The sequence below is a fragment of the Meles meles genome, chromosome 16 (genome assembly GCF_922984935.1).
Source record: "Meles meles chromosome 16, mMelMel3.1 paternal haplotype, whole genome shotgun sequence".
Taxonomy (NCBI): Eukaryota; Metazoa; Chordata; class Mammalia; order Carnivora; family Mustelidae; genus Meles; species Meles meles.
In genome coordinates this window covers 25,328,862-25,551,117 of record NC_060081.1, presented here as the reverse complement: position 1 = coordinate 25,551,117, position 222,256 = coordinate 25,328,862, and the positions used below count along the sequence as shown (strand labels likewise).

Sequence of the window (222,256 nt, the reverse complement as noted above, 5' to 3'; positions counted from 1 at the left end):
AAATAAATAAAATCTAAAAAAAAAATTTAAGGGGCAAAAATAAATTGTGTGTGTATCATCTAAAAGTATTTGCATATTTTGTTAATCTATTGTCAATTTAAGCAATAAAGGTAACTTAATATTATCTTTAGTGACCAACGGTTTGTATGTATTTCTTCTTTTCCTTTTTTATTTTTTAAAAATATTTTATTTAGAGGGGCACCTGGGTGGCTCAGTGGGTTAAAAATATTTTATTTATTTGAGAGAGAGAGAGCACAAACAGGGAGAAGGGCAAAGCAAGAGGGACAAGCAGAATCCCCGCTGAGCAGGGAGCCCAATGAGGGTCTCAGTCCCAGGACCCTGAGATCATGACCTGAGCTGAAGTCAGAGGCTTAACCCCCCAGACACCCCTATCTGTTTCTTCTTTTAGAAACTACCTGTTCATCCAGAGATTATTTGGATTATTAGGCAAATTAATGATTTGCCTAAGGTTTTAAAGTTAGTTAAAAATCTGGAAATGATAACATAGCTTAACACATTAAATCCCTATCATTTGTAGTATTGTAAGAATTTCATAAAATTAAACCTTTTGAAAAACATTCATTATCATTCCATTTAGTTGAGTACAATTTTATAATATAACTTTTCACTTAAAGCAAGTTATAGAGATGGTAGTAATTAACTTAATTCATAAAACCAGGATAAAAAAATTAAGAAGTTTGAATCACAAGAAATTTAACCCTGGTCTTGAATAAAGCAAACCGGTGGGCTGACATTTTTTATATGGTAAACTAATTTTTAAAGCCTCTCAAACATGACAAAAATTATTCTTTCATCTTAAAATTAAAGGCTTTTCTTCTTATCTGATAGCTGTTAAGCAGGTGAGTGTATAAACATACTTTTTAGTGTCAACAAGAAGAAACAGTTTAATTTTTTTTCTTTCTTTTTTTTTTTTAAGATTTTTATTTTTTATTTATTTGACAGAGAGAGATCACAAGTAGATAGAGAGGCAGGCAGAGAGAGAGAGAGAGGGAAGCAGGCTCCCTGCTGAGCAGAGAGCCCGATGTGGGACTCGATCCCAGGACCCCGAGATCATGACCTGAGCCGAAGGCAGTGGCTTAACCCACTGAGCCACCCAGGCGCCCCTTTTTTTCTTTCTTTTAGATATTTTTGACTGCTTATCTGGGCTATATTCTTCTCGTGAGCACATAACCACCAAATGCTTCTTTAAAATTAATTAATCTTTAAAGTTTCCCAAGAGAAGGAAAAGAGAAGAAAAGAAACAGAAAAACATGAGGTAACCAGCTTCAGTCAAATATGTAATTGTTCTCGTAAAAAGCTAATCATGTTCCCCAGCAAGGAGGGGAAAGAAAGTTTAGATAGAGAAAAAATAAATGTTTGATATATACACACACAAAAGAGAGTGATGTTTAGTTGGTTTGGACTTAACTTCACTCCTTGACAACTTCATTAAGCCACAAATTAAAACGTGTGGTCTCATTAATTCCTGAAGTCCAAAAACAAAGAAGGGGATATTTCTATGGTTAAACAGAATTTTCTGTCTTTTAAGCAATCGAGTCAATCTCCTCAAGAGATTTTCTTTTTGTTCTAAGGCACTTCTCAAATGAACAACCTCACTCACGTCATAATTTCCCCAAGCTGGCCACTGCATTCCAAACTGTCCCTGGTGAAATTATTGCCAGTTCGAGAAAATTATGTGTACAAGTTAGCAGGTAAAGAGAAAATACAAAGGTAGCAGATAAGTTGCTTGGAAGAGGTGCAGTTTTTATTGAGAAAAACACGGGAGGATGGAATGGTCCATAAGAATAAGGCTTGGCTAGTTTTGTGAATCTGTGAATTTGTGAAACACCAATTGTGCTAATCCAGAGCTGAACAGAATCTCCCGATTTAGTGCAGACGAAATTAGTGCATATTTGTGATTATACTAAAAACCATAGCATTGCTATATTTTAAAGATTTTATTTACTTATTTGACAGAGAGACACATAGTGAAAGAGGGAATACAAACAAGCGGAGTGGGAGAGGGAGAGAAGCAGGATTCCCGCAGAGCAGGGAGCCGGATGCTGGCCTCGGTCCTAGGACCCTGGGATCCTGACCTGAGCTGAAGGCAGACGCTTAACAACTGAGCCAACCAGGCACTCCGAATTGTACATTTTAAATAGGTGAGTCGTATAGTGTATGAATTATATCTTAATAAAGCTGTCATGAACAAAGTCTTCCAAAAGACTATTATATTTGAAAAATACAAGAGCATTGAAATAGTTTTGTTGTTTTTATACTAGTGAAAAACTGGAAACAACCTAATTGTACATTAACAAGAGAATGGTTAAATACATTAAGGTACGATCCTATGGTGGAATGTTAGCCGGTCATTAATAACAATATAATACATAACAACAGATAATACCTAACAACAAAGAAAATGCTCACAATAGGATCTCAAGTGTAAAAGCAAGACAAAACGTGTGAATTCAGCATCATCTAAGGAAATCTCATTAAGGGAAAACAGTGTATAGAAATAAACACTAAATGGAAAAACAACAGCACGATAGTGTTTATGAATGATGGCTTGTGATTAATTTCAGTTTTCTTTGTTCTCTTTATGTTTTCCAATGAATATGAATATATCACTTTTTAATCAGGAAACAAAATGTTGTAAAACAAAAATGGCTATGGGGAACTAAAAACATGTTTTTATGCTGATTGGCGCATTTAACAGGGTAACACAGCACTAAAGTTCAAAGTACGGGGTCACCATATGAATTTGGTTAAGTGAAGTCACAGACTTCTGAAAACAAGGATGCAAGTCATTACTTTTTCATTTCAATTGTTAGTTTGAAATGCTGCTGCCAAGTCATCTCACATGACTCCAATGAGGCTCAGAGCAAACCCACCCACCTCTTGAGTTCGACATGACATTGACCTTCTGTGCCAACATACGGCCCTCTCATCTGTACGTTTCTCTGACTTCATCTCCCCGCTTCTCCTCACTTCGACTGGGGATCTTCCTGCTGTGTATCTGCTCTCCTTCAAATAAATGCTTCATGCAAGCTGACAATAGCTTGTGTGTTCTACAGTTGTAGATTTGATTCAGTTCAGTGCCAGTCAGTACCTCTTCCACGGTCCTGCTGGGTTCTCTGAAACAGCCATGCTACATCCCATAGGCAACGGTAGAAGAAACCTGGGATAGGCACTTTGGATCACACTGTGGGTTGTCTGGCTCCTCAACATCTCAATGTCAGCTGTTACAGTTACGCTGTCAGCTGATGCCAAGCCTCTCTCCTTCTAGCTGGGCAGGCTCCTTTAACCTGCCTCATGGAGGCCACCTTAATTCATTCATTCATTCATTCATTCATATGCAGGCTCTTTCCTCCTGGGCTCAGGCAGTTCACTCCCACCCCCCACAAGGAAGTAACCAGTTCTTTCTGATAGACCAAATCTTTCCCCAGCTCAAGCCCCACCTCCTAAGTGTTCTCTACTTGCTACCGCCCTGTTCACCTCTGCTTTTTCCACAGTCTTTTGAGGATCCTCTTTCATTTTACAATTATTACCTAGCATATAATAATGTCCTTGCTTTTTTTTTTTAAAGATTTTATTTATTTATTTGACAGAGAGAGACACAGCGAGAGAGGGAACAAAAGCAGGGGGAGTGGGAGAGGGAGAAGCAGGCTTCTCACTGAGCAGGGAGCCTGATGTGGGGCTCCATCCGAGGACCCTGGGATCCTGACACGAGCCGAAGGCAGACGCTTAACGACTGAGCCACCCAGGCGCCCCAACAATGTCCTTATAATGTGTCTTCTCTGTAGTTCTCGGTGTCAGGGGACGTTGTGGTTAGTTTTGCTGTGTTTTTTTGTTCCTTTACTTCTGGCTTAAGCTGTCCCTTTATGCAGTAGAAAAAGAAAGAGGGGAGAGTTTTCTTTCTTTTTAAAGATTTTATTTATTTATTTGAGAGAGAGAGAGAGCATGAGAAGGAGAAGTCAGAGGGAGAAGTAGACTCCCCATGGAGCTGGTAGCCAAATGTGGGATCGATCTCAGGACTCCAGGATCATGACCTGAGCCCAAGACAGTTGCCCAACCAACGGAGCCACCCAGGTGCCTGAGAGGGGAGATCAGATGTACCAGAATGGCTGCCTCTGGCTGGTAAGTATTGACCCCAAACAGAATAAATCATCAGTTCATATTTAATGCTTTTTCATACTGTCTGGGTCACTGTCTTCCTGTGTGACTCTCACGTGTGGTGTTTTGTTTTTACCTTCATGGGTCCTGACCAAGTCATGGCTGACTACCCCTCAGTCTGCCTCAGTGGTTCTCTTCCTTTCATTTTCCCTAAAATAAGTGATGTGCAACGCTCTGCCCCAGCATTTTTCTTTCTCCTTTGTACATACCTGTTCTTTCTCTGTGGTCTTATCAATGCCCACTAAACTCTTACCTCCACAAGACCCGGCCTTGACAGGGCCCCACTTGTGAGTTGCTCCCCACACCAGGCTGTGATAGTGGGGGCCCAGTTCCCCTGATGGGGTGAGGTGAGGTGAGGTTGAATAGGGTTCTGCTTTCATTGCAGACCCAAAAGATTGAGCAGGCCTTACAACCTGGGTACTGGCGACACACCAGCAGGCCAGGCATCTCCGTGGTCCACCTCCACTAGGAAGCTTGCAGCCAGCTTCCTTGGTGCCCAGAGTTTGGACATCTTAGGGTGTCCCCGCCTATACCCCAGACTTGTATCCCAGTCAGCTGGGGAGAGCTTAATCCTGCCAGCCGTGTTTCTTTTTCCCAATCTTCTTCCCCTTGTCTTTGATATATTTCCCCAGGTGCTGGGAATTCTAGTGTCAGAACTGGGCTTTCCACTCTACTCCAGCCACATGCTCCTTCAAGGTGGGGGTTAGTGTCTCCTCCCTCTGTTGGATGTTACGTGTGATCAGATTAAAGAGCCAGACCTATCTTCCCAAGTATTTACCCAGCTGCCTTATCCCTGCTCCCTCCAATCTCTCTGTCCTTGTTCCCAGTACACCAAGTGGCTATGTGGTCAGTAATCATTCTGGAATTCACAAGAGTCCCCCCTCCATGCAGATTACCTTGAAATGCATACCCAAACTCAGACCTTTCTCCCCAACTCAGCCTGACTCATCTTCTGCTGTCTCGTCTTTCAGGTTGTGCTTGACACATCTAAGCCAAATCTTATTCTTCTTCCAGTTAACGAATTCCTCTTCTCCTTGTTCCTCTACTTTGGTTAATCATTTCCCAGTGACACAAAGCCTCCCAACCTTCAAATTAGTTGTTAGAACTTGTAGAATCAATTTTTCAAAAGAAGTTGAGATGCCATATAGAGTAGTGGTTACTGTGACACCAGAATTCCCAGCTCCATCACATAATATCTGGGTAACCTGAGGACAATGATGGAATTTCTCTGTGCCTCAGTTGTCCCATCTGTCAGATGGGAAAAACAACGGTCCCTATATCATAAAACTGCCATGAGTTCATATATGCTAAAGTACTTAGAAGAATGCTGGTCGCATTGTGTCACCCTTCCACTATTTTTATCTATTTCCCTCCCAGAACCTTCGATTCCACCATGGCCTTCATTTCATTCTCACCCTGAGCCCCCTAGTTCATCTCTTCACAGAACTTGTTCCTTAGCTCCTGTTCCTTCCTCTCTCAGCTGTTCTTGCTGCATGCTGGATAGAGCTTTCTGAAGCATGACTTCAGTCACAACCGCTTTTCTCCATCACCTCGGGCTCTCACTGGAATGACGGAAATAGTTCGCCATCTGGTTGCACTGAATCTCCTTTTGTCTTCTCTAACCACCTCCATACTCTTGTCCCATCTGATCTCCTCACATCCCTGTTCAAAACACTGTGGTGGATTCCCAGCACTCTTGGAATAATTGTAGCCCACAGCCTTGTTACTCAAAGTATGACCCTGGAGCTTGTTAGAAATGCAGAATCTTGGTTCCCATTCCCAGACCTACTACATCTGAATCCGGATTTTAACAAGATCTCTTCCATTAAAGTTTGAGAAGCCCTGCTCTTCGAGGACTCAGATGGTCTGTTCCTCTTTCTTCAATGGCCTGTTCCTACTCTACTTCTCCCCTTGCTCACTGAGCCTAACTGTGTTCCTGCCTCTCTGACCACCTTTAGGTCCCTCCAATATCCCAGACTTCTCCTTACCACAGGACCTGGTACCTATGCTTCCCACAACCTGGGATGCTCTTCCCATCATCCTTTTGCTTTTGCCTGGCTACTTCCTTCAGGCCTCAGCTCAACTGTCATTTTCTCAAAGAAGGCCTTTCTGACTCCTAAAACCAGGCCAGATCTCCCTATTATTCAGTTGTAGCATCTTGTGCTTTTCCTTTAGAACACCTAATGCAATTTATAATCATACATTTATTTGTGTGAGTATTTCATGAATGCTTATCTCTCCCCCTAGACCCCAACTCTATGAAGATAGAAACCCATGTTTGTTTTGCTCATCTTTGTATTCCTCAGAATCTAGTACAATGCCTGGAATATTATAAGTACTTAAAATATATCTACTGCCACCTTTGTTCATTCACATGAGATATTTTTTGTATACCTACTATATACCATCCACTAGATTCTGGGTGTATATTAGAAAGGAAAACCACACAGTTTCTGTTCTCATCACAGTCCAGTGTGGGGAAACAGGCAATCAAATAATCACAAATAAATATAACTTTACAACTGAGATAAATACTGTGAAGCAAAGATACAGAATCCCATGAACGTTCATGAAGGCTGGTCAAAGATATTTTCCAACTGCTGCTACTCAATATAAAAAACAGAAAATTCAACATGTCTTTTCCTTTTTAGAACAGCTTTATTGAGGCTTAATTCATATATGATTCACTTATTTAAACTATACCTGTCAGTGGTGTCTAGCATATTCATAGAGTTGTATAATCATCACCACAAATTTAGAATGTATTCTTTTCCCAAAGAAACCCCTCTCCCCTTAGCCATCCTTCCCACTCTCCCCTGCCCTTCACCACTACTAATCTATTTCCTGGCTCTATAAATTTATCAATTCTGGACATTTCATATAAATGAGATCATATAAAATGTGATCTGTTGTGACTTGCTTCTTTCACTTAGTATAAAACTTTCAAAATTTATCTATGCTGTAGCATTTATAAATACCTCATTTCTTTTTATTGTTAAATAATATTCCATTGTACCATGTGTTTTTCTTAGCACAGCCAGAAACAGGATGCCACTCTATTTGCCGTAGCCAAACAAATTCAGTTTGTCATGTTTCTAGAAAAAGGTGACAGTAAGTAAATGTTGGCTGAGATTTACAAGAGTGGCAGCCTTGTTTAGAAAACTTCTTTTCATGAGTGACTTTATTCACTCAGCTCTTAGTCTGTTTAGTATTCTGACTCACAAACGGAAGTGATTCTATTTTGGCATTCTTTCTCTCTTTCTCCTGCACTTAGTTCTTTGGTCTCTACTGACTTGCTGCCTTAAATTATGCAAGTTACTTAAACTCTGTTTATTTAACTCCTGCGTGCTCTGAAAAAATAGGCCCGGTCCAGCCTGCTTGTTTGCCAAAGCTGTTTGGAGACAATTTTTCATATGATATGCATCATCAGCTCCCACAGAAGGCAAAAGGAATTTGATGTGTGGGGGTAGTCTGGGATCCAGTCCAAAATTAGTGCTCATCTGGAAGAAATATGGAAGCTTGATACTTGCTCACTGGCCTTTTAGTTGTACTCACTTATTGCCTTGCCTCTAAGGAACTTTGTAAATCTTTATCTCTTTTATGTGTTTTCTATATAAGGTGAGATAAGCTTTAAAAAAAAAAGATGGTAATGGAAAAAGCCTTCTGACATCCTTTATTGGCCAACTGTGAACCAAAGAGAGTGATTTGTCTAACCTGGCTTTATGACCTGCAGAAGGATTACCCATGATATTCAGGATTCTGATTTCCCCCCTTGAGACTGTCCTTGCCAGACCCCATCTTGGGATGTAAAATCCAATTAGATTAAAATTCTCACTCATCTACTTATTCAGGGCTCTGTGCTGGGTGCCAAGGAAGCTGCAAAAAGAAAGAAAATGAATCCCTGGTTTCAAAGAGCTCACCATCTAATGGAGAGATAAGGAGCAGTACATGAGGCGGAATGAGCTAAGCGCCAAGAGGAATAGAAACAAGAGAAGAGATTACTGCTAGGAGGGCTGACAGGAATGGTTACAAGGATATTATTTGAGCTGTGTCTTAGAAGGACAGTTAGAATTTTTAAAGGGGACTAGGAAATAAGCAGGTAAACGTTCCAAATGGACTTCCCTGAGGTGTGTGAAGGGCAGCTGTAAAAAAATAAACCTGCAAAAGTAGGACGGAGGCCTCGAATACTAGCCCAGGGAGTCGATTCTTGATAATTTAAGCAAAAGAAAGCCAAAGAAATCTTTGGCAGGGCGCACATCAAAAGTGCATTTCAGGACAGTTAACCCGGCAAGAGGGTAAAGGATGGATTGACAAGAAGAGAGACTTAAGGCTGGGAGACCAAACAGGTGGGTGCTGAACCGAGGCAGAGAGAAGTAGACGACCGCGACGACACCCTCTGAGCTGAACGTGTGGCGAAGACAAGGGGCAGACAGTCCAGGACAGAACTCCCTCCTGAGGCAGGGCCTGGGAGGAGTCCAAATCATAGCCACTCCCTCAGGTGACGCCAGAGGGTCGCCTGCGCTTCCGATTGGCTATTGCGACCGCCAGTCCTAGGAGAAGGCGGTGCCTGCCCCCGCCCCCAGCCCGCTCCGGCTCCGAGCTGCGCTGGCGCCCGCGGAGAACCCGGGAACCCTGCGCCAGGCGCGGCCAGGACCTCCGGCACTGCAGCAGGGGGCCCGCAGCAGAGGTAGGCAAATGGAGAGGGCCCGGAGCTGAGGCGCGATCCCAGCGGCTCGGATGCCGGGATCCCCGCCCCCTCGAGAGCGTGCAGTCCCGGGGGGCTCGCCTCGCGGAGGCTGGGGGCGGCGGGCAGAGCCGGCGGGCGGGGACTGGGACAGTGGAGCGCGTTGGTGCTGGATGGAGCGGGACTGGCCCCCGCGCCTCGGTACTCGGTGTCGCCCCACTCGCTGCCCCCAGGACTGGGGTCTCGGTCTGAGGCGGTGGCCGGGGGCTCCTCGCCCCCTGTTCTCCGGTGACGTTTTGTTTGAAAATGCGGGCTCCGGGTGAGTGGCGCGACGCTGGTTGTCCTTGGTGAGGGGTGGGGGGCGCAGACGGCAGTCCCGTGTCCCCGCGCCCTGTGGCCGGCGCAGCTAGGGATGCTGCGGCTGGGCCTTGGCTTCCTGGGAGCCGCGCTGTGATCTGGGGGCTGAAACTCCTCAAAACTTGAAAGAACCATTTTCTGCCCCTCGAGTTGCCCGAATGTCAGGGTGCCCTTAGGTGACCTGCCGTGAAACTGCGCTGAAGTTATTAGACCTCTTCTTAAAAGACGGAACGTTTGAGCCATCGATTTTGATGTGCGAAACTCCGTGGAAAGGGCAAGTTGGACGCTTCACGCGTAAGAGCTCTGGTGCTGTGCTACCTGCAGGGTCCCTGTTCTTGGTGAAAACGCAAGTCCCAAGCCTCGAGCGCGCAGCGGCGTGTGTCCCCGAGGAGCTGTGGAGTGGGGATCACCGGGCTGCTTCAGGCAGTGCCACCCAAGGGCGGGCTTAGCCCCGGTGGAGCTGGTGGGTGGTTCCGAGGCTTCTCAAACAAGGCATGCCTCGGTGTGGTCGAGAAAGAGACCCTTTCTGCTTTGGAAAAGAAATAATACAATTACCTGGCCGTGAAGCCGTGCCTTACGAGGAGAGAATTAAAGAATGGGAGTGGCTAACCCCGAGTTTCATCAGGATAAGCCTAAAGAGAGGAATTCTTTCTTTTCTCTTCCTTTATCTTTTGGGATTTGGAAGAGAAACAGGAAGTCAGAGATTCGGAGAAAGGAGCATTCACTCCATAATTGTAAACAGTTTGTTTTGTGTCAGTAAATATTTCCCAATGTCATGGGGCGGCGTGGGGTGGGTGTTTGGAAAACCAAGACTTATCCTGTCCACCGCAGTTAAGATAGATTACTTTCAAATTCAAAATCTAGAAATGATACTTACTTAGCAGATGGTAAAAAGCGATACTGTTATTTTCTGTAGAGTCAGTGGTAATGGAAAACAATAACGGATGTTGTTCAAAGTTAGAATCTTTACTCAAGATGGTGTATTAACACAACAGTTACTTTGTACTAACCGAAATTGCAGAATGAAATGAGGAAATCAGGTGTCTAGACCTCTGGGGGACCATGAGCCAACCAATCCGTGGTTTAGAATTTTTAAAAATTATGACCCTATTGATAGGGAATGCAGACATTAGATGCCAATTTAATATTCTTCAGGTTTTTCTACTTCATTGTAAAATACTTCATTGTAAAGTATATAATGAGCATAACTAAAGATATGAATAGGTATGTTTTACTTAGAGTTTATTTACTGTGTCATTTTCATAGCAAAGTCGTCTTAGTGAGGTATATGTATGAACTTGCCGTATTTGCGGTTAAAACATTTCCCTCTAAATCATTTGGGTTAATGGTGGAATTCTTGGCACGGATAACTACCAACAATGGATGATTAAATTTGTAAAAGTTGACCTACTAAACATCCATGTAAACTGTTACTTTTTTTTTAAGTTATTTTTATTTTTTAATTTTGGAGTGGAATATTCTACAGTATGAAACAAAGCCCAGAGTTCATGAAGAATATGATTGTTACACTTTACCACATATTTAATAAGATTTTTTCTTTGTATATATCACAAACAAGTTTTAAAAGACAACAGATGTGTGGGGAATAATTGTGTAAATAAATGTGTGATGAGAATATTTGTATCTGTATTACTTTATTTTTATTTATTTATTTTCAGCGTAACAGTATTCATTGTTTTTGCACCACACCCAGTGCTCCATGCTCTGTATTACTTTCTTAAAAACATTTTTGAGTATAGTTGACACATAATGTTACATTAGTTTCAGGTATAAAACATAGTGTTTCAACAGCTCTATACAACTGTTACTTTTTCTTTACTCATTTGTAAATGAATGCTCTTTTTAAAATTGTGGTATATTTCATGAGCCATAAAATTTACCTTTTTTAAAGTGTACAGGTCAGTGGCTGTTAGTATATTCACGAGGTTGTACAGTTATTAGCACTATCTAATTCTGGAATAATTTTGATCACTTCAAAAAGAAACCCCAAACTCATTAACTGTTGATCACTGTGCCCTCTTCACAGCCTTTGGCAACCACTAACTTACTTTTTGTCTCTTTGATTTACCTATTTCATGTAAAGGGAATCATACTGTACATGGCCTTTTATGTCAGGCTTCTTTTTCTTGGCATCTAGGGTAATAGTCATTGCATGTATTAGTACTTTATTATTATTATTTTTTAGTACTTTATTCTTTTTGTGGCTGAATAATATTCCAGTGTATGGATATACCACATTTTATTTATCCCTTCATCTGATGATGGACACTTGGATTATTTCCACTTTTTGGCTATTTGAAAATAGCCAAACTATTTTCATAAACTGTTATGAACATTTATATACAAGTTTTGGTGTAGACTTATGTATTCAGTTCTCTTGGGTATATAGTTAGCATTGGTGTTGCTTTAATTTCTGTTAAAACTTTTGAGGAACTGTTAAACTATTACCAAAGCAGCTATACCATTTTTACATTCCCAATAGCAAATTATGAGGGTTCCAATTTCTTCACATCCTCACCCATACTTGTGATTATATGTCTTTATTTTCATAACCATCCTATTTGTTGTGCAGTAATTGTCATGATTTTAATTTGCCTTTTCTGTTATAGCCAATGATGTTGAGCATCTTTTCATGTGCTTATTAGCCATTTGTATATTTTCCTTAGAGAAAGGTCTGTTTAGATCCTTTGCCTACTTTTTAATTATTTTGTTTTTTATTGTTGAGTTGTAAGAGTTCTTTATATATTCTGGATAAAAGTCTCTTAGATACATGATTTGCAAATATTTTTCTCCCTTCTGTGGGTTATCTTTCCATTTTCTTTTTTTTTTTTTTAAGATTTTATTTATTTATTTGAGGGAGAATGAGCGAGAGAGAGCATGAGAGAGGAGAAGGTCAGAGGGAGAAGCAGACTCCCCAGGGAGCTGGGAGCCTGATGCCTCCTGGAAGTCCGGGATCATGACCTAAGCCGAAGGCAGTTGCTCAACCAACTGAGCTACCCAGGTGCCCTGTCTTTCCATTGTCTTGATGGTGTCCTTTGAAATAAAAGTTTTAAATTTTGATTAAGTCCAATTTATCTATTTTCTTTTTGATTACTTAGGCTTTGGATGTCAAATCTAAGCAAGTGTTGCCTAACTTATGGTCACAAAGATTTACCCCTATCTTTTGTTCTAAGAGTTCTTGAGCTTTGGCTCTTAGATTAGATCTTTGATACATTTTAAATTTGTTTCTGCATATGTTACGATGGAGGGGAGTCCAAATTCATTCTTTTGCATGTGGATATCCACTTGTCTAGCACCATTGTTGAAAAGACGATTCTTTTCCTGTTGAATGGTTTTGGCACCCTTGTCAAAAATCAATCAACCATAAATGTGAGGTCTTATTTTTGGACTCTTGATTTTATTCGAGTGATCATATGTCTGTCTTTATGGAAATACCATATAGTTTTGACTACTGTAACTCTGTAGTAATTTTTTGAAATTGGGACATAATGAGTCTCAAGATTGTTTTGGCCATTTTGGACTTGAATTTCCATCTGAATTTCAGATCAACTTGCCAATTTTTACTAAAAAAATGCAGTTGGAATTTTGAGAGGGATTGAATTGAATGTATGTGTCCATTTGCAAGTATTGGCATCTGCAAAAAGTCTTCCAATCCATGAACGTAGATGCCTTTCATTTAGTTAAGTCTTCTTTAGTTTCTTTCAATGACGTTTTATAGTTTGCAGAGTACAAGTCTTAACACTTCTTTTGTTAAATCAACTAAGTATTTTGTTATTTTTGATGCTATTATTTGTGAAATATATTCTTGATTTCATTTTTGGATTTTTTTTCTTGCTAATGCGTAGAAAAACAATTGATACAATTGATTGTATTTTTTAAAAAGATTTTATTTATTTTTTTGACAGAGAGAAATCACAAGTAGGCAGAGAGATAGGCAGAGAGAGAGGAGGAAGGAGGCTCCCTGCTGAGCAGAGAGCCTGATGCGGGGCTCAATCCCAGGACCCTGGGATCATGACCTGAGCTGAAGGCATAGGCTCAACCCACTGAGCCATCCAGGTGCCCCCAATTGATTGTATTTTGATCTGGTTTCCTGAAACCTTGCTGAACTCAAGTAGTTCTAATAGCTTTTTAGTGAATTCCTTAGGATTTTCTATGTACAAGATGATGACATCTGAAAAGAGAGATGATTTAGTTTTCTTTTTCCTTTTTCCTTTCTTCTTTTTTAGTTGAATATCTAGTATGTGTGAGGCCCAGAGATAGATTTAGTTTTCAAACTGGGTTCTTTTTATTTTCTGGTCCTCGCTAGAACCTCTAGAACTACACTGACTAGAAGTGGTAAAAGGTGACATCCTTGTCTTATTCCTGGTCTTTGGCAGATTAGTCATTTATCATTAAGTATGATCATAGCTGTGGGCTTTTTGTAGGTGCTTTTTATCAGGCTGAAGAAGTTCCCTTCTATTACGAGCTTATGGAATGATTTTATGTTGAATTTTGTCAAATGTTTTTCTCTACATTGAATGAAATGATTATGTGGTTTTTGCCTACTACTCTATTAATATGGTTCACTGTATCAATTTTCACTTGTTGAAAAATATCTGCCTTTATGTTATTTTTTTAACTGTAGAGATTTTACAGTAGAACATATATAAGTTATTTTAAATATAGAGCAAAAAATCACCAACATGAATTAAACTCCTCTTGTTTAACAGTATCAATACATTTCTGTGCAAAAATACAAATGATTCAATACTTAACATCTCTTTCAGGACTTTTTATTCTATAATATTTCGTCCATATTTTCTTTCTGCATCCACTCAAAAGCTAAGGAGAAAACAAATGAAGAAAAAGTTTGTGACTGACAAAGTTTGTCCATTATCTACTCCTAACTCACTGATAGTAAAGGCTAAAGTGGGGAATGAGAAGGGCCATTAGCAAGGTTGATATCCTTAGAAGGAACTCAGAAAACAATGGTGTGAGCCTTCTATAAAAACAAAGAAATGAAAAGAGAATGATTTCCAGTTTACACTTAAAGTTTCCCGGAAATTGTGACTAGAATTTAAGAGCATATGGAGGCTTTGATAGGGTTGGTGGTCTTAATAAAGTTGTAGCCTCTGTAAAACTCTACGTTTACTTATTTCTAAATTTTTGAATGATAGTGTCCGTATTAATGTGAAAATTGGTTTAAGCACAAAACAATATTTTTACTAGAATAATCATCTTTTGTGGGTTTTTAGCAACACCGAGTTTTTAAAAACACGTGTAGGTCTAAGAAGGGCTATATTACACTAAATACTGAGAAAATCAACTTGGTTGATGTGTGAGGGACACATATTTTTGGAAAACAAAATAATGGTACACTTCAGCGGCAGATCTATCCTGCAGTTCTCAGAGTTTTGCTGTCGTGTATATGCCGAGACCAGGGCTTGGCTCCTTGTGGAAATCCACTCCTAATGCAAATTTTATTTGTTCAAAGGTAGGGCAATTCAGAAATATATCATCAAGCCATTTATTCTAATGACCAGCGTTTATGAGTCCCAGAACCAGAAACAATGAAGTTATAGGTTTTTGCACCTTATAATTTTAAAACCAGTTCCCCTGCCTCCTGGCTTCCCTCTTACAGGTTTTTCCCTGGGATTTACCTCCTCCAAAAGGAAACATTAATGTCGTGGAAAACACCGATTTCAGATTTACTTAATGTAGGTGATTCCAAATTTTATATTTATATCTTTTCTTATGCCAGAAAAAAAAAACCTATACAAGTATGTCCAAGGTCATAATACTTTGCCCACATGGAGCACTGGGGGTTGTGCAAAAAGAATGAATACTGTTACGCTGAAAAAATAAATAAAATGGGAAAAAAAAATAATACTTTGCCCAGGTAAATATGCCAAAGGATTCTTGACTTGAAAGAGAACTTGGACCAAGGCAAATTTAGGGTGATGGTAAGTAATGATTGCAATATAAATCTAACTCATAATTGTAGGGCTATTAATGAAGTTTCTTAGATTATTCTATCATGCTACCAACTGAATCAAATTGAGATATTCCTGTAAATTGAGGAGTGTGGTGAAATTATGAGCTGAAAGGTTAAAAAAATGTGTTATCTGTTGGGTAGAGCTAAAATCATACCAGGAGTCTGTGTTTGAGTGGTGCTATTATTCTGTCCAAAGTAGTGTTAAAAATAGCAGTATTTAATTTGTTCCTCCAGTATACTCAGGGGGAACGATGGTTGGTTATTATCAGTGTCCTGCTTTTTCAAGACTGGGTAAACTGAGACATGGAAAGGATAACGTTACCTAGAAAAGTTGAATAATAAACACACTGGGCCTCCAACCCTGGCCTCCTGTCTTCCACTAAGTTTTTTTCCATGAGCTATATAGCCAGTTCTGAAATTTATCTGAGAATTTATAAAATTTGTACGTGGATATCATTAGATGATAACTAGAGTGTGTACATGGGATGATGTAATGAATTATTCTGAATGCCTTCTTTTCTAGAATAAATATGGCAGAGCTTTCTGAGACAGAAGGACCAGTAGATTGGAAAGAACGATGTGTAGCTCTGGAGTCCCAGCTTATGAAATTTAGAGTTCAAGCAAGCAAGATAAGAGAGCTCTTAGCAGAGAAGGTAAGCTATTCTGTCCAAATTTTGTTGTTCAACAGCAGCTGTTTGGGGCATATTCCATTTACATTATATAATCTCAGTATTTTGGGGGGGGTAAACATTTTTAAATAAAGAACATAATTTAACTTTCTGTCGGGACTTTGAAGTTATTCTTGACATATTCTTTTGCCAGTTTTAGAGTGAGTTGGACATTAGCAAAAAGCATTTGCCGGCACTAGTGGAATATATAAGAATTGTGCGTATTTGATGAATGGGGAGTTCATTCATGCCAGAGAGAAAAGCTGTAATTTATTTGATTTTATTAGAGGTGTGTGACAGCATTTTAATTTACTAAATGTTAAGGAAGATCATGTTTAAAGTGATTATAGAAGAATATTCCCCTTTTGATAGTAAAACATGTTTATACTGTATTCGAAAGTATGCATCTGTTTAGTAATTTGTATTGACTAACTGTATGTCACTAAACTATGGTCTGGGCTAGAACTGAGTTTAATATAATTATATGCTTCCCTTAATAGTTCTAGTCATGTAATTAAAATTTCATCTATGTCGTAGGAATTTTTTCACAGATACATGTGTAAAACTCACGGATTAATTCATTCATTCATTTGTTCGTTCATTCAACAAATATTCACTGAGGGCTCATTTTGTGTCATACACTCTTCTTAATGCTATCCTTACATCTGTGAACAAGAAAACCCACACACTCCTGTTTGCGGGGAACCTGGATTCTCGACCTGTACTGTCCAATACGGCAACCACTAGCCGTAAGTGACTATTGAGCACTTGAAATGAGGCTAGTGCAAATTGACATGTGTTGCAAAAGTAAAGTACACCTCAATTTCAAAGACTTAGCATGAAGAAAAGAATGTAAAATATCTTAGCAATAGTTTTCATATTGACCACATGCTGAAATAACATTTTGGATATTAGATTAAATAGAAAAATACTAAGATTAATTATGTCTATTTCTTTTTACTTTTTAAAGATGGTTACTAGAAAATTTTAAATTACATATGTAACTCACATTGTTTTTATTTTAAGATTTATTTATGTATTTAAAAATTTTTTAAATTATTTTTTACATTTTAATTTCAGGATAGTTAACATACAGTGCTATATTAGTTTCAGGTGTACAGTATAGCGATCCAACAGTTCCACACTCAGTCCTCATCAAAGACAAGTGCACTCCTAATTCCCTTCACCTGTTTCACCATCCTCCAACCACCTCCCCTCTGGTAACCATCTGCTTGTTCTCTGTAGTTAAGAGTCAGCTTTTCATTTGTCTCTTTTTTTTTTCCTTTGTTCATTTGTCTTGTTTCTTAAATTCCACATATGAGCGAGATCATATGGTATTTTTTTTTCTCTAACTTATTTCACTTAGCATTATTCTCTCTAGACCCATCCAAGTTGTTGCAAATGGCAAGATTTCATTCTTTTTTATGGTTGAATAATATTCCATTGCATAATATTCCATTGCCTATCTTATCCACACTTCAGCTGCTTCCATAGTTTGGTGATAATGCTGCAGTAAACATAGGGATGCATGCATCTCTTCCAATTGGTGTTCTCATATTCTTTGGGTAAATCCCCAGTAGTGCAGTTACAGGATCATAGGCTTGTTCTATTTTTAATTCTTTGAGGAGCCTCCATACTATTTTCCACAGTGGCTGCACCAGTTGCTTTTCTACCAACAGTGAATGAGGGTTCCCTCTTCTCCCCGTCGTTGCCAACACTTGTTTCTTATGATTTTGGTTTTAGCCATTCTGACACGATGGCTCACATTATATTTCCATTGGAAGGTGCTGTCTAGATGGATAGATAAATGGTATTAATTGTAATTCCTAACTGATCAGAAGAATTTACAGGTGCTTTCTCAAGCACTTGTTTGCATAATCCTTTGGGATGGAGACTGGTACATACATCACATGTTCAAAAAAGATTTTTAGGGGTGCCTGGGTGGCTCAGTGGGTTAAAGCCTCTGCCTTCGGCTCAGGTCATGATCCCAGAGTCCTGGGATCGAGCCCCGCATCGGGCTCTCTGCTCGGCAGGGAGCATGCTTCCTCCCCTCCTCTCTCTCTTTCTCTCTCTCTCTCTGCCTTTCTGCCTACTTGTGATCTCTGTCAAATAAATAAATAAAATCTTTAAAAAAAAAGATTTTTAATCTTTTGATTAATTGATAGCTGACAATCTCTCTTTTTTAAAAAAGATTTTATTTTTAAGTAATCTCTACACCCAGTTTAGGACTCAAACTCACAACCCCAAGATCAAGAGTCTCATGCTCCACAGACTGAGTCAGCCAGGGGCCCTGCTAGCTGACTCTCTGTTAGCACAAAAGTATTCTACTAAAACCCAGAAAAACATCATCTTAAATTTTTGTGCTTTAACGTCTTTTAGGTGGAAAGATTAAAATTATTCTATTCACGTTGGGTCAAAGGATGACCTAGTAATAGACTTTGTGGAATAAATCCCCAATATCAGTTGACTTTGTTTATCACTATTAGAATAGTGATAAGTTATAATCTGGGGGCACCTGGGTGGCTCAGTTGGTTAAAGCCTCTGCCTTTGGCTTGGGTCATGATCTCAGGGTCCTGGGATCGAGCCCCGCATTGGGCTCTCTGCTTAGCAGGGAGCCTGCTTCCTCCTCTCTCTCTGCCTGCCTCTCTGCCTACTTGTGATCTCTATCAAATAAATAAATAAAATCTTTAAAAAAAGTTATAATCTGAAAAAAAAATCCCACTTTGAATATCTCCTACGTTAAGGAAGCTTATTCTAACTCAGTTAGTGACTCATAATTAGTCTTTTGCTCCTCTCTCTACGAAAATCATGTCCCTGATTGTCCTGATTTATCTAGTATTTTCCACAATCCCAGCCAGTCCATACAATGATTTTATGAAGATCATCAATTATATGCTTGCTGATACGCCTCATGGACACTTACTAGGTGTTGCCTTAGCCTTTTAGCAGTTAGCACACTGTTGGCCACAGCCTCCTTAAAATTTTCTTGGTTCCCTTGTCTTCTGGGTTTCTTTCTGGACTAAACAGGAGTTATGCTTACTTGGGTTTCAGTGAATTGACCTTTAAGTTCTAAATTTTATGGCGACATTTGTTCTTCAGAAGGCACGTTTCAACAGATTTCTTTATGAGTGCCCATTTGTCAGAATTTAAAAGTGTCGTTTTCTCTATAAGTGTATTTATAAAAAAAGCTTTTTGATTGTTAGTTTATGTTTTTAGGTTTTGTTTTTTTTCTTTGCTGGTGAATGAATGGTAAGAGGCATATTATTTCAAAATTGCTATCGTAGGGGCGCCTGGGTGGCTCAGTTGATTAGGCATCTGCCTTCCGCTCAGGTTATGATCCTGGGGTCCTGGGATCGAGCCCCTCCTGCTTCTCCTTCTCCGTCTGCTTGTTGCTCCCCAGCTTGTGCAAGCATGGTCTCTCTCTCTCTCTCTCTCTCTGCCAAAGAAATAAATAAAATCTTTAAAAAGAAATTGCTATTGTAGTTGTGGTTTCTTTCCTCCTCCTTCATTTTCTTCTGTATTTTTTTGATCTGTGATGTAGATCCTGTGAAAGAGCTAAGAGATGGAATTATTCAGATGTGTTTTATACAGTGGAAAGTGGACAAGTATGCCAAGTTACTCATGGTTTTCCAGTAAATATATTCAACACTAAAATGAGAATAATGTTTTTCATGATATTTTCTGTTATGTTCCATTACGAAATATTTTTCCCTGGATTAAAATTATTTTTGGTACCCACCCATGTTCTAATAAAAATACCAAATATTTGTTGATTTATTATGAGCTAAGCACTTTATAGATATAATTTATTTAGTTCTTATAATAAGTTCTGAAGTAAGACATTTTGTTTTCCCATTTTACAGATTGGGAAACTGATGCTTATTATGTGCCAGGCAATCTTCTTTATATATTCATTGTTAGTGTTTTATAGATATAAAAAAGTTAATACACACACATACACACACAAATCTAGCTATATGTTGTAAATAATATGTATAGAAATATATTAGATATTTATATAACATATAAGGTGCTTTATCCATATTGACTTTTTAATTCTTATAACAACCCTATGAGGTAGGTTCTAATATTACTCTTTTTTCCCCAAGAAGAAACTTAGGCACATAAAAGTTCTTTAACTTGCCCAGGTTTATGCTAAAGAGTGAGTGATGGAGACAAGAACTGAAACTGAGCATTCTGCTTTTAGAGCCTGACTGCTTAGCCATCACCTCTATGGCTTTTCCAAAATTGTTTTATTACCACATTCCTTGCTTTCTCTGATATACTTGGCCATTCATCTATTCTGTCTTCTCCTCAGCTATGCAACATTTAAATCCATCTCTGCTCGAGGGCAGGTATCTGTGTGTGTGTTAGGTATCTGTGTGTGTATGTACGTAGTAATAACAATTTACATAGCACTACATATTTTTGAAGAAAACCCTATTGCATTGCTTCTGCATGCCAACTTGAGTCAAATGTTGCATTCCAGAGGCCAGTCTGGTCCCATCCATAACCTTTGGTTTTGTGTTAGGACCAGTCTGCCCCAAGGCTTCTCCCGGATAGTTCTCCAGACCTTCCCCGCAAATGGATGCAGGCCCAAGGCTGAAGATTCTTGAGAGAATACTAATTTGATTCTTCAGCTCTTTGCCAGGAATTCTGGCCAATTTTTCTTTCCTGCAACAGTTCTGGTTCTTAGTTCTGTTTTATTGGCACTGGCTATAGGCAACTAACACTAGGTGCCAACTATGGTTCCTAAGCCTTTGCTACAACAACCATTAGCTGATTTAAACCCTACATTAACCCTGTGAGGGAACTATTATTAATACTGAATGTCAGGATGCTGACATTAAGATTAAGAGTATTTGAGTAGTATGCCCAATATCATGCAGCTAATGAATAAAAGAATGGGCATTAAACCTTTGATCTTTCATACTTTTTGTGTTGCAGCTAAGAGTACCAGGCACATAGAAGGAACTCATTATTTTCCTGTACCTTTTTAAAGACACACACTTGTTAAATGTACAAGGAGATGACTTAAATGTAATTATGAATTAATAAGAGACATATTTCTCAAATTTTTTTAGAAAAAAATACATGAGATGATCTCAGAGTGTTTTGATAATTAAAGATGGATTTCAATTAATTATCCTTAATTTTTTAGAGATGAAATAGGAGAATAAATGAGATTTTTAAAAAAGAACTATTTTTACTTCATTTTTTTTTTTTTCCATCGCAATTTCCAAGTAACTTTGAATATTGAAGCTTGTGAAGAAAAAGGCCTTATTGAAGTCTTGGGCAAATACTGCTATAAGTGGGAGAGGTCTTTAGAGGAATTTAAGGAATGGTGTTGGAAATATCTGTAGTATGCCAAATATAAACTCTTCAGGGAAGCTGAGATTTAAGTAGTTTTCCTACTTTACAGTATTACTAGTTAGTGTTCTGAATCACGGAGGGAAAGGGGAAAGTTTTTTTTAAGTTGAAATGAATGCTGTTTCCTATGGGGTAGGTTTTTAGTGAAAAAAAAAAAAAAGATGAAAATATGAAGAATTTTCCTTTGGGCATCAGCATGACCCGTGTGAAGTAAAGTCTCGGTTACCTGATATAGTATCACTGTCTGGGATTTCCTGCCACTTGACCTTCCTCTGTGAATATGATCCCCTGATGTGGTCTAGGATTCTCTCACAGGAATGAAGAGTCCCTGATGGCATAATATTTGCCTTTATATAACGGTCTAGTACAACATTATGACCACCCTATTTATTTTTTTTCTAAAGATTTTATTTATTTATTTGAGAGAGAGAGAGAGAGAACAGGCGAAGAGAGAAAATCAGAGGGAGAAGCAGACTCCCTATGGGGCTGGGAGCCCGATATGGGACTCGATCCAAGGACTCCGGGATCATGACCTGAGCTGAAGGCAGTCTCTTAACTACCCAGGCGCCCATGACCACCCTGTTTAAATTACACAACCCCTCAATCACTCTGTTGCCTGACCTAATATTTCTCAGTACCTGACAGGAATTACACATACACTGTCATTGAGACTTGGGAAGCTGATTTAAATATCAGTTCTTGGGTAACTGACTGAAGATATTATTTATTATAACAAAATAAATAAAAATGGTGATAGAATCTTTCATGGGTTCTGTTGGGGAAAATCAGGAAGAGATACTTGATGGGAAATTGCTGGCCATATCAGTGAGTGTGAAGGCCTTAAAGTAACCAATCTGTACACACACACACACACACATAGAGGAATATTACTCAGCCATCATAAAGAATGAAATCTTGCCATTTGCAATGATGTGAATGTACCTAGAGGGTATAATGGTAAATGAAATCAAGCAGTTAGAGAAAGACAAATACCATATGATTTCACTCATATGTGGATTAAGAAAAAAAACAGATGAACAAAGGGAAAAGGGAAAAAAAGAGAGAGAGGAAAGCAAACCATAAGTTTCTTAACCATAGAAACCAATCTGAGGGTTGTGAGAGGGGCAGATGGGTGAGGGATGGGCTAAAGGGGTGGTGGGTGTTAAGGAGGGCACTTGTGATGAGCAGTGGTTGTTGTACCTAAGTGATGAATCACTAAATTCTTATCTGAAACAAATATTGCTCTCTATGTTAACTAACTGGAATTTATAAAAGCTTGAAGTTAAAAAAAAGAAATACATAATACAGTGCAAAAAACTCCACCAAATTTATTTGTATATAGTGCTTAGAACATCAAGTATTAAATGTGGTGGTGTTAGCATCCAAGGTCAATGGCGTATTGCCTTTTGCCACTTGATGCTATGTTGACTGTGGCTACAGAGGGCACTTTTATGGTAGTAAATCAAAGCACTAGGTTTAGAATTTGCTACTTTATTTTGTTACTGTGTAAGTAGCTTGTTTGTAAAAATACCTGGTTTTGTCCAAAGACTGACGTAGGGCAGCAGATTATTTCAACTTTCTTTTAGAGACTTGGTAGGGACTGGTTGTGGACTTGACCCGAGATTTACATTATATATTGTGAAAGTAAAAGCTTACTTGACTATTTCCCACATTGTTTTGTTTTTTTTTTGTATTTTGTAAAGTTATTTTCCAGCTTGAGTGAGTATAAAAACAATCACTCAAAAATCAAAGTATTGCCTTTCCTAGTACCCTTATGTTTAAACTCATATTAAAGTGTTCTAAACTTTGTTGGGCATACTTAGTGTATATTTACTTTATGCAATGTGAAGTTCTCAGTATTCATGATCTATAATACAGATGTGAAAATGCCGTGATTTTCTTTTGTCAAGTTTATCCTTGCTTTTAAATAATTTTTTTGGAAAAAGTTGAAACTTTCATCCATTCATTTATTTATTCAATATACATTTATTGAATTTCTGTTATGTGGTATTCAGTACCCCTGCCTCAGCCAATGTTATATACGTAAAGACTACATGCAGAATCTGGGGGGACACTTCTTAGTTTATTTACTATGTAGTGGTAGAATTACATTAGAATCTCAAATTCCAAATTTAGCCTTAGTCATACCTCTGTCCCTGTGCTTCGTTCTGTGATATGTTCCATGAGAACATGCAATTTAAAATTCTTCCTCCTACGGCGGAAGTGTGCTGAGCCCATAAAATTCTTCCTCCTACAAATGTTAATATCACTTTAAATTCCCAAGAAAAGATATGTAGGCTAAAAGAATAGCATACATGGGATAGAAATAAAGATGAATGCTTTCCAACTAAGAATTTTGTGGCCTCATGTATTGGGAACTTGTTTTCATATGGTTCTGTGTAACTATACACTCTGTGGAGTTTATAAATACCAATGCAGCTGTGGTTCAACTAAAAGACCACTAGGGAATCGGACCATGAAGACTCAAATCCCAGCCATGTCACTGGCTGGGAGCATAAGCTTATACAAGGCATACTCATTCCGAACATCAGCTTCCTGATCTTCATGATGAGCATAACATTTTTGTCCTATGGTATGGCTATGAAATAATGTAGTGGAAAGTTTCTGGTTCTTAAACACTAACTAGAATTTTTTTTTAAGTTCTCTTCTATTCTCTGAATTATTTTTCTTTCCTCTGAGATAATTGCCCACTTTTATGTCTGTTTGTTTGTTTTAGGTTGTAAACTTTTCTCAAATCTCTGATAATTTTTGGTGGTCCCTTCATATTTTAGAATAGGGCATCTGAAAAGTTGACCAGCAATTGTGTGTAAATAGTCAATGCTGGTCAACTGTCAATCTTTGTTTTAGAGTGAGTTGGGGGGGGGCTGCCTATTACACCATGAACCCATAAATGCCACAGTTGTTGGACTGGTGCCCTCCAAATAATTTATTCAGTTTTGTAAGAGAAGAACATTTCCATTTTCAACAAGAAATAAATGCTTAGCTGCTGGACGTTTGGCACATGGGGATAAGTAACAAGATTTCACGGAGTTCCTTGACTCTAAGTGCTACATATTTTCCATTAATACCCACTATTTTCATCCTGCCCCCTTCACTCCTGCTCTAGGTCTTTACAAGATTCTGTGAGGATATTAACTCTCGGGAGAAACCCAGGACCCTCCAATCCTTATTCTTCGACTATACTGTCTACTTTATCAAAAACAAGGGGATTTAGGGGCGCCTGGGTGTCTCAGTGGTTTAAGGCCTCTGCCTTCAGCCCAGGGGCCTGGGATCGAGCCCTGCATTGGGCTCTCTGCTCAGCAGGGAACCCGCTTCCCCCTCTTTCTCTGCCTGCCTCTCTGCCTACTTGTGGTCTCTGTCTGTCAAATAAATAAATAAAACCTTAAAAAAAACAAACAAAACCGAGAGGATTAAATGAATATATGCACATTTAATGGTGAGCTTATCTCCCCATTTCCAACCTTCCTCTCTGACGTGGCTCTTAAGATGCCGGCAGCCAAATATTTATCCAATGGGGAAGACTGAAAGTCTCTGGCAAATCTCATCAGCCCAGGAGGAAAGAGGAAATAATGCTGACAATCAGTGGTTCCCCAACAGAAAGCCCAGCCAGATCATCTAATGTTAAAGTTCATGGTCAACAAGCCCCACATATTTGCTAAAGCATCTGGACAGCTTTTTAGTTCCTGAACATTAAACCTAAGTAGGCATCTCTTGAATGACCAGACATCTGAGGAAAGATAAAGAACAAACAGAAAACAAAACAAAACAAAAGAAAACAAAACACAATATTGCGGGGGCACCTGGGTGGCTCAATGGGTTAAAGTCTCTGCCTTCGGCTCAAGTCATGATCCCAGGGTCCTGGGATCGAGCCCCACATCGGGCTCTCTGCTCCACGGGGAGCCTGCTTCCTCCTCTCTCTCTGCCTGCCTCTCTGCCTAGTTGTGATTTCTCTCTGTCAAATAAATAAAATATTAAAAAAAAAAACACAATATTGCCTATGCAGGGAAAAAGAAAGAAAACAGAAGAAGCAAAATTCTATCATTTATTTTTATTTATTTATTTTTAAAGATTTTATTTATTTATTTGACAGAGATCACAAGTAGGCAGAGAGGCAGGCAGAGAGAGAGAGAGGAAGGGAAGAACGCCTCCTGCTGAGCAGAGAGCCCGATGCGGGACTCCATCCCAGGACCCTGGGATCATGACCTGAGCCGAAAGCATAGGCTTTAACCCACTGAGCCACCCAGGTGCCCCAAATCCTATCATTTAACATTCCTAGAGAGAAAAGATATTACCTTCTTGAAACAAGGAATATCGGAGAATGACTAAGAACTCTTGAAAATTAAAAACATGGTAGAAGAGGGGCGCCTGGGTAGCTCAGTTGGTTAAGTATCTGCCTTTGGCTGAAGCCAAGATCCCGGACTCCTGGGATCGAGCCCCACATCAGGCTCCCTGCTCAGTGGGGGTCTACTTCTCCCTCTCCCTCTGCCCCCTCCCCAGCTTGTGTGCTCGCTCTTTCTCTCTCTCTCAAATAAATAAATAAAATCTTTTTTTAAATGGTAGAAGAAATAGTAAACTTAATAGAAGGGTTGGAATATAAACTTAAGATAAATACCTGGGAAGTAGAGAATAATGTTAAAAGGATGGAAGACAGGAGAGAAAAGATTCGAAATTTAGGGGACTAGCCCAGCATGTCCAAGACCAGGATGGTAGGAGGTCTGGAGTAGACAAAAGCAAAGAAACAAACCACGAAAATTTCCCAGAATTGAAGGACACAAGATTCTCGATTGGAAGGTCAGCCAAATACCTAACACAATAGATAAAAATAGCTTCATCCAAAAGCACGTCATCATGAAAGTTTACTGTAGACCAAAGAAAAGATTCTGCAAGCTTTCAGAGGGGACCAAAAAAAGCCCAAACAGGTTATATGCAAACAATTAGGAATTAGAATGGATTTTTAAGACTTGAAAGTTCCCATGTAACCTTCTTGAAGAATCTTCAAAAGGATGTGTTCCATTAAAAGGACGAAGGAATGAAAGAGAGGAAGGCAAAAGATACAGGAAACTGGAGCTCCAATGCGGGGAAAAGTGGAAGGGTCTTCCCAAGAAGACAGCTGTATCCTGGCAAGAGGGCTGGCAGTTCAGATGGGTACAGGTCAGAAGCTCTGGAAGTGGCTTCAAGAAGATGAAACTGGTAGAAAATCAGGTGTGAATGAACATCTTGAGAGATGATTCAATGTGGAGTTGAATTATTGATGAGTTCATAGAAAGCTGGATTAAAAAAAAGAACAAGACATTTAACTGTAGGGGGAAAAGTTATGTAGCATGGAAAAAAGTAACCATAGTTTACTATGTGGTTCATCTCTGAGTATCATACATAGTCACAGTAATACTAATACCAAATAGTGAATTAATCAAAGGGAAGAGAGAAACATATTGGAAGAGTATATCTTTGTTGATGGTGAGATCAAAGAGCTAATTCCTCATTCTCCATAAAGGAAGTTAGTAGGAATTCACTAAACTAAAAAAAAAAAAGTCAACAAAAAGGAAGCATGTTATTTAGAACATGAAAGCAAAATATTGAGAGAATTGCCTAAAAGAAGGTAATAATTTTTATTAACAAATCTTATGGAACTAGTTGGTACTTTATGTGCATTTGTGACTTGGATAAACATAAAAACAAAAGAAAAGTTAAATCGAATTATGAAGTAAATGGACTTGTATAGCCTTTTGAGAGGAAATCTTTGTATTATAATAGGGTATTTCTATGGAAATCACCATCCAAACAAAATAATCTATTTTGAGTTTTCAGGATATATCAAAAAGAATCAAATGTTCTGGGTTATGTAGTTTGAAGTTAGGTGCATTCAGGATCAGGACTGTTACATGTTCCATTTATAATTATGAATTGCCCATTTATAATTATCAACACTCTTTTGCTAATAAAACTTTTTGCATTAAAGTCTCTTTTGTCTGATTTTGATATTGCTTTTAGGTAGCACTTACTTGGAATACTTTTCAATCTCTTAGCATCACTTTTTAAGTATGCCCTTTTAAATACAATATAGAAAGACTTATGTCTTTATCTGACTAGTGAAATATTCTCTTTAAATATACCTGAAATCATAATAAATGCAGTCTGTTTCTACACACCTTGTTGTTGAAGTTTTCTTTATCTTCCCTGTTCCATGCTTTTTTCCCCACCCTGTGATGCTTTGGAAGCTATAGACTGAATTTCTATTATGTGGTTATCCTTAACTCCTTTTAAAAAGAAAGGCCAGAGTGGCACCTGGGTGGTTCAGTCAGTTAAGCATCCAACACTTGGTTTTGGTTTGGGTCATGATATCAGGGTTGTGAGATGGAACCGTGCATTGGGCTCCATGCTCAGCACAGAGTATGCTTGGGGATTTCTCTCCTTCTCTCCCACCACACCCCTGCTCCTGCAGCTGCTCACGCTTACTCACACTCTCACGCTCTCTAAAATAAATAAATAAAATCTTAAAAAAGAAAAGAAAGGCCATTACACATACTTTATATTGTAATGATAGAACTTGAAAACTGAATGTGGTTAGGGAAAGGAAACGTTAGGGAGTTGGCAATATTCAAAAAATATATATATAACTATATAGGGCAACATTGTGGTGGGGGGGGGGGTTGGTGAGGGAAAGATGGGAAACCCGTAGCAATGAGAGCTGAGCATCAAAAACAGCAAGTGCCAAAACTGTTAGGATGGCCAGCACTGACTCTTCTTTAGAGAACAGTCTTTAGAAACAATGGCACCTTCAGTTTAAACATTGAATTAAGCTCTAGTAATTTAGGTCATCATTCAGCTTTGATGGATACTAGGAGATGGTAAATGTTGTATAGATCCATTAGAAGCCATAGAATGGAAACATGTCAGGCAACCAGAAAGATTTCAATTATCCTATCTTGTCCTAGAGAGAGAACTAGTAATTTGTCCATCATTATTTCAAAATTACCCTTAGAAAGCCTGAGGTGGGGTGGGGGATGGGCTGGATTAGGGTGGATTGCTGAAATCACGTTTTTGGGTAGGATGTTTAATGTAACTGAAGGAGATCTTTCACTTTGGAGAATAATTTAGCCCTCAACAACTTCTTAGTCTGCCATGACTTTGCAACAACTTCTAATTCGTAATATGGGTGTGTTTTCATAAAAAGAAAAAATAGTTTTGAAATCTATACCCAAAATGGGACTGTGTCCTTTCACTGCATTCTGTGGGTCACAGCAAGTCACAAAGTCATCCCAGAGTCAAAAGGAGGAACAATGGATCTCACCTCTCGGTGGGAAAAGTGGCATGTGCATATACGGAGGGAAGGAATTGGTGGTGGCCCTGTTTGGTGGCTATCTAAGCCTAACTAGTTACTTTAATTCACTCAGACTCTTGCATTCCAGCATATGTCCTTGCTTCCCTCCAGTACAGCTGACCTCGCAAAGGTCTCCAATGGCCTAATTAGCATACATTTGCATGTATTATTTATACTACATATCATTTACAGGTATCTTTCAGTATGTTACTTATATTAAAATTTTTGTTAGAAAAATTTTCAAACATACAAAAGTAAGCAGAATATTATAATGGATCCCCATATACACATTGCCCAGCATTAATGATTATTAACCTCAGGACCAACCCTGTTTCATCTATACCCTGATCCACTTCTCCTTTCTTACTTTATATTGAAGCAAATTCTAAGCATATTATTTCATCCATCTGTGTACATTTTAATGACTGTATTGTACTTATATATTTATATATATTGTACTTATATATTTAGACAATTCTGTTTGGGGACATTTGTGGCTTTTATTTTTATCATTCAGATTATAACACTGCAGGGGCTCCTGGGTGGCTTAGTCAGTTAAGCTTCTACCTTTGATTGAGGTCATGATCCCAGTGTCCTGGGATTGAGTCCTGCATCAGGCTGCCTGCTCAGTGGGGAGCCTGCTTCTCCCTCTCCCTCTGCGGCTCCCCCTGCTTGTGCTCTCTCCCTGTCAAATAAATAAAATCTTGGGGAAAAAGTATAACACTGTAATCATTACCACGTATTTTTAATAAAGGAAATACCAACAGCTTTTTCCCATCACTTTGACATGTTTTCTTATTTTTATTCTCACAATTTCCTGTAAGGTAGGTAGAGCAGTTATATTATCCCTATTTTATACATAAGAATTTTAAAGTGCAGGGTGCCTGGGTGGCTCAGTGGGTTAAGCCTCTGCCTTCGGCTCAGGTCGTGATCTCAGGGTCCTGGGATGAAGCCCCACATCAGGCTCTCTGCTCAGCAGGGAGCCTGTTTCCCCCCTCTCTCTGTCTGCCTCTCTGCTTACTTGTGATCTCTCTCTCTGTCAAATAAATAAAAATCTTTAAAAAAAAAGGAATTTTAAAGTGCAGTGTCAAGCTGTTGAATAGTAGAGTAAGAATTAGAAACCAGATCTCTTGAATCTACTCTGTTCATTTTAAACTAAACCTTGCTAACTTAAAGTTCTTCATAAAACTAATGCATGTATATGATAGAAATACGCTGCTGTGTAAATATCCATTGAACATCCATTAAGTCTTAGATACAATGATAGACATGCTCCTGTTTAATCTTCATGTCAATACTGTGAGATAAATGTTAATCTCTTTTACAAATGAGGAATGGAAACTCAGAGAAGTTAAATGACTCACCCATCATTACATTGCTCATAAGTAGTGGAATCTGGATTCTGATTCAGTCTTCTTGCTTCTAACATCAGTACACTTTCCACTTTTCTCTACATTGATATTTCAAAGGCTACTTTTTTTTTTTTAAAGATTTTTTTTTATTGGGGTGCCTGGGTGGCTCAGTTGCCTTCAGCTTGGGTCATGATTCCAGGACCCTGGGATTGAGCCCCACATTGGGGTCCCTGCTCAGTGAGGAGTTTGCTTCTCCCTCTCCCTCTGCCCCCCTCTCGTGCTTGCTCTCTCCCTCTCCCTCTCTAGTGCTCTCCCTCTCTCGCATAAATAAAATAAAAGCTTTTTAAAAAATATCAGGGATTCCTGATGGTGCCTACTATTAATTAATTAATCTATTTATTTATTTATTTATTTTAGAAAGAGAGTGGAGGGGGAGGAGCAGAGGGTAAGGGAGAGAGAATCCCAAACTCCACACTGAGCGCAGAGCCCAACAGGGGGCTTGATTCCACAACCCCAAGATCACGACCTGAGCCAAAACCAAGAGTCAGATGCTTAACCAACTGTGCCACCAGGTGCCCTATACTTTTTTTTATTAAAAAGGAAAAAATGGGGGCGCCTGGGTGGCTCAATGACCTGCCTTCGGCTCAGGTCATGATCTCAGGGTCCTGGGATTGAGCCCCGCATCGGGCTCTCTGCTCCGCGGGGAGCCTGCTTCCTCCTCTCTCTCTGCCTGCCTCTCTGCCTACTTGTGATCTCTCTCTCTGTCAAATAAATAAATAAAATCTTTAGAAAAAAAAAAAGGAAAAAATGACTTTTTGAATAGGTCTTTATTTAACTTGTATTCAAAGTCGTAAACATAATGTTTTCTTCCAGCACATTTAGCCCATTTATCTATAACCTTATATCCCAAGTGTTGTGAAAGTGTGTGTGTGTGTGTGTGTGTGTGTGTTAGGTGTGGTGCTTTTTATAATGGAACTATTTTTTTTTTTTAATGATTGCTTGCTACCAAGCTTTTAAAATTTGAACTGTATGGCTGGTATGTACAAGGTGTTAAGGAAGATACAAAGGGTCCTCACACATGAAGTCTGTCTTCAAGAAACTTGCAATGTAGTTGGGAAAATAGTAGAAGGAAGAGAGTCAATGCCATAGGAGTGGAAGAAACATTATTTGGCAGCAGTAAAAATACTATCCTATTTATATATGCATAGTGCTTTACAGATGTAATTTCATCCAATAATGTATAATATATTGAATATTATATTGCATATAAAGACCTGCATTAGGGTATGTAACAGTGAGGCAAAGACACAAGGCTTCTGCTTTGTTAACACTAGAAACCAAACTTCAGAAAGAGAAATCTGACCAGATATTTGTATAGTCCTTATCTTTGTTTGTTCTGCTATAACTAAATGTTATAGACTGTGTAACTTCTTTTTTTTTTTTAAGATTTCATTTATTTATTTGAGAGAGAATGAGTGAGAGAGAGCATGAGAGAGGAGAAGGTCAGAGGGAGAAGCAGACTCCCCAAGGAGCTGGGAGCCCGATGCGGGGGGACTTGATCCTGGAAGTCCGGGATCATGACCTGAGCTGAAGGCTGTCGCTCAACCAGCTGAGCCACGCAGGTGCCCTTAGACTGTGTAACTTCTAAACAACAGAAGTTTATCGGAGTTCTGGAGGTTGGAGATCTAAGATCAGGGTGTCAGCTAAGTCAGGTGAGGGTTCTCTTCAGAGTTGCAGACTTCTCACTGTATCTTCACATAGTGGAAGGGGCTAGGGAGCGATGTGGGATCTCTTTGGTAAGGGCACTGATCCCATTCATGAGGGACCCCCTCATGACCTCATCACCTCCCAAATACCTCTCCTCCTAACCCCACCACAGTGGGTGTTAGGATTCCAACATGTGAATTTTCAGGGGGACACAAACATTTAGACCATAGCATTCATTCCATCCCTGGCCTCCCAAATCATGACTTTCTCTCAAACAAAATACATTCATTCTATTCCAACAGCTGTAAAAGTCTATAAGGTGTGGAGTCTCATCTAAATCAGTTATGGATGAGACTCAAGGTATGATTCATTCTGAGGAAATCCCTGCCAGCTGTGAATCTGTGAAATCAAACAAATTATGAGTTTCTAAAATACAATGGTGGGACAGACATAGGATAGATATTTTCATTCCAAAAGGAAGAAATAGGAGAAAAACAAGGGGTAACAATTCCTAAGCAAGTTCAAAGCCCCACAAGGCAACTAACGTTAAGTCTTAAGGTTTGAGAATAATTTTCTTTAACTAGATGTTCAGGTCTCTGGGATGGAGGTCCTACCTTCTGGACTAACTCGGGAGGGGGGTAAAAGGAAGCAGGAATCTCACCTTCTGGACCCTCAGGGCCATTTGCAGCCTTATGACTTTGCAGGGCAGCTCTCTTGGGTTGAAGTTGCATTGTGATGGTTCTACCAGTCTGGGATCCCAGGGGTGGCCTCACTCCCATGGCTTAATTGGGAATTGCCCAGGTTGGGGCTCTCTGGTGGCCTTGCCCCAGAGGTGGCACTGTGTTTGGGTTGTACACCCACAGCTCTGGGTGGCTTCAACATTCCAAATCTAGATGGAGGTAGCCCCATGCTTCCATGACTCTCCGGGGTAGGAGTTGGCCCCCCATGGCTTTGGGCGGCACAACTTGGGTTTGGGTAGAGGTTGTATAGCCTGTAGAAACTCAAGAAATGCCCCGCCCTGGCCTGTGAAACTGAAAAGCAGCTCTGATGAGCTGGGGTCCTTCTTCTTTGTCTTGAAGAATAGCCCAATATCACAGCCATGGCTCTAAGATCCCATCCTGTGAAATCCAAGTCCAGCAGCTAGACTCATTCCTTCCTCTTCAGTTCACACAGACTTTTCCTTCTTCGGTTGCTACCTAACTCTCAAACCCATGCTCAAACCTATACTGACCCCTTAATCAAAAGGTGGTTTGGCCACACCCTGTCCTCTCCTGAACAAGCTTTCCCGTTTCTTCCAATATGGACATGCTGAAAAGTATCCAGATTTTTAGGTTCTACTTCCTCTTTGATTAACAATCTATCTTTAAATCATTTCTCTTCTCGCATTTTACTATAAGCTTTCAAGAAGAATTAAGCCGCTCCTTCAACACTTGGCTTAGAAATTTCCTCAGCCAAATGTCCAGTGTTGTCGCTCACAAGTTCTGCCTTCCACAAAACCCCAAGAGGAGAATCTAATTCAGTAAAGCTGTTTGCTGCTTTGTAACGAGGATCACCTTTCCTCCAATAACATGTTCCTCATTTCCATCTGAGACTTCATTAGAATGTCCTTTACCATCCATCACATTTCGACTAACACTCTGCTCACAACCACTTAGGTATTCTCTAAGAAGACTGGGGCTTTCTCTATAGCTTTCTTTCCCATTTGCCTTCTGAGTTCTCACCAGAATTGCTTCAAATGGTCTGTTCATGGGAATATAGGTTTTTTCGTATCACAGACCCCAAAATTCTTCAAGCTTCTATCGATTACTCAATTTCAAAGTCACTTCCACATTTTTAGGTATTTGTTACAGCAGCACTCACTCTCAGTGCCAATTTCTGTCGTGGTCCATTTGTGCCGCTATAACAAAATGTGACAAACCACGTAGCTTATGAACAATAGAAATTTATTTCTCACAATTCTGTGGGCTGGAAGTCTGAGATTAGGGGGCCAGCAAGGTCAGGTTCTGGGTCTTAGACTTCTTGTATTTTCACTTGGCAGAAGAGGCTAGGGAGCTCGGTGGGATCTCTATTATAAAAGCACTAATCCAGAGCACCTGGGTGGCTCAGTGGGTTAAGCCTCTGCCTTCAGCTCGGGTCATGGTCTCAGGATCCTGGGATCGAGTCCCGCATCGGGCTCTCTACTCGGCGGGGAGCCTGCTTCCCCTCTCTCTCTGCCTACTTGTGATCTCTCTCTCTGTCCAATAAATAAATAAAAATCTTTAAAAAAATAAATAAAAGCACTAATCCCATTCATGAGAGTCCCACCCTCAGGACTTAATCACCATCACACTGGGTGTTAAGATTCCAGTGTGAATTTGGAGGAGAGGGGCACAAACCTGCAGACCATAGCAATCCTCTTAAGAAACTATTCAGTCTTTTTTAAGACTTTATTTTTTAGAGTAGTTTAGGGTTCACAAAAAAGTGGGGTGGTACAGAAATCTCTCATATATTCCCAGCTCCTACACATGCATAACCTCCCTCATTACCAACATTCCCCACCAGAGTGGTAAATTTGTTACAATTGATGAACCTACATTGACACATTATAAAAACCCAAAGTCCATAGTTTGACTCTTGGTGTACATTCCATGGATTTGGACAAAGGTATAGTGATATGTATCCATCATTATGGTATCATACAGAGTATTTTCACTGCTCTGAAAAACTTCTGTGCCCTGTTTATCCCCCACCTCAGCTGGAATCATACAATATGCAGTCTTTTCAAACTGGCTTCTTTCACTTAATAATATGCGTTTAAGTTTTCTCCATGTCTTTTCATGGCTTCATGGCCCATTTCCTTTTAGTGCCAAATAATAGGTCACTGTCTGGATGTACCATGGTTTATTTATCCATTCACCTACTGAAGGACATCTTGATTGCTTCCAAGTTTTGGCAGTTATGAATAGAGCTAATGTGAACATCTGTATGCACAGTTTTGTGTTGACATAAATTTTCAACTCCTTTGTATAAATATCCAAGAGCACGACTGCTAGATCATATGGTAAGAGTATATTTAGTTTTATAAGAAACTGCCAAACTGTCTTCCAAAGTTGCTGTGCCATTTTGCATTCCCATGAGCAATGAATGAAAGTTCCTGTTTCTCCATGTCCTTGTCAGCATTTGGTGGTGTCAATGTTCTGGATTTTGGCCCCTGGAATAGGTGTGTCAGTATTCTTTTTTTTTTTTTTTCACCAGCAGAATTTTACAGATCAGCCACTTGTTTGTGGATTTTCCTGGCAATCTCAACAATATTCAAAAGTGAGACTAAGGCTCCACAAGCAAAATTTCCCCTAATAACATAAGTAGTTACAATAGAGGTGAGAGGTGAGTGGTAGAGGTGATAATTATCAGCATATTGCCAGTAGAGGAAGAATACAATGTTGGCGTGTGCCTGCCAGTTGGCTTTTTGGTTTAAAGAATATCCTACACAGGAGACAGTGCTTGTCCCAACGGCTTCTACATAGTGCCATAACCTATATAGTAACTCAATAAAAATATTTTAGACAACAGTCCTGGCTTATTAAACATTTGAAATATTTTCACAAAAATTAAAGATGATATGGGGTCCAGAAAATACACTTGGGAAATATTTATTTGTATACCCAAATATTTGAAACCTCTTCTAGAAGCTAGATCCCTTCAATAAACGATCTTAAAACATGCTTCTGTGTGGACAGGCAGTTAAATTGCCATATATGGTGACAATGGAATATTTTACACTTTTGTTATCCAATAGAGATATAATATGAGACACATTTGTACTTTAAGATTTTCTATTAAGCAAATTGATAAAATGAAAAATAATTTTATATTTATTGCAACACATTGAGAATATTTCAATGTGAGGCAATATAAAAAATTACTGAGATCGCTTATACTTTTCATAGTAGGTTTTCAAATAATATATGTATTATTGAGTTAAGAGTGTATTTTTACACTTACATATCTCAATTTTTTCACACTTCAAGTGGATCCACATTTCAGGTGCTTTTACACGGCACAATTCTATTATCCCTCAGCCTTCAGTCATTTTCTGAACCATTTGGAGGTAAGAAAACCAGTGTACTGTTGAAATAATGAATGCCCTGAGCCAGTGCACACCATGCATCATTACTATCATCTTTCTGGGAGCTGGTCCATTAAGAGTAAGAGCCATACCTGAACAGCAGCCTTCTACTACTTGCTGAGGACTATTACACATTGTCCCTTGAGTAAGATGTGCAAATGGTTTTGTATTAAATACAACTCTTCCTTCAGAATCCTCTGCATTTTCTAGAAGAACTCCAGCTTATTTGAGGCCGAGTGCCAGCTGAATGTCTTCGGATCACTTCCAAATCTGTGCACTTCGATCTGCACACTTCTCAGACTTGCCGAGAAGGCTGTCTTTCAAACTCTGTACTTGACAGTTTCTCCTTCCACAGTCAGGTATGGAAGGTCGCCATTTATAGGGTGGCCCAGGTGGAAAAGTGCAGATAAAGCCCTAGCAGACAACTGGTACTTTTTTGTCAATGGCAGCAAATGTAGTGGACGTACAAGAAAGAACCAGTTGTAGTTGTCGCCATGCCTTTCACAGACTTAACTGTAAGTTGTCCTCATCCGTAACCACGTGTCTTTTTTAAAAATTATTAAATAATCTCTTGTCTTTAGTACTGTAGGGCTCTTTGTCACAGTTTGGTCCAAGTCTCTTTCAGCACAGCCCAGTAATGTTCATCTTGGATTCTGCAAGGCTGATACAGTCAACGTGGCTACTGTCATTAACATCCATGCACTGTACTCCTGAAATGTTTAATAAATCTTTTCTGTTTGGCGGGCGAAGGTGATGGTGATCATGGTTGTTACCTCTGTTGAATGGTAATTGGTCACATAGTTATAAAACAGAGTCAATGCTCCCAAGCGCCATACTGGTAAAAAACAAACATACACACACACACACACACACACACACACACACACACAGGTAAAAGAAAAAAAAAACCACACACACACACACACATTTCAACACCCAGAAAAAGGAATTTAAAATTGGGGTTTACATCACAATTGTGTATTCAGTACCTGGTACACATCTCTTATGTTAACTTACATCAGATCCTTTTTAAGGCTTTTCTTTATTTTACTTATAATCATCATTTTAGCATTTTACTTTAGATCTCCAAACTTTTTATTCTCTATAGAACTTTAAAAAAAAAGCGAGATATTTTTTGATTCTTTGTGCCCAACGAGTTTGTGGACGTGCACATATGTGTTAAGAGTCTCTTCTGTACTCTACTACAATGTATAATAAGAATTAAAACTACCCAGAGTTTTGATTTAAATATACCAACTATGGAGCTTATGAGAATACACCACTTTCTGATATCATTGTGACTTTTTGATCAATTAATCAAATATGACATTTGAGGTCTTACTCTTTTCTTAGATTTAAATTACAGTTCTTAATATGTGTTGACCAGTAGTTTAATAGTTCCATGAAGAAAATTCTATGGAGGAGTACTCATGTAGTATATATTCTATTGTACTAAAAGTATGAAACCTTTGGTATGTTATTTGATCAATTTTTAAATATGCACTGAAAGAGCCTTTAATGTAATAGGTTGTATGTAATTCATATTCTTTAAACTACTTTAAATAGCCTGAAAGAATTTGATGGCATTGCAAGATTTTTAAGTCATTTTCCTAAGTGAAATATGAACTTTTATATTTTCTCTGTTTTTCCTCACTTTACAGATGCAGCAGCTTGAGAGACAAGTTATCGATGCTGAACGTCAAGCAGAAAAAGCTTTTCAACAGGTAGAGTATAATTCTAGTTAAATTTTTTTTCTTAGCTGTCTGGGTGGCTCAGTCGATTAATGGCCTGACTTCGCCTCAGGTCATGATCTCGGGGTCCTGGGATCGAGCCTCAGGAGGGGCTCCACACTTGGTCAGGAGTCTGCTTCTCCCTCTCCCTCTGCCCATCACCCCACTTATGTGTGCTCTGTCTCAAATAAATAAATAAAATATTTTAAAAAATTTTTTCTCTCCCTACCAATATAAACCTTGTTTTGCCCAAAACAATCCTCAAAATAGTTTTCAACGCTTCTCTACATCCTATCACTCTTGACTACTCTGTGACCTGGATCCATAGGGAAAGTGGAGAATCTAACTTTATTTTGCCCCTTAACAGATTTCCAAAATATGAAAATGCTTCCATTAGAAGGTTTATCTTCTGAAAAAATCAGATATGATTTTTATGGAAATCTTAACCATAATGATGTTGTAAATATAAATATGTTCATAACATTGTCTTTTTAAAATTATTGTTGTGTTAGTCACCATACAGTACATCATTAGTTTTTGATGTAGTGTTCCATGATTCATTGTTTGCGTATAACACTGAGTGCTCCATGCAATATGTGCCCTCCTTAATACCCATCACCAGGTTAACCCATTCCCCCACCCTCCCTGCCCTCTAAAACCTTCAGTTTGTTTCTCAGAGTCCATAGTCTCTCATGATTCGTCTCCCCCTTGGATTTCCCCCGCTTCATTTTTCCCTTCCTTCTCCTAATGTCCTCCATGCTATTCCTTATGTTCCAAAAATAAGTGAAACATATGATAATTGACTTTCTCTGTTTGACTTATTTCACTCAGCATTATCTCCTCCAGTCCCATCCATGTTGATGCAAAACTTGGGTATTCATCCTTTCTGATGGCTGAGTAATATTCCATTATATATATGGACCATATCTTCTTTATCTATTCATCTGTTGAAGGGCATCTCGGCTCTTTCTACATTTTGGCTATCGGGGACATTGCTACTAGGAACACTGGGGTGCATATGCCCTTCTTTTCACTACATCTGTATCTTTGGGGTAAATACCCAGTACTGCAGTTGCTGGGTTATAGGGTAGCTCTATTTTTAATTTTTTGAAGAAGTTCCCCATTGTTTTCCAAAGTGGCTGTACCAACTTGCATTCCCACCAACAGTGTAAGATGGTTCCCCTTTCTTCACAATCTCTCCAACATTTGTTGTTTCTTGCCTTGTCAATTTTTGCCATTCTAACTGATGTGAGATGGTATCTCAATGTGGGTTTGATTTAAATTTCCCTGGTAGCTAATGATGATGAACATTTTTTCATGTGTCTGTTAGCCATTTGTATATCTTCTTTTGAGAAGTGTCTGTTCATGTCTTCTGCCCATTTTCTGACTTGATTATTTGTTTTTTGGAAGTTGAGTTTAAGAAGTTCTTTATAGTTCTTGGATATCAGCCCTTTGTAGAGTCATTTGCAAATATCTTCTCCCATTCCATGGGGTGCCTCTTTGTTTTGTTGGCTGTTTCCTTTGCTGTGCAGAAGTTTTTTATCTTGATGAAGTCCCAAAATTCATTTTTGCTTTTGTTTCTCTTGAGTTTGGAGACATTTTTTGAAAGAAGTTGTTGTGGCTGATGTCAAAGAAGTTACTGCCTATGTTCTCCTCCAGGATTTTGGTGGATTCTATCTCACACTGAGGTCTTTCTTCCATTTTGAGTTTATCTTTGTGTATGGTGTAACAGAATGGTCGGGTTTCATTCTTCTGTATATAGCTGTCCAATTTCCCCAGCACCCTTTATTGAAGAGACTGTCTTTTTTCCATTGGATATTTTTTTCTGCTTTGTTGAAGATTGTTTGACTGTAGAGTTGAGGGTCCATATCTGGGCTCTCTATTCTGTTCCATTGGTCTATGTGTCTGTTTTTGTGCCAGTACCATCCTGTCTTGGTGATCACAGCTTTGTAATATAGCTTGAAATCAGGCAACATGATGCCCCCAGCTTTGGGTTTTGTTTTTTTGTGTGGTTTTTTTTCCCCCCCAACATTTCCTTAGTGATTCGGCGTATTTTCTGGTCCATACACATTTAGGATTGTTTGTTCCAGCACTTCAAAAAATGCTGTTGGTATTTTGAGCGGGATGGTGTTGAAAGTATAGATTGCTCTGGGAAGCATAGACATTTTAACAATGTGTATTCATCCGATCCATGAGCATGGAATGTTTTTCCATCTTTTTGTGTCTTCTTCAATTTCTTTTATGAGTGTTCTGTAGTTTTTAGAGTATAGATCTTTTACCTCTTTGTTTAGGTTTATTTCAAGGTACCAATGCTATTGTAAATGGAATCAATTCTCTAATTTCTCTTTCTACAGTTACATTGTTAGTGTATAAGAAAGCAACTGATTTCTGTGCATTGATTTTGTATCCTGCCACATTCCTGAATTGCTGTATGAGTTCTGGTCATTTGGAGGTGGAGTCTTTTGGGTTTTCCACATAAAGTATTGTGTCATCTACGAAGAGTAGCAGTGTCTTTCATAGAAATAAAGATTTGGAAATAATATGAATGCCATGTTACAAGAGAATGAATAAGTATACTATATTTATTCCATGAAATATTAAGCAACCATTAAAAATAATTATTACAAAAGGCATACTAATATAGAAAAATGCTTAGAGTTATATTAGGAAAATGACATACAAAAACATTTACTTAGTATTAATAGGCATGTGGGGGAAGAGTCAAAGCTTTGATATGTCGCTTAAACTCATCTGGGCCTTGCCAACATTAAAATGAGTGTTTTGGATGAGCCCACGAGCCTTAAAGTTTATCTAACGATCCTCAGTCCATAGCTTCACATTTTATGAAAAGATCTTTGTCAGATTCAGGCAAGTCAGAATTCTCAAAATTATAATTTTTTCTAAGAAATGTATATTATATTTCTTATTCTTGCTCTAAATTTTTAATGTTTCTTCTCTTCAATTTGAGTACTACCAAATCTTGTTTTCACCTAAAAGATTTGATCTTATACAACAGATTCAGTAGATTGATTTAGTGGCTTGATAAATTTCCAAACCAACCCAATCTAACCTAATCTCTGAATTTCTTAATTATACATAAAAGAAATTCCTAAAATTTTATTATGCCAAATTTCAACCAGTGCAAGAATAGAGAAAATAGTATAATGAACCCTCATCACTAGCTTTAACAGTTAATCTACTCAAGGCTAATCAATACCTCCATTCACTTTATTCTTCTCCACCCCCACACCAGGTTATTTTGAAACAACTTCTAGACATATCATTTCACCCATGAGTATTTCAGCAACTAATTTGAAAATAAGATTTAAAAATCATAACTATAGTATCATCACACCAGCAATTCTTTAAAACCTCAAATTTAGGTATTGGTAGAAGTTTAAATAGTAATGGTAAAGATCTATGCTGTGCTTGATTTTTTTTTTTTAAGATTATTTACTTATTTGACAGAGAGAGAGAGAGAGTGAGATCACAAGCAGGCGGAGAGGCAGGCAGAGACAGAGAGAAGGGGATGCAGGCTCCCCGCTGAGCAGAGAGCCCAATTCGGGGCTCGATCCCAGGACTCTGGAATCATGACCTGAGCTGAAGGCAGAGGCTTTAACCCACTGAGCCACCCAGGCGCCCCACTGTGCTTGATTTTTTAATATTCTTTAGCTAATAATACCAAATAGTTTTATTTCTATTTGTAGCTCTAAAAATGCAATAATTAACAGTAAATTCATAAAAGGTCACATATAGCCTATGAAAGGCTCCCATGTTTATGTCCCTTTTCGCCGTGGTATACAAAATGTCCTTATCCTTGTCTTTGTCTATTGTGGGCTCTGTATGCATGTCCCTGTTTAGTCCCACACCTAATAGCACACATTCAGCAGTTTGTCTAACTCTCCTTCTTATCTCTCTCTTTATCTTTCCCTTTCTGACTTTGGCCTTTCCCTGCTGACATCTCTCTTTACCTCTATACACATGGTTATCTCTCTCTCTCTGTTCTTCCCTATCTTTACCTTCCCTTTCTTTTTTTCCTTTAACACCTCTTAATATAGGAAAAAAAGAAAGAAATTAAGAATGGTTTTGTTTTGCCTTTTCTTAAATTAAAAATCCTATTTTTAAAAGTTTTTATTTATTTATTTGTCAGAGACACACACAGAAGCAGAGAACACCTGAGCTGGGGGAGTGGCAGGTTTCCCACTGAGCAGGGAGCCAGACATGGGACTTGGTCCCAGGACCCTGGGATCATGATCTGAGCTGAAGGCCCACGTTTAACCGGCTGAGCCACCCAGGCATGCCTTAAATTAAAATTCTTAATTTATATGTGCAGCGTATGGTTAGCTCTGAAAATTAAATTAATATGTCTTTCTTGTTTGTGATTTTCAGGGTTTTTTTCTGTGATTCACTAGATCTTAAGAGCAAAAAAAAAAAAGAATCCCCATTCCCAATGCAAGGGAAACTAGCCGTGGCTTTTTGTAGCTATTAGGACCCAACCACTGATCTTGATAAGCTAATAGGGAGAATTTCTTACTTGAGGTTATCCTTTGAGGATATCAGGTGTAAAGTTATTTAACTCTGTGTGTACATTTTACTTATTTTAAAGATTTTGTTTATCTTATTTGACAGAGAGAGACAGAGAGAGGGAACACAAGCAGGGGAAGTAGGAGAGAGAGAAGCAGGCTTCCTGCTGAGCAGGGAGCCCAGTGTGGGGCTCGATCCCAGGACCCTGGAATCATGACCTGAGCCAAAGGCAGAGGCTTAACAACTGAGTCGCCCAGGCACCCTGGGCCAAAAGACACCATGATTGGGTAAATGGTCTTAAATCAAACCCCTCCTCCCATGGAGAGTGAGTGAGAATTACAAATCGCCCAGAGTTTGTGTGTAATCTAGCAAATCCAAAGTATTTGCTTTTGTCACGACACTTTAAATTTGTTTAGTACCTATTTTTTTATGCCTCAGAAGGGATTTTTTTCCCTTATGTAACAATACATTTTATTATATATTATATTATTATTCGTTATACATATATATTGTATACATATTACATATTATTCACTGTGTTACATACATAATGATTCTGAAAGTTTTTTTATTTTTATTTTTTAAAGATTTTATTTATTTATTTGACAGACAGAGATCACAAGTAGGCAGAGAGGCAGGCAGAGAGAGGGGAAAGCAGGCTCCCCGCTGAGCAGAGAGCCCGATGCGGGGCTCAATCCCAGGGCCCCTGGGACCACGATCTGAGCCGAAGACAGAGGCTTTAACCCACTGAGCCACCCAGGCACCCTAATTCTGAAAGTTTATAGGAAATATAAAGAGAGCAAGTGAATTCTCATGTACCAATTATATTACCTTCTTGTGGCCCTCACATGACTAAGTAAATGTTATTAACATAGAGTAACCACATCCTTTGCTATCTTTAGCAGTGTCCATGGGACTGTGCCCTATCTGCTGTTTATGTTGCTTAAATTCAGCTTGTCCTTTGTCATTGAGTCATATCCTAATACTTAAACTGTATTTATATTAACCAAAAAGGAACATTTCACCACTAAAAGCAGTAGTCAGCGCAAACTCAACTTTGTACTTGAGCTTTCTTCATTTTTCCCCTTGTTTTTTTTTAGATTTATTTTTTTGACAGATAGAGATTACAAGTAGGCAGAGAGGCAGGCAGAGAGAGAGAGAGAGAGGAGGAAGCAGGCTCCCAGCCAAGCAGAGAGCCCGATGCGGGGCTCGATCCCAGGACCCTGGGATCATGACCTGAGCCGAATGTTTCCCCTTGTTTTTAATGAGTGGCATTATCTTACCTGTACAACCATTAAATAAGTTGGCTGTAGAGAAGAAATTGTACATGTTTCCAGAGAAATCTTGGCAAACATTATGCTGTAGTACATTTTTACTGTAGTTGTTCAGAGTTTGGAAAGCAGTATGTGCACATCAATCCTGAATTACTTATGAGTATTCCTGTGAGATAGAAAAACTACAGATGCACATGTGGGAGATACTGATACACAGGATTCATTCTTTATCTGATTAGGTGTATATTACAATCTATTACATTGATTTATGCTAACCAGGGCACCCGGGTGGCTTAGTCAGTTAAGTAGCTGCCTTCGGCTCAGGTCATGGTCCCAGGATCCTGGGATTGAGTCCTGCATCAGGCTTCTTGCTTAGCAGGGAGCCTGCTTCTCCCTCTGTGGGCCACTCCCCCTGGTTGTGTGCATGCTCTCTTGCTTTCTTTCTCTGACAAATAAATAAATAAAATCTTTAATTTATGCCAACCAAAAGGGAGTACAATAATTTCCCCTATAGAAATTTGTGTTTTCATTCTGTCCTTCTGGTCTCAATCCCTTGCCCGTGTTGGGTGCAGACTTGGTAGGATTTGAAAGTTCTCTCTGACCATTCTAATATGTGGACTAATCTGCCTCCCTGTGAAGTTGGTTCTTAGATTCCAGCTCACTTGTGGCTCTTAATAAGTGACAACTACTCAGTCATGCTATTATCCAGGACCTCGTAATGATTTACTTCATTACATGCAAACGTACTTTATCCAGTGCTATTCCTTTCCACCTTCAGTAAGAAGTGTTCCAGTCTTCCTGCATCAATTCTGGAGCACTATTTGCAAAATAATTGTGTTTAAGATGTGAAAGAATAATTACTTAATTTTCAGTAAATTTTAAGTAACTGGTAAATGGTCTGGAATTCAAAATACCCTTATAATTCCTTTCTTCATTCTATTTTGGAATGATCAGGTATTTTTGTCATGCCATTGCAACATATGTAGGGAAAGAGAAACTTTCAAACCACCCCCCCCCCACCGAAAATATAGTCACGTCTTAATTGCCTGTAGTGGGGTAGGAAGGGATGAGGTTAGAAATGGGAAGAGTGTGGGCAGAAAAATGGGAAACAGCATTGGGAGTTGTGTCAGTCCCCAAGACTTCCCTCAGGGTTTGATGATTCCTCAGAAGAACTCACAGAACTCAGAAAAGCTGTTATACTCATGGTTATGGTTTATTACAGTGAAAGCTTACAGATTAAAATCAGCAAAATCTCTATGTGGAAAAATCCACATAGAGCAGAGTCCAGGAGAAACCAGATGTGAGCTTCCAGTTGTCCTCTCTCACTGGAGTTACACAGGGATGCACTTAATTCTCCCATGAACGATATGTGACAACATACAAAGTATTGTTGACGAGGGAAATTCACCTGAGCCTTGGTGTCCAGAATTTTTATTGGCAGGGGGTGGGGCTGGTAGTGTCAATCTTGTAGGCACAGAATGCATGTGTGACTGACATTAGCTATTCAGTTTCCAACCTTGCACAGGTCAAACTGATACAGTGTGGCCCAGGACCCTAGGTGAATGGGGAAAAGAAGAGGCATTCACCATAAATTACGCTATTGACATAAACTCTCTGGTATGGCCCAATTTCTCAAGTGTATACAGTCTTATCAGGCAGGATATTACAAGGGCACAGAAGTTATTTTTTTTTTCGGGAGCTAGGCAAATGCCAGTTCTTTTTTGGAATGTGCAGGGTTCCAGCACCCTCAAGTCTGCTGAGTTAATCCTTTACTACAGAATAGCTTAGGGAGTTCAGAAGCAATAAAGGTTTTGGGGAAATGGCTGAGATACATGGATGCAACCAGAGGCTCTCCTAGAAGAAAAGGAGAAAGGTACCCTAAAAGTGCAAAGCATTCTTCCCCAGAGAAGATCCATATATAGGTAATTGTAAGTTTCTTTAATGAGCAATTTGAATTCATAGATGTTTGTTATTGGTCAGTCTCTGAGTAGTTGAAATTCTCATATGGTTCAGACCATATAAGACCTGGAGAAAGAACTGGGCTGTTTTCTGTGTACTTGAAGTGAGATATTTTTAAAGGCTGCTTGATGTTTCTGTAGGCCCTTATCTTTTCTGTAGTTGTATTATTCATATGAATTACAAAGGAAGGCTGGTGAATCCTGTGGAACTTGGTCCTAATAGGAGCACTTGGCAAGTAGATTGCCTGTAACTATTTTGTGACTCCCTACGAGATTTTGCTGTTTTTGCCTGTATTTTTCTTGCCTGGGAAGGTTTTGTTTAGCTAAAAGTAATGGTCAAATTAAACAGTCGTACATGGCAAAAATGCATCCAAGGAGCTCTGACTGTAGCTTCCAGTCATAAAAGGAGAACACCTTTTATATGGAACACGTTTTTCAGGGGATAAGAGTACTCCCAAATCAGGGGCACCAGGCTGAGTCAGTCAGTTAAGTGTCTGCCTTTGGCTCAGGTCATGATCAAGCTTATTGTCAGGCTCCCTGCTGGGCACAGAGTCTGCCTCTCTCTCTCTCTCCCTTTGCCTTCCTCCCCCCATGCTCTCTGTCTTACACTCTCTCAAATAAATACATAAAATCTTAAAAAAAAAGGGGGGGGAGTACTCCCAAATCATAGTTTTCTAGAACTGTGGACCTTTCCTAGCAATAGTAGGACAATTTTATGTGGTAGTCCAGTGTTTGTGGGTGGCTTTGTAGGGTGACTTAATAAAAGGAGACTATAGGTGTAGATCTGGTAATAAAATAAATTTATATTCTTATTCAGTTTTTTTTTTTTGAGGTTTGCTGGGGCAGAAATATTTCTTCCCTTCTAAGTTCTTTGGCTTGTCTAATAATTAAATTGGCATAAGCTAGATTAACAGGAAAAAAAATAAGTTTAATTTCATATACACGGGAGCTCCCTAAAAATAAGGGACTCAAAGAAGTGACCACAGCAGGCAAATTTTATACCATTTAGACAAAAAAACAGTACATTTGTAAAAAATTGACAAGACAAAGGGGCTTGGGCTTAGGGTAATAAATTAGTGAAGAAATAACAAGGTTTGTTTACACAGGCTTTTCAGCCCTAAATTCCCTGTCTCTGATGATAAGGATGCCTTCTTCCCTCTTGGTACAGGAGGAGGATTTATTTCCAGTTTTCAGGGGGACAAAAGAGGGTCGGAGTGTTCTTACACCCGCTGTTTCTTAGGTAACTTGAATTCAGAATAATCAATATGCCAAAGTGGCATATTGGGGCTGGCACATTCTGCTCCCCTACAAGTCTGTCATCTATTACTCTGTCCCTGAAGAACTAGCATTTTGAACTTGGTCTCTGCCCTTCTTTCTCTGCTTCCACAACTATAGAATGTCCTGTGTGGAACTGGCTGAGCCATCTTAAGAATGATCCTTGGTATTTATCGTTCAGCTTTCTGTCCTCCTCTAACTGTTTTTCAAGGTAGCATTTCTGATGTAGACCTTTGTCCTTGACTTCTTGGTCCACCATTCCTGCAGAAAACCTGCTATATTATGTTAAAAAATATAAACCTTAAGATAACTTAAAATTATCATTTGGGTAGTGGAATGCAGGATTTTTCTCCAACTTTTGAAATCTACTTTTATTTTTATAGTTTTCAGACATCTGGGTGGTATTTAAGTAGGACACTTTGGCATCTGAGTTGAGTTTACATTTCTCCGGTGAACCCACAGATGACACCTTGTGTTCATGGTTTAGAAAAACGGAACCAAACTAACCTTAACACCCTCCTTCCAGAAACCCTCATTAGTCAAGTATTTTTCAACTCTAAGTGGATTCATCATGATTTTTCAGAGGTGTTTTTAACAGTTTAAGATGTTTCATTGTAATTTTCAATAATTTCTCAAATGCTTTTGCATATTTTTCTTCTTTGCCCCCTACAATCTAAAACATTGGAAAAATTACATTCTTGCCTGTTTGGAGTATATGGAATAGAAGTCTTGATATACAGTGCCCAGTACTTTCTTTCTTACTGTCATTAACATCTCACACATTCCTTCATATGCCCAAATGTGTTTTGCAAAAGATTCAAGTAGAGCCAGTGTATCTTAGGTATTAAAATTAAAGCATCACACAACCCCAGGTCACACACCACTATCTTTTATCTTGCTCTGCGTTTTCCTACTGCCTTTACCTCCTTGTATGGCATATTGTATGATTTTTACATCTTTCTTGTATTTGTGATCTCTCTACACTAGAATGTAATTTCTATGCAGACAGAGATTTTGGGTCCGTTTTATTCATCGATGTCTTCCCAGGGCCTGGCACTTGGCAATTATTTTGTTTGTTTGTTTGTTAAATGAATGAATCAATAAACCCTCACTGAACATACTCCCTTACCTATATCTTGATTCTCATAGTTTTTTATTTTTTGTATTCCATCATTTGGGGCTTTAAAGCTTTTTTGTTTTTCTTTTCCTTTCCATTGTGTGTGTGTGTTTTTCACCCAAGTTAAATTTTTTTTTCCCCAAAATGTGCTGTTACACCTGGTCATCCAACCTGATCTTTTCTCACTACTCACTTCTTTACTTTATATTCCTACTTCATTTAAAATATGAAAAAATGAGGGCTACAAACTTTCTGATTCTATACTAACATAGAATATTTCACATATTATCATTGTTCTAGTAAACATGTGCATTACTTACATGATAGCAAAATTCTGACAATCTCTTCTGAGCCCTTATGTACCTCAAAGGTAAACACCGCTTGGCAAAATAGTCTCCAGACCTTATAATTGTTAAATACATTAGTCTTCAGACTTTATAATTGTTAAATTATTAAAACATGCTATACAATATTTTGTTTTTATGATGATACCTTTGAGGAATCTAATGTTAAAGTAAAATGCTAAGTTTAATACTGTGATAAATTAATTACATACATAATATTAATTTTCTAACCTCTGCATTCAGGTACAAGTTATGGAAGAGAAATTAAAAGCAGCTAATATTCAAACCAGTGAATCAGAAACAAGGCTGTATAAAAAGTGTCAAGATCTGGAGACCCTAATACAAGAAAAAGATGACATCATTCAAAACTTGGAACTGCAGCTTGAAGAACAGGTTAGGACAAATTGGATCATCACAGTTTAAATACATGCATTTATTTTTGCATAATCACAAAGGTTAAAGAGGGAACCCACACTTCAAAATTTGGGTCAGAAATCCCACTTATTTCATCAACCCATGGAGTCTAATCACATTTACTGGTAAAAGGTACAAATAAAATGGTATTCTCTTTAAGTCTGGGTGATTCCAAGGCCATATCTAATACTTTTTGGATGCAACCGTGCTCCTTAACTTTCAGATTTTTCAGAGTATGAATGTAGTTTTCAGCTTCAAAACACTTGGCTGTCAGCAGGCATCTCTCTCTGTAAAATGTTTGAGATAGATCTTTGCTTTAGATTTTTAGGGGGTTGGAAATACTTATGGAACATTGTGTTTTAAAGGTACGTTTGAGGGGCGCCTGGGTGGCTCAGTGGGTTAAAGCCTCTGCCTTTGGCTCAGGTCATGATCCCAGGGTTCTCGGATGGAGCCCCGCATCGGGCTCTCTGCTCCGCGGACAGCCTGCTTCCTCCTCTCTCTCTTTGCCTGCCTCTCTGCCTACTTGTGATCTCTGTCTGTCAAATAAATAAATAAAATCTTAAAAAAAAAAATTAAAAAAAAGGTACGTTTGATGTGAATCCTTCTGTTAAAAATGTATACACTATCTTTAAACCACTTTACTGAGATCAAGTATAGTTTTTAGTTTATTTTAAAATTTTCTTAGGAATATTTATTTATTTATTTATATTCATTTATTTAGGAAAAAAATGCATTAAGGTCATTTCCTTAAATCATCATTTAGCATCACTTAAGGATGACCACTATGAAATTAATAAATCTGCTAAATTGTTTTTTATCTTCAGAATATTTTTTTCCATTACTCTGGGAATTCGTATTTCTTTAGATCAGTGGTTTCCAACTTTTCACCACCTCCAGCCTCCACCCACTGTGATTTATATGACAGTCACATTCTCCTAGTTTTGTGAACATAACCAGGTTTTAAGGTTGGTAAATGTGAGCTAGAGTTTTTTATTTCCTTTTTGCTGGATCTTTAAAAACTTGCATGTAAAAATAAAATAAATTATATGAGAAATAAAAACTTGTATTTGAGGGGAAAACAAAGCATGCTCCAGAAGAGATTCTGATTCTCCCTAACATGGTTGACTCCTCTCCTACAGTTATAAACCCTAGATCATTTCCAGAAATCATTTATTTTGTTGATAAATTCAGTGCTTGGATTTCAGTAAGATCTTTCTGAGAAAGAGAATTTAACAGTTGTTAAAACTAGTAATATTTTCATATGCTGTGTGGTTTATTATTATGTCTGCTGGACGATGGTTCTCATTTTTTTACTCTATTTGATGATTTGAAGGTAGACGTATTAACTTGGAAATGGGTTTTAAGATCGGTCCTTTATATTTATGATGTAATGTTTCCAGACCAGTGAGCCTATGTTTGAACTAAACGCACTTCTAATGTTATTTCAGAAACAGATAAGGATACAAGAAGCTAAAGTAATAGAAGAGAAAGCAGCTAAGATCAAAGAATGGGTAACACTTAAATTAAATGAGGTATTTATTCCTATATTTTGCCTTTTCTTTACCTTTTACTTCATTTGAATAGGTAAGTCATCAGAGTATCTGATCATTTGGAATGAAACAAAATTCTTATCAGTTGGTGGTGCTGCTGTCTTTTGGCAAACGTGAGATAGGCAGCTTTCATTTTTATGTCAATGTATTTCTGAAATTAAAAATATTGATAGACTCCTAGGAAACAGTATAAGTAGCCTCATTCTAGGTAGTTGATTTTAGTTCTAATTAGCTAATTTTAAATAATTATAGAACATATATATATATATCACAAAATTAATGTGTTCAGTATCAAGAAGTACACATTGGTTTATATGGCAGATTAAATGCCGAAATAGTTTGATTTAAAACAATTTTACAGTGGGAAAGGCATGAAAATGCCCTGGGGTGAAAATATTTGAACTCTCAGTTCTGGAAAAAATAAATATCAGAGCCCTAATTACCTAGGTTGATAATTATGCTGATAAATTCATCTGATATTTGGTCATCATTTCTTTTGTATTTTGCTTACATGTAATTAGGTATTAACATTTAACAATATTATAATTTGCTAGTACATTTTAGAAATATTATTCCTGTATAAAAGGATACTATTACGTTCTTTCAGCTGGAATTAGAAAATCAGAATCTTCGTTTGATCAACCAAAACCAAACCGAAGAGATAAGAACATTACAGTCAAAACTACAAGGTATGAGTATTTTGACTAAGATAGCTTAGTTGTGTTTATTGGGCTGTACAGAATTTTATTGTTGAACATTTGAAATATGCCTAGCACAACCAAGGAGCTGAATTTTTACATTTTATTTAATTGGAATAGATTTTAATTTAAATAGCCACATCTATATTAGCACAGCTAGACAATTTTGCAAATAACCCAAAGGGGGTAATACTAATTTGAATGTTTGATTTTAGGTATGTTTGCTTTTAAAAAATCCATTATTTTCTCTTTTCACTTGTGTTGTGGTGATCAATAGTGAGTGAAATTCTTACAGCCTGAGTATTTTCATCAGACTTTTATAATATGAATAATAAACGCTTTGCATTTTCCAATGCTTAGGGTTACTTTCTTTTTAGCATCAAAGCCTAAAAAGTTAGAGATAGATATTTACTTAATATAATTGCTGTGAGGAGCACCAGTCAAGTGCACACTGAGCTGAGGACAAGGTGAATCCGCAGGGTTATTAGATCCTGGCCTACCACAGTGATTTTCAAACTTATTTAGCAACAGAACTCCTTTTAAAACAGTAAAAAAAAGAAAAAAAAAAAAGGTATTTTTTTTTTTCTGTAGAAGCTCAAGAGATAAAACAGGTGAAAGCAGTGTTGGTTGATGGGCCCAGAGCTCTGCAGACTCAGCTTACCCATGCCTCTTCTTACACCCATGGTGACATTTCCACAAATGGGAGTTCACAGAATGCACTGGGGAAGTGCTGGCACAGCAAGTGCATGGACGCTGAGATCAACCTGAATGCCCTTGATTTAATAACTGTTCTATGGGGGCGCCTGGGTGGCTCAGTGGGTTAAGCCTCTGCCTTTCACTCAGGTCATGACCCCAGGGTCCTGGGATCGAGCCCCGCATCGGGCTCTCTGCTCAGCAGGGAGCCTGCTTCCCCCTCTCTCTCTATCTGCCTCTCTGCCTACTTGTGATCTCTCTCTCTGTCAAATAAATAAATAAAATCTTTAAAAAAAAAAATAACCGTTATATTGCCGGATTTTTTTTTTCTTTTACATCAGTAAAATGGTAATGGTACTAGTGCCTTCCTGGTTTCCTGGGAATTTGTTGATGTTAAGACATGTGAAACCGGGGCGCCTGGGTGGCTCAGTGGATTAAGCCGCTGCCTTCGGCTCAGGTCATGATCTCAGGGTCCTGGGATTGAGCCCCGCATCAGGCTCTCTGCTCCGCAGGGAGCCTGCTTCCTCCTCTCTCTCTGCCTGCCTCTCTGTCTACTTGTGATCTGTCAAATAAATAAATAAAATCTTTAAAAAAAAAAAAAAAAAAAAAAAGACATGTGAAACCATTTTGTCTACTGCATGTTCTTACTTATTGCCGTCATTTTGTTAAAGAAAAAGCCCCTGTTTTCCTTTTCCCTCAATATCTCTGACACCAGATATGTGTGAGTTTTTTTGTTTTTGTTTTTGTTTTTTAATTTATTTGACAGACAGAGATCACAAATAGAGAGAGAGGCAGGCGGGGGAGGGGGAGGAAAGCAGGCTCCCTGCTGAGCAGAGATCCCAAAGCAGGGCTCGATCCCAGGACCCTGAGATCATGACCTGAGCCGAAGGCACAGGTTTAACTCACTGAGCCACCCAGGTGCCCCTGGGTGTGAGTTTTTCCACACAAAGCAGTTCTCCAATTCCCAGAGGACACCGACTGGCTGTCCTTCAAATTTAACCCAATTCTGACATTATCTACTTAAAGTTAGCATCAGATCCCACAGGTTACAGGTTTGATCCCACAAAACTACCCCCCAAACCACTTCATACACAACTTCAAACACAATTGTAAATATCAGTTCTCAACCCTGCTTCTGGCCCACTAGCTATAAATCAAAGGTTCCCATGACCCTCCCCAGTTTGATATTTTGCTACAGCAGCTCACAGAACTCAGGCAAATAGTTTACTTACTAGATTACTGGTTTATTACAAAAAATAAAACTTAGGAACAGCCAAGATGGACGAAATGCAGAGGGTGTGAGGTATGGAGAAGGGGCACAGAGCTTCCATATTCTCTCCAAGCACACCACCCTCCCAGTACCTCCACACATTCACCAACCTGGAAGTCCATCCTTTTGGGTTTTTATGGAAACTTCATTACGTAGGCTTGACTGACTAAATCATTGGCCATCGGTGGTTAAGTCAGTTTTCAACCCTCCCCTCCCTTAAGGTCAGAAGGTCATAGAGATTGAGGCCGAAAGTTCCAGTCTTCTAATCACATGGTTGGTTCCCCTGGCATCCAGCTCCCATCCTGAGGCTGTCTAGTGGCTTTCCAAAAATCACCTCATCAACATAAACTCAGATGTGGTTAAAAGGGTTTGTTATGAATACGAAAGATAACTTTTATCGCTCTTACCACTTCAGAAATTCCAAAGGTTTTAGAAGCCCAGAACCATGGATGAAGACCAACATAGGTAGTTCTTATATCACACACTTCCTCCAACTATATGATGGGAAATTGGTGTCCATGTGGTTGATCTAGAATTGACATAGATTGAATGTACCAAGCCTAGCTCTGAAAAGGCTGTTATTTTATCTAATATTCCTAGCTTGCAATTCTAGTCCTCAATGGCAGTCTGTTAGGTCTTGTAGACGAAGGGGTGTGAATCCTAGGAGCCTCAACTTGTACTGGAGAAGAATAGATACAATTATGTAGATATAGTACCTTAAAAATGTATATGCATGTCTGTGGTTATTAAAATACTGTGGATTAGTTCTGTGAGACATAGTCAACATGAAAATAATAAAAGATATACCTAAAGGAATACACTATAAAAGATATTTTTCTTTTTTTCAATTTTTTTTAAAGATATTTTTCTTATCCTCCAGTCAGTTCTCAGCTGCTGTTTAATTTACCCCTTTGGTGTTCTTACAGAGTCAATTAAAAATTTAATTTTGGGGGAAAACTTTTCATACTGTCAGTAGGATCTCTAAGCTTTTAAAGATTTTATTTATTTATTTTAGGAAGAGAAAGAGAGTGGAGGCAGACAAAAGGAGAGGGAGGCGAGAATCTTAAGCAGATTCCTTTTTTTTTTTTTTTAAAGGTTTTATTTGACAGAGAGAGAGAGATCACAAGTAGGCAGAGAAGCAGGCAGAGAGAGAGAAGGAGAAGCAGACTCCATGCCGAGCAGAGAGCCCGATGCGGGGCTTGATCCCAGGACCCTGAGATCATGACCTGACCTGAAGACAAAGGCTTAACCCACTGAGCCACCCAGGTGCCCCTTATGCAGATTCCTTAGGTCTGCCTGATGTGGGGCTCAATCCCAGGACTCAGATAATGACTGAGCCAAAATAAGAGTTGAACACTTACTGACTGCACCACCCAGGTGCCCCTCTCTATGCTTTTAATCTTGCAAGCAGGGAGGTTACAACTTCTAGAAGATGGATTAACTCATAATTAATTACTCCTCGAGCTATCTAAATTCTCTATCTAGAAACTTTCCTCCCCCTTTTTTTCCTCTAAAGAAGTGATGAGGGCCCTCCATATTGTGGTCATCACAGATCAAGCCCCTCCATCTGCTCTTTTGGGAGAAGCAAACTGGAAACTAAGATAGCAAAAGTTAGTACAATGGCCGTGTGATATTTGCCCCAACTGATGATCTGAATTGCTTTGGTTGTCCTGGCAACGAGGACCTCAGTCCCTCTTCCCTCACCATTAGTAGCATTACTGCCCAATCAAATTTTACCAGTTCTTGACTGCTGTTTACCAGTACCATGATTTAGCAAGATGCTATAACCCTCTCCTTGTCTACAGTCTGGTTTTTTTTTTTTGTTTGTTTGTGGTTTTGTTTCTGTTTAGGAACTACTTTTAAAGGGATTAGATATTCTCTCTACAGTTAAAAAATGTTTAGAACATTCAAAATATAAAAATAGATTTAAACATTAGTGTGTGATACTAGACATTGAGGGATCCATGTTACTAGACTACGCTTTTTTCTGGTGTAAGGAGTGATTTGTCCAGACTTTTATATGCTTTGGTTCTGTGTTTAATAAACTGTCATAAAAAATTCAGATCTTGATTTTGATTAATGATCTTGCAGAAGTTCAAGGGAAGAAGTCATCTACTCTCTCTACACCAAAGCTTTCAGAAGGCCAGCGCCTAAGCAGTTTGACCTTTGGGTGCTTTTTATCCCGAGCAAGGAGTCCTCCTCAAGTAGTAAAATCTGAGGAAATGAGCAAGATATCATCTAAAGAACCCGAGTTCACAGAGGGAAAAGACATAGAAGGTATTTATGGACTAGAGGAATTTACTTTGACTTTTTTTTAAAAAGGAAAAATAATTTGCTAGGATTCATCCAAATATAACTTAAATTTCCTTGTGTTTTTTTTTTTCTTGACAAGTTGATGTTGTATGAAAATATTTTTAAAGAGCAAGCCAGGCTTTAATTTGTATAACTGGTTATCTTGTGTGGGTTTTTTTGAGAGTCTTTGACAAGGATGCATGGAAGAGACTGATTTTCCCCTCTTGATACTTTCTCCTGCTGTAGGTAGCAGTGATATTTAAAATTAAAAAGCTCACTGTTGTTCCTACAAGGTACTTGTTTTAGCTGAGTTTCACATTAGAACTATGAACTTTCTATTATTTATTTAAAATATTTAAAAATGACCTGATATTAAATATGAAGTTAAATATGGCATAGCAAACTTATAAAGGAAAAGAACGCCAGGGGCCAATTTAGTAAGTGCTTTGATTTTCCCTTCCCCATTTTGCTTCAAAGAGGAAAATATTTGCTTTCATTTTCCCTTTTCCGTTTTGCTTCAAAGAGGAAAATATTTGCATAAATGTTTAAGTCCTGGACCTATGTGCAGATTTCTACCCTTCTTTTATTCGTGAAGCCCCTTTAAATTTTGCTCTGTTGTGCAGCTGCTGACTTTGCCACCTGTAGTGTGACTTTGCCCAAATATTTCAGAAAGCCTTGAATGTGCATCGTCTGTGTTTTCAGCTCCCACTTCCTTCCTCCAAAGGAGCAAAACTATAGCCCCAAAAGCCGGCTCTGTACTTGGTTATGAAATCCTGAAAACTACATAATGTTTTTCCAATCAGAATTCTCCTTTGCTACCTGCTTTTATGCTGTTGCCTGCAATTTTTTTTTTCTTTTCTGAGCAGTCATGTTAATTTTCCTTCCACTTTCAAATAGTCAGTTGAGTATAGCTTGGTATAGCCGAGGTTGGCTGGCCTGAAGCTCTTGCCCACTTGCAAATTTAACAATTTGCCTGATATCAAATCATCAAGTTTGGGGCGCCTGGGTGGCTCAGTAGGTTGAGCCTCTGCCTTGGCCTCAGGTCATGATCCCAGGGTCCTGGGATCGAGCCCCGCATCGGGCTCTCTGCTCAGCAGGGAGCCTGCTTCCCCCTCTCTCTGCCTGCCTCTGTGCCTACTTGTGATCTCTGTCTGTCAAACAAATAATCTTTTAAAAAAAATCATCAGTTTATTTGTTCAGCCTCTAGTTCCTTGTTATGAAAGTCATGTCTATGTTTTAAAAGTTCCTCTTGTGCTCTTTATAAATTGTACAGATGTTTAGTTTGGTGTTTATGAAGCCAGTGGTTCCTTCTGTTAATTATATTCAAAACAAAAATAAGCCACATCGAAAGACATTGTTAAAGAGCATGATTCTTGTTATAAAAACACATTTGGAGTTATGAATAAACCCAAAGTAGAGCCAGGAAGGCTTTTCTGTGTTTATGTTTCTTCGTGGCTTTGCATATTCCATGTATTGAAGCTTGGGAACAAAGTTTGTTGTTGTTGTTGTTGTTTAAACTATAGCTTTATAATGTTTAAATTTTCTTATGATAATTTTAAAATTTAGTTGAAAGAGTGTCGTCCTTTGCTTTGCTTTAAAATAGAATTAGTGGTATCCTTTGGTGGCTGCTTTCTTTGATAGTCAGAGTTGCCCTGTTTCACATTTTGCTTCTTTCATTTTAAACCGTTGTCAGTATCCTTTTCCCCAACGTGTTTCTTTGTAAAAAGCAGTTTAATTTCAATACTCTCCTATTGAAGTGTTAGGGCTCATATTTTACCTTAAAGCGTACAGTTTTCAAAGTTGGGGTTAAACAAGACAACTAAAAAAGGGTAATGTAAATTAACTTTAGTCATATGAAAATTCCAGTTTTTACAATGTAGTTCATAAAGCTAACTGTACAGAAAGATTACATTATCAAAGACAACATGCTGATATGACATATACTTTTCTAGAAATGGAAATTCCAGAAAAGTCAGGCGAGAACCAAATTCAAGAAAACGACCGGGGTCAGAGAACGTTGCATCAAACCCCCTGTGTCCCGGAACAGAATCGGAAAACAAGAATGAGCTTTGCGACAGATGGTGGCACATCCCAGAATTCTGGAGCCCCAGGGAGCGACTGGAGTTCTGATGAGGAAGACGGGAGCAAAGGAAGGTCCAAGTGCAGATACACGTCCACCCTTTCCAGTCACACGTCAGAGGAAGGGGTCCACTGTAGCAGAATGGGCAGCGAGGTGTACCTGACAGCGTCCGATGACAGCAGTTCTATATTCGAAGAAGAGACTTTTGGCATAAAGAGACCGGAACACAAGAAGCTGTATTCTTGGCAACAGGAGGCCCAGTGGAAAGCTCAGAACTGTCCTCTTGTAAAGGGAAATTCTGAGTCAAGTAAAAAGGAGCAGGACAGTTCGTCAGATGAACTGAATAAAAAATTTCAGTCTCAGAGACTGGATTATTCATCATCATCAAGTGAGGCCAACACCCCCAGCCCTATTTTGACCCCAGCTCTGACTCCCAAGCATCCTAACCCACTGCCTGGAAAAGGTATGCAATTAGTGCCTTCGTCAAACCTGCCGCCCCCAAAGTTGCGGATTCCTAATGTGTTCAGCATAAGTGTGGCCCTAGCCAAAAGGCACTTAAGCCAACCCCAGTTAAGTTCCGACAGGATGTTTGGTACCAACAGGAATGCCATAAGCATGATTCGACCGCTCAGACCTCAGGAAACAGACCTTGATCTGGTTGATGATGACAGTACAGAAATTTTAGAGAATATGGATACCAGTTGTGATGATGGATTGTTTTCCCATGACTCCCTGGAATCCCCGTGCTCTGACGACCAGGAACCCAGTGACTCGGCTAAGAAGCCAGCGTGTGGCAAACCGCCCACCCCGCCCCTGCACCGTTTTCCCTCTTGGGTAAATGATACTGCTGTGTGCAACGCATGCACGCTGGTTTTTAACTAACACCCATTTTCAGGTTTTACTTTACTTCTTTTCCTGTTTCTTTAACGATCCAGATTGTTCTGAAACATCTCGGTTTTCAGAATACCGTTTCCCCTGCTCTTTTCCCACTGAATTGTGTGTCAGTGGAGAAATAAGAAAAGGTGAAGACATGTGGGAGATCAAAATATTGCCTTTATTACTGAGGAAACTGAGAGATCAGAACAGATAAGCTTTCCAATACTGAACTTGGAATTCTCTAGATTTATAAGCCCAGTCCCAGGTAGCCCTGGACCTCCAGAGGCTTCCTCCGGAGAGGGTTGCCTTTCCGAAGTAGCTTGGAGCCCAGAGAAGGAACAAGTGCTATTTCCTGAGCTATTCCTTCTCCAGAGAAAGGAGAGAGACAGGTGCCTGTCCACTTTCTCCTTCTAAGCTTGCCAGTCGCGTTAAGCCATTCCTCCTCCTTGGGAGGGAGAAATGGAATTGTTGGAGAGGGATCCGGAATGTTACTGGAGTTCCCTCCCCACGGAAGGAAACATCAAGGGTGTGGAAGAAGGGCTCCTCCTACCTGTGTAATACTTCGGGCGAATTCGGAACTAGGATACTTAACTCTTATTGGTCATCAGTTTTTGAACTTAATCATTACTTGATTAACTTTAAGAGAAATTTAACTTTACTCTTCATGAGCTTATAAATCCATTGCTTTAACCAAAAGTATCTTCCTATGTATCTAGAATAGATTGAAATTTCTCCCATCCAAGTACTAACCAGGCCCGACCCTGCTTAGCTTCCGAGATCATACGAGATCGGGCGCGTTCAGGGTGGTATGGCCGTAGACTAGAATAGATTGAAATTTCTTCCATTGAAAACGCTGACCATTAATACAATAGGTAAACCACCATTGTGTGATTCTTTATAGAAATATCTGTATCACTAGATTTTAAAAAGTTATTCTTATCTTTGAAACAAACTGAAATTATCTGTCTTGCAGATTTAACTTCTCCTTCACATATTGATGTAGTTTAAATTTGGGCTTCCTGAGAAGCATGAAGGTTGCAGGATTTTGAGGGTTTGGGGATCACATTCTGTTATTATTTATTTAGTGACCAATGTGATTTTAAGCGAATTAAGGTAGCCATGTTTTCCTACTGTAACTTCAGACCTTAAGATGTATCTGCTCTTACTTACTTTCAAAAGAACTTTTCTTCCTGGGGCCTACACGAAACCGTCTGCAATTCATTATTAAACTCTGGATAGCACACAAAAAAGTAGACATTATTGGCATGTGAATCGCTGGAATTTCAATTATGTTATCCTTTAGGCAGTGAGGATTTGACATTTTTGCTTCTTTTATTATGTTGAGATTTTCAGAGATTTAGGTTAGGTTTTTCAAGTTTGTTTGATTTGGCAAACCATTTTCCTACTCTTTTGCCTTTCTCTCTTCAATTTGTCTTCTGAAGCTATTCAATCCTAAAAAAAGTAGTATTCCTTTTCAAAAGCTTTCTAGCAGGCTGGCCAAGTTTGAGGTTTTATTTCGGTATTTGTTAGGTATTTTCAGGTTTCAAGGAAAAGAGATGTATTCCAGTTACCTCAATTTATGAGGGTTCATTTTAAGGATTTTTAAGAGGTTATTTGAAGGCATAGCCCATCCTTACAGAATTGGAATATCTTTCAAAATACAATAGTATACAATAGTCACCGTAGTGGGAAAACGTGAGGATTCAGCCGCACCTCTAATTGTCAACTCCTGGGGCGCCTGGGTGGCTCAGTGGGTTAAGCCTCTGCCTTCGGCTCAGGTCATGATCTCAGGGTCCTGGGATCGAGCCCCGCGTCGGGCTCTCTGCTCAGCAGGGAGCCTGCTTCCTCCTCTCTCTCTGCCTGCCTCTCTGCCTACTTGTGATCTCTCTCTCTCTCTGTCAAAAAAATAAAATCTTTAAAAAAAATTATTAATTGTCAACTCCTTAGAAACAGGTGACACCCAGTGTCCCTGGACCCGTGGCTTAGCCTGACCTCTCCGGTCTGCAGTGACTCTGCTTGTCTCACTACTGCTAACTCCTCTCCTCCACTCTGTCGTGCTTTCAGCTGCCTCTCGTCTCCTGCTTACTCCCGTGTTTACATATCTTTCTGTTCCGCTGGCTCTGCTGTTCGTCTCTGCGTGCGTATCTCACAACCCCGTTCACAAAGAAACCGCATCTGATTCATTCACTCAGCCGCTCCTCAAATGAAAATGTCTCAGACAGTGAGGATCCCGTGCCCGTTACCTAGCAGGCCACTGGCTGGCACAGTCCTGCAGAGGACTGCCTTAGCCACCTGCTCTGCCCTATCCAGGCGACCACGTCCAGGTCAGATGCAGTGCAGGATTCAGGACACGATGATTATGTGTTAAGAACGACCTGGAATCCCTTTTCTTACAGAGGGCTAATAACCTTCCCAGTACCCATTTCAGAGATTTCTTTCAAAGAATAGGAAAGAAGTAAGATAATATTATAAATTCCATTGCCATTCTCAAATTCATTTTTTATTTGGCCTCGGTTTTTCCTTCTACTTCACTGAAATGTGCATTGAAATAAGGAGATGATAGCACTTAATGCTACTCCGTGATTTCGGACTTCCAGATTTCTCTCCTTTCTTTCACCATATTCTAGAAGAGTAGGATATTAAAGGTATTATTTATGTGTAGTCAATGACTGTGAATGGTTTCTAACCTTGCGTTACAGCCATTCAAGGTCTTCTGCTTTTTTTTTTTCTTTCTAATCCTTTTCTAGAATGGTAGAATGCTAAAGGTGGTGTATATGAGCAGTCAGTGATTATAAGTTTTCTCTTGCTTTTTTCCTATCTCTTCAAAAGAACTTAAAATACCAAGCAAAAGCTAGGGAGCAAAGGTAAATAATGGAATGACTAATGGATGGAAAATGTCTGCAGTGCTGTCCACGGTGGCGTATTTGAGTTGATGATAGTTTTATAATAATGCTCCGCTCTGGTGTATATTAAATGAAGAACATGTGTGTTGAAAGTAATCATTTCTTTGCTTTAAACATCCAGCTTAATTCTCTCTTTCACATTAGGAGAGCAGAATTTATGCTGTAGCCAAATCAGGTATTCGAATGTCTGAAGCCTTCAGTATGGAGAATGTTAATAAAAGTAAGTGATTTTGCATGCGTAGAAACAGAAAGTGGAATGCTGGTGACTAGGGGCTGGGTGAAGGTGGGGAGGGGATGTCGTTGTTTAATGGGTATAGAGTTTCAGATTTGCAAGATAAAAGAGTTTTGGAGACCTGATTCATAACAGTGTGCATATAATTAACACTAACTGAACTGAACACTTAGAAATGGTTAAGGTGATAAATGTTATGTTATGTGTTTCTTACTACAGTAAAACTTGTTTCAAAAAGTAAATGATGTTGTATTGCATTTCACTAGCCAACAACTTCCTAAACATCTAAGCTCATTGGAGTAGATAGAATTATGCAAAACTTTTAGAAAATGATTTCTAAGGTTGCCAATTTACATTTAAAATTGAAATTCACTGTTACCCAATATAGGGGCACAACCATCTATGTTCAACTCTTTTTGTTTTTACCTAAAAGGGATAAAGCAAAGAAGCTGTGGAGTTTCAGCTGTTTAAAACTGCAAAACTATCAGTCTGTATGTCTTTTTTTTCAGAGTTTAAAACATCCCTTCTTTCTTTCTTCAAAAAATTTTTGAAGAAGCAGATGCATTCCCATTATATGAAGTAAAACCAAACAACAGTGAACAGCATCTGGAATAAAAAGAGAAATTTTCTAATGGTTCCTTCTCCTAGCCCCCTCCCTATCCAACACTAAACCAAATCTTAGAGGCGACCATTGATGTTCTATTTCTTCAAAGTGATCTTCTGTTCTTACCATTGGGGAAATTATATTTTAAGCTTTCAGCATGAGGGTCACCTGATAAAGTTTTAAGCATGCTGGTGTTTTAACACCTTATCACTATTAGGATTATGAGGAATCGGAGAATATCTTCATAGGATAGTGGTCACTGAATTAGCAGGTGCTTATGCTATTTCTGCTCAGCCGAGCTGGAGATGCCTGCTGAAGAAATAAAAGCTATGATCCATAATCTCAAAGAACTTACAGTCTAGTTGGGGAAGTAGCACCTGTGAGGCAATAAAGAGCCATGGGCGAGAGTGCCTCTTTCTTACAGCAGACCATAGAACCATCATGCGTGCTCATCCAACTTCTCTTTAACTGGAAATTTTGCTAGCTCTCATCCATAAGAAATAGACCCAAGTACTAAAGAGAAGGTGTTGTTGTTGTTGTTGTTGTTGTTTTAAATCACTTTGTTTCCTGTTTCAGATTCTGTTGCTCTGCTGTCCTATACCACATCAGGACTCTATACCTCTCTAATATACAAGAATATGACAACCCCAGTGTATACAACTTTGAAGGGGGTAAGTTATTACTGTTACTGCTGAACATGTGGCTGTCTTCGTGGTGGACCGGGAAAACTGTTTATTCAAGCTCCAGATTCCATTCTTGACATTTTACTCTGACTTTCCCTTTGTAGGGAGTTGTAGACGTTCATACTAATATATCATAAAAAGAGAAGAAATGGAAAGACCTAGAGAAGATACTTACTCTTCTCAGAGGATTTAGAGGTCTGGGCCCATTTTTATTATACCCCATGTGCTTTTCCACACCCCCCCCCATGGTGGTTAATTGTTTAAAGGAAATATCACTATTAATGATGTAGTGAAGATTCCTAATTTGGAAAGATTTTTTTGTCACTGCCAGGGTTCCCTTCCCTTGCTTGAAGTACTTAATTAAAGTAAGTATTATTAAGTATTAACAGCCTTATTTTTTCAGGAATCTTTTATATTTGACAAATGCCTTCCTAATGAGAATTTGGGATTTAACAACATGACTTTGATAATGCCAAAATACATTCTTGTATTCAAAAAAAAAAAATCTTATTCCATGTCTTCTGCTAAGACATTTCATATCTAAAAAGAGTGGTGACTTTAGAGATGGACACATCTAGGCTGTCGTCCTTTTCTTTAGAAGGCAACACAAATAAGCAGCAGCCCATTCCTGGATGACTCCTCTGCGTCAGAGGAAGAAGATAGCTCCAGATCCAGCTCCCGGACTTCAGAGTCAGACACGCGCAATCGGAGTGGACCAGGCAGCCCCAGAGCCATGAAACGAGGTGAGGGAAAGTCTCAGGCATACAAGACAACTCTATGTAATTCAGGATATTTAATAGGAATTTTATCTCCATAATAGGACTTTTTAAAACAATCAAAGTACTTGCTTTTACCTGAAGTGAGAAGAGAATTAGCCAGGACTAAGATGCTTATATTTTAGTCCTAATTCTCTTCTTTTTTTTTTTTTTTTTTTTTTTAAAGATTTTATTTATTTATTTGACAGAGAGAGATCACAAGTAGGCAGAGAGGCAGGCAGAGAGAGAGGGAGGGAAGCAGGCTCTCTGCTGAGCAGAAAACCCGATGCGGGACTCGATCCCAGGACCCTGAGATCATGACCTGAGCCGAAGGCAGCAGCCTAACCCACTGAGCCACCCAGGCGCCCTCTAATTCTCTTCTTAATTCTTTCTGTGATTCCACCCAAGCCACATGATCTTTTTATTTTAACCTTATCTCTAAGAGAGCAATCAATTTATTATGGGAGTAGAGTGCAATAACTGTCCAAAACAATGTGTGGCATTTTGGATAATTTATGGGATGGACTTATTTTAGCTCATTTTGTTACACTAAGTGGCAGAAAATATGCCTAAGAACTTGGTGGTTAATGTGATACTAGGATGGAAACGAAAACTTTACTTTGGGCATGTCTAAGAGTTTTAGTGGATTTTGAAGAAATTTTTGGTATAGGTAGAGGTGACAGAGAGACATAATCACACTAAATGACACCTGTATTTTATGAAAGCCTTTAATGCAGTGTGCTCTGTTGGTTTTCAAACCGTGTTCCCTGGAACTCCTAGGTAATTCTCAACCTCTCAACCTCTGGAGCTGCTCAACTTTGATAGGCTTAGTATTTTGGGCTTCCACCAGCCTCTTTAATCCTACCTTGACCCTCCCAAAGCCAGTATCAGGTTACATCACACTATTGCTCAAAATACTGCAAAGACTCATAACGGTTATAAGGTGTTACATGACTCTTATGTCTTCGATCTCATATCCTTTCTCCTTCCTTGCTCAGCTCAAGCCACACCGACCATCTTGCTGTGCCTGAAATGTGCCAGCATGCTTTGATTTCAGGACCTTCACACTGAATGTTTCCTCTATCTGGTATTCTTCCCCCCAAATGGCTATGAGGCTAACTCTGGCGCCTGTTATGCTTTGCTCAAACACTGCCTTCTCAGTGAGATCCATCCTGAGCATACCATTCAAATTGCAATCCCTTGCTCTTCTCCAACTACTTTTAATTCCTTCTAGTCTGCTCTATGTTATATCTTTTCCTAGCACTTACTGCCAGTTTTTTGTCTGTCTCTATTCTGTCTCTGACTAGAATCTATGTCCAATGAAGGCAGAAATTTTTCTGTTTTGTTGTCTGCTCTGTCCCTAGCTCCTAGGGGAGTGCCGAGCACACTGGCCCTGGGGCTGGCTGCCTGAGATTTGCACTCCGCCATTGTTCCTGCCTGGCTGTTTGACTTTGAACAAATGTTTTGATTTAATCTCTGGACCTTAGTCTCCTTAGAGAATGAAGGCATTAATCAAGATGATCTCTGAGGTCCCTTATAAATCTAAATTTCTATTGTTCTATGAAAAATAAAGATGTTATTGTCATGACTGTTACTTGTCTTAGTCAAATAAACAATAATAATGATATAGTGACATCCTAACAAGTCCCTTAAATGTTAATAAACACTTTAAAAAATTGTCAGATACTGCAATGAATAATGATGGAAGTCCTTGATTTTATTATATCGAAAATCTCCAACTGTAAGGACCCTGCAAGTGTGGTTTGCAATGTGCAAGTCATTTTCTTAAAAAAAAGCAAGTGAATTATTGTGAAAATGTTCCCTTGAATTTTACTTTGTAACTGCTGGCAAATGAAATAGTTTGTTTATATATTTAAGTCTTACTGCTTTTCTTTTACAAAAAGATTTTAAAAGTTTTTGTAAACGTAATATTCAACTTACATGAAAAATACTACTGATGCTGATACTGATACTAATACTTCTTTTGGATGTGAATTACTTTAAAAGTGATTACAGGGGCGCCTGAGTGGCTCAGTGGGTTAAAGCCTCTGCCTTCCGCTCAGGTCATGATCCCAGGGTCCTGGGATCGAGCCCCACATCAGGCTGTCTGCTCAGCAGGGAGCCTGCTTCCTCCTCTCTCTCTCTGCCTGCCTCTCTGCCTACTTGTGATCTCTGTCTCTCAAATAAATAAATAAATTATTTTTTCAAAAGTGATTACAAAAACTAGGTGGTTTAAAATGTAATTATAGGGGTGTCTGGTTGTCAGTCAGTTAAGCATCTGCCTTGAGCTCAGGTCGTGATCCAGGGGTCCTGGGATTGAGCCCCACATAGGGTCCCTGCTTGATGGGAGCCTGCTTCTCCTTCTCCCTCTCCCCCCCTTGTGCTCGCTCTCTCTCTCTCTGTCAAAATAAATAAATAAAATCTTTCTAAAAACTAAAATGTGTTTGTACAAATCTTGATAAATTAAAATCAAACATTTGTTTGCCTATATATATGTAATACATACAATGTAAATATGTGAACACACATTTTTAATCCTTAATAAAAGATACATTAGTATCCTTGCATATATATATGCATTATATATGTCGCACAGTTTATGTAAAATTCGCTGTGCTTGTAATCATGCCAACATGTTCATGTTCCTGTGACTTCCTTGAAGGTTTACATCATAATCCTTACCCTTTAGTTCTGTTTTCTGCTTTAAAAGTTCTTTATGGCAAAGGTATGAGAATAAATCTAGTCTAGAAAGGCTTATGATTTTGGAATAGCTATATTCCTTAGGAGAACTCACAGCTGGCATTTGAGCCACCTGATTATTAAATATTGACTTAATTTATTTCTTTATTCATCTAGGTGTGTCTCTGTCTTCAGTGGCTTCTGAAAGTGATTATGCCATTCCCCCAGATGCTTACTCCACAGACACAGAATACTCCCAGCCGGAGCAGAAGCTCCCTAAAACCTGCTCATCATCCAGTGATAACGGGAAAAATGTAAACACTGAATCAGTTTTTTTTTTTAGAGAAAGAAAATATTAATGAATCTTGTTAGTTTGAGGCTCCAAAGGGAAACTTAAATTTTTTAAATTTCTTTTTAATTAGGAACCACTGGAAAAATCTGGCTACTTATTAAAAATGAGTGGTAAAGTCAAGACTTGGAAGAGGAGGTGGTTTGTTCTTAAAGGTGGTGAATTACTTTACTATAAATCTCCGGTGAGTGGGAAGTGCTTGCTTTTTAGAACTGACTTCCTCAAACTATAAATCAAACTCCTGGTTGATTTTCTTCCCTGTAATGCAATTAATGATACAAAGCATTTCTTACTAGTACTGTTACAGGAAATCAATCACTCTTCCTTCGGTTTTCTTCCTTTCCTACAGAGCGATGTGATTAGAAAACCCCAGGGCCATATTGAACTTAGTGCATCCTGCGGTATTTTAAGAGGAGATAACAAACAAACAGTTCAGGTACTTTTTTTAAAACTACTTTTATTTTTTTTACTTTCTCTTTTTTATATCATGCAAAACTCAGTTCTTAATGATCCACGCTTACAGAGAGGAGATTGGATGATTCAGTGTTTCTTTATTCATTTTGTGTTAAGTGTGGTGCCTCAAAAAACATGTGAAACACCAGACCTTCTCAGTTAAAAATATAACATTAGCTGGGTTTGTGTTGAGTACCTGTCCACAGCACTTCCTTTGCCCTTTATCCCCTACACGCTTCTTTCCCTATATTTGATCTGGCAGCTACTCTCAGCTGTCAAACTATCTAGCTATTTTAGGGAAGGCTTATCTGAGAAATAAATTCCCAATATTATTAGTTTGATGTTCTACTAACTTCAGGAGAGCTTGCATTTTGATATAGAACCAGAAAATGGCATTTCTTCTATGAACTTCAGCTGCTATAACACGTAAGTGGGAAAAATATTGGTCACACCCTAGACATAGCTGCTGGCCATTAACCCACACGATAAGGCCAGTCTTGCTAGAAGCCTACTAAATGTAAAACATATACTCTTGAGATAGTTTGATAAATGTGATTGAAATTCAGATACTTTATTTCTGAAATACCTTCAATAAATATTATATTATATTCTTGCTCCTTTGGAGAGTGGAATAAGGCTCATTTTCAGTGTTTTCTGGGGACAATAACCAGAGAACTGCCCAAAAATGTCTAGAAGGGAGAATCAGGACAAATTTCTTCTTGAAGCATGGCAGATAAGAATCTGGGTGGCACAGTCAGTTTAAGCAGCCAAGTCTTGGTTTTGGCTCAGGTCATGATCTCAGGGTCCTGGGACTGAGCCCCGCATCAGGGTCCAAGCTCAGCGTGGAGTCGGCTTAAGATTCTCTTCTTCCTCTGCCCCTCCCCCCACGTATACTCTCTCTTTCTGTCTCTCCTTTTTTCTCTCTACCTCTAAAATAAATAAATAAATAAAATCTTAAAAAAAAAAAGAATCAGCTACAAGCTTCTGAAATATTTGGAAATTTTGAAATGTGGTTAATTTAAGACTGAAAAATTGTGAGTTCGTAATATATGTTATAAGAATTACTCTTCTTCTAAACACTTCTTGTTTTATTTATAATTGATTCTTCACTTCTATAACAAATAACTTTTTATTTGCTAAAAATATCTTATTACAATCTCCGGTCATGCTGCTGCTCACTTCAACAGCCAGGAACCCGTTGCACATTTAAGGGAGAAAAAGAAATGGTAATGATTAAACGAGATAAAAAACCATGACTCAAAAGCTTAATACTCTGAAAATTTTTAAAGTAAATGGAAGTGAAAAAATTATTTCAACACCAAGTTAATTATTGTAATTCTCACAAAGTGGTGAAACTACTCTAAATTATGTATAGAATCATTTATTTAGCAACTAGGATTCAAGGTATAGCATGTTTGTTTCTATGTTAATTAGTGATGTTTTTAGACTAGACAGGGAAATGCTAATAATCCTAAATCTTCAGAGTTTCTGTTCCTGTCTCTTTCTCATCCCATTTTAGTTGACTACTGAAAAACACACATACTATCTGACTGCAGATTCTCCCAATATATTGGAAGAATGGATTAAAGTGTTACAGAATGTTCTTCGAGTACAAGCTGCCAGCCCACTTTTTCTGCAGCCTGAGGGCAAACCAACGGTGAAGGGATTGCTCACCAAGGTAGGACTTTTATGTGCATAGCAGTGTCTGAGGCAACTGGGGAGGTAGCCCCACAATCATCAGTGGGTGTCAGAGAATATGTGTATTAAGTATTTATATTATCTTGGGTGGGAAGGGTGTTTTGCTTAGGATACCAAATGTTCTTACCATCAAAAATTTCCTAACCAGAATTTTTAAAAGATAGTTGAAAAGCTTGGGTAAGTGTTTGAAATATGTGAGAAACAAGCTTTTCCTAGCTAGTAAGTAAAGGATAAAGATCAGTGGGGGAAAAGGAACAAAGGACACAATGGGAAAGAAGTAGAGTTGGTAGACCTAAGAAATACAAGTGATATTTTTAAAAATCTGGTCAATTGAGTAGCTCAGTTGGTTTGGTGTCCGACTCTTGATTTCAGCTTGGGTCTTGATCTCAGGGTCGTGAGTTCAAGCCCAATGTTGGGCTTCACATTGGGCATAGGGTTTACTTTAAAAAAAATAAATAAATAAAATGCAGATCTTAAATATAGAGTGTGATGGGTTTTGACAGATATTTACTATCAGTCTGTCAACATATAGAACATTTCAATTGCCCCAGAAAGATTACTTGCATGGCATAGTTTACAATGAAGAAAAATTGGCATCAACTTAAATGTAGAGTAAGCGATAGTTTAAACAGTATATATAATCAGATAATGCTTTACTATATAGCCATTTTAAATAAAAGAATATTTAGTGCTATAGAAATATGATATATTATTAGTTGATAAAGTAGACAGCAGAATTATATTATTATCCCATTTTATTATATCTGTATAGAAAAATGTCTGAATATGAAATATGGCAAGATATACTATAACTCTGATTTCATTCTTGCTTAATTCTGTTTTCTCATTTTTTTTAGAATGAGGAAGAATTAATTTATGCTAAGATAAATGTTATTTTTAAATTTAAAAAGTCCTATTGATCACTTTAAGAAAAATATAATAAAATATTTACACATAAGTTATCACACACAAAAATAACCTCTAAATAATCATTCATCATTCACGTGCCTTGTTTATGTAAGAAGTTAAAAATTTAGATTTAGACAAGCTATGTCACCATGTAATTTATACTTAGCATGAATATGGGAACATAGATAGGTGCTACTCGGTAATATTTACAGATTGACCAGCTTCCACCAAAAGTAAGAGAAAAATTTCAGGGGCGCCTGGGTGGCTCAGCGGGTTAAAGCCTCTGCCTTCAGCTCAGGTCATGATCCCAGGGTCCTGGGATCGAGCCCCGCATCGGGCTCTCTGCTTGGCTGGGAGCCTGCTTCCTCCTCTCTCTCTCTCTGCCTGCCTCTCTGCCTACTTGTAATCTCTATCTGTCAAATAAATAAATCTTTAAAAAAAAAAAAAAAAAGAAAAGAGAAAAATTTCACCAATACATTCAACAAAGAATTGTACTGAGTTTTTTCCAAAATGTTATGTTACTGGGAAAATGTTTTTTCAATTACCAGTGACTTAGAGGCTCCCTGGTATTATGCATATATATATTTTCCAGTGAACACAATGCTACTTTAAATCATATTCTTACTATAATTCATAATAACTAGCTGTCCTCTGATTTCAAGGACCATGTGTTTTAAACCCTTAGACTTTAATACGATCCTGCGGCTAAGGGTTTGTTACGTCTCCCACAATCTGTTTGTTTGATTGTTTTTTCTTTATCCACATGGCCCTGTCAGTTCCTGCACATTACATTTCTGCTATTCCCTGCCTCCCGTCTCACAGTTGCATTTTAAATGAAGATAAGTAGATGCGATTATCAGATGACTAAACCACTTGGGTTTATAGACAGGCTGCTTATTAGGTTTCCTTCCTACCGTTTTTCATGTCCACCCCCATATTTTCACCCTCAGAGCCTTGTAAGAGAAAAACTTCCTCAGTTATTCTGAGCGATTTGTTCTGAGCTCACATTCAGGCTACAATTTAAGCTACTGTAGAACAGCACTTAAATACTTTGGAGGGGAGGAGGTGTTTTTCAAGTTGTCACATTGTTATTAAGTACAGAAATATGTCAGTCGATATTAAGAACTTGACTAATTTTGATTCTGGATTAGTCACTCTTGTAACTTTTAATACTTAAGAAAAACATTTTCTGTATAAAAAGTCATTTATTTAAAAAACAAAAATTTAGGGGCGCCTGGGTGGCTCAGTGGGTTAAGCCTCTGCCTTCGGCTCAGGTCATGATCTCAGGGTCCTGGGATCGAGTCCCACATCGGGCTCTCTGCTCAGCAGGGAGCCTGCTTCCTCCTCTCTCTCTGCCTGCCTCTCTGCCTACTTGTGATCTCTGTCTGTCAAATAAATAAATAAAATCTTTAAAAAATAAAAATGAAAAACAAAAATTTATTGAGCAGTTACCACGTGCCAGGCAATGGGCTGAAGGACATCAAGATAAATAGGCCACTGCCCCATCCCTCAGAGAACCTCATGATCTATTGGGAAAGAAAAGGAAATAGCATATTATAATGACATGTACTAAGTGCAGTTACGAGACGCATGGTAAGGTCACAGCGAAATCTAATTTAGGCTGTGGGATCAGAAACAACTTCTGAGAGAAGAATCATTCGTGCTGAGTCTTCAGAGAGGCGAAGGAATAGTGACACCAAATGGAAAAGGGCAAGGAAGGTTTCCCAGGCTGGGAGACAGGGAGAACAAAGACAGAGGATCTCAAAGACATAGTGCCACCTCCACTGAAGACAAGTCCTTTGGAGAACAAGCTGGAGGGTCCTGATCATCCTGATCATGGACGGCTTTTTTGTTTAGTTAAGGACTTTATTCTGCACCCTGAAGGTGGTGTGAAACCCTTCAGACTGGTAACAGGAGCAGGGACACGTTCATGTTGTTAACAGATCATTCTGCTGAGAGGAAGGCGGATTTGTTGGAGGCAAGCTGGGGGTGCTAAGAACAGATAGCAGAAGGGGCCCTTGGGAAGAGGATGAGACTCTGAACTGGCCATAGGCAAAGAGAGGAGAGAGAGAATATAGATAATGTTGGACATAAAATCTTTGGTTAGATGTTTTGAATTCATGGTCCAGAAGTGGGAAAGACAAGACTGGCTGGGTGAAAGATGAGAGAGCTCAGGGTGGGGCACCTGCGTGGCTCAGTCACGCGGGTTAAGTGTCCGACTCTTGATCTCCGCTCAGGTCCTGATCTCACATTCATGCTTGAGTCCTGTGTTGGGCCCCATGCTGGGTGTGGAGCCTACTTAAAAATAAAAAATAAAATAAATGAAAAGAGAGCTCAGGGAGGAGGAGCAGTTTTAGGATGATTCAAAGGTTATTTGGGACCATGCTAATTTTTAGAACTTTGAGGATACTTGAGTTAAGGATTAAGAAGTCCAGCAGGCAATGGCAACACCAGGCTACATCAGAGGAGGGTACTGGGTTGGAGAGAAGGATTTGGGGAATCCTCGGTATGTATTTGGTGGCTGAATTCGTGACAGTGAGAGAAGTCACCCAGGGACATTTGTGTTGCAGCCGAGCTGCGGACTGCTGCTGGAACACTGCGTTTTACAAAAGCTGAGAGCACATAAAGGAAGGGTGTGAAGAGACCCTGGGAAGCAAGTCATGGGGGCCAGGGAGTAGAGTGGTGACAGGAGGGAGTGGTCTGCAGCATCAGATGCTGTGTGGAGTGCTTAGCAAGAAAGGCAAACTGCAGTGTGTTGGAAGATGAAGGGGAGATGAGTTAGTGCCATATTTGACTTTGAAGAGCTGTCTGCACAGTCTAGCGTGTCAGAAGGAATGAAGCGGAAGGGAGCATGGTATTAGGAGAAGCATTTTTAGGATGGCAAAGACATACCTTGAGTTTGTGAGATGAGCAGAAGAAGCCAGGAGAGAGGTGAAGTGGGAAACGAAGAAGGAAGCTCAGAAGTGGGTGGGCGGGCATGGGGGAGCAGCATGGTGGGGGGACATGGTGGGTGGGCTGGGCTGGCAGGAAGGCGAGGAAGGACAAATATCTAAGTTTGTGGGGCATAGAGTGAGATCACATCGGATATCCTGTTTTCTTGATGAAGATTACTCCACAAGACTAAGTTATTTAGTGAGAATGAAGGAAAGGACTGAGAACAATCAGGGATATAGGGAAATACTTGAGGGCAGATAGAAAGATTGGTAAGTGTTATCAGGGCCCACCTGACTTTGGTGATTTGAGTTCATATTGGTTATTTTTCTCTCACATCTTCCAGATGCCCAGAAATAGGAGCAGAGAATTTACATTGTAGTGATGTGAGAGTAGTCATTTTTTTCTAACATTTTATTAGGTAAATTTTCAGATATGCAGAAAAGTTGGAAGACTGTTTTACAGTGAACACCCATATTCCCACCACCTAGATTCTACAATTAACATTTTACTTGCTTTGTACATACCTATCAAGATGATGATTTAAATAAATGTTTTCTATGGGCATTTTCAAACATGTGAAAGTAGAAGAAATAATAGAATGAACCCTCAGGTGCCTGGGTGGCTCAGTTGGTTAAGTGTTTGTGTTCAGCTCAGGTCAGGATCCCAGGGTCCTGGGATCGAGCCCCGCATTGGGCTTCCTGCTCAGTGGAGAGTCTGCTTCTCCTTCTGCCGTTGCCCCTGCTCGTGCTGTCTCTCTCATGCATACATTCTCTCTCTATCAAATACATAAATGAGATCTTTTAAAAAAGGGGGCGCCTGTGTGGCTCAGTGGGTTAAAGCCTCTGCCTTCGGCTCAGGTCATGATCCCATGGTCCTGGGATCGAGCCCCATATCGGGCTCTCTGCTCAGCAGGGGAGCCTGCTTCCTCCTCTCTCTCTCTGCCTGCCTCTCTGCCTACTTGTGATCTCTCTCTGTCAAATAAATAAAATATTAAAAAATAAATAAATAAACTTTTAAAAATCTTAAAAAAAATGAACCCTCATATATTTATCACCCAATTTAAGTTATCTGCTATAGCTAAAATTATGTCTATAAACACCTCATTACCTTCCCTCTCTCTTCCCGCACTCTCCACTGGATGACCTAAAAGCAAATGGAGGTGAAATTTTCTTGAGTGGGTATGTTAGAAGCAGAGGATGTGACACAGTCCCAGGCTTCGGAGCAAGAGTTGTTTTGTGACCAGACTCAGGACTCAAGGTTGGTAGGGAAGGAAGAGAGGCCAGGAGAGAAGTGAGAATCTGAAATAAAATAGAAGAACCAGGGGCGCCTGGGTGGCTCAGTGGGTTAAAGCCTCTGCCTTCGGCTCAGGTCATGATCTCACGGTCCTGGGATCGAGCCCCGCATCGGGCTCTCTGCTCAGCAGGGAGCCTGCTTCCCCCTCTCTCTCTGCCTGCCTCTCTGCCTACTTGTGATCTCTGTCAAATAAATAAATAAAATCTTAAAAAAAAAAAAAAAAGAAGAACCAGGGGACTAAACGTTTGGAATGAGGTCCAAGAACAGGAGTGGTGCCAGTAATGAGAGAAGGAGGGGGAAAAGGTTGAGCTCAGAGAATAGAATGTCAGTTTCAGAAAGTGGAGCAGTTTCCGGTGAAGAAAAGTTGAGGGTATGAGGAAGGGGACAAAGGTCATTGGAAAGGAAGAGGGCAGGAAACTGTGAATTAAGGATGTAAAGAGGCAGTGTGGCAGAGGCTAGGTAGGGCAAGAGCACAGGCCCAAATCCTGGCTCTGCCACTTGCTTGTGTATGACCTTGAACAGGCGCCTTGCAGCCTCTGTGCCTTACTGTTCTCATCTGTTAAGTGGAGGGTTAACCACAGTGCCAGCCTCCAAGGTATTCGGAGAATGAAATGAATTATTTAAGCATATACAGTGCTTCAGAACAGTGCCTGCCACATCAACATTCCCCAAATGCTAGCTGTTATTCTCACAAGATTTTCACCCACATATGGAAGTCAGCAAGGCTGGGTGATAGGATTTGTGGTGGGGAGGCTATAGGCATGAGAATTTGGGAGAGGAGAGATGACCGTGGGAGCTTCTCCTTTGTATGATGACAGAGGCTAATCATTAGGTTATAATATACCGTGTCTTTAGAGTCTCAGGCAGAACCGATAGGCAGGACCTTTGTACGGATTCAAGGTAAAAAACAATGTTTTTCAATTATTTCATTCACCAAAGCCCTGGAATTTGAGATTGTCTTTAAATTTTTACAAGGATTCTTCTAGCTTAATTTGCTTTATTATGAATTTTCCAGAATAGGTCAGAGTTTTTTGTTTTTTTTTTTTTAAGATTTTATTTATTCATTTGACAGAGATCACAAGTAGGCAGAGAGGCAGGCAGAGAGAGGAAGGGAAGCAGGCTCCCCGCTGAGCAGAGAACCCGATGCGGGGCTGGAAACCAGGACCCTGAGATCATGACCTGAGCCAAAGGCAGAGTCTTTAACCCACTGAGCCACCCAGGCGCTGCTCCCAGAATAGGTCAGAGTTTTAAGAAATCCTGATATAGGGCGGCTGGTGCCTTCAACTCAGGTCATGATCTCAGGGTCCTGGGATTGAGTCCCACATCGGGCTCTCTGCTCCGCAGGGAGCCTGCTTCCTCCTCTCTCTCTCTGTCTGCCTCTCTGCCTACTTGTGATCTCTCTCTCTGTCAAATAAATAAACAAAATCTTTTTTAAAAATCCTGATATAATCAGATATACGCATAAAGGCAGACTGTGCTTTTAAAACAGTTTTTACATGTGAATTGGCAAAGGTCTTTGTTAACTTGTAGTTCTTCAAAGGTACACATTGTTCTATTTTAAAGATAAATCATTTCAAAAGTATGCTCTCTACAGCCAGATGCATTATACTCCAGTTTTGCTGAGAGGCCCTTCTGGATTTTTTTTAAAAGAAGAAGAAAGGAAAAAAAAAAAAAGAACCTGGGTGACACAAACTATTTAAAACTTCCAGGATATTTGTCTATAACTATGTTTCTAAATTTAATTAAACTGAAACAAGTCTTGCCAAATGAAACATTTTTTGTTTTTGCTCAAGCAGGATTTTAAATCCATCAGATTTAGATGGTGGCATTTGCTTAAACTGCAGCTTTGAAAGCCCAAAGGCTGGCTGCATGTGTGGGTTTAAATGACGTGTGTTTTATTTCTCCTTATTCATAGTGAAGAAGGAAGTATTTATTGAGTAACTACTATTTTCCTTTATTTACATGTTCTCCCTTGGTCATCACATCAGCCCAGTGAAATACACAGTAATTACATATTATGGACAAAAAGGCTGGGGCGCCTGGGTGGCTCAGCGGGTTAAGCCTCTGCCTTTGGCTCGGGTCGTGATCTCAGGGTCCTGGGATTGAGCCCTGAGTCTGGCTCTCTGCTCAGCAGGGAACCTGCTTCCCTCTCTCTCTCTGCCTGCCTCTCTGCCTACTTGTGATCTCTCTCCGTCAAATGAATGAATGAATGAATGAATGAATGAATGAATGAATGAATAAAATCTTTTGGAGGGGGAAAAAGCTGAAAGGTTAAGTCAGTCGCCTGAGGACCTCCATCTAGCATGAGGCAGAACTGGAATTTAAATGTTGGTTCCTTTGACCTCAAAACCCAGGACTTTTCTACTAGAGTGACTTGCCTCCCATAAAATCTGTTGTGGCAGTTATTTTTCTTCTTCTCAGTGTACTACTATCAGAATAGGTCATTTCAATGTAAGTCATCCCAAGGGCCTCCTACCCTCGCCCCTCATGTCCCTTCCCCAGTGACCTCTCTCCTATCCCTGCACTGCTCAGTCTCAGACACACCATCCCCTGGCCTTACCATTTACCTGTTTTGTCCCGAGTGTTCTTCCCTCAGATGACTGCATGGCTCATCTACCTCCTTCAGGACCTGACTTGATACCAGGGAAGCCTTCCTGAGCCCCTTCTTTTAAACTGTAAAACCCCCTACCCTCTCCCCAAGCACTTCCTCCCTCTCTTCTGCATTAGTTTTCTCCTTAATACTTATCACCATGGGCAAGTGTGACAACAGCATGTCGGGCTTTAGTTTTACTGGCCAGTGTCTTGGTTTCTAGAAGGTGGACCTCTCCAGATTGAAGCCCATTCTGTTGCAGGAGAGGCGCGCTAGCTTCAAGGCTTGGCAGGGCTGCCAGGGAAGGAGGACTCTAGGGCAGGTGCAACCAGGCATGCCACATTCTAGGTCTGGAGCACTAGGGCTTATTGGAAATCTTACCCACTGGCGAGAATGTAGTTGGGACTCTCCGGCAAAGATCTTCAATGCCAGTACCTAGACAGTCCTGTTGAACAGGCATTGAAGATCTTTGCCGGAGAGTCCCAGCTACATTGTCAAGCCTAGAAAAACACCAAGAACTCCATTCTCGCCAGTGGGAACTCACAGTAAGGATCGTCATAAAGCCACCAAATGGTGAAAAACCTACAATATTCAGTAAAAATTTTAACGAAATGTCTTCCACATGAAACAGATATAAATGTAAATATTTTGTGTGGTTTTTTTTTTAAAGATTTTATTTATTTATTTATCAGATTGAGAAAGCAGGGACACACAAGCAGGGGCAATGGCAGGCAGAGCAGGCAGAGGGAGAAGCAGGCTGAACAAGGAGCCCGATGCAGGACTTGATCCCAGGACCCTGGAATCATGACCTAAGCCAAAAGCAGATGCTTAACCAACTGAGCCACCGAGGCTTCCCACATTTTGTGGTCTTAATGATGATATATAGCATACTGTTGGCTTCATTGTCTTCCTTGCAAGGTTGTGATCTCCTTGTTTAAAGAGCCTGTGTCTTGTTCATATGCCTATTCCCAGGCCCTAGAGCAGTCTCTGACCATTCAAAATCAAGAGCTAGATCCAAATTCTGTCCCCCTCACTTAACATAGTTCCTGACATATAGGCAGTGTTCAGTATATAGTTATCATATGAATATTATTTTCTTGTGTATGAATCCTTCTAGAGAAGGCGCCAAATGTTTTTAATGAGTGAATCTTTAACATATGGGAAGGCACTCGATTTTGTAGGTGTTAATCTTCTCTTTCTAATATTATTAGGGGGTTAACCCAGAGAGCCACAAGGTTACTGAAAAATCTAGGAAATATGGTAACTACGAAATATACTTACTTATAAAATAGGCATTTTGTTTTATCTGTCTCTGAATTCTCAGCCCTAGGCATAGTCCTTGACATACAGCAAACATTTTTTAAGCGTTAAGTGGTGGACACCGAAGCCAGACGTGCCCTGGTAGTGCTAGAACAGGTCAATCTTAAACCGCATTTGCACAGTCTAGTCGGAATATCACTTATACCTTGAACAAACTGGATACATACAGAGTTTCTGGCAGAGTGCATATGCTATACTTCAACGTGTCCAAGTTCTGAGCTACATTTGTAATTCTTGGAAATATAATTTCAGGTAAAGCATGGCTACTCCAAGAGAGTCTGGTGTACACTTATAGGAAAAACATTATATTATTTTCGTAGTCAAGAAGATAAGGTATGTATGTATTTTTAATAAGCTAATGTTGGTTGTAGCTCAAAGTGTTCTCTTTCATGCTTCCACTACTAGCTAAAACTTTAGAATTTTTGATAAGGTTGCAGTCTTGCATTAAATTTATTACACAGGTAATCACATAGCTATAGGGGTCTTGATTCTTAATTAGAAGTCTTAGCGATTTTTAAGAAATGCATCTTGGTCTTAAAAGAGAAGACTTCCCCACTCCCAGATGTCAATTTTTCATATTTTCCCAGGTTCTGACAGACCAGGTAAGGTTGAAGGAAGGGGACAGCAAGATAGGAAAGGAAAATCTGGGGAGGGAAAGAATCCAGCCTTGTCCCAGGCCCTCAAATTCCTTGATAGCACTTATCTATCCACCGATCTATCCATCTTACACCCATTTGTATCCTTATATTCATTTTTAAATGAATCTCCTCCCAAAAAGAACTTGAGTTGTCTTCAGTCTCAGAGGCAAAAGGTGGGATAGCTTTCAAAGGTGAAATGTATGCCCAGTTATCATTATGGGTACTCTGCATCACCTCTGGATTCCTGAAACTAAAAATTGAACCAACATGGGCCAAAAGTACTTGCACAAAATGATGCCAGCTCCACAGAATGGTTTATGACTGATTATTTTTTTTTATGAGATCAGGCTTCTTGCTCCAGTGACCACGTACGTAGGTCATGTCAGTCCGTTATTATTTCTGTTCCATTTTCAGATGGCACTCTCAGTTCTGACCAGTATGTATTTAATATGCATGCCATTATTCTCAGTATTGCTCACAGGATGGAAATTAACACAGTCAGCTATGAAAAATGATACCTCTGAGGTCACGTGGGAAGATACTAACATAAAAATGCAACACGGATAAGCCCAGTACAAAATCGTACATTCAGTATAATCCCAACTAATTTTCGTCAGGAAAGCAGAAGACACTCTATGTATTCCAGGTCTGGCAGTTCTAATATAGAATTAGGGACATCCATCACTTTTAGAAAAGTTCTATAATGTTTAGAAAGGTTGGGGGAACAGACGCCAGGGAAGCTGCCACTGGATATCTGAGCCCAAAGCACAGAGGCAGGTCCTCAGCTTAGCAGAAAGCTCTGTGACGCTCCCATCAGCCCATGCGTCTGACTACAAGTGTCTCGAGAGAGTTATAGCTTCTCCTTCAGCCTTATCTTCTGCACCTTGTGTAGGTTTTCTCAGAGGTAGGCTCTGAGAACCGTGGAAAGAAGGGGCTTCTTACAGACAGGGTTCCCAACTTCTCGTCTGCAATTACCAGGAGATTTTAGAAGAGGATGGTTGGGATGGAGAATTTCTAATTCCCATGCTGGCCTATCCTTGTAAAAAAAAAAAATGCATAGCAAAAAAATCAGAAAGAACCATACAGAGAAAGGGGCGCCTGGCTGGCTCAGTCGGTGTGACTCTTGATCTTGGGGTTGTGAGTTCAGGCCTCACACTGGGTGTAGAGCTTACTAAAAAATAAAATCTTAAAAGAGAACTATATCAAAATGTTGAATAATTACCTGTAATGGAAGAATTTATAAATGATTTTTTCCTTCTCTTATACCTTTCTATATTTCCTGTAATAAGTATGTGTTTCATAAAAAGGACATTATTTAAAATTTGCTAAGAGAGTAGAACTTAAATATTCTCACTAATAATAATAATGTAATAAAAATGGATAACATTGATCACAGAAGAAACAAGTCAGAAGGATGTAGACGGATGAGTAGAAATCCGTTATAACCACTGGAAAGTATTGAGAATGCCTGTGAATCTGGATAGACCTACTTCATCTCATGTAATAGATATTTCAGAAACAAATTGTTTTTATCTGGATCAGTGTCTTTTTTAATTCAGTCAAAATATGTAAAAACTCTAGGCCTATTTACTATTTTTTTGGAATAGTGAATTAGCGAATCCTTTGGTAAAATGAATAATCATCTTTAAATGCTGGGGTGCGTGGACTCTTGATTTTCATATAATTGGATATGCCTAATCAGGATAGTATTGTCATATACTATCACCATAGAATTAGTTTTCTTTATCCCATTTTTAAAAGCTTGCTACCTATGTATTATTATAAATATAATGTTATAAATATATTATAAATATATTCAATAAATAAAATTTTATTTATTTAATAACTAAAACATATTATTCATTATTTATTTATTTGGCTTTTGTTTTCTTGCCTTTCTTTTTCTGAAAGCATGTAGGTAAGTTAATTTTGCATTTTTTCCCTTTAGAAGTAAATTTTCTTCTTTTAGTGCCCAGAAGAGTGCTTCGTACATAGTGACTACTGAGAAAATAGTTATTAATTTAATGGGGAAAAGTCATGTTTTCCATGCAAGACAATACATTTAATTAAATGATTTAATTTGTACTATTAACCAGCTATTAGGCAGATAATAATTCAGCTTAGATAAGATATTCAGGTAAAACCTTACTGAGAAGGTGACATTTTAATTAGGTCTGAAGGAAGTAAAAGAGCTGCCATGTGGGTATTTCAGGCAATAGCATGCCAGGCAGAGGGGATAGCAAGTGCAAAGGGCCTGAGGCAGGAGTGTGCCTGTTGTGTTTGAGGACTAGTGAGGAGGTCAATATTGATGCCAGGGTTTGCGGCTAAACAGAAAAATTAAGTTGCCAGCAACTGAGATAGAAAAGACTGGGCAGAGCAAGTTGTTTGAGATGCTATTAGACTGTTAAGGAGAGAAAGTGAGCCTGGAGTTACAGATGTGAGAGTAGCTGATATATCTCAGTACTAAAGCCATGAGCTTAGATGAGATCACCTGGAGACTGAGAGTAGATGGGAAAAAAATACAAGCACTGAGCCCTGAACCTGAGCATGCAAATGGATGATGGTAAATATCCTTGAGGTTGAACGAACATTTCAGACTGCAGTTGCAAACCTGACAAAATATTTTAGACGCTGTAAATTTGAAGCAGACCATGTATTTTCCTAGAATAAATGTACTTAATTAAAGCAAAAGTTTTAAAACAAATATGCTAAATATTCAACACAGCAGATTGGATTGCTTTTGACAATAAAGTAGGTAAAACTCAATGTAGATCAGCTTTAGGAAGCAGGAAGTTTTTCTTACTCTTAAAGTAAGATGGAAGAATCGTGACATTGTCTTGTGATATATGTGTTAATAAATGCCCTCAAAACACTTCTCATTGGGATTTAAGGTGATAATCACACTTCTTTGTATCAGCTGCCTGGCCTCGTCACTCTTTCTATGAATAGTATTGAGACTTTGTCTGTACGTGTCCTTTTGATCCAGTACCTTAATCTAATGAATTCTGTGGGGGGCAGGGAGGAGGAAGTCAAATGAATATTTTGACTGAATTACGTAATTACTTGACAAGTAATGGGTCATTTTAGTGTAAGGAATAATCTGCATAGAAGTAGCTTCTTGGCTAGTAGTTGAACTCTTCGTTTCTATTACAGTTGGGCATTTTAGTTGGGGCTACTCTTTTGTAACAATGTGGATAACCCAACTGCCTTTAGGCATTCATTTAAAAAGAAAGATATGCTAAGATATGCTTTATAAAGGTAAGCATGAATGGGACTATGAAAAATTTTAGTCGGAAAAGATCTAAAAAGTGCCTTCCTCATAATCACTAACATTCACTTTAGTTTCCTTTAGGTCAGATCAAACTCTGGGAGGCTAAAGTTGAAGAGGTTGATAGATCCTGTGATTCAGATGAAGATTATGAAGCCAGTGGGAGAAGTCTGTTATCTACACATTACACCATTGTGATCCACCCAAAAGACCAAGGTCCGACTTACCTCCTGATTGGATCCAAACATGAAAAGGTACCTAGGGACTTACTGGTTGTTTTTAAATGGTGTACATTCATGTCATTAAGTACTGGTAATAATCGTCAAATCAGTTTTATGGACATGAAGAAAAAAACTTTGTTAAAGACCTTCAGCTCTATTTTCAGAGATTCTTCATGTCCCTGCAAACTAGCCTTGTTCATATGTCATTTTTCTATCTTCTCATCAAAAGTGATCTCAAGGCTGAAATTAGTACATGAAAGGCAGAAGACAAAGGGAGCTTATGTTCAAAACATGTATCTCAGGGCTCCTGGGTGGCTCAGTGGGTTAAGCCTCTGCCTTCAGTTCAGGTCATGATTGTTAGGTCCCCCAAAAATGGGTACCCCAATAATGGGTCCGTGATTAAAGGAGCGAGACTGATCAAAGCAAAGGTCAAGCAAAGCTTTATTTCGCGCCAAGCATCGAGAATCAGACTGACTGTCAAACAGACCAGTCGGGGACGCCCTTTACAGAGGATGACCCTTCTCTGTTTCACAGCTAGCTTTTAAGGGCAAAGGCCATGCGGTCGGGCCTTGCCACGCACAGGTGACCAATGAGATTATAACACACACAGGAAACTCCACAGTGATGCTAGGTGACCAATTGAGTTACAATTTACCCTAGTAGACATTTGAACCAGCCTATTACACCTTGATTAGGATTGGCGCCAAAAAGGCTCCCAGAGGGCAGGGTCCATACTCCTTGGTACCCAGGGAGACTGTATGCAACCCCCCACTGATCAGATGTTTCCCCCTGGCCTGACCCACCCTTGTATCTGGGATTCATTACCTGGATCTGGTTTCCAGGACTTGTTTCCAAGTAAATCCCCTGGGGGAAGGGGAGCAGGGACAGTTTCTAAATAGGTCCTTACAATAATCTCAGGGTCCTGGGATGGAGCCCTACATCGGCTCTCTGCTCAGTGGGGAGCCTGCTTCCTCCTCGTTCTCTGCCTGCCTCTCTGCCTACTTGTCATCTCTGTCTCTGTCAAATAAATAAAAAAAATCTTTATGAAAAAAACAATCTCTTAGACTGAGTATTTTGAGGTGACTCTAAGGCCTCCCCCTTGTATTTTTTACTCATTTCCAACAAAATTTTGGTTTAGATACAATTGAAAATGAATCATTATATGTATATGTATGTGTAATAAGTAAACAATATAAAAGTTAATATAATGTAAAATAAATATATCTAATTTGGGACAAAAGAAGCATCACAGATTAAGGGGAAGGTAATGGATTATTCAATACATAGTATGGTATGCTCATTATTTGCTGAGGAAATTGGCTATTTAGGAAAACTTTAGTTTTTCATCTCACACATATAGTAAAATAGTTCTAAATGAATGTAAGGAGTTAAATGAAATTATTTTTTCAAAGAGCCTTTATCTGATCTCTGAGTAGAAGGCACTTTCTTTTTTTCATTTTTTTTTAAGATTTTATTTATTTATTTGACAGACAGAGATCACAAGTAGTCAGAGAGGCAGGCAGAGAGAGAGGGGGAAGCAGGCTCCCTGCCGAGCAGAGAGCCTGATGCGGGACTTGATCCCAGGACCCTGAGATCATGACCTGAGCTGAAGGTAGAGGCTTAACTCACTGAGCCACCCAAGTGCCCCACAAGGCACTTTCTAAAAAGAAAAAACAATGTAAGAAATCACAGTAGAAATGTGTGATATATTTGACTACAAAAAATTGAGGGGTGCCTGGGTGTATCAGTTGGTTAAGCATCTGTCTTTAGCTGAGGTCAGGATCCTGGGGTCCTGGGATCAAGCCCCACATTGGGCTCCCTGCTCAGCAGGAGCCTGCTTCTCCCTCTCCCTTGACCCTCCACCCTGCTCGTGTTCTCTCTCTCTCTCAAATGAATTTAAAACAAAACAACACAAACAAACAAAAAAAAAACCTTAAAAAAAACTGAAATGCTTGCCTATATCGAATAAAATCACAAGCAGAACCAGAAGGATAATACAAAAAATAAAATATTTCATGGATGGCTACTATATCTTTAACATATAAACAACTTTTATAAATTACTCCTTCTTTTTTACGGCGTGGTATTGCATTGTACTTATATACCACATTTACTTTAGCCATTCGTCTGTCAGTGGACATTTCGTCTGCTTTCATGTCTTGGCTATTGTGACTAATGCTGCAGATAAACATGTGAGTGCAGATACCTCTTCGTGATCCTGATTTCAATTTGTCTGGATATGTACCCAGACGTACAATTGCTGGATCATAGGGTGGTTCTATTTTTAGTTTTGAGGAGCCTCCATAATGTTTTCCACAGCGACAGCATCAGTTACATTCCACCTAGCAGTGGCTAAGTGTTCCCTTTTCTCCACATCCTTGCCAGCATTTACTATCATTTTTTTAATATAAAAGCCATTCTTTTTTTTTTTGAAGGTTTTATGTATTTATTTGAGAGAGAGTGTGTGTGTGCAAGAGCAGGGGGAGGGACGGAGGGAGAAGCAGACTCCCCGCTGAGCAGGGAGCCCAATGAAGGACCCCTGGGATCATGACCTGAGCCGAGGGCAGACTCTTTACTGACGCCAGATGCCCCTGATACAAGCCATTCTACTGAGTGTGAGGTGATATCTTACTATGGTTTTGATTGGTATTTTCTTGATGATTAGTGATGTTGAACAACTTTTCAGGTATCTGTGGGACATCTGCATGTCTTCTTTAGAGAAATGTCTATTCAGTTCCTTTGCCCATTTCTTTTTCCTTTGCTCATTTTTTAATTGGGCTAATTGTTTTCTTTACTATTGAGTTGTAGGAGTTATATATTTTGGATATTAACCCTTTATCAAATAAATGATTCTCAAATATTTTCTCCCATTTCATAAGTTGCCTTTCATTTTATTGATTGTTTCCTTTGCTGTGTAGGTTTTTAGTTTCGTATAATCACACTTGTCTGTTTTTACTTTTGTTGCCTGTGCTTCTAGTATCAAATCTAAGCTGTCATCACCAAGGTCAATGTCCAAAAGCTTTGTCCCTATGTTTTCTTCTAGGACTTCTGTTGCTTCAGGTCTTATGTTTAAGTCTTTATTCCATTTTGAGTTGATTTTTGTGTGTGGTAGAAGATAAGGGTCCAATTTCATTGTTTTGCATGTGGATATCCAGTTTTTCCAATACCGTTTATCGAGGAGACTATCCTTTCCCCATTATGTATTCTTGGCAGTCTTGCCAAAGAGAAGTTGACCATATATGCATGGATTTTTTTCCAGGCTCTCTGTTCTGTTCCAATGGCCTATATGTTTGTTTTCATGCCATACCAAGCTGTTTTGATTATTGTAGCTTTGTAATATATTTTGAATCAGGAAGTATGATGTCTCCAGCTTTGTTCTTCTTGCTCAAAATTGCTGTGGCTATTCAGGATCTTTTGTGGTTCCTTGGATTGGTTTTTCTATTTCTGTTAAAAATTCCATTGGTATTTTTATAGGAATTGCACTAAATGTGGAGGTGCTTTAGGTAGTGAGGACATGTTAATACTAATTCTACCAATCCATGGATACTAAATATCTTTCCATTTATTTGTGTCTGTTTGAATTTATTTCATCAGTATTTTATAGCTTTTTGGTGTACAAGTCTTTCAGCTGGTTTGTTAGGTTTATTCCGAAGTATTTTATTCTTTTTGATGCCATTGTAAATGGGATTATTTTCTTCATTTTTCTGTTGGATAATTCATTATTAGTGTATAGAAATGCAACTAACTTATGTATGTTGATTTTGTATCCTGCAGCTTTGCTGAATTCATTTATTAGTTCTAACAATATTTTTTTGGAATCTTTAAGGTTTTCTATATATAAAATCATGTCATCTGCAAAGAGAGATAATTTTTACTTCTTCCTTCCCAATTCGGATGCCTTTTGTTTCTTTTTGTTACCCTATTGCTCTGGGTAGGACTTCCAGTGCTATATTGAATAGACGTAGCAAGAGTGGGCATCCTTGCTTTGTTCCAGATCTTGAAGGAAAAGCTTTCAGTTTTTCACCATTGAGCTTTATTAGCTGTGGGGTTTTCTTATATGGCCTTTATTGTGTTGAGATAAGTTCTTTCTGGGTATTTTTTTCTTCTTTAAATTTTCCAGATTTCCCAAGTACTTTGAATGTGTTATTCGTATGTATTCAGAGTCAGATTTTAAATTTGATAGACTTTATTATGTTTCTTAAAAGAATATGAACTGGTTGCATTTCTTCTAGTTTTTCGGCATCATATTAACTTCCTTAATTTTATAATGCTTTTCTAAGAAACATCTATAGAAAACAATAAAAATGTGAACAATGGGAAAAAGCACTATGAGCATAATTCAAGTGAGCCTGCTTCAGAACTGTTTGACTAGGTGACTTTTGGTTATTATTTAAAAACTAAAGAAATTTTTCAGTGTCAAAGTTTTCTACTATTTATACAGTTGTTTTTTCTTTAAGTCATCAAAAATTATATCTTGGTTAACATCTCTATTAATGTGTTTTGATTTTAAGGACACTTGGCTTTATCATCTGACTGTTGCAGCAGGAAGTAACAATGTAAATGTTGGATCAGAATTTGAACAACTCGTTTGCAAACTGCTAAATATTGAAGGAGAACCTTGTAAGTTCATAACATATAAGACTTTATAGTTTATGAAATGGACCCAACTCCCTTAGCCTAATTGAGTTTTTACTTTATGAGTTCTTATTTAATGTACCGTCTGTTCATTGGCTTTGTTTGTCATGGGCCAGGTTTCTCACGTGGTTCTTAGACTCCATCGGTCCCTTATATGCCATGTCCTATAATCTTTCTACCTTCACTCACATTACTCCGTCTGCCTGAAACTTCCCCTTCCTTCACATTTCTCACTAACCTGATAAAATCCTACCTACCATAGGACCTCCCCCCCCCACTAGCAAGCCTACTCCACATCAGCATCAGGCTCATAAAAGGTGCTTAAGAAATGTTAAAAGTATGTCCCAATGCCCTGTGCACTTAACTCTTTTATAGCATTTGTTGCTGTTCATTGAAATTATTTTTTATGGCTCAGGTGTCCCTATTGAGAGTATAGATTCTATGCTATACATAATACAGAGATCATATTTGTAGTATCTAGCATAGGAATTTAACAAATGTTGATTTTAGGAAAGACTTCAAGTTTCTCTTTACTTTTCTATTTCCCTCTACTTTCTCTTCCTCTGTCTCTCATCAGCTCCTTCTCAGAGGCATCTCCTACCTGGGTCACCAATCTCCAGCACATTTCAGCAATGTGATAGTGCTCTCCTAGATTTAGTTTATCCAAAACAGAAACATGAAAATCCCAGTGGTCTGGAAACAAGTAAGATAACATTGCCAACGATTTCTTGTGACCTGTATGAATTAAGGTTGTGAGCTAGGCCTGAATGAGCTCATTTCTAAAGGGTTAATTAATGGGAGGCCAAAATAAGTGATTCTTCTGTTTTCTGTTCACATTTTACTATGTATTTAGCTTCTCAGATATGGAGACACCCTACTTTGTGTCACAGCAAAGAAGGAATCATTTCCCCACTGACAACACTACCTTCTGAAGCTCTACAGACAGAAGCCATTAAATTATTTAAGGTAAAACTTTATATGGGCTTATACATTGTTAAAATTTTAGTTGGAAAAAATAAAAGTAAATAATTTAGGTTGTAAACTTTCACTCTCTCCCCCAAAATTAAAAATATCATCACCATCATTTTTTATCATAAAATTTTTTTAAATTATTTTTACCTACATCTAATATATTATTTGCCCCAGGAGTACAGTCTGTGAATCATTAGGTTTATACATTTCACAGCACTCACCATAGCACATACCCTCCCCAATGGGTTATGGAACCCAGCCACCCTATGCCTACCTCCCCAACCCCCTGCAACTGATCATTTTTATTATTAAGAAAATCTATTGAAATAAAATTAGGTGAATTTAATATGCATTCTGATTGAGGATTTGGGGTTTACTTAAATAAACTATGAATGGGGGGGGCACCTGGATGGCTCAGTCATTGGGCATCTGCCTTCGGCTCAGGTCATGATCCCAGGGTCCTGGGATCAAGCCCTGTATCGGACTCCCTGCTTGGCAGGAAGCCTGCTTCTTCCTCTCCCACTCCCCCTGCTTCTGTTCCCTCTCCCGCTGTATGTCTCTCTCTGTCAAATAAATAAATAAAATCTTTAAAAATAAATAAATAAACTACGAATGGTTTGAGCAGTGTAAAACCCTTAATATCAGAAGACTCATTTTCCTTTCAACCTCTCAAAAGGAGGGATTTCTCACATCATACCGCCCTCAATGTTAGAGCAGCCGGGTCAGCACCCTCTTGTCCAGTGCTATTCTCCAATCCTTACTACTCAACTTCTATTAGACATCCCTGGTCACTTGAAACTTTTGCCATTCAACGATATCACTCCTTATCCCCTCATCTCTGCATGAGTCATTTTCTGGTAACTCTTCAACAAATCTCATTAAGGATCTTAGCTCCCAATTCACACTCTTTCTTTCAACCTCAAATTTTGCTGTTATGTTGAACAACTTTATTTTCACTTCACTTACCAGTGCATGGTCTTAAGACTCCTGACCTTCTTAGGGCGCCTGGGTGGTTCAGTGGGTTAAAGCCTCTGCCTTCGGCTCAGGTCATGATCCCAGGGTCCTGGGATTGAGCCCCGCATTGGCCTCTCTTCTCGGCGGGGAGCCTGCTTCGTCCTTCTCTCTGCCTGCCTCTTTGCCAACTTGTGGTCTCTCTCTCTGTCAAAAAAAAAAAAAAAAAAAAGACTCCCAACCGTCTTAATGCCAGGAAGCTTCACCTGTAGTCAGCTTCACCTTCCCATTCTCCATGTCCATATCCTGACCCCACCATTCCTTATAAGTATACTACCTCTAAAAGCTTCAATTCTTTTTTCTTTATAATTTTTTATTTTTTTATTAACATATAATGTATTATTAGCCCCAGGGGTACAGGTCTGTGAATCGTCAGGTTTACACACTTCATAGCACTCACCATAGCAATACCTTCCCCAGTGTCCATAACCCAATGCCCTCTCCCTACCTCCCTCCCCACCGGCAACCCCCAGTTTGTTTTGTGAGATTAAGAGTCTCTTATGGTTTGTCTTCCCCCCCCCCCCGATCCCATCTTGTTTCATTTGTTCAAAAAGCTTCAATTCTAATATCTTTCTATAACTGTTATCTCTTAGCCTACAAGTTCTCTTATTTTCTTATTCTCCCATTTTTCATCCTAAGACCCTTGTTTTGAGCCATTCACTTTTTTTGAGATCAGGAGCGAGCATGGTAACTGTCTCTTGAATTTTCTTCCTTCTTAATCCAGTCTAGATGGCCTTCATTAATACTCAGTTCCCTGGTATCCATAATTCCATGCCTTCTTCAGCCAAACCCCAGCATAGATCAGTGTTGCTATCCTGTCAACTTCCACATTGATCAAATGCACACAGCTAGAGAACATCATGCAACCACGTGTGGACTGGAGCCAATATAAATCTGTGGTCTTTATTCTTTGGGGCTGACTTACTCTTCTTTTGCTTCTCTTTGGTCACACACACCCCCACCCCCGCCGCAAACTCCCTATTCAATAATGTTCTTCACAACAAACTTACCTTCTATTTCATCAAGAAAATTAGAGAGCATCAGACATGAACGCCTCAAATCTCACTCCCCAATAGACATTCTTTCATTTATTTTCCTTCTCTTCCTTTCCTCCAGTCTCAGAATCTTGTGTACCTTCTGTGGATTCAAGTCTTCCATCCACACCAGGACCTTGGTATTTCATTTTGCCCTAGTTTGTTAGAGTCTCAATTTTTATCTTTCTGTTGGCTTCTTGCCTACATTTCTCCTATCTCAAAAAAAATCATCTGTTTATTAGATAACATTAATTATTATTAATTTGGGGGTATGTTATGATATGATGGTCATGGAAAAATCCTTTATCACTTAGAGATCCATACTGAGCTATTTATTGATAAAATAACATGATGTACATTAAGATACTCCAAAAAAAATGTGGAAGGTGGTCTGAATGAAACAAGTTTGGCAAAATGCTGATGATTGTAACACTGGATAATGGGTACATGTGTGATCATTACACTGTTCTCTTTATTTTTGCTCATGTTTTAAAATTACCATAATGGGGGTGCCTGGTGGCTCAGTTGGTTAAGCATCTGCCTTTGGTTCAGGTCATGATCCCAGGGTCCTGGGATCAAGCCCTGCGTCAGACTCTCTGCTTAGCAGGAAGCCTTCTTCTCCGTCTCCCTCTGCCTGCTTCTCTCCCTCCCTCTCTTTCTGTGTCAAATAAACAAATAAAATCATAAAAATAAATAAAAATTTAAAAAGCATCCTGTAGAATACACAAATACCCCAAACAAGAAAGATTCCATACAAATACATTGGAAAATCTGGATGAAGTAATAAATGTTATAAAAAAGTGTAAATGGCCCAAATTGAATGGAGACTGAAATTTAGGTAGGGGGATTTGCCAAACTTTATAAGAGTAGATCATTTCAATCCTGTTTAAATGTCTAAAAGCTTAGAAAAGGAAGGAAATTTCCCCAATTCTGGTTTTTTTTTTTTACTTTTTATTTCAGAAAATTTTATGTTATTCCTTATGCATAATCTACTCCAGTCTCCTCCATGTTGATGCAAAAGTTGGGTATTCATCCTTTCTGATGGCTGAGTAATATTCCATTGTATGTATGGACCACATCTTTATCCATTTGTCTATTGACAGGCATCTCGGCTTTTTCCACAGTTTAGCTATTGTGGACATTGCTGCTATGAGCATTTGGGTGCATATGGCCCTTCTTTTCACTACATCTGTATCTTTGAGGTAAATACCCAGTAGTGCAGTTGCCAGGTCATAGGATAGCAGCCTGGTGGTAGGTATTAAGGAGGGCACATATTGCATGGAGCACTGGGTGTTATATGTAAACAATAAATCTTGGAACACTATGCCAAAAACTAATGATACGTAGTATGGTGACTAACATAACACACACACACACACACACACACACACAGAAAATTTCAGGGGTGCCTGGGTGGCTCAGTGGGTTAAAGCCTCTGCCTTCAGCTCAGGTCATGATCTCAGGGTCCTGGGATCGAGCCCTGCATCAGGCTCTCTGCTCAGCAGGGAGCCTGCTTCCCTTCCTCTCTCTCTGCCTGCTTGTGATCTGTCTGTCAAATAAATAAATAAAATCTTAAAAAAAAAAAAGAAAGAAAATTTCAAACCTATGTAACAGTAGAGAAAATATTACGAGGTCCAAGGCCCTTGACATTCAGCTGCAGTTGTCTGCACATAGCCGGTTTTGTTTTCATCTCCTCACTCCTGTTGCTCCCCAACACTGGATTACCCTGAAGCAATTCTCAGTCATCATATTACCTGATCCTTTTTGTGAAATATTGCTTTGATACCAAACCCCAGAAAAGATTGTACAAAACAGAGCATTTCATGCAAAAACTAATAAAATCTTAGTAAACAAAAGCCAGCATTACTTTAAAAGAATACCAAATTGTGACTAAAAGAGAATTACTCCAGGAAACCAAGGATGGCTACATATTAGGGTGTCTCTTACTATTATTTATTATCATAGACCATCATCTCTATAGATGCTGAAAAGACATTTGGCAAATTCAGCATCCATAAAATAATGATAGATACTTCCTTACTATGATGAAATTGACTGGTGGAAATCCTTTTTTCATTGCATATTTCATGTAATGCTTGGGTGCAGTGCTTTTGATTAGAGAGGCAGTTTATTTGATTATATTCTATTCTCAGAAGAGGTAAAGACTATCTATTATATTTAACAACACGGTAGTTAAAGCCAACCATTTGTGTTTAGGAACACTTCCCTTTAACCTTTCTTAATATATATTATATTTAATCAGATTTTAAATGCATTAATTTGGGGTGTCTGGGTGGCTCAGTTGTTAAGCATCTGCCTTTGGCTGAGGTCATGATCCCAGGGTCCTGGGATTGAGCCCCGATTGGGCTCCCTGCCCAGCAGGGAGCCTGCTTCTCCCTCTCTCATTCCCCCTGCTTGTGTTCCTTTTCTCGCTGTGTCTCTCTCTATCAAATAAAATCTCTAAAAAAAATAATAAATGCATTAATTCATTAAACATTTACTCTGTCACTCTATGCTGTGTAGAGAATACAAAGATAAATAAGACAAAGTCACTATTCATACGAAGTTTATAGTCCGGTGGATGACAGATCATTAATGTTCTGTATACTTTTTAAACGAATGCGTATGGTGCACTTGGGTGGTGTTCTAGAAATGTCAATTAGGTCAAGTTGGTTAATAGTGTTGTTGCAGTTTTCTAAATCCTTAATGATTTTCTGTCTACTTGTTCTCTCAAAAGGGATATTGAAATCTCCAACTATAATTGTGAATTTGTCTGTTTCTCCTTGCAATCCTATCAGGCTTTGCTCCTTATATATGGAAGCTGTGTTATAAAGCACGTAAACATTTTTTTAAAGGTTTTTTTATTTTTTTAAGATTTTATTTATTTATTTGATGAAGATCACAAGTAGGCAGAGAGGCAGGCAGAGAGAGGAGGTGGGAAGCAGGCCTGTTGAGCAGAGAGCCTGATGTGGGGCTGGGTCCCAGGACCCTGAGATCATGACCTGAGCTGAAGGCAGAGGCTTAACCCACTGAGCCACCCAGGCTCCCCAAGCACGTAAACATTTGGGATTGTTATGTCCTCTAGCAGAAGTGACCCCATTGTCATTATAAAATAATCCTCTTTATCCCTGAAGAATTCCTTGCTCTGAAATCTACTTGGCTGATTTTGATGTAGCCACTGCAGGTATCTTCTGTTAGTGTTATCATACTATGTCTTATTCCATCCTTTTAAACAAAAACTGTTGCTATGGAGAAAATCAATATAATTCATGCAGAATAAATCTAATCATTTCTCACCTTGAATATATCTTTCCTTTTTTGTTTAATTCAGACATGCCAGCTTTTTATAAATGCAGCGGTTGACTCCCCTGCGATTGATTACCATGTATCTCTAGCCCAGAGTGCTCTGCAAATCTGTCTGACACATCCTGAGCTCCAGAATGAAATTTGCTGTCAGCTCATTAAACAGACAAGACGGAGACAGCCACAGAATCAACCAGGACCGCTGCAGGTATCTACTGATACATACACATGCAATTGAAAATGATGTTGTTTTCCTCACTGTAAGCATGACACATATTCAATCTAGACATTTGAAAAATGCGAAAAGTATGAAAAGGGAAAAATAGCTATTCATATTTTGATGTATATTTTTTCAGTGTATTTCTACATTTATATGTTTCTGTATAAATGTGTGTGTTTGTGTACTTACGCACACTCACTGTTTGCACGTCACCAGACTGCAGTGTGCGTGCTACTTTTTTAAAACTGTAGGACGTAACATTTCCCCTGTATCCATCACCGTTCTTCAGAAACATTAATGGTGCGTTAAGATCAACCACTACACATTTAGGTTCTTCCAATCATTCTTCTTATGATAAGTACCACCACTGTAGACCACTCGGAGCCTAAACCCTGTGTACAAGTCCAGCGAATTTCTTTGACTCCATTTCTAGAATTTCCATATCTTTTCGACAATGTTCAATGTAATTCTGCTTTTAAATTCTTTCCAGGTAAAGAGTGGTATGCCAGTAGTGATTTAGGATGCATTTCTTTAACTATTAGTGTAGCCGAATATATTTTCAGGTGGCTTTTGGCCACTGATGTTTACTCGATGAATGATTTTAATCTTTGCTTATTAACTGCCTATTAACTGCAGGATGAAACTGGAAAGTTCTGAGTCTAGCAAATAATACTTTCAGGGGATTCGGGTTTCATGGGGCTTGAAGCTTATACAATTTAAGCTTATACTATTACTGATGTGTTATATTTTCACACATTTTAAAAGAACACAGGATCACGTCAACACAGACAGATAGGGCCTTTCCCGGGCCTTGGAAGGCCTGTGTGTGAACGATGTTGGAAGCTTAAGCTTCATTTACATTGAGGACCCTTCGGAATCTAGCTCCACTCCAAAAAAGTGGCCTCCCCTTTCTCCACTTCATTTTATGCACCCTGCACCCAGCATACGCTGAAGGAATAAACACACCCCATTCTTCAGACACACTGTGCCTTCACATTATCCTTCATCGTGCACCTGCTGTTCTTCCTGCTCTGTGGATCCCCTTCTCTCTTCCCACCTATAGACTTTATAGTTGGCCCAGGCAACATATCTCCTGTGAATTCTTCCGTGACTCCTACAACAATTATTTCCTCCGTTGATTATACTAAAAAAAAAAAAAAAAGATTATGACATGGTATTAACCGTGTTATATTGTAAATTACTGTTAAAATATTTAACTCTCCTAGACTGTAGGTCACTCAAGAGTAGGGACACTGCCTTTTCCTCTCCTTTTTCATATAACATTTGCAAAATGATTGAAGTTATACTTGCTTAATTAAAAACAATAAAATGAAAAGAGGACAGAACAGAGCAAAGGAAAAACAAAAATCACGTATGATCGCATTACATAAAGATAATCTCTGCTAATATCATTATACTTGCCCCTTGTTTAGATATGTATATATGTGTGTATGTGTGGGTAGATTGGCTCTGGTTTGGTGCATTTGATTTTTTTCCTGTTTTTCAGTCTGCCTTTCCTCAAAGCCATTACTTCTATCTCAGCAAATGAGTAAATACATAAGTGGACAAAAGCAATGCCCCTCATCTTTTGAGAGCGATGTCAAAAGGACTACCATATCTACATGACCTTGGTACCTCAGCTCTAGACAGTAGGGTATACAACTAGATGGATTATGGAACATGGAATGTTTTTATGTATTATAAATACTCTAAGCAGATAGGATTTATGTGAGAGAAGCAAACACCTGTGGGGGCTGAGAAGGACCATCATCATCCCTTTCCACTCAGCCTCCGTCAGTCACACTGGCTCTCACTTGGATCTCTGACTGCCAGGTGGTGTCTAACCCGTGGTGCTTCTCTTTGCCCAGGGCTGGCAGCTCTTGGCTCTCTGTGTTGGGCTCTTCCTTCCCCACCATCCTTTCCTGTGGCTCCTCAGGCTCCACCTAAAGAGGAATGCAGATTCCAGGTGTGCAGAGAACTAGCCGGCCGAACCGTTTACGTGGCTCTGAAAGTCGACAATAAGTCATAAGTATTTAGTAACCTGCCAGGTACATTTGCGGGAGAAGGCGTGAAACAAATGTTGGTGCAGGAAGCCTTTGGTTCTCCTTTATGTGAGGCTTGGAAAATATTTCCTTTGTTGTGTTAAATCTCTTACAGAAGACTGCAATAAGAGCTTGAAAAACTGGCAAAGAATATTTTTTTTTTAGATTGTTTATTTATTTGACAGAGATCACAAGTAGGCAGAGAGGCAGGCAGAGACAGAGGGGGAAGCAGGCTCCCTGCTGAGCAGAGAGCACAATGTGGGGCTCAATCCCAGGACCCTGAGACCATGACCTGAGCTGAAGGCAGTGGCTTAACCCACTGAGCCACCCAGGCGCCCCTGCAAAGAATATTTTTAAGTGAAAAGTCTTTGTACATTTTAGGGGTGGATGACTTAGCAAGAGTGGGTGCTCATTCCGTAAAAGCAACTGTTTTATTTCCTTTGTTTTCCCTGTTATTTTTCTCTACATTGAATTCTTTAATGTGGGAAAACTTCCTTGAGGGTCTTCCCTCCTTTTATACCTGTGTGTATTTGAATTGCTTCAGAATTGTTAATCCCTTCAAAAAAACATTCAAAATCCAAGCATCAGTATGGCTTTATTAACAGTGGGACATAGGGCACCCAGCCAGGGGCTACCACGATCATCCTGTGTAACAAGTTCATGTTCTGGGACGTAAATAGACTCTGGCTCCAAAACAAACAAAACAAACACATGAAACACAAAACAACTGGGAAATAGTAGGAAAATACTCCCCAATGTGTATTATATTTCGGGGACTCCGTGATCAGAGTCATGCAATTTTACTTATTTATTTATTTATTTATTTATTTATTTATCTTTTTAAGTAATCTCTATACCCAATATGGGGCTTAAACTCATGATCCTGAGATCAAGATTCCCATGCTCTCCTGACGGAGCCAGCCAGGGGCCCCAAGGGCATATAATTTTTAGTTACAGTCACTGAAAAGCCCCTAAACAAAGGGTAGCATTTTAAGATTTATATATTTGAGAGAGAGAGGGAAAGAGAGAGAGCATGCACAGAGAGGGGAGAGGGAGAGGGAGAGAGAGTGCTAAGCAGACTCTGGGCTTAATGCAGAGCCCGACACGGGGCTCGATCTCATGACCCTGGATCGCGACCTGAACTGAAACCAGGAGTCAGACGCTTAAGCAAATGCATCACCCACGTGCCCCAAAGAGAGACATTTTAGAGATTTCATTTCTAGGTAATCTCTACACCTCTCGTGGGCTTTGAACTCACAACCCTGAGATCAAGAGTCACATGCTCTACCGATTGAGCCAGCCAAGCATCTCTAAAGGGTGACATTTTAAGGTCTGCCTAGAAGACACTTTACAGTACAAACATATTAGGAGGTATTAACAGTTTGCTTTTATAAAAATTATATATAACAAATGAGGGCAAATAAGATCTCTGTCCAGTTTTTGCATTTATTTACTCCAGTGGTTTTCTTTAATGCTTAAGATTTTTTAAGAAGTGCATGTTTTATAGGGTAAAGAAGGAGAATGTGTGTATTTTGTTTATTTGTTTGAAGGTATTTTCTTATCTAGTTTAGCAGTCAAGCACTAACTGCCATGTTCCTCCAAAGAGAACTCGGCCACATCATATGTTTCCTAAGTTAGCCTATCCTATTTTTATACTGTTGTTTCCTTTGTATTTGTTAATATAATTACTCTCTATTGACTATATAATGACTGGTAAATATAAATTGATTTTGTGACTACAATAATGAAATAAAGAGGAAGTTGTTTGTAGAGAAGTTTGATTCAGTCAGTTGCAAAAGTAAAGAAACTAGGATTTGAGAAAAGGTGTAGCAGTTTAATATTATTCAAAAAGAATTACTGTCAAAATTAGCATAAGACATGGTAATGTACACCAACCTAATAATGTATTAGGTGTCTTAAATTTATTCCTAGGCTTTATCTTAAGTTGTGTATTATAGGACAGAATTTGGAAAATATGCCATTTATTGCCAGCGATGTGTAGAAAGAACACAACAAAACGGAGATCGAGAAGCAAGACCCTCAAGAATGGAAATTCTTTCAACCCTTCTTCGAAACCCTTACCATCATTCTTTGCCCTTCAGTATCCCCGTGCACTTCATGAATGGGATATATCAGGTGAGTTACACTTTCTGTCCTGATGAAAGCATGCTTGCTTCACCTTGAATCCTACATGTCGCCTCTGTGGAATAGGGACGTGAGACAGTCTACTGCCTTAGTTAGCAACTGAGAGTGATCATAAACGTGCAAATACATCAAGTCTTCCAATAGAACAGCTGAGTTTTGGAGTAGTTTTGCTAAGAAGGAGTCACACTGAAATCCAGATTGAGCCAAATAAGGGAGTTTTACTGCTCTTATAATTCTGCTAGAGAAAATCAAAAATACTTTGGTTGAGACCTTTCCCAACCAGTGCACTTGCTAGGTGACAAATACTGACAGTGGGTGTGTACAGGTTTAGTTTTTTCAAAGTCTCCAAATCTCAGGAATTATCCAGGAAAACTCCTCCAGGCCTTCCAGCTCTCATATATAAGTGTTCACTTGTTTTTTTATAGATTTTATTAATTTATTTGAGAGAGAGAGAGAGCATGATCAAGGGGAAGAGCAGAAGAGAGAACAGGGAGCCTGTCGTGGGGCTCGATCCCAGGACCCCAAGATCATGACCTGAGCTGAAGGCAGACACTTAACTAGCTGAGTCACCCAGATGCCCCTAGATGTTCACTTTTTAACGAAGCAAACCTGTTCCAAAGCTGGCAGCCGATCTTTGCAGCCATAGCTTTTTATCACAGAGCTCAGATATGTAAGTGCATATTAAAGAAACAAACGTTATTTATTTTTGTTTATTTATTCCTTTTAAATTGAAGTGTTGACACACAATGTTAACACTACTTTCAGGTGTGCAACACAGTGATCCTACATTTATATACATTACAAAATGATTACAAAGATAAGTCTGGTAACCATTTGTCACCATACAAAGTGATTACAAGATTATTGACTGTGTTCCCTATGCTCCTCTTTACATCCTCATGACTGTTTAAATGTATTTCTTGTTTACTTTTTTCCAATAGCTTAAAGATTTCATAGTGTACTGTCGTTCTTGCTTTGCTTTTAATGGGTAGTCATGATATCTCTGCAAGATGTTTATGGCTGTCAAATGATCTTGGTTTTTTTGAATTCATGTCTGTTGGCTGAAGCCAAGATTTCTGAATTCCTACAGCAACCTAGCAGTTAAGGTGACATTAATTTTCTCCAGTGGAGCTTTGGTATGGGAGAAGTTAAAGCACCTAGATAAATACATGTTATCATTAATCATGAATCAAATGTGCCCTGTTCCCCCCCCCCCCGAAATCCTTCTTGAAATTTAAGTTTGAAATGTACGTAGTTTTTAATTAAGAAAACAACTTCGTTATTTCTGCGTAGGTAGTTGGATTTGATGCATCTACCACAGTGGAAGAATTTTTGAACACTTTGAACCAGGACACAGGAATGAGGAAGCCAACACAGTCTGGCTTTGCATTATTCACGGACGATCCTTCTGGCAGGGATTTAGAGCATTGTCTTCAAGGAAACATTAAGGTGAAGCCAACTCCTTTTAAGAAAGCAGACCCAGCAAACAGCAAAGAAGCTACCTTTTGCTATTTGCAAAAAATTAGTTCAGGAGGTCTCAAAAATTTTAAGTTACCTAATCTGCACAATAAAAAAATAATTGCTCAAAACATAGAATGCTTAAACCAACCTGCACACACACATGCTCCGTGTTAAGACAGGAGAGAGATAATAGGAATACTACTCTAACTAGTAGGGTCATAAGAGAAGAGGTATGGAAACTCTAATAGAATTGTTTTTATTGTATTCATTCACTAGACAGTACTTATTTACCCATCATGGGAGCTGGGCTGGACCTTGTGGGGAATGCAAAGAAGGACCAGAAGTAGTCCCTGTCCACTGGGAACTTACAATTTTCTTTGGGGAAGAGCAGCCATATACGCTGAAAAATTTAAGCCAGAAGTGAAAGTAATAAATGATTCAAGAGTCCTGGGAATGTTCCACAGACGAGAGATTAAGTTCAGTGCTGGAAAATAGGGAGGAGCTGAACTGGACTTCGAAGGATGGGTGGAAAATGGGCCTGTGGAAATAAAGAGGGAATTGCAAACACAAGGAAAATCATGAACAAAGATGGACAACTGGAAGATTTTTTAAAAAAATCTTTTCTAGGTCATGGTCAAATGACTTTAATAAAGGTTCCATCTAGCAATGGTAAGAGAAATACAGGATACAGAACCATAGGAACCTTATAGGAATAGCCCTCTTATTTGCCAGTGAGGAAGCAATAGCCGGTTTACACCCGATCACACAACTAGAACTGGGTCTGGGCCCTTTCCTGACACGATATGGTCCTTGATTGCTTTTGGGAATAAGAGACTTGTAGTGATGTGAAGGTATTTCTGTGATTTGAAGATGAAGGAATTGAGGCAGAATAGGAGAAGAAATAGGATCAGAAGTAATAGAGCCCACAGGTTTAGAGGACATGAAATGTCAGTACTTTACATGGAGCTACCAAAGCCCAACTTCACTTGCAGATCAGCCTGTTGGGGCTGGAAGGGGTTACACAGAACACTGCTAAAGCTCATTAAGAATGTTGGTTCCTGGGTGTGCTACCCACCTCCCTTCCCCCCACTCCCCTGCATATGTGGCTGCACTTTGAGAAATCTAGATAAAGGAGTGTCTTTTTCTCCCCAGCGCCAGGTATATCCTATTCAGTTCAGCACATTAAAATGTAAATTTTGGGGACACACATTCCTAGAGCACTATTGTTAATAATTAGTCAAGAAAATAAGCTAGTCTTTGTGGTTGACTTGAGCTGAGTAAATGCTGGGGGCTTTGCTGAGGAACTGCTTACCACATATTTTTGAAAGCTTTTATTTACAATTCTCTAGATGACCTGTTAAAAAAACAAGCAAACATTTATTTGATACCTGAAGATTTTTTTTCTTTCCCAATGAAAGAATCTTAAGGTTATATTTCAGTTTTTTAAAGATAAGTTCAGTTATCCAGATAACTTAGTAATTCCAGTCTTTAGAAACTCAGAAGGTGGAAATGTTGCTTCTTCCATGACTACATTATGAAAAAATTCCTGGAATAGTCTTGTTTTCAGTCTCATGCAGTCTTTCCTGAAGATTCCTTTTTGAGTAAAAAATTCATGGCCACAGTCCAAAGTTAATGGGTGTCCAAGAGGATAAATGGACCAAAGAGCAATTTATAATTAAGTCTAAAACCAGGAGTGCACAGAAGCTTAAAACAAAAGGCTTCAGTCTGTCTGGTTTTACCATGTTAATTGGAAATTTTTCAGTGTGCAGACATGCTTGTCTTCAAAAAATGCTGATTTGAGAATTGCTCTAAATTTCCATTTTTCCACTTGTCTTCTAGATATGTGACATTATTTCTAAATGGGAGCAGGCCTCCAAAGAACAGCAGCCTGGGAAATGGGAAGGTACGAGAACTGTTCGACTAACTTATAAAAACAGGTGTGTAGGGGCGCCTGGGTGGCTCAGTGGGTTAAAGCCTCTGCCTTCGGCTCGGGTCATGATCTCAGGGTCGTGGGATCGAGCCCCATATCGTGCTCCCTGCTCAGCAGGGAGACTGCTTCCCTTCCTCTCTCTCTCTGCCTGCCTCTCTGACTACTTGTGATCTCTCTATCAAAGAAATAAATAAAATCTTAAAAAACAAACAGGTGTGTAATGCTGTATCCAAACAGCAAAGAGTGGATATACTGTTGTTTTAGAACCACGCGCCAGGGGTTTCCTATTGAATAATCTTGTCAGGTACAGCATTTATTTGTTTGTTCTTCCATAAAAGAAACTTCTTACTTCTCTAAGAAGAAACTGTCACATAAAATTTGGTTCTAGTTCTATTCTCTTCAAGTCATCAATGGGTATATTTTATAAAAATGCAGATTTGGACAAAGATTAGGAAAAAGGTATAAGAAAGAATAGCTGCTCTCTTAAGGTGGTCGCTACACGGGTGAATCTTTTTCACTTTCAAAAATTTCTTTTGCATTACGTTTTTCATGAAGGCTAAATACGCAAATACCCTACTGAAGATCTGTAGTAGGAAGAAATATTTCTGGGGGTACCTGGCTGGCTCAGAAGAGCAAGTGGCTCTTGATTTTCGGGTCACGAGTTTGAGCCCCATGTTGGGCACAGAGATTACTTAAATAAACAAAACCTGGGTGGCCTGGGTGGCTCAGTCAGTTAAGCATGTCCCTTACGCTCAGGTCAGGATCCCAGGGTCCCTGCTCTGTGGGGAGCCTGCTTCTCCCTCTCTCTCTGCTGGCCATTCCCCTGCTTGTGCACGCGCGCTCTCTCTCTCTCTGTCAAATAAATAAATAAATTCTTTGAAAAATAATAAAATAAGCCAAACTTAAAAAAAGAAAGGAAATAATTCAAGTCTTTTAGAAATCACACATTCATATTTATTCTCATTCTTTCATATTCTCTCTCTGTGATTATTGAACTTCAGTTATGAGCCAGGCATTCAGCGAGATGCTCTGGATAAAATGGTAACAAAAGCAGACACAGACATGGTCCCTGAACTTTTGAATTTACAGGCTCGTAATTCTAATGAACACATAATTAACACACTAAAGTTCTCTGACAGAAAAGAGTTTGGTTCTAGAAGAGCACATAGGAAAAAGCCTGACCTAGGCTAGAGGCATCACGAGCCTTTTTAAGGGAATAATGCTCATGCCAGGGTAAGAAAGCGGCTGAAAGTGGACCATGGAAATGAGTAGAAAAGGGCATTCCAGAACCTGTAGAGGGAAGTTGCTCAGAGGATTTCAGGAACTCGGAAAATCCAGTGAGCCTGGAGCACATATCTTCCCAACAGATACTTTTTAATATACTTTGGCATATGATCAGAAACCAGATTTTCTTTGTTTCTGTTTTTTCGAATATCTTCTTTTCTTCCATGTATTAGCAGAAGGTAGTACTTAGTAAAAAGTGTTCACTGATTGACTAAGCATGATACGCTCTAGTTCCATCCACGTCGTCGCAAATGGCAAGATTTCATTTCTTTTGATGGCTGCATAGTATTCCATTGTGTATACCTCCCTGGTATGAGGACATGGAGAAGCAACATGGGGGGTTAGGGGGATAGGAGAAGATTAAATGAAACAAGATGGGATTGGGAGGGAGACAAACCATAAATGACTCTTAATCTCACAAAACAAACTGGGGGTTGCTGGGGGGAGGTGGGGTTGGGAGAGGGGGAGGGGGTTATGGACATTGGGGAGGGTATGTGCTATCGTGAGTGCTGTGAAGTGTGTAAACCTGGCGATTCACAGACCTGTACCCCTGGAGATAAAAATACATTATATGTTTATTAAAAAAAAAAAAATTTGGAAGGGGAGGCGAACCATAAGAGACTATGGACTCTGAAAAACAACCTGAGGGTTTTGAAGGGTCAGGGGTGGGAGGTTGGGGGAACAGGTGGTGGGTAATGGGGAGGGCACGTTTTGCATGGAGCACTGGGTGTTGTGCAAAAACAATGAATGCTGTTATGCTGAAAAAAATAAATAAAATGGGGGAAAAAAAGTGTTCACTGACCTGGTGACATTAACTGTACAAAAAAAAAAAAAAGGTATTTTGCTGATTTTATGTGGATCTTGTACCCCATAAAATAAGAAATCAAAGCTATGGACCAGAGAATTACTGATGGAATGACTGATTTAAGAGTCACTTCTTTCAGAGGTCAACTTCTGGAAGATATTCACAGGCCTAAAACTGGAGTGTAAGAAGTAAAGACACTGCATAACGTAAGGGGTCTGGTAGCCTGGATCCAGTTGGGGATTTCTCTTTCTAATGATCTGTCCCACAGAAATACCCACGTATCTGAATGAGAGTATTATAGTACATCCCAGTATCTTCTTTGCCGTGTATTTTATAACAGTGAAAAGTAAGTGTTGGGAGGTTCTCCACATGTTTATTAGTAGGGGAACGGTTAAACGAATAGGGGGCATTCATATTGTAGCCTCCTCTCAGCCAGCCAGCCATTAAAGGCCACCCACTGGTCGAATGTTTGAACAGTTTCCTTTGATCTGAATAAATGGTGGTCATGAGCTGTTGGAGCTTCTCTATACAGGGCTCATGAACTGTGGTGATTTGCAGGGATCCTGAGTAATAAGAAGGTGATGGTTAAGCTTTGGTATCTAAGGTTTTTAAAATCATACTTCCTGCAGCTAAGCAGGATGACTTAGATAATGGAAACCCAGTAGGCTCTGCACCAGAGGAACCTGCGTCCACTGATGGTAGCCTTTATCTGTGCTCCTTTGGTGACGGGCAGGGACAGCAGGCTGGAAGACTTGGACCTTCCAGATGATTTTGTTCTGTGATTGCTGGAGCGGAGCGCAAAGTGCGGGCCTGGACTTGCAGCTTCAGGATTCCATAGAAATACATTAGAAGTGCAAATTAGAGGCACCTGGGTGGCTCAGTGGGTTAAGCTTCTGACTCTTGATTTTGGCTCAGGTCATGATCTCAGAGTCCTGGGATCAAGCCCGGCGTGGGGCTCTGTGCTCAGCGTGGAGTCTGCTTGTCCCTCTCTCTCTGCTCTTCCCCCGCTCTCCCCCTCTCTCTCTCAAATAAATAAATAAATAAATATATCTTTAAAAAAAAAGAATTGCAAATTATTAGACCCACTTCAGACCTACTGAGTCCACCAGAATCTCTGGGCATAAGGAGTCTGCGTTTTAACAATTTTCCAGGCGATTCTTATGTGTGCTGAGTTGTGAGAAGCACTGACCTGGAGGTCCCCATTGCTGCTCTGTCTTTCAATCTTACCTTTTGTGGAAGAAAGCCAACTCTTGGACCTGACCTGCCACCTGTCAATATGGAGAGAGGTTCAGGAATTTGACGTTTTGTTGGAACTAAATGGAATTATTTCCATGTCTAAGACAACTCCTGATCATAATTTACGAATGCTTAATACATGCTAATTCTGTCTGTGATGGCTGTGATTGGAACCCAAATCGAATTTGGATGAAATGGAAAAAGGTAGCCTGAAACACAGATAAGAATAATACTCCAGGGGGGGTTGGGAGAGGGGGAGGGGAGTTATGGACATTGGGGAGGGTATGTGCTATGGAGAGTGCTGTGAAGTGTGTAAACCTGGCGATTCACAGACCTGTACCCCTGGGGATAAAAATACATTATATGTTTATAAAAAAATAAGAAATAAATAAAATTTTTTTTTAAAAAATAGGAACAAAATAAATTAAAAAAAAGAATAATACTCCAAGTCTAGCAAATGCCTTTAGAAAAGACAAAGAGAATTTTGAACAATGCATAATAAAGATTGCCTTGTCAAAAAAAAAAAAAAAGCCCCATGACAATATCTTTGACATTAGGAAAAAAAGCAACTCAACCAAAAAGTTTAATTTTTAACAGAGGTTTGAAATGGCTGGGTAGCCACAGCTCTGAGAGTGTACTATGTTTCTGAATATGGTCACACTTTGCATGTATGTATAAATAGCTTAGACAATGAGTCCTAATTTCCAGTGACACAGTGAGGCGGGGAACGGACTGTGACCCATCATGCGGCCAAGGACTTGAGTCTCCATCTGTCAAGCAGCACTGTAATAAGCGAAACTGGACACCAGCTCTCTATCATGGAATTTGTATTTAATATTTAGTAAGTTAATGGAATTTTAATTATTTAGATTTAGAGGTTAAAGTTCCAATTAATAGCACTTGAACTTGTTTTTGTAGGCAGCCACTTGGAAACTAATGTTTAAATTCTGTTTATGTTTAAGCTGCTTATTCAGTTTGGTTTCTTAGTGTGTGTTTGAAACTGCCAAAGTCAAGACACGTTTTGCACAAAACAAAACTGGCATTGGTCCTTCCCTGAAGAAGACAACTCTTTCTACCTCCCCCAACTCTATGAAATACATGTTATTTTCAGTAGTCCTTTGTGACTCTTATTTTTCTGGAGCACAGATGAACATTCCCATCTTTCCCATCTCTGCCATCTTTAGCACCTGGATCCGTTGGCTCCTAAGCCAAGAAGCATCTTGACATCTAGTTTATCCCATTTCTTCCAGGTGTGTTCATACTAAAAAAGTTTCCAGAATGGCTTTTTGGTAGATGGAGACAGAGTAGGTCTTTGGAGCTGCCCCTCGAAGCTGGAGCTGTCAGGTCCCCTCTTCTTCCAATTCCCATTACAAACAATAAAGGTCATTGGTACTGTTAAAAAAAAAATCCAGAATGAAGAGAGTCTTGTGATTCCAAAGACCACTAGAGAAGAACCCTAATAATAATACTAACAGTAATAATAATAACCGACATGTAGTGACCACTTACCACACTCTAGGCCCTGATCTGAGCTCCTTGTATACATCTTGCAATGTAGTCCCAACAGCACCCCAGTGAGACAGGTGTTCAAATTATCCCCATCTTAACAGAGGAGGAAACTGAAGCTTTAGAGCACTAGGTCACTTACCCAAGGCTACAGAAGGGGACTTTTCTGGGTTTTTTGGCAAATAATTCCTGTATTTAGTGATTCTGACTAACCATTCCTTTACCCACTCATGCCATAAACATCTGTTCACTGTGCACCAGGTCCAGGCCCTGTCGAAGCCCTGGGGACTCAAAGGTGAAAAGAACTCCCTGCTCTTCAGAATCTTACAGCTTACAGGGAGAGACAGACAGACATGAAATCTTAGCAATGTAATCAATCCTGTAACAGGAACACTAGAGCAGAGAAGTGAAGAACAGGGGCTCTGGAGAGACACCGCCTGGGTTACAGTCCTGGCTGTCCTACTCACTGTGTGGCCTTGAGCTAGTCACTTACCATCTCTGTGCCTCAGATACAATCTACTGAAATGGAAATGCAAACAGGATCTACCTCTGAGGTTTCTGAAAGACTAAGTGGGGCAAATGGAAATCTGGATTGGAGCCAGCCACACAGTAAATTCCCATCCATATTGGCTCTTACTATGCATATAATGTGTATATGTATGTTTAGGGCAGGACACTGTGGGAATATGGAAGAAGGCTTTGCAGAATGGTGTCTTCTGAGCAGATGACTTGAGGCGGTCACCATAGAGGCAACAGGCAAGGGGGGTCACGACTACCGTTCAGTAGTGTCATCCGTGGACCATGGCAGACGGAAGAGGGAAGGGAAGGTAAATGGGGAATGAAGGAAGTAAGTGAACAAGAGGAGGAGAAAGATGACAGCAGGAAATACACGCTCCTAGGAATGAAATATGGAGCCAGTTGGAGGCAAACAAAGGGTCCGTCAGCAGTGCTGAGAGCCCTTCCATGTCAAGGTAGCGGAACTGGGCCTCGTAGTGATGACATTTCCATCCCACAGCATTCCACTTCCTGGTGTCGAGGGAGGAGGTGGACATTTGCAAACACCCCTGCTGTCTGACCTGGGCCCTGCCTGCAGGATAGAAGCCCACTTCCTCTGCTGCAGGCCCCTTTAGGACTGAGGATGCCTGGAAGCTGGTCATATTGGAGACACTCATATCACATTCTGCTGGCACCTTGTCTGTTCAAGACCGTGGATTTGAGTTTCTGACTCTTGATCATTTTTGTGACTCTCTGGTTCCTCTTCACATTCTGTCCAAGTCCCTCTTCATGTGGTCTTCCTCTGGACATGTCCGGGGTTCTTTTTTTCCTTTTTTCCTATAGAGCCCTATTTCCCCTTCCCAGATTCCATCTTCTGGGCATGCCAGAAAGAATAGAAAATGCACTTTAGCTCTTCTTGCCTGTAGCCATTTGCACATTTGGTTCTTTTCCCCCTCCTAGCTATAGTGCCAATTCAAATTTTCATTAAGAACTTAGTGAAACCCGAGTGGATTACAGTGATGAGTAAGACATAGTTCGTGTGTGTGTGTGTGTGTGTTTAACATCTTAATTTTATTTTTTTCAGTGTTCCAAGATTCATTATTTATGCACCCCACCCAGTGCTCCATGCAATACGTCCCCTCCTTAATACCCACCATTAGGCTCACCCATCCTCTCACCCCCTCCCCTCCAAAACCTTCAGTTTGTTTCTTGGAGTCCACAATCTCTCATGCTTCATCTCCCCCTCTGATTTACCCCAATTCATTTTTCCTTTCCTTCTCCTAATGTCCTCCATGCCATTCCTTATGCTCCACAAGTAAGTGAAACCGTATGATAATTGACTTTCTCTGCTTGAATCCAGTCCCATCCATGTTGATACAAAACTTGGGTATTCATCCTTTCTGATGGCTGCATAATGTTCCATTATATATTTGTACTATATTTTCTTTATCCATTCATCTCTTGAAGGGCATCTTGGCTCTTTCCACAGTTTGGCAATTGTGGCCATTACTGCTCTGAACATTGGGTTACAGATGGCCCTTCTTTTCACTACCTCTGTATCTTTGGGGTAAATACCCAGTAATGCAATTGCAGGGTCATAAGGTATCTCCATTTTTAATTTTTTGAGGAATCTCCACACCGTTTTCCAAAGGAGTTGCACCAACTTGCATTCCCACCAACAGTGTAAGAGGGTTCCCCTTTCTCCCCATCCTCTCCAACACTTGTTGTTTCCTGTCCTGTCCTGTTAATTTTGGCCATTCTAACTGGTGTAAGGTGGTATCTCAATATGGTTTTGACTTGAATTTCCCTGATGGGTAATGATGATGAACATTTTTTCATGTGTCTCTTAGCCATTTGTATGTCTTCTTTTGAGAAATGTCTGTTCATGTCTTCTGCCCATTTTTTGATATGATCATCTGTTTGGGGGGTATTGAGTTTGAGGAATTCTTTATAGATCTTGGATATCAGCCCTTTGTCTGTAGTGTCATTTGCAAATACTTCTCCCATTCCGTAGGTTGCCTCTTTGTTTTGTTGACTGTTTCCTTTGCTGTGCAGAAGCTTTTTATCTTGATGAAGTTTCAAAAGTTCATTTTCGCTTTTGTTTCCTTTGCCTTTGGAGACATGTCTTGAAAGAAGTTGCTGTGGCTGATGTAAGACATAGTTCTTAACTTCAAGTGGAGATACAAACTATGCCAAACAGAGAGGGCTTTCATCTTAAACTTTATTCTCTTGGTTTTATATCACTTTGCTGATCGCACTGAATTTAGAATCTGTTTCTGTTGCCAGCCGTTGTCTTCTATGAGTTAACAATTTGTCATCACAGAGTCACAGACGAGGAGGGTTTAGGATTTGTTTTTTCCAGAGACCACGCTGAATGACTGCCTGGTCAGTGATTCCGAAGTGTGGTGGGTGAGAGAAATTATCAGAATCATGAGAAGGAAGGGCTTTTCAGAGTACACTTACCATGCTTCCCTGAGATTCTGACTTGCCGCCCTTTCAGTCCCTGTTAATGGAAATAATTAATGCATATGTTATAACTGATGCCATTGTGCCCTCTCCTGCAGGCCTATCGGGCGAAAAGGGGCTGAAAATCCACTTATAGCCAATTGGGCACACACCTAGCACATCCTGGATCTAAATCTCTCTTTTCCTGCCACTCTGTTGTCCTGCTGATATTAAAGTATGGCAACGAGGAGAATCTAATGATTTGGTGTTTGGGGGCATAAAAAAAATAGCATAGAAGCATTCCTCAACCTCAAAGCAGCTTTTCCTCTGCGAAAATGTTGCATGAAATAGACACAGAGATTACTGACAAATAGTAATGGTCTAAGTTTGTATCACTTGGGGAACTATGTTAGAATAACCCCTTATCAGTCCTCTGGATTCGTTTTGACTTTCTTCCTTTATAAGAATACCATTAATGAAAAATTTTTGCTTTTTTTAGACTGTATTTCTCAGTGCAAGCTCGTGGAGAGACTGATAGAGAAAAGTTGCTGTTAATGTATCAGACAAATGATCAAATAATAAATGGACTTTTTCCTCTGAACAAGGACCTGGCATTAGAAATGGCAGCTCTTTTAGCTCAGGTAAGTTCCATGTTATATAAAGTCATATTTAGTTAAGGTAAGATACTAATTTCTACATTGATTTAAATGTAGCAAAACAATATATCTTGTAATTTTTTTAATTCACCCAGCTATGATAGACACTTTAAAGCTTACAGGCATTATAATTGCAGTTTGACTCAGAATTGCTGAACACTGAGACAGTATTCCTCATGGAACCTAGTTGCTTAATTACCTTGAAAGGATCCCTCTAGGCTGTGCATTAAATAAAGGAGTTTGAGTGCAGAGCTGCAGGGCTGAGGGTGCCATGCTGAAATCATTCAATAATCTAATAAGAACCAGTCTTTGAAAAGGCTAGAGCACTTTCTCTTTTTTACCTATTGTAATAATAGGATTAAGTTCAGAATTTTATAAACACACACACAGAAATTAATAATGACTTAATCCAAATAGAAGTATATTTGTCCCTCAAATGCCTATCAAAGAGAGGCATGCTGGCATCTCAACAGAGTCATCAGAAGCTTGGACTTTATCCTTGCTCTCCATCCTTCTCCCCATAGCATGTCCTCTTCATGGTCCTGGAGAGCTGCCAGAGCTCCAGCTATTACATCAGTGTTCCAGGCATCATGGTAGAGGAAGAGCTGAAGCAGGGCATGCCTTCCCATCTTTGAGAAACTTTATGGAAGTTACATAAAACACTTGCATTTGTGTCTCCCTGGTCGAAACTTGATCATATGACCTTGCCAGCCTGCAAGGGAGATGAGCAAATATGGTCTTAGCTGGGTGGCAAGGAGCACAGCTAAAGTCAAGGTTTTTATTACTCAGAAAGGAGAGAATAGTCATTAGAGATAACTGACAGTCTCCACTGCACCTGAGTCTGTGCAGAGGTTAATTAAAGAAAAATGTTAAGCCAACTTTATGATACATCACTGAGACAAAGGCTTAGATTCCCCAAGGTTTTTGGTCTTTGCACTTTGCACACCATCCCAGGACATCTCTTTATCTACCAGCTGTCATTGGTACCCAAATCTTTCTCTCCAGTTCACTTCTTTCATGGGTTCCTTAAATTCAATATAGCAAAAACGGATCTAATGGCACCTGGGTGGCTCAGCGGGTTAAAGCCTCTGCCTTCAGCTCAGGTCATGATCCCGGGGTCCTGGGATCGAGCCCCGCATCGGGCTCTCTGCTTAGCTGGGAGCCTGCTTCCTCCTCTCTCTCTCTCTGCCTGCCTCTCTGCCTACTTGTAATCTCTATCTGTCAAATAAATAAATCTTAAAAAAAAAAAAAACTGATCTAATTGTCTTCTCTCCTTTTCCTTCACATGCTGTGTCTTCACTGTGCTACTGTCTCTGCACAGCCCCCCATGCAAGCTTCAAGTCCAAGAATCCTCTCTGACTGCCCTCCTTTTCACCTGGTCCCATAGGGCACAGTGTCCCACCCATTTTAAGTTTTAGATAGACGCTCTTCTTCACTTATCTGCACACTGGCCACCATGGCTGTGGTTTGGACCACCATCATGTCCTACCAGCCCTCCCGTGGCAGACTTCTGACTCGTGATCCTTTCTCTGCCCCGGTCCCCTACAGATTTGTCCTCCATCCAGATGCTAGAGAGATCATTTCAGTTATCTATTGCTGCACAAGCAATGACTCCAAGACTCCGTCACTGAAAATACTAGTTTGGGCCGAGATGAGTAAGGACAGCTTGTCTGTGCTGCATGTGGCACCAGCTGGCCTCAATCGAAGGCCAGCTGCGACCCTGTGGCTGCAGGCTGGAGTCCACCCATGTGAAGGAAGACACGTCCACGTACACTCGGGTCAGCGGGTGTCTGACGCCGGCTATTAGCTGGGACTTCTCCTGGAGCTGTCAGCAACAACACCTGCACATGGCTTCTTCATGGGGCTGTGTGTGCTTCCTCCAACAATGGCGGTTGGATGGCAAAGCAACGTCCCAAAAGAGAGACAAGGAATTGAGGCTTCCATTTTCTTTTTTTCTTACTTACTTTTTTTTTTTAAGATTTTATTTATTTATTTGACAAAGAGAGATCACAAACAGTCAGAGCAGAAGGCGGCGGGTGGTGGTGGGGGGGGGGGGAGCAGGCTCTCCGCTCAGCAGAGAACCCAGTGTGGGGCTCGATCCCAGGACCCTGAGATCCTGACCTGAGCTGAAGGCTGAGGCTAACCCACTGAGCCGCCCAGGTGCCCCGGAGGCTGCCATTTTCTTAAGGCCCGGGCCTGGAAGCTGTGCCGTGGTGGTTTGTGTGGCAGCAGTAGGAACTGGGGTGGAGATCTAGCAAACACTTGAATCTAGCTAGCTCTCTCATTCCCTCATTTACACAGAAGGACATCCGTCTCTAGACTGCCTATCTCTCCCGCATCATCTGTTAATATTCCCTGCCTTGAAATTTATGCTCCAACAAAGCATAAACTGTGGTTCCCTGCACAATTCCCTGACCTGCATTCGGCTCACTTTTTCTTACCTCTTATGTTTACCTGTTTGTCTGCTCCGCCCTGGAACATCTCTATCCCCATTCCTTCACTTGTTAATTTCGGTATAACCTTTTGTTCTCATCTTGGGTGTCCCTTACTCCAGGAAACCTTCCTGAAGTCTTAGGGGTTTTGTCCTGTCCTGCACAGTACTGTCTTTACCTCACTGGCTTATTATTATTTATTTGTTTTGGCTTTGTACCACTGACTGTAGACTCCGTGAGGGAAAGGGCTGTCCCTGTTCATCTTTGTACCTAGCACAGTGCCTTACACGTAGTCCATTCTCCATTGGATGAATGGTTGATTGTTTAGTTCACTTTTATAACAAGTTTATGTTCATCCAAAATTTAAAGCATCCGTGCTACACTAAGGGTTCTCTTTTTTTTTTTTTTTTTTTTTGCAAGTGATGAAAAGCCGAGGAAAAGAAAAAAGGCCACATATTTTCTTGGTGTTAGGATTATGTATGATTTCCTATCACTTGTCATTCTAGTCCCTAGTCCTCTAAAATCACAGAGTCTCTGTTAAAATCACCCTCATTTTCGCTAAAATTTAAGTTAGTCTTCTTATTTCAACTTTTAATTTTGTCAGGAAGTTTCTCCAAGAAAAATTATAATATACTTTGGAGACATAGACTTCTAACATGTTTTAGATGAACTAGAGGAAGGAGTAGAGAGGTAAGACTAGATGTATACTTAGAAAATTGTGAATATGTCACTAACTAAAAAGTATAATTTCTCCATCCATGAAAGGAAATTTAGGTAATACCTCTTTCCCTTTTCCTCAGAGTAGTCTTTGTGAAGACAAATGAAATATACTCATCTGAGATCTGTAGAAGAAAAGTTATTCCTGTTGTAGATTTGAATATCTGTAGGTCCTTGTTGATATTCTCCATCTTGGGAAATTCTTGGAGCTAACCGTGAATCATTGTACATAGTGTCTGGTAGGGCGCAGTGTTGATGTGAGTCATATTGGGAATCCCCTGAGCTGCTTTTCAGTTATTCTGCAAACACGTATGTGCTCATGGTGTATGCCAGGTACCAGAGAGGGGACGCTGAGCTTGGAACGTCCACTACAGGGTTCCTTAAGAGGAAAGGTTGCCTTGAATGGCCGATTTTTGTAACAATTGTTTGTCCAACTGCCATCTCCCTGGGGGTGCCATTTTGCTTTTAGGTTTCACAGGTAGCTGTACTGAGTATGACCTGGTGGTCAGTGAGAACAGTAAAAAGCTTGCTCTGGGGGAAGGATTTTAGTATGTTTAAATAGCAGATGGACAGCTTGTATTTGGTGTGAGGAAATTAGGGAAGGAGGTAGGAGATGGGGATGAGAGCTGAACAGCAGGGCCAAGCCAAGAAACCAACAAGTAAGAAACTGGGTCAGAGACCTAGGAGCGAGAAGACACAAGGACAAGGCTCAGATGAGGAATTTAGACCACAGTGGGTCAGACTAAGAGCTAGAAAAGAGAAGCCACGGGGGTCAGAGTCTCAGAGGCTGGTTGTGCTAACAGCTTACCTGGAGGCAGAGAGCTCTCTTAAGATGGAGACCCCGCCAAGTCTGGAAGGATCCCTCCATCTGCTTATTGGGGAGAGCTGTGCATGAGGATCTGAATGTTTCAGTAGGATATTCATCTGAATGCCCCATTCCATCTCCCTCCTGGAGCCCTTTTTGGTACCCTACGTAAGGCACGTGACACAAGTCATTAGAAGTACAAACAAATTGTTTATACTTCAGTCTCCTCTACTAGATCATAAGCTCCATGAGGGTAGAAACTGTGCTCAGCTGTTTTTTGTTTTTTTTTTTAATCTCACCTCACCTAATACAACACCTGACACGTAACAGAGACTTATCATAGGTTTGGATGAATGAGTGGGTGGATGAGTGGATGGAGAGATGGATGGGTAGGTAGAGGATGGCATCAGTTTAACCTCGCTAATAGAGATAATGATTAAACATTCTTTCATTCAGGGAGAAAGAGGAATAGAGGGCTCTATTCCCAGAATAACAGAATAAGGGATGGATACAGAATGATTTATGCAGAAAATCTAGGAGGAAAGTAATGAGAATATAGTTCTTACTCTATTATATTCAATAGAGACCCTTAGGAAGTGTAAATAATACTTTTTGAGATTTCTCATAGCTTTAAAATAGTTTTTGTCTTTTAATTTTAGCCTCCGTTTTGCCTTGTTATAAGCGATTAAAATAGTACCTTAAAAATGAAAAATTGGGGCGCCTGGGTGGCTCAGTGGATTAAGCCACTGCCTTCGGCTCAGGTCATGATCTCAGGGTCCTGGGATCGAGCCCCGCATCGGGCTCTCTGCTCTGCAGGAAGCCTGCTTCCTCCTCTCTCTCTGCCTGCCTCTCTGCCTACTTGTGACCTCTCTCTCTGTCAAATAAATAAATAAAATCTTAAAAAAAAAAATGAAAAATTGCCCTCTGCCATTATGGGTAATAATATTAGTGGCCATTAGGAAATGCTGCTAGATGACAGCATTAACCAAGAGTGGTTTACATAGAAATGGAGTGGAAATGTTTGAATTACAGATTTTTTTTCAAAATTAGAATTCAAATGCAATTTAGATTTTATTAATTATACTTATGTATGATTTTAAATTCCATAATCACTCAATCATGACAAATAGATTTATATATTGTATTATAAAGAATGTTTAGAAGAATAAACCTGATTTTTTAAAAAACTCTTCAATAGCCTGTATTTTCTCTTTGGATTTCCAATTAGGTGGAGATCGGAGATTTTGAAAGGCCCTTTTCAACTCCAGCAGGGCATGTTACTAATCAGTGCAAAACAAATCAAACTCTAAAACAAGTCATAGAAAAATTTTACCCTAAAAGATACAGAGATGGCTCTTCTGAAGAGCAGTTAAGGTAAGGAACTACTCGTGACTCTTTATGCTGGGCTTTTGGGGATATTCTTCTGTTCAAATTTTAAAGATGAAAATTATTTTACATGACAATTTTCTTAAGATTTTTTAATGCTGTTGAATCCCAAGAGGTTATAGATCTTTTTATTTAAGATGGGTCCAGAAACTTGAGAATCTATATTTAAAGTTTTTTTAAGGAAAAAATTTTTACCTTAATTTAGAAGATCTCCTTTTCATTTGATCTCATTCATTCTTGCCCAAATGAATCCTTCTAATAAAAGAGAGGAAAATGGCCAGTACTGCATTTATAATTTTATGACGTGTACCAAAACATTTTATCTCTTAGGGTCTTCCATTAGAAACAAATTAACATGAAAGCAAACTATCTTCTTACACAAGATTTTTTAATATAAATTTTTAATTAAATTCAACTGGTTTAGAATTTTGGTTTTAGAGACTATATAAAGAAAAGCTGATTCAACTGAGAAATAGAGGCAAATCCAATTCACCGTGAGTTTTCCGAAATGGAAACATTTAAGATCAGTCTTGGTTTATGTAGAATAGGAGGCTGCCGTACGGTTTTATTTAAGGCATCTTCCCCACAGTCAGCATTTCTCCAAGCCAGGGCATGGCAGCGCCTAAAATTCCACCGTTGAGGATCCATTCTTTGGTCTCAATGTCTTGTACTTTTTTTTTTAATGAAAGTTATTCCCATGAGAAGTTACCTTTGTAGTCTAATTTACTCTAAGATTTGATGTTAGTGTAGCAGAAATTTTTTAACTTTGCCTGACTGGGGGCGGGGAAGGGAGGAACCTAGGTCATGCCAGGAGCCCTAATAGTATGAGAATTCGGTGAAAGGACAAGGGGTGGACAGTGGCGAGATGGGAACCACAAGATAATGGCTCCTCCTGGGTGACGCCTGGGTGTCCCGGTCATGCCTGCAATTGGCTCAAGCAGAGCTTTGCCCTGGGAGGCCGGTACACTGTTGATGTTTTCCCTTTGGTCTTTTCGTTTTTGTTCTCTTCTTAGGCAGCTCTGCCAGCGACTGTCAACCAGATGGATGGCTCTCCGGGGACACAGCGTTGCTGACTGTGTGCGCATTTATTTGACAGTAGCCAGGAAGTGGCCATTCTTCGGGGCCAAGTTGTTTCTTGCAAAAGTAAGGACAGGAGGGAAACATTGAATGAAAACCTCCTCATGTGTATTCTCTCTTCAGTTCAGTGAAGCCAAACAGTGACCACAGTCCCCCCGCCCCCCCCCCCCCAAGTGTAGTAGATTTGGCTTCCAAAAAGGGAGTAAGGAAATTCCCAACAATGGAAAGAAAACAATGAAGGGACCCTAAGAAGGGGCAGGGGAGTCAGCAGCTTCTCCATCTGTGCCCTCTGCCCCACTACCTTCCCCGCCCGCCCCCCCCCGACCCCGTCCCCAGCCCCTCATGTAAGTCACTTACACTCCATAGGCTCACCAGGAGACTGAAGGCAACCACCTTTCTCCTCTTCAGCCACATAGCCTCTCACCCATTTGTCATTCACTCTGTCGCTCGTTTGCTCAAGTATTTAGTATTTAGTGACTTTTGTTTGCCAAACATTATGTACCTAGTGATCCAGAGGCCCATGATTTCAGATGTGCTGTACCCAAACTTTTAGGAACTCACAGTCCCGTGTTGCAACAGGTTGGAAAACAAGCACTGTGGGTGAACAGGGTTAAGAGGGACAGGGTTAAGGGTTAAGAGTGACAGGGGCGCCTGGGTGGCTCAGTGGGTTAAAGCCTCTGCTTTCAGCTCAGGCCCTGATCTCAGGGTCCTGGGATCGAGCCCCACACAGGGCTCTCTGCTCCACGGAGAGCCTGCTTCCTCCTCTCTCTCTGCCTGCCTAGTTGTGATTTCTCTCTGTCAGATAAATAAAATATTTAAAAAAAAACATTCATGGGTTTTAATTGGAGGTTTGTGGTGAGATCCACATATAATTTCATTGCTTTTCTACCATAACAAATTTAGTGGAAATTTACCATTCATCACACAGTTTCATATTTTCTTTTTATTCTATTGCTATTAGTCATTGAATATCAGATTTAATAAACTTTCAAAAAAGTGTGGATTTATAATCCTAACCCTTCGCCAATGTAAAGCACTACACACACCTTAGAAAACACATCGGCGTTTTTTGTTTCATTAGGATTTTGGTCACCGTAGAAACCCTACTAGCTTATCAACTATTAGCCTCTTAAAATAAAAGAAAAATAAGATTAAACATTGTTATCCCCATGCTAAAGATGAGAACATTGAACCTCGGGTAGCTTGTCCAAATGCACAGCTAATAAAGGGCAGATCTGGACCTCAGACCCACATCTCCTGATAACAGATTCATGATACTGCCTCCGCCCCAAGAGAGATTGTTTCCCGCCAAGTTTTTTTCCTTCTTTTCTTCTCCCCACCCCAAAGAGATTTTTAATATGAAATTGTTGTTGTAAATGTTGCATTTCATTTTGACAGAAAAATGTTTTCTGTGATTTTGCTTAGAATTTATGATAAGGTGTATTTGTTCCTCTTCACAGCCTATAACTCCATCGGCACTCGGGAACACTTTCATGTGGCTGGCGATCCATGAGGATGGTTTAAGCCTCTTAGAGTACAACTCCATGGTAAGATTAAGTTTCACACTGCTTGGGGTACCATCCACTCTCTTCATAGGATTTTTCTCATACACAGATACCGTGTTTCCTAATGCTGTATAACAAATAGTCATTTTACAAACACAACTGCGATTATAATTTAATCTTTTAAAACAAGACCAGACAGGTTTTATAGTGTGTATGAAGAAAGTATTAAGATACCATGACTAGGGGCGCCTGGGTGGCTCAGTGGGTTAAAGCCTCTGCCTTCGGCCCAGGTCATGGTCTCAGGGTCCTGGGATCGAGCCCTGCATCTGGCTCTCTGCTCAGCAGGGAGCCTGCTTCCTCCTTTCTCTCTCTGCCTGCCTCTCTGCCTACTTGTGATCTCTGTCTGTCAAATAAATAAATGAAATCTTTAAGAAAAAAAAAAAAAAGATACCATGACTAAACTGCAACCACAGTTGTATTTGTTTTTGGTTTTTTGAGGTTTTTGGTGTTTTTTTTTTTTTAAGATTTTACCCATTTGTTTGTTTGTTTATTTTAGAAAAAGAGAGAGTGTGTGTGGTGGGGGACGGGGGGCTAAGGGAGAGGGAGAGAGAATTTCAGGAAGACTCTGAGCTCAGTGCGGAGCCCAATTTGAGGCTCAGTCTCATGACACTGAGATCAAGACCTGAGCCAAAACCAAAAGTTGGATGCTTAACCAACTGAGCTTCCCAGACTCTCCAGACACAGCTGAATTTGCAAACTGACTCTTCATTTATAGTGTTAGGAAGATTGCTTCCTGTGTAAAATGAAAGTCTTGAAGATAACATTAATGTAGAAACTGTATTTACCAAAGTTGAAGTTCGCTGTCCCTAGCGCTTCTGTAACAATTTCTGTAACTTTCTGTAATATTACTTACCAGTTCACTTGTATGTATGTGGTATTTTAGAGCTTTTTACATGATTAAACATAAAGTCAAACTGCTTTCTGTATATTTATATATCTGTCTGAAATTTGCTTCACTTTCTATCCTATTTCATATGTTCTTTCTTTTGTTTTTAAACCCGGCAGACAGGAATTGTGCAATTCTCCTGGTAGGTGTAAAGGGCTCTCCTATGTCCGGCTATAGTCAGGGATCACCAAGAATTTCTTGGAAACCAAACTATTCTTTAGTGTTACAGTAGTCTCTCCTTATAATTGCTTTTAAAAAAATCTTTTTGAAGAGCTTTATATTTCCTGAATGCTTCTTAGTTCTTGAATGGGTAACTTGAAGATAGTTTATAAAATCAGTGACCTAAAGTCAACAAAAAATCGTAGACCAGTATTGAGTCACCTTAGGTAAGTAGGCCAGTTTCCTAGATCCTGGGGGATGGACATTGAGGCCAGGAGGTAGACACTGGTCAGTTGCAGCTGGTGGGGGTTCAGTTCTGGAATTGCCTGCTCAAAGTCTTGCCAGCAAATCATTAGATATGTAAATTCCTTTACCTATAGGCTTTACATTTCTTGATTTTTTTTCAAATTGTTTTAGCTACAGAAAGGGAAAAATATTTGCAGCACATATGGCAAAAGGTTGATATCCTTACGAAGCAATAAGGAAATGATAAACATACCAGTAGACAAATGAGCCAAGCTCTTCAAAGAAGAAATACAAATGTATTTTTAAATGTTAATTTCACTAGTAATCAAATACATTCAATTTAAAACCGTGAGATTCTACTTTTCACTAGTCAGGTTGGCAGAGATTTAAAAGAGTCATCGTATCTAGTGTCAGCAAGACTGCAGTGCTGGGAACGTAACCAGGTGTAACTTTTCCAGAGGAGAGGTTAGAAATATTCTCAAAATTGTCCTTACTTTTTTCAGATTGCTATCTGAAACCTAAATAATTAGGTTTGGGTATTATGAAATGTATCAAAAAATATGCACTGAATTATTATTTAAGATAGTAACAAATAAAAAATTATTTAAATCTCCTGCAATAGGAGACTAGTTAAATAAAGGATTATCTATCAAATCACTTAAAATGATGTTATACAAGGACATTTGTTGTCATGAAAAGATATTCATGATTTGTTATTATATTTAAAAAGAAGCAGAATCCTAAACAATATGCATGATACTATTTCTGTTTATATCAAAATCTGTATATCAAGAAGAACCATATGGATTTTCCAATATTTGACCATTTTTTACCTTAAAAAGTATCAGTTTCATATGGTTTGACCTAAGATAGATACATATGGAGAGAGATCTTAAATGGCACATACAAAGTATTAACAGGGATTTTCCACTGGATGTTGGGATATGGGTGCTTTTATTTTCTTTTTGTATTTTCTGTTTTTTTCCACAGTGAGTTGTTAGTATCAGAATCAAACTGTATTCTAATTACAAAGGTAAATGATGGCTACATAAAACTAGTACATTACTATCTATTTTGAATCATAAGATTTTATATTAGAAAATAATTTTTATTATATATCATTAATAACAGCATTTTTCTTTTTTAGCAAAGTGTAGATAGCCCTTAATGTTACATTAGTTTCATTAATATCAGCATTTTAATGGAAATGTTATTAATCATTTCTCATCTTTCTTTGAAAGGAAAAGTATATGATATTAACTTTTTCTTCTCTTTGAAGAGGTTAATAGTCAGCTATGTGTACAAGAGTCTAATGACCTTTGGAGGTCATCAAGATGATTTTATGATAGTAATTAACAATACACATTCAAAGGACAAACCAACAGAGAAGTTACTTTTTGCCATGGCAAAACCCAAGGTGAGTAGAAGTCTTTCTACTAACTTTTTGATACTAGTTTTTTCCATGCTAAAACATGTATGTGCAAAAACTAAGTTGCAGATGGGAAAACAGATTTACTTATAGTCAAACAGTTCTAGGTCCAAATTCTGGCTTACCTCATCTTGCTAAGCTTTGGTTTCTTCACCTAAAAAATTATATGAAGCTACCTACTTTTTTTTTGGCTTAAGAATCTAATGCTGCAATTGTTAAATCCTGTAGCCCAGTGCCTGGTATACAGAAAGTTCAAAGTAAATGGTCTTCATGTAAATTGTTGTCAGGTGCTCTATACGTATTATCTTATTTACGTGTAATAATTCATGTTATAGACTTCTTAGTGAGAAGAGTAAGGTTTTATAATTAAGATGTTACTTGTTCTTAGTTTTAATGTCTGTAAGCAAAAACCATAAACACAAGGGCTACATTTTAGTATGTAATTCCAGTTTTAACAAAAAGAATGAGAAACTGAGTTTCCTAAAACTTTGTCTTAAAACTGTCAACTAAAAAAGACTACTTTTTTTTTTTTTTAGAACCAGCCACTTTTTTTAAAATGGCAGACATTCAAGTGAAGGCAGTTACCCAGTAAGCACTGAAGACTGAGACATACTCAGGACTTCATTTAAATAAAAAATTGACATGATGCAGTTTACTTCTTAATTCATTTATACACAGATGTGGCTTTAAAATAATCAATAGACTTACGCTATCATCACATTTTTTAATATTGCCACTAAATTTGATTGTTTTTTAAGACTCATTCTTTTTTTTTTGGTTGATGCAGCCACAAAATATGTCAGTGCCTTGATGGCGCTGAACATGTAAGCACTTCACTGATCTGGAGAGAAGGGAATTCCGGAAGCCTGGGCACTTGCAAATGGGGACCACCTGTGGCCAGCCACTTAATCTTTTGGAAGTGACAAGAACTTCTCTGGAGCACTAACACTTCTATTTTTGTTGTTTTAGATTCTCGAAATCACTCTTTTGATCGCCAGTTACATAAACAACTTCCATCAGCAAAAGGCAACATTTCACCACCTCTCTGCTCCAGCGCTGCTCTCAGCCCAGACACGGGGACCGGAAGCCAGGGCGGTGGGAAGCCAGCCCCTTCTGTCAAGCAGCAGACCGACTAAAGGACCCACTTTACTTTGAAAGCTCAGGAGCCTGAATAGTCACTCCTGTCCTCCGGGCAATGGCTGCATCAGCTGCAAATAAGTTCATTTACACCTGGCGGCATGGCACCCACACACTGGTATTCCAAAGTTTAAAAATGTGTGGGTGTCTTTCATTTGATTCTTAAATAGTCACGTGAATACGACTAATGAAACATAAACACAAAATTTGCCCACATGCTGATTTTCTCTTAGACTACACGGGTTAGAATTCAGTCATTTTTTCCCCACCTCCTTTGTGCCTTGCCAGCAGACACATCTCACAAGATGTTGTTTTTTTTCTGTCTTTAAAAAAATGTTCTGGCAAAGGGAGATTCCAAACTCTCATTTGGCAAACCAGTTGATTATTTGGAAATGCTCACTGCCAAAAAATCAAGTACTGTAATTAAATGTGTGCTTAATTAATGAAATGGGTCTGGAAAGAAGTAGAGCATACTGTGTTAGAAACAGCCGCAGGAGACTGTTTAGGGGTACATTTTTAGAGCAAGTGCAGTAAATCCAGCGCTGTGAATCACGGTGAGAAAATGGGAGTTAGGTAACCAGAACCTCCTGTGTGGTATTAGAAAGTATACGCTGTCACCTTTTCAGATCACTGGAGTGTAAAGTTCAAAACAAGACAGTGATTCCCCACATTCCTTGGCTATTGCTGGAGGGCCCGAGTTCACTGGAATATTGCCCACATTTCATTGCATTTGGTGCTGGGTCATCTTGACCTTACTTTGTTAAATAATATCTTTGAAAGCAAAGACAGTTCTTCCGTTTTGCCCTCACATAGGCCTTTTTCATTATAGTTTTGACATAAATTCTCAAAATATTTTTTAAAAGAAAAGAGAAATCTTCTGTTAAAGGAGGTAAAATTTTAATTGAGAAAGTCTAGAAATGTATTCCTTTCCTAGGTTACATAAGTGGGCAGTTCATTCCAGTATGTGTCAAAACAAAGTAGTTAGTATTCATGTTAAAAATGAAACTGTGATAAGACATGAAAATTATATTGTAAAACTGTTTAATTGCAATAGTAATCATGAGTATACTTAATTTTATTTATGTATAGAATATTTGTATTTATTTTTTGCACATATATTTATCACTTTGTGTGTGGTACTTTTTTAACCAATTTGAAAAAAAAATTAGCTGCTGAATTAATTTGTTGGCAGAGCCTTCATATTTTCTTCCTTGCTGCTTTCACCCTATGGCAATGTACTGTTGTCGCACTAAGCCTTTTGAAAATAATCCCATCTCATATCAGCATCCTTAGAAAGGGCAGAGCCAAGAAGTACAGTGCTCAGCTAAGATTTGGCTTTATTGGCAATGACCAAAAAAAGGTCAAAAAAACCTCATAGAAGTAGATTTCCATTTACTGTTTCCTCTAAATCCTTTGAGCCACAACTATTCACTGAAAAAGCAAGTTGGTATTTTGAGAATAAACTGGCTACCAGTTTGGGATGACTCTCGGGAGTCTTTAGGCTGGGATACAACAGAGTTTCTTGGTTCTCAGAAAACTGTTCAATAATCACGAGCTGGTGAGCCAGAGGCAAGGCACAGCTTACATATGTGTGAGGACTTTATTCTCAGGCAGTAGTTAGTTCACCATCTAGTAAGCACACACCCCTCCAGATCTTCTAATTGGAACAAGTAGTGAAGGCTTAGCTCACATGGTGGTACCTTATACTTGGCATTTATTTTTGATAGAACAGAGATAAAATATTTTGATGGAAAGAAATCAATTTTCTGTAACTGATGATGTGAAAATTTTATTTTCTGGGAAATTGCTTATATAGCCATTTATAAAATTCCAAGTATGTTATTATGATTGGTTACAAGAGAATAATGTTACGTGTTTAATTGTAATATTTGTCTCCTATCATTTTCTTCCCTTTCAATCATAATAAATGATTTACAAAACCCATCTTGAGCATTATCTCTTGAACAATCTTCAAGAAGTACCTGGTGTTTTCATTGTCAAAGCTGAGGTGCACCACTACTGAAAATGGTAGTTATTACTTCCTTCTCTTGCATGCATGCTTTGTCTTCGGTGTTGCTTTGTTTTATCCATGTAAAAGGAAGCCGTTTGGCAAATTGTAATTTTAAGATGCATGTATGCTTGTTGACATATACAATACGTATAAATCATGGGGTTCTCCCATGATTTCATAATAAGTTCCATAAGTAGCTTATTTCATACAGTAGGGTCAATGGACTGTGTTCTAAAAATTTATTTTATATGTTCTGGATTTTTTATGTATGTGTCCTTAAAGTTAAATAGTGTCCTAGCCTGGAAATGAATTTAACTCTCAATTTACAAGAAAAGTTAGTCACCACTTAGAGTCTTTTGTTTGAAATGTGCTTATTAATTGATTGTTTGGAAATTTTTCCCAAAGGAAAAAATAGGTAGTGGCCAGGTTCCTAGAATAATGCACTTACCCAATTGTACTGTAGTATAATTCTGAAGAATTAACCACCACAGATAATCAAATTTTGCTAGACAGAGACTTTAAGTGTTCCTGGGATGCCGAGAACACATTTCACCTGTCCACCTACTCCTAGCCGCCATGGAATTCGGATTCCCCCAGGCAGTCTCTGGGCTGATTGCTGTGGACCAAAGGCTCCAGGAATGTGGCGACTGAGGGAAGGGAAGTGAGGGGCAGGAACTACAAGGTGGAGACGCTTCTCTGCTAACCAGTTCATGGAGAAATGGAATCTCCTCTTGCTTTTCCCTATTCTCTTTTCCCTGAAAGAAGAAAGGGATTTTACTGCTACAGGATTAACTTTAAACTCCAAATGAAGGGGCGCCTGGCTGGCTCCGTTGGTGAAGCATTTGCTTCAGCTCAGGTCATGATCTCAGGATCCTGGGATTCAGCCTGTGTCTCTGCTCAGCAGAGAGTCTGCTTCTCCCTGTCTCTGCTCCTCCCCCCACTCATGCACCCTCACTCTCTGTCAAATAAATAAATAAAATCTTAAAAAAAAAAACCCTGCAAATTAAAGTGCACACATAGATATTTAACATGAAGTAAGACTCATCTTTATCCCAGTGGGACCAAGACTCAGGCTTCTCTTGGCCACTTAAATGGGAAGGTGGGTTCTATAGAGAAGAGACGGATGGACCTGGGCGGAAGCTGGGGTGAAGAGATGAAATACACACTTGCTGTATGCCATAATTTTGCCTATATCAAACACAGTCACAGTGATTCTGGAGGCATATTTATAATCAACGTCAATCTGAAGTCTTCATTGTATCCTTTATAAGTAATTTTAGGTCCAGTAATAGTCAAGAAACAAAAACTTGCTTACTAGGGTAACATCCATTAGCGAGTAATTCCAGAACGAGACACAAACATTCACCACAACGCTTGAATACAGGGTACCTTTCCTTCCAGCACTTTGCTAACAATCTTATCAGTGGGAGGGGTGGGTGAATGGGGGTTGGCATCCCTTTCTGAAGGTAGATTACATTGGTGGCTTTATTAAATCAGACAAATCTTCAAAAGCACAGGTAACAAAGTAAAAAAAAAAAATAGACAAATGGGACAACTCCAAACTTCACAACTTCTGCACATCAAAAGAAACAACAGAGGGATCCTGTAGAATGGAAAAAATAATTGCAAATCATATATCTGATAAAGGGGTTAATATCCAGGATACATAAGGAACTTAACGACAAAACAGCTTCTTCATTCAGCAGAAAACATGACAATTTCCTCCGGAGGGGGAATGACTTAGATTCCCAGTTCCAATTTGAACAATCCCAGAGAAAGGCTCTATTGGGCCCAACGCTGGTGTTTTCTCTGAACCACTTCAAATGCTCGATATGAAGGACACCTGGGCAGCACAGTTGATTAAGCATCCGGCTGTTGATTTTGGCTCAGGTCATGACCTAGGGGTGGTGAGATCAAGCCTGAGTCCAGCTCCATACTGAGCGAGGAGCCTGCTTAAGATTCTTTCAGCCCCCTCCCTCTGCCCCTCCCTTACCTGCCCCTCCCTTACCTGCCCCTCCCCCATGCAGCATGTGTGCCCGCTCTCTCAAAAAATGAAAATTTGAAAAAAGTTCAAAGAGGAGAATGCTTAAATAAATTATGAGAAACCTGTCTAGTGGGATATTATACAGCCATCAAAGTTGGTTTTATGATGGATTTTTAAAAATTGAGATGGAAAACACATGTTAAAATCAGAATGTTGATTAACTCTCCAGTTATTATGAAGACATATGTCTTCAAAATGCACCTAGGTGTTGGAAGGATTTTGTTCCCAAAGATTTTATGTTATGAATGCCTTTTTTCTTTCCTTAAATTTTTTTTTGCTTCTTTGTGTTTCTTTGTTCAAAGTTGCTGATCAGTAGCTTACAACATGATAATAACAAGCACAAAGGACTTACAATATGTCAGGCACACCTAATTCATGTATCACATATATTTATTTCATTTCATATTCATACATTTCCCTTGCTTTACATGATCAGATACTGAGGCTCAGAGATACTGAGTGATTTACCCACTGTGGCAATGAGGCAACTTAGCCAGTGTGGCTGAGTCAGAACAGAAATCTAAGTCCATCTAAAGTCCATCTTCTTGAACATCACACCATTACACCAAGCCAAACGGCAGAAGGGTGTATGGAGAGTATCTCCTTCAATACTCAAGACATCTTGGGCCAGAGAGGCTGGGTCAACTGAACATTCAAAATAGATCAAATGTGGTCTTGCCCTGAAGGTTTCAACAACCCTCTTTGGCATAATTACTTTTTTTTTTTTTTTAAGATTTCACTTATTTATTTGACAGACAGAGATCACAAGCTGGCAGAGAGGCAGGCAGAGAGAGAGGAAGGGAAGCAGCCTCCCTGCTGAGCAGAGAGCCACATGTGGGGCTTGATCCCAGGACCCTGAGATCATGACCTGAGCTGAAGGCAGAGGCTTTAACCCACCCAGGCACCCCAATAATTTCTTATTCTTATGATGTGATTTTTTGGTACCTCTCTATAATAGTAGTGAGCACTGGCTTTCTTTGGGTTATTATATTTAGTTGTGTGCTGGGATCTTGTCTTTCTCTTCATTCCATACTCTGTGTAGCACTTTTGCATATAGTAATAACTCAATCCTTCCTATTGATTCAGAGATAAAGTAAATGAAGTATCATGGAGATGCCTTTGGCTTATTTATTAATAAGTGACGTGCTATTGCAAAAAACCCCAAAACAACTAAAAAAGCAGAAAGTTGGAAAATACTAAAATCACAAATATTCTTTGCCTCTAGTAAATCACTAGAAAACAGCTCCGGAGTTTGTTTCGCCCTCCATTCCCAAAGCATTGCTACTGGGGAGGAAAAAGACACAGAAGAGAGAGCAGACTTCCCTGGCATATAGATGAACTTTTAAAATTTTATTTTATTATTATTATTATTATTTATTTATTTATTTAGATTTTATGTATTTATTTCACAGAGAAACAGCAAGAGAGTGAACACAAGCCGAGGGAGGGAGAGAGAGAAGCAAGCTTCCTGCTGAGCAGGGAGCCAGGATGTGTGGTTGCAGGGCTGGATCCCAAGACTCCGGGATCATGACCCGGGCGAAGGCAGAGGCTTAACGACTGAGCCCCCCAAACGCCCCCCAGTAGAATACTTTCTAAGTAAAAGAACACTTCCAGCCCAGAGCTTTCAGGTTCCAGGTTTGTCAGACAAGTCACCTCATTTTCTCACATAGAGGAGGATGAGGCATTGAGCCAGATTTGAAAAGGAACGCTGAGAACTACATTTCCCATGATGCCCATCTTTCCAACGCAACGCAGCCTGCGACGTCGCTCCCATGGCAACTGACGAGTCCGCACCATCCGGCTGGTCTCAGAGCTCACTGGCGTCTGGGTTTTAAGGTGGCCAGAAACGCTGTGCCCACGACGCTGGCGCGGTCGAGGCACGATGCCCAGGTATTTCCGCAGCTTTGCTTGCCCCCGGCTTCCGCTCCTCTCGAGAGTGTGGCTTTATCCCCTTTCCCAACCCAGCCTGGAAGGGGCAAGGGAGGGAGGGCCGCTCCGCTGGGAGTATATTTAGGGAGAGAACCCAGGCGGGACCGGCCTGTGGAAGAAAATTCTGGATCTTTTCTGCTTGAAACCGCTGTCTAGATGGTCAGGGATCCCTGGGAACTACCCCCTGAGCGTATGGATTCGGTCACAAGCGGGTAGAAAAGTTACCCAGGTGGAAAACCAAGTTTTTTTTAAGATCATTAAACTCCAGTCGTTCACTTACTAAGTAAAAATTTATTGCAGGCCAAGGAATGTTCTAGAAGCAGGGGTTCAGGCTGTGAATTAGACCACAAAGCCACTTCCTCAGGGTTCTCCGTATCTCCCCTCCTGGTGCAGGGGCTCAGGACAACAGTAAATAAGAAAAACTTGAGAAAGCTGTGGGAAAGTGTAAGATGCAGTTTGGGGGGGGGGCTGTAAAATATATTTTAGCTCTTCAGTTCTGTGATGTCAGTTTTAATATCCTTTAGGTCACACTAAATCTTCACTGAACAACTTAATGAGGACTTAGAGGGTTTCTGCGGTCCATCACAGAGCAGGATAAATCTGTTTTTTTCACCTTGTGGATCATGGCCAGATCTCTGTTGAGTTTATGAACCTTAATGAGAAAAATTGTCAGCTTCCTTCCCATCGAGGTATAATTGGTTGCAGTTACAAAGTTATGGTTATAGTTACAAATTTCCACCAGGGGCACCTCCTGCTTTCCTCTCTGCTGGGAGCTTGGAAAACAGATAATCACATTTTGAAAGAATGGTGTGTAAATGAAGAGCAGATAGGTCTGGACTGAGTTCCAGGGGGTTCACCTGTGAAATGAACACATACATTTTAGTGTAAACATTTAGGGACACCTCTATTGGTCTTTTATAGCCCCTTTCTTCATCCCTGTTTCTTGAATAATAATTATGATAAGCTGTCAGTAATTTTAGATAATTATATGTAGGTCAAGCCCTAAATGAAATGAATTAGCACATTTTAACAATCAATCATGACAATCTTATAAGGTTGGTATTCTTCTTTATTGGCATTTTAGAGATGAAAAAACAGAAGTGAGCCTGGGCAAAAGCACAGAAGCTTGCATATATTAGGTGCTCAATAAATATTTGTCAAATTAATAAAGGAATGAAGAATCCACAAAGTTTGGGTAATTTGCCCAAGTTGATATATATACAGAAAGTAGCAGAGTCAGGCTTGGAACACATCAAATCTTGTCTGTATTTTTTTCAGTTTAATACTCCATTTTTCATTTTGGCTTTTAAAAAAAGGGCATAATCTTATTTGTGAAAAAGTACAAATGTTTGTAGAGAGGTGAATAAAAAGATGATTTTCAAAATGTGATTTTAGATTTTTTTTTCTTTCACTATATTTCATGTATTACAACAGGGAATCTTGAGTCAGAAATATAATTTAAAAAGAAAAAAAGAAAAATTTCAGAAAACAAAGATTGTTTGGTGTGCTGGTTTTACATGCTTCCCATTTTCCTGGATGTGAGTGGTTTTCAAGTTATAGATTTCCAGAATTCTTTGTACATTAAGTTACATGCCTGAGAAAGTAACACACACAGCTTTCAACCTTGGCTGGAAGTCCCAAAATAAGGCAGCCTCAAATCCTAGGGACAAAGGCTCGGCTTATCATTTTCAGCTTTCTTCTATGAACCAGGACAAAGAAAATGGCTAATCCTCAGAAGTTTTATCCACTTATTATCCCCCAGGAAATAATGTTGATTTGTTTTATAAATTTAACTGAAATAAAACATCTCTGAGCTTGAAAGTAAATATTGAAAAGTATTCCCTTTGATTCTCTGAATTTTGTTTTTCTGCCTCTCCTAGTGAAACTCTCTGGGAAATTGCAAAAGCCGAAGTGGAAAAACATGGAAGTAGTGGAGGTGAAGGTGATGGGCTTGAAATTGGAGAAAAATCTGTTTTCTTCATTGGCAGTAAAAATGGGGTAATGCATTTCTTTTTCTTACTACCCCCCGCCAAGTATTATGATTTAACAATCAGTGGTAAAATTCATTTTAATACTTTGGTAAAAATTTGGATACTTCAACTCTTTAGCCAGATAACCAGTCTCTGGCCTTCTGGTTACCTTGGAGCTGGTTGTGCCTTGTATGAGGGTGGCCTGTGCATGGGTGAGTGGGAACTGAATTCCAGCCTGGGCACTTCTTTTGTCAGGTGGTGTGCTCCAATCTGGGCCACAGCAGGCTGGAGGAAGGAGCACACATTTCTTTCTTTCTTCCTTTCTTTTTTTTTTTAAGATTTTATTTATTTATTTGACAGAGAGATCACAAGTAGGCAAAGAGGCAGGCAGAGAGAGGGGGAAGCACACTCCCCACTGAGCAGAGAGCCCAGTGCGGGGCTCGATCCCAGGACCTTGGTATCGTGATCTGAGCTGAAGGCAGAGGCTTAACCCACTGAGTCACCCAGGTGCTCCAGGAGCATACCTTTCAAATTAAATTACCCCGCAGAGGATTTCTCTTTCCCCAAAGCATCATAGATGCTAATCCAATGGCCACAGTTTTGGTAACTTGTACAATTGAAACAAACTTATAGATGACAGAAACGTGAACCAGACAGACCATGATACATTTACCCTTCACTTATCCTGACTAGAGTCACAGAAACCGAAGGAAACCTGGAGATACTCTAGTCATCTACTCTGGGGTCCATGGGGTATGTCTTAGGGCCAGTAAACTCTGGATGTGTATGCAGAATTGTGTGTGATTGTGCATCACTGTTGTTTTTTATGGGAGGTAGGTTCTCCCGGCAGCCACTATGAACAGGGGTTGTATACTTCAGGTTTGACTATCTCTAACAATGGAGGCGTTGTCTTCCATAAGGCAGCCTGGTTCCATTTGCCTTATTTGCTAGTTGAGAAGAAAACCTGAGTTTCATTGTAACTTCCAGTGTTGCTAATTCTGACCTGTAGAAGTTAACAAATACTTGGTATTCCTAATTCCAAGGTCCTAATTCCTGGTCCTAATCCCGACTTGAAACAGTAGAGGAATAAGTTTGATTTTTCTTCTGCTTTTTAAATTTTCAGTTCTTTTCAAAATGCCCTTCGAATAATTAATAGCAGCCGCGTTGTCTCCCTGAATGTGTTTCAGCTTTAATATCTTTATTTCTTTTGGTCATGCCTTCTGTGTCATGGTTTCCGTATCAGTCATGGATTTTTCTGTCATAATTTTATTAACTCTCAACTGTCGTTATACTAATGTGTAATTTTCAGGAGGGAACAGAAATTTGGAGGTTTTGCTTCATTGCAGTAGACTGGAAGGGCTGCCAGCGTCTTTGTTCCCAGATGCTACACTCCTGTTATTGTATAGGAAGATTCTAATAATCTCATAACTCTGTTCACTAAGATTGAGCTTGAGATCTGTCTTTCTCATATATGCCGTTTTGTCCTTAATTTTCTTAGATTGGGTCCTTTGTTACAGTCCGTTTGTATTTTTAATTTTATTAAACTGATTCACATGTGTGGTTAAAAAGGCGAATAAAGTAAATTACCAGACCCCTCCACATTGTTCAGGGCCTCTCCTTAAAGCAGCCTTTTTAATATCTTTTACTGTTTTTTAAAAAATAATTTACTTCTTTATTTATGAAATAACTTATAGGCTATTTATAGACAAATGTTAGACACTATCTTGAATTTTTGATAATAGTAGAAGAGGATTTAGTTCTAGGTCTTTTTCTATGTTTTGTTTTGTTTTGTTTTTAAGTAGTCGCTACACCTAACATGGGGGGTTGAACTTAGAGCCTGGAGGTCAAGAGTTGCAAGCTCTACTGACTGAGGTAGCAAGGTGCCCCTAGTTCTTTTTCTCTTAAACGTTCATTTCTGGCCCTCGTCTGCAACATAGTTGTTATTATAATTTAGGGCGAAATCAGTATTCAGTGTGAATTTATTATTTCTAAAACTTGCTTGCTACTGAGCCAAATGGATTACTTTCTCTTTCTCTCTTTCTCTTTGTTTCTTTCCTTCTTCCCTTCCTCCCTTCCTCTCCCCCCCCCCTTTTTTTAAGGCTATATTATTTGACAGAGAGCACAAGCAGGGGGAGCAGCAGGAGAGAGAGAAGCAGGCTCTCAGCTGAGCATGGAGTCCAGGGCAGGGCTCAGTCCCAGGACCCCAGGATCATGACCTGAGCCAACGGCAGATGCTTACTCAACTGAGCCACCCAGGCTCCCCTTTATTTTTTTTTTAATTTTTTATTTTTTTAGATTTTGTTTATTTATTTGAGAGAAGGAGAGAGGATCTTGTAGGGGATGCTGGAGAGAGCATCCCAGGACCCTGAGACCATGACCCAAGCTGAAGTCAGATGCTTAACTGACTAAGCCACCTAGGCACCCCTCCATTTTGGGGGGGTTCTTTTTTTAAGATTTTTTTTTATTAAAGTGCATGTGCACAGTTGGGGGGGGTGCAGCAGAGGAAGAAGAGGAGAGAGACTCTCAAGCCGACTGCACGCCCGGCACAGAGCCCAACTTGGGGCTCAATCTCATAACCCCAAGATCCTGACCTGAACCAAAATCAAGAGTTGGATGCTCAACTAACTGAGCCATCTAGGCACCCCACTTTCTTTTTCTTGAATAACTTTTTCAGAAGTTTAAAAAGGCCTTGTTTTTTTAATTTGCTTAGCTTTTATGTGTGCCTGAGTTTTTATATGCATTAGTTATTTGTTGCTACTTAATAAATTACCCTAAAACGTAGCAGCTTTTAAAATGGCAAACATTATCTCACCTGGTTTATGAGGGCCAGGAGTCCAAGAGCAGCTGAGTTTTGTGTTCTGGCTCAGCGTCTTTCGTGAAGTTGTAGTCAAGATGTCATCTGGGACTAAAGACATGTCACAGCTCAACTGAAGAATAAGTTTCCCGGTTGTTGATATGGTTGTGGCAAGAGGCCTGAGTTCCTTGATGGCCATAGGCCACATTTTAGTTCTTCACATATACACCTCTCCATAGGGCTGCTTACAACCTGGTGGCTTGCTTCCCCCAGAGCAAGAGATCCAAAAAAGAGCAGGTGCCCGGGATAGAAGCCGCAGCCTTTTATAACCTAATCTCGGAACTGACATGCCATCACTCTGTCATGGCTGTTGATCACAAAGACAAACTCCAGTACGGTGTGAGGGACCACACCTGGGTGTGAATACCAGCAAAGGGGATCGTTCAGGACCATCCTTGAAGCTGGCTCCCCAGCTGTGTGCTGCTAATTCTTTCCACAATCCCCAACAGGCATTCAGTATAATCTTCATCTAGACCATTGTATCAGATCATCCAAAAGTTCCCATTTCCACCCAGAGTCCTGCCACCTTTGGACCCACTGTGCTAGTCTGTGCCATGGCTCACAGGAGTGGCTACATAGCTACCATCCTGCGCCATCGTCTTGGAAATTCCCTTTGCCTCTTTCTTGAGTTGGAACTTTAGTTTCCTGGATCCTGTGTCTTGCCTGTTCTTGGTTTACTCACTTATCTTCATGGAGCACATTCTTTTGTCGTTTCCTGGGAAAGCATTACATGGGAAGTAAAATTTATGAGACCCTGTATGTCTAAAAATTCCTTTATTTTCCCTCACTCTGGGTTGAATGTCTATCTGGGTATAGAATCCTACATTAGAGAAGTTCCTTAACCTCTTTCTGATCCTACTTTCCATTTGAGTCTGGATTGTTTCCTTTGGGAGGGACGGAAAACTGAATTCAAACTGATATAGGCCCTCTTTTGAATAGTTGGTATCGGTATCCTCTTCACCATTAGACTTTACCTGTATTCCTCCGTGATGTGTACACGAGATCTCATATATTAATTCATTTCATATGGTCAGGCAACAGTCTGCCATCATAACATTAAATCTGTTTTGCTCTTTATTTTCATTCAACTCAATTTCATTCAATTCCTTCTTGCATGTTTATGAATTTCCGTATAAATACACAAAGTGGTGCTGTATTTCCTTTCCCCTTTTGGCTCTCTTTATCCCTTTACACCATATATTGCACTCGTAAGTCTCATGCCGCAAGTTTTGGTAATTCATGTGAGGTTGTTTTTCTTCTTTGTGATAATACTGCACTTATTACTCCCCACACTGTTGTGTATCTGTAGCTATAGAATTCTCTCCAGGCTTTGTCTCAGCTGTTTTCACTTGTGAATTACTTGGACCCTCTTCCATTATTGTCCTAAAGTTTTTCTTAATGTGATACCTAATGACATCTCAGTTTATTTGGACTTTTTTGTCTCATTCTCTCCACTCTGATTTAGATTATCAATCTCTAGTCGTGGTCTTATCATCCTCTTGACATAGGTTTCTTCTCTTATCAAGTGATAAATCACTCAGTACCTTAGGGTATGGCCCAGAAAACTTAGTCATTAACTAGCCTTTTACTTCCCAGAGCTTCTGTTCTCATCCCATGCCTCATCTTCTAGATAGAAGAAAAGTGGGAAGGAAATGACTTGACTTGTAAATTTTCCTTTCTCCAGTTTTCCACAGTGTATCATCTGGTTGTGAGACGATGCTTCCCAGCATTCCTTAAGAAATAGCAGATACTAGTTACAGTCTTGCACATACATCTTACTGGCCACGGCACCCTTTTCTACTGAGCCTGAAGATGAAATCTAATCCAGCATTCCAGGAAGGTGTCAACAATTCAGATAAAATTGGTTTGTCATCTCTGGCTTTAGTAATGTTATTTATCACCACGCAGTTAGGAGAAGTCATCTAAAATCCGTGGGTTGATATGTGCACGGGTGTAGCATAACCTTCAGATCGACAGCTGATTTCATGTGGAATACCACATTCTGTCACTTAAGGTCTTAAGAATTACGCACCGTAAAGAAGAAGTTAATTAAATAATTTTGGGGGCACCTGGGTGGCTCAGTTGGTTGAGCATCTGCCTTCAGCTCGGGTCATGATCCCAGAGTCCTGGGATCAAGCCCCACTTTGGGCTCTCTGCCCAGCGGGGAGCCTGCTTCTCCCGCTCCATCTGCCTGCTGCTCCCCTGTTTGTGCTCTCTCCCTCTCAAATAAATAAAGAAAGAAATAAGGAAAAGAATAAGAAGCAATTTTGATTAACATATGAATATTCTGACTGAAACGTGATTGAAAAATATTCAGATAAAAGAATGTTAACAAATAATTATTTTATTGTCTAATGTTATAACTACATTTTAAAAACAATATTTAGACATTTTACTCAAATTCATGGCCATGGAGCCATTGAATTTGAAGTTGGTAAACTGACTTTGTACTTCGCTAATACCATATTTAGCAGGAATTAGAAAGTACTTATTGGGGCGCCTGGGTGGCTCAGTGGGTTAAGCCTCTGCCTTCAGCTCAGGTCATGGTCTCAGGGTCCTGGGATCGAGTCCCACATCGGGCTGTCTGCTCAGCGGAGAGCCTGCTTCCCTTCCTCTGTCTCTGCCTGCCTCTCTTGTGATTTCTCTCTATCAAATAAAAAAAAAAAAAATCTTAAAAAAAAAAAGAAAGTACTTATTGATCTAGGAAAATTACAAGGGTAAACAAAATATTTAAGAAATGTTTTAACTTGGTTTTTATTTCATAAGTTGAAAACATTCAGGTCTTCTACTTCATTTCAGTATAAAAGCCAGGGTTCAGTTAGATAAGTCAGGAAAAATAAATAATAAATATCTAAGCATCGAGGTGAATAAGTCAGTGTCTTAATAATATTCATATTTTGGATTTAGTTACTTTTAGGATTATCATTTAGGAATAATTGGATCACGTGAATGATGTTTGTCATAGGGTTATATGCTACTGTGGAAAGCATGAGGAAAATATAGCAGCACCTCCCCAGGACCACTGATTGGTAGGAAGAGACCTCTCCCCACTCATTTTCTGCTTTATTTAGCCAAGGAGACAAAAAGTTTTTGGAAGTGGCCGTACGGAGCAGAAACAGATGTATTGTGTCTTCATGCAGCTTTGCTTGACCCATAGCAGTTCTTGCCAGGAAGGCAGAACTCCTGGTGACACTGTCTGAAAGAGGCTGAGGCTTGCAGAGCCAGGATGCTGGAATTTATTTGGTGTGATAGTTCATTTCTATCTGGGCTTCCTATTACTCTTCTACTTTTGGGCTTCATGCTACCACATAAGGACATGTTGACAGTGAAACTTTCTGGAACTAAGCTCTGCATCAGCGAGGCTACCTCTTTACCAGGTGATATCAGTGGCCAGGTAGCCAGAGGACTCCCCTGCCTTGGGCTGTGTCCCAGAAGGCCTCTCCCCCCACCAACACCTGGACATCCATCGTTGGGAGATACCATACAGAACATTAATACTATACTTATTGGTGGGTAATGTTATACCACCATAAAAGAGTTGTTAGTAATGAAAGGAAGGAATATGAAGTTACTTGAAAAAAGCAGGACAGAAATTTTATATACAGTATGACTATATGTCTATAAAAATGCAAAGATAAAAAATAGAAATATGTATGGCAAAATTTTACTCACTGTTTTTATTTGTTTTTAATTTCTGTATTTTGCAAAGATATCTTCTTGGCCCACTTTTAAAAATCTGAACTTAATTGTGCAAATAAAATTTTCATAGGGCTCACTTATATTTTAAAATTTTAACCCAGCTCTAGTGTATGCACATGTCATTTCATGAGTTTATTGTTGTGAGGAGAGTGATTTTTGCATTGGATACAGTACTTTTCCAGTTTCCTACTTACTGCTATATAGATACGTACACGGATTTAAAACAATGAGTAAATAACTAATACTAGTCTTACGGCACAAGTAAATTTCTATTACAAAGAGTATTCTGAGGGCGCCTGGGTGGCTCAGTGGTTTAAGCCGCTGCCTTCGGCTCAGGTCATGATCTCAAGGTCCTGGGATCGAGCCCCGCATCGGGCTCTCTGCTCCTCGGGGAGCCTGCTTCCCTCTCACTCTCTCTGCCTGCCTCTCTGCCTACTTGTGATCTCTCTCTCTCTGTCAAATAAATAAATAAAATCTTTAAAAAAACAAAAAGAGTATTGTGTGTGGGGCGCCTGGGTGGCTCAGTGGGTTAAGCCTCTGCCTTCGGCTCAGGTCATGATCTCAGGGTCCTGGGATCGAGCCCTGCATCGGGCTCTCTGCTCAGCAGGGAGCCTGCTTCCCCCTCTCTCTCTGCCTGCCTCTCTGCCCATTGTGATCTCTCTGTCAAATAAATAAAAAAATCTAAAAAACAACAACAAAGAGTATTCTGTGTAAGAAGCCATCTTTCAGGTGGCTTATCCTAGGGACAGGTACTGATTAGGGACACCAATTTTAGCACACAAATGCTCACACCTGAAATGTCCCACCAGCATCCCCAGTAGTCACTCTCTGTTAACAGTTGTTCTAAACTTTGTTGTTGTGACAACCCAGTTCTGTTTTATTTGTTGTTTGTGAAGCCGCCCTTTTAAAGTGTAGAATGTGTCCTATTCAAGCTGGGTATTTATTTTCATTTATGTAAATCAAAACTAATTTTGCTTTTGGAGACAGCAAACTCTCTTGACATAGGTAGAACTTGAGGATATTGTTTTCCCTTTTTTGGTCATTAAGTATATATTTTAATGTTCAGTTTTACTCACAATCAAGGGAATACCAATTAAAATATAGTAGCATGTTCATCTACCAGATCTGAATTGGCTATTTTCCTTCCCTTCATAAGCACTACCTCATTAAGGAAGGGACCACCTTACGATGGTTCCCAGCAGCTGAGGCTCCCGAGCTCGCTCACTCTGCAGCAGACCAGCCTGGGCTGGCTATCATGGCGAGGGGCGGAGAGAGAATGGAAACACATGGGCATCTTGAGGCCCTACCTCAGAACTGGCACCCCAGAGGATATTTTTTTTTTTTTTTGAGGATATTGTTCTTTAAAGTATCTGAGTCCATGCTTTATGCAGAACAATATTTTGAAAAATAAAGAGAAGCAAGCAAGTAATGCTTCTATTCTTCAACTAACCGTAATCATCCTTTACCAGAGAAACTAACTGCCTTGCTGCCTTCTCTCTCTTTTCCATACTTCTGTTCATCCACTCAGTAGACAGCTCTTGAACATCTTCTGTGTGCCAGGCATCCTGCCCGACTCTGGGGAAATAGAAATGAAAGATTATGTATTCTGCTGTGCGGGAACTTGCGTGTTAGTACTTGTACAGCATCACAGCAGACAGATGCTGTGATGGAAACCAGGACTCTCACCTCAGCCCAAGAGGCTGGACGACTGGGAAAGCCCCCTGAAGAGAAGGTGATGTCCAGAGCTTAAAGAGTAGGAAGCAAGGAAAAAGAGTCATTCAGGTGAAGAGGAGAGAGTCAAGAAAAACCTATAAGGGGTGCCTGGGTGGCTCAGTTGTTAAGCGTCTGCCTTCAGCTCAGGTCATGGTCCCAGGGTCCTGGGATCGAGCCCCACATCCGGCTGCTGGCTCCGCGGGAAGCCTGTTTCTCCCTCTCTCACTCCCCCTGCTTGTGTTCCTTCTCTCGCTGTGCCTGTCTCTCTGACAAATAAAATCTTTAAAAAACAAACAAACAAACAAAAAACCCTATAAAATAGCAGTTGCAGTAAATGGGAGAGAGAACATACTAGACAAACGTGACAGGATTGTCTGTCATTGCTGACTGCTGTTTTGATGATGGGGATTGAGAATTTAGGTGACAGCATTCTGCACAGCATGTATAATTCTTTTCCGTCATCACTCACTCACGTGGGTACAAGCATGGAGGAGAAAGGAGTTGATTGAGTTTATCAGGGTTGGTTTTTGCCAAGTGGGTGCAGTACAGAGCTAGAAAGCTTGGCGAGGGTGTGATATTTGCAAGGGTGATTGTAATGATAAACTATGGACTGTAGGATGGAAAAGGAGAGATGTGGAGGTAGGAGGGAGTCGATGGAGAAGGAGAAATGTTGATGGGTCAGTGGACTTTGGAGGCCTCTTACTAGGGCCAAAGAGTTGTTACTTTGAGGATTCCTGAAAAAGTAGTTGGAGAGTGTGTTGGCGTGTGTGATTTTGGACATAGTTTCCAGTGGTGACATGATTCAAGATGTAACCTTGGAAGTGATGTATGGCAGAAATGGAGTGAAGGGAAGAGTCTGTGTGAGGAGACAAAGGCACTGAGACGTCTGCATGTTCGGTGGGTTGCCCATGCCTACGTGGGTGTGAAGTTAACAAGACTAATGACAGTAGCTGAGAGAGAAAGGGAGACTGTGAGCCAGAGAAGATGATAACCGTCACAGTCGACTGGTACAAACCTCTAAGGCTTTTGCAAAAGGAGGGAAGTAGAATAATTATTTAAAGGACTGGGGAGCGGGGGCATGTGGGTGGCTCAGTCAGTTGTGCCTCTGACTCTTGGTTTCACCTCAGGTGATGATCTCATGGGTTGTGGGATGGATCCTGTGTTAGTTCCATGCTCAGGGGGAGCCTGCCTGAGGATTCTTTTTTTTTCTTTTTTTTTTTTTTTTTAAGATTTTACTTATTTATTTGACAGAGAGATCACAAGTAGGCAGAGAGGCAGGCAGAGAGAGAGGAGGAAGCAGGCTGCCTGCTGAGCAGAGAGCCTGCTGAGCGGCTCGATCCCAGGATTCTGAGATCATGACCTGAGCCGAAGGCAGAGGCTTTAACCCACTGAGCCACCCAGGTCGCCCCTGCCTGAGGATTCTGTCCCCCGCCTCTCCATCCACTCACGCTCCCCCTCCTTTCTGTCTCTCTCAGATAAATCTTTTAAAAAATAATAAAGGTGGCATTGGGGAGAAAGGAGAGCGCTGAAGTACATAAGGTGTAGAAAAGAATAGCCTTTAACAGGATTGCAGAGGAAGTGGTCCAGAGGCAGCCGTATTTTAGGTAAGGCCAGTGGGTGGAGAGCACATTCTGAAGAAGCTGAGTTTACTGGGGAGTTTGCTAATCATGGAGCTGGAGCTATAGAGTGGAAGGATTTTGGAAGAAGGGAGGGGGTTTATTATGCCTGATGAAGGGATGCATAGAGGATTATGGAATTAGAGCTTCAGCGAAAAAGACTGGACTTCCGATGTCACTGAGGTAATGGGAGGAAAGATAGGATTCATTCTGATATCTCTAAGTGAACTTGTATTAGGTCAGTGTTTACTGAACCAGGAGAGCTAGGAGTCTCTGGATCAACTCTCAGAGGACACTAAGTTCACTAGTGATTTTTAAAAATTTAGATCATATTTTAATGATAGTCTAAAAGTTTATTCCAGTGCCCAGAATTGAGTTTATGTTTACTTGGAATTGCCGCCACATAATACTACACATTTACATGAAATTATAATCAATATTTAAATCAACACTATAGGACCATGAGAATTTGAGAAAATTGGCTACTTATATCTAAGGTTCCTTCCAATTCTAAAATACATTCATTCTGATTCTGTGTTTTCTTGTACATAGAGTACATTAGTTTTTAGGTGTAGTTGTCTCCCCCTATCTGCAAGGGATATGTTCCAAGACCCCCCAGTGAATCTCTGAAACTGCAGATAGTACTGAACATAGTATATACTATGTTTTTTTCTATACATACCTACCTATGATAAAATTTAATTTCTAAATTAGGCATAGTAAGAGATTAACAACAATAACAAAATTAAACAGTTATAACAATGTGGTCTGTCACTCAAAATACCTTACTATACTGTGCTCACCCTTCTTGTGATGATCTGAGATGATAAAATGCCCATGTGATGAGATGAAGAGACAGGAATGACATAGCATCCGCCTTTGGCTCTAGCCATGATCCTGGGCTCCAGTGATCGAGCACACTCGGGCTCCCTGCTCAATGGAGATTCTGCTTCTCCCTCAGCCCTTTGCCCCTGCTCATGCTCACTCTCTTTCAAATGAATGAATAACTCTTTCAAAATAAATAAATAATCTGCAAATTCATAAGCTAGAAGCATTCACGATTAGCTTAGCGATATCCCTCTGGATCTGTTTATTTTTGTGTTATGTGTTTCTGTGCCTCTTTCTGAATCTATTTATGCATATGTGTATGTATGTAGATCTCAAAAAAAGCAGGAAAAGATACTTTAAAAATTGAAAACAGGGTTATGCTAATCTATTACAATTGTTTTACCATGTCAGTAAATATGTTCCTGTATCATCATTCCTAACAGCTGCGTGTTACTCCCTTCAAGGATTGTCGTAATTAATTTAGCCTGTCCCCTGTTTGGGGACATTTGGTGGCTTTTAGTTTTTCACTTTGATGTAATACCTGTCAATAAACATCCTCCAATAATTTACATTTTTTCCTATTTCAGTTATTTATGTTTCCCATTATAAAAAAGTAATCAACTGGATCATATCCCAGATGTAATCTAGAGTAATTTATTTGTGCTCATACTTTTTTTGGTTAAAAAAAAATTACAGGTTTTTAAGGACAACACATATCTAGTCAAATGTTCTTTGTTTTTTTCAGCCTGGGATTTTCCAAACTATTTTTCTTGGAACCCAAAACTTCTTCCATTAGAGCTTCACCTGCTACTCCTCTTGTATCTCTTTTCTTGTAAGAGTTTTTTTTTTTTAAAGTTTTACTATTAAGAAAAAAAATCAGGGGCACCTGGGAGGCTCATTCATTAAGCATCTGCCTTAGGCTCAGGTCACGATCCCAGGGTCCTGGGATTGAGGTCCACATCGGGCTCCCTGCTCGGTGGGAAGCCTGTTTCTTCCTCTCCTACTCCCCCAGCTTGTGTTCCCTCCCTCTCTTGCTGTCTCTCTCTCTCTCTGTCAAATAAATAAATAAAACCTTAAAAAAAAATTAGTGATTAAGCCACTAAGCCAATCCCTAAGATGTAAAGTTAAGTTTCATGATTAATGGCAGAGATGATCAGAGCCTATATGTTCTGACTCCTAACAAGAAACTTAGAATAAGTTTATTCTCTACAAATAAAATGATAAACAAGAAATACTCTAACCCAGTATCTGGATTGCTTACTTTGAACATATTTGCAGCATGTCCTTTATTTGTAATCTTTCTTCTTTATTTCCACTTCAACAATTGGAATTAAAAACATTTTAGAAGACACTAATCATCTGCTTAACCAGTAATTAGCATTGATGAATAGAGAGAAAATTTCAGACAGCTGCCAAGTTGACCACTAAAGTGAGGTATGATTTGCTAGTATTTGTCATCTGCAGGACTTTATAATTATAATAATAGCAGTGTAGTTACACTGTGATGGAAAGTTGACAGTTAACTTTTTCCACTTATCAAACTTAGGAACAATTCTGAAAGTTTCTAGTTTCCAGGTAATTTATCATTCAAGTGATTAAAATCTATTTTTTGCCACAATTATGAACAATAACAAAATTTTACATGTGGATGACATTAACACAGTATTCTTTCTTTTTTAATTTCCAGGGAAAGACTACTATTATTCTAAGGTGTCTTGACAGGTAAGTGTTATGTTAACTTTCAGACTACATTTTCTGTTTATTCTAGTTGTACAGGGCAAGTTAGATTCTAAAAGGCATATGGAAGGAGAACAATTTTGAGGCCCAAATAGTATTAATTCTTAGTGAATCCTTAGTATGGTCTTTAAGAGCTTCTTTAAAGACAAAAACAACAATAAGCAAATAAAATATATATACATATTTTTTGGCATATATAGACATATATACATATATCTATAAATATGCAATTTGTAGGTATAAATAAATATAGACACACACAGGATTAGTGTTGAATTTTCCTATTTGGGGAAGAAATGAACATAACTGTGATACTACTTACCTGCTTTTTGGCTGTGCTACTCTGATACTTGGTTTATTATTTTACCTAGCCCATGATTATTGATCATTAATTCTAGTCTTTAAATTGTCCATGGAAGCATTTCTGAAGCACAGTGTTGGTCTTCAACTGTACCTTTTACCATTTGTTTCTTCTACTTCCTAACCTTCTATATGGCCATCAGATTAAGATTTGAGTATATGATCAGTGGGCATTGCAGGAAATGAAAAGGAAAGTCTTCAACTGATTTTGGAAGAGATCCCTTCATTCCAATACCTATGTCTTATAACTTCTCCAAAACCATCAACATAGATGGAATTTTCTCTTAAGGTCACATTAAAGAAACATCATCCATTTGAAAAATAAAGAATTCAAATAATAGAATCCTGACTTTGTGTAATTTCCTTTTACCAACGGAAGAACCATCCATACTGACACCTATATCATCTCTCCATCCCCAGGAATCATGGCTCTTTCTAGACCATATGTGCTTCTTTTTACAAATTAGTCATCTGACACAATATCAGCTTAGGCTGAAATATGATGCTGAACTGCATTTCAGTTCCTTGGCAGTCTACTTAGAAAAAAAGACAGTTCTGCCTATTATATGTTAAATACCAGAGCTTATAAATTTTGTCTTCAAAGTGGCAATCTGTTTTGTAAATGAAAATTAGTATCTTTCAGGAAATACAACCAAACATTTTACTATATATGTATCAAAAAAAGATATATGTAGGGATGATATGCAAAATACCTAATAAAGATAAATATATAAATTGCAAATTTAAAAATGATTTCTCTTTGTTCTCCAAATTAAAAAAGATATATGCCAATACTGTTCACCCTTAAAACGGAAGAAAGTTCTGATGCATGCTACGGGCGAACCTCGAGAACATTTTACTAAGTGAAGTAAGTCAGTCACAAAAAGACAAATACTGTGTGATTCCACTTCTGTGAGGCATTTCAGAGCAGTGAGAGTCACAGAAACAGAAGGTAGAATGGTATTTGCCAGGGTCTGGAGCAGAGGGGGAAATAGTGAGTTATTGTATAATGGGCATACGGTTTCGGTTTTGTAAGATGAAGTTCGCGAGTTTGTGCAGCAGTGTGAATACACTTAACGTTCCTGATCTGTACATGTAAAAATGGTTAAGAAGTAAGTTTATGTTACGTGTTTTTCACTACAGTAAGAAATGAAATCAGTAAATAAGTAGATATATGCCATAAAACTGCTTACCAAGCAGTATTAGATGCTGTGCCAGTAATTCCTCAAGCCATTTGTCCATTTTTAGGACTTGATGTAATTTGTTAGTTTGCAGCTCTCACTAGTTAAATGATGTTTGTGTCTGAGTCGTGAGTTCAGATAGAGAATGATATTAAATCTTCCATTGATGTCTTCAGTGAAGCGATAATCGTTCGATTCCCAGCTCCCCACGTCAGGGCCGAGTACAAATGTGGTATCTGCGCTTCCTCTGTGACCTGAACGCCGAGAGCTGGGCCCTGACGTGGCGCCTGCCCCGGGCAGCCACACCACCTTCTCTGCTTGCCCTGACAGAGCCCGTGAGGGCTACGGCGTCGTGCACGTACCATTTTTCGTCTCTGCAGCTGTGAATAATATCCTCGAAGGTGGTTTTGTGAAGGCTTATTTATTTTTTATGTAAAATTTTTATCAGTTTTACCTCAGTGCTATTCCACAAAGTAACTTCTCTCCCTAATAGAACAAGTTTTTAAGAGGAAGCAAAAATGAATTGGGTCATATGATAGCATAAGGAAACGCATGATGGTAACACTGTCTGTCTTTATCATGCAGGGATGAGCCACCAAAACCAACATTAGCTTTGGAATATACATATGGAAGAAGAGCAAAAGGGCATAATATAGTGAGTGGTTTTTTAAGTGATACTGCCGGGCCTGTAGATGGAGAAGTAATAATGCCAACTTTGTTTGAGATTTTTGTCTTACCTATAATCAGTAAACATAGCCAGTTGTACACTTCATAGCTGTGTGCTTTTAGACTTCAAATGCACCTTTGCAGATGTGAAGCCAACCCAAACTGTGAAAATAATTTAGCCTTCTTCTGGGTTGTGCCTTAAAATGCGGGAGTAAGTTTCCCTTGTAACTTTTTTGTACAGTTTTTGGACAAATTATATTAATTGTGTTAATGTGACTTTTTCTTCTTTCAAGTGGGAATAATATTGTTCCATCCTGACACCCCCAAAAATCTGCTAAAAATACAAGTTTGACCTGTAGAATATTTTTTAAAATATACTACTCAAGGGGACGCCTGGGTGGCTCAGTAGGTTAAAGCCTCTGCCTTTAGCTCTGGTCATGATCCCAGGTTCCCACATCGGGCTCTCTGCTCAGCAGGGAGCCTGCTTCCTCCTTTCTCTCTGTCTGCCTCTCTGCCTACTTGTGATCTCTGTCAAATAAATAAAATCTTTAAAAAAATAAAATATACTATTCAAGATTCAAATTATTAGCATTTTTACAAGTGTATCTTGAAGTTAGTAAAACTATTTGAGACCTAAGGCCATAATTGGTTACAATCCTATTTTCACATTTGAGTGTCTACTCAAAGGAAAGTTGGAGATTAGTCACGACAGAAGGAGAGTTTATGGCATGTGTTAGAAGGATTAAAAAAATTCTGAAATAGAATCCTCATGTGGAGTTCTCCCATGAAAAGAGGTCATTTCTTAGAGTTAGGTCTATGGAAGAACAATCATACTGTGCTTCTCCCATAAGAGACAAATTCTTACAGATTGATCTAGTCCAAATGTTTGACCTTTAGTTAAAACTGCCTGTTGCTAGATTTACCAGTGAAAATTGGTTATTAACACTGTGATATTAAAAAGAAAAGAGGGGTTCCTGAGTGGCTCAGTGGGTTAAAGCCTCTGCCTTCGGCTCAGGTCATGATCCCAGGGTCCTGGGATTGAGCCCCACATCGGGCTCTCTGCTTAGCAGGGAGCCCGCTTCCTTCCTCTCTCTGCCTGCCTTTCTGCCTAATTGCGGTCTCTGTCTGTCAAATAAATAAATAAAATCTTAAAAAAAAAAAATTAAAAAAAAAAAGAAAAGAAACAACATAATATAGTGAGATGTGGGAAAACCTTGTTTTTGTGACTCACATGAATTTTAATATGAACGAAGACAGAAATGGGATTATTGTTTTCATTGGAAACAAATAACTTTCACAGCTTCACTTTTGAGAAGAGCTCTAAAAACTCCCCTTGGTCAAATTGTGACTCAAGGGAGATTTTCCAGTGAAAAATTATTTCCCCCATAAACATTAGTGATTCATATATTAACAGCAAATATTCAGGTATCAATAGCAAAACAATCTTAGTGATTATAAGATGATAATTTGTCAAAAATATATACTCACCTAGAACTTGCTTTTTAAAAAAAGGGTTTTTTAAATTAACATATTATGTATTATTAGCCCCAGGGGTACAGGCCTGTGAATCGCCAGGTTTACACACTTCACAGCACTCACCATAGCACATACCTTCCCCAGTGTCCATAACCAATCCACCTTCTCTAAAACTTGCTTTGACTGTCTGTCTCTTCCAGGTTAATGGCAATAGATATATGAAAACTCATGTGACTTTCTTTTTCCCCTAAACTTTGTGTTGGCAAGTTGGGCTTTTCCATATTTGTTCTGGAAGATTGAATGTCTTTCTCAGATTTAATGTTCCCTAAGAGTTCCAAATGGAAGCAGTGTGTCTGCTCCTCACACAGACATGGTGTCCCAAAGTCTCCTGAGCAACCGGGAGGAAGCAGAGAAGCCATTAGTTAGCAGTCAAAGAAGCTTGTTGTGGAACAGATGCTCTTACTCCCGAGCTGCATGGCTGCCTCACCGTTACAGTCCCCCAGTGCTTAGGAGTCCTCTGAGAAGGGAATCGGTTTTTCAGTCTCTTCTTGTTCTCCACCTACCGTGTTAAGGTTTCATCCTTGTTTTTTGGAATAGATGTTTCAGTGCATTTTGAGAGATGGGAAGAGAAAGGGAAGCTTTGAATGCCAAGAAAAAGGTTTATTGAGGACTGCAATATTTTGTATCCATAATTATTACTGGCTGATGCTATGAACTTAAGTAGTATTGAAAAATAAAATAATGATAATAACATGAAAAAATACCTGTTTTTTCAGCCGAAAGATATTGCTCACTTCTGGGAACTAGGTGGAGGAACGTCTTTATTGGACTTAATCAGCATCCCCATCACAAGTGATACTTTACGGTAAGTGAGCCCGACCCAGGAACAGTTGTTCGTCACGTACCCAGTAGCGTCCATGGATGAGTATGCCTGGGCCGTTGGGAGTCAGAATTTGAGGGGCAGTTTTATGTTGCTGAAGGGTCACACTCCTTTCCTCTCTGCTCTCCAAGTGTCATGTTTTCGAAGAGATGTTAAAAAAAAAACCAGGGTTTGGCCTGTGCTGACAGCTGGCATTCCAACTGGTAACATATTTTGTAAGCCTGCAAACAAACAAAATATGTCAAATAACACTTGAGCAATGAATTCACTTGGCAAACATAAATTTGAAAACCTTGGTTCTTTTGAATACCCACCCGGGTGTGAGCTAGTTCGGCCCTGTGTGTTTTCTTCAGCTGGATATTTAAGTCTACCTTCGAATTTAAAGCTATTTAGTACCACAGAAACTTTGCCCAAGGGAACAGTGACTTAGAGGAGGGACAAAGTCTCTCTATTTGCTGACCTTAAAGAAACAGGAACTTGAGGAAAACCTCAAACTCTTTGGTTGTGTTTCCTGACAATGACTCCCACATGTTGGCCAAATCAGACATGGAAAATTGTGACATTTCTCAGTGTTCCTGGGAATGCCTCTTCGCCAAGGAAAACACGCATTTTTACATCTGAAATATCTTACTCTTGTCAGAGTTTAACAGAAACCATTGCTGCTGCCTGGACCAGATACAAAGGGCTTGACAGTTACTTGTTACATTTCAGCTGTTAAGATCTTTAGGGTATAGACTGATTTCTGTTTAACAGAACAATTGTTTTTCCATAAGCTAGCTGGTCACTGATAATGTTGACTTCATTTGCCCAGTGATATTTTCTTCTTTTAAAGAAATTTCATTTGTTGTCTTTCACTTGTTACAAAAGTGGCATATGCTCATGGAGAGGTCTTGGGAAAACACTGAAAGGTAGGAAGAAGGTAAGAGCACCCATAATCACCTGAAAAATAACTCTTGTTAACATGCCAAGGTATTTCTTTCAGTGTCCTCAGCCTTTATAAATATACTTTGTACAGTTTGGGGGTGTTTTCTATGTGTGTTTAGATCTTGCTTTTTCACGTATAACCACCATTTCTCCCTGACATTATTTTTCAGCAACATGGAATTTTACAGTTCTATAGATTCTCATTTGTCCTCCTTTAACAGAGACAAATCATGGAGGCCGCCTGGGAATGAGGGCCACTCCTGGTGGTGTGGTTGAGAGAAGGCAAGGACAGGAGAGATGCTGAGGAACCGGAGCTGCCAGGCATTGTGGCCCGAGGTGGAAAGGAGAGCAAATGGCTGGGAGCTGCTCTTACTGGGTTAGGATCTGGCTCCAATTCTGGCCATGACTCTGTCCCATCACCCTGTCAAATGATCTCACTCCCCTCCTCTGGCCCAAGAGGCTCCAGGCCTGATGGCCTTGTGGAAATTCTGCTTTCTGCAGGAAGCCACATTCTCCCACAGCTTCTTTAATGCCTCACTTTGTGAGTTCTTGGGTCTTCGTTCCCTGGAAGCCCAGGGCAGCCATGGCTTGCTTTACAAGGGGAGGTCAGGTTTCTGATAAACAGACGGAAGGGAAGCCGGAGGCCTGCATCCAAAGTAGTTTGCTGAGTGCTTAAGGAATTCATGAAAAATTTCACGCCTAATGTTGTTGCAGATCTCAGAGTGTTTTGTGACTGGAATCAATTTGACACGTAATTAATTTCCTTGTGTTGGACAAAGCCCAGCAACTTGTGAAAAATAATATTGCCAAATGCTATTAGATACTGTTTATCTTTCATACAATGATTGTAAGTGCATTAAACCGGCTTTAGATAATTTGTAATGGAGCATTTCCTGTGGTTTAATTCCCTGTTTAAAGAGATGGTAAATGTGAGATCATGCCATTTGAGACAACATGGATGGACCTACAGGGTACTGTGCTACATGAAGCAAGTAAGAATGAGAAAGACAAACACCATAGGATTCCACTCATAAATGGAACCTAAAAAAAAAAAGAAACCAAAAGCAGAATCAGACATGTAAATACAGAGAACACACTGATGGCTGCCAGAGGGAGGGGCTAGAGGGATGCGCACAATGGGTGAAGGGGAGCAGGAGATACAGGCTTCTGGTTATGGAATGAGTAAGTCACAGGGATAAGAGGCACAGCATAAGGAATACAGTCGGTGATATCGTAATAGTGATGTAATGGGACAGACGGCAGCCACACTCACAGTGAGCACGGCATCGTGTATAAACTTGTCAGTTACTAAGTTATACACCTGAAACTAGTGTGACATTCTGCCAACTATACTCAAATAAAAATTATTTTGCTTTTATTTGCTATGAAGGAAAAATAACACAGGTGTGTACAGTGCAATGGAAATACAAACTTTAATTTTGGAAAAAGGTTGAATATTCTGTTATGTTTTCACTTAAAGTTATTTTTTATTTGGAAACATAATAGATTTTTGGTTATATACATTTTACCACAGTAAAAAAAAATGAAACCATAGTCAGTGTTTTTTAAACAACCATACTAACCCCCTACAATAAATTTAATTTCTTATTATAAAGATACATATTATTTATTATAGTCAAGTAAAGCTATTATGGGTTTATTAAAATGATTAGATCTGATTAGCTATACAATTTAATGACATGCTGATTTTATAGAAAACCTCGATAATTACTGTCTAAAAGACTATTTTCTGAAGTTAGACCTGTAGTGTAGAATTTACTGTTTCATTGAATTACACAAAATAGCTGGTTTTTCTCTAAGCAAAAGAACTGACATAATTATAAAATAACTAACATGTATTGTAATTCCTTGCTATAGCTAACAGAATGGTTGCCCTGTTGATCAGGGGAATATATTGGCTTGTGATCATGGCTCTCCATACTTACTATGACCATGTTCTGAAATACTCCGAGATTTGTTTTTTGTTTTGATAAAATGTCCTCACATTTATCCCTTGCCACTTTTTTTTTTTTTAAAGATTTATTTATTTGACAGATAAAGATTACAAGTAGGCAGAGAGGCAGGCAGAGAGAGAGAGAGAGAGGAGGAAGCAGGCTCCCAGCCAAGCAGAGAGCCTGATGCGGGGCTCGATCCCAGGACCCTGGGATCATGACCTGAGCTGAAGGCAGAGGCTTTAACCCGCTGAGCCACCCAGGCGCCCCTATCCCTTGCCACTTTTAAGTGTGCAGGTTAGTAGCGTTATGTATCTACTCCTTGTGCAGCCGTCACCGCTATCTCCAGATTTTTTTCATTCTCCCCAACTGAAACTCTGTCCCCATGAAACACTGACTCCCTACAGTCCCCTTCCCCGGCCCTTGGCAGCCACCTTTCATATGCGCTGTGAATTTCTGTGAATCTGACTACTCTAGGTCCCTCCTGTTCGTGAAGTCGTGTGGTACTTGTCCTTTGAGTCTGGCTTCTTTCACGCCACAGAATGTCTTCAGGTTCACCCGTGTCAGAATTTCCTTCCATTGGTATTCTGCTGGGTGGATATACCGCATTTTGTTGAGGCATTCAGCCATGGATGGATATTTGGGTCATTCCCACCTTTTGGCGATTGTGAATAGTGCTGCCATGAGCGTTGGTGTAGAGATACGCGTTGGAGTCCCTGATTTCAAATACTCCCGGAAGTGGAATTGCTGGATCATACGGTAATTGCTTAATTTTTTGAGGAACCAGCATACTGTTTAACACAGTAGGAATTTCACATTTTACATTCTCCCCAGCAACGCTCAAGGATCCTGATTTCTCTGTTTTCTTACCAGCACTTGTTATTGGTGTTTCTGTTCTGTTTTTGTCTTACCACAGCTATCCTAAGGAGTATGAAGTCGACACCGCTGCAGGGGTTAGGGATATTGGGCATCTTTTCGTTTGTTAATGGCCGTTTGTAGATCTTCGTGGGAGAAATGTCTTTTGGTGTCTTTTGCCCATTTTTTCGTGGGTTTGTTGTTGGTGAGGTTGATTTCTGTTTGAGTGACAGGAACACAAGTACACATTCATGTGATGACGGCAGTGGTGTACATGGTTGCCAGGCGTGCGCGTTCAGGGAGGCCCCATGGTAGAGCAGGACGTGTGGCTCTGGATCTATGGCTCTACAGTCTACTGGTTCTATAAATCTGCGCCTCAGACTTCTAATCCATAAGATGGGTATCATAACATCTTCTCGAAAGGGTAGTTGCAAAGATTTAGTAAAGGAGATAGTCCTCTGCCTGGGGCCATCCGTACATCTGTTCTCTGTGACCTAATTGTCATGTTGTTGCTTGTGCTCTCATTCTTTGTTTCCATTCTCTAGAGGACACAGTAAAATTGGATCTGATCATCACATTGTTGGACTCGATTGCTTGCAGATTATTTGAATTGGATTATTATTAGTACAAACAAAACCTTCAGTGCCACTGTTGGTTATATCACTTAAATATCACTAGAGGAAAGCGCTGGAATAAATAAGGCTATAGCTTTGGGCTGTCTCTCTGTGTGTTTTGTCTTAGAAAAGTGCTATATGTTTTGTTTGATCTTTAAGCTATAATGTTATTCTTAGATAATAAATTTCAGTATAATAAGGTTTCAAAACAGTAATTACTTTGAGTCTTTTTTAAGAAATTTTTTTTTTTTTTTAGGACATTTTCTATTGTTCTTGTTTTGGATCTTTCAAAACCTAATGACCTTTGGCCCACCATGGAAAATCTGTTGCAAGCCACAAAAAGCCATGTAGATAAAATGATAATGAAACTGGGCAAGACCAATTCTAAAGCAGCTTCTGAAATGAGACAGAAGATATGGAGTAATATGCAGAAGGACCATCCAGTGAGTTACTGTTGGGATTATTCCCAGAATCCTTAGCCCCATACATAGTTAAAGATAACATCATGGACATTGGGGAGGGGAGGCGAACCATAAGAGACTATGGACTCTGAAAAACAACCTGAGGGTTTTGAAGGGTCAGGGGTGGGAGGTTGGGGCAACCTGAGGGTTTTGAAGGGTCAAGGGTGGGAGGTTGGGGGAACAGGTGGTGGGTAATGGGGAGGGCACGTTTTGCATGGAGCACTGGGTGTTGTGCAAAAAGAATGAATACTGTTATGCTGAAAAAATAAATAAAATGGAAAAAAAAAAAAAGATAACATCACAAACAGCTTCCTTAGATTTTTATGCATGATTTGAAATTCATTTGATGTAGATGAACTTGTTCACTGGAAAACTGTAGCAATTTAATAAAACCTCAGTGAAAGCAAAACAAGGAAAAAGATTTCTCATGTCTTCTTGTTAGACATTCACTGTGATTGTTATGGCATATTATACCAATCAAAAGAAATAGAGTTTTGAAGTAGTAGTTTGATATTGATTTTATAACCTCTGAAAATGAAGATAAAAAACCAGACTGTACAAAAGTCACCTGGCAAAGAGCAGATGAAGCTACAAGTTTAAGCAATGAGTAGAGTTTTCACAGCCTTCATTTTCATTCTGTATTTTACATTCATTTAGTGTCTGTCATATATTCAATATCTTTTGGTTATCTGACAACTAACTAAATTATAAAGTTGCAACGATGGTAACACAGGTCTTTCAGTACAATCATGAATATCATTTTCTAGAAAACCTGCAGCACTATCTTACGTTGCCCAGCTTTACATAGGGAATATGAAGATGAAACTGATAGTTTATGGTTTCCATCGTGCAGCGTAAATGCCACTGCAACAAAAGCTAATACCAAATAGTAAATAATAAAAACAGGCAGAGGGGGGCGCCTGGGTGGCTCAGTGGGTTAAAGCCTCTGCCTTGGGCTCAGGTCATGATCCCAGAGTCCTGGGATCGAGCCCCGCATCAGGCGCTCTGCTCAGCAGGAGCCTGCTTCCTCCTCTCTCTCTGCCTACCTTGTTTCTCTCTGTCAAATAAATAAAATCTTAAAAAAAAAAAACAAAAAAAACAGGCAGATGACATGTTATTTAAGAGAATAGGACAGAATATAACAAATAAGTAAATATAGTAATTTAGGAATTTCCATTTCTTGTTTTATACTTGAGGTATATAATTTAGTAAGTGAAAGTTAAAAATTCAGACAACCTCTATGTCAAGCCAAATCAACATTTCTAAAAAGACTAAAATGGTATATTTTTAGAAGTAAATAGAATTTGCTGAATATGTAGTACTAAGCAATTATAATAATCAATAAAATGTGTTAACAGGATCGTGAATTAATCGACCCATTTCTAATACCTCTGGTCATAATTGGAAGTAAATACGATATTTTTCAGGTAAGGTGGTTGTTTATGCTTACCCAGGCTTTATGGGAGAGGAACAAAAATTATAGTGGTATGAGAAAAATGACTCTGGGAGGGAGAGGTCAAGGAGTCACACATCTTAAGGATTTTGGAAAAGAAGACATAGTGGGGAAAGAAAATATGTAAAGAACAATACATACAGTGGAGTGGGGATAAGGCAGTCAGGTGGGGATGGGTGGATTGAGAAACTGAATCTTTCACCGAGTCACTGAGGGATAGGACTGATTTCCCAACTTTTAAATTGAAGAAAGTGGAAAATTGGTTTCTTCTTATCTTTGCTTGTCAGAGAATCCCTAGGGTATTCCACACTGTAAAATGTGTGCTCATATCTAAATTCTATTGAGCTAAGTGTTTAAACAAGAAAAGATCTGATAGCTATAGTTCTAGAAGGCTGCAGCTACTGTTCAACTCTCTATAGGAACAAATATCAGGGTAATGGAGTCCTACTCCTCAGGGTATGTTCCAAAAAAAAAAAAGAAAGAAATCATATATTTCTATACTTAATAATTTGCACCTTCCTGCTAGAGGAATTTAATTTTCTCAACTTGCTTTTTCTTTTTAAAAACGTGTTTCTTCAGGATTTTGACTCTGAGAAGAGGAAGGTTATATGCAAGACCCTTCGATTTGTTGCACATTATTATGGAGCATCGTTAATGGTTCGTACATTTCTTATCCTTTGGCTTGAGTGTGGACAGCACCAAATTTAGAAAGATTAGCAATTTGATGCACAGTTGTAAATACTCATGTTTTTACTTGTACACATAATCCCATCCTTCCCTTTCCTACTGCCTCCAAATCCTCTTGTTACAGAATGTTTGATAATGTATTTCTAGAACATACTCTGCTAGATGGCCAACCATGTCTTCGAGTGATTGCTTATGTCCATAAACCCCAGTCAGAATCTCGGGCAGCTTCCCTGCCGAGCGTGGTGCCTGACTTGGGGCTTGAGCTCATGACCTTGAGATCATGACCCAAGCCAAAATCAAGTGTCAGATGTTCAACTGACTGAACCACCAAGCACCCCAAACCCCGATCAGTCTTAAAGAGATAAACTGGATGTTAATTTATTCATTTTTAGTTTTCCCTTAAGAATTAGAATCTGGAGGGGTGCCTGGGTAGCTCAGTGGGTTAAAGCCTCTACCTTCAGCTCAGGTTGTGATCCCAGGGTCCTGGGATCGAGCCCCACATCAGGCTCTCTGCTTGGTGGGGAGCCTACTTCCCCTGCTCCTCTCTGCCTGCCTGTCTGCCTACTTGTGATCTCTGTCAAATAAATAAATAAAATCTTAAAAAAAAAAAGAATTATAACCTGGGAGCCCCTGGATGGCTCAGTTGGTTAAGTGGCTGCCTTCGGCTCAGGTCATGATCCCACGGTCCTGGGATCGAGCCCCGCATTAGGCTCCCTGCTCAGCGGAGAGCCTGCTCCTCCCTCTTCCTCTGCCTGCTGCTCTGCATACTTGTGCTTTCTATCTCTCTGTCGAATAAATAATAAAAGCCTTAAAAAAAAAAAAAAAGAATTAGAATCTGTCTTCTCCTAAGAGAAAAGAGAAAAAAAACCTTTAACAATATGTTCTTTTTTTAAACTTCAAAACAAAACAAAACACTGTTGTAGGGGTTAAAACCACGAACTTGAGAGTCGTGCTGCCTGGGTTCGAATCTCAGAACAGCCATTAATCAGATGCGTGATCTCAGGCCATGTCATCTCACTCAAGCCCCAATCTCCTCCAGGGTAAAATGGACAAAACCAATGCTTTCTTCATAGGGTTGTTGTGAGGGTAAGTGAGAGAGTAAGGTGATGTGCTCACCACAGGGCCTGAAACAGTGTTCCTTAGTAAATGTTGCTTATTATGATAACTGTTACCCTTACCTTCCACAGCAGGAACAAAGGATAAAGGGTATTCTTTAATGCAATAAGATATAAAAGCACTTTTATTTAAAAGAAATACTATCTTCCCATTTGAATGGTTTCTTTTTCCTAATACATTAAAGTGCTCAGAGGAAGCTGGAGACAACACAGTCTAACCCTGGCCTTCATGGCTAGGAGATTATGACTTAAACTGATGAGTATGATCTATATTTAAAGTTTTTGTACTTCTGAAGACTCCAAATTGCATTGTGTATTTTTCTAAAAATCAGTACCTTTTATGTTTATACTGTATCTGTTTATGTATTAAATTGACAGAGTGCTTTGGAAATTTTTTTTTTAATGTTTCAAAGAGATATGGGGAGTTTAAAATGAATGTATCTAGAATACAGAAGCAAAGACCATGGATCTTGTAGTTTCTTATTTTTACTATAAGATAAAGCCCCACAGTTAGTTCTGGTTACTTAGCTGAGGCAACACTCTATCTTTTTAGGAACAGATCACATTTATGACCTGTTGGAATCTAGTCTGGTCCCATGTGGACAAATTTTAGATCATCCCAGGCCACAGCAGGTCTAGAAGGGCCTACAAGATCAGAGTCTTCTAGGGAATGGATTTGAGAAAAGCTTCATCTCAGCTTTCAGCAAGCTAGAGGGATGAGAGGTTGGGTTAGAGGAGCCCTTCTGGACCAGGAGAACCGTAACGATTGTATAGCTTCCCAGACCGAGAAGAGAGTTACAAAGCCCCCTCTTTCCATTTGATGTCTCATCTTCCCCACCCCCTCTCCATTCAAGAGAAACAGTTTGGTGCTGCTTGACAAGATGGATGGATACTCAGCAGTTATTTTTTTAGCCCTTTAGTTGATCCTTTCTAATTCGGTCAAGAAAATGGATTCACCATTATGAGCAATCTAATAAAGTTAATAAAAATTTAAAAATAGACATGGATAGGGGCACCTGGGTGGCTTAGTTAAGTACCTGCCTTCTGCTCAGGTCATGGCCCCGGTGTCCTGAGATTGAGCTCCATGTTGGGCTCTCTGCTCAGCCGGAAGCCTGCTTCTCCCTCTGCCTCTGCCTGCTGTTCCCCGTTTGTGCTCCATCAAATAAATAAATAAAATCTTAAAAAAAGAAAAGAAAAGAAAAGAAAACATTGATAAGTAGGACCAGATTCAGTGGAGATTTGCCAGGATGGTATGAGGCTTAAAAATGTGATCTATGGGGGCGCCTGGGTGGCTCAGTGGGTTGGCCCTCTGCCTTTGGCTCAGGTCGTCATCTCAGGGTCCTGGATCGAGCCCTACATCGGGCTCTCTGCTCCGCAGGGAGCCTGCTTCCTCCTCTCTCTCTGCCTGCCTCTCTGCCTAGTTGTGATCTCTCTCTCTGTCAAATAAATAAATAAGTAAGTAAATAAAATCTTTTTTTTAAATGTGATACATGAGGAGGAGTATAAAATTATGTTCCGTCATCTAGAATGTGATAATGCTCTTTAAATATTCAAAGGATAGGTATTAGAAGGAATCCAAAAGGATTAGGGATTAGATATTCTTTGCTCTCTTAGAGTCAAGAACAAGGAATCAATGGAGCAGAGTTTAGCTCAAAATAAGAAAGAACTTTCTAATACTACCATTATCTGAAAATGGAATGAGTTGCTTTGGGAGATGATGAGTTCCCATTGAGTTTATCCAAGCAGAAGCTCTATAGCTATTTGTGGAAGATGTTTCAAGGCAATTGATGTGACAGATGGGGGGGGGGGGGGTCAGAAAATTTCTCATGTCCTCCCAGCCCTTCTATGAAATGACATTTGTGATGAGGTATTTTCCTTTCCACATAGGAAACATAAATAATAATACTAATAAAGTTGTGTTTTAAAGATTCAGGGTTTTTAAAATATTTTTAAGCCTCAAAAGAAGTATTAAAAATGTTTCAATTTTCAAAAGTCAATGTGTTAAATTTTATATATTCACGTGAGTAAATACTTTGCCTGGAAACCTGGCCTTAACCCAGAATGAATCTTACCCTGAAAACTGATTTCTTTGCCTTATAAAATCACTTTTCATTTTGCTTCAGGGTTGTTTTTCCCACTTTCATACATCTTAGCCATTCTGATTTGGCTGAGTAACTTTTGGTATTTTCAAAAATCAAATCAAATTTCCAAAAATCCAAAATCAAGTCTTAAAAGATTGGTAGAGCACATGTCCTCATGTTCACTTGAGGTCTCAGCTTAATTATTAATAGTATCCACCTCCTTTCATTCTCTGGAGTGTTCTGCTTATGCTCACCCTAGTTGCATACCACCCCTGAGAACGTTTAGTAGCTTACTTTGCAGACTTAAGGGCAATTCTGAAGAGAAGTTAAAATATCTTTTTAATGAGTATCAGTATTGTTGAGCTAGTCTAGTATCCCTGCTGGCTTTTTGGAAGACAGTAATATGCCCGTGGATGGAAAAGTTATTTATGATGTATATCTCCTATTTTCTACCAACCAGACTGTATTTTGAAAATAATTATGGGGGCACCTGGGTGGCTCAGTGGGTTAAAGCCTCTGCCTTCGGCTCAGGTCATGATCCCGGGGTCCTGGGATCAAGCCCTGCATTGGGCTCTCTGCTTGGCCAGGAACCTGCTTCCCTTCCCTCTCTCTCTGCCTGTCTCTGCCTACTTGTGATCTGTGTCTGTCAAATAAATAAATAAAATTTAAAAAAAAAATAATTATCCATATGTGGGAGTAGCTGAAATGATTAGTACATACACATGTCCCTTCAGTATTGTGCACTCAGGAAATTTGAAGAATGAGTTAAAACAAATTTATTGAGATTATTTTCCTTTTTTCAGGTTGCTGTCTGCTCTAAGCAAGTGTGTGTTGGGCAAATAATAATCCTGTCTGCAATTTGTACTTGTTCAAAGCCATACTGTATTTTACCTGTTTCTGTGATTTGAAAGCACAGCATATATTCTCCTGATTTTATTTTTTTAGTTTACCAGTAAATCAGAAGCTCTATTACTAAAAATACGTGGAGTTATCAACCAGTTAGCATTTGGCATTGACAAAAGGTACTGTTAAACTATACTTTTTGTATCTTTTTAATTTTTTTTGCCAATAATAATCTCATCTGATTATTGTTCTCATCTCATTATTGTTTCTTCATAAGAAAGTGTACCCAGGGGGCTATTCTTAGAGAAATAATTTCATATTATTTCCTATTTCTTGTATTGTTTAAATATTTCTCAAATTTTACAACTAAAATGTTATATAACACTTAGAGACTAGAATAAAATAATACTATTACAGTTATTTCACTGATTTCAACTTCTCTCATTTTAGTAGCTTTCCCTGTGTTACATTTTCTTATATTGATTGGGAATCGAATTGATCATTGTAGTATGTATATTTTTCTTAACGTTGCTACTTTTCTTGGTTTTCATTTAAGGTAATTTGGGTCTGTCACTGTTTTTTCCCCTATAAAACTTTATTGATGCCAGACTTTTAATTTTTGAAAAAGCTTAAGTAGATATTCACTCACTCATTTGGGGACAGTGCTCTCTCATCAGTGGCTAGATAAAAACTTGGCTCTTGTATTTACAGTAGAGCATGGCAGGATATTCGATTGCTAAACTAAATTAGACTCTCTTTTCTTCTTACCCATGTAGCAAATCAATATGTGTGGATCAGAATAAACCACTGTTTATCACAGCAGGATTGGATTCTTTAAGTCAAATAGGTTGGTGAACTTATTAAGATAGTTCAGTCTTTTTTTAATTGCTTATTGATTTCATCCTAGCCTGTATTCACTTCCTCTCCAACATACCACCATTTCTGATTTCATTATCATTGCTGTTATTTATGTATTTATTTGTATACACAGTATTGATGCAGCATGCATCCCATTGACATATTTGTAATGGAAGGAATGTTGCCACGTAAGAAACTGATTTTGGATCTTTCACTAAAAAATTTTGCATGTATTTCCTTTCCCTCACTGATTTTTTTAAAATTTTAAATTTTAGCTTGTGGAGTTAAAAGAAAACCAGAAACACAAGAGTGGTCAGGAAAGTGAAAGCTGTATGTTACGGGCCTTGATGAAAAATGTGATGGAATAAACCAAAAAAGAACAGTTGTACTAATTATGTATGCTTTAATTCTTCATTATGAAAATAGTTTGCTTCAGGTGATGGGATGTATTTCCTAAACTTATGGACATTTTAGGCTTGTGAAGCAGAAAGAATTTGAAAGGTTTATATAATCAAGCTCCTTATCTTCCCACAGAAACTACTTTCATTGTGGAGGTTTGGGGCCTAGCAACTCCTTCTACTCGGCTGACATAATTTGGTTTTAACGCTCTAGTAGATAGTGGTTTTGTTCTTTATTTCTCATCCATAATTACTATTACATGCTCAAGTTGACTGGACTTCAAATATAGATCTTTGTAATGAGATTATAGATTGAATTGGAATGAAAAGAGTAGAGGTTGTTAATGAGTGGTCACAAAGACTGGTTTTATATTATAACTGTCATTAATACCAACTTAATTTCATTAGCTATGAGAATCACTGTGTGTACCGATAGATAATGCCCCTGAAAATAGCTGGAGGTCAAAAAGGAATGAGAATTACTGAATTTAAAAACCATGGAGCTTAGGGGCACCTCGGTGGCTCAGTGGGTTAAAGCCTCTGCCTTCAGCTCAGGTCATGATCCCAGGGTCCTGGGATCAAGCCCCGCATCGGGCTCTCTGCTCTCTGCCCAGGGGAGCCTGCTTCCCTCTCTCTCTGCCTGCCTCTCTGCCTACTTGTGATCTCTGTCTGTGAAATAAATAAAATCTTAAAAAAAAACAAAAAACATGGAGCTTAGACCTCATCAAAATTAAAAACTTTTGCTCTTGAAAATCCATTTGAAAAGGATAAAAGGACATGCTACATGCTGGGAGAAAATAATTTTCAACTGCATATCTAACAAAGGACTATTGATATCTAGAATATATAAAGAACCTAACAGTAAAAACAAAATCCAATTAGAAAACAGCCAAAAGACAAGCATTTCACCAAGGAGGATATACAAATGGCAAATAAGCATATGAAAAGATGTTTAATATCTTTAATCATTAGGGAAATGCAAATTGAAACCACAGTGAGTTCATCAGAATAGCTAACAAAAAATAACGACAACACCAAATGCTGGCAAGAATATGGAGAAACTAGATATTCCTACATTGCTGGTAGGAATGTAAAATGATAACAGCCACTCTCGAAGACAGTTCGACAGTTTTTTTAATAAAACTAAACGTACTATTATATGATCAGGAAATTGCATTATTGGGTATTTATCTCAGAGAAATTAAAACTTACATTCACATAAAAATCTGTACACAGATGTTCATGGTGGCTTCCTTTGTAATAGCCCCAAACTAGAACAACCAGATGTTGTTTAAAACTCTGTATTATGGTATGGTATGTCCACACTGTAGAATACTATGGAGCAAGAAAAAGGAACAAACTATTGGTACAGGCAGTAACTTGGATGGATCACCAGGGAATTATACTGATGAAGAAAAGCCAATCAGAAAAGGTTATATACAATATGATTCTATTTATGTAAAATTTTTGTGATGAAAAAATTTTAGAAATGGAGGAAAGATTAATGGTTATCAGAGGTTAGGGACAGGACTGTAGGTGGGGAGATGTAGAAGAGGTTGGGAAGGGGTGGTGTGGGTATAAAAGGGCAGCATGAGGGATCCTTGAGACAGTGGCACTGTGCAGTATCTTGTCTGTGGGAGTGGATACATTTACCTACAAAGGTGATAAAACTGTTGTATAGAACTTAATACACACACACACACACACACACACACAGATGAGGACAAGTAAAAAACTTGGGAAAGCTGAGTAAGATTGGTGGATTGCATCACTATCTTTCCCACCAAAGTGGTAAGGAGGTCCTGAAAGAGCAGCATTATAAATACTAGAAAAGAAAGAATGAGAAATCTCAGATTATAGATTGACTTTTGCCAAGAAGTGGCAGGGTTTTTTCAAATTAAATTACACAGTCTGTACATAAAGATATTCTCATTATAAAATGTTAGAATAGTACATCCAAGGATCAAGTTTGATGTGCATACTTCGAGACTATTTTTCTAGACATGGGAAATAGAAAAACCTACTTGTTTGAACATAACTGGATCATTCTGTAGCTAGCATTCTGAAAGTCTCCCTTTCTACTCAGTATGTCTTAGTGGTTTTCTGTGTTAATGCTGTAGCTTGATCTATTTGGTGTTTTGACTGCTGTAGGGTTACAGAGCATGGCTGTGCATAGTGATTTAGTTCACTATACCTTCACTGATGGACAGCTTGTGGCCAATTTTTCACTAATACAAATGATGCAGTGTGAAATCATTAGTATCTGTGTACAGGTGTTTCTGGATTATACACCAAAAATGGGGGTTTCTGGGTAATAGCATATAACCTTTTTCCCTATTTGCATGTCAGTTAGTAGTGCCAAATGAGCCTCTAAATTGTCCCAATTTATACTCTAATGAGTAGCACATAAGAGTGTTTCCTTATAAATTCACAAACACGAGAATATCAAACTTGATATTTCACCAGATGGCAATGTAAGAATGGGGACAGAGAATCACAACTGACTCATTACTCTTGTCTCCTCCTCTTCTGGTGCTAGAATCTGTGGCCTTGCTACACTGGGTTGGAGTAAATTTTAAGAGTGGCTATATTAGGGAAAAGGGAAATGAGTGATCTCGGATTTGTATTTTTCTGAGTGTCCTCTGTTTTATTGATTGTCAGGTTTTAATCAGTACAGTCATTTTGTGTACGATTTCCAATTTTAGGATCTCCTCCTGTTCCTGATAATGACATTGGAAAGTTTCATGCCCATTCACCAATGGAGTTGTGGAAGAAAGTGTATGAAAGGGTCTTTCCACCAAAGGTAAAGATTTCTAATTCTTTTCAAGCAATAATTTTTTTGCATTATTCAAGTTATTAGGAAATGTTCCAGTGAGCCTATTATGATTACTTTGTTTTCTACTCTTGAATGCTCAAAAATCGAATACTGTGTGCCAAAAAACTATTATACATGAGGCACTGTGGGTTTTAAAAGACGAGCAAGATACAGCTCTTGCTCCCCTTTCACATTCAGCTCCCAGGGTGCTGGAGAAGGGAGAGAGAGCAACTGGAAGGAGAGGGTGGGAGAGGGCCTGGTGGCATCTGAAATGGGCCACAGTGGTGATGACAAAACCTCAAAAGACCATAGACAGTCTGGCTGAGGCAGATGGTAGTCATTGACGGTTTGGGGGTATGGGCATGAAATGACGTGAGGTGTAATTTCAGAGTATCAACACACTAAAAGATATCAAGGACCCTGCAAGAGACCCTCAGTATGCTGAAAGTGAAGTTGATGAAATGAGAATTCAGAAGGATCAGGTAGTATCTTTAACATTTATTTTATCTTGAGTTTTATCATAAAATACCTCTAGAATTTCAGAGATTTTTCTCATTTTATTATTTTTTTTATTTTAAAATTATCAAAGGGATGCCTGGCTGGCTCGGTTGGTAGAGTGTGCAACTCTTGATATTTGGGGTCATGAGTTCGAGCTCCATGGTTGGTGTAGAGAGTACTTCAAAATACAATCTTAAAAAAATAATTGAAATAGTACATCGTCACTATATTAAAAAAAATCTGATGTGCATAAAGGAATTTAAATCATTCCATCACCCAGAGATAACATAATGTTAATGTATCCTCTTTGGGTTTTCCAGTTTATGTTGAAGATGGGTAGTGATTCTTACCTTGCCGGGGAGAGAATTTCACAATATTCTTTTGTTTGTGGATTTATTTAAATGTTTTTTTGTTGCTGTTTTGTTTTTTTTTTTTGGTTAGAAAATTCAGATAAACATTTCTTGTACCAGAAAAATTCAGGACTACCCAGTATGAAAGGATGCAAACACAGGATCTCTTAGGAAAGTGGTTAAAAATGGAGACTGTGTTCCACAGATGCCCAGCTAGCGCCATTTGTGATACAAAAGTCTGATGTAAGAATGCAAATGCTGGTAAATTCATCATGACCTGATACTTAAAATTTTCTCAGATCTTTGAAATTAGACCCTGTGCAGAACCCAAATTTATATGAGCAAGCATTAGAAACTGATTGCCCGACAGCCTCTCCGGTGGGATTTGTAGCGCTCTGGCAGTTGGGCTGTCACACTGTTGCAAGGGTAACCTGAGCACAGCCGTCCACAGGAGCAGTGACTAGGGTATTTTTCTCAGCACTAGCTCTTCACCTTCAGGGACCCTAGAATAAGAAAACAAAACATCCTATTTAAACATAGTCCAGATGACTTTTGAAAACTATGTCATGAATATTTAAAGGGTTCTGTTGCTGTCGCAAAGTGAGAGGCATGTTGTCAGAACAGTCAGATGGCCTTACGTGACCTTTATTAGGTGTGCAGCTTAGCTAAGGATTAGCTGGAAGCCATCCCTGAATTAATATTTACCGAGGAGTCAATGACTAACTGCCATTGTTGATAAGAGTATCTGTTTATATTGCATAGTGACCCCTGTTATTAATAGACACAGGTATTATGAAGGGGCTGGGGTGTTTTTCAGCATCATGATTTTTCACATTCAAATCTCATCTTCCATAACCTAAAACTGTAGGAATTTGGATTGGAACTGGAAAGCAACCCCGAGATACCTATCATTCTTCACTGTAAACTATTAACACAGCTTATGAAAGAATTCATCTCTTACATGAAATTCTAGCCAGCTGTCTGTAGCTCTTCACATTGCCTGTTTTTTTTTTTTGGTCTTTTTAATTTTTTTAGATTATTTATTTATCTGAGCAGGGGTAGAGGAAGAGGGAGAAAGAGACTCCCCGCTGAGCAGGGAGCCCGACACAGGGCTGGGGTCCAGGGATCGTGACCTCAGCTGAGGGCAGCAGCTTAACCAATGGAGCCACCTAGATGCCCCTTTTTGATCTTTTAATATCATTATTGCCACATAACATTTTTCAGTGAAAGTAGCATTATGATCTTTAGATTTGATTTCATTTGCCATTTGGACCAATAATATTCATTTAAAAGAAATGTCTTACTCAGGGTTCTCCATAATTACATGAAAGTCTGCCCTTACTTAAAAACAATCTGTAAATGCTTAGAGAAGCTCAAGCTATGTGCCATTTGTCTGCATACCTTTAACCCAGATACTTCTGATTCTGGTGCTACTGGGGAGGACTCCTGTTTCATTAAAATATAATACAGTTGCATATGAGTGGAGGGCTGGCCCTGAGTCCATCGGAGACCACATGTGATCCCTCCTCTCGATTCACTCCCCATCCCCAAGCCCCATTATTAGTGGCTTAAATAAGCATCAGGAAAAAAAAAGTTTGGGGACTTTAAGCTTTGGCAGCGAAATTAGAGCATGTCACTTCTAAGATGAAGAGGCTCACTCATGAGTTCCATTCAGTTCCTCCAACTCTGGAGCCACTGAAAGCCCTCAGGTCATATAAAGTCATTAGACAAGAAGGATGTGTTCATCCCTCGGCCTCAGAAGAACTGCGTTTGAACCACATCTCAATTCAATAATCCTGCTGGTGGCATGGAAGCACCAAGCCCCCCAAAATTCTGTAATATCTATTATAAGTCAACGTGTCATTTAGGATTCTTATCCAGACTCCTCCTTACTCCGTCTCCACAGCTGCATGTAGATCCTCACAGGGACTGAAATCAGTCCTCACAGGTTTGAGGATTCACCTTTCCTGAAGACTGTCTTTGCTTAATTAGCTCTCTTTTCTTTGCTCAGTTCTTTGTTTTGCCATGCTTCATATGGGACACCAGAAAATATTTCCTCATAAAGTCTCGTGTCATCTGCAAAGAGGGAGAGTTTGACTACTTCTTTGCTGATTCAGATGCCTTTTCTTTTTGTTGTCTGACTGCTGAGGCTAGGACTTCTAGGACTATGTTGAAAGCAGTTGTGAGAGTGGACATCCCTTACATATTCCTGATCTTAGGGGGAAAGCTCTGTTTTTCCGCATTGAGAAGGATAGTCGCTGGGCTTTTCATAGATGGCTTTTATGATGTTGAGGTATGTGCCCTCTATCCCTACACTATAAAGAGTTTTAATCAAGAAAGGATGCTGTACTTTATTGTATGCCTTCTGTGTATCTCTTGAGAGGATCATATAGTTCTTGTTCTTTTATTTTTAATTAATGTATTGTGTCACATTAATTGGTTTGCAGATGTTGATCCAACCTTGCAGCCCAGGAAAAATCCCACTTGGTCGTGGTGAATAATCCTTTTAATGTACTGTCAGATCCTATTGGCTAGTATTTTGGTGAGAATTTTTGCATCCATGTTCATCAGGGATATTGGTCTGTAAATCTCCTTATTAATGAGGTCTTTGGTTTGGGATCAAGGTTATGCTGGCCTCACAGAGTTTGGAAGTTTTCCTTCCATTTCAATTTTTTGAAACAGCTTCAGAAGAAGAGGCATGAATTCTTTTATAATGTTGGGATCGAGCCCCGAGTCAGGCTCTCTGCTCAGCAGGGGGCCTGCTTCCCTTTCTCTGCCTGCCTTTCTGCCTACTTATGATCTCTGTCTGTCAAATAAATAAAATCTTAAAATAAATAAATAAATAAATGTTTGGTAGAATTCTCCTGGGAAGTCACATGGCCCTGGGCTCTTGTTAGGGGAGATTTTTGATTACCACTTTCGTTTCCTTGCTGATCATGGGTCTGTTCATGTTTTCTGTTTCTTCCTGGTTCAGTTTTGGTAGTTTATACATCTCTGGGAATGCATCCATTTCTTTCAGATTGCATAATTTGTTGGCATATAGTTGCTCATAATATGTTCTTATAATTTTTGTATTTGTTTGGTGTTGGTTGTGATCTCTCCTTTCATTCATGATTTTTATTTGGGTCCTTTCTCCTTTTTTTAAGTCTGGCCAGGGTTTTATCGATCTTATTAATTCTTTCAGAAAACCAGCTCTTAGTTTCTTTGATCTGTTCCACTGTTTGGTTTCTATTTCATTGATTTCTGCTCTAATCCCAAAAGACTCCACCCCAAAATTGCTAGAACTCATACAGGAATTCAGTAAAGTGGCAGGATATAAAATCAATGCACAGAAATCAGTTGGGTCTATACACCGACAATGAGACAGAAGAAGGAGAAATAAAGGACTTGATCCCATATACAGTTGCACCCAAAACCATTAAGATACCTAGGAATAGGGTGCCTGGGTGGCTCAGTGGGTTAAGCCGCTGCCTTCGGCTCAGGTCATGATCTCAGGGTCCTGGGATCAAATCCCACATCGGGCTCTCCGCTCAGCAGCGAGCCTGCTTCCCTCTCTCTCTCCCTGCCTGCCTCTCTGTCTACTTGTGATCTCTCTCTGTCAAATAAATAAATAAAATCTTAAAAAAAAAAAAAAGATACCTAGGAATAAACCTAACCAAAGAGGCAAAGGATCTATTCAGGAAACTATAGAACACTCACGAAAGAAATTGAGGAAGACACAAAGAAATGGAAAAAAGTTCCATGCTCATGGATTGGAAGAACAAATATTGTGAAAAGGTCTATGCTACCTAGAGCGATTTACACATTCAATGCAATCCCTATCAAAATACCGTCAGCTTTTTTCACAGAACTGGAACAAATAATCCTAAAATTTGTACGGAACTAGAAGAGACCCCAAATAGCCCAAGGAATGTTGAAAAAGAAAAGCAAAAACTGGTGGCATCACAATTCCAGACTTCAAGCTCCATTACAAAGCTGTAACCATCAAGACAGTATGTCACTGGCACAAAACAGACACATAGATCAATGGAACAGAATAGAGAGCCCAGAAATGACCCTCAACTCTATGGTCAACTAATCTTTGACAAAGCAGGAAAGAATGTCCAGGGGAAAAAAGACAGTCTCTTCAACAAATGGTGTTGGGAAAATTGGACAGCCACATGCAGAAGAATGAAACTGGACAATTTCCTTACATTACACACAAATATAGACTCAAAATGGATGAAAGACCTAAATACGAGACAGGAATCCATCAAAATCCTAGAGAACACAGGTAGCAACCTCTTCAACCTCGGCTGCAGCAACTTCTTTCTAGATACTTCTCCAAAGGCAAGGGAAACAAAGGCAAATGAATACTGGGACTTCACCAGGATAAAAAGTTTTGTACAGCAAAGGAAAGTCAACAAAACCAAAAGACAATTGAAAGAATGGGAGAAGATATTTGCCAATGATGTATCAGATAAAGGGCTAGTATCCAAAATCTCAAACTTAACACCCAAAGAACAAATAACCCAATCAAGAAATGGGCAGAAGACATAGACATTTCTCCAAAGACCTCCAAATGGCCAACAAAGACATGAAAAAATCCTCAGCTTCACTCAGCATCAGCAAAATACAAATCAAAACCACAATGAGATACTACCTCACACCAGTCAGAATGACTAAAATTAACAAGTCAGGAAACAACAGAAGTTGGCAAGGACGCAGAGAAAGGGGAACCCTCCTACACTGTCGGTGGGAATGCAGGCTGGTGCAGCCACTCTGGAAAACTGAATGGAGGTTCCTCAAAAAGTTGAAAATAGAGCTACCCTATGACCCAGCAATTGCACTACTGGGTTATTTACCCCAAAGACACAAATGTAGTGATCTGAAGGGGCACCTGCACCCTAATGTTTATAGTACCAATATCCACAATAGCCAAACTATGGAAAGAGCCCAGATGTCCACTGATAGATGAATAAAGATGTGGTGTATATATACAATGGAATATTACACAGCCATCCAAAAAAAATGAAATCTTGCCATTTGCAATGATGTGGATGGAACTAGAAAGTTTTATGCTAAACGAAATAACTCAGTCAGAAAAAGATAATTATCATATGATCTCACTGATATGTGGAATTTAAGAAACAAGGCAGAGGATCATAGGGGAAGAGAGGAAATAAGGTAACAAGGCAAAACCAAAGAAGGAGACAAACCATAAGAGACTCTTAATCACAGGAAACAACTGAGTTTGGTGGAGGGGAGTGGGGTAGAGGGATGGGGTAATTGGGTGATGGCCATTGGGGAAGGTATGTGTTGTAGAGAGCATTGGGTATTATATAAGACTGATGAATCACAGACCTGCACCCCTGAAATGAGTAATACATTGTATGTTAATTAACTGAATTTAAATTAAAAAGATACTTCCTCAGGTTTTGCTAATTTTTAAAAGCCCTCTAGTTTTTTTTGTTTTGGTTTTTTTTTTTTTTTAAAGATTTTATTTATTTATTTGACAGACAGAGATCACAAGTAGGCAGAGAGGCAGGCAGAGAGAGAGGAGGAAACAGGCTCCCCGCAGAGCAGAGAGCCTGATGCGGGGCTCGATCCCAGGACCCTGGGATCATGACCTGAACCGAAGGCAGAGGCTTTAACCCACTGAGCCACCCAGGCGCCCCAAAGCCCTCTAGTTTTAATGTTTCCTTTTTAAAAAAATTTCAGTGTAGTTAATAGTGTTCTATTAGTTTCAGGTGTACAAAATAGCAATTTAACTGTTCTATACATTACTTAGTGCTCATCATAAGTGTACTCAATCCCCATCACCTGCACCAACCCACCTCCGCTTGATGACTATCAGTTCTCTAAAGTTGAGTCTGGTTTTTGTTTTTCCTTTGCTCATTTGTTTCTTAAATTCCACATATGAGTGAAATCATATCGTAATTGTCTCTGACTTATTTGACTTAGCATAATACCCTGTAGATCCATCCATGTTGTTGCAAATGGCAAGATCTCATTTTTATGGCTAATATTCCATTGTGTATGTACACATCTTTTCCCTTCATCTATCAATGGACACTTAGGTTGCTTCCATAATTTAAGAAGTCCTGTAGTTTTAAAGCATTCCTGATTTTAAGGGGACATATGTATAAAAAGCATTTGGTGAACACTTCTACGTCTTTTCTATATTTTTATTACCAAAGAAAGCAAAAAAAAAAAGTTTGGTTGAACAATATTTTTAAGGTCTTCTTGGCCAGCCACACACATCTTTTTTGAATCAGTTTTAGAAAATCAACTTGTCTGTAATCCCTAAGCCTATAATTTAAACTCATAACACATACTGATTTACATGTTTAGGGAAAAATGTTCTTACTGTCCTTTATTGAAGATGCTGTTTCAAGCATTTTAAGACTGTGGTCCATTTATGGTTGAAAACTTTAGAAATTCTTTTTTTTTTTTAAGATTTTATTTATTTATTTGACAGAGAGATAGAGAGGCAGGCAGAGAGAGAGAGAGAGAGGGAAGCAGGCTCCCTGCTGAGCAGAGAGCCCGATGCGGGACTCCATCCCAGCACCCTGGGATCATGACCTGAGCCGAAGGCAGTGGCTTAACCCACTAAGCCACCCAGGTGCCCAAACTTTAGAAATTCTTAAGAGGCAAGGTAGAAACCTTAGTTTGCATTCACTTTTAAAATAGCAAAAAAATAAAAAATAAAAAATAAAATAAAATAAAATAGCTCTCTGGGGCGCCTGGGTGGCTCAGTGGGTTAAGCCTCTACCTTCGGCTCAGGTTGTGGTCTCGGGGTCCTGGGATAGAGCCCCACATCGGGCTCTCTGCTTGGTGGGGAGCCTGCTTCCTCCCTCTCTCTGCCTGCCTCTCTGCCTACTTGTGATCTGTCAAATAAATAAATAAAATCTTTAAAAAACAAAATAAAATCGCTCTCTAAAGCAACCATGAAGAATTGCAGTATAAAGAAAATCCTCTTACCTACTCTTCCTTTAGAGAATTAAATTATATTGACTTCCCATGACAGGTGTATTGAAGGTCTAGTGGTCATGGTGAGTTCTTTATCACACCAGTCATTCTTTGTGATATATGACCTGTGTGACCAGCCCTGTTCTCTCGGTTTGCTCTCCGCAGAAGGGAGATAGATATTCTTTAGCAAAGAATCTCAAAGCAATGTCCTCATCCTTATCATTGATAAAAATAATACAGTGCTGGGGCACCTGGGTGGCTCAGTGGGTTAAGTCTCCACCTTCAGCTCGGGTCATGATCTCAGGGTCCTGGAATCGAGCCCCATATCGGGCTCTCTGCTCAGCAGGGAGTCTGCTTCCCTATCTCTCTGCCTGCTTCTCTGCCTACTTGTGCTGTCAAATAAATTTTTAAAAAATCTTAAAAAAAATAATAATACAGTGCTTCCAATTAAAAGCAAGATAAATGATTGTTTATTCCTTAGGAGTTAAGTCTTTGAAACCCTATGTGGGAGATGACAGGTGAACTGAATTAACGTCACTTAAAAAAAATAAACCAAGCTGCAAAGACTACTTTGGAGTTATTATACAAAAACTCTTCCAAAGTCTGTCTTCAGTTTTAAAACTTTTAACATTTAAACTTAAGTAACTTGAGCAATGAGAATGCGATTTTCTTTTCATAACAACTATGAATTTCAATTATGTTAGCCAGAGAACAGTGATTGCCTTATCTTGCAGAGTAACCACTTTCTGCTTATCTGAAATAATATACTTTGTACAGTTATTGTGACACTGAACAACATGTAAGAAGCCAGGAGGCAATCCCCTGTGATAATCCCTTTACATATGAGTCATTTCATGCAGGGTTTCCACCCATACTAGAATTTATTTTATGAATTGTAAAAGTAACATATACTCATTAAAAAAAAACCCTCAAAAGATATACAAGTATATGAAGTAGAAAATGAAGGTATCCCGTCCTCTCTCCACCTATTTGCTTCCTTCATGTGGCGCAGAAGACTGCTGTTTTTGCTGGCTGCCCCGGGGCATTGATGTCTTTAATAACGTCCTTACTGTGAGATAGCGAAGTTGTTTCTCATCCTGCCTCAGTATACACAGTGACTATCCTATTTATATCCTTGCACTCTTCTCTATTATTCTATGAGACACATTTTGAAAGGCACAATCACTGGGTCAAAGAATATATACATTTTTAATATTGATAATTTGACAACTTCAACCTAGTTTTGGCAAGAGCTGAAGAGGAAGCAAAAATATCACTTTTAAATTAAGTATGACAAATGCATTTAAGAATAGAAAGAGGGGCGCCTGGGTGGCTCAGTGGGTTAAAGCCTCTGCCTTCAGCTCAGGTCATGATCCCGGGGTCCTGGGATCGAGCCCCACATCAGGCTCTCTGCTCAGCAGGGAGCCTGCTTCCTCCTCTCTCTCTGCCTACTTGAGATCTGTCAAATAAATAAAATCTTAAAAAAAAAAGAGAAAGAATCTGTACGTGTATGTAGTATATAATTTCATCTTTAGTAAGTGCCTAAGTGTTACTTAGGGTACACAGAAACTCTGAAGACTCTACATTTCTAGAAAATAAATCCTAATTTAAAAAATTTACAGAATAATTGTCTAGAAATTTTGAGGATGATAATACCATAAAGGATATACTGTCATACCTAAAAATGCTTAGACAGTTTTAAGGGGCCTAGTTTAATTTTTAAAGTTTTTTCTTAAGTAACATGTATTTTTGTTTTAGGAACTGGAACAATACAAAAGAAGTTCTTCCAAGTCTTGGAAACAAATTGAGCTTGATTCTTGAACCTCATTGAACTATAGTGTATTTATTTCTTCTTTCCCCCAAAAAAGTAAGTTTATTTTATTTATTAGCTATAATGGTAATAAGTGAAGGAAGCTGTGTAATTTGTTAAAGGAAAAGTGGCTTTGCTTGTATTAGTGCAACACTCTGGATACTTTGAAGTCTTTTACAAGGGGAAAAAGTAATTACATGCAGTATTTTTTAAAATAAAAAGAATCTTTCTCTAATATGTTTAACTAGCATATACTCAGTTCAGCATTTGTAAGATTCTGCTTATATCATTTCAGGACTATGAAAGCAAGAGCCTTTAGTAACAGTTACCAGTGGAGTTTAAGCATTTATATTAGATTCCTTCTCAAAAGAGTTCTTGGGTAGGTCACTTGCCCAGGTACTATTATTTGACTCTAAAACACAGGCACAAGCACCTGAAGAACCTATTTAAAATGCACATTCCTGGGGCACCTGGGTGGCTCAGCAGGTTAAAGCCTCTGCCTTCTGCTCAGGTCATGATCCCAGGGTCCTGGGATCGAGCCCTGCATCAGGCTCTCTGCTCAGCAGGGAGCCTGCTTCCTCCTCTCTCTCTGCCTGCCTCTCTGCCTACTTGTGATCTCTCTCTGTCAAATAAATAAAATCTTTAAAAAAAAAAAAAAGATTTTATTTATTTAGGGGCGCCTGGGTGGCTCAGTGGGTTAAAGCCTCTGCCTTTGGCTCAGGTCATGATCCCAGGGTTCTGGGATAGAGCCCCGAATTGGGCTCTCTGCTCAGCAGGGAGCCTGCTTCCTCCTCTCTATCTGCCTGCCTCTCTGCCTACTTGTGATCTCTGTCAAATAAATAAATAAAAATCTTAAAAAAAAAAAAAAAGATTTTATTTATCTGAGAGAGAATGTGAGGGTGGGAGGTGGGAGGGATAGAAGGAGAAGCAGACTCCCCGTTGAGCAGGGCCTCGATGCAGGTCTTGATCCCAGGACGCTGAGATCAAGACCTGAGCCAAAGGCAGATGCTTAGCAACTGAGCCACCCAGGTGCCCAGGATAACTTTTTGGAGAACAGGTAAATTTAAGGATATAATCTATCAATAAGCAGGCCCAAACTTCATGAATTGGTAATAATGACAGATCATTTCCAAGGCATAATAGCTTTTAATTAAGAAGCCTACTTGAGGGGCACCTGGCTGGCTCAGTGGCTTAAAGCCTCTGCCTTGGGCTCAGGTCATGTTCCCAGGATCCTGGGATCGAGCCCCGCATTGGGCTCTCTGCTCAGCGGGGAGCCTGCTTCTCCCTCTCTCTCTGCCTGCCTCTCTGCCTACTTGTGATCTCTGTCAAATAAATAAATAAAATCTTAAAAAAAAAAAAATCAAGTTTTTAAAAATAAATAAGAAGCCTACTTGATCTTATGAGTTTGTGTACCTGCTAGCCAAATTCAATCTGGAATAAGCATAATTGTCATTGACCAAGAAAGTCATTTACTCTGTGTTCTTCCATTTCCATTATAAAATATGTTCATTCTAATACACATACACCCAGCTTCAAATAAGGACATTTACTAAACCCAAGAATACCAAAACTGTTGAGTGGTATCTGAGTGGAGAACAAACTACCTGATCACTGCAATGAAATAAGACTTCATAAACAACTTGGGGTACCTGGGTGGCTCAGTCAGTTAAGCATATGCCTTCAGCTCAGGTCATGATCCTATTGTCCTGGGATCCAGCCCCACAGCTCAGCAGGAAGCCTGCTTCTTCTCCTCTGCCTGCTGCTCCCCCTGCTTGTGCTCTGTCAAATTAATAAAATCTTTTTTTTAAAATGTGGAACATTAAAAAAAAAAAAAAAAAAGACTTCGGGACGCCTGGGTGCTCAGTGGGTCAAGCCTCTGCCTTTGGCTCAGGTCATGATCTCAGGGTCCTAGGATCGAGCCCCACATCAGGCTCCCTGCTTGGCAGGGACCCTGCTTCCCCCTCTCTTTCTCTGCCTGCCTCTTTGCCTACCTATGATCTCTCCCTCTGTCACAAAAATAAAATCTTAAAAAAAAAAAAAAGACTATAAACTACTTGCAGTCCATGTGATTCCAGCACTCTTGACAACAGGAGTTTCAGCATGTTTCCAAAGATCCTCAGTCTTAGGTGCAGACAGGCATCCTGCCCAAGTGCTGTGGAGAAAGAGCTCCCTTTAAATTAATAGTGAACAATAATCTCAGAAACATCTACTGACTTGGGAAGAAACAGTCTATTCCACAAGATTAATAGAAATTTCTATTATAGGGGCGCCTAGGTGGCTCAGTGGATTAAGCCGCTGCCTTCGGCTCGGGTCATGATCTCAGGGTCCTGGGATCGAGCCCGGCATCGGACTCTCTGCTCCGCAGGGAGCCTGCTTCCTCCTCTCTCTCTGCCTCTCTGCCTACTTGTGATCTCTCTCTCTGTCAAATAAATAAATAAAATCTTAAAAAAAAAAAGAAATTTCTATTATATAATTTGATTGTCTTACACATCACTGTCCATTTTTACTTGAGACACAGACTGTCACATGTTGAAAGTCATTGTGTTTTTCTAAGATGGTATCAGTTAACATTTTAATAGCTTGAAGTCACATGCTATGTTAATTTTCCAAATGTTTCTGAGCTAGAATGAAATTCATCTGCATATGAATAGCAGAAATGTTTCCACTTACAGTGCACACCCATATCTTTAGTAAGTTGAAATCAGCGATTTCAAAAGAGGTTCCTGTGGGACTATCTTTGAACTACTTGAAGAGATTATCATCTGCAGAATTGTCTATAACTGATGTGACATATATAATCTGTAAGGCATTATGTAACTATTACACCATAATCATCAGTGTCAGAGACCTTTTATAAAAATTGACAATACTATTCTGGTAATTTGCCAATGCCTCCAGATCCTTAAATACAGTTTTAAGAAATAGAATTTTACCGTGGTTTCCTTAATGAAATGATCTTTTCTGCTATAATATAAGACATTTCAAATGCTATAATTTATCATTCTTTACAAGTTAGGTCACAGCAACTGAACAAGTTCATGTACTAAGATGTTCTCCCTCACTGTTACCATGGTAACATTGAGACAGGGTCTTTTCAGACTTGTATGTGAATTACCTGAAGATCAGTCAGAAAGATAATCAGTCATTTAGTACAGAACCCATTTTTAATCATCTATATACATCATTTCATCCCTAAAAATATGTAATGCAGGTATCTCTATTTATCAGCATTCTTTCTCTTTATGATTCAAGAACCCGAGTTTTGTGTGTGTAACTTGGTTCTTAGTGTAAATACCGTGTCAGTTGACCAGCTTTTCTGTATGGACTTAAATAACACCTCCTATCTAGCCTTAAAGATGTTACTTCTCAGTGCATACATTTTAGCTAGTAACATTGACTTTTGATTTTATAAGTAAACTAAGTGAAAAGTGGAAAAATCGCAAACTAATCTTTAAAGACATTACCTGAGGTCTGGCTCATATGCTGTGATCTCAGTTCAGCCCATTCCCACAGGTTTTCATTTTATCTCCCAAAAAATCACCAGGTGCTCTGTATCAGGGGTCGTCTTCATCCAGCATCTGTCCAACATCCTTTCAGTGTGACTGGGTAACTCAGACCCTCATGTGGACGTGCACACATAAATATGGGCTTTTCAGTGATAATGTAAGCATTCCCACCAGCCGCCCAATTTTGCAAGATGCTTTGCTTCACTCAAACCCACAACTCTTTTTTGTTACTTACAGTCAGTAACCACTCAAATGTCTTCTTACCAAGCCTTTTATCAAATGTAAGCATAATTTTGTTTGTAAGCATAATTTAAAAAATTATCTTTAAGTAGTCTCTACACCCAGTATGGGATTCGAACTCACAACCCTGAGATCAAGAGTCGCATGCCCCACTGACAGAGCCAGTCAGGTGCCCTGTAAAGCATAACTTTTTAACTGACTTATTTTTCTGTCTAAACCAGCAAAATTATTTTGTATCTAAAACAAAGAAAATAGTCATACTAGTCTCCCATAACTTTATGAATTATTACTATTTACATTTTTGGACCAGCTCACTCACAATTTCCAAATAGCATGTGTCCCTGCAAGCTGGAATATCATTCAAAGCCTGCATGGATCTGAGAGTCACAGATGAAGTTAAAAGACTTAAGATATACTATCAAGAAACAAGTGGCTTTCTTAGTAGTCCTTAGTAGTTCTGCACGTCTGGGGCTTGAGGTTGTTTTCACAGCCATCTTCTTTACTATCTGCTAATGAGATGATCCCTTATTTTAAAAACAACTATTCCTAGGAAAACAAGAACTGGGATAAAGGCATACAGAGTCAGAAAGTTTGTTGTGAATCTGGATGTTGCACCCGGGCAGATTCTCTCAATAAATGTAATTCCTTGAGTGAAGACACACATTGGATTAGTTGTCACAGAACCATTTGAGCTGCCTGCAGAGAAAAAGTGGACAGTGTCAGATGTGATGCTTCCCAGGTACTTTCATCAACAAGTATTTACCAACTGCCCAATAAGCACACTTTATCATGAACGATATAGGACATTTAAAAGACCCTGGAATTCATTTTTATTTTTTTAAATATTTTATTTATTTATTTGACAGAGAGAGGTCACAAGTAGGCAGAGAGGCAGGCAGAGAGAGAGGGAGAAACAGGCTCGCCACCAAGCAGAGAGCCCAATGTGGGGCTCAATCCCAGGACCCTGAGATCATGACCTGAGCCGAAGGCAGAGGCTTAAACCACTGAGCCACCCAGGCACCCCTGGAACTCATTTTTAGATGAAGCAATAGTGAGTGTTCTGGGCCCTGGCTTCATTTGAAGATAGAAATGGATTTGTTTCCATTTGGGGTATAAACTCATTACCATAGTACTGATAAAGATCATGATCACTTATGATCTAGTACTGAGTATCCTAAGGTTACTTCTGTTACCACCTAAAAATGTTTAAAACAATTACTAAATTATGCCCATTCTTTAGTTGCCTTCAGGGAGTGGCATGGGATTTCCATGGCCAGAAGGACCTTGTTATGCTCCCACTGCCTCTAATGGGATAGGGGAACAGACTTTTGCCAAAAATGGCTTTACTCAGCTATATACTACGTACATTTTTAGGGAACAAGAAGCCACTGCAACCTGCTTCAACCTGTTCTGTTCAGTAAGTATAAAAACTGATTCTAGGGGTGCTTGGGTGGTGGCTCAGTCAGTTAAGCATCTGATTCTTGGTTTCAGCTCAGGTCGTGATCTCACAATCAAGGGACTGAGCATCGTGTAGGGCTCTGTGCTCAATGCAAAGTCTGCTCTAGGTTCTCTCCTTCTGCCCCCCTGCCACTCACATGCACACATACTCTCTTTCAAATAAATAAAATCTTAACGGCACCTGGGTGGCTCAGTGGGTTAGGCCTCTGCCTTCGGCTCAGGTCATGATCTCAGGGTCCTGGGATCGAGCCCTGCATCGGGCTCTCTGCTCAGTGGGGAGCCTGCTTCCCCCTCTCTCTCTGCCTGCCTCTCTGCCTACTTGTGATCTCTGTCAAATAAATAAAATCTTAAAAAAAAAACAAAAACAAAACTGATTCTACCCAGAGTATACCTCAGTGTACATTAGGCCTGTCATTTTTCTTAAAAGATTTTATTTAAGTAATTTCTACCCCCCAACGTGGAGCTCAAACTCAACCCCAAGATCAAGAGTCACATGCTCTTCCAACTGAACCAGCCGGGCGCCCCAAGTCTACAGTTTTCTAAGAAAATCAGAGTGGCCTTACGCTGATGGCCTTTGACAGGTGACTAACTTGACTTTTACTCTAAAAATCACAGAAACTGCTACACTTTTATTTCAAAACAAGGTTTTAAATCTATTATAAAATATAACTTTTATTTAAAAAATACATTTCCCCCAAGAATCAATTCCTCAGAGTACTATGTTAAAAAAAATAATATTCCAAAATAGAGTACTTACCACAAGTGAAATTCTGTCCATAGAACTCATTGACTATAAGAATCTCAGAGCAGTATTTTTGGAATGTAAAATAACTGAAGATTTTAAAAGGAATGGACATTTCTTCTGTGTTTCTGAAGAAAAAAAGCAAGCTGAAATTCAGTAGGCTCTGATTACAGTCCTAATTAGATGAAAAGAAAGGCAACCCTCATTTTATGTTTCCCATTTTGAAGACAGTTTTTAATCTCTCATTATAAAAATTGAGCTCACTGTGAAAAACAGTTCCGAGAAGTACAAAGATATACCACTGCCCAGAAATAACGGTGGTTAATATTTTGGTGATATGTGTAACGTGTATTGTGCTTATAAAATTTTACATAAGTGGAATCACACTCTTCATGCTCTTTTCTAACCTGCTTTTTTTCAACCAAACATATGCGTCAGGCAGCCTTCGAAGTCAGTAAGCATAGCACTCCAACACTTTCAATTATAGCTCGGTGGTCCATTATAGTAGAAATCTTAATTTAACACTCCCCCAATGATGGATTGGTGTCTAATTTTTTTTGATAAGCATCATTGATATAAACATAAAACACACACCTAACTCATCACTTTAGAGGGTATTTGTGATTAAACAGAGATTTGATGGATCTAGTGTGTGAAGTGAGAATTAACTGTAATACAAGGGGAGAGGATGGAGAGAGCAAGCAGATGTCCATTGTAAAAATGAACTCTGTCCCCTCTTCAGTCTTTTTGCTGAACTTATGGCCTCCTCTGTCCACTATGTAACTTCTATGAATCAACCAATATGTATTAAATTCTATTTGCGAGGCACTAGTTCTAAGTGTTTGAGGAAGTCAAAAGAAGTTTCCCACCCCTAGAGAACTCAACAGTGTAATCGGGGACATAGAATATATATCCTTAAGACTATAAAAATACATAGTGGTAAACAATTTGTACCAAGTATAATAATCCAGCACATGTCCATGACGTTGTACTTAATATTTATGGTTTTTACCTATTCCCAGGTGACCCCCAAACCCCACGACTTTCAGTTATTGGCAATATTCTAAGGCACAAAATTCAGTCAGACCACTGAGAGGCTGCTAACTGGAAAGGACAGGTAGGAACCTGGGAAAGAAGGAAGGAAGGAAGGGGAGGGACATTCTGGAAGGAAGGATGGTATGAGCACAGGCATATCAAGGACTGCATATAGGAATGAATAGGCCAGAAGGGCTGGAACAGAGGATCTGAAGCTGAGTTTGGAATACCAGCCAGGAACCTGCTGTTTTAGACCCCTGCAGTGGGTTGATATTGAAAGACCCTAAAATCAGTGTTTTAAGAAAATCAATGTGGCACCAGCAAGTAGAGGGACCATAAGAAAGGCAGATTAAGAAACGCAGGAAAGCAAAAGGGAGCAGGTGACGGCAGTAGTTCAAGGATTAGATGACAAAGGACTGCAACAGGATGATGCCCATGAGAGTCTGGCTGCCCAGCTGGCCAGAAAGTTACCCCCTTAAGTAGGAACCACACACCTTCATCTTGCAGTGCACCCTACAGGGTGGAATACTACAGGTAAAGGCTTCACATGCATTTGTGGCCGGACAGCAAAGAAAAAACCCAGCAGAAGCTGGGGACTATTCCAGTGCGAGGGCCATCCGGGAGAAGAGTGTAGTCTTTCATTCACTCAATTCAGTAGATATTTTCTGCAAACCTATGTGGTTCAAAGCCTTGGGCCAGCCTCTGAGAAGAACTATAATGATGAATGAGGCATAGCTGCTGGCCTCAAGTCTGCCGTCCTTGGAAAGGAAAGCTGCAACAGAAGTGGCAGGCTTTCAGAGAGAGCTGATCTATCCAAGGGAAGAGCAGGAAGGCTTCATGCGGGTGGCAAAGGGACACAAACAGGTTCGTGAAAGACACAGGATGACAGTCAGGCTAAATCACAGAAATCCTTGGAGTATTTCAGAGGAAGGAACTGAAGATCTAAATTTATTGACATGGACTGTCCACATTATATCACTAAATGCATACTTAACTCCTTCACAATAGTACAATCTCATTTTCATTAAAGATTATACAAGAGTCTAGCAAGATGCACAAAAAAATTTAAGTTCTCAAAGATACACAAAAAAAATTGTTTCTGAAGTTAAGACTTCAGTAACTTTAACTTTCTTCCTTATACACTACCGTATTGTGTACAGTTTTTTCCCCCCAAAGAACTTGCATTATTTTGTATGTAGAAAGAACAAAGCTATTTCTGTTTGTGTTTAGAGGAGGAGGCAGCCAAAAATGCAAACGTTGCAGGCATGCAGTCAGGAAAGGCAATGACTTGAGGGACGAATGTGAACTTTATGAGGAGGAGGTCAATGGGGCTGGCCCCTGAAGACCAGAGCTTCAATTCAGTGACGGAAGTAGAATCCAGGTGAAGCCCAGATTTTGAGTTTTTGCAAAAAACCCAGGCGACTTTGGTAATGCTGGCCACTGCCTGTCTTCAGAACAACAAATCCCCTTTTTCTACAAACCAAATACACAAAATAGTGCCAGACTGACTGGAACAAGTAATGATTGAAATAGTCAAGAGGTGGGGTGCCTGGGTGGCTCAGTGGGTTAAGCCTCTGCCTTTGTTTGGCTCAGGTCATGATCTCAGGGTCCTGGGATTGAGCCCTGCAATTGGGCTCTCTGCTTGGCAGGGAGCTGCTTCCTCTCTCTCTGCCTACTTGTGATCTCTCTCTCTCTGTCAAATAAATAAATAAAATATTTAGTAGAGAGATAAAAAGAAAAGAAATATTCAAGAGGTGATCCTGCCCAACGTTGGATCTCTACCTTGCTGGGTTGATTTGATTTGTGCATTTTTTATAGAGGCTAACAATCATTTAAGCAACACAAATACAGTGCAATAATGGTGTCATAAACATGGTCCTCCTGGACTAATCAAAACCAGCTCACTTTGCTTTGTGATATTTCACCTTTCATTTCTGTAACTCACTACAGCTTACGAAGTACTTCTGATTATCTCATTTGCTTCTCATGTTTCCCTTGTGGCAGAAGGGACCAGATCATGAGCGCCATTTCATAAATGAGGAAACTAATTTAGATAGAAAAGGGACTTGCCCGCGGTCATGTGGCAGATACAAGGCAGAGGAAGTCTCTGACTCCTGGGTCAGTCCTCTCTCCAGGGAGCCACATGCAGCCTGGGAGTCTTCACAGTGGCTTGACTGGAGCAAAGTCAAGTCTAAGCTGAGTTTTCTTACCCAAACATGGATTGTTCTGAGAGTCAAATAATAAAATATATAAATATAATTTTATCTGTAGATGCTCTGGAGCTTTTTTAAATTAAAGAACCAGCCACCTTCACATTTCTTCAGGGAACCACCACTCACATCACCCACCTGGGACCACTGTCACCCTTCTGAAATTTTCCCTTTCTGTTGCTGTTTTTTTTTCTTTTTTTTAAGATTGATTTATTTGACAGAGCAAGAGAGCACAAGCAGGCAGAACAGTAGAGGGAGAGGGAGAAGCAGGCTCCCCACTGAGCAGGGACCCTGGGATCATGACCTGAGCTGAAGGCAGTCGCTTTACCAACTGAGCCACCCAGGCACCCCTGCTTTTTTAAAATATATGTGTGTGTATATAATTTTTTTTTCTTGCTTATAAAGTGCTTTATTATAGAAATTCACAAAACAAAGGAAAATATGAAGAAAAAATTATTACCCAGAGATAATTACTATTAACATTTGTTAATATTGGTGTCCTTCTAGTCCTGATACTTTCTTGATCTTTTATCATGCAAGCTCTTATCTGACTGTTCTTACTTACTAAAAGAAACGGGGAATTGAGAACCAGAACAGAGACAGTGCCAAGGCGGAAATGAATTAAATGCGTGCTATTTTGCTTATAGTAAGAGGCTGTGAGTTCTTCCAGAGAATGGGTTGGTTTTCCTCCTATTATGACATGTGAATCATATGAATAACATGCCTAAATTGTCATTTCCTGATTCTCAGTGTGAAGACATTTTACTGAACAAATGGTAAACAGATCAAGGTCTAAATAATGATAAGCAAGCACTATGAACTCTCCAGACCATAACGAGATACCTTTAGCCCGTGTCACATAGCTCTCCTCTTAATCTGTTATCAAGTGATCATTAACCACAAATCATCAATGAAAATCCTCTGAATTGCTGTATCTTACCTTACTAATCCAGAGCCCACAAGTATCCCAGCAATGCAGAGCAGAGCTACTAAGCTGTTGACCACATTTGGGTTTTGGACCATACCAAGTAGCACAAGAGTTAGAAATTCACCAATTAAGTGGGGGGCCAAGAGAGCAGCAGAGAAATACCCAAATCTGGCAACTTCGGGATATAAGCCCAGAGTCCTGGAAAAACAAAAGGTCTTTAGTTTCCTCTCCAAGGATTATTTAAGAAAAACACCACACATGCCTTTCATGAATAAGTCCATGGTGGTTGGTGGGTGGGAAGAGTTTGCGGGGTAAGCCACACTCCCCTCTGAGAGGCCTTTTCGGAATAGAGCCAAGCTTGGAGACCATTTAGTAGCACCAGTTGTTTCTGTTGGCTCCAGCTTCATGTACCACCTTTTCCCTTTCACAGATTCTTCAGTTCTCAGAGGAAAATATTAACACGTGTTGCACCTGGGTAGCTTAGTTGGTTAAAAGTTGCCTTCAGCTTAGGTCATGGTCCTGGTGTCCTGCGATCGAGTCCCACATCAGACTCCCTGCTTGTGGGGAGCCTGCTTCTCCCTCTCCCTCTGCCATTCCTCCTCACCCCGACCCGGCTTGTGCTCTCTGGCTCTGTCAAATAAATAAATAAAATCTTAAAAAATATATATTAACGCTTGAACAGTGATCACAACTGGTGCAATTAGTAGAATGGTGGAACTCCCCAGGCTTCTCCAAAAATAACCACGTTCTGCCTACACTGGCACTGCTCCTGTCCTAGCTAGCCTACTCTGCCAGTGTTAAGGGCTCACTCAGCCTACTTCTCCAGTCCTCCATCCCGGTTATGTGGGGTTGCTGCCAGTGTGAAAACCCTTCACCACCGCCATCCTCTGGTGAATTAGCCCTCCCAGGTCTGTTCCATTCCATTCTCATTTTTTTTTTTTTTTAAGATTTATTTATTTGACAGACAGAGATCACAAGCAAGCAGAGAGGAGGCAGAGAGAGAGAGGAGGAAGCAGGCTCCCTGCTAAGCAGAGAGTGATGCGGGGGGATCCCAGGACCCTGGGATCATGACCTGAGCCGAAGGCAGAGGCTTTAACCCACTGAGCCACCCAGGCGCCCCATTCCATTCTCATCTTTTATTCTACCAGCCCCTTCCATTGATTTGATCTTCATTTTCTTGTAAACAGACTTTCCTACATCCATGCCCCTTAACTCTTAAATTCCTTTCACTAAATACACTTCCTGGATAATAGTATGTCCTCAACAACCATTAGACATGGCTGCTCTTTCTTCCATCTGTAGAGTAAGGAAAAGGAGTTGGCATGTCTCATATGCATGCCTCCTGACCACTCTCCAAGGCCATCTATCTTTCCTCTCATACAAATCATGAAGTTTGCTTGTACTATTCTCTTTCTCAGTGCAATCCTTTGTGGCTTTTATGACATTCTTTCACCTTTGATGATCTTATAGTATCTGGACCAGGGTCAGTCTTTGCATTCCTCTCCACTGTCATTATCCTCAAGGTCTTTTTAACCTTCCTGATTAGCCATCAACATCAGCGCCTCCTAATTAGGTATCCTGATCTGTTCCAGTGGCTCCATCCACCTAAGCTTCATCACTCACCAAATCTTGGACTTAAATTTTACTCAGAATTATTCCATTTTCCCAAGATTTCAGATTCTGAAAGTGTTCTCTCTGATCACGGTGTCCCTCCTGCCTCCTATTTCCCCAAATCCCAAGCTGCCTCAGGTCCTTACTGCCCCTACCCCCTGCTATTCTTTGCCTTACCAATGCCCACACCTTGGAAGCCCTGTTCTTTAACTTAAATTCTCTCCCTGAAGGTGTGCTGAACAAGGCATAATGCTGTACTAATCAGATCCACTCTCCCTCACCTGACCCCTAGACCCCTAATTTTTTCTCATTGTTGCACCATCTGTTCACTCCTCTTTATGGAGTCTTCTGTTGCACCTAGTATGGTGCCTAGCACTTAGTAGGCATTCAACAATTATTTCTGTCATTTAATTGAAGTATTTGCTACAGTAACAGCTGTGCTGCTACTGGAAATGACTGACTTTTTATGCCTGACTTTTTATCAGAAATAGTCATGACCTGTATGCTTCCACTGAACCTAGTGTAAAACTGCCGTTTTCGCAAATCTTTTTTTTAAGATTTTATTTATTTCACCTGTCACAAGTAGGCAGAGAGGCAGGCAGAGAGAGAGGGAAGCAGGCTCCCCGCTGAGCAGAGAGCCCGATGTGGGGCTTGATCCCAGGACCCTGAGATCATGACCTGAGCCGAAGGCAGAGACTTTAACCATTGGGCCACCTCGGGTCCCCCGTTTTCGCAAATCTTAAAGTACTCTCTTTCTCATGCGCAGTTTTTCATGCCTCACAAATTCTAAAGTGCATAGGAACCACCTGGGGCATCCTTTTAAACACGGAACCCAATTCAGTAGCTGGACCGGAGATTCTGCATGTTAGACGAGCTCCAAAGTACGGCTGACACTGGTCCATGGGCCACACTGAGTGGCAAGAGTCTAAATTAGCAAGGTCTTCAATTTTCAGCAACCTTGATTTACTCAAAAATAACTGGATTTTTAAGAATCTGCTGGATTTTAGGCGCCTGGGTGGCTCAGTGGGTTAAGCCGCTGCCTTCAGCTCGGGTCATGATCTCAGGGGTCCTGGGATCAAGTCCCACATCGGGCTCTCTGCTCGGCGGGGAGCCTGCTTCACTCTCTCTCTCTCTGCCTGCCTGCCTCTCTGCCTACTTGTGATATCTCTCTCTCGCTGTCAAATAAATAAATAAATAAATTAAATTAAATCTTTAAAAAAAAAAAGAAAAAAAAATCTGCTGGATTTTTAAATCCATGGATCATTCAGCCTGAACTAGACAGGTCTGTGCTTTACATCATAGATTAGAAATTCAACATGCTCCCAAGTGTCAAAGAACAAGGAGGCTTCATCAGGGCCAGCAGGAAGGCCCTGTGGTCCTTGCCTCCTCAGTAAGGAGCCCAGCCTCCTGCTAACTTAGAGCAAGTTAGCACTCACCAGAATGATGCCAACTTCTAATCACCTGCACCAAGACCCTCCCACTCTTCATCTGGGAGCTCAAACTTATTAGGCGCTGGTTTGTCTTTAAGTTATGCATCACTTAGTTCATAGTAATTGTTCATATCACATATCTTACATAACACATTCTATGTTAGGAGCACCTGCTTATGAATCCCATGGCTCTAAGAAAGACAGTATCTCAATAACTGCCTGAGTTCTCTTGGGACAACAAGCTAGGTACCATTACTCTACTAGAGGCACAGAATACCAGGTACTACCCCCATCTTAAGGGAAAGCCATGGGAATTAGGGAAGATACTTCTCCCTAGGATGATAAATCCTGCAAATAACTACCCATTTTTGGACTTATATTTTTGAAAAGCTCTAAGAAACAAACAGAAGCATTGTCTATAAGCCATCACTCACAACCTAAGAGCATCAGGGATACTTCATGGTGTCCCAGTGCCTGTTCCCATAGCCCCTCTCCTGTCGCTCAAACCCACTCACACCAGCCCAACTGTGATGTCACAGATGGGTTGGTGGAACCTTGGGCAGAGTTACCACTCCAGCTGACAGGAGCCATGCTTCATCAAGATTCAGCAGCTAGTTGTTGCCCCCACACCTGGATCCCAATGACTTCAGGGCAGTTTTCTCTGCCCAGGCCTTGCAGAGGATGTGGGACATGCCAGTCCCTGGCACCATGTAGTCATGTGGTTCTGCTCTCAGGTCCCATGTGACCCCAGCCAGGTTCTTTGATTTGTCTCAAAGCAAAGGACACTGTACTGGTCATTGATGGCCAAAGACAGACCTTGAGGGCCAAGAAGAGGGAGTTCTTCACCCTGGAGCTCCCCCTTCATCAGTCCCAGTGGCCATGTGGAACTTGCCAGAAGGCCTGACCCAGGAGAACTGAACACCTCTGAACACCCCCTTACCAGTAGCATACACTGCTGAATATCATGGTGGCAAGGACACTGAAGGGGAGCGCATGCAGCACATAGGCCAGCAGCATCTGCCACTTCTGGTACAAGCCATCTTGGCTCTCCTGGTCGCTGACAGCTCGCAGCACAGGAACTGGAAACAGAAGGCAGGTTTCAGAATAGCCAGTCACAACACAGCTAAGGAAAGGAGGGCTAGCCCAAACTGAACTTGAATTGTCAGGGCTGGGTGGTGGGGACCAGCTGGGACCTCCTAGTCATGGAAAGTGGGGACTGTTGTTGATAGAACTTTAAGTACTTCCCATCACAGAACTCTACCTGAATTACAGTATGGTTGCATAAGCTGTCAAAGTTTATTTCTTTCTCTCAAAGTCAATGGAGGGTTGTCACAAATTCAAGAATATATGTGCAAAAGGGTCATGAATGATGTGAGGTAGTTGTCCTCTTTTTGTGCAGGGTCTTGGCACAGAACATCAGGCAATTGGGCTCTGCTGCTCGATTCTCACTGAGTTTGAAAATTAAGTGCTAGCTGTGCTAAAATCGGCTCCAAAAAGAATAGAATAATGCCAAGTTGACAGGTATCTGGGCCTCCAGGGCCTGTACATCCTAATGGCGAAGACAGGAATACCAGGAATGATCTTTTAAAAACCCTTCCCAAACCCTGCCCCATCAGCAGCTCCTAACTTCTCATTTCTCTGGATCCTTACACCCTCAGAGAGATCTACTTGGTGAACTAGTTCACACTAAGATGTTAGTAACTCTGTACTTAATCCTTCCCCAGGGAGAGAATCTGGAGAGAGCCAAGTTTAGCTCAGTGAAATACCCTTATAATGGTGGAGTCTTGCAAAATGCCAGCTGGAGAGGAGAGATCAACAGGAAGAGGGGAAGTGCCCTCTCCGCCCCCAGGGGTGCACCTCCTGGGCATGGGCACTCACACAGATTGACAGCATTCAGCATGCCTGTGTATGGGGTGGCACCCACAAACTGGTACAGGAGCCCCACACGGTCCTGGACAGCACCCTTCAGCACATCACTCGGCACCCGCAGAAGGTAGAAGATGAGGAACAAACCCATGATCAGATTCTGAACAAGGCGCATCAGCACCGCCAACTTATTTCTCATTAAGTTCCTTGTCACTCTCCTGAAAGCCAAACAACCTCGCTTTAATTCTCTTTCTCTTATTGGTGGGTGTCTAAGCACCTAAAACGGGTTGAAGTTCTTACCTCAAGAGAACATCCAGTTTAGAGAGAGCTCCAGGAGAATCTTTGGTTTTGAAAGGAACCATTGGTAATGTTTTCAGGTGTTTTGTTCTTTCAATATTCTCCAAGGTTTTGCGATAAATTGCTGATTCTTTGTAGGCAGATTCAATCATTTGAACTCTCCTGTAGGTTTCTATTTCCCGTTCTTTGCTTTGGGTATCCACTGACGTCAGGTCCACTAATTTTTTTTTCCCAAAAAAATGACCCATGTGTTTTTAAATGCATATATATGCACAATGGCTGATAATGTATGTTTTATCATTGATTCAGGAGTACTAGCTAATACCTCATCCCATCAGAATAATACCTGATGATCATGCCCACCTGTAAAATCAGAATATTTTAAACCTATCAGCTAGGCCTTGAGGATTCAACTGGGGCTGTCTGGGAGAATTTAGAAGCTCAGCTGATTCTTCTCTGACAAAGCGGACATGCAGCGATTTAAGAGAGGCCCCCCCCCCCATAAGTCATCTATGGCAAGTTATCTGATCCAGCCAAATTAACTCCTTAAAGAGTGAAATTACCAAAACAAAAGCAAGAATAAAATCCACTAGTGCTGTTGACATCTAAGCAGAAATCTGAGATGACAAAACTGAGTGAACATTCATCATGGGAAATGTGGGGAAAAAAACTTACTATAAAAGTCAAAAGGGTTTGAATGTTCGGGACAAGGGTAACTGCAACCACTGAAGAAATCAAGCATTTCTGCTGGCGTCCCACAGAAAACCAGCTCTCCGTAGCTCAGAATGGCGATTTTATCAAAGAGCTGGTGGGAAAATCGATGGCATTAGTGTATATCAGGTCACCATATCCTTCTGGAGAATAAATTTCCAAGCAGTCAGTCCCTGTTGATCTCAGCCATGCATCAGGATTCTTACTGTGCCCACTGGAGACACACAAAGCGTGTTCTATTTTTTTAAATCGCGTTGCCAGTGTGCGTCGTGCTGCATCTGGCCTGGCCCCAGCATCACATCTGGAGTGCAAAAGAACTCCTGGACCTGGCCAGTGGTCCTAGGTTTGAGGGCCAGCCAAGCTCCTGAGTGAGTGACCTCGGACCAGATGTTTGTTTAAACTCAGACCCTTGATTCAGTTTTGCATCATTTCTAAGTCTCCCTCTTTTCTGTAAAGTGGAAGTACTGATACCCACATCATAGGATTGTTGCGTGGACCAAATGAACTAGTGCGGAGAAAGTATTTGGTACATGGTAGGTGCCCTTCCCATATCAGAAGCTATTGGCCCCAAGAGCCCTAGTTGACGAGTACTAATCTCTACCTCACGATCCCCAGCTCAACACGTACATCTACCCACCCTTGACGAGTTAAGCAGGAACAAGAGTCCCCCTCACCTGGAAGAGCTCAGAGCGTGGCTGATGGATGGTGACAATCACAATGCGGTCCCTGTGAGCCAGCTCTGCCAGGAGGACAACGATCTGATTTGCTGTCATGCAGTCCAGGCCTGTGGTAGGCTCATCAAACAACATGAACTCTGCAGGCAAGGAAGGGTCAGGTTTCTGAGTCACTGGCAAGACTGGGCTCTGGACTCTAAATTCAGAATTTCGAATAGTTCCTTACTGACGTATCTTACCCCATCCCAACTTAACCTAACCACACAGTGCACTGTGAGAAGTACCTAAATGTAAACTGGCTTTCAGCCCAAGTCCAACTGAAGGAACCTTACTTCAGAGGACCCACCTCTCAGCTCCAGAGCACATCTTGGCCTTAATCATTAAAGGGTTTAGGCAGCAACAAGATCAGGCCTCTCAAATGTACTATAGATTATTTGGGCTCTGTCCAGAGGACCATGACAACAAGGGCTGATGAGTGGGCACCAAGTTGTTTTCAAAAGGCTAGCTAAGAGAAGGCTGGTTAAAAAGACATAACCTCAGGGCACCTGGCTGGCTCAGTCATTAAGTGTCTGCCTTTAGCTTGGGTCATGGTCCCAGGGTCCTGGGATCGAGGCCCACATCGGGCTGCCTGCTTGGCAAGAAGCCTGCTTCTCCCTCTCCCACTCCCCCTGCTTGTGTTCCCTCTCTCGCTGCATCTCTAATAAATTAAGAAAATCTTTAAAAAAAAAAAAAAAAAAAAAAGACAAACCTCACTTCATCTGAAGCACTTTCGAACATTGACAGGGTCTTTGCACAGCAAAAAACTGTCTGATAAAGTCTGAGCTGGGATAGGCATTTAGATTCTTCAGAGGGTTTAACTATGGCTATCTACCCAGAAAGTGAGAAGCGCTCTTAAGAACGTCTCTCTTGGTGCACCTGGGTGGCTCAGTGGGTTAGAGCCTCTGCCTTCGGCTCAGGTCATGATCTCAGGGTCCTGGGATCGAGCCCCACATCAGGCTCTCTGCTCAGCAGGGAGCCTGCTTCCTCCTCTCTCTCTCTGCCTGCCTCTCTGCCTACTTGTGATCTCTGTCAAATAAATAAATCATAAAAAAAAAAAAGTCTCTCTTTGCCTTCCAGTGACCAACCACCATCTGAAGAGCAGGCAGTCTTAGGGGGCCCCTGAGGAGTATCCAGGTGCAGCATGTCCTCTTCCAAGTGCTTATAAGAGCTGAGAGTTCCCCAGTAATGAGGAGAATAACCAAACCCAGCAGGAAAAGCAGGTGACTGGCTACCCCATCTTGATAGCTCCTCCCTCCAAAATACACACTTTTTTGTGTATCATTCAAAATCCTGCTTTAATTCCTGCCATTTCATATGTTCTTTTAGGCACACCTAAACTCATTGACTTTCTATAGTCGCCCCCCCACCAGTGTTGCTACTCTAATAACAATGGACAGGCCAGAGTCCTGTGCTCATGGAAGACCCTAATTGAACATTAAAACACAGATGCAGTGCTTCTAAGTCCAAGAGCTGTTTTGTACTTGGATAGAATAACATCAAGAACTATGCAGTATTTCCATTCTGTTGGTTGCCTCTTTGTTTTGCTGACTGTTTCCCTTGCTGTGCAGAAGTTTTTGATCTTGATGAAGTCCCAAAAGTTCATTTTCACTTTTGTTTCCTTTGCCTTTGGAGACATGCCTTGAAAGAGGCTGCTGTGGCTGATGTCAAAGAGGTTACTGCCTATGTTCTCTTCTAGGATTTTGATAGATTCCTGCCTCACATTGAGGTCTTTCATCCATTTCAAGTTTATCTTTGTGTATGGTGTAAGAGAATGGTCGAGTTTCATTCTTCAACACATAGTTGTCCAATTTTCCCAGCACCATTTATTGAAGAGACTGTCTTTTTTCCACTGTGTATTTTTTCCTGCTTTGTCGAGGATTATCTGACCGCAGAGTTGAGGGTCGGTATCTGGGTTCTCTATTCTGTTCCACCGGAACAGTGTCTGTTTTTGTGCCAGTACCATGCTGTCTTGGTGATCGCAGCTTTGTAGTAAAGGAGAAGATACAGACAAAGGGCTGATATCCAAGATCTATAAAGAACTCCTCAAACTCAACACACACAAAACAGATAATCATGTCAAAAAATGGGCAGAAGAGGGGTGCCTGGGTGGCTCAGTGGGTTGGGCCTCTGCCTTCAGCTCAGGTCATGATCCCAGGGTCCTGGGATCAAGCCCAGCATTGGACTCTCTGCTTGACAGGGAGCCTGCTTCTCCTTCTCTCTGCCTGGTTCTCTGCCTACTTGTGATCTCTCTCTGTCAAATAAGTAAATAAAATCCTAAAAAAAAAAAATGGGCAGAAGATATGAACAGACAATTCTCCAAAGAAGACACACAAATGGCTAACAGACACATGAAAAAATGCTCATCATCATTAGCTATCAGGGAGATTCAAATCAAAATCAAACCATTAGCCATCGGGAGATTCAAATTGAGATATCACCTTACACCAGTTAGAATGGCCAAAATTAACAAGACAGTAAATAGTAAGTGTTGGAGAGGATGTGGAGAAAGGGGAACCCTCTCACACTGTTGGTGGGAATGCAAGTTGGTATAGTCACTTTGGAAAACAGTGTGGAGATGCCCTAAGAAATTAAAAATAGAGCTACCCTATGACCCTGCAATTGCACTGCTGGGTATTTACCCCAAAGATACAGATGTAGTGAAAAGAAGGGCCACCTGTACCTCAATGTTCATAGCAGCAATGGCCACAGTTGCCAAACTGTGGAAAGAACCAAGATGCCCTTCAATGGACGAATGGATAAAGAAGATGTGATTCATATACACTATGGAGTATTATGCCTCCATCAGAAAGGATGAATACCCAGCTTTTGTATCAGCATGGACAGGACTAGAAAAGGTTATGCTGAGTGAAATAAGTCAAGCAGAGAGAGTCAATTATCATATGGTTTCACTTACTTGTAGAGCATAAGGAATAACATGGAAGACATCAGGAGATGGAGAGGAGAAGTGAGTTGAGGGAAGTCGGAGGGGGAGACAAACCATGAGACACTGTGGACTCCGAGAAACAAACTGAAGGTTTTGGAAAGGGGGGGGTGGGGAGATGAACCTGGTGGTGAGTATTACGGAGGGCACATATTGCATGGAGCACTGGGTGTGGTGCATAAACGATAAATTTTGGAAGACTGAAAAAAATTAAAAAAAAAAAAAAAGAATTATGTAGTATTTCCAAAGAAACTAGATCCCCAGTCTGAAGAACCTCAGTGATGTCAGTTCCACACAAACCCCTTTCCAAATGGAGACTGTAAAAAAAGGACTGAAAATGTTTGCAGACCCATGGAAGATGCCCAGGCAGCAGCTAGTAGCAGTTCTGGGTCCCACTTACTGGGATCCTGGAGGAGCTGGGCTGCGATGGAGACCCGGCGCCGCTCGCCATTGGAAATCCCCCCAAGGTTGCAGCTGCCAATCAGTCGATCTGCCATGTGGCTCAGACTCAGCTCCACCATAACTGCATCCACCTGCAGGAGACACAAGTCCAGGAAGGCTGGTCACTGCAGGGCTACTGCTCCAATTCATGGAGTTCTGATGGCATGGGAGAGGCAACATACTTCCCTTGAGTGCTCGGGCCACTTTCAGACTCACCACACCCTAGGGAAAACATGCCTATTACGATAAAATTCAATTTGGTCTAAGTCATAATATAGTACCTGTGTCAGGTTAAAATAATACAACTGTTTTTCAAAAGTCTCTAGAGCAGCAAAAACGATATTTGTTTCAGGGAAATTCACCAGGAAACAAGGAAAGGTCATTGGACTCATATTTTCAGATGCTGCATTAAGTCCAGCATACAGAAAAAGCCCCTAAAGGCATAGGTACAATGCAGTTCTTTTTAATGTTTGGTTTTTGAAATTTTGTGTGTGTTTTTTTTAAGATTTTATTTATTTATTTGACAGAGATCACAAGTAGGCAGAGGCAGGCAGAGAGAGAGAAGGTGAAGCAGGCACTCCACTGAGCAGAGAGCCTGATGTGGGGCTCAATCCCAGGATGCCGGGATCATGACCTGAGCCAAAGGCAGAGGCTTTAACCCACTGAGCCACCCAGGTGCCCCTGAAATTTTATTGTGTTTTATATGTGTAAAAAAAAAAAAAAAAGTCCTGATTTGGTTTAAACGAACCTTGGCTACCTTATGTAACCCAAATAAGTCCTGGAGTCCTGTGTGGTCCAATCTCAGTGTGATTTTGCATCAAATATAATCCAGCTACCAAAAGTAATTAAAAATAGAGCCAATATTTATTTGACTCTCTTTAAAAACTTTCCAGGGGACCCAGTTTATAACCTGCAGCCACACTTAGTATCCTGTCCCCCAGTTCTCCTCACTCTATTTATCTTGGACTCTGCCGCACCCTGAAACCATGTCCTTAGTCCTCCTCAACTCCCCTACAACAATAACAACTAGAAAAGTTCTTAACTGACTTCCTAATCAAGGAAGTTGGGCTTTCCCTTCCCCTCCTTCTTTTCTTCCTCAGCTTAGCCCATCTCCAGAGACCCTTTCAAAAATCTCTACTTCTGGCCCTGCCTTGCTTATTACCCCTATTTGCATAGGGCCCTGGAAAACAGCTAGAAACAGACTGAAAATACTTATATATATGGTAATGAGTTTGATTCCCATATACTTCTAATGAGATTGTGTTACTTTTTTTTTTTTTAAAGATTTTATTTATTTATTTGACAGAGAGAAATCACAAGAGAGGCAGGCAGAGAGAGAGGAAGGGAAGCAGGCTCTCAGCTGAGCAGAGAGCCCGATGCGGGACTCGATCCCAGGACCCTGAGATCATGACCTGAGCCGAAGGCAGCGGCTTAACCCACTGAGCCACCCAGGCGCCCGATTGTGTTACTTTTATAATGAAAAAAGAAACAAAACACTGCATTAAAAAATAACATCAAATAGGCTGGAGTAAAAGAGGGGATGATTTGTGAGACAAAGCTCAGTGGAGCCAGGGGTGGGATCAGCAGCATGGGGGAAAGGTTTGACCAAAAGAAGGAACACATCTGAAATAAACCTAAAGGAATAACAAGGTTAAAATGCATAAATAAACCAGTATGATTTATTCTGGAAAAAAGGTGGTCCTCCTTTTGCCATCAGAATTGAAGGATTCTGGAACTGAGTTTTGCTTGGCATAGCCAGGTTGAGGTGCTCACCAACCAGGGCAGATTCCTGAGCATCCCTTTCATCTGCTCTACAACTCCAAGAAAGGAATAAAGCTTGCCCCTCCCGGCTCAGAAGGGATGGACATGTATTTAACCTGTTTCACAGGACCCAAATCCTTTCCCATGTTTAGTAAACGCTGGGAAACTACTGGGGATGGAATGCACAGTGTCTTAGAAGGAACCCTTGGGATCACTGGGCTGCACTGGGATCATCAACCTCTCCGCTGTGTGTTCTCAGATAAAACTGACTCATTCCTCATATCAACTCCAAGAGAGACACATTATTATCTATTTATTATAGAGGAGAAGACAGATCCTCAGAGAGGTGCATAACTTGCCCAAGGTCAAACTATTAGCAAGTGGCAGAGCTGGGACTGAGAGACCTGTCTGTGTTCTCTCAAGTGGTCCATGAAGCTCAAGGATTAGCCAACAGTCCAGCAGACACAGCCTGCCCATGTCAAGCACAGCTTTATGTTCAGGTTCCTCAGAGGAGAGATCTGCTGTGCTCTGTCCTCTATTATCACCACTTCCTTCTCACTAAATTACTTTATCAGGATTTTATACCCTACAGACTAGATTTGCTCAGAAAGTATGTTCAAGCAGAGAGAACTTTCGCAGGACTTTTAGGGACTGCCAGTGCCAGAGGAACATTTACCGGAGGGAATTTTTTTTTTTTTTTTTTTTTTTTTTTTTAAGATTTGAGAGAAAGAGCACAAGCAAGGGAGCGGCAGAGGGAAAGGGAGAAGCAGGGTCCCTGCTGAACAAGGAGCTCGATGTGGGGCTGATTCCAGGACCTTGAGATCATGACCTGAGCCGAAGGCAGATGTTTAACTGACTGAGCCACCCAGGCACCCTCAGGGGGAAAATTTTTTGCCATCAATCGATTTCAAGGCATCCATGAATCTTCTGAATATTTATGTGAGCATGAGCGTCTTCTGGAGGAGAGATCAGTGGGGTTCTTAGATTCATTCTCTCAGTGGGATATAAGCTGATAACCAACTCAGAAGAATCTGTTTATGATGGCATTTCTGCCATCCAAATACAAATAGGATCTTCTCCTGCCCCTTTTAGAGACAGAAATACTAAAGCAAGCAGGGAGAAAGTCTGCAGATGGACTCCTCTGTCACTCACAGTCAGGGCTACTGTGAACATGCCTGTGCTTCAGTGTGGGCTGAAGTCAACCTCCATCTTCTCTCATCACAGTGGGGTTCAGGAGATCCCGGAGCTCAGGGAGACATGATGGGAGCTAGAGGGCCTGGGTTCACATTCCAGCTCTGCCCTTCCCAATTGTCTGATCTTAATCTCATGTGTCAGGAGATATGCCTCCCACATAGGGTTGATGCCAGGATACGGTGAAATACTGTGTGTGACCAAAGCCTGACTGATGCCAGCCAACGAGGAGAGTTCAGAGTACACACACACCTTGTTTCATTGCACTGCACTTTACTGCATTCACAGATAACGTATTCGCTACAAACTGATGGTTTGTGCCAACCCTGTACTAAACAAGTCTACTCACACCATTTTTTCAATAGCGTTTGCTCACTTCATGTCTGTGTCAGTAAAATATTTTTAAATTAAGGTAAGTATATTGGGTTTTGGGGCACCTCGGTGGCTCAGTGGGTTAAGCATCTGCCTTCGGCTCAAGTCGTGATCTCAGGGTCCTGGGATCAAGCCCCACATCGGGCTCTCTGCTCAGCGGGGAGCCTGTTCCCCCCCTTTCTCTGCCTGCTGCTCTGCCTATCTGTGATCTCTGTCAAATAAATAAAAATCTTTAAAGAAAAAAAATTTTTAAGTATATTGGGTTTCTTTTAGACATAATGCTACTGTATACCTCACAAACTGGAGTATTAGTGTAAATGTAACTTATACGCACTGGGAAACCAAAAAACTCATTGGACTCTATTTTGATATTTGCTTTGTTGCAGTGGTCTGGAACCAAACCTGTAGTATCTCTGAGGTATGCCTATATAACCCAGTTGAATGTTAAGAGCCTTGCAGTGCCTTCTGAGCACTCTACAGTAACCTCCAGGAAGGAAGGAGAGCTAGGCATCCTGTGAGGCTGATGGTCCTTCTTGAGGGCCACACTCCTTGCTAGGACTCCTCTGGAATAAAAGCTATCCTTCAGCACTGTCTAGGACTCTCAAGCAGAAGAATGCCCTTTACTCAACTGGGCATTATATCAAACAAATCTTCTGGTACTTGGGACACAGCTTAGACCTAATTTCACTCTCCAAGCCCTGTCTGAAAGTCCAGTGCCAAGGACAGATTGAGCAAGTCCGTGGTGACAGACGCTGCAATGCCTGATAAAAATGGTGTACCCTCAGCTGATATGGAGGACTTCCTTGGAGCCTCAATGGCATTAAAGAAGGCCAGCCCTGAAGCCTGAACTACAGATATAATTTGTGTGCCCACGTGGAGCCTCACTGTGGCTTCGCTGAAGCCTCTGAGGCTGATGTTGCTGGTGGTCTCTGGTGACTCTGAGGGTTCCCCAGGGAACTGTACCTGCTTTGGAAGTGGCACATCTCTGTATCCTTAGTTCCCTGTTTCCAGTCCAGACAGAAATGAGGCAACAATTCCAGGTAAAGTCCCCACAGGCTTACCTATGACTACTTCCAAATTAGATACATTTAAAGCAATAGATTGAAACGTCAAAAGAGGAGACAAGTCATTATTTCCTTCCTTCGTTAACTTAATCTAGTTTGGATGAGACACATTCAAAAGGCCTCAAAGAAAGTTGAGAAAAATCTCAACAGGGCTAAGTACAGTGAGGAAAACAACCATTATTATTCAAAAACAGAGCTCCTAAAACAGCACCATCTAAGAGAAATATAATGTAAGCCACACACAGAATTTAAATATTTTAGTAGCCACATTTTAGAAAGAAACCAGTGAAATTAATTTAAATTTATTTTTTTTTTAAAGATTTTTATTTATTTATTTGACAGATAGAGATCACAAGTAGGGAAAGAGGCAGGCAGAGAGAGAGAGAGGAGGAAGCAGGCTCCCCGCCAAGCAGAGAGTCCGACGCGGGGCCCGATCCCAGGACCCCGGGATCATGACCTGAGCGAAAGGCAGAGGCTTTAACTCACTGAGCCACCCAGGCGCCCCGAAATTAATTTTAATATATTTAACCTGGTACAGCCAAAACACTACCATTTCAAACTTGTTAACCAATATTTTAAAAATTAATAAGATATTTCACATTCTGTTTTTTCAGACTAAGTTTCTAAAATTCTGTGTGTACTTCCCATTCATAGCACATCTCAGTTAAGCCTGGCCACGTGTCAAGTGCTCAAAGCCACAGGTCACCAGTGGCTGCCATACTGGACAACACAGGTCTAGACTAAAGAGATGAAGACTGAAGGGGAGAAATGGGCAAGTAGAGGGAAGCAAGGGTGTGAAGCCCCCGCAGGCTGATCCCCTAAGAGGGCCACAGGAGGCCCAGGGCTACCCACCTTCCTCTGGAAAAACTTCGGGGAGCCATGGCGCACAGCCAGCAGTGCAGTGTAGCGCAGAGTCTCCCGCACGGTCAGGTTGCTCAGCAGTGTGTCGCTCTGTGAGAGAGGGAGGTGGGAGGCATCAGCGTGGCCGAGACCAGCCTGAGACCGGGCTGCGGGTGGCTGTGGTGGGGTCCCCAGGAAGCACCCACCTGCTGGACATAGGAGAAGCAGTCCTGGAACTGCTCCCTGCGCAGTGGTTGGCCGTTAACAAACACCTCCCCGAGGAAGGTCCCCGTGCGCCGCAGCCTCCCAGACATGGCATCCAGCAGTGTGGTTTTCCCTGAGCCTGTGAGACAAGAAAATAAAGCCAGAGAGGACTCCCTCCATGAGGCATTGCTGGGCTGTCCCCGGACTCTCAGTGTACCCTTTGTCTAGCACCAACTTGCTCTCTCCTAACCCCCCTGGGTCAAACTCTCATGGTACCAATGAGTCTTTCCAGCTTGTCTCCTGAGTCAGAGAGGGACAAGTCATTTCTTTCATCCCTGTCAGGACTGGAGAAACTTTGCCTGTTTATGGGCTTTTACAGCTGTTTTGAGTTGAAAAAGAAAATATAGGATCAGAATAAAAAGAAAACCTAGACTGTTTCTTTCCCCTGGTTTGGTTTTTCTTGGGTTAGAAATTAGGGGATACCATTAGGATAAGGCACCAGCCAGCCTCTTCTGTTCACAGTGGACACAAACCTACATGAACCCAGAGAGTCAATGGAGCCAGGAACCGGCATTGGCAGGCTACTAAGAAGTTAAATTAACAGAGGAAATAGGCAGAAGGTTCTGAACTGTCTGAAAAAAGATAGAAAGAGAATTCTACCAAGGATATGATGGCTTGTGCAAAACGAAGAGAAGATCTTTTGTTCAAATATTATAAAGAAACTGCCTCTTGCCATGAGGTGTACAAAGATGAAGCCAAGCTCCTACAGCAGCGGTTTTCTTATCTAACCCACGGCTAACCAAGCTCAGGGTTAGCTCCAGCATCTTCAACAGGGTAGGAAGAGAGAGGGACTGTAAAGAAATGAAATGTGGTTATCATTTGAGCTGTCTTTCAAAACAGGTTTTGAAACTTCCCGGTCATGATCCTAGGCCTTGTATGTGGTTCTAAATAGCATCTTCCTTGCCTTCCCTTTCTGGGATTCAATCTCCACTCTGACAAAAGGCCCAAATGTCCTGGAGCCTGGATCCCATCACAACATCAAAACTGACCTCGCTGAGGTCATCAAGGTTGCTTCCTTATTGCCACATCTGGTGGACACCTTCCTGTGTCCTGACCTCTCAGCAGCATTTATACCATTGCTTGCCTTTCTCTGCAAAACTCTGTCCTCTGGCTTTGATGCTACTTCATCCTCTTGGTTTTATCCCTCTGGTCTGGCTATTTCTTTCTTAGGCCTTCTGGTCATCTCATGTGACACATTCTCACTGAGCAACAGCGAGCCCCAACTTGCTAGCCAGCATGCAAGGGAGGCACCTTGGAGGTAGCCCTGCTCAAGCCTTCAGATGACTACAGCCCAGCAGACTTCTCACTACTACCTCAAGAGATACCCCAGACAGAACTATCTAACAATGTCACTTCCAAATTTCTGACTCATAGAAATCCTGAGAGATAATAATGATTTTTATTATTTTAAGCCACTTAGTTCTGGGATACTTTTGACATAGATATGGATGGCTGGGGGCACCTGGATGGGTCAGTCAGTCAAGTGTCTGACTCTTGATTTTTGGCTCAGGTCGTAATCTCAGGGTTGTGAAATCAAACTGTGTTGGGCTTGTGCTTCACACACAATCTTCTTGTCCCTCTCCCTCTGATCCTCTCCCCATTGTGCACGCTCTCTCGCTCTCTACAATAAAGCCTTAAAAAAAAAAAGAGGTCTCTTTTTGTAATATATTTCTTTTTTTTTTTTTTTTTTTTTTTTTTTTTTTTTTTTTTTAAAGATTTATTTATTTGACAGATAGAGATTACAAGTAGGCAGAGAGGCAGGCAGAGAGAGAGGAGGAAGCAGGCTCCCAGCTAAGCAAAGAGCCCGATGCGGGGCTCGATCCCAGCACCCCGGGATCATGACCTGAGCTGAAGGCAGAGGCTTTAACCCGCTGAGCCACCCAGGCGCCCCTGTAATATATTTCAAATATTTATTAACTTGTTAAGGAAAGGAACAGCAGAGTGAAAAAGTTCATTCAAAGAAAGAATACAAGGAGAAAAAGGATACAAGAAATTAACATGCATAATCGGTGGAAAATAAAAGGTCAAAAATATGATGCAAAGTTAGACATGCAGGGGCACCTGGGTGGCTCAGTGGTTTAAGCCTCTGCCTTCAGCTCAGGTCATGATCTCAGGGTCCTGGGATCGAGCCCCGTATCGGGCTCTCTGCTCAGTGGGGAGCTTGTTTCTCCCTCTCTCTCTGCCTGCCTCTCTGCCTACTTGTGACCTCTCTCTCTGTCGAATAAATAAATAAAATATTAAAAAAAAAAAAAGTTAGACATGCAAATAGTTAATGCCCTACAGTATGACACGAAAGGTACAGGTAATAAAAGAAAAATAGAAAAATTGGGCTTCATGGAAGTTTAAAAATTTTGTGCCTCAAAAGACACTATCCCCAGGGATGCCTGGATGGCTTGGTTAGAGGAGTGTGTGACTCTTGATCTTGGGGTCATGAATTTGAGCCCCACACTGGGTGTAGAGATTACTTAAATAAATAAACTTAAAAAAAGAAAAGGGACACTGTCCCCAGTATAAAAAGACAACCCACAGGATGCTGGTGGAAATACTTGCAAATCACATATCTGGTATTAATTAATATCAGATTAATATCTGAATATATAGAGAGCTTCTAAAATTCATCAACAACCAAAAAAACCCCAATCAACCCAATTCAAGATTGGTTGAAGAACTTAAACAGACATTTCTTCAAAGAAAATATATGAATAGCCAATAAGCACATAAATCACTCACTAAGCATTAGGGAACTGTAAATTAAAGCTGGAATGAGGGCACCTGGGTGACTCAGTCTGTTAAGTGTCTGCATTCAGCTCAGTTCATGATCCCAGGATCCTGGGATGGAGCCCTGTATTGGGCTCTCTGCTCAGTGGGGTGTCTGCCCTCTGCCTGCCCCTCTCATGCATGTGCATTCTCCCTCAAAAATAAATAAAATCTAAAAAAAGAAGACAAAACTGCATGAGATACTACCTTGCACCCTTTAGGATGGCTACTATAAAAAAAACTGGAAAATAACAAGTGTTGGCAAGGATGTAGAGAAATTGGAATTCTTATGCACTGTTGATGGGAATACAACATGGTATAGCCACTGTGAAAAACAGTATAGAGGTTCCTCAAAAACTTAAAAACAGAACTACTATATGACCCAGCAATTCCACTTCTTGGTATATCCACTAAAGAACTGAAAATAAGCTTTCAAACAGGTATGTGTCCACCCATCTTCATTTCATTATTCACAATAGGTAAAATGTGGAAGCAACTTAGGTATCCATTAACGGAGAATAGATAAGCAAATACGGTACATGTATCAATGGAATATCTATTCATTCCGCTTTAAAAGGGAAGGAAATTCTGACACAGACAACAACATGGATGAACCCTGAGGTCATTATGTTAAGTGAAATAAGCCAGGCACAAAAAGACAAATACAATATGATTCCACTTATATGAGATAGTTAGTAGTCAAAATCATAGAGACAGAAAGTATAATGGTGAGGTAAGAGGAAAGGGGACTTACTGCTTAATGAGTGTAGAGTTTCAATTTTATAAGATGAAGAGCTAAGGGGATGGATGCTGGAGAGGGTTGCACAACAACGTGAATGTATTTAACACCACTGACCTATACACTTAAAAACAGTTAAGATGGTAAGTTTGATGTGTATTCTACCACAATAAAAAAAAGAAAAAAGAAAACAAAAGGTTAATGCCCTAAAGGGTAATAAAACCATGACCTTTGGGGTTATCTTCCCTGAAAGGACAGAAATTGTAACTAAATAGTCCTCTGCAAGGGAGAAAGCGGCCCAGAGTCTAGGTCCAAACTGATAGTAAATATTGAGTTAAATATAGTTACCCTCCCTTGGAGTTACCCTCTCTTGGAGTAACCCTACACAGACTTGCATTACACCATTTTGTCAGGTACCTAAGTCTTTTACCTCACTGATAAAGATTTCAGAAATATTCTTGTGTTAGGTAGGACACCAGTGAAATCATCATTTTGTGAAACACTAACAGTAATTCATAGAATTGACCTGTTTACTCAGTGATTCAACAAATACTTACTAAGTACCTTCTATGTGGCCAGCCCTGTTCTAGCTGTTGAGACTACAGCAGGGAAAAAAAACAAAAACAACAACAAAAAACCAAAGACAAAGCTCCCCCCACCAGAGGAACTTGCAGTCTACTATGAATCCATGGTCAGTATACGAAATGATAGATGTTGTCATAAAGCCATGATTAGGCATCATCAAAACCAGCCCAAGAGCTCCCAGATCAAGGCCTCTCACCCACTGTCCTAAGATGTGCATGAAGCATGACACTGGCTTGTGGGACACCATTCTGAGAAAGTGAGTTCATTCTTTGTTGTGTGCAATAATACCATCCCAATCCTACAGAAGGCAACAAACAAATCACAGGAATAACTCAGCTTTTCTCTTTCTTAAAGGAAAATTAGAATAGCCCTGGATATTATGGTACATATATATATTAGAAATGGTTTGGGGGCACCTGGGCGGCTCAGTCAGTTAAATGTCCAACTTGTGGTTTTGGCTCAAATCACAATCTCAGGGTCATTAAGACTGAGGGCAATGTTGGGCTCCAAGCTCAGCAGGAAGTCTGCTTGAGATTCTCTCCCTCTGCCCTTCCCCCACCCCCAATAAAAATTTAAAAAAAAAAAGGTTAAAAACTAGAAATAGGAACAGACAGGAAATCCCAACAAAGTATAACAGTTTTAGTCAAAGAATTCCTTCTCATTTAACCTTAATGTTACTACTGTCACCCAGTTTTCACCTGCTATGGTAGGGGAAAGGCTATGGATTTAACTCTCCAGGTCAAACGAGGCTGTCCATGCTTGACTTTTGTCAGACTTGTGTTACCTATTGATATTCAAGAGAATAATGCAAGTGGGTAATGCCAGTAAATGTCAACAATATTACTGCAAGCAAGAACTCAATCAGAAAGCACCTCTGAAGTCAATTTGTAAGAATCTTTCATCCTTAAATTGTGCAGGATAACCTAGAGCAGTGGACCCAGTGGTGTCCACACAGAGCCCCTCATCAGACTCAATGCACCCATCCTCCAGCTGCTGAGGAGTCACAGCTGTGACGCCCGTGGGGCACTGCCCTCTGACACAAGGGGCTGCCTCTCTGGAGGCTAGACCCTTCCAGGAAAATGACTGGCTGATGCAGGGACATGAAGACAAACTGTAATTCAGTCTCAAGTGTAGATATCCCAGGAAAGAGGAGAAGATGGGAAATGGGCACACAGCTGGCCTCGTGAAGTCTGTAATACTTAGTTCCTTAAAAACAAAAGGGATCTGAAAAATAAAAAACAAAAAACAAAAAACAAAAGGATCTGAAGCAAATATGATATAATGTTAAGATCTGACAAAGCCTTACAGAGTATTTTAACTAAGCTGAATGTATTTTTTTTTAAGATTTTTTATTTATTTGAGAGCAAGAGTGAGAGAGCACAAGCAAGATGAGGGGCAGAGGGAGAAGCAGGCTCTCCACTGAGCAGAGAGCCGGATGCAGGACTTGATCCCAAGACCCTGGGATCATGACCTGAGCTGGTCAGACACTTACCCAACTGAGCCACCCAGGTGCCCCTAAGTTGAATTCAAATAAAAAATTTTTAAGAAGAGGGGCGCCTGGGTGGCTCAGTGGGTTAAAGCCTCTGCCTTCAGCTCAGGTCATGATCCCAGGGTCCTGGGATCGAGCCCCACATCGGACTCTCTGCTCTGGGGGAGCCTGCTTCCTCCTCTCTCTCTCTCTGCCTGCCTCTCTGCCTAGTTGTGATTTCTGTCAAATAAATAAAATATTTAAAAAAAAAATTTTTAAGAAGATTTGATAAAACCAGATATTAATATATAAACATTCTTTATATTATTTCCTATTCTTGCCTATTGGAAATACATCATAATTGTTTTTTTAAGTAGTGAATACAGGACTAAATGGGCATGCAACCTTGTGGCTTACTTAACTCCTTGTCCTACTTCTTGGCAGGGTAGAGATCAGGGGAATTGTGTTTACTGAGCATCCCTACATGCCAGGCACCATGCTGAGGCCTTACTATATCGAAATAGGAATTAACTGACATGTTAGGCAGGACTTTATTCTTTTCCAAGGATCTCTCTAAAGGCTTCACATTAGTTCCAGATTCCATTCAGGAAGGTGTGTCATTTGGTTTCATTCTAGTATCAAACTTGTAACTTTCTTGCTACAACTTAAACCTATTTCCTTAATGTTCAAAGCAAGCAAAAGCCTTTTCTGAATGCTCACTGAGGATGGAAATTTAAAGAACTCCTTCCCAAGCTTACCTGAGCTCCCTAAGATGCACAGGATCTGCCCGCTCTCGACGTACAAGGAGACATCTTTGAGGATCTGCCTGTCCCATCGTTGCCGGCAAGATGTGAAGTCCCACCAGGGCCCAGCTTGGTGGCTTTAAAGGGAAGAGAGTGTGGGGCTCCAGAAGGGACCAGACTCTTGTCCCCCCAGCACTGATCCCAGCTGTCTCTGGACAGGTTCCTAAATATGGGTGGGGCTCAGTGTCCTTCTCTGCAGACACTGGTAGATAGTGACCAAGAAATATCATCTATGTAAAGCCCCTGACCAGGAGCTGCTCTGAATGCCAGCTCTTTGGCAGTGTGCGAGATAAAATATACAGGACATGGTTTATTCCTTCAGTTGACCACACATTCCTTCGCCAGGCTTCATTACACTCTATGCTGCCCCCAAGCCCTCTCCATCCCCATGGCGCAGCTGTATACAAGGAGGACACAACAGGAAAGGATTAAGGGGTACAAAGGAGAGCACAGCTGCCTCACTAGCATAGCTTCCAGGACTTGTCATGGGCAAGGAGGACCGTTCACCACTGCTCCTCATTTACTACTGGCAGCCCTTTCCCTCCCTTCTCTCCACCCTGATCCGCTAAGGAGGGAGCCCAAAGCCTCCACACATGGCCCTCATTAGTGAGGAAAGCCAGCAGAGACCCACCTACCTCGGATCACAACCACAACTCAAACAAAGCCCAGCTTCAAGCTCCCAGTAGGCAAAAGAGGCATGGCCTTACCTGACATGGTAGGAGACATGGAGAATGCCCAGGCTGTGTCGAGGCTTTGAAGCAGCTATGGGACCCTCATCTGGGGAGTTCTGGGGGTCTCTGTGTAATTGGTTCTCCAAGGACCCCATAGGGGTCAAAGATGGGAATTCATTCATGGCCAAGAGACAGTAGAAACAGGCAAATTTTGGGGTGGCCTGGCTCTCCCTAGAGAAGCCTCAGTAAAGGAACCAGGAGCACACTGCCCCGCCTGCTCCTCACCGGGCTCTGGAATCCCTCCCCAGACCTTCCCAACTGCGGGACTGGAGTTTGGCCACGGATGCCATTATCTGATGTACCTTTACCCAGAGTGTGTGTGCTATCTTGGCAGTGGGCAGAACGCACAGCCTGTGTTTGTAGGAGGGCCAGCCTGGGAGGAGTGCTAGGAGAGAGGCGTACTGAACCAAAGCCAGAGACTGCCCAGCTCTGCGAAAGACAATACACTGGTGCTGTCCGGTAGCCCCTAAGGTGGAAAGGAAGCTGCAGCAAAGCGGCACAGACACCACTGGGCCCCATGGCTGAGAAGGCCTCAGAGGAGAGAGAACCGTGGAACAGGGCTGCTCCCCAGGATGCCTCCGTGAGTGATGGGCAGTCACCTCAGTCATGGGGGGCGGGGGAGGGAGCAAATGGGACCTTTCTTTCCTCCCTCAGGAACTGGTTTTAACTCCACCAGGACCACAAGCAGAAGGAGAACATGGCAGGAGGACTCTATTTCCTGGGCATCGAAGGGCTGAGGGGAAGGGATTCAGGGGATGTGGCGGGGAGGGGGCCTCCGAGGTCACTTCCTGCCATGAAGACACACTCCTACAAGGAAATGATGTTCCTGTTTGTGACTTGGGCTGATGTAGCTTTTTCTGAATGAGACTCCAAAGCAGAAATGTTTTCACACAAACCAGGAACTCTGCAGTGTCTCCTTCATCTGTGTGTCTGTCAAGCTCAGAGTCTGATGCAGTAAACTGCTGAGATAGGATGGCAGGTTTATGGGAACATCAGAATTTATGCACAAAACATGGTTACAGCCGGCAAACACAAGACCCCAGAGAGAGCTATAAGGGATAGAGAGCAGCCAGGGGGCCAAGAGGTTGGGGCACAAGTTCTCCACGTTTATCTTACATGTGAAATGTTTACTTGAGAAATGGCCTTTGCTAAAATCAGGGTGTGGGTCGGATTTGAAGCAGAATGCTAAACTGGAAGACAGAAATAGAACAGAGCCCATCCTCTATCTCCACCTCACCCCAGGCCAGCTTGCTGTCTTTGCCTGCCATGGGGAGGAGGGAAAGACAAGAAGGTCTGAGGACTCCACACCCAACAGGGAAGGCCACAGGCCACCTAGTCTGGCCCTGAGTTGCTAGGACGTGACTTCCTCCCAGCACATTCCTAGTTCACTCTGCAACCATGACAAACAGCCCTTCTGATGTACAAATACAGCCAGTTCTTGCCAAGAAATGACTCCTAGGAGCTGAGACCGCAGTGTTCATGGCCTGAATAGGATATAAAGTCAGTGGTGGCTTTGGGGACACTTTCTGCCAAAAAGGTCTGACAATTCAGCCACCACAGCATGGGATGCAAACAACTGCCCAAATCCAACATCTAGGAATGCCTACCGTTTCCAGTTTCCTTTTCTCCAACCCTCTTACTCAAGGTTCCAAGTGACAATCTACCCCCCAACATTTAAGGCATCTGGAACAACAGAATGAGGGCTACATGTCTTATGTCTAGATGTTTTAAAATTATCAATCAAGCTAAGCACTTGAAAATAGTTTCTATCTTCTTACCCTTGACATACCTTCCTCACAGTCTGAAAGGCCAGGTGTAAATTCAGAAATTCTAGGAAATTTTGGAGCAGCAGCTATAATGTGATGGCATAGGGGAGCCAGCTTCCAGCCCAAGCCATAGCCTGTTCCCCCTTCTCTGCCCAATCCTATCTCCACTCGTGAGCTGAGCTCACTCATGACTCACATACCCCTATGCGGTCATACCATCCTGCCTACCCACATTGCATTCACACTCCACAGACAACTGGCCCTCTGGCCTGGGGTACCTGGAGTGCCAAGTGTCCTCCTCAGTCCCTGGGCAGAAGCATAGCCCAAGAGGGCCCCAGTCCTCAGGGCAAAGATGTGTGAGATCTGGTCTGACCATTTTAGTAAAGGCCCAGGCTCACCCTCTCAACCAGGAATAAACCCTGCATGTTTCTACCAGGCACTGAGTCCTCAGCACCATCACTACGCAAGGGCATAGATTCCTCAACTTAAAATAAGGAACTTGGGCTCTGTGCTCCCGGAGTTCCTTTCTAATCTATGCTTCTGACTCAGGAATTTGATCAGAAGTTAATACAAGGAGAAATTACAATGTAGCCCAGCAGGAGCCAAGCAGGTTACCTACAAATAAACCTGCTTTTGCTTTTTTGGATGTCACCTGTCAGAAATTCAAGTGATGTTCTGACAGTTACACTGATTAAGATGTCAGCTGAATAGATATTTAAGTATTTGAAAAATACAGAGGATTTGTCAAAACCTCAGGAAGAATCTAACAAATCCTTCCTGGGGCCAAGGAAATATTTAAAAAATGGAACAGAGGCTGCCCCCAACCCAGCAATGAATTCTTCCTCTGAAATTTGCCCTACCTGTGCAGCTCCAGGAAGGTAGTCCCTAGATGGCTGGTGCAGAGCTGAACCTGCCTGGAATGCAGCACCTTCCTCAGCTGCCCTCAATCTCCTCCAGGAGAGATCTCCTTCTCCATCTCTGAGGTCACAGACCCTGGGCCCTCCTCCATCTCCACGACCAGCTCCTGCCTTAGATGCACTGGCAACTAAGAGGCAAGGTGGGAGAAGTATTCTGGAGTTCTACTCGCTCTCTCACTTGGAAAACATTTTGAAATGTTTCAGACACATCAGTATATGGAATAGTGAACTCTCGTGTATGCACCACTAATTACCAAGAGCTCTGAGGCTCGCTCCCTTCGCCTTTCCCTGTAATCTTCTCTCCTGCATTCTTCTCTGTTCCTCAGAGATGGCCCTTCTGCTAAATGAGGAATTCATCTTTCCCATTTTTTTCCCATATAATTTAGGATCTTTATGGTAATAGTTCTAACATCAGACAAGATAAGTAGCTACGGTCTGTTGTTTCCATACTGCCATGGAACTCTAGGGACTACTTACTCAGAGGCTGCTGCCACAGACTGTCACCTGTACTGATTTTCCTCCTTTCCCATGGGGCTGGAACATCCTTTCAGAGGACCTCTGACCTCCACTACTACAGTGAAGTCTGACAGAGACTTTTGGATGTTATTTTCACATAAGTCATAAGTCAGTTTATTTTCACACAAAGCACAGCTAGGCACTGTGTACACAGTGTAAATATACCTTGAATGGATGCTTGAGGTCAGCTTGCCTCTACACCTGGCCTGTCATGCTCCATCCTAACCACCGTCCCATTCATTAAAACCTAAGCTTCTTTGAATGGTGACAGATGGTGACTAGATATATTGCAGTGACCAATTTGGAATTGTTGTGTTGTATACCTGAACTAATATAATGTTATATACCAATTTTTCCTCAATTAAAAAAAACAAAACTAAGCTTCTTAGAAACCATCGTTGTCACATCCAAACGCAAGCCTGAAAAGAGTGATATGGGCTCCCAGTAAGTACTGGATGCTTGCTTGATTGAAGGAACACATCAGTGTGAGAAGAGCAGCTCTGGGGGAAAAAATCAGAGTCAAGAGTCAACTGGAACTTGTTAATAAATACACTTTTTCCTGCACTAAAAAAAGAAAGAAAAATGTTATGCATTTAAAAATAGAAAAATAGAAACCTTTCGGGACACCTGGGTGGCTCAGTTGGCTCGGGTCGTGATCCCAGGGTCCTGGGATCGAGTTCCACATCGGGCTCCTTGCTCCGCGGGGAGCCTGCTTCTCCCTCTGCCTCTGCCTGCCACTCTGCCTGCCTGTGCTCTCTTCCTCTCTCACTCTAACAAATAAATAAATAAAATCTTAAAAAAAAAATAGAAACTTTTCTAGGCAGGTTCTTCTTTTGGGGGACCTCAATGATTTAAATGATTGAACTGATCAAATAGAAGGAATTCAGATCTGCTGATGGCTGATACCAAAGATATCAGCTGATACCATGAAACACTGATTTAACTGATTTACAAATATAGGATCACTCCAACAACAGCAAGAGGATGATGATGATCATGACAATGATAGGGACTTCTTCTGAAACCTCCCAACAGCATTCTGAATGGTTTTGTTGTGCTAAACTCATCATTAGAATAAAATGCAACATTTCCAAGGATGGTGTCTTCCAAATACTGAGCATTAGCTTTTTGATATCTATTTCCTCTCACGTGTCAGGTACATGGAGTCTGCTTGGCATTAGGAGATAGTAAGCCAGACACAGGGAAGAGAAATTTAAGGCCAACCCCCAGCTCAGGTGCCCCCAGAGCACAGAAGCTCACAAAGTTCTCTCTAGTCCAGAGTCTGGGTCTTGTCCACCATAGGCTGCCTGGGTCCAGGCTCCACCAATCTGAGACTGAGTTTTCTGGAGCCAGGAGCTGTGCTGGAGAGAAGTCCCAAAGCTCCCTCTGCAGGGAAGGACAAATTCGCCCTCACGGATGCTCCTATTTTCTCATAGCCATTGGGATCCACCTGCCCAAATGCATGTTTTCCTAATTCTCAACCTCAACCACACTAGTTGCTGCTCTCACCTCTTGGGTCTCCTCCCTGTTTTCTCTTAAGTGCTGAGCACTTAAGAGACTTAAGAACCCCTCACCTGTCATGTCTTCCACCAGGGCCTCCAGGACAGCTTGTTCTCCTCTGAAAGTGACAATAGCCTATACTTCACCTACAGCGGCCAATCCAACACCTTGGAGGTCCAAGATCTCAGCTACCAGGTAGAAGCACACCTAAGGACAAGTGGGAGGAGTGGGCAGGGAAGGCCAAATGATCCTCCAAATGAGAATTGAAGGGTGAGCCCACGCTGGCCATGTGAATGCCTCATATGTTGAGTAAATGTATAGGAGTGCCCTCAACTACACATAATGTAGCTGGAGGTTGATAGGCTAAGAGAACGAGACCTTTGTTAAAACATAAATTGTGTGAGGGGTGCCTAGATGGCTCAGTGGGTTGAAGCCTCTGCCTTTGGCTCAGGTCATCATCTCAGGGTCCTGGGATCGAGCCCCCATCGGGCTCTCTGCTTAGCGGGGAGCCTGCTTCCCCCTCTCTGCCTGCCCCTCTGCTTATTTGTGATCTCTGTCTGTCAAATAAATAAATAAAATCTTTAAAAAAACATAAATTATGTGAACCTGTGGGTGAGAAAAAACCTCAAACTTTTTTTAACTTCAGATTTTGGAATAATTTTAGACTTTTGGGAACGTTATAAAAAATAGTAAAGAAGGGCCCCTGGGTGGCTCAGTGGGTTAAGCCTCTGCCCTCAGCTCAGGTCATGATCTCAGGGTCCCGGGATTGAGTCCCGCATCGGACTTTCTGCTCAGTGGGAAGCCTGCTTCCCCCTCTCTCTCTGCCTGCTGCTCTGCCTACTTGTGATCTCTCTCTCTGTCAAATAAATAAATAAAATCTTTTAAAAAAATTGTAGAGAGTTTCCATATACCCTTTGTCCAACTTCCCCTAATGTTACCATCTTGCATTACCCAGAGGAAAACAATCAAAACTAAAAAATTAACAATGCCATGATACCATTCTACAGACTTCAGGTTTCACCACTTTGTTTTATTATTATTTGTTTGCAAAATATACTGTCCCTTGAACTAATAAGACATCCAGAATGCAAGGACCGCTGGCCTTTCAGAGGCTTTCAGGGTACCTCTGATCAGATTCAAGACTTCCATTTCCCAGACCCACCTGGGGGCAGACCCCAGCTGGTCCAAATGGAACACGCTGAGGGCTGCAATACTGAACCTCAGAGGCCCAACCCAGGCTTCCTGTAAATGTATGTTAGAACAAGCTAATGAGGCACACCATAACCTTTCTCTGCTCTGCCACTCATTAGCTGTGTGAACTTGAAAGAGATTTACACAATGTCTTGTACATGGTAAACCCTTAATAAATCATTAATAAATTATTATCCTTAGGTGAAGACATCATTTTGCTTTATGTTGTATTTTCCTTTCTGTTCTGCTATTGTACTTGCTTCCCATGTCTCAACTTCAGACTTGGAAATAGTAGCTTCAGGTTCTCAGCACAGGGTCTCGGCAGGGGCTCCAAACCCATGCTTGATAGAACCTGGGCATGGGCCCCTCAACCTGTTGTGTATCCTATATAGAGGTGAACAGAAGTTGCTGAAACCCTCTGACCACTCAGCTCTCTGAGGAACCTTCCAATGTTTCCCCACAGGTGGATATGGACTCCCAGGTGCCCTGGTTTAAGAAGCTGGCTCAGTTCAAGATGCCTTGGACATCTCACAAGGATTCTTGTGATCTGGGCATCCAAAACCTGAGCTTCAAAATGAGAAGTGGGCAGATGCTGGCCATCATAGGGAGCTCAGGTACCACTAACGGCAAATAGTGAAGCAATGGGTTATGTCTCTCCTGGAAAGCAGACCAGTCCCTCAGGAAGATGGATGCTCCTCACAGAACCCTTGCTGATGAGTAGAACAGCAGAGCAGAGTGGGTGAGAACACAGGTTCTGGGTCAGACAAACCTGGATTCAAATCGCAGCTCCTCCATTTACTAGTTCTCAGGCAGTCGCCATCATTATGAATCACAAATATGCCTCTTGAAGTGGTACCCAGGGCCTGGTCCCTAGTTAACACCTATATTGAGACAAAGCAACAACCTTTCCAAATCATCAGTCAGCTCCAGAATTCAATGCTCTTGTCAAGGGACTCCTCCACCACCAGGGACATTCACTCACTGTTGCCCTACAACCCAGTAGGCACAGCCCCTGCTGCAACTCCCACTCCTCAGAGAGGCCCTCCAATTCTTAGTGTAGCCTTCAACCACTTGCAAAGATCCAGATTCTTGGAGTGCCTCAGAGTCACTTCCACAGGCTAAACTTAAAATTATACAATTCGCCAAAGGTGAATGGGGCCTTGGAGAACAAAGTTTACTCTCTCCAGTGTATTCTATCTTTCCGTCTCTTTACCAGTTTGGAAGCCTCTTTAAAGGAGGTTTTTTAAATTATCAGTATTTTAAGTCATCAGTATCTCTAGAGTATCCTCCTGTCTCCCCTCAACACATGCACACCTTCATTTGACAAATAGGCAGACTAAAGTCTAGAAAAGGTGAGTGATTCACCTAAGAACATATATTTAATGCAGAGTTGGAACTAGAACTTTGATCTTCTGATTCTCAGATCAAGGCGTTTCTCTCTTACATGTGTGAGAACATGTTATACCTTTTAATTAATCATTTCCAGAAGTAAAGATTACTGAACTTTTGAACATCTCCAAATTTTTAGTCTTCTGATAGGGAAATTCTATTTATTGTCTAACCAAAGATCAAATAAGATAATGTGTGTCAATGCACTTTGTAACTTAAACAACACCCACAGGTCAAGTCCTGCCTACTTTTGGCCCTGCCTCTGCAATTCTGATCTGAACAAGAAAACAGGAGACATTTCATAGGCCAATTTTATTTTTGTAACTCCTGGTAGTTTTTCTTGTTATATCTGCTTTTTCCTTCATGAATTGAGAATCTGGGGAATATGAGGGCACTGTGGAGGCACTTCCACTAAGCCTCAGAGTCATCACAATTAAAACCTACTACACTTGCCCTGAGAGCTGTTAGCACCCCTTAGGAAAGTGAAGTTCAGAGAGGTTAAGTAGTCTCCAGGACTTCCGACTCTAGGCTCAATGTTATTGAACTTCAGGTTTACTTGACTGAAATTATTTAAGTGATTTCTTTCTTAGGATTTATTTATTTATTTGAGAGAGAGGTGTGAGGAGGGGTGGGGGGGGACCTCAAGTAAACTCCCCACTGAGTGTGAAACCTGCCACCAAGGGGCTCAATCCCAGGACCCTGAGATCATAACCTGAACCAAAAATCAATAGTTGGCTGCTTAACCAACTGAGCCACCAAGATCCCCCTAAATGATTTCTTAGAAAGATTTACAAATCAGGGGCGCCTGGGTGGCTCAGTGGGTTAAAGCGTCTGCCTTCGGCTTGGGTCATGATCCCAGGGTCCTGGGATGGAGCCCCGCATCAGGCTCTCTGCTCGGCAGGGAGCCTGCTTCCTCCTCTCTCTCTGCTTACCTCTCTGCCAACTTGAAATCTGTCTGTCAAATAAATAAATAAAATCTTAAAAAAAAAAAAAAAAGATTTACAAATTATACGTCCTGTGGCTCTTAATCCACTTAAGAAATTAAGAATGAAACAAAGAATGGATGAATGCTCAGCATAATTTATAATAAATAAAAACAGCCCCAGAATCTGAATCTGCAGAATCAGCAGTAGTAACAAAGGTGTTTGCCAATGAATGAACATACTTAATTGGAGACTCTTGCTATTTTATAAGGCTCTTGAATGCCTTCGGTGTTGTCTCCTAGTCCACAGGTCTCCCCAGTTGCACTAGGCAATCTCCACTGGAAAGGCCACTCATACCTCTCATAAAATGTTTATGAAATGTGGCCTTCACACTCACTGATTGGGAATCCCATTTTACCTATGAATGTTGACAAAGTCCCCTGCTATCTCTGAGCCTGGATCTAACGTCTGAGGCTGGGTAGGGAGCAGGACCAGAGCCCTCCCCTCTGGTTTCTCTCCTGGCTATTTTGCTCTACTTATGTTCTCAGGGACCTTGAATGAGGTGTACCTTGGAGGTGGCATGCAGGTCCCTTTCTACTGTGAGAGCCTCTGATGAGTAAGCATAAGGATTACTGGGGAGGCTTCTTGAGTTTTGTTTTTTGCACTGGAGGCATGGGGCTTCTTCCAAGAAGCATGTGTGTATGGCAAGGAGAGGTAGTTACATTGGCACTTCCCTGTTTGAAAACAAATTGCAAAATTTGCTGAGGGGCACCTGGGTGGCTCAGTCGGTTGAGTATCTGCCTTTGGCTTGGGTCATGGTCGCAGGGTCCTGGGATTGAGCCCCATGTCGGGGTCCCTGCTCAGCTTGTGCTCTCTCTCTCTCAAAAAAATAAAAAGCTTTTTTTAAAAAAAAAAAAATTGCTTTCTGAAAGAAACTGATAGCAAAGAAACCAAACCCTCACATGGGGGGAATGGGACAGAGCATCATCCTTAGCTGTCTGCAGTGTTCTCACAGCTGCAGCCCAACTGGCATTCACAGCTTAAATGGCTGTCAAAGAGTCTCATCAAATGCTTCTGGAAACCTGATCCAATCAGACACTTCCCCAAATCAATAGCAATCGCTGTCACTCAGAGGGGGATGGTGTTAACTTAGGGCAACAGATCACTTTTTCTAAAGAGTAAAAAGTACCACAGATAAAAACAGGAGAAAGACAAATGTAGAGAAATACACATGTATACTGTGGCTTGGTTTTAAAATCACATCCACATCTATTATCACTCTATTTTTTTCCCTCCTTATTTCCGAAAGTAAGTTCCAGTTTTGCATTTTTAAAAAACACCCTATTTGTGAGGTCAAGACCCATGTTGGGTTCCTCTCTCAGCTGGGAGTCTGCTCGAGATTCCCTCCCTCTCCCGCTGCCCTTCCCCCACTCATTCTCTCCCTCTAAAATAAATAAATCTTTTTAAAAAACACCCTATGAATTCTCCAAAATTAGTCCTTCCCACAAAGCCAGCTTCTAAGCCAAATGTTGCTAGCACATTTACCACCCAAAAATGGCCAAGCTTCATGGGGCAATTAACACCAGTACTACTTGGTAAAGAAATGGGCTTATTAGAGGTGGAAAGAGGCATCTACTTCAGGCGCAGCCAGGGCCAGGACTCCAGCCCTCTCCTGTCATGCAGCCCCTGGCTAACTGGCACGAAGCCCCAGCATCCATGTGCCTCCAGTGCCTCAACGGTATCAAATTGGCTGCAGGTGAGAGACCTGGAGCTCCAGGTGTTGGGACTGCCCCATCCAGGTCCAAAAGCTGTGCCCCTTTCCCTAGGGGCTGGTCACTGCTGCAAGGACAGTGCAGTCCAGGGTGGCTGGAGAGTGTGTGGGCTGCCGTGGCTTCCAGGCTGGCCCCCACAGCCCTGCTCTCAGAATGTCTATGGTGGCTTCACAGGTTGTGGGAGAGCCTCTTTGCTGGACGTGATCACCGGGAGGGACTACGGCGGCAAAATTAAGTCAGGCCAAATCTGGATCAATGGGCAGCCCAGCACGCCTCAGCTGGTGAGGAAGCATGTGGCCCACGTGCGCCAGCACGACCAGCTGCTCCCTAACCTAACTGTCCGTGAGACCCTGGCTTTTGTTGCCCAGCTACGCCTGCCCAGAACCTTCTCCCAGGCTCAGCGCGACGAAAGGGTAACTACCTGACCCTGGTGGCCCCAAGAAATCATGACATCCTTCCCCTCGCCAACGCTTCCTCCCTGCCTCAGGGCCCAGCCCCAGGTCGAGTTTGAGCCTCCTAGCTCACCATCCTTCCAACCATACGCTCAGCCTTGCCCTCGGGCCACCTTTAAACCCCCACAACCCTCTGTAAGCCGCCCGGGCCCAGGCCAGTTCCCTTCACGGCACAGGGCAGAATGTGTGTGAGCAGCCTCTATTTACCTGTTTTCCTCTCCTCCGGGTGGGCAGGGAGTCCAGCTGTCCTATCCCGAAGGACGCGGCCACATTTCCAACATGGCGCCACGGCCTGCGCGTGGGATCCTCTCAGGACATGCAGAAAGAACGCGGGAACAAACACAGCATGGGCCAGCGAAGGCTGGCGCACAAGCCCATTCAGAAGGGCAGGCGCTTTGCGCTGGGGGACAAGACCCGCGTGGCCCGGAGCCAGGCGCACCGCCGGGCTTCTAAAAGCCAGTCATCCTCCGCAGGTGGACGACGTGATCGCCGAGCTGCGCCTGCGCCAGTGCGCCAACACGCGTGTGGGCAACGCATACGTGAGGGGCGTGTCGGGCGGCGAGCGGCGCAGAGTCAGCATCGCGGTGCAGCTGCTGTGGAATCCAGGTGAGGGCCCGAGGTGGGGCTGCGGCGCCCCAAGGGCTGGGGCCCGGCCAGCCCTAGTCCCGCTGGCTCACGAGGCCCCTCTCTGCTGGGAAGGAATCCTCATCTTGGATGAGCCCACCTCCGGGCTCGACAGCTTCACGGCCCACAACCTGGTGAAAACCCTGTCCCGGCTGGCCAAAGGCAACCGGTTGGTGCTCATCTCCCTCCACCAGCCTCGGTCGGACATCTTCAGGCTGTTTGATTTGGTCCTCCTGATGACGTCCGGCAGCACCATCTACTTGGGGGCAGCCCAGCACATGGTGCAATACTTCACAGCCATCGGCCACCCCTGTCCTCGCTACAGCAACCCTGCCGACTTCTACGGTGAGTTGCCGGGCAGCGCCCCGGCCCACCGAGCCCCCCCACCCCCCCACCCCCGGGGCCTGGCTGAGAGATTCTGGAGGGAAGCTCAGAGGCTTCAGGGGAGCAGGGCCTAGGAGGGGGGCGGGCACAGTGGGCTATAGAACATGTGTCCCTTTGCCAAGTATCAAATGCTAGAAACAAAAGGCCAGAATAAAGCAGATTTCTCCTGTGCACAATGGGTAAGAAGCCTAGGAGAATTCCGGTGGCTGGAGGAGATAGAATCCAGGAGGGTTTGGACCAGTTTCTAGAATTATTCAGACTCTGTAGGGAAACTTAGGATACCCAAGGTCAGGAGGCCACCAGGAAATCTTAAAGCCGTGCCCTGGTGCCCTCACAGAGACAGAGAGTCTGAAGGCACTGGATGGGAGAGGGGGGACCAGGGCACAGGAGCTCAGAGCCATTTGGAGGTCTTGGTCAATGAATCTCTAGGTAGGAAAATTGTTGTGTCAACCCAGAGAGGCCTTTCTGCTTGGGGTTCTGAGCTCTCAGAATAGGGTAAGCCAATTCCTTCATTCCTGGGGAGGCAGTTGTCTTTATAGGTGCCTGACCTAAAAGCAGATGTCTGGATCCTGCTGCTGAGGAGTGTCGTGGCTGCTGGCCAGGCCACACAGCTTCATCAGCGCCGGGGGAGGCGGGAGCTGTGGCTTGTGTAATTTGTCACCTGGAGACCCAGGCTTCCTCCCAAGATACCCCGGTGTGGCAAGGGCGTCACCAATAACCATGACAACAGGGACCATGTCCTTAAGGGCAGACACTGGGCCCAAAGGCACCAAGCTCTAGAGGGTGTCCCTTGGACCCTCACAGCCCTGCCAGGGTCATCTCCGTCCTTACAGATGAGAAGATCAAAGCCTGAAAAGTTAAACCCTTTGCAGAGAACTTGTAAGGCACAAAATTGGGACTCATAGCCAGTGTATCTGGCCCCCCTCCCTAACTCCTGGCCCTGGGCCCACATCCTCTTCCCAGCATCCAACATCCATCCTACCCCAGGAGGACAGGCCACTCTCTCCAGCCTGCCAGCCCTTGTGCACTCACACTGTGTGAACTCACAGGGCACCTGTCATCCTGGCCAAAGGGAGCAATGTGCAGTAACCCCAAAGAGGGGTTACTAGAAGCCAATGTCCAAAACAGAAAACCTTTTTCTTTATACTGTTATTATTTGGGGAGGAGGGGCTCTTGCCTACCACCTACCAATCTGGGGTACAGGGCCTGGTAGTACCTAGAGAGTCTGGTGTTCTGAGCTACAGGCCTACACACTAAGGAGATACATTGCATTTTACAAGACTCCTTCTAGACATTATCCTGCCTTGGGACATGTCATGAAAATGGCAGGAAGGAAGAGACAGAGGTTAAGAGGGGGAATAGTGGGAGGAGAGCCACACTCTAGCCTGGAGTAAAGCTGGGCTCAGGAGGGCCCTGGTTATGATTGCATGGTGTGCCTTTCTGACATTGAAGGAGCCCCATGAGAGTAGAGCGGTGGCTGGGGCTCCCAGATGCTCCCCAGAAATAGTACAGAGGTGGGTGCTGAGCAGCCTGGAGAGCAGCGACAGCTCTACTTAGAATTGTCCAGACTTGGACACCCTCTGGCCAAAACACTCTTCCCTTTTAGACAGCTTGCTGATGGAGCCAAATTATTAATTTACAGTGAGAACTAGAACTTCCTGGTGCCCAGAGTGCCCAGCTGTCTCGTGGCCAACCCACCTTCTCTCCATGGGCAGTCACACCAGGGAGGCTGAGTCCTCATCTCAAGCTTCTTAAATGGCTGGAGTTGGAGCCAGGACATAATTGTGCCATGACCTTTGGCTCCACAGGTCCATTGTTTTCTGTTCTGTTCTAGGGATGTCTCCATAATGAGCCTGGGTGTTGGGATGGGGGCCAGGGCCCACAGGGCCCCTGGTGTTACCCTTCCCCTGTAGCAGGCTTTCCCCTGAATTGGATGTGGCCAGGCCCAGCAGGGTGGGAGGCCAGCCCTGGGTGCCTGTCTGCCTCTCTTTGCTCTGCTCATCACTTCATGGTCCACTCTCAGAGGGTGGAGAGCATGTCCTGGAGCCCCCAAGGGCTGACCAGCATTGTGAACTAGCCTTGTGTCAAGCTCCTCACCTGTGAACAGGTACAGAGACACAGCCACCCATGGCCCCACATCCTCTCCTTACAGTGGACTTGACTAGCATCGACAGGCAAAGCAGAGAGCAGGAAGTGGCCACCAGAGAGAAGGCTCAATCTCTTGCAGCCTTGTTTCGAGAAAAAGTTCGTGGCTTTGATGACTTTCTGTGGAGAGCGGAGGCAAGGGAGCTGGGTGAGGGCACTTGCCCAGAGAGGTAAGGCAAGCCAGGGTGGCTCTGGGTGGAGAGCTCCTTGTAGAAGGCAGCCACGCCCTCACCCCATGAACACCCTGCTTCTTGACAGCCGGGCCCTCCCCCAGGACACGGACCAGCCCCCAACTCCCACTGAGCTGCCTGGCGCTATGCAGCAGTTCACCATGCTGATCCGGTAATTATCTGCCATTTCACTCCACTACCACCAACCCTGTCCCACAAGCCCTTTCTATCTAAAGTGAATTTGGAGGAGAAAGCAACAGGTAGAATCATTTTTAAAAACCACTATCACCGGGGCGCCTGGGTGGCTCAGTGGTTAAAGCCTCTGCCTTCGGCTCAGGTCATGATCTCAGGGTCCTAGGACTGAGCCCCGCATCAGGCTCTCTGCTCAGCGGGGAGCCTGCTTCCTCCCTTCTCTCTCTCTGCCTGCCTCTCTGCCTACTTGTGATCTGTCAAATAAATAAAATCTTTAAAAAAAATAAAAAATAGAAACCACTATCACCAAGACCACCACTAACGCTCTTTGCAACTTTTATTCTTTAAACAAAATTAAAATGTCCTTACTGGCCAGATGATTGGAGAAATTACGTAGGATTGTGGTGAAAAATTCAGACAATACAGGAGAAACTCAAGTGGAAAGGAAAGGTTACTGTCACATCAGCCCTCAGAAAAATCTAGACCCACGTGTTTGGTGTGATTCTTTCCAGATACTCCCGTGCACACAACATTTTAATACATAAATGTGATCATACTTTACATACTGTTCTGTAACCATTTTTTTGTTTTTGGCCTCATATAGAATAGGTATCTACCTTTCATCTGACTAGGTCTTGTTCAGCATTCCAATCTAGCCATAATTCGCTTCCCTGCTAAGAGCATAGTGATGGTCTGATTTTTTTTTTTGAGGCTTTTGCTATGACAAGTAATGCTATGACAACAATCCTTGTACATATGTCTTTACACACCTGATTGGTTATTTCCTTAGGATAACGTCTTTAAGTAAAATTGCACAGTTGATACGTTGATAGTAAATTGATAGTCGATAAAGTAAATTATTGTGTACCTAGTGTGAGGCAGATGCTTTCACCAATGATCTCATTTGAATCTCACAGTCCTTGTGAGGGGGTAGTGCTATTCCCATTCTACAGATGAGAAAAGAGAGACTTACAGAGATTAAATGACATTGCCAGTGTGACAGGGCTGGTATATGTTGTTCCCTTGGCACCTCTTTTGTCTTCTAAGTCGTCAGATTTTCAATGACTTCCGAGACCTGTCAACTCTCCTCATCCATGGAGCAGAGGCCTGCCTGATGTCCCTGGTCATCGGGTTCCTCTATTATGGCCATGGGACCATCAAGCTCTCCTTCATGGACACAGCTGCCCTCTTGTTCATGATCGGAGCTCTCATCCCTTTCAACGTGGTCCTGGATGTCATTGCCAAATGTGAGTGTCGCTTGCTCTCTCGTGACCCACACCTGAAAGAGCCAGAAGACACGGCGTTGGTCATTCCTCTGAGCTGGTCCAAAGCCAGCCTACATTCCTCCAAACTCCTTGGGAGAATGGGTTTGCTGAACAGTTTCACCATGATTGCAAAACAAAAGGTGATGATTGTTTTTAACATTCACACATTAATATTAGTATGCAAATGAAAGCAGATTATCCAGGAGTCTTAGGCATTCCTATTATAGCAGGAATTACACTTGACAGCAATGCCCAAGTCACAGAATTACAAACATCTAAATTAGGATGGTTTAACTCTGCCTGCTTTTTAAAAATAGAAGACATTTAGTCAATGTGACTATTTATAATTGTAATAAGAGAGATTCAAAAACAGAAACACTGAAAATTAATGTCACTTTCATTCTCCTTTTCTACCCCTTTTTAGGTCACTCAGAGAGGGCAATGCTTTACTATGAACTGGAAGATGGTCTCTACACTCCTGGTCCATATTTCTTTACTAAGGTGACTGGTCAGGGCTGAGAGCAAGTGACCAGGTTGGGGGCAGGGTCGGAGAAAGCTACACTGCATTGTACAAAAGCTCCAGAGAAGTATTTTGCTGAACTAGGGGGCCGTGCCTCATCTGGGGTTAAAGACGTCACATTTGCTAGGGGACTTTCAGAGGCATGCTGTTTTTAAAACATTTACCAGAAGACCAGTACTGTGGACTAGGAATGACACTTTTCTGGTCAGCAGAAACCTTAGGAAAAAGAAAGGAGGGGAGGGAGGAAGGAAGGAGAAAAAGAGAAAGAAAGAAAGAAAGAAAGTGGGAAACAACCAGCATACTTCACCTCTCTGATTTCACAACATCTCCAGGAAGCATACTGGCTGTTACTATACTTATTTCCAGGAAGTGGAAGCTCAGAGAGGTTATGCAGTTGTCTCAAAGCCCCATAGCTGTTAGGTCTGGGCAGGCAGGGTGGGGACTTGAAACAGAACAGATGCCTGACTGCCATTGTCACCAGGCCACTTGGCCTCCCTGGGGGAAACTGCTCTGAACTGTCCCAGATAGCAAACATGGCATCTGCAGAGGGAAACCAGCAAGGACTCACATTTCAGGGTCCCACACCTGCACCCAGCGGGAGGGGAGGTTGGCATCATTGAGGGTTATTATCTTTAAACATTTAAAAATAATGACAGTGAAGGCATCAGCTGCACACCCTCGCAAGAGCTACTCTTTGCAGATCCTAGGGGAGCTTCCGGAGCATTGCGTCTACATCATCATTTATGCGATGCCCACCTACTGGCTGGCGAACCTGCACCCGAGCCTTGAGCCCTTTCTGTTGCACTTCCTGCTCGTGTGGCTGGTGGTCTTCTGCTGCAGGATCATGGCGCTGGGTGCTGCCGCCCTGCTCCCCACATTCCATACATCCTCCTTCTTTGGCAATGCTCTCTACAACTCCTTCTACCTCACTGGGGGCTTCATGATAAGCTTGGACAATCTGTGGACAGGTAAGGCCTGCTCCCCTCCCCTGCTCAAGCTTTTTGAGGCCTTCTGGGTCTGGATGAAGCCTGCTTTCATCTGGGAATGAGAACTCACCATTTAGAGCCAAGTTAAGCCTGGTTTTTCTGGGAGCCAACTGTCCTGCTTGTCAAAGAATGACTCCATGAGAGGGTGCAGATGGCACCTTCTATCCCCAGCTGACACCTGGAGGTCACCCTTGATTCTCTCTCACTCTCCGCATTCTCCAGTGAGCCAGATCAATTCTGCCTCTCACATCTTTCTGAAATGTCCCCTTGCCTGATCCCCCAGGCTGGCCTTATTGTCGGGTCTCAGACCACCGCAGTGGTCCCTGTGACCCTGGTCTTTCTGTGTCCCTCTCGACCCTCACCCATGCAGAGAGCACTTTGTAAGGTTCAAATCCATGTCACTGTTCTTTTCAGGCCCTCTGGGGGCTAGCTCCCTGTTGCCCCCACCTTGCTCTTCTGAAGTCCCCAGCACACTTCATGCACTCACACCTGAGCGTGTGTGGCTCTCCTCTGTAGGGCACTGTCTGCCCCCACCCACATATCCATGGCTGCTCTCTTCTCCAGACCAGCCAGGATGGCCTTGTTTCTTCCTCTCGCTCCTGGCTCAGTGATACTCCCATGGCGTCAGGGCATGGACTCAAGATTCTCAGCTCTGCCTCCATGAAGCTGAGCCCATGCTGGGACACCTCATAAATGACTCTTTGAAATTGTTACTGATCCAACATGTGGGGACCCACCCTCAGCTGCATGGCCCCCTCCACCCTACCCCATGTCCCAAGCTGTCACTCTGGCCCTTTCGGCCTCTCCCTGCCCTCCTGCCAACTCGGGGACCTTGCTTTCCTTGGGGTAGAGCCGCCAGAGCCCTGTGTTCATGAGTTCTTCCCAGGGAGCACGTGACCAGGCTGTGTGAGTAACATGGCTCTCACTGTCTTCAGTGCCTGCTTGGATTTCCAAAGTCTCCTTTCTCCGCTGGTGTTTTGAAGGCCTGATGCAGATTCACTTCAAAGGGCACACTTACCACGTGGGGGTCAGCAACTTCACCATCCCTATCCCAGGAGACTTAGTAAGTAGCTAAGGCCTTTGAAAAATAGATAACACCTGTCGGAATGTTTTCTCAGGGAGCTCACTGATGTCTGTGTCCCCAGATCCTCAGTTCCATGGGCCTGAACTCGCACCCGCTGTACGCCATCTACCTCATCCTTATTGGCATCGGTGGTGGCTTCATGATCCTGTACTACATGGCCCTAAGGTTCATCAAACAGAAATCAGATCAAGACTGGTGATTCATGTCCAGGCTTCTGCCTGATGGTGGGGACTAGAGAAGACCCTTCAACTGCACTCCTTTCCTTCCTCCCAAGGAGCCTCATAGGGCATCAGGAGGACCACACAGCAAGCTCAGCTACACTGGCCCTCAGCATTGCAGTGGCACAGGTTGGCCACAGGATGGCAGTAGAATAAAGACAGTAGAAAGGGATTGCAGATCACTGGCCAGAGCTTGCAATGCCTGGGAAAGTGAAAACTGAACCTGGGGACACCTACAGTGTTGCTAATTTATTTCCTTTTCATATGTATTTATATACGCAACTCAGTGCAGGATGGGAGCAAGTTAGGTATGAATGGAACAGACTATGCAAGAACTCCTGGATCCAGAGGAAACAATATTGCCTAGCGAAATGGTTGACCTCATCTTCTGGGCCCCCCCGAACTCTGTGTTAAGTCACTCTCAGTACGGAAAATGACCTGAGACATACGAGTGAGATACCATCCTTTCTTTTGGTGTGTCATGGATTCCAAAAGCCAAACAGAACAATTAAAAATTTATTGAACATCTACTGTATACCAGGTATAGCTCAAAACGCTTTATTTATGTGGATCACGGTATACAATTCTCAACCCTTTGAGGCAGGTGGTATCCCATTTCATAAATGAGGAAACAGGTAAAAATTCAGTTTGCTAATAAGTAAGGTTACATTGGTACTATGTGGTGGAATCACATGTGGGCGTCAGAAAGCTCTGGAAACCTTAGGAGTTGGAGGGCAAAAGGTAAGTCCTGAGCCAGTGCACAGCTTGGAATTCTAGGAAGCCTCCAGAAGATGAAGATTGTTGTTGAGGCTGTGCCAGCTCAGCCAGGCCTCCTAGACTTGCATCCCACTGGCCCTGACTGGACCTTGAACCTTTCACAGTGGCCAGGGTATGGGTTAGATCACACCCAATTGCGTGCTTCACTGCCTGAGCCCTGAATACCATCTGACCCAAAACTGGTACACAGAGGGGAGCCAATTGCTCCTAGAGGAAACCCCAGAGTCTGGGGCCAAAAAAGGAGGAAGGTAGGTATTTGGGGGGCCAACAGTAAATGATCACCCCAGGTTCCCTAAACTCTTAACTGTTACTGCCCCAGACAGGCAGCATGGGCCTTACCTGGGAGCTGGTTAGACAGGCAGAATCTCACTCCACCCAGACCAGCTGAATCTGAGTCTGCATTTTTAAAAGATACGCAGGTGATCCGCGTACCTGAGTTTGAGAAGCAGTACTCCAGCACACTGCCTTTTTACAGTGCACCAGCAAACTCAGGGTACTTACACTGTGACCTTACACCATGGCATATTACAACACTGTTACATTGCCACCATCCCAGGGGCAGGCACAGTTCAAGATTCACTGATTGTTCTGGCGAGGTCCTTCACAGCAAAAGGAGCAAGCAGATCGGGTTGACAGTTCTCTTTGGTCTCCTTCAGTTTAGAACAGCCCTCAGCTTTCCTTGACTTTTGTGACCTTGACACTTGAAGAGTTTGCAGGATATCTCTCAACTTGA

At 40.8% G+C, this 222,256-nt stretch overlaps 5 protein-coding genes across 12 annotated transcripts; 3 read left to right on the top strand and 2 right to left on the bottom strand.

Moving 5' to 3' along the window:
• The first annotated feature begins 8,787 nt into the window (after positions 1 to 8,787).
• On the top strand, positions 8,788 to 122,341 carry PLEKHH2 (pleckstrin homology, MyTH4 and FERM domain containing H2). 3 transcript variants are annotated; one of them, XM_045980247.1, is made up of 31 exons: positions 8,788 to 8,863; positions 15,736 to 15,865; positions 37,418 to 37,480; positions 48,222 to 48,371; positions 49,841 to 49,924; positions 50,550 to 50,631; positions 54,695 to 54,880; positions 56,848 to 57,809; positions 60,899 to 60,974; positions 62,167 to 62,261; positions 62,872 to 63,016; positions 65,885 to 66,021; positions 66,130 to 66,240; positions 66,406 to 66,492; positions 68,029 to 68,187; positions 77,506 to 77,586; positions 81,234 to 81,413; positions 85,892 to 86,000; positions 86,593 to 86,718; positions 86,869 to 86,981; positions 92,364 to 92,543; positions 94,424 to 94,521; positions 96,556 to 96,733; positions 98,036 to 98,191; positions 100,043 to 100,140; positions 108,404 to 108,545; positions 113,743 to 113,888; positions 114,914 to 115,043; positions 116,438 to 116,524; positions 119,113 to 119,250; positions 120,232 to 122,341. In XM_045980247.1, the coding sequence occupies exons 2-31, from the start codon at positions 15,743 to 15,745 to the stop codon at positions 120,415 to 120,417; spliced, it is 4,608 nt and encodes a 1,535-aa protein (XP_045836203.1). In that variant the 5' UTR covers positions 8,788 to 8,863; positions 15,736 to 15,742; the 3' UTR covers positions 120,418 to 122,341. The 3 variants fall into 3 exon arrangements, with proteins under 3 accessions (XP_045836203.1, XP_045836204.1, XP_045836205.1); XM_045980248.1 differs by lacking the exon at positions 77,506 to 77,586; XM_045980249.1 differs by lacking the exon at positions 86,593 to 86,718.
• Positions 35,713 to 36,756, bottom strand: C1GALT1C1L (C1GALT1 specific chaperone 1 like). Its single transcript, XM_045981624.1, is given in 7 exon segments — positions 35,713 to 35,771; positions 35,774 to 36,082; positions 36,085 to 36,313; positions 36,315 to 36,360; positions 36,362 to 36,404; positions 36,407 to 36,531; positions 36,746 to 36,756. Coding segments are annotated over 7 exon segments (822 nt in total).
• A 3,900-nt stretch (positions 122,342 to 126,241) lies between the features above and the next one.
• Positions 126,242 to 172,317, top strand: DYNC2LI1 (dynein cytoplasmic 2 light intermediate chain 1). 3 transcript variants are annotated; one of them, XM_045980260.1, is made up of 14 exons: positions 126,242 to 126,344; positions 128,264 to 128,381; positions 140,751 to 140,785; positions 142,927 to 142,996; positions 145,260 to 145,348; positions 149,965 to 150,151; positions 151,528 to 151,596; positions 152,202 to 152,279; positions 156,451 to 156,527; positions 157,125 to 157,195; positions 160,310 to 160,407; positions 160,809 to 160,901; positions 169,977 to 170,085; positions 172,293 to 172,317. In XM_045980260.1, the coding sequence occupies exons 1-13, from the start codon at positions 126,337 to 126,339 to the stop codon at positions 170,037 to 170,039; spliced, it is 1,056 nt and encodes a 351-aa protein (XP_045836216.1). In that variant the 5' UTR covers positions 126,242 to 126,336; the 3' UTR covers positions 170,040 to 170,085; positions 172,293 to 172,317. The 3 variants fall into 3 exon arrangements, with proteins under 3 accessions (XP_045836216.1, XP_045836215.1, XP_045836214.1); XM_045980259.1 differs by lacking the exon at positions 172,293 to 172,317 and adding an exon at positions 170,324 to 170,596; XM_045980258.1 differs by lacking the exon at positions 172,293 to 172,317 and having other exon boundaries at positions 169,977 to 170,596.
• On the bottom strand, positions 161,267 to 202,998 carry ABCG5 (ATP binding cassette subfamily G member 5). Of its 4 annotated transcripts, XM_045980250.1 has the most exons (16): positions 202,709 to 202,998; positions 201,957 to 202,078; positions 195,592 to 195,728; positions 195,398 to 195,496; positions 190,117 to 190,249; positions 186,737 to 186,876; positions 186,027 to 186,156; positions 185,355 to 185,568; positions 185,067 to 185,272; positions 184,129 to 184,267; positions 180,160 to 180,345; positions 179,080 to 179,235; positions 175,990 to 176,102; positions 173,493 to 174,470; positions 172,083 to 172,180; positions 161,267 to 161,770 (listed from the first exon to the last, which is right to left on the bottom strand). In XM_045980250.1, the coding sequence occupies exons 1-14, from the start codon at positions 202,852 to 202,854 to the stop codon at positions 174,277 to 174,279; spliced, it is 2,115 nt and encodes a 704-aa protein (XP_045836206.1). In that variant the 5' UTR covers positions 202,855 to 202,998; the 3' UTR covers positions 161,267 to 161,770; positions 172,083 to 172,180; positions 173,493 to 174,276. The 4 variants fall into 4 exon arrangements, with proteins under 4 accessions (XP_045836206.1, XP_045836207.1, XP_045836208.1 ...); XM_045980251.1 differs by lacking the exon at positions 172,083 to 172,180; XM_045980252.1 differs by lacking the exon at positions 179,080 to 179,235.
• A 106-nt stretch (positions 202,999 to 203,104) lies between these two features.
• Positions 203,105 to 221,281, top strand: ABCG8 (ATP binding cassette subfamily G member 8). Its single transcript, XM_045980254.1, has 13 exons — positions 203,105 to 203,312; positions 207,525 to 207,626; positions 209,086 to 209,236; positions 212,881 to 213,119; positions 213,632 to 213,764; positions 213,858 to 214,127; positions 216,319 to 216,481; positions 216,570 to 216,653; positions 217,721 to 217,920; positions 218,363 to 218,439; positions 219,159 to 219,426; positions 220,380 to 220,507; positions 220,590 to 221,281. The coding sequence occupies exons 1-13, from the start codon at positions 203,250 to 203,252 to the stop codon at positions 220,725 to 220,727; spliced, it is 2,016 nt and encodes a 671-aa protein (XP_045836210.1). The 5' UTR covers positions 203,105 to 203,249; the 3' UTR covers positions 220,728 to 221,281.
• Positions 221,282 to 222,256: the final 975 nt, after the last annotated feature.

What these genes read in the sequence shown, in the direction of transcription:
- PLEKHH2 (XM_045980247.1), top strand. Translation starts at nt 15,743, where the DNA reads ATGGCAGAGCTTTCTGAGACAGAAGGACCAGTAGATTGGAAAGAACGA. An exon ending in CAGAAAAAGCTTTTCAACAG is followed by an intron (nt 37,481 to 48,221) that starts GTAGAGTATAAT and finishes CTCTGCATTCAG; the next exon opens with GTACAAGTTATGGAAGAGAA. An exon ending in CGACTAACTTATAAAAACAG is followed by an intron (nt 100,141 to 108,403) that starts GTGTGTAGGGGC and finishes TGCTTTTTTTAG; the next exon opens with ACTGTATTTCTCAGTGCAAG.
- DYNC2LI1 (XM_045980260.1), top strand. An exon ending in ATCACAAGTGATACTTTACG is followed by an intron (nt 145,349 to 149,964) that starts GTAAGTGAGCCC and finishes TTTTTTTTTTAG; the next exon opens with GACATTTTCTATTGTTCTTG. An exon ending in GTAAATACGATATTTTTCAG is followed by an intron (nt 151,597 to 152,201) that starts GTAAGGTGGTTG and finishes GTGTTTCTTCAG; the next exon opens with GATTTTGACTCTGAGAAGAG.
- ABCG5 (XM_045980250.1), bottom strand. Translation starts at nt 202,854, where the DNA reads ATGAATGAATTCCCATCTTTGACCCCTATGGGGTCCTTGGAGAACCAA. An exon ending in GTGCATCTTAGGGAGCTCAG is followed by an intron (nt 195,729 to 201,956) that starts GTAAGCTTGGGA and finishes CTTGTCTCACAG; the next exon opens with GCTCAGGGAAAACCACACTG. An exon ending in TATCTGCCACATGACCGCGG is followed by an intron (nt 176,103 to 179,079) that starts GCAAGTCCCTTT and finishes TTTTTTCTTCAG; the next exon opens with AAACACAGAAGAAATGTCCA.
- ABCG8 (XM_045980254.1), top strand. Translation starts at nt 203,250, where the DNA reads ATGGCTGAGAAGGCCTCAGAGGAGAGAGAACCGTGGAACAGGGCTGCT. An exon ending in GGCCATCATAGGGAGCTCAG is followed by an intron (nt 209,237 to 212,880) that starts GTACCACTAACG and finishes GTGGCTTCACAG; the next exon opens with GTTGTGGGAGAGCCTCTTTG. An exon ending in CTTGGACAATCTGTGGACAG is followed by an intron (nt 219,427 to 220,379) that starts GTAAGGCCTGCT and finishes CACTGTCTTCAG; the next exon opens with TGCCTGCTTGGATTTCCAAA.